At 40.0% G+C, this 288358-nt stretch overlaps 2 protein-coding genes across 2 annotated transcripts; both read left to right on the top strand.

Annotated features, from left to right (window-relative positions):
- The first annotated feature begins 87149 nt into the window (after positions 1–87149).
- Positions 87150–209399, top strand: Cox10 (cytochrome c oxidase assembly factor heme A:farnesyltransferase COX10). The gene is made up of 7 exons (XM_026409416.2): positions 87150–87288; positions 91263–91396; positions 92325–92646; positions 118277–118401; positions 173818–173888; positions 192754–192986; positions 207740–209399. Exons 1-7 carry the CDS (start codon positions 87246–87248, stop codon positions 208144–208146), a joined length of 1335 nt encoding a protein of 444 aa, XP_026265201.2. The 5' UTR covers positions 87150–87245; the 3' UTR covers positions 208147–209399.
- Positions 209400–249857: 40458 nt separating this feature from the next.
- LOC113197192 (heparan sulfate glucosamine 3-O-sulfotransferase 3B1) lies at positions 249858–287573 on the top strand. Its single transcript, XM_026409420.2, has 2 exons — positions 249858–250411; positions 286955–287573. Exons 1-2 carry the CDS (start codon positions 249858–249860, stop codon positions 287571–287573), a joined length of 1173 nt encoding a protein of 390 aa, XP_026265205.2.
- Positions 287574–288358: the final 785 nt, after the last annotated feature.

Raw genomic sequence — 288358 nt, 5'->3', positions numbered from 1 at the left:
CCAGTGGGCGGGGTAAGGAGTGGGGGAGAAGCAGGTTAATAACTAAGGGAAATTTTTACAACCCATATAACTGATTTTATGTAATTGGAACATAATAGAATTCCTTTAAAATCAGGCAAGACAAAATCGAAGAATAAAAGGAAGCCTAGATAGGTTGGAACATGTGGAGAAAAAAAAAACACAAAAATGCTGTTTCCTTTCTAGCAATCAAAGTAAAAAAATCCATTAAAACAACAAAATACCACCCCATACCTATCAGATGGGCCAAAATCAGTCCATTAATACCAAGAATGGATCGGGCTACTAGAAAATGGAAAATCTCATATACACTCATACAGTGCTAGCAAGACTGCAAATTAGAACAATCATTTTGAAGGACAATTTTGGAATTTTTTTTTATAAAAACAGTTGATGAAATGTTTTTTTATAAAAACAGTTAATGATACACATAACCTACCAATCAGAGATGTGGCCTCTAGATGTTTGATATAGAGCACAAGGAGATATGTTCAAGATATATGTTACTGTGTTGTTCATAATAGCAAAAAAACTGGGGACAGAAATGCTATGAAATCATATACTTTTTTAAAATGTGCAAATAAATTCTATATATTTACTATGTGTATGTCCATATTGAAAGAGAGCATATAAAGGTACACAGCAATATCCATATACTGTTATATGGGAAAAAGCCCCAGCACCTGATCCCCTGGGCTTGACTCCTGACACCTCTGGTTACCAAACATAAAGCCTTGGACATGGAGTTAGTTAGTGAACTAATTCTTTTTCAGTCCCTTGCATGTAAAAACAAGTGGCAATGAATTGGGTGCAATGGTACATGTCTGTAATCCCAACTACTCAGGTTGCTGAGACAGGAGGAACATGTGTTCAAGGCCAGCCTGGGTAACAGAGCAAGGCCCAATCTCCAAAAAAAAAAAAAAAAAAAAGGCGGGGGAAAAGGGACAATAATAGCATCTGTGTCATGTATCTGCTGTGTGTATTAAAAGAGTTAATGTATGTAAATTACTTAGAATAATCCTGGCAAATTATATAATAAATTTTTACTGCCTTCACTCTCATGACTATTTTCAAGACCATGGTTACCTCTGGGAAATAGGAGGAAAGATACAGAGGCCTTATAGCTTTATCTAGAAGTAACTACAGCTCCATGTTATCGTATGTTAAATCTGAGTTCAGTAGGAGCACATAGCTAAGCATATTGAGTATATGGCCATCATGTAATTTTCTGGACTTTGTGATGTGTGTAAATAGTTCTTACGTTGAGTGTTTTTCTTGTGAAGTAAAAAGATGGTCTGTGTGATATTATGGGAAGATATTTGAATTGTATTGAATGGCTATGAGAGGAAGATATTTTAGGAACACGTTTTGGACAAATGCTTGATAGTGAGCTACTAGCAACAGCAAGCTACAAGTTAACAGCTGAAGAAGGAAAAGCCAAGTTTATTAAACTGATTCTTTGGAGGAAGATCTAAGATCCCAAAGCAGCAGAAAAATGTACCACCCCCCCAAAATGCAATTTCTAGGAAGGATTTACACACAAAGTTCCTGGAAAGGCCAAAGAAACACTGTTGGTTGTACAAGTATTCAAAAAAAGAAATATATAAATATATATACACACATACACACACACACACACACACACACACACCCTAAGAAAACTACATAGTAACCTAGTAACCTGTAGGGAATCCACATTTATTTTAAAATAAATATTTATTGAAATTCAATTATTTATACTTATGTTTTCCATTTGTCTTTTTCAAGTGAGGCAGACCAGCTATTATTTAAAAGAGAAATTTTTTTTTTAAAAATGACTTTCACATTTTTTTGTAGGCACATATCAGAATAAAGGGCTTTTTGTAGTTGAATTGGTTGGATTATTAAAAAAAAGATTATGATACTTTCAGTAGCAACCAACAGCCATCTAAATTTGGCTTACACAATAGAGAATTATTGCTATCAAACCTAAGAAGTCAGGAGGTAAGCAATCCTAGGATTGATTCAATTGTCCGGCAACAACCACAAGACTCAGGCCCTTTCGACCTTTCTGATCTGTCACCATGTGTGTTGGGATGTTTGCTCCATGTCTAGAGGGCAGCTGCAGCAACTCTAAGCAACACGTTTTCACACAACCAAACTCCAAAACAGTGGGAAGACCCCTTCCTTATCTCATGTCCTATTAGGAAAATCTTTTCCAGAAGCCCCTCAGGAGAATTGATATCTGATTTCTGTGAATAGAACTAATTCATATGGACCTCCCCAAACCATTTCCTGGCAAATGGAATTGGGATATCCTGACTATGTGAGACTCCTCATTAACTTAGTTCTTTTTTTTTTTTTTTTAATGCTCCTTTCACAGAACACTACAGACAGGGAAAATGATAAGAAGAAATTGATTTGACTCATGGTTTTGGCTGCATTGGGTGAGGGTCTTCTTGCCATCTCATAACATGGCAGAAGCCAGATGCAGTGGCGCACACCGGCAATCACAGGGACTTAGGAAGATGAGGCAGAAGGATCGTAAGTTTGAGGTCAGCCTCAGCCACTTAGCAAGGGCTTAAGCAACTTAGAGAGATCCTCTCTCAAAGTTAAAAAAATAATAATAAAAATAAAAATAAATAAAAAATTTAAAAAGGCTAGGATATGGCTCAAAGATTAAGCACCCTCAGTTTAAAAAAAAAAATAAGAAGGCATTGAGAGAAAAAGCAAGAGGTTAAAGTTACAGTGCTTTTATAATTGATGTTAATTCATTCCTGAGGATAGAGTCCTCATGAACTAAACACCTCCCATTAAGCCCTGCCTCCCACTTGGATTAAGTTTCCAACATATGCTTTTGGGGAGAGAACACCTTCAAATCATGGCACTAATTCATCCCTTGGGGGCTAGGGTCATCTTCTTTGATCCTATCAACACCTGTATCTGAATAAAATCTGGCTGTGTAATCAAGGAGGAAGTTTTGTGTCACAAGGAGGAACATGGTCTAGTCTTCACCCAATGCAATATGCCAAGACAGAAAACAGAGTAAACACAAAACCACGTAATATCTACTCAGTTTTCTTGGGCTACAACATTTCACTTGTGACAGACACTGTTGGCTACACCTAGAGTCATTACACACCTCCTGTGGTTTCAGTGTGTCCTCCTAATTTCATGTGCCAAAAAAATGAATCTGCATTGCCAAAGTGTTGAGAGATGGGACTTACAAGTGATGATGAAGTCATAAGGAGCAAGCCCTCCTAAATATATTAATGTACTGTTGCAGGTGTGGGTTCTTTGTTGCAAGAGTGAGTTTGCTATATAATGATGGAAGTCCTCTCTCATTGGCTCTTACTACGTGATACCTCTCACCACGTTACCTCACCAAACGTGGCTACTTGATCTTGAACATGGAAAATATTTTTTTTAAGTAAATTACCCAGTCTCTGGTATTCTATATGGCAGAACACCACAGATTAGAACACTACCTCTCTCTTGCCAGGAATACCAGATTTGTTGATGTTTGGGGCAGCCAAGTGGTCTATGAAAGCTGGGCCATTCTGTGGTTATAGAGGTGAATCTTAATGGTTTACTCCCACCAGTAAATGCATTCCCTTTTCCACTGACTGGTTCAGGAATGGGAAAATGACACAAAGGGAAATCTGCTGTGGATCCTTGGAGAAAGGGCAGAAAGAAGGAGGCCCCCTCTCTGGTCTTGGAGCACTATGGTGCGAGGACATCTTTGCTGCATAAGGCTGCAGCCAGTCTTGCAAGCCTGAGGCAGAGAGGACTGAAGCTACCCCATTGAAAAGGGGTGCTTGACTATAGTTACTATTAATCAACCTTTTACCACCTTAACCCCAACTTCTCAGAACATGAAATAATAAATTTTCTTCTTTGCTTAGGCTATTTCTGTTTCACTTTTGTTTGATTTTTGTTATTTTTTTTCTTTTTTGTTGATTTTATTTTTTAAAATACATGACAGTGGAATGCATTACAATTCTTATTATACATAGAGAGCACAATTTTTCATATCTCTTTGTATATAAAGTATGTTCGCATCAATTCGTGTCTTCATACATGTACTTTGGATAATGATGTCCATCACATTCCACCATCATTGTTAATCCCCTTCCCCCTCTCTTCCCCTCCCACCCCTTTGCCCTATCTAGAGTTTCTCTATTCCTCTCATGTTCCCCCTCCCTACCCCATTATGGGTCAGTCACCTTGTATCAGAGAAAACATTCAGCATTTGTTTTTTGGGGATTGACTAACTTCACTTAGCATTATTTTCTCCAATGCCTTCCATTTACCTGCAAATGCCATGATTTTATTCTCTTTTATGGCTGAGTAATATTCCATTATGTATACATGCCACATTTTTTAAAATCCATTCGTCTACTGAGGGGCATCTAGGTTGGTTCCATAGTTTATCTATTGTGAATTGTGCTGCTATAAATATTGATGTGGCTGTGTCCCTATAGTATGCTGTTTTTAAGTCCTTTGGGTATAGACCGAGGAGAGGGATAGCTGGGTCAAATTGTGGTTCCATTCTCAGTTTTCCAAGGAGTCTCCATACTGCTTTCCCTATTGGCTGCACCAATTTGCAGTCCCACCAGCAATGTATGAGTGAGCCATTTCCCCCACGTCCTCACCAACACTTATTGTTGTTTGTTTTCATAATAGCTGCCATTCTGACTGGAGTGAGATGATATCTTAAGAGTAGTTTTGATTTGCATTTCTCTAATTTTGAGAGATGATGTGTTGTTGTTGTTGTTGTTGTTACTTGCAGTCAGATAGTCTTGATGCCAAACCCACACTGAAAGATACAAAGCAAATTGTTAGACTAAAAAAAAAAAGCTAGATAGATAAGGAGCTTAAAGAGCATATCTAACTGTCTTGAACAGGTTCTAACGCACATGTTCAGAATAACCAAGTCCTAAAATGCTTGAGAAAAAAACATTTTATTAAGCATTTCTTACATATAAGGCACTTTTCTGAGCCCTATGATGAAACAGGTATTGAAAGAGTATAGGAACACAAAAGTATTAAAGTGCACCATCCTTAAATTCAAAGAGTTTAAAATTCATTTAGCAGTAAAAATTTTAATTTGTTACATCAGTTTTAAAGAAGTGATTTCATTATTTTCAAGGACAGCACCTATTATCAACGAAGTTATAAATTGTCCTATTATACCATAATATATCAAATATCAGAATCCCTTACCACACAAAAATCACTAACTAGATCCTAAAGTATATTACACAAATCTTTAATTTCATAAGGTCAATCCTTCTCTTGAAGTAGCTACTGACATGTGAATAGATTTACTTTTCCCCTGAGCAAACTGAAAATTTATAGAGACAGATATAATGTCCAAATTCTTACTTAAAACATTTCACCACCAATAAGTAATCGTCATGGACTCAGCATTAGTAGGATCTCTAGTAATGCTTCTTCACTGTATTAGCATTTGAGCATGGTAATCTCCAATTCAATGATTTATCTTTGAATTCACTGATGAAAATAAAGCTAACAAAGAGAGAGTCGAGCAGCTCACACTCCATTTTGGTACTTGCAGAAAAAGTGCCCAGGGCAAAGAGGATTCTAAGCAGTGATTGAATGCATTTGCCTTCATGGAGACCCTGAGGGAGATGAAGAGTGCTGAGCTGTGGTAGGAAGACAGCAATCCACACAGGAATTACTTTGGTTCTGAATGTATCTACTAGAGCATAAATTTATTACAAACCCATTTTAGAACATACAGTAAATGCATCAATAAAAGCAGTAGCTCCCACTAAGTCAGGTTTGCTTTGTCTTTTTGTAGCGTTCTTTTGTATAAAAGTGTGAATGGGACTAGCACAGAGCACAGGCAGGCCTAGGTCAGCCACATCAACACCCAAGGAGCCCACACTGGGTGCCAGCTGCATCTTTGAATACACTGCCCCAGGCCATCACCGGACCCCCCCCACCCAACCTGATCCTCCATCGCTAAAAGCAGCTGACTCCATCTTGGGACTCCTGTGTGGCCATCTTTAGTTGTGGCAAATGCCCAGCTTGGAACACTGACTGGGCAGGTATCGATAGTCTCCAGCTCCCCCCTTTCCCTGGCAGCCACAAACCCTGCACAGTGACTGCTCAATACAAAACAGCGTTCTAAGACAGGTTTGCAGCCCCTAGAGTACAGCCTAAAAGACCTCCTGAGAGAGAGAGGTCCCCAATCAGGAAGTAGAGAGGGAGAGAGTGAGATACAGTTAAAAGACTAAATTAGAGACTAGGAATTGTGAGGTCTACAGATGATGTAAGGAGATAATACCAAGTACCCCCATCACACAAGCGACCCCAAAGTAGATCCTTGGGGTACATTTTTTATCTGGGATCATCTGGTGCCATACCTCACTTCCAGGTGCCCTACACCCAAGACCAACCCTCCCACCTTGGTAACCTTCAATTTCCTGAGGGTGGAGATACCAGCAAATAACAGAAAACACCACCTATTGGATGAGAAGGGAAGCAGGAAAGATACTGAACTCCAACCAAAACAATCCTTGCTTCTTCCTTCAAGATTTTTCCCCTCCCTCTCTATTCTCCCACCCGCATATCCCCAACATTTGTGAAACCAAGTATTTTGCATGAATTTGGATATTTGAGGACTGGACTGTCTGAATAGTATTTTACAGTTGTGTTGTATATTCTTTTATCTCCTATTTTTGTATTTTTAAATTTTTCTTAATATTTACCTATGTTTGCTTTATGTACTCTATTGTCTTCCCACTGACTTGTCTCCCTAAAATCACTTCCTCTCTCTTTCCCTGCTACTAACCATCTTCTTTAGATTCCTTTTTCACCCTTCCTAAGATCTAGTAACTCTATATCCTCACCTCCTACCCCCCCCCAGAATCTCTTCTTACACCTCTACCCTGGTTCTTTGTCCACCATCAGAAACTGTAAACCCTTTGCAAACCCACTGCTTATATTGTAGAAATTAATTGGACTCACCATTTCTGTATATTGTGACAAAACTGTAAACGCCTCAATAGCAACCATTTGGTTTAAGGTTGCATATTGGTTGTATTAGGATCTGTTAACATTGTTCTTCTTCTCAAAGGAGAGGGATTGGAACCTGAGGAGGCACTATAAACCTGAAGCATAAAAAACAGTAAGGTCTGTGGATCTACAGGGCTAGAAGGAAAGACACACAAACAACATGGAAAAAAAAAAACAAGGGGAAAAAATGCCCCAAACTAATCAAGATACTACATTATTAGAATCCATGGTAGCACAAAAGAAGAAATTACAGAGAAACAGTCTAGGATGTACATGATTAAAATGTTCTGTGAATTAAAGGATGGTATAGAGAACAAATATAGGCAGCCAAAGATCATTTCAATAAAGAGCTACATAAGCAAATACAAGAAACAAAAGATTACTTCAATAAGGAGATGGAGGTTCTGAAAACAAACAAATCCTTAAAATGAAAGAAACAACAAATAAAATTAAAAGCTCAATAGAAAGCATCACCAAAAGAACAGACCACTTGGAAGACAGAACCTCAGACAATGAAGACAAAATATATAATCTCAAAGAGAATATAGATCACACAGTGAAGATGATAAGAAATCATGAGCAGAACATTCAAGAAATATGGGATAACATAAAAAAGACAAAATTTAAGAGTTTTGGGGATAGAGGAAGGCATAGAGTTCCAAACCAAAGGAATGAACAATCTATTTAATGAAATAATATCAGAAACTTTTCCAAACATGAAGAATGAAGTAAAAAAAAAATACAAGAGGCTTACAGGACACCACATGTAGAAAATCACAATAGAATATATATAATGAAATGTCTAGCATATAATGAAAATATCTAGCATTTGGAATAAGTAGAGAATCCTAAAAGCCATGAAATAAAGGAATCAGATTACATATAGGGGTAAACCGATCAGGATTTCTGCAGATTTTGTAACCCAGACCCTAAAAGCTAGAAGATCCTGGAACAATATATACCAAACTCTGAAAGAAAATGGATGACAACCAAGAATCCTATACCCAGCAAAATTAAGCTTTAGATTTGACAATGAAATAAAAACCTCCCATGAAAATCAAAAATTAAAAGAATTTATAGATAGAAAGCCAGCACTACAGAACGTCCTCAGCGAAATATTCCATAAGGAGGAAATAAAAAACAACAATGAAAATCAACAGAGGAAGCTATTACACTAAAGGAAAATCTAATCAAAGAAGAAACAGTCAGTTAAATACCAAAAATAAACAATAATCGCTGGAAATACAAATCAGGTCTCAATAATAACCCTGAATGTTAATGGACTAAACTCAACAATCAAAAGACATAAGCAGATTGGATTTTAAAAAATGACCCAGCAATATGATGCCTCCATAAGACTCATAGGAAAAGACATCCATAGACTGAAGGTGAAAAGTTGGAGAAAACATACCACTCAATGGACTATGGAAACAAGCAGGGATTTCCTGCTCATATCGAATAAAGTAGACTTCAAGCCAAAGTTAATCAAAAGGGATAAAGAAGGACATTTCATACTGCTCAACAGACATAACAATAAATATATATGCCCCAAACAATGGACGTTCATCAAACAAACTCTTCCAAGTTCAAGAGTCAAATAGACCACAACATACTAATTCTAGGTGACTTCAACACATCTCTTTCACCGCTGGATAGATCTTCCAAACAAAAGCTGAACAAATACTATAGAACTCAATAAGATAACCAATAATTTAGACTTAAATTACATATATAGAATATTCCATCCATCAATGAGTGAATACACTTTCTACTCAGCAGCACATGGATCCTTCTCTAAAATAAACCACATATTATGTCACAAGGCAACTCTTAGAAAATACAAAAAAGTAGAGATACTACCCTGCATTCGATCATATCATAATGGAATAAAGTTAGAAATCAATGACAAAGTAAAAAATAGAAGCTATTCCAACACTTGGAGACTAAGTAATATGCTATTGAATGGACAATGGATTACAGAAGACATTAAGTAGGAGTTTGAAAAATTCCTAGAAGTAAATGAGAAGACTGATACAACATATCAAAATCTCTGGGACATTATGAAGGTGGTAGTAAGAGGAAAGTTCACTGCATGGAATTCATTCCTTAAAAGAAGAAAAAGTCAACAAATAAATGACCAAACATCACATCTCAAAGCCCTAAGAAAAGAAGAAAAAATTAACACCCAAAGCAGTAGAAATTACAAAATAATTAAAAGTAGAGATGAAATCAATGAAATTGAAACAAAAGAAACAATTGAAAAAATTGACAAGACAAAAGTTGGTTCTTTGAAAATATGAATAAAATTGATTAACCCTTAGCCATGCTAACGAAGAGAAGGAGAGAGAAAACTCAAATTACTAACATCCATGATAAAAAAGTAAATATCAAGATGGATATTACAGAAATACAGGAGATAATTAGAAATTATTTTGAAAATTTATATTCCAATTAAATAGAAAATATTAAAGTCATCAATAAATTTCTAGAGTCATATGATTTGCCCAAATAGAATCAGGATGATATACACAAGTTAATCAGATCAATTTCAAGCAATGGAATAGAAGACACCATCAGAAGCCTACCAACCAAGAAAAGTCCAAGACCAGACAGATACACAGCTGAGTTCTACAAGACTTCAAAGAAGAACTAATACCAATACTCCTCAAATTATTCCATGAAATAGTAACACTTCCAAACTCATTCTGAAGCCAAAATCACCTTGATTCCAAAAGAAAAAAAAATTCAGACCAATATCTCTAAAGAACATAGATGCAAAAATTCTCAATAAAATTCAGGCAAATCGAATATAAAAACATATCAAAACTATCCTGCACCATGATTAAATGGGGTTCATCCCAGGGATGCAAGCATATGGAAATCAATACATGTAATTCATCACATCAATAGACTTACAAATAATAATCATATGATCATCCCAATAGATGCAGAAAAAGCATTTGACAAAATACAGCACCTTATCCTGTTGAAAACTCTAGAAAAACGTGGGATAATAGGAACATATCTCAATGTTGTAAAATCTATCTATACTAAGCCCCAGGCCAAAAGCATTCTAAATGGAGAAAAATTGAAAGCATTCTCTCTAAAAACTGGAACAAGACAGGGATGCCCTCTTTTACCACTTCTGTTTAACATAGTTCTTGAAACTCTAACCAGAGCAATTAGACAGATGAAAGAAATTAAAGGGATACAGATAGGAAAAGAAGAACTCAAACCATCACTAGTTACCAACAACATGATTCTATACCTAAAAGATCCAAAAATTCCTCCAGGAAACTTCTAGAACTAATAAATTAATTCTGCAAAGTAACAGGTATAAAATCAACACCCATAAACCAAAGGCATTTCTGTATATCACTGACAAAACTGAAAGAGAAACTAGAAAAACTACCCTATTTACAATAGCCTCAAAAAATAAAATACTTGGGAATTAACAAAAGAGGTGAAAAACCTCTACAATAAAAACTACAGAACACCAAAGAAAGAAATTAAAGAAGACCTTAGAAAATGGAAAGATCTCCCTTATTCTTGGATAGGCAGAATTAATATTGTCAAAATGACCATACTTCCAAAAGCACCATATAGATTTGATGGAATCCCAACCAAAATATCAATTACATTCCTTATAGAAATAGCATAAATCATAAATTTCTTCTGGAAAAATAAGAGACCCAGAATAACCAAAGTAATCTTTAGCAAGAAGACTGAAGCAAGTGGCATCACAATAGCAGACCTTAAACTATATTACAGAGCAATAGCAACAAAAACGGCATGGTATTGGCACCAAAGTAGACTGGTAGACCAATGGTACAAAATAGAGGACACAGAGATTAACCCACATAATTACAGTTATCTCATATTAGACAAAGGTGCCAAAAACATATATTGGAGAAAAGATAGCCTCTTCAACAAATGGTGCTGGGAAAACTGAAAATCCACATGCAGCAAAATGAAATAAATCCCCTCTCTCTCACCATACACAAAACTCAACTCAAAGTGGAGCAAGGACCTAGGAATTAGACCATGGACCCTGCGCCTAATAAAGGAAAAAGTGGGCCCAAATCTTTAACACATCAGATTAGTCCCCATCCAACTTAACAAGACTCCTATAGCAAAATAAATAAAATCAAGAAACAATAATGGATTGGGGATGTGGCTCAAGCGGTAGTGTGCTTGCCTGGCATGCGTTCTGCCCAGGTTCGATCCTCAGCACCACATACAAAAAACCCAAAGATGTTGTGTCCGCCAAAAACTAAAAAATAAATATTAAAAAAAGAAACAATAAATGATCTGGATTCAAATTGAAAAGCTTCTTAGCAAAAGAAACAATCAGGTGATGAGAGAGCCTACAGAATGGGAGCAAATTTTTACCATACGCACATCAGATACAGCACTAATCTCTAAAATATATAAAGAACTCAAAAATCTTAACACCAGGAAAACAAATAACCCAATCAACAAATGGGCCAAGGACCTGAACAGGCACTTCTCAGAAGATAATATACAATCAATCAACAAATACATGAAAAAATGTTCATCATCACTAGCAATAAAATGCAAATCAAAACTACTCTAAGATTTCATCTCACTCCAGTTAGAATGGCAGCTATTAAGAATATAAACAACAATAAGTGTTAGCGAAGATGTGGGGAAAAAGGTACACTCATACATTGCTGGTGGGACTGCAAATTTGTGTAACCAATGTGGAAAGCAGTATGGAGATTCCCTGGAAAACTGGAAATGGAACCACCATTTGACCCAGCTATCCCTCTCCCCAGACTATACCCAAAGGACTTTAAAACAGCATACTACAGTGACGCAGCCACATCAAAGTTTATAGCAGCACAATTCACAACAGTTAAATTGTGGAACCAACCTAGATGCCCTTCAGTAGATGAATGGATAAGGAAAATGTGGTATATACACACAATGGAATATTATTCAGCATTAAGAGAGAATAAAATCATGGCATTTGCAGAAAAATGGAGTTGGAAAATATTATGCTAAGTGAAGTAAATTAATCCCAAAAATCCAAAGGCTGAGCATTTTCCCTGATATGTGGATGCTGATCCATAATGGGGGTTGGGGGGTAGCATGGGAGGAATGGAGGAACTTTAGATAGGGCAAAGGGAAGGGAGGGGAAGGGAGGGGGCAAGGGGTGTAGAAAAGATGGTGGAATGACATGGACATCATTACCCTAAATACAGGTATGAAGACACAAATGACATGATTCTATTTTGTATTCAACCAGAGACATGAAAAATTGTGCTTTATATGTGTAGTATGAATTGAAATGCATTCTACTGTCAGTTATAACAAATGGAATAAATAAATCTTTTTTTAAAAAGGTAATTTATATCAATACCTATTATTACTTAATTGGAAGATTTTATCAATAATACCATGTATAGGTCTGAGGCTCTAGGTTGAGGGCTTGCCTGGCATGTGTGAGGCACTGGGTTTGATCCTGAGCACCGCATAAAAATAAAAATAAATAAAAATTTTAAAAAATATTATAGCCAGGACAGGGGCACATGCCTATAATCCCAGCAGCTCCAGAAATTTTGGAAGGAGGATCACAAGTTCAAAGCCAGCCACAACAAAAGCGAGTTACTAAGCAATTCAGTGAGACCTAGTCTCTAAATAAAATAAAAAATAGGGCTGGGGAACTGGTTTAGTGGTCGAGTGCCCCTGAGTTCAATCCTTAAGTACTACCTACGCACAAAAAAAGAGTATATTACAGATAAAACTTGGGCCCTTGATCTCTTCCTTTGCTGTTCTATTTGTTTCCCACTTTCTCCATGAGCACCATCCTTATTTTGATGTTTCCATTATGCGTGTTTTAATGCTATTTCATATTAATATATTGCTTTACTCTGAGGATAAAACATATGGAGGTAGGAATATACTCAAGACTTACAAATTGTATGCATAACAGTGGTTAAACTGGTAAACTTCATATGTATTTTAATTAAAAAACGGAAAAATATGAATTTTAATGGGCTTCATGTGATACTTTTTATGAAAATGTTCCCATTCAACCCCCTCAGGTATAATTATTCTTTCTTTAGCGCCCTTTGTATACCTGTACAGACTACTCTCACCCACAGCCCTTTATGTGCATTTGTCTTTAACTCTTGAATGAGGAGATGCAGGACCCCAAAAATCCAAACATATGTTTTTGGTATATTAAACTAGGGAGAACTCTATGTGCTCACTGTCTATGGAAGAGAGGAGGGAGATAAGGAGGTTGAAATTGAGGAAAGGAAGATTCTAAAACTTAACACTCGTAGACTTCTCAAAATGTAAACAATGAAGACCACACGGGGTGGTATTAAACGCTAGAGGAGAAGGACCTTTGAAGGAATCTGTGGATGAGTGAGGAGGAGGAGGGGGACCCTGGAGGTGATTTGGCAACATAGGAACACACACTAGCAGGAGGATGAGTCCAGTCAGCCTCAAAGAAGTTGACCTGTAGGGACAATTTTAATGGCACTTGCAAAGGAAATTTAGAGAGCATGGTGCCTGGGTTGAGGAGACTTGGTTAAATCAACATCTACTGAAAACTGTAAGTTTGGGTAAAATGTCTAAAGTGCAGGAATACCTCCATGAGAGTTGACTCCAAGTGGCTCCCCCCTTAGATATCACTTGAATGACTTGTGATGGGAAGATCCTCAGTAACATGGCCACCTCACCAGCCACAGTACTTATCAAAGGCTTGCTTTAATGTCATTCATCCTAGAACAACCCTGTGAGTTCTGTAATGGAGCATTTCCCTCAAATTATGAATAAAGACAACCAGACATAGTGTGGTTAAGTGGCATGCCCACCCTTAACATCCCCGCCCTCCTACTTGAACCTTACACCAGCCAACTTGCTAGAACCAGCCACCATGCCAGACATTTTAGAATACTATGCTAGAACCACATGGTCCCCAGGGTCATCAGAACAGCTCTCGGAATGTCGAACACTACTGACTGACATGGCCTTCCCAGTGACTCACTGCCCTCTGCCACTCACTCCAGACCCAGAAGTTCCCACAAACCATCCTGCCACATGGGAGTCACAGGGGTCCTGATGCCTCTGACACTGCAGATAGGAGTTAATGATAACAGAGGTTAAAATGTGTGAAATAATAGACAAAAGAGAGGTAAATACAGTAAGAAGGGGCCTAGGGAGAGAGAAATGAAGGCCTTCTGTGTAAGAGGCAGGATACTCCCTGTGATGTCCTCAGAGTCAACCTCAGTCTTCTGGTCAACCTACCTACTTTCAATCTGGGCCCAGATGTTATGATGGAAGAGGAGGAAGACATGCAAAATAAGAACTTTATTGGGAAAACACAAAACCATGCTACCTCTACAACATGGGCGGAGGAATCAATTAAAATTCTGGGTGCATAGGGTTCTTAACTAGAGGGATTCTTGAGGTTGGGGCCTGTGGCCTCCAACCAAATGTCTTCTCTTTAGTGGCAGCAGGATGAGACCTTCTTGGCCTTCCCATGGCGCTTTCTCCCTGGCAGGGAGGATACCACTCTCTTCCTGAGCCAGGGGAAAAAGCCCCGGAAATTCATACAGGAAGTGTGTTCTTTATCTGAAGGCAGGTACCCCTCCTCTGACTGCAATGCTGAGACTGGGGAGCTCTTTGCAGTGCCAGGCTCCTGGCTTTCCATCTGCCAAGACAAAGAGGAGGAGTTAGAGACATTCAGGGTCAGCAGCAATGGGGCCAATATTACTCATTTAAGGATTTCCAATTTATGTTTTTACCTAAATCAGCCAACTGTCAATGCAAAGTTTCAGGACTCACTCACATTAAAGCCACACCCAGGCACACACACTGGTCTGTAAGGTGCTTCTCTCTGTCCTCCCCTCTCTCTCTCTCAGTGCTCCCTGGCATTTCCCCAACACCTCTTCCCTGACCCCTTTCCTGGCTGAGGACCTTCTCCCATTGCTCATCTGCCCAGACACTGGGGTCCTCCTCTGCTTCACAGCAGGTACAAGGACTCCATGCTGTCCCACCTGGCACCCCCACTGGGCCTGTCCTTCCTCTGCAGGGGGGCAGCTCTGTGCTCACCTCAACAATTTCATCCTCCTCAAGCCCAGAACACTGCTTGGTGTCTCCATTTTCTGCTCGTTGACACTTGGGCAAGTCCTGACAAGTCTCATGTTCTTCAGGACTGACCTGATCCATATGGGAAGAGACGATGCTGGATGGCTGGATATCCTCCTCCTGAGGAGGATCAGTGAACAGAGAGTCGACATCTTCCTCGTCCTTCGACTTGTCTAGACCTACCACAACAATTTTCAATTAAAAAATCAGTTCCCAGACACCCCAGCATCCTGTCTCCTCTTCCCAATTGTACATACTCTCCTCATCATCTTCGTCCCATTCAGCCCATTTCATTTTTGAGTAGTCGAAGAGGCTGCACACCTCGCCATTCATGGGCTCATCCATGTCCTCTTCACCAAGCTCCTCTGACTTCTCCTGAATTTCATTTCTTCTCCCCATGGGTCCCGTTACACCGTTGGTTCCCCATGCCCCTTGGACAGAAGGGAGGGAGGAAAGACACTCAGAGGTCAAGTCTTCACAGGGTATGACACCCTCACAGTCAGGCCTGTCCTCTGAGGGGAAAGGCACTACAGAGAGGCTCTGGTTGGATTTGGATGGTGAAATACAGTGCTCCATGGTGGGGCAGCTGCTGCCAGAGGATGAGTCGCCCATAGGGGCCAAGGGCTCAAAAGCCCAGGCTCCCTGGACACTGGAAATTTCAAAAGAAAAACATTAATTCATGATAGGGGGAAGGGACTCATGGACTTTTCCAAATGATACCCATTCCTTTATCCATTCCCAGCTATCCCACTCAGACAGAAGTGCATCCTGTATTTGCACTCTCCACTCAAGGGCACAAGAGGCAGTTCTTTCTCTTTAAAAACTCATTTTATTGAATAATGATACTCTGCCCTGAGCATCTCCACCTGATACCTCTCATGCTTTGTCTTATCACTACAGTTGGAAGAACTGCCTGCCATAAAAGATAGTTTATAAATTTGAAAGCTACAGGAAAGTCAAAGATGTAAAGAAATACCCATAGCCCACCATCCAAGGGGAATGACAATCCTCAGGGAAAGAGTTTGGTGCATTCCTTTATAGTCTTCTTCTTCCCTCTTATCTACAAACATGTATGGATTGTACATGTGTGCACATATGTGGATGTCACATCAAAGAAACTGAGATTATTAAATTTTGTGGCACAACCTACAGGAAACACATATATGGCTGTTCTGTGATCCTTCAGAACACATTGACTCTCTTTGGTGATCACCTGTTAACAATCATCAACATAGGTGATCAATGAACCTTAGATAATTAAGACCATTAACAATGGTCTTATTAATGATATTAAACCCCCTATCCACACATTTTTGTCTTTCTTTACATAGTCCTATAGGTTGGATCATTCACTCAAAATTTACAAATATTATAAAATTATGATAATTGATATTAAATTAATTTCTAGAAACAAGACATCTAATTAAATGTCCATCCTGTGATCATCTGACGGTATCTTTAGTCCAGCATTTCCCATGATGCTTCAGCAAGTCATTGGGGAAGAGAAAACAAACATTGGCTTTCCCTTGAGATATCACTATCTATCTATCTATCTATCTATCTATCTATCTATCTATCTATCTATCTGTCTGTCTGTCTATCTCTGCCTATCTCTATTTCTATCTTCTGTTCTCTCACACACACATTCATGTACCTGTAGACTCTGTCAAAACTGGCTCTAGTGACTTCCTGCGGAAAAACGATGCTGCAAACTCCTGAAGCAGACCCAGGCTACCTGAAGTCCTTCAGGTACTGAATGCAGTAACTGAGAAGTTCAAATGTCAGAATTCTTTGTTCTGAGAACCTTGGCTGCCATGGCAACAGAGGAACATAGGAGAGTCACAATTGTGGAAGGACAAATGGGGATAGAATACCAGAGGACACATCCCCTTGCTTTAGTCATTTGTTTCTTTCAATGTGACCAAAGTATATGACAAGAATAATTGACAATCAGTAAAGTATTTGGGAACCTCACATTCTCAGAAGTCATAGATCACTGACTCCCTTGCTCTGGGTCCTTAGTGCACCAGCCCATCATGGGGGGAGGGCCCAGTAGAGGAAATGTATCAACAGATGGGGGTCAGAAAACAGACAGGAAAGGGCCACAGAAGCACACCTCCAGGACCAACTCACTATGGCTCACCTCCTCCAAGCATGTCCTACCACTATCATTTCTAACCACAATGTTCATTCAAACTAGCATAAATTCATTAGGTTTCCGTTCTCACAAACTGCTCATCTGGGGTCTCCATCACAGCTTCACTTTTCCTACAAATTCGAGCATTGCTCTCTCAGGGGCACATACAGGGACTTTGATCCAGCAACATTTTGCCTGGCCTCCAGGTCTTTCTTTGAAATCTTGGAGCAAATTTCATGGCCCCTAATATATTTATCAAAAAAAAAAGAGAGACATGGGTTTAAGAACACCTGAAGAAAACATAAGTTTTAACCCAAGTCATAACCCCAGGAGCCTGGATTCAGAGGCTTGGACAGGAGGGAGAGAGGAAGGAACCTCATAGGACAAGTCTTCACAGGGTGTGACACCCTCACAGTCAGGCCTCTCATCTGAAGGGAAGGGGACTACAGATAGCCTCTGGTTGGATTTGGATGGTGAAATACAGTGCTCCATGGTGGGGCAGCTGATGCCAGAGGATGAGTCGCCCATAGGGGCCAAGGTCTCAAGAGCCCAGGCTCCCTGGACACTGGAAATTTCAAAAGAAAAACATTAACTCATGATAGGGGGAAGGGACTCATGGACTTTTCCAAATGATGCCCATTCCTTTATCCATTCCCAGCTATCCCACTCAGACAGAAGTGCATCCTGTATTTGCACTCTCCACTCAAGGGCACAAGAGGCGGTACTTTCTCTTTAAAAACTCATTGAATAATGAGCTTCTGCCCTGAGCATCTTCACCTGATACCTCACATGCTTTGTCTTATCACTACAGTTGGAAGAACTGCCTCCCGTTAAAGATAGTTGTATAAATTTGAAAGACACAGGAAAGTCAAAGATGTAAAGAAATACCCATATCCCACCATCCAAGGGGAATGACAATCCTCAGGGAAAGAGTTCGGTGCATTCCTTTGTAGTCTTCTTCTTCCCTCTTATCTACAAACATATATGGATTGTACATGTGTGCACACATGTGGATGTCACATCAAAGAAACTGAGATTATTAAATTTTGTGGCACAACCTACAGGAAACACATATATGGCTGTTCTGTGATCCTTCAGCACTTTCTCATTAACTCTCTTTGGTGATCACCCGTTAACAATCATCAACATAGGTGATCAATGAACCTTAGATAATTAAGACCATTAACAATAGTTAATTAGTCTTATCAATGATATTAAACCCCCTTATCCACACATTTTTCTCTTTCTTTACATAGTCCTATAGGGTGCATCATTGACTCAAGAATTACAAATATTATAAAATTATGATAATTGATATTAAATTAATTTCTAGAAACAAGACATCTAATTAAATGTCCATCCTGTGATCATCTGATGGTATCTTTAGTCCAGCATTTCCCATGATGCTTCAGCAAGTCATTGGGGAACAGAAAACAAACATTGGCTTTCCCTTGAGATATCACTATCTATCTAGCTGTCTATCTCTGTCTATCTCTATTTCTATCTTCTGTTCTCTCACACACACATTCATGTACCTGTAGACTCTGTCAAAACTGGCTCTAGTGACTTCCTGCGGAAAAACGATGCTGCAAACTCCTGAGGCAGAACCAGGCTACCTGAAGTCCTTCAGGTACTGAATCCAGTAACCTAGAAGTTCAAATGTCAGAATTCTTTGTTTTGAGAACCTTGGCTGCCATGGCAACAGAGGAACATAGGAGAGTCACAATTGTGGAAGGACAAATGGGGATAGAATACCAGAGGACACATCCCCTTGCTTTAGTCATTTGTTTCTTTCAATGTGACCAAAGTATATGACAAGAACAATTGACAATCAGGAATGTATTTGGGAACCTCACATTCTCAGAAGTCATAGATCACTGGCTCCCTTGCTCTGGGTCCTTAGTGCACCAGCCCATCATGGGGGGAGGGCCCAGTGGAGGAAATGTATCAACAGATGTGGGTCAGAAAACTGAGACTGGAAAGGGCCACAGAAGAACACCTCCAGGACCAACTCACTATGGTTCACCTCCTCCAAGCATGTCCTACCACCTACCATTTCTAACCACAAAGTTCATTCAAGCTAGCATAAATTCATTAGGTTTCTGTTCTCACAAACTGCTCATCTGGGGTCTCCATCACAGCTTCACTTTACCTACAACTTTGAGCATTGCTCTCTCAGGGACACCTACAGGGACTTTGATCCAGCAACATTTTGCCTGGCCTCCAGGTCTTTCTTTGAAATCTTGGTGGAAATTTCATGGCCCCTTATGTATTTGTCAAAAAAAAAAGAGAGACATGGGTTTAAGAACACCTGAAGAAAACATAAGTTTTAACCCAAGTCATAACCCCAGGAGCCTGGATTCAGAGGCTTGGACAGGAGGGAGAGAGGAAGGAACCTCATAGGACAAGTCTTCACAGGGTGTGACACCCTCACAGTCAGGCCTCTCATCTGAAGGGAAGGGGACTACAGATAGCCTCTGGTTGGATTTGGATGGTGAAATACAGTGCTCCATGGTGGGGCAGCTGATGCCAGAGGATGAGTCGCCCATAGGGGCCAAGGTCTCAAGAGCCCAGGCTCCCTGGACACTGGAAATTTCAAAAGAAAAACATTAACTCATGATAGGGGGAAGGGACTCATGGACTTTTCCAAATGATGCCCATTCCTTTATCCATTCCCAGCTATCCCACTCAGACAGAAGTGCATCCTGTATTTGCACTCTCCACTCAAGGGCACAAGAGGCGGTACTTTCTCTTTAAAAACTCATTGAATAATGAGCTTCTGCCCTGAGCATCTTCACCTGATACCTCACATGCTTTGTCTTATCACTACAGTTGGAAGAACTGCCTCCCGTTAAAGATAGTTGTATAAATTTGAAAGACACAGGAAAGTCAAAGATGTAAAGAAATACCCATATCCCACCATCCAAGGGGAATGACAATCCTCAGGGAAAGAGTTCGGTGCATTCCTTTGTAGTCTTCTTCTTCCCTCTTATCTACAAACATATATGGATTGTACATGTGTGCACACATGTGGATGTCACATCAAAGAAACTGAGATTATTAAATTTTGTGGCACAACCTACAGGAAACACATATATGGCTGTTCTGTGATCCTTCAGAACACAGTAACTCTCTTTGGTGATCACCTGTTAACAATCATCAACATAGGTGATCAATGAACCTTAGATAATTAAGACCAGTAACAATGGTCTTATTAATGATATTAAACCCCCTATCCACACATTTTTGTCTTTCTTTACATAGTCCTATAGGTTGGATCATTCACTCAAAAATTACAAATATTATAAAATTATGATAATTGATATTAAATTAATTTCTAGAAACAAGACATCTAATTAAATGTCCATCCTGTGATCATCTGACGGTATCTTTAGTCCAGCATTTCCCATGATGCTTCAGCAAGTCATTGGGGAACAGAAAACAAACATTGGCTTTCCCTTGAGATATCACTATCTATCTATCTGTCTGTCTGTCTATCTCTGTCTATCTCTATTTCTATCTTCTGTTCTCTCACACATACATTCATGTACCTGTAGACTCTGTCAAAACTGGCTCTAGTAACTTCCTGCTGAAAAACAATGCTGCAAACTCCTGAGGCAGAACCAGGCTACCTGAAGTCCTTCAGGTACTGAATCCAGTAACCTAGAAGTTCAAATGTCAGAATTCTTTGTTCTGAGAACCTTGGCTGCCATGGCAACAGAGGAACATAGGAGAGTCACAATTGTGGAAGGACAAATGGGGATAGAATACCAGAGGAAACATCCACTTGCTTTAGTCATTTGTTTCTTTCAATGTGACCAAAGTATATGACAAGGACAATTGACAATCAGTAAAGTATTTTGGAACCTCACATTCTCAGAAGTCATAGATCACTGGCTCCCTTGCTCTGGGTCCTTAGTGCACCAGCCCATCATGGGGGGAGGGCCCAGTGGAGGAAATGTATCAACAGATGGGGGTCAGAAAACTGAGACAGGAAAGGGCCACAGAAGAACACCTCCAGGACCAACTCACTATGGTTCACCTCCTCTAAGCATGTCCTACCACCTACCATTTCTAACCACAATATTCATTCAAACTAGCATAAATTCATTAGGTTTCTGTTCTCACAAACTGCTCATCTGGGGTCTCCATCACAGCTTCACTTTTCCTACAACTTCAAGCATTGCTCTCTCAGGGACACCTACAGGGACTTTGATCCAGCAACATTTTGCCTGGCCTCCAGGACTTTCGTTGAAACCTTGGTGGAAATTTCATGGCCCCTTATGTATTTGTCAAAAAAAAAAAGAGAGACATGGGTTTAAGAACACCTGAAGAAAACACACATGTGTGGCACACACACACACACTTTACATAATAGTAGAACAAAGCTAAGAAATAGCTATTGGACCTAAAAGAACGTCTACTCATTGGGCTCTGTCAGTTTCATAAGAGCTTTCCCAAATATTTGTCTCTATTTCCATTCATTAAGACAGTATTTACAGTGTGCCATAACTGTCTTCCATTTTTTTACTATTGACTGGACTTTAAATATCTAGTTTCACTTCTCGACCTTTGTAGATGTTCTCTCTTCCAGAGTTTTAATGGCATGATGCAACGAATAGGCAGAGCTGGGGTTGGCGAGAAACACCTACTATTCAATAGATGCAGCCTGGCAAATGCCCCAGGCTGCCCCAGCTGCCATGAGTGACCATTGCCTCCCTGAGTATATTCAGGGTCTTGTGCTCATGTCCACATGCCCCCTTTCTGGGTGTTAGCTCCTTTTAGGCTCAAAAAAGCCTATGAGCTAAGTCTCATTGGTTGCCTGTTTCACAGAGGAACATGTAACATGCGCAGTCAGGTAACTGGCTCTCATTCCCAAGACATCACCCCAGGCACCTGGATTCGGAGGCAATCTGCCTTCAGAGCCCCCACCCCTAATCTCCACACACCCTCGTCTCTAGGGACCTGAGCACCCACGTCCTCCTGGAAGACTGTGGGGGAGCTGACCCAGTCCACAGGCAAACCCATAGGCTGTTCCTCTGTAGAAACTCCCCTGTGCCGAACGTGATGCTCCATGGGACAAGCAATAGGAATAGGCGTTCCATAGAGCTGGCCCTGAACAAGGGGGTCCACTTCTGGAGTAGGGGGGAAGGGAAATTGTGAAGTAAGTATTAAGCTTCCTCTTTGACATAAGGAGATCTGAAATGCTCTGCTTTGGCTTTTGATGAAAACTTTAAGCCTGCCTTCCAGAGCACTGTGTCCTTGAAGAGAATTCACCATGACCTCTCCTTCTGTGCAGGGGAAGTGGGCTGTACATTGTACTGTCACCCATGAAACGGAGCTTTTTGACCAGAATACAGACCCTTGAGGAGGAAAGAAGGATTTCCACCCTAGACCACTGAAGGACAGAATGATCCTGAAGCCAAGGGATCTTCAAAAGGAGACAAGGGAAGGGAGAGGAAAGGGGAACAGGAAAGGAAGTAGAATGAGTCAGACACAAGGTTTTTATGTTCATATGGGAATACACCCCAGTGAAGCTCACATCATGTACAACCACTCGAATGAGACCCTAAGTTATCCTCCAGGTATGGATAAGAGGTCAAAATACACTCTCCTAACATGGGTATCTAAAAAGAGCAAATTTAAAAAAAAAAAACAACAACAACAATAGTTCTTTTAACAACTGTTGCCTGGGCAGCTGGACAGCCTCATGCCAAACGATGAAGGTGAAGTGCTTCACACACGTGAGCAAGATTGAACTCTGTGACCCACAGACCAAATAAGGACAGCCCCAGGACACTCGGAAGGAAACATCAGAGTAAATCTTTGCAATCTCAGGTTAAGGAAAGCCTTCTGAGATATAGCATCAGAATCACAAGCAAAACAACTAGGTAAATGAGATTTCATCAAAATTGAAACTTTTGCACAAAATCCACTATCAGTAATCATAAACCTCCGTAATAAAAAGACAACCGGGTTTAAAATGGACTAAGATCTAGAACAGAAAATTCTCCAAAGAAGACACCCAAAGGGCCATCAAATCCATGAAACGATGGTCCACATCATTAGCCATCAAAGGCAAATCAAGGATGGAATGAGGGGGCTGGGGCTCTAGGTCAGTTGTAGAAAGTGTGGTTCGCCCATGTGAGGCACTGACTGGGTTTCATCCGCAGCACCACATAAAAATAAATAAATAAAGATATGTGTCCATCTATAACTAAAACTAATTTTAAGAAAAGGATGTAATGAGATCCCACCTTATAACCACTAGGATTGCCTCATGAAATGGATAAATAATACCAAGTATTAACCACTAGCCCTAACACTAGTTGCTAAATGAACTCTTATATTTTTATTGTTCATTTTAGATATACACGACAGTACAGTGTATGTTGACTTATTATATACCCATGGAATATACCTCAGGTTCTCATTCTTGTGGTTATACATGATGGGAACTTCACTGGGGGTGGATTCTGATATGAACATAGGAATCTTATGTCCGATTTGTTCCACCCACATTCCTTTTCCCATCTCCACTCCCTTCCCTTGGTTGTCTCCATTTTAAACTCCCTTCTTTTCAGGATCACTCTGCATTTTAGTGGTCTAGGATGGAAAACTTCTTTCCTTCTCAAGTGTTCATATTCTCATCAACCTGCTCCATTTTATGGGTGATAATACAACACACAGCTCCACTTCAGCTGCACAGAAGGAGAGATACTGACGAATTCTCTTCAAACCCCAAGGAGGTGTAGAACCCAAATCCTTGTTGCATGCCAGTGGGGACAGAGAATGGTGCACCCACAGGCAAAGACATATTGGCAGTCCCTCAGACAGCATGACCCAACTACGCCCCTCCTAAGCCTGCACTCTAGAGAACTGCAGAGTTATGTCTCCACAGAAACCTGGACATGAATGTTAAATGAAGTGTTACTCACTTTTCCCAAAGTGGAATCAACCCAAATGTCCATCAGTAGAGGAGATCTACACAGTGAAACATTACTCAGTTATTAAAAGGAATGGAGTACTGATTCATGCCAAAACATCTGTGAACCTGGAAAACAGGCTCTCAGTGAAAGAAGCCAGTCACAAAAGATCACATATCATCTGCTTCCTCTAATAACAAACATTCAGAATATGCAAATATAGAGAGAAACAAAGTGCATGAAAGCATCATAGAAATAGCAATGACACACATCCCCCTTGGTGGCCATGCTGAGGAGTTCAGTCACTTCCAAGTGAAAACTGATCTTTACCTCTCCTAACAGATTACGAGGCTTGGGGTCCTCCTTCACAATACCTCCAATGTTCCTCTCCTTCTAGGGCCTTAATCAGACTTGCTGGCCTACCTCTTTTAGATGACAGTTTCATTTTCTAAAAGGGCGTCAACTGCCTTCTCATGAAGCAAGATTATAACAAATCTTCTTCAGGTATTAAAAATGATAATATGTTGTGGATCTGTGCTTTAGATGTAAAGTCAGTACCCAGAGTGACATTAAGAGATGGGACACTTCCTGAAGTCCACTTGACTCAATGAGACTTGGAACCTAAATACCTAACAGGAAGTTTCTTGTTTATCAGTTAAGCTAATATAATGGTTAATTTTATGTGTCAACTCGATGGACTATCAGGTTTCCACATATTTTTGGTTAAGCATCATCCTGGGTGTGTCAGTGAGGATGTGTCTGAATGAGATTAATATTTGCTCCACTAAGCCAGGCAGGGTGGTACAAGCCTGGAATCCCAGTAGCTTGGGAGGCTGAGGCAGGAGGATTGTGATTTCAAAGCCAGCCTTGGCATCTTAGCAAGGCCCTAAGCAACTCAGTGAGACTGTCTCTAAATAAAACATGAAAAAGGCTAGGGGTGTTGCTCACTAGTGTAGTGCCTCTGGGTTCAACATCCAGTATCTAAACAAACAAAGAAACAAAGAAGATTGACCCAGTAAAGCAGACTAGCTGCCCCAGTGTGTGTGGGCCTCTTTCAAATCCAGTCCAGGTCTGCATAAAACAAAATACTGCTCTGCCCAACTGTCTTGGAGCTTGGACATCAGTCCTCCCTGCCTCTGGACTTGGACTGGACTTGTCCCATCAGCCCGCCTGCTTCTCCAGCCTTCAGACTCAGAGTAGAACATTACCACTGCCACTCCTGGGTCTCCAGCTGGCAGATGGCTGCTCCTGGACTTCTCACCCACCATAAGTCCATGGGCCCACACCTTGGAAACTATTCTCTCTTTATGGGTACAACCTTTTAAGTGTTTCATTTTTGTTATTATTTTTCTTTGTACGAGGAATTGAACCCAGCAGTGATTAACCTCTCAACCAAATCCTCAGACCTCTTTTTAAAAAATATGTTTTATTTAGAGACAGTCGTCTTGCTGAGTTCCTTAGGAGGGCCTTGCTAAGTAGCTGAGCTGGGCCCTACCTCAGCCTCCTGAGCCACTGGGATTACAGGCAGGCACCAAAACACACAGGCTACAATCTCCTACTCATTCTCTTTTTCTAGAGATTCCAGATCACATACTAGACTCCTCCTTCCCTCCCTCCCTCCCTTCCTTCTTTATTTCCTTCCTTCTTTCCATCCTTCTTTCCTTCCTTCCTACTTTATTTCCTTTTTTCCTTCCTTCTTACTTTTCTGCCTTTCTTCCTTCCCTTCCAGTGCCAGGGATCAAACCCTGAGCCTTGTACACACTTAACAGCTCTCTACCACTGAATTACGCTCACAACCCTTTTTATTATTTTATTTTGTGACAGGGTCTTTACACATTGCCCAGGATGACCTTGAATGTATGATCCTTCTTCTTCAGTCACCAGAGTAGCTGGGGTGACAGGATGCACCACTTCACCTGGCTTCCATTTTTTAAATTATGATGTAATTTAAAAGTATAAAAAAAGGCATTCTGAACCTGTGATAGGACACACGGAACCCTCAACAAAGCCTCTGTGGATTCTTGCCCACATGCATCACCTTACTGCAGTTATGGTAAAGTGACAGACAACTCCAGCTGTGGGACATGTGAGAAAATATCTGATCATTGTCAGGTCATGAAAGGTAAAGGAAGCCTGAGGACCTGTCACACACTGCAGCCGAATCATGGGTATGTACATTTAAATACAACTTGTGTTTCTAAAGATCTCATAGAGTAGGAAAAGGAGCTTAGTGGAAGAACTGGGGCAGCTATAAGGCTGTCTCTGTGCTAGTCAATGGTATTGCACCAAAGTTCCCACCGTGGTCTGCTCACTGTGGTGCCTGTGTAAGATGTCACCCTTGGAGCAGTGGGCTGAGGGACATATGGATGCCCTTCAGTATGCTTGCACCTTCTCTGGAAGTGCACACTGAGGCCAAGATGAAAAGGTCAAAGACAAATACATTAAAGTAGGAAAACTTATTAAGAAAACAACCAACTATTTGTTACAACGAAGTTTGTCAGGCCTTGACAGTTTGCCGTATTTGATTCATTACTTACTAGTAAAAATATGAGATAGCTGGGCTGGGGGTGCATTCCTATAATCCTAGAAGCTCCAGACGTTGAGGCAGGAGGATCACAAGTTCAAAGACAGCCTCAGCAACAGCAAGGCGCTAATCAACTCAATGAGAATCTGTGTCTAAATAAAACACAAAATAGGGCAGGGGATGTGGCTCAGTGGTCAAAGGTCCCTGAGTTCAATTCCTGAATCCCCAAAAAAGAATATATTATAGATAAGACTTAGGTCCTTCATCTCCCCCTTGGCTGTTCTGTTTGCTCCCACTTCCCTCATGAACAATATTCTCATCTTGATGTTTACCTTGTGCATGTTTTAATGCTATTTCATATCAATATATTGCTTTATTTGGGGGATAAAACATATGGAGGTAGAATATACTCAAAACATCTGAGTTGTATGCATAAGAGCAGTTAAACTAGTATACTTTATATGTATTTCATCAATTAAAAAACGGGGAAATACCATGTAAATGGACATTCTCTGATACTTTATGAAAACTTCCACATTCAACTGTCTCTTTGTATCACTGCTACAGACAACTCTCACCCACAGACCTTTATGGCCATATGTTTCCTGGCTTCAACTCCTCAACAAAGAGCCCCTTGACCCCAAAGATCCAGCCACCTTTTTTTGGTACATTAAGCTAGTGAGTTTTCTATGTGCCTAGTGTCTGTGGAAGGGAGGAGGGAAATAAGGAGGTTGAAACTGAGGAAAGGCAGACTCTAAGGCTAAATCTCATAGGCTTCTTCTTTTTTTTATTGTTGGTCGTTCAAAATATTACATTGTTCTTAATACATCATATTTCACAGTTTGATTCAAGTGGGTTATGAACTCCCAATTTTACCCCGTATACAGATTGCTGTATCACATCAGTTACCCTTCCATTGATTGACATATTGCCTTTCTCGTGTCTGATGTATTCTGCTGTCTGTCCTATTCTCTACTATCCCTCCTCCCCTCCCCTCCCCTCCCCTTTTCTCTCTCTACCCCTTCTACTGTAAATCATTTCTTCCATTTGTATTATCTTGTCTTACCCCTCCTTTCCTCTTATATGTCATTTTTGTATAACCCTGAGGACCGCCTTCCATTTCCATGCGATTTCCCTTCTCACTCCCTTTCCCTCCCACCTCTCATCCCTGTTTAATGTAAATCTTCTTCTCAAGCTCTTCGTCCCTACCCTGTCCTTGTTTACTCCCCTTATATCAAAGGAGTCATTTGGTATTTGTTTTTTAAAGATTGACTAGCTTCACTTAGCATAATCTGCTCTAATGCCATCCATTTCCCTCCAAATTCTATGATTTTGTCATTTTTTAATGCAGAGAAATGTGAATTGCCGCAGTCTAGCTGGGCACAATTCAGGAGCCACTTGTCAAAAGAAACAAACTTTATTTTTAGAACCACACACGCCAAACCACACAGCTCCACAGGAAAACCATTCAGAGCCCAACTGCCACCACTGGCTTCCCACAAGCCTCTCAACCTCCACCACTCATCGTGCTCTTGAGGCCAATTGGCTGGGTCGAGTCGGCGGAGCCAAAAAAAAGTCCCCCAATGAGCAACTCCATGGTCTGAAAGGGCGGGAAAACAGCCCAATGAGCATCACCGCAGAGGAGCCAATTAGTTGGCAGCTAGAAATTTGCTGGGGCCGCTGTGAGCCAATCATCAGCTGGCAGCTGGAAGTTTGCTGGCAGCTGGAAGTTTGCTGGGGCCCCTTCGGCTGTGGCTCTCAACAGTGAACAATGAAAGTCACACAGGGTGGTAGTTAAAGGAGGAGAAACGCCTTTGAGAGAAACTATGGATGAGTGAGGAGGATGATAATAGACCTGGGAGGTGAATTGGCAACATAGGAACTATCAACAAGAAGTATGGATAAGCCCAGCCATCCCCAGAGAAGTTGAGATGGAGGAATAATTTTAATGACACTTACAAAGGAATTTCAGAGAGTACAGTATAGTGGCTTGAGAGGACTTCTTAAATCAAGAGCTGGTGAGCACTTTAAGATTTGGTAAAATAGCTTCAGTGCTGGAAATAGCTCCATGAGAGTTGACTCCAAGTGGCACTCTTAGATATCCCTTGAATGAAGTGTGTTGGGAAGATCCTCAGGAACATGGTCACCACCAGCAGCCACAGTACTTATCAGGGCTTGCTTTATCTCATTTATTCTGGAACAACCCTGTGAGGTCTGTAAGAACATCTCCCTCAACTTATGAATGAAGACACCAGGCTTAGTGTGGTTAAGTGACATTCCCAGCCCCCACTTTCCCCACGTCCATGTTGCCCCTTATGCCAATAGATTTGCTAGAACCAGCCACCATGCCAGGACATTTTAGAATAACATGCTACAACCACCTGGTCCCCAGGGTCATGAGAACAGCTTTCTGACTGTCTAACACTACTGACGGACATGGCCTTCCCAGTGACTCACTGCCCTCTGCCACTCACTCCAGACCCAGAAGTTCCCACAAACCATCCTGCCACATGGGAGTCACAGGGGTCCTGATGCCTCTGACACTGCAGATAGGAGTTAATGATAACAGAGGTTAAAATGTGTGAAATAATAGACAAAATAGGGGGAAATACAGTAAGAAGGGGCCGAGGGAGAGAGAAATGAAGGCCTTCTGTGTAGGAGGCAGGATACTCCCTGTGATGTCCTCAGAGTCAACCTCAGTCTTCTGGTCAACCTACCTACTTTCAACCTGGGCCCAGATGTTATGATGGAAGAGGAGGAAGACATGCAAAACAAGAACTTTATTAGGAAAACAGAAAAACATGCTAACTCTACAACATGGGCGGGGGAATCGATTAAAATTCTGGGTGCATAGGGTTCTTAACTAGAGGGATCCTTGACATTGGAGCCTGTGGCCTCCAACCAAATATCTTCTCTTTAGTGGCAGCAGGATGAGACCTTCTTGGCCTTCCCATGGCGCTTTCTCCCTGGCAGGGAGGATACCACTCTCTTCCTGAGCCAGCGGAAGAAGCCCCGGAAATTCAGGCAGGAGGTGCCTTCTTTATGTGAAGGCAGGTCCCCCTCCTCTGACTGCAATGCTGAGACTGGGGAACTCTTTGCAGTTCCAGGCCCCTGTCTTTCCATCTGCCAAGACAAAGAGGAGGAGTTAGAGACATTCAGGGTCAGCAGCAATGGGGCCAATATTACTCATTTAAGGATTTCCAATTTATGTTTTTACCTAAATCAGCCAACTGTCAATGCAAAGTTTCAGGACTCACTCACATTAAAGCCACACCCAGGCACACACACTGGTCTGTAAGGTGCTTCTCTCTGTCCTCCCCTCTCTCTCTCTCAGTGCTCCCTGGCATTTCCCCAACACCTCTTCCCTGACCCCTTTCCTGGCTGAGGACCTTCTCCCATTGCTCATCTGCCCAGACACTGGGGTCCTCCTCTGCTTCACAGCAGGTACAAGGACTCCATGCTGTCCCACCTGGCACCCCCACTGGGCCTGTCCTTCCTCTGCAGGGGGGCAGCTCTGTGCTCACCACAACAGTTTCATCCTCCTCAAGCCCAGGACACTGCTTGGGGTCTCCATTTTCTGCTCGTTGACACTTGAGCAAGTCCTGACAAGTCTCATGTTCTTCAGGACTGACCTGAGGCATATAGGAAGAGATGCTGCTTGATGGCTGGACATCCTCCTCCAGAGGAGGAGGATCAGTGAACAGAGAGTTGTGACGTTTGAACTTCTTCGACTTGTCTAGACCTGCCGAAACAATTTTCACTACAAAAAGCAGTTCCCAGACGCCCCTGCATCTTGTCTCCTCGTCGGTATCATACATAGTCTCCTCATCTTCCTCCCATTCAGCCCATTTCATTTTTGAGTAGTCGAAGGGGCTGCACACCTCGCCATTCATGGGCTCATCCTTCTCCTCTTCACCAAGCTCCTCGGATTTCTCCTGAATTTCATTTATCATCCCAAGGGGTCCCGTTACATCATTGGTTCCCCCTGCCCCTTGGACAGGAGGGAGGGAAGAAGGACCCTCAGGGGTCAAGTCTTGACAGGGTGTGACACCCTCACAGTCAGGCCTGTCCTCTGAGGGGAAAGGGACTACACAGAGGCTCTGCTGGCATTGGGATTCCGAAATACATTGCTCCATGGTGGGGCAGCTGCTGCCAGAGGATGAGTCGCCCATAGGGGCCAGGGGCTCAAAAGCCCAGGCTCCTTGAACACTGGAAATTTCAAAAGAAAAACATTAATTCATGATAGGGGGAAGGGACTCATGGACTTTTCCAAATGATGCCCATTCCTTTATCCATCCCCAGCTATCCCACTCAGGCAGAAGTGCATCCTGTATTTGCACTCTCCACTCAAAGGCACTAGAGGCAGTTCTTTCTCTTTAAAAACTCATCTTATTGAATAATGACCCTCTGCCCTGAGCATCTCCACCTGATACCTCTCATGCTTTGTCTTATCACTACAGTTGGAAGAACTGCCTCCCGTTAAAGATAGTTGTATATATTTGAAAGCTACGGGAAAGTCAAAGATGTAAAGAAATACCCTTATCCCACCATCCAAGGGGAATGACAATCCTCAGGGAAAGAGTTTGGTGCATTCCTTTGTAGTCTTCTTCTTCCCTCTTATCTACAAACATGTATGCATTGTACATGTGTGCACATATGTGGATGTCACATCAAAGAAACTGAGATTATTAAATTTTATGGCACAACCTACAGGAAACACATATATGGCTATTCTGTGATCCTTCAGCACTTTCCCATTAACTCTCTTTGGTGATCACCTGTTAACAATCATCAACATAGGTGATCAATGAACCTTAGATAATTAAGACATTAACAATGGTCTTATTAATGATAATAAACCCCCTTATCCACACATTTTTGTCTTTCTTTACATAGTCCTATAGGGTGGATCATTGACTCAAAAATTACAAATATTATAAAATTATGATAATTGATAATAATTTCTAGAAAGAAGACATCTAATTAAATGCCCATCCTGACATCATCTGATGGGATCTTTAGTCCAGCATTTCCGGTGATGGTTCAGCAAGTCATTGGGGAAGAGAAAACAAACATTGGCTTTCCCTTGAGATATCTCTCTCTGTATCTATCTATCTGTCTATCTCTGTCTATCTCTATTTCTATCTTCTGTTCTCTCACACACACATTCATGTACCTGTAGACTCTGTCAAAACTGGCTCTAGTAACTTCCTGCGGAAAAACGATGCTGCAAACTCCTGAGGCAGACCCAGGCTACCTGAAGTCTTTCAGGTACTGAATCCAGTAACTGAGAAGTTCAAATGTCAGAATCCTTTGCTCTGAAAACCTTGGCTGCCATGGCAACAGAGGAACACAGGAGAGTCACAATTGTGGGAGGAAAAATGGGGATAGAATACCAGAGGACACATCCCCTTGCTTTAGTCATTTCTTTCAATGTGACCAAAGTATATGACAAGAATAATTGACAATCAGTAAAGTATTTTGGAACCTCACATTCTCAGAAGTCATAGATCACTGGCTCCCTTGCTCTGGGTCCTTAGTGCACCAGCCTATCATGGGGGGAGGGCCCAGTGGAGGAAATGTATCAACAGATGGGGGTCAGAAAACTGAGACAGGAAAGGGCCATAGGAAGAACACCTCCAGGACCAACTCACTATGGCTCACCTCCTCCAAGCATGTCCTACCACCTGCCATTTCTAACCACAAAGGTCATTCAAACTAGCATAAATTCATTAGGTTTCCGTTCTTACAAACTGCTCATCTGGGGTCTCCATCACAGCTTCAATTTACCTACAACTTCAAGCATTGCTCTCTCAGGGGAACCTAGAGGGACTTTGTTCCAGCAACATTTTGCCTGGCCTCCAGGTCTTTCTTTGAAATCTTGGAGGAAATTTCATGGCCCCTTATGTGTTTGTCAAAAAAAAAAAAAAAGAGACATGTGTTTAAGAACACCTGATGAAAACACAAGTTTTAACCCAAGTCATAACCCCAGGAGCCTGGATTCAGAGGCTTGAACAGGAGGGAGGGAGGAAGGACCCTCATAGGTCAAGTCTTCACAGGCTTTCCCTTGAGATATCACTATCTATCTATCTATCTATCTATCTATCTATCTATCTATCTATCTGTCTGTCTGTCTATCTCTGTCTATCTCTATTTCTATCTTCTCTTCTCTCACTCACACAGTCATGTACCTGTAGACTCTGTCAAAACTGGCTCTAGTGACTTCCTGCAGAAAAACGATGCTACAAACTCCTGAGGCAGACCCAGGCTACCTGAAGACCTTCAGGTACTGAATCCAGTAACTGAGAAGTTCAAATGTCAGAATCCTTTGCTCTGAAAACCTTGGCTGCCATGGCAACAGAGGAACACAGGAGAGTCACAATTGTGGGAGGACAAATGGGGATAGAATACCAGAGGACACATCCCCTTGCTTTAGTCATTTGTTTCTTTCAACAAGACCAAAGAATATGACAAGAACAATTGACAATCAGGAATGTATTTTGGAAACTCACAATCTGATCACTGGCTCCCTTGCTCTGGGTCCTTAGTGCACCAGCCTATCATGGGGGGAGGGCCCAGTGGAGGAAATGTATCAACAGATGGGGGTCAGAAAACTGAGACAGGAAAGGGCCACAGGAAGAACACCTCCAGGACCAACTCACTATGGCTCACCTCCTCCAAGCATGTCCTACCACCTGCCATTTCTAACCACAAAGTTCATTCAAACTAGCATAAATTCATTAGGTTTCCGTTCTGACAAACTGCTCATCTGGGGTCTCCATCACAGCTTCACTTTACCTACAACTTCAAGCATTGCTCTCTCAGGGGCACCTACAGGGAGTTTGATCCAGCAACATTTGGCCTGGCCTCCAGGTCTTTCTTTGAAATCTTGGTGGAAATTTCATGGCCCCTTATGTATTTGTCAAAAAAAAAAAAGACATGGGTTTAAGAACACCTGAAGAAAACACAAGTTTTAACCCAAGTCATAACCCCAGGAGCCTGGATTCAGAGGCTTGGACAGGAGGGAGGGATGAAGGACCCTCAGAGGTCAAGTCTTGACAGGGTGTGACACCCTCACAGTCAGGCCTGTCCTCTGAGGGGAAAGGGACTACACAGAGGCTCTGGTTGGATTTGGATGGCAAAATACAGTGCTCCATGGTGGGGCAGCTGCTACCAGAGGATGAGTCGCCCATAGGGTCGAGGGTTCAAAAGCCCAGGCTCCCTGGACACTGGAAATTTCAAAAGAAAAACATTAATTCATGATAGGGGGAAGGGACTCATGGACTTTTCCAAATGATGCCCATTCCTTTATCCATTCCCAGCTATCCCACTCAGGCAGAAGTGCATCCTGTATTTGCACTCTCCACTCAAGGGCACAAGAGGCAGTTCTTTCTCTTTAAAAACTCATTTTATTGAATAATGACCTTCTGCCCTGAGCATCTCCAACTGATACCTCTCATGCTTTGTCTTATCACTACAGTTGGAAGAACTGCCTCCCGTTAAAGATAGTTGTATATATTTGAAAGCTACGGGAAAGTCAAAGATGTAAAGAAATACCCATATCCCACCATCCAAGGGGAATGACAATCCTCAGGGAAAGAGTTTGGTGCATTCCTTTGTAGTCTTCTTCTTCCCTCTTATCTACAAACATGTATGCATTGTACATGTGTGCACATATGTGGATGTCACATCAAAGAAACCGAGATTATTAAATTTTGTGGCACAACCTACAGGAAACACATATATGGCTACTCTGTGATCCTTCAGCACTTTCACATTAACTCTCTTTGGTGATCACCTGTTAACAATCATCAACATAGGTGATCAATGAACTTAGATAATTCAGACCAGTAACAATGGTCTTATTAATGATAATAAACCCCCTTATCCACACATTTTTGTCTTTCTTTACATAGTCCTATAGGGTGGATCATTGACTCAAAAATTACAAATATTATAAAATTATGATAATTGATAATAATTTCTAGAAAGAAGACATCTAATTAAATGCCCATCCTGACATCATCTGATGGTATCTTTAGTCCAGCATTTCCGGTGATGGTTCAGCAAGTCATTGGGGAAGAGAAAACAAACATTGGCTTTCCCTTGAGATATCACTATCTATCTATCTATCTGTCTGTCTGTCTATCTCTGTCTATCTCTATTTCTATCTTCTGTTCTCTCACACATTCATGTACCTGTAGACTCTGTCTCAACTGGCTCTAGTGACTTCCTGTGGAAAAACGATGCTGCAAACTCCTGAGGCAGACCCAGGCTACCTGAAGTCTTTCAGGTACTGAATCCAGTAACTGAGAAGTTCAAATGTCAGAATCCTTTGCTCTGAAAACCTTGGCTGCCATGGCAACAGAGGAACACAGGAGAGTCACAATTGTGGGAGGACAAATGGGGATAGAATACCAGAGGACACATCCCCTTGCTTTAGTCATTTCTTTCAATGTGACCAAAGTATATGACAAGAATAATTGACAATCAGTAAAGTATTTTGGAACCTCACATTCTCAGAAGTCATAGATCACTGGCTCCCTTGCTCTGGGTCCTTAGTGCACCAGCCTATCATAGGGGGAGGGCCCAGTGGAGGAAATGTATCAACAGATGGGGGTCAGAAAACTGAGACAGGAAAGGGCCATAGGAAGAACACCTCCAGGACCAACTCACTATGGCTCACCTCCTCCAAGCATGTCCTACCACCTGCCATTTCTAACCACAAAGGTCATTCAAACTAGTATAAATTCATTAGGTTTCCGTTCTTACAAACTGCTCATCTGGGGTCTCCATCACAGCTTCAATTTACCTACAACTTCAAGCATTGCTCTCTCAGGGGAACCTAGAGGGACTTTGTTCCAGCAACATTTTGCCTGGCCTCCAGGTCTTTCTTTGAAATCTTGGAGGAAATTTCATGGCCCCTTATGTGTTTGTCAAAAAAAAAAAAAGAGAGACATGGGTTTAAGAACACCTGATGAAAACACAAGTTTTAACCCAAGTCATAACCCCAGGAGCCTGGATTCAGAGGCTTGAACAGGAGGGAGGGAGGAAGGACCCTCATAGGTCAAGTCTTCACAGGCTTTCCCTTGAGATATCACTATCTATCTATCCATCTATCTATCTCTCTATCTATCTATCTATCTGTCTGTCTGTCTATCTCTGTCTATCTCTATTTCTATCTTCTCTTCTCTCACTCACACAGTCATGTACCTGTAGACTCTGTCAAAACTGGCTCTAGTGACTTCCTGCAGAAAAACGATGCTACAAACTCCTGAGGCAGAACCAGGCTACCTGAAGACCTTCAGGTACTGAATCCAGTAACTGAGAAGTTCAAATGTCAGAATCCTTTGCTCTGAAAACCTTGGCTGCCATGGCAACAGAGGAACACAGGAGAGTCACAATTGTGGGAGGACAAATGGGGATAGAATACCAGAGGACACATCCCCTTGCTTTAGTCATTTGTTTCTTTCAACAAGACCAAAGAATATGACAAGAACAATTGACAATCAGGAATGTATTTTGGAAACTCACAATCTGATCACTGGCTCCCTTGCTCTGGGTCCTTAGTGCACCAGCCTATCATGGGGGGAGGGCCCAGTGGAGGAAATGTATCAACAGATGGGGGTCAGAAAACTGAGACAGGAAAGGGCCACAGGAAGAACACCTCCAGGACCAACTCACTATGGCTCACCTCCTCCAATCATGTCCTACCACCTGCCATTTCTAACCACAAAGGTCATTCAAACTAGCATAAATTCATTAGGTTTCTGATCTCACACACTGCTCATCTGGGGTCTCCATCACAGCTTCACTTTACCTACAACTTCAAGCATTGCTCTCTCAGGGGCACCTACAGGGAGTTTGATCCAGCAACATTTGGCCTGGCCTCCAGGTCTTTCTTTGAAATCTTGGTGGAAATTTCATGGCCCCTTATGTATTTGTCAAAAAAAAAGAGACATGGGTTTAAGAACACCTGAAGAAAACACAAGTTTTAACCCAAGTCATAACCCCAGGAGCCTGGATTCAGAGGCTTGGACAGGAGGGAGGGATGAAGGACCCTCAGAGGTCAAGTCTTGACAGGGTGTGACACCCTCACAGTCAGGCCTGTCCTCTGAGGGGAAAGGGACTACACAGAGGCTCTGGTTGGATGTGGATGGCAAAATACAGTGCTCCATGGTGGGGCAGCTACTACCAGAGGATGAGTCGCCCATAGGGGCTAAGGGTTCAAAAGCCCAGGCTCCCTGGACACTGGAAATTTCAAAAGAAAAACATTAATTCATGATAGGGGGAAGGGACTCATGGACTTTTCCAAATGATGCCAATTCCTTTATCCATTCCCAGCTATCCCACTCAGGCAGAAGTGCATCCTGTATTTGCACTCTCCACTCAAGGGCACAAGAGGCAGTTCTTTCTCTTTAAAAACTCATTTTATTGAATAATGACCTTCTGCCCTGAGCATCTCCACCTGATACCTCTCATGCTTTGTCTTATCACTACAGTTGGAAGAACTGCCTCCCGTTAAAGATAGTTGTATATATTTGAAAGCTACGGGAAAGTCAAAGATGTAAAGAAATACCCATATCCCAGCATCCAAGGGGAATGACAATCCTCAGGGAAAGAGTTTTGTGCATTCCTTTGTAGTCTTCTTCTTCCCTCTTATCTATAAACATGTATGCATTGTACATGTGTGCACATATGTGGATGTCACATCAAAGAAACCGAGATTATTAAATTTTGTGGCACAACCTACAGGAAACACATATATGGCTACTCTGTGATCCTTCAGCACTTTCACATTAACTCTCTATGGTGATCACCTGTTAACAATCATCAACATAGGTGATCAATGAACTTAGATAATTCAGACCAGTAACAATGGTCTTATTAATGATAATAAACCCCCTTATCCACACATTTTTGTCTTTCTTTACATAGTCCTATAGGGTGGATCATTGACTCAAAAATTACAAATATTATAAAATTATGATAATTGATAATAATTTCTAGAAAGAAGACATCTAATTAAATGCCCATCCTGACATCATCTGATGGTATCTTTAGTCCAGCATTTCCGGTGATGGTTCAGCAAGTCATTGGGAAGAGAAAACAAACATTGGCTTTCCCTTGAGATATCTCTCTCTGTATCTATCTATCTGTCTATCTCTGTCTATCTCTATTTCTATCTTCTGTTCTCTCACACACACATTCATGTACCTGTAGACTCTGTCAAAACTGGCTCTAGTAACTTCCTGCGGAAAAACGATGCTACAAACTCCTGAGGCAGACCCAGGCTACCTGAAGACCTTCAGGTACTGAATCCAGTAACTGAGAAGTTCAAATGTCAGAATCCTTTGCTCTGAAAACCTTGGCTGCCATGGCAACAGAGGAACACAGGAGAGTCACAATTGTGGGAGGACAAATGGGGATAGAATACCAGAGGACACATCCACTTGCTTTAGTCATTTCTTTCAATGTGACCAAAGTATATGACAAGAATAATTGACAATCAGTAAAGTATTTTGGAACCTCACATTCTCAGAAGTCATAGATCACTGGCTCCCTTGCTCTGGGTCCTTAGTGCACCAGCCTATCATGGGGGGAGGGCCCAGTGGAGGAAATGTATCAACAGATGGGGGTCAGAAAACTGAGACAGGAAAGGGCCATAGGAAGAACACCTCCAGGACCAACTCACTATGGTTCACCTCCTCCAAGCATGTCCTACCACCTGCCATTTCTAACCACAAAGGTCATTCAAACTAGCATAAATTCATTAGGTTTCCGTTCTGACAAACTGCTCATCTGGGGTCTCCATCACAGCTTCAATTTACCTACAACTTCAAGCATTGCTCTCTCAGGGGCACGTACAGGGACTTTGATCCAGCAACATTTTGCCTGGCCTCCAGGTCTTTCTTTGAAATCTTGGAGCAAATTTCATGGCCCCTTATGTGTTTGTCAAAAAAAGAGACATGGGTTTAAGAACACCTGAAGAAAACACAAGTTTTAACCCAAGTCATAACCCCAGGAGCCTGGATTCAGAGGCTTGGACAGGAGGGAGGGAGGAAGGACCCTCAGAGGTCAAGTCTTCATAGGGTGTGACACCCTCACAGTCAGGCCTGTCATCTGAAGGGAAGGGGACTACAGAGAGGCTCTGGTTGGATTTGGATGGTGAAATACAGTGCTCCATGGTGGGGCAGCTGCTGCCAGAGGATGAATCGTCCATAGGGGCCAAGGGCTCAAAAGCCCATGCTCCCTGGACACTGGAAATTTCAAAAGAAAAACATTAATTCATGATAGGGGGAAGGGACTCATGGACTTTTCCAAAGGATGCCCATTCCTTTATCCATTCCCAGCTATCCCACTCAGGCAGAAGTGCATCCTGTATTTGCACTCTCCACTCAAGGGCACAAGAGGCAGTTCTTTCTCTTTAAAAACTCATTGAATAATGACCCTCTGCCCTGAGCATCTCCACCTGATACCTCTCATGCTTTGTCTTATCACTACAGTTGGAAGAACTGCCTGCCATAAAAGATAGTTTATAAATTTGAAAGCTACAGGAAAGTCAAAGATGTAAAGAAATATCAATAGCCCACCATCCAAGGGGAATGACAATCCTCAGGGAAAGATTTTGGTGCATTCCTTTATAGTCTTCTTCTTCCCTCTTATCTACAAACATGTATGGATTGTACATGTGTGCACACATGTGGATGTTACATCAAAGAAACTGAGATTATTAAATTTTGTGGCACAACTTACAGGAAACACATATATGGCTGTTCTGTGATCCTTCAGAACACAGTAACTCTCTTTGGTGATCACCTGTTAACAATCATCAACATAGGTGATCAATGAACCTTAGATAATTAAGACCATTAGCAATGGTCTTAATAATGATATTAAACCCCCTTATCCACACATTTTTGTCTTTCTCTACATAGTCCTATAGGTTGGATCATTGACTCAAAAATTACAAATATTATAAAATTATGATAATTGATATTAAATTAATTTCTAGAAACAAGACATCTAATTAAATGTCCATCCTGTGATCATCTGATGGTATCTTTAGTCCAGCATTTCCCATGATGCTTCAGCAAGTCATTGGGGAAGAGAAAACAAACATTGGCTTTCCCTTGAGATATCACTATCTATCTATCTATCTATCTATCTGTCTGTCTATCTCTGTCTATCTCTATTTCTATCTTCTGTTCTCTCACACACACATTCATGTACCTGTAGACTCTGTCTCAACTGGCTCTAGTGACTTCCTGCAGAAAAACAATGCTGCAAACTCCTGAGGCAGAACCAGGCTACCTGAAGACCTTCAGGTACTGAATCCAGTAACTGAGAAGTTCAAATGTCAGAATTCTTTGCTCTGAAAACCTTGGCTGCCATGGCAACAGAGGAACACAGGAGAGTCACAATTGTGGAAGGACAAATGGGGATAGAATACCAGAGGACACATCCCCTTGCTTTAGTCATTTGTTTCTTTCAATGTGACCAAAGTATATGACAAGAACAATTGACAATCAGTAAATATTTTGGAACCTCACATTCTCAGAAGTCATAGATCACTGGCTCCCTTGCTCTGGGTCCTTAGTGCACCAGCCCATCATGGGGGGAGGGCCCAGTGGAGGAAATGTATCAACAGATGGGGGTCAGAAAACTGAGACAGGAAAGGGCCACAGAAGAACACCTCCAGGACCAACTCACTATGGTTCACCTCCTCTAAGCATGTCCTACCACCTACCATTTCTAACCACAATGTTCATTCAAACTAGCATAAATTCATTAGGTTTCTGTTCTCACAAACTGCTCATCTGGGGTCTCCATCACAGCTTCACTTTTCCTACAACTTCAAGCATTGCTCTCTCACGGACACCTACAAGGACATTGATCCAGCAACATTTTGCCTGGCCTCCAGGTCTTTCTTTGAAACCTTGGTGGAAATTTCATGGCCCCTTATGTATTTGTCAAAAAAAAAAGAGAGACATGGGTTTAAGAACACCTGAAGAAAACACACATGTGTGGCACACACACACACACTTTACATAATAGTAGAACAAAGCTAAGAAATAGCTATTGGACCTAAAAGAACGTCTACTCATTGGGCTCTGTCAGTTTCATAAGAGCTTTCCCAAATATTTGTCTCTATTTCCATTCATTAAGACAGTATTTACAGTGTGCCATAACTGTCTTCCATTTTTTTACTATTGACTGGACTTTAAATATCTAGTTTCTCTTCTCCACCTTTGTAGAAGTTCTCTCTTCCAGAGTTTTGATGGCATGATGCAATGAATAGGCAGAGCTGGGGTTGGGAGAAACACCTACTATTCAATAGATGCAGCCTGGCAAATGCCCCAGGCTGCCCCAGCTGCCATGAGTGACCATGGCCTCCCTGAGTATATGCAGGGTCTTGTGCTCATGTCCACATGCCCCCTTTCTGGGTGTTAGCTCCTTTTAGGCTCAAAAAAGCCTATGAGCTAAGTCTCATTGGTTGTCTGTTTCACAGAGGAACATGTAACATGCGCAGTCAGGTAACTGGCTCTCATTCCCAAGACATCACCCCAGGCACCTGGATTCGGAGGCAATCTGCCTTCAGAGCCCCCACCCCTAATCTCCACACACCCTCGTCTCTAGGGACCTGAGCACCCACGTCCTCCTGGAAGACTGTGGGGGAGCTGACCCAGTCCACAGGCAAACCCATAGGGTGTTCCTCTGTAGAAACTCCCCTGTGCCGAACGTGATGCTCCATGGGACAAGCAATAGGAATAGGCGTTCCATAGAGCTGGCCCTGAACAAGGGGGTCCACTTCTGGAGTAGGGGGGAAGGGAAATCGTGAAGTAAGTATTAAGCTTCCTCTTTGACATAAGGAGATCTGAAATGCTCTGCTTTGGCTTTTGATGAAAACTTTAAGCCTGCCTTCCAGAGCACTGTGTCCTTGAAGAGAATTCACCATGACCTCTCCTTCTGTGCAGGGGAAGTGGGCTGTACATTGTACTGTCACCCATGAAATGGAGCTTTTTGACCAGAATACAGACCCTTGAGGAGGAAAGAAGGATTTCCACCCTAGACCACTGAAGGACAGAGTGATCCTGAAGCCAAGGGATCTTCAAAAGGAGACAAGGGAAGGGAGAGGAAAGGGGAACAGGAAAGGAAGTAGAATGAGTCAGACACAAGGTTTTTATGTTCATAGGAATACACCCCAGTGAAGCTCACATCATGTACAACCACTCGAATGAGACCCTAAGTTATCCTCCAGGTATGGATAAGAGGTCAAAATACACTCTCCTAACATGGGTATCTAAAAAGAGCAAATTTTAAAAAGAACAACAACAACAACAATAGTTCTTTTAACAACTGTTGCCTGGGCAGCTGGACAGCCTCATGCCAAACGATGAAGGTGAAGTGCTTCACACACGTGAGCAAGATTGAACTCTGTGACCCACAGACCAAATAAGGACAGCCCCAGGACACTCGGAAGGAAACATCAGAGTAAATCTTTGCAATCTCAGGTTAAGGAAAGCCTTCTGAGATATAGCATCAGAATCACAAGCAAAACAACTAGGTAAATGAGATTTCATCAAAATTGAAACTTTTGCACAAAATCCACTATCAGTAATCATAAACCTCCGTAATAAAAAGACAACCGGGTTTAAAATGGACTAAGATCTAGAACAGAAAATTCTCCAAAGAAGACACCCAAAGGGCCATCAAATCCATGAAACGATGGTCCACATCATTAGCCATCAAAGGCAAATCAAGGATGGAATGAGGGGGCTGGGGCTCTAGGTCAGTTGTAGAAAGTGTGGTTCGCCCATGTGAGGCACTGACTGGGTTTCATCCGCAGCACCACATAAAAATAAATAAATAAAGATATGTGTCCATCTATAACTAAAACTAATTTTAAGAAAAGGATGTAATGAGATCCCACCTTATAACCACTAGGATTGCCTCATGAAATGGATAAATAATACCAAGTATTAACCACTAGCCCTAACACTAGTTGCTAAATGAACTCTTATATTTTTATTGTTCATTTTAGATATACACGACAGTACAGTGTATGTTGACTTATTATATACCCATGGAATATACCTCAGGTTCTCATTCTTGTGGTTATACATGATGGGAACTTCACTGGGGGTGGATTCTGATATGAACATAGGAATCTTATGTCCGATTTGTTCCACCCACATTCCTTTTCCCATCTCCACTCCCTTCCCTTGGTTGTCTCCATTTTAAACTCCCTTCTTTTCAGGATCACTCTGCATTTTAGTGGTCTAGGATGGAAAACTTCTTTCCTTCTCAAGTGTTCATATTCTCATCAACCTGCTCCATTTTATGGGTGATAATACAACACACAGCTCCACTTCAGCTGCACAGAAGGAGAGATACTGACGAATTCTCTTCAAACCCCAAGGAGGTGTAGAACCCAAATCCTTGTTGCATGCCAGTGGGGACAGAGAATGGTGCACCCACAGGCAAAGACATATTGGCAGTCCCTCAGACAGCATGACCCAACTACGCCCCTCCTAAGCCTGCACTCTAGAGAACTGCAGAGTTATGTCTCCACAGAAACCTGGACATGAATGTTAAATGAAGTGTTACTCACTTTTCCCAAAGTGGAATCAACCCAAATGTCCATCAGTAGAGGAGATCTACACAGTGAAACATTACTCAGTTATTAAAAGGAATGGAGTACTGATTCATGCCAAAACATCTGTGAACCTGGAAAACAGGCTCTCAGTGAAAGAAGCCAGTCACAAAAGATCACATATCATCTGCTTCCTCTAATAACAAACATTCAGAATATGCAAATATAGAGAGAAACAAAGTGCATGAAAGCATCATAGAAATAGCAATGACACACATCCCCCTTGGTGGCCATGCTGAGGAGTTCAGTCACTTCCAAGTGAAAACTGATCTTTACCTCTCCTAACAGATTACGAGGCTTGGGGTCCTCCTTCACAATACCTCCAATGTTCCTCTCCTTCTAGGGCCTTAATCAGACTTGCTGGCCTACCTCTTTTAGATGACAGTTTCATTTTCTAAAAGGGCGTCAACTGCCTTCTCATGAAGCAAGATTATAACAAATCTTCTTCAGGTATTAAAAATGATAATATGTTGTGGATCTGTGCTTTAGATGTAAAGTCAGTACCCAGAGTGACATTAAGAGATGGGACACTTCCTGAAGTCCACTTGACTCAATGAGACTTGGAACCTAAATACCTAACAGGAAGTTTCTTGTTTATCAGTTAAGCTAATATAATGGTTAATTTTATGTGTCAACTCGATGGACTATCAGGTTTCCACATATTTTTGGTTAAGCATCATCCTGGGTGTGTCAGTGAGGATGTGTCTGAATGAGATTAATATTTGCTCCACTAAGCCAGGCAGGGTGGTACAAGCCTGGAATCCCAGTAGCTTGGGAGGCTGAGGCAGGAGGATTGTGATTTCAAAGCCAGCCTTGGCATCTTAGCAAGGCCCTAAGCAACTCAGTGAGACTGTCTCTAAATAAAACATGAAAAAGGCTAGGGGTGTTGCTCACTAGTGTAGTGCCTCTGGGTTCAACATCCAGTATCTAAACAAACAAAGAAACAAAGAAGATTGACCCAGTAAAGCAGACTAGCTGCCCCAGTGTGTGTGGGCCTCTTTCAAATCCAGTCCAGGTCTGCATAAAACAAAATACTGCTCTGCCCAACTGTCTTGGAGCTTGGACATCAGTCCTCCCTGCCTCTGGACTTGGACTGGACTTGTCCCATCAGCCCGCCTGCTTCTCCAGCCTTCAGACTCAGAGTAGAACATTACCACTGCCACTCCTGGGTCTCCAGCTGGCAGATGGCTGCTCCTGGACTTCTCACCCACCATAAGTCCATGGGCCCACACCTTGGAAACTATTCTCTCTTTATGGGTACAACCTTTTAAGTGTTTCATTTTTGTTATTATTTTTCTTTGTACGAGGAATTGAACCCAGCAGTGATTAACCTCTCAACCAAATCCTCAGACCTCTTTTTAAAAAATATGTTTTATTTAGAGACAGTCGTCTTGCTGAGTTCCTTAGGAGGGCCTTGCTAAGTAGCTGAGCTGGGCCCTACCTCAGCCTCCTGAGCCACTGGGATTACAGGCAGGCACCAAAACACACAGGCTACAATCTCCTACTCATTCTCTTTTTCTAGAGATTCCAGATCACATACTAGACTCCTCCTTCCCTCCCTCCCTCCCTTCCTTCTTTATTTCCTTCCTTCTTTCCATCCTTCTTTCCTTCCTTCCTACTTTATTTCCTTTTTTCCTTCCTTCTTACTTTTCTGCCTTTCTTCCTTCCCTTCCAGTGCCAGGGATCAAACCCTGAGCCTTGTACACACTTAACAGCTCTCTACCACTGAATTACGCTCACAACCCTTTTTATTATTTTATTTTGTGACAGGGTCTTTACACATTGCCCAGGATGACCTTGAATGTATGATCCTTCTTCTTCAGTCACCAGAGTAGCTGGGGTGACAGGATGCACCACTTCACCTGGCTTCCATTTTTTAAATTATGATGTAATTTAAAAGTATAAAAAAAGGCATTCTGAACCTGTGATAGGACACACGGAACCCTCAACAAAGCCTCTGTGGATTCTTGCCCACATGCATCACCTTACTGCAGTTATGGTAAAGTGACAGACAACTCCAGCTGTGGGACATGTGAGAAAATATCTGATCATTGTCAGGTCATGAAAGGTAAAGGAAGCCTGAGGACCTGTCACACACTGCAGCCGAATCATGGGTATGTACATTTAAATACAACTTGTGTTTCTAAAGATCTCATAGAGTAGGAAAAGGAGCTTAGTGGAAGAACTGGGGCAGCTATAAGGCTGTCTCTGTGCTAGTCAATGGTATTGCACCAAAGTTCCCACCGTGGTCTGCTCACTGTGGTGCCTGTGTAAGATGTCACCCTTGGAGCAGTGGGCTGAGGGACATATGGATGCCCTTCAGTATGCTTGCACCTTCTCTGGAAGTGCACACTGAGGCCAAGATGAAAAGGTCAAAGACAAATACATTAAAGTAGGAAAACTTATTAAGAAAACAACCAACTATTTGTTACAACGAAGTTTGTCAGGCCTTGACAGTTTGCCGTATTTGATTCATTACTTACTAGTAAAAATATGAGATAGCTGGGCTGGGGGTGCATTCCTATAATCCTAGAAGCTCCAGACGTTGAGGCAGGAGGATCACAAGTTCAAAGACAGCCTCAGCAACAGCAAGGCGCTAATCAACTCAATGAGAATCTGTGTCTAAATAAAACACAAAATAGGGCAGGGGATGTGGCTCAGTGGTCAAAGGTCCCTGAGTTCAATTCCTGAATCCCCAAAAAAGAATATATTATAGATAAGACTTAGGTCCTTCATCTCCCCCTTGGCTGTTCTGTTTGCTCCCACTTCCCTCATGAACAATATTCTCATCTTGATGTTTACCTTGTGCATGTTTTAATGCTATTTCATATCAATATATTGCTTTATTTGGGGGATAAAACATATGGAGGTAGAATATACTCAAAACATCTGAGTTGTATGCATAAGAGCAGTTAAACTAGTATACTTTATATGTATTTCATCAATTAAAAAACGGGGAAATACCATGTAAATGGACATTCTCTGATACTTTATGAAAACTTCCACATTCAACTGTCTCTTTGTATCACTGCTACAGACAACTCTCACCCACAGACCTTTATGGCCATATGTTTCCTGGCTTCAACTCCTCAACAAAGAGCCCCTTGACCCCAAAGATCCAGCCACCTTTTTTTGGTACATTAAGCTAGTGAGTTTTCTATGTGCCTAGTGTCTGTGGAAGGGAGGAGGGAAATAAGGAGGTTGAAACTGAGGAAAGGCAGACTCTAAGGCTAAATCTCATAGGCTTCTTCTTTTTTTATTGTTGGTCGTTCAAAATATTACATTGTTCTTAATACATCATATTTCACAGTTTGATTCAAGTGGGTTATGAACTCCCAATTTTACCCCGTATACAGATTGCTGTATCACATCAGTTACCCTTCCATTGATTGACATATTGCCTTTCTCGTGTCTGATGTATTCTGCTGTCTGTCCTATTCTCTACTATCCCTCCTCCCCTCCCCTCCCCTCCCCTTTTCTCTCTCTACCCCTTCTACTGTAAATCATTTCTTCCATTTGTATTATCTTGTCTTACCCCTCCTTTCCTCTTATATGTCATTTTTGTATAACCCTGAGGACCGCCTTCCATTTCCATGCGATTTCCCTTCTCACTCCCTTTCCCTCCCACCTCTCATCCCTGTTTAATGTAAATCTTCTTCTCAAGCTCTTCGTCCCTACCCTGTCCTTGTTTACTCCCCTTATATCAAAGGAGTCATTTGGTATTTGTTTTTTAAAGATTGACTAGCTTCACTTAGCATAATCTGCTCTAATGCCATCCATTTCCCTCCAAATTCTATGATTTTGTCATTTTTTAATGCAGAGAAATGTGAATTGCCGCAGTCTAGCTGGGCACAATTCAGGAGCCACTTGTCAAAAGAAACAAACTTTATTTTTAGAACCACACACGCCAAACCACACAGCTCCACAGGAAAACCATTCAGAGCCCAACTGCCACCACTGGCTTCCCACAAGCCTCTCAACCTCCACCACTCATCGTGCTCTTGAGGCCAATTGGCTGGGTCGAGTCGGCGGAGCCAAAAAAAAGTCCCCCAATGAGCAACTCCATGGTCTGAAAGGGCGGGAAAACAGCCCAATGAGCATCACCGCAGAGGAGCCAATTAGTTGGCAGCTAGAAATTTGCTGGGGCCGCTGTGAGCCAATCATCAGCTGGCAGCTGGAAGTTTGCTGGCAGCTGGAAGTTTGCTGGGGCCCCTTCGGCTGTGGCTCTCAACAGTGAACAATGAAAGTCACACAGGGTGGTAGTTAAAGGAGGAGAAACGCCTTTGAGAGAAACTATGGATGAGTGAGGAGGATGATAATAGACCTGGGAGGTGAATTGGCAACATAGGAACTATCAACAAGAAGTATGGATAAGCCCAGCCATCCCCAGAGAAGTTGAGATGGAGGAATAATTTTAATGACACTTACAAAGGAATTTCAGAGAGTACAGTATAGTGGCTTGAGAGGACTTCTTAAATCAAGAGCTGGTGAGCACTTTAAGATTTGGTAAAATAGCTTCAGTGCTGGAAATAGCTCCATGAGAGTTGACTCCAAGTGGCACTCTTAGATATCCCTTGAATGAAGTGTGTTGGGAAGATCCTCAGGAACATGGTCACCACCAGCAGCCACAGTACTTATCAGGGCTTGCTTTATCTCATTTATTCTGGAACAACCCTGTGAGGTCTGTAAGAACATCTCCCTCAACTTATGAATGAAGACACCAGGCTTAGTGTGGTTAAGTGACATTCCCAGCCCCCACTTTCCCCACGTCCATGTTGCCCCTTATGCCAATAGATTTGCTAGAACCAGCCACCATGCCAGGACATTTTAGAATAACATGCTACAACCACCTGGTCCCCAGGGTCATGAGAACAGCTTTCTGACTGTCTAACACTACTGACGGACATGGCCTTCCCAGTGACTCACTGCCCTCTGCCACTCACTCCAGACCCAGAAGTTCCCACAAACCATCCTGCCACATGGGAGTCACAGGGGTCCTGATGCCTCTGACACTGCAGATAGGAGTTAATGATAACAGAGGTTAAAATGTGTGAAATAATAGACAAAATAGGGGGAAATACAGTAAGAAGGGGCCGAGGGAGAGAGAAATGAAGGCCTTCTGTGTAGGAGGCAGGATACTCCCTGTGATGTCCTCAGAGTCAACCTCAGTCTTCTGGTCAACCTACCTACTTTCAACCTGGGCCCAGATGTTATGATGGAAGAGGAGGAAGACATGCAAAACAAGAACTTTATTAGGAAAACAGAAAAACATGCTAACTCTACAACATGGGCGGGGGAATCGATTAAAATTCTGGGTGCATAGGGTTCTTAACTAGAGGGATCCTTGACATTGGAGCCTGTGGCCTCCAACCAAATATCTTCTCTTTAGTGGCAGCAGGATGAGACCTTCTTGGCCTTCCCATGGCGCTTTCTCCCTGGCAGGGAGGATACCACTCTCTTCCTGAGCCAGCGGAAGAAGCCCCGGAAATTCAGGCAGGAGGTGCCTTCTTTATGTGAAGGCAGGTCCCCCTCCTCTGACTGCAATGCTGAGACTGGGGAACTCTTTGCAGTTCCAGGCCCCTGTCTTTCCATCTGCCAAGACAAAGAGGAGGAGTTAGAGACATTCAGGGTCAGCAGCAATGGGGCCAATATTACTCATTTAAGGATTTCCAATTTATGTTTTTACCTAAATCAGCCAACTGTCAATGCAAAGTTTCAGGACTCACTCACATTAAAGCCACACCCAGGCACACACACTGGTCTGTAAGGTGCTTCTCTCTGTCCTCCCCTCTCTCTCTCTCAGTGCTCCCTGGCATTTCCCCAACACCTCTTCCCTGACCCCTTTCCTGGCTGAGGACCTTCTCCCATTGCTCATCTGCCCAGACACTGGGGTCCTCCTCTGCTTCACAGCAGGTACAAGGACTCCATGCTGTCCCACCTGGCACCCCCACTGGGCCTGTCCTTCCTCTGCAGGGGGGCAGCTCTGTGCTCACCACAACAGTTTCATCCTCCTCAAGCCCAGGACACTGCTTGGGGTCTCCATTTTCTGCTCGTTGACACTTGAGCAAGTCCTGACAAGTCTCATGTTCTTCAGGACTGACCTGAGGCATATAGGAAGAGATGCTGCTTGATGGCTGGACATCCTCCTCCAGAGGAGGAGGATCAGTGAACAGAGAGTTGTGACGTTTGAACTTCTTCGACTTGTCTAGACCTGCCGAAACAATTTTCACTACAAAAAGCAGTTCCCAGACGCCCCTGCATCTTGTCTCCTCGTCGGTATCATACATAGTCTCCTCATCTTCCTCCCATTCAGCCCATTTCATTTTTGAGTAGTCGAAGGGGCTGCACACCTCGCCATTCATGGGCTCATCCTTCTCCTCTTCACCAAGCTCCTCGGATTTCTCCTGAATTTCATTTATCATCCCAAGGGGTCCCGTTACATCATTGGTTCCCCCTGCCCCTTGGACAGGAGGGAGGGAAGAAGGACCCTCAGGGGTCAAGTCTTGACAGGGTGTGACACCCTCACAGTCAGGCCTGTCCTCTGAGGGGAAAGGGACTACACAGAGGCTCTGCTGGCATTGGGATTCCGAAATACATTGCTCCATGGTGGGGCAGCTGCTGCCAGAGGATGAGTCGCCCATAGGGGCCAGGGGCTCAAAAGCCCAGGCTCCTTGAACACTGGAAATTTCAAAAGAAAAACATTAATTCATGATAGGGGGAAGGGACTCATGGACTTTTCCAAATGATGCCCATTGCTTTATCCATCCCCAGCTATCCCACTCAGGCAGAAGTGCATCCTGTATTTGCACTCTCCACTCAAAGGCACTAGAGGCAGTTCTTTCTCTTTAAAAACTCATCTTATTGAATAATGACCCTCTGCCCTGAGCATCTCCACCTGATACCTCTCATGCTTTGTCTTATCACTACAGTTGGAAGAACTGCCTCCCGTTAAAGATAGTTGTATATATTTGAAAGCTACGGGAAAGTCAAAGATGTAAAGAAATACCCTTATCCCACCATCCAAGGGGAATGACAATCCTCAGGGAAAGAGTTTGGTGCATTCCTTTGTAGTCTTCTTCTTCCCTCTTATCTACAAACATGTATGCATTGTACATGTGTGCACATATGTGGATGTCACATCAAAGAAACCGAGATTATTAAATTTTGTGGCACAACCTACAGGAAACACATATATGGCTATTCTGTGATCCTTCAGCACTTTCCCATTAACTCTCTTTGGTGATCACCTGTTAACAATCATCAACATAGGTGATCAATGAACCTTAGATAATTAAGACATTAACAATGGTCTTATTAATGATAATAAACCCCCTTATCCACACATTTTTGTCTTTCTTTACATAGTCCTATAGGGTGGATCATTGACTCAAAAATTACAAATATTATAAAATTATGATAATTGATAATAATTTCTAGAAAGAAGACATCTAATTAAATGCCCATCCTGACATCATCTGATGGTATCTTTAGTCCAGCATTTCCGGTGATGGTTCAGCAAGTCATTGGGGAAGAGAAAACAAACATTGGCTTTCCCTTGAGATATCTCTCTCTGTATCTATCTATCTGTCTATCTCTGTCTATCTCTATTTCTATCTTCTGTTCTCTCACACACACATTCATGTACCTGTAGACTCTGTCAAAACTGGCTCTAGTAACTTCCTGCGGAAAAACGATGCTGCAAACTCCTGAGGCAGACCCAGGCTACCTGAAGTCTTTCAGGTACTGAATCCAGTAACTGAGAAGTTCAAATGTCAGAATCCTTTGCTCTGAAAACCTAGGCTGCCATGGCAACAGAGGAACACAGGAGAGTCACAATTGTGGGAGGACAAATGGGGATAGAATACCAGAGGACACATCCCCTTACTTTAGTCATTTCTTTCAATGTGACCAAAGTATATGACAAGAATAATTGACAATCAGTAAAGTATTTTGGAACCTCACATTCTCAGAAGTCATAGATCACTGGCTCCCTTGCTCTGGGTCCTTAGTGCACCAGCCTATCATGGGGGGAGGGCCCAGTGGAGGAAATGTATCAACAGATGGGGGTCAGAAAACTGAGACAGGAAAGGGCCATAGGAAGAACACCTCCAGGACCAACTCACTATGGCTCACCTCCTCCAAGCATGTCCTACCACCTGCCATTTCTAACCACAAAGGTCATTCAAACTAGCATAAATTCATGAGGTTTCCGTTCTTACAAACTGCTCATCTGGGGTCTCCATCACAGCTTCAATTTACCTACAACTTCAAGCATTGCTCTCTCAGGGGAACCTAGAGGGACTTTGTTCCAGCAACATTTTGCCTGGCCTCCAGGTCTTTCTTTGAAATCTTGGAGGAAATTTCATGGCCCCTTATGTGTTTGTCAAAAAAAAAGAGACATGTGTTTAAGAACACCTGATGAAAACACAAGTTTTAACCCAAGTCATAACCCCAGGAGCCTGGATTCAGAGGCTTGAACAGGAGGGAGGGAGGAAGGACCCTCATAGGTCAAGTCTTCACAGGCTTTCCCTTGAGATATCACTATCTATCTATCTATCTATCTATCTATCTATCTATCTATCTGTCTGTCTGTCTATCTCTGTCTATCTCTATTTCTATCTTCTCTTCTCTCACTCACACAGTCATGTACCTGTAGACTCTGTCAAAACTGGCTCTAGTGACTTCCTGCAGAAAAACGATGCTACAAACTCCTGAGGCAGACCCAGGCTACCTGAAGACCTTCAGGTACTGAATCCAGTAACTGAGAAGTTCAAATGTCAGAATCCTTTGCTCTGAAAACCTTGGCTGCCATGGCAACAGAGGAACACAGGAGAGTCACAATTGTGGGAGGACAAATGGGGATAGAATACCAGAGGACACATCCCCTTGCTTTAGTCATTTGTTTCTTTCAACAAGACCAAAGAATATGACAAGAACAATTGACAATCAGGAATGTATTTTGGAAACTCACAATCTGATCACTGGCTCCCTTGCTCTGGGTCCTTAGTGCACCAGCCTATCATGGGGGGAGGGCCCAGTGGAGGAAATGTATCAACAGATGGGGGTCAGAAAACTGAGACAGGAAAGGGCCACAGGAAGAACACCTCCAGGACCAACTCACTATGGCTCACCTCCTCCAAGCATGTCCTACCACCTGCCATTTCTAACCACAAAGTTCATTCAAACTAGCATAAATTCATTAGGTTTCCGTTCTGACAAACTGCTCATCTGGGGTCTCCATCACAGCTTCACTTTACCTACAACTTCAAGCATTGCTCTCTCAGGGGCACCTACAGGGAGTTTGATCCAGCAACATTTGGCCTGGCCTCCAGGTCTTTCTTTGAAATCTTGGTGGAAATTTCATGGCCCCTTATGTATTTGTCAAAAAAAAAAAAGACATGGGTTTAAGAACACCTGAAGAAAACACAAGTTTTAACCCAAGTCATAACCCCAGGAGCCTGGATTCAGAGGCTTGGACAGGAGGGAGGGATGAAGGACCCTCAGAGGTCAAGTCTTGACAGGGTGTGACACCCTCACAGTCAGGCCTGTCCTCTGAGGGGAAAGGGACTACACAGAGGCTCTGGTTGGATTTGGATGGCAAAATACAGTGCTCCATGGTGGGGCAGCTGCTACCAGAGGATGAGTCGCCCATAGGGTCGAGGGTTCGAAAGCCCAGGCTCCCTGGACACTGGAAATTTCAAAAGAAAAACATTAATTCATGATAGGGGGAAGGGACTCATGGACTTTTCCAAATGATGCCCATTGCTTTATCCATTCCCAGCTATCCCGCTCAGGCAGAAGTGCATCCTGTATTTGCACTCTCCTGTCAAGGGCACAAGAGGCAGTTCTTTCTCTTTAAAAACTCATTTTATTGAATAATGACCTTCTGCCCTGAGCATCTCCACCTGATACCTCTCATGCTTTGTCTTATCACTACAGTTGGAAGAACTGCCTCCCGTTAAAGATAGTTGTATATATTTGAAAGCTACGGGAAAGTCAAAGATGTAAAGAAATACCCATTACCACCATCCAAGGGGAATGACAATCCTCAGGGAAAGAGTTTGGTGCATTCCTTTGTAGTCTTCTTCTTCCCTCTTATCTACAAACATGTATGCATTGTACATGTGTGCACATATGTGGATGTCACATCAAAGAAACCGAGATTATTAAATTTTGTGGCACAACCTACAGGAAACACATATATGGCTACTCTGTGATCCTTCAGCACTTTCCCATTAACTCTCTTTGGTGATCACCTGTTAACAATCATCAACATAGGTGATCAATGAACTTAGATAATTCAGACCAGTAACAATGGTCTTATTAATGATAATAAACCCCCTTATCCACACATTTTTGTCTTTCTTTACATAGTCCTATAGGGTGGATCATTAACTCAAAAATTACAAATATTATAAAATTATGATAACTGATATTAGATTAATTTCTAGAAACAAGATATCTAATTAAATGTCCATCCTGTGATCATCTGATGGTATCTTTAGTCCAGCATTTCCCGTGATGCTTCAGCAAGTCATTGGGGAACAGAAAACAAACATTGGCTTTCCCTTGAGATATCACTATCTATCTATCTATCTGTCTGTCTGTCTATCTCTATTTCTATCTTCTGTTCTCTCACACACACATTCATGTACCTGTAGACTCTGTCAAAACTGGCTCTAGTGACTTCCTGCAGAAAAACAATGCTGCAAACTCCTGACGCAGACCCAGGCTACCTGAAGACCTTCAGGTACTGAATCCAGTAACTGAGAAGTTCAAATGTCAGAATCCTTTGCTCTGAAAACCTTGGCTGCCATGGCAACACAGGAACACAGGAGAGTCACAATTGTGGAAGGACAAATGGGGATAGATAACCAGAGGACACATCCCCTTGCTTTAGTCATTTGTTTCTTTCAATGAGACCAAAGAATATAACAAGAACAATTGACAATCAGGAATGTATTTTGGAAACTCACAGTCATAGATCACTGGCTCCCTTGCTCTGGGTCCTTAGTGCACCAGCCTATCATGGGGGGAGGGCCCAGTGGAGGAAATGTATCAACAGATGGGGGTCAGAAAACTGAGACAGGAAAGGGCCACAGGAAGAACACCTCCAGGACCAACTCACTATGGCTCACCTCCTCCAAGCATGTCCTACCACCTGCCATTTCTAACCACAAAGTTCATTCAAACTAGCATAAATTCATTAGGTTTCTGTTCTCACACACTGCTCATCTGGGGTCTCCATCACAGCTACACTCTACTTACAACTTCATGCATTGCTCTCTCAGGGGCACGTACAGGGACTTTGATCCAGCAACATTTTGCCTGGCCTCCAGATCTTTCTTTGAAATCTTGGAGGAAATTTCATGGCCCCTTATGTATTTGTCAAAAAAAAAAAGAGACAGGGGCTGGAGATGTGGCTCAGCGGTTGCGCGCTCGCCTGGCATGCATGCGGCCCGGGTTCGATCCTCAGCACCACATACCAACAAAAATGTTGTGTCCGCCGAGAACTAAAAAATAAATATTAAAAAAATCTCTGTCTCTCTCTCTCTCTCTCTCTCTCTCTCTCTCTCTCTCTCTCTCTCCCCTCTCTCACTCTCTCTTTAAAAAAAAAAAAAGAGACATGGGTTTAAGAACACCTGAAGAAAACACAAGTTTTAACCCAAGTCATAACCTCAGGAGCCTGGATTCAGAGGCTTGAAAAGGAGGGAGGGAGGAAGGACCCTCATAGGTCAAGTCTTCACATGCTTTCCCTTGAGATATCACTATCTATCTATCTATCTATCTATCTATCTATCTATCTATCTGTCTGTGTATCTCTATCTCTATTTCTATCTTCTCTTCTCTCACTCACACATTCATGTACCTGTAGACTCTGTCAAAACTGGCTCTAGTGACTTCCTGCAGAAAAACGATGCTGCAAACTCCTCAGGCAGACCCAGGCTACCTGAAGACCTTCAGGTACTGAATCCAGTAACTGAGAAGTTCAAATGTCAGAATCCTTTGCTCTGAAAACCTTGGCTGCCATGGCAACAGAGGAACACAGGAGAGTCACAATTGTGGAAGGACAAATGGGGATAGAATACCAGAGGACACATCCCCTTGCTATACTCATTTGTTTCTTTCAAAGAGACCAAAGAATATGACAAGAACAATTGACAATCAGGAATGTATTTTGGAAACTCACATTCTCAGATGTCATAGATCACTGGCTCCCTTGCTCTGGGTCCTTAGTGCACCAGCCTATCATGGGGGGAGGGCCCAGTGGAGGAAATGTATCAACAGATGGGGGTCAGAAAACTGAGACAGGAAAGGGCCACAGGAAGAACACCTCCAGGACCAACTCACTATGGCTCACCTCCTCCAAGCATGTCCTACCACCTACCATTTCTAACCACAAAGGTCATTCTAATTAGCATAAATGCATTAGGTTTCCATTCTCACAAACTGCTCATCTGGGGTCTTCATCACAGCTTCACTTTACCTACAACTTCAAGCATTGCTCTCTCAGGGGCACCAACAGGGACTTTGATCCAGCAACATTTTGCCTGGCCTCCAGATCTTTCTTTGAAATCTTGGAGGAAATTTCATGGCCCCTTATGTATTTGTCAAAAAAAAAAAGAGACAGGGGCTGGAGATGTGGCTCAGCGGTTGCGCGCTCGCCTGGCATGCATGCGGCCCGGGTTCGATCCTCAGCACCACATACCAACAAAAATGTTGTGTCCGCCGAGAACTAAAAAATAAATACTAAAAAATTCTCTCTCTCTCTCTCTCTCTCTCTCTCTCTCTCTCTCTCTCTCTCTCTCTCCCCCCCTCTCTCACTCTCTCTTTAAAAAAAAAAAACAAAAACAAAAAAAGAGACATGGGTTTAAGAACACCTGAAGAAAACACAAGTTTTAACCCAAGTCATAACCCCAGGAGCCTGGATTCAGAGGCTTGGACAGGAAGGAGGGAGGAAGGACACTCATAGGTCAAGTCTTCACAGGGTATGACAGCCTCACAGTCAGGTCTGTCATCTGAGGGGAAAGGGACTACAGAGAGGCTCTGGTTGGATTTGGATGGTGAAATACTGTGCTCCATGGTGGGGCAGCTGCTGCCAGAGGATGAGTCGCCCATAGGGGCCAAGGTCTCAAGAGCCCAGGCTCCCAGGACACTGGAAATTTCAAAAGAAAAACATTAATTCATGATAGGGGGAAGGGACTCATGGACTTTTCCAAATGATGCCCATTCCTTTATCCACTCCCAGCCATCCCACTCAGGTAGAAGTGCATCCTGTATTTGCACTCTCCTGTCAAGGGCATAAGAGGCAGTTCTTTCTCTTTAAAAACTCATCTTATTGAATAATGACCCTCTGCCCTGAGCATCTCCACCTGATACCTCTCATGCTTTGTCTTATCACTACAGTTGGAAGAACTGCCTCCCGTTAAAGAGATTTGTATAAATTTGAAAGACACAGGAAAGTCAAAGATGTAAAGAAATACCCATTACCACCATCAAAGGGGAATGACAATCCTCAGGGAAAGAGTTTGGTGCATTCCTTTATAGTCTTCTTCTTCCCTCTTATCTACAAACATGTATGCATTGTACATGTGTGCACATATGTGGATGTCACATCAAAGAAACCGAGATTATTAAATTTTGTGGCACAACCTACAAGAAACACATATATGGCTGTTCTGTGATCCTTCAGCACTTTCACATTAACTCTCTTTGGTGATCACCCGTTAACAATCATCAACATAGGTGATCAATGAACCTTAGATAATTAAGACCATTATCAATGGTCTTATTAATGATATTAAACCCCCTTATCCACACATTTTTGTCTTTCTTTACATAGTCCTATAGGTTGGATCATTCACTCAAAAATTACAAATATTATAAAATTATGATAATTGATATTAAATTAATTTCTAGAAACAAGACATCTAATTAAATGTCCATCCTGTGATCATCTGATTGTATCTTTAGTCCAGCATTTCCCATGATGCTTCAGCAAGTCATTGGGGAACAGAAAACAAACATTGGCTTTCCCTTGAGATATCACTATCTATCTATCTATCTATCTATCTATCTATCTATCTATCTGTCTATCTCTGTCTATCTCTATTTCTATCTTCTGTTCTCTCACACACACATTCATGTACCTGTAGACTCTGTCTCAACTGGCTCTAGTGACTTCCTGCAGAAAAACAATGCTGCAAACTCCTGAGGCAGAACCAGGCTACCTGAAGACCTTCAGGTACTGAATCCAGTAACTGAGAAGTTCAAATGTCAGAATTCTTTGTTCTGAAAACTTTGGCTGCCATGGCAACAGAGGAACATAGGGAGTCACAATTGTGGAAGGACAAATGGGGATAGAATACCAGAGGACACATCCCCTTGCTTTAGTCATTTGTTTCTTTCAATGTGACCAAAGTATATGACAAGAACAATTGTCAATCAGTAAAGTATTTTGGAACCTCACATTCTGAGAAGTCATAGATCACTGGCTCCCTTGCTCTGGGTCCTTAGTGCACCAGCCTATCATGGGGGGAGGGCCCAGTGGAGGAAATGTATCAACAGATGGGGGTCAGAAAACTGAGACTGGAAAGGGCCACAGAAGAACACCTCCAGGACCAACTCACTATGGTTCACCTCTTCCAAGCATGTCCTACCACCTACCATTTCTAACCACAATGTTCATTCAAACTAACATAAATTCATTAGGTTTCTGTTCTCACAAACTGCTCATCTGGGGTCTCCATCACAGCTTCACTTTTCCTACAACTTCAGGCATTGCTCTCTCAGGGACACCTACAGGGACTTTGATCCAGCAACATTTTGCCTGGCCTCCAGGTCTTTCTTTGAAACCTTGGTGGAAATTTCATGGCCCCTTATGTATTTGTCAAAAAAAAAGAGAGACATGGGTTTAAGAACACCTGAAGAAAACACACATGTGTGGCACACACACACACTTTACATAATAGTAGAACAAAGCTAAGAAATAGCTATTGGACCTAAAAGAACGTCTACTCATTGGGCTCTGTCAATTTCATAAGAGCTTTCCCAAATATTTGTCTCTATTTCCATTCATTAAGACAGTATTTACAGTGTGCCATAACTCTCTTCCTTTTTTTACTATTGACTGGACTTTAAATATCTAGTTTCTCTTCTCCACCTTTGTAGAAGTTCTCTCTTCCAGAGTTTTGATGGCATGATGCAATGAATAGGCAGAGCTGGGGTTGGCGAGAAACACCTACTATTCAATAGATGCAGCCTGGCAAATGCCCCAGGCTGCTCCAGCTGCCATGAGTGACCATGGCCTCCCTGAGTATATGCAGGGTCTTGGGCTCATGTCCACATGCCCCCTTTCTGGGTGTTAGCTCCTTTTAGGCTCAAAAAAGCCTATGAGCTAAGTCTCATTGGTTGCCTGTTTCACAGAGGAACATGTAACATGCGCAGTCAGGTAACTGGCTCACATTCCCAAATCATCACCCCAGGAGCCTGGATTCAGAGGCAATCTGCCTTCAGAGCCCCCACCCCTTAATCTCCACACGCCCTCATCCCTAGGGACCTGAACCCCCACGTCCTCCTGGAAGACTGTGGGGGAGCTGACCCTGTCCACAGGCAAACCCATAGGCTGTTCCTTGCAAAAATTTCCCCCTTTGGGGAACTTCATGCTCCATGGGACAAGCAAGAGAAGTAGGTGGTCCATGGGGCTGGCCCTGAAAAATGGGTTCCACATTAGGAGCTGGGGAAAAGAATGGTTTAAAGTCAGTATTTTGCTTCCTCTTTATCACCATGATATATGAAAACCTCTTCTTTGGCTTCTCATGGAACTTTTGAACCTGCCTTTCAGAACTCTGTGGCCTTGTAGAGACTTCATCAGTGTCTCTCCTTCTGTGTAGCTGGAGTGGACCTCTTACCTCCTTAAACCCTACTTGTGTTTGCGTTTCCCCCTACATTCCTCCACTGCCCTTCTCTGTGCCCCTTAAGAACTGTGTCACTTAATTCTTCTGTATGGTCTCTTTGCACTTGGATTTAGCCCTGTCTTCATGCTGCTTGCATCTCACCACATGGTGTTCTCCTTAAGAGCAGGAAGGATATTATATGTCTCTCACATACTGGGTTTCTCACAAAGATCCAAGACGTAAGAAACATCTAATAAATCAATTAGCTACATGGATAATGGAGTGCGATGGTTAATTTTATATGTCAGCTAGGTCATAGGACACCCAAATAACTGGTAAATCATCATTTCTGGGTCTATTAGAGTGTCTCTGAAAGAAATTAATATTTGAGTCAGTAGACTGAATGAAGAAGATCTGCCAATTCAATTCAAACCACTGTGGGCCTGGATAGAACAAATTGGCTGGGGAAGAGCAAATCCATTCAGGTTTACATCTTTCTTGCTATTGGACATCGGAGATCTAGATTCTTGGGCCTTCTGACTCTGGAACTTAAACTAGCAACTCCCCACTCACAGCTCAGTTCTTTGGCCTTGGACTAAGAGTTTTAGTATTGGTTTTCCTTGTTCTCAGGTCTTCAAACTCAGATTAAATTACTCCACTGGCTTTCATGGTCCTTCAACTTGTAAATGACACGTGTGTGTGTGTGTGTGTGTGTGTGTGTGTGTGTGTGTGTTATTTGTCTTAAAAATTTGGAATAATACTAGGAATAAGAAAATGAATATATGAAATACTGACTTAATCAGTGAGTGCAAATGTTCATAGAAAGTCAACCTAGGTCTTCACAGACCAAAGGTAAGCTAGATCATTTTGATTGTAAAACCATCTATCCGCAGAGGTTTTCTATCTGTAATAGAAATTACTTAGGATCCTCAAATAGTCAATCTATCATTCATCTATTCTTACTTGTCAAGGCTCCCTTAAATGTTTCCAAGGAAAATGATGTTCAAAACATTTCCCAATCAACTGATGAAGTTGTAACATAGTACATAAAATTTTATGATAAAGCTATTGGTTAACATGTTTCTAATATTTGATAACTCTTTTGCAAATAAAGGAGATTAAAGATTATTTTAGACTTTCTAGAAATAGTTTCTGTTTTTTTTAAAAAAATTAAGATACAATGTATTTTTTTCTTTCAGAAACACGGAAAGTGTGCAATGGTCTTCATTCTTTGAAGGATATCCCTATTAATACTAAGTTTTCATGGCTATTTATAATGTATTTCTTTGTTAAAAGGAAAATCTGATATGACTCTTTTTTGAAAGCAGTAGTTAGTACAATTTTTTAAATATTTCCATTACAAAAAAAAAAGAGTCCCTATTGCTAATGCTTATAGATGGGCTTTGATCTATGTTTGACTCAGTAGTAAGGTAACTAAAGTTCTGGCTGCTTTTGTTGATTTTCTGGAAATGATAATTCTCCCACCACCCTCAGTATGATCTCTCTGGGCTTGCTATAATATAGACACCAGCCTGATCTGCAGAACTAAAAAATTAATACTGACAACATTGTCATTATAGATGATGGTGATATAATGATGTGAATTTTTGAACCCAGCTCTAAGGAATGAACATCAAAGGTTTATGTGGGTTAGTTAGTCTCAACAAAAAGAAACAGTCCCTACTGACCCCATCCAACTTGTTCCCCTTTCCTTAACTGAATCATATGTTCATAAGAACACTACCAAGGGAACTAAGAGAAGCAAGCCTGCTATGGGTTGAGCATGGCGTGCTCCCACCAAGATTCATGTGGAGGCTTAATTCCTCAGTGTGCCAATGTCAGAGACTTTAGAAGGTAATTAGGTCATGAAGGATCCATGTTCCTGAATGGATTAATGCTGTTTTTAAGGAGTTCTGGCTCTCCTGGGATGTGATCAGTATCCCCAAGATTTGGTTGATAATGCTAGCCTACTATCTCCCCTGAATATCTCTTCTTCACTAGCCTGTTCATGGTATCCCACCATGTGATACTATCCTAAATGTTGTGACACAGCTTGGTACCATGCTGTTTGGACTTTCTAGCCACAGAATCATTAGCTGAATAAAACTCTTTTCTTTGTTTATAACCCAACATCTGGTATTCTATTATAGCAACAAAAAAAATGGACTAAAGCAACACGAACCAGGCAAATTTCTTCCAGTAATTTCTTCTTAGTAATAATGAAAATAGTCATAAACATTCTAGTGAAGTTTAATATCAGTGAGGAAAAACTATTCAGCAATGACTCATTCTCATTAGACATTGTTAAATAGACAATAAGTTATCCTAAAATGAGTTGAATCAAAAATTTAGTTATTATTCTCATTGTACTTAAGGTACTTAATTTATCTTTAAGAGCAGTATAATCTATATCCTATTAATTGTAATATATAATTTTTCAAGTTTTATTGAATTTTGTGCCTGTTCTAAGAATTCATATCTAATAATTCATAACAAGTTTGGAGACTTATTGAAATATGTGTAGCCACTAATGATGAGTATGTGTGTTGAGAGCCACAGCCGAAGGGGCCCCAGCAAACTTCCAGCTGTCAGCAAACTTCCAGCTGCCAGCAAACTTCTAGCTGCCAACTGATTGGCTCCTCTGCGGTGAAGCTCATTGGGTTGTTTCCCTGCTCTTTCAGACCACGGAGCTGCTCATTGGGGGACTTTTTGGCTCCACCCATGCAACCCAGCCAATCGGCCTCAAGAGCAGGAGGAGTGGAGGGAGGTTGAGAGGCTTGTGGGAAGCCAGTGGTGGCAGTTGGGCTCTGAAGGTTTTTCTGAAGAGCTGTGTGGTTTGGTGTGTGTGTTCTAAAAATAAAGTTCGTTTCTATTGACAAGTGGCTCCTGAATTGTGCCCAGCCAGACTGTGGCATATGTGTAAATGTTTTATGACATAAATTCTCTTTCAAGAATTAGTTTTCTAGCCAGATACAGTGATGCACATCTGTAATTCCAGTGCCTTGGGAGGCTGAGGCAAGAGGATCATAAATTCAAAGCCAGCCTCAGCAACTTAGTGAGGCCCCAAGCAACTTAGCAAGATCCTGTCTCAAACTAAAAAATGAAAAAGAAAGAAAGAAAGAGAGAGAGAGAGAGAGAGAGAGAGAGAGAGAGAGAGAGAGAGAGAGAGAGAGGAAGGAAGGAAGGAAGGAAGGAAGGAAGGAAGGAAGGAAGGAAGGAAGGAAGGAAGGAAGGAAGTCTGGGGAATGTAACTCATTGGCTAAGCCCCTGGGTTTAATCCCTGTTTAAAAAACAAAAATTACTTTTCATTTTTACATCGCTTCTTGACCACAGTAACAATGATTACGTTTTACCTTTACTTAACTTTTTTTTCTGCTTTCCTAAGACATCATGATTTATTTTATGAAATATTTTTTCTATTTTTGAATTCTTTGTTATAATTTATTTTTAATGAGCAGGAAATTTTTAGATAAATATCAGATAAATATTCAGGATTGGCATGTGTGTAACAATTCATCACCAAACTCAAGGCCTTCTCCTGTGTTATCTTCTAGGAGTTTTGAAATTTTGCATTTTATGCTTAGGCCTATGGTGTGTTTTGAGCTAATTTTCATGAAAGGTGTAAAGTCTGTGTCTAGAGCCCTTTTTCCTCTTTTCTCCTTCCTTTTTTAATGTGTGGATGCCCAGTTGTTATGTTTTTCTAATAATTTTCATCAAGTGCCTGTCTCTCAGTTCTAGAAGAATTATTCAACTTTTCCCTGTAAGTTGCTGATTTGCTTTCCTGTACTATCCAGGCTTCTGTTCTACTAAACTTTTTATTGTTTTTAATTCACTATTTGCTGTATACCCAATTCCATCTGCCCCTCGGGTTGCTTTTGATGAATAAACAATGACCTCTTCAATTATCTTTGAAAATATGAACCAAAGATTTTTAACTGAAATATGTAAAAATAAATTATGTGAATATACATTCTATTCAGAGCATCCATTTATACTTGTTATCCCATCAGTGTTATTGATAGCTAAATACAGAATATTTAATGCCCAAAAGCGTTCTGATCTGGACAATAAATTAAATGGTCATTCTTCATAAGCTTATTTTTATAAGATTCACTTAGGCCTGGTTTTCCTTTGAGATTTGTCTTTCTTTTTCCCTTCCTTCCTTCCTTCCTTCCTTCCTTCCTTCCTTCCTTCCATCCTTTCTGTCTTTCTTTTCTATTCAGCATTAGGGATTGAACTCAGGGTATTTTAACACTGCACTATAGCCCCAGCCCTTTTTATGTTTTTTGTTTGTTTGTTTAGTTTGGGGCAGGGTCCTGCTATATTTCCCAGGCTGGCCTCAAACTTGTGATTCTCCTGCCTCAGTCTCCCAAGTAGCTGGGATTACTGTCATGTATCATTGGGCTCAGCCTCTTCAGAGTTTAAAATAGCTAAAAATACATTGTTACCTTTTTTTCTTCTTCACTCTGTGTCCTGCACACCAGCTCATCTCATTTCACACATGATGTCACTCAATACTCCTGACATTACAACTCTACAAGTTAGAATTATCATTATCTCTACTTTGCTAATGAGAAAATTGATTCCCAAAGTTCAGGCATAGGCACAGGGAAGCATTCTGTGCTTTTCTTACCTTTCATTCCTTGGAGGTAGGAGAAGACAGATGCTTGGTTTCTTTGTTGATTTGTTTTATTGGGGGTGGAAAGGGAAACCCTGTGACCCAGCTGGTACTTTCTTGAAGCTCCCTGCTTCCTGTATCTGTATATAGAATATCCAGCCTGGAGCTTCCCACCTGTGGATATATAGGGTGAGAGTGGGGGTAATGAATGTGAGAAGAGGCAGAATCTTTATTCATGAAGCTCAGGATGTTTCCTTTTATAGGCTACAAAACTACCAACCTCACCAAACTCTTCCAAAGTATGCTCCTAGGTTATAGTTCTGACTTTCAGTGTTGCCTGAAGGGCCTTTTTCAGACCTATGACACGGTGCAGGAAAAATACAAAGGCCAAAATCTTGACCACTGTGGATAGACTGACCACTCTGTGCATGCTGTTGGTCCAGACTTGTTGAACTTGCAATAGAGTGAGAGGCTGGACACGATGACCAACCCACACACATGAACTTAACCAGAGGGTGGTCCAGCCCAGGTATATTTTAGATATGATAACCCAAACTGAGGACTTTAGGAAATAATTGCCCTGAACACACCAAGTTTCCCAGTTTACATCAAGCCTGACACAAAAGCTACTTTGTAACTCAACAGATAGTGTGGCTATACCATCCTAGGCCCACTACTCAACCATTCCATAATGACAACCTGAGAAACCACAGGTTTCTTCCTGGCAGCAGGAGAGGTCCACTCCCTGGGTCTAAGGGGTTGGGGGAAGATGGAGAAGGAGGCCCACCCCAAGTGACCTGCAGTCCCTAGCACAGCACCTTTGATTCTCAACTAGACCCATAGAACCCTGCCATTCAGTGTGGTCCATGGATAAGGCCTTGGCATTTCCTAGAAGTCTTTTAGAGATGCAGACACTTGGCCTTACCCCAGACCTACTAAACAAGAATTTTTGCATTTAATGGGTTCTCCAGGCAATTTATGTGTACTTTAAAGAATGAGAAACACGGATCCAGACACTTAAATATGCTTGTGGAAGTTTAAAACGGGCATAGTTTTTATAGGACCACCCTAGCCAAAGAAGACATAAGCATCCATCCCTCATGGAAAAACTTGCCTGTTAACTTCTAAATGTTGTTATGGACAGATAACCTAACAAGTGGGTAGTATTGATTTATAGGCACAGTAATATATATTTATTTTCTTAATCTTTAAAAAAAAATCTTAGGATACCTCCACACTCGTTTGAACCTAATCCAGTGCCAAAATGTATTTATAAAATCCATGTGTGCTTTTGAGTCTATTATAAGGACCCACACTTGGCAGAAACCGCCCACTCTCCTTGAATTCTGGTATATCGCAGTCAGGTACTCCCTCTCACTGGACTCATTAATTGTAATTTCTGAGAAGGGCAACATTGTTTATCTTGTTTATAACAAAAGATATGAAAATGTAATGAAATGTGCTATAATTTTGTGAACCACTCCCATAAGCTGTTAGAATGGCTTGGGTTTCCAGGTCTATCTCATTTCTCATAGTTACCCCTTTCCAAGAGGAAATGTCTGGGCTGACAGTTTAATTTGGTTCCCTAAATTTGAACTATTGAGTGTATATGCACAGCCTTTTCTCTGTTTGCACCTCTGGTCACAGGGAGAATCTGTGTTTGTCTTGTATTGAAAGTTGAGCTGGGTTCTGCTTGGATTGTTTGCATTGCCTCTCAAACTTTTCAATCCCAGATGAAAGGAGAAGGGTAAAGTTTATATTTGTGTCGTTTTCCTTTGTCTGATTAGAATTCCAACCCCTTCTCAGAACTAGGACATAAGCAGTAATCCCCTTTTCCCTCTCCTTCCTCCTGTGATAATATGTACATTAAGGAAGTAGCCAACTGGCAACATCAGGGTGTTTGCTTCAGAGAGGTGAAGAATTAGCAAGAAAGGAAAGAAAAAGGAATCCCTTTCTAGGTATTGAGTTTCTAATGCCTATATTCGCAAAACATATGTTGGGGAGAAATGTTTCCTCCCTGGGATTAAAGAAAAAATGTGATTTGAGGTGAGGGATGCCAATTCTAACCCCCAACCCTAACACTCCTGTCATAACCAAGAAAAGGGGGCCTTTTTCTCAGCACTGAGGTATTTCTGCTCATCAGCCTGCCAGCCTGAACGATTATATCCTTCCACAGGGAACAGGATTCCAGATGGATCATCCCCATCTAGAGCACAAAAGCACGACGAGTGCTTACAGAGACCGGTGCAGGAATTCCAAAGAAAATGACCAATTAGGCCCCGGGGATGTAAGGGGATATGGCAGATTTGTGTGATAGGGACCTCATTTCCCACATAGATTTCTGAGAAGACCTGAAGACCCCAGAGAAGCAGTTATAGGACATGGTTAGGCAGAGGGGACCTCAACCTCAAGTAGGTTCTTAGGCTTAAACAAGGAACAGATGGCAGAGAAATAGCAGCAACAGAGCCTTACCAAAGGGAAAAAGGACAAGTGAGCTGTGATCTTCAAGGACAAAAAAAAAATGGAGGGAGGAAGAGTGAATAAAGGAGAAGAGCTGAGGAAAACAAATGATAAGCCAAAATCAAGCACCAATACAAATTACTCCCTGACCTGCCCCACCCACTGACAAATGAACATGTTACTACAGAGGCGCAATAGAATTGAGGGAGTGGACTAGACCATGCAAAGGGGCTTCAGATTGACCAATTGAAATTTCTTCCAACATGATAGAAAAGAAGCTTGAAATACATATGTGTTGTCATAAGGTGGGAGGGAAAAATACATTTCTTGCTTCTTGACCTTGCTGGCCTGAGAATCATGCCCATAACACTGTCTTCTTCTGTCCAAGTTATACCACTGTTTATTTTTGAGACATGGATCTCTGATCTCATTTAGCATGATTTTTTTTTTCTTTTTCTCTTTTGTGGTGCTGGGGGATTGAACTCAGCACCTCACATATGCTAAGCAGGCCCTTTGTTTCTGAGTTACATCCTCAACCTTAACATCATGTTTTTCACCAGGTAGCAGCTCTTATTTGGTATTTCATTTTGCTAACCATGTAGTTCATTAGGAAAAAAAGAAAAAAGAAAGAAAAAGAAAAGAAAAAAAGAGCGTTTTTATCCTTTTATTTTATTTTATTTACTCTTTGTAGTGCTGGGAATTGAACCAGGGCCTCACACATGCCAGGCAAATGTTCTACCACTGAACCAGATCCCCAGCCCTTAATTTTTCTCTTTTTTTAATGCTATAGTTATCAAAACTCAACCTTTAAGGAATTCTTTAAAAAATTCTAGCTTTTCTGATACTAAAAAATGGAAACATTCTGTATTTTCACATGCTAAACAGATAAAACTTTCTAAGAGGAAATAGTTTCATAAATTTCTTGGTAAAATAATGATGAGTATTAAATTACTGATTTTTTTGGTTAGTGTTTTAAACTCATTATCTAAGCTCAGTGGGTTCGTTTTCCCATCTTTAATGACAAATTTGTTTGTGATCCAAATAAAAAGGTATGTTAAAGTTGTATGAAAAAGAAAGGTTAAAACAAAACAGGACATTTTGAACCATCCCAAAACCAGCTTTCTGGTAAATAAACACAGTCTTGGTAAATAAAGGACTCTGTCTATCTTTTCTATGAAGCAATGGTTGGAAGAGATGAATGAAAATAAATTTTGGGGAGACAGTTATTTTCCTATTTGGCTCTTTCTAAGCTTTTTTTCCCTCTGTAGTATTTATATCATATTTTTCTGAGTTATTATTTGAAAAAGATGGACTTGAAGCATAAAGACAGGTTATAAAGGTGTTTCCAAATTAGAATATGCTTTACTTTTTCTAATAAAGGTTAGTTCTCTGTGCTTAGAAGACTCTGATTATATTTATTACATTATACAAAAAAAAGAAAGAAGGAAAGAAAGAAGGCAACTTTCTTGTTTATAAGTAAAAACCAAAGAAAAAGAACATTATTTTTTCACAAAAATACACATCTTGTACACACATGGATTCAGACATATTCCCTGAAATACAAAGCGCTTAAGTCAAACAAGTCACTGACCATTGTCGTTAGCTGTAGTAATTAGCACCAATTTATAACTTAAAGTTTGAATCATTTTATTTTTATTTTCTTAGTCTTCCTGCCACCCACCATTCCCCATATTCTTACAATTCCCTACATCTTTTTTACTCTACCACACCCTTCCCTTGAAATCAGAGTGTAAAGTGACTGCTTTCCTCCGTGCATTGAAAACTTGCCTCAGTATGAAGTGTAGTAGTCCTCCCTTCTCCATAGTTTTGCTTTCTGCTGCCTCATTTATCCTCAGTCAACCAGGATGTAGAAATATTAAATGGAAAATTCCAGAAATAAACAATTCTTAAGTTTTAAATTACAGACTCTTTTGGCAGATGTGGTCTCATATCATCCTTCCCTATCCCTCCTGGGATGTGAATCATTCCTTTGCCACAGTATCTACACTGTATATGCTACCCGACTGTTAGTTACTTAGTAATTGTCTTGGTTATCAGATCAACGGTCACAGTATCCCAGTGCTTGTGTTCAAGTAACTCTTATATTTTACTTAATAATGCCCAAAGCACAGAAGTAGTGATACAAAGGAGGCACCAGGGCATTCAACATGAAAGGACAGAATAACTCTTGATACTTTGTGGCATATAGGACAACACATAGTATTTATAGGGTTTGGTACTATCTGTGGTTTGAAGGCATCCACTGGGGAATCCTAGCATGTATCCCTGAGGATAAGAGAGACTACTAAGTTATCATCATCTTCACAAAATCTCACTGTAATTTATTTCTAGTCATCCATACCATCATAAGACATTTAATTTCAGTTGCCCCCTTATATGGAATCGAGGGGGGACCTGCTATTCCACCACATTCGAGTGCAGGCTCCTTAAGGGTACAGGCACAGTTTGGACCTCAGGACTTCTTGTTGTTCCTGAGTCTAGGGCTACACACCCTTCTCTGCTCTGGTAGAGTTGAATATTTATCTTCCCAACACTAATTTCTCCCTTTCTTGATAACAGAACCCTGGGAAGGAACCAACTAAAATAACTCACTTCTCAGCTTCTTTTGAGAATAAGGGAGGAAAAGAGGGTTGTAAACCAGTGCTGTGAGGGGCTTTGGGGAAAGTTCCTTTTTGACCTTTCCCTCCCGTCTTCTTTTCTCCCTGAAATTGAAGTGATGAGGCAAGTGTGAAAGCTTTACCTTATGACCTTGTGGAAGCAAACCCATGCAGTAAAGAAGGCTGAACAGAGATGGGGTGGGGGGAGGGAACAAGTCCTTTATGCTATCGAGGACCCCCATTCTAATGTTGGACTGTCTGCATGGACGTATTCGTTAAGGATCCATCAGAGAAACAGAATCCCGCCCCCAACCCCCAACCCCCAACCCCCAACCCCGTGTGTGTGTGTGTGTGTGTGTGTGTGTGTGTGTGTGTGTGTGTGTATGTGTGTGTTCTGTGTTACAGGAACTGGACCTGAAGCAATTGTGGGAACTGATTATGCAGTACCTATAGAGCTGCCATCTTTGTGTCTGATGCCTGAAGCTGCAGGTGTCTGGATGGATACAAGGTATGGGAGAAGAACAAGCTGTCACCCATAAGCACAATCCAGAGTCTATGAGGACAGACAGAAATCTGTGTCGGGTCCTGTTGATTCTGACCTTGCAGCTGTGAAAAACCTGTAGAAGCCTTCATCACAGAGAAGATCATACACACCTGGCTCAGGAGTCAGGCTGATGAAGGATCCTAGAAAAGGAGCTAAAGTGGGTAATAAATATGTTTGTTCTGTGGATCCAGATAAATATAACACAGAGACAGTTCTTGTCTTGATGATAGATAGGACTTTTTAAGAATTTTTTTTAGAACTTTCAAGAAAAGCATACTTTGGTAAAATTTAAAAGATCAAGGAATTAGTAGGAAATTATAGAATGAAAGAATGCTACTTTTTAATCCAGAAAGAAGAGAAGGAAAGGATACAATATTAGGGATTGCCTCGCACCAAAGAGGTGAGCCAGCACCTAAGTGGTAACACATGTGAGCCACACAGTGGCGGCTGTACTTATGCCTTCCAACCTCCCCATGAATCTCTTTGTGACCCACTAACTAGAAACATATAGGAAAGGGCATTCTGGGATATGTAGTTTAACAGTACATTAAATAAATGTTCATTAATACCTGAACTGGATAATGAATATGCTCTCCATATTCAGATAATTTAAACAGAGGCTTTTCTCGTCTTGTTGGTAGGGAAGATATGACTTTTTAAAAATCTTTTTTTTTGTTGAGAGCTTTCAAGAAAAGCACACTTTAAGAAAGAAAATTTAAAAGATAATAAATCAATAGAGAATTAAAAAATAAAGGAACTGTACTCATTATTCCAGAATGAAGACTGAAAAAGGATATATTAATTGTCTGTTAGATCACGAAAGGCCTGGCTAAGGGAAATACGACTTTGTAGATACAATTCTGAAATGTTAGTTTCAGGATGAAAGAATAGTATTTGCAATACTAAGTCAATTTTCAAATGTGGTTGATTTGTGAATTGGATAAACTGTTGCACTTTAAGCAGCTATGCTTTAAGTACTGATCCTTGCAATTTTTGAAATGCTACCATAAGCAGATGTTGCTACCACCAGTGTCAACTGGGCCCTCTGGGACAGAGTTAGGATAGCAAACAGGTTATTGGAAGTGGGTGGGATGCATGTGAACAATGAAACAATGAGAGAGCTTTCAGACTATAATGGTGATGTTAATCTGACACTCATGAAGGAAAGGGAAGGAAGGAAGAAAACAGGATTTGGCAAGGAGAGCCTCCGATTGTGATGGGAGTCTGACAAGGTCTAAGCTAATCCACAGGAAACCCAAGAGCAAAAATGACCCACTAGAGGAACTACAGAATGGGAAGATATGGCCAGGTCTCTAGGATTTGAGTTATGTTCAATGATTGTTGACCTTAGCTCTGAATTGAATTGAATTCAAAGAGGCTGGAGCTGGGGGCTGTCTGCTAACTACACACCTTACAGTTAAACAACCGGTTCTCTCCTGGCAGAAACCTGAAGAGCTCTTCTGTGACGGCGCAAGCACAGTTAATAAGAGATGTGCTTTTTCCCACATGATAGGTAAACCCACTTTCCAAAGCCAGGTTCATAAGAAGAATCCTTATTAGGGAAAAGTGATTTGTCCCAGGTCAGAAATTAATTAGGAAGCTTGATTAAAAATTGAGGGAGGGATGAGAGAGATGTTAGTTAAAGAGCACAGAATTCCAGTTGGGAGGAATAAATTCAAGAGATCTATTGCACAACATGGTGGGTGTAATTAACATATATTGTATACTTAAAAATTGCTAACAGTAGATTTAAGTGTCTTTTCCATAAATAAATGATAAGTTGGGGCAGGACAAATGTTAATTTGCTTGATCTAGCCATTCTACATTGTATGCAACTTTATATTGTAGACCATGCATATATACCATTTTTATCTATCAATTAAAAAAAATAACAAAAGGGAAATCAATTGACTCCTTCAAAACTATTTTACTCTTCTGGTTTTGAGCTGGAAGGCATCACTGAGTCTACACAGACCCCAATCCAGATGAGAACACATGTTGACATTTATTCAGTGTTCCTTGATCTCAGGCTCAGTAACTGCTCAGTAACTGAATACAGCACACACTATCCCAAAAGAATCATACTCTCAGATTGTCCCAGGGCTACTTGACAATCCACCCTCCTACACCCCCACCCACCCCATTTCCTTTTGTAGGTCAATCCACCCCAAGAAGCAGCTCTTCAGGCTTCCTCTCTTCCTGAATATCTTTGCTTCCCATCTGTTTTCTATTTCCTTCTTTGTAAATGGATGACAAGTTGGGTTGAACAGCTAATTGGCATGGATTGAGGAGAGCTAAAGGATCACCTGATTTGCATCTACAGGATTTAACCTAAATAAGGGACTGGTCAATGGGGGAGTTTGTAAACAATCTGTATTGACAAAGCTGGCAGAATTTTGGACAGAAGGATATGTATTTACCCTTTATGCTGGTAAGGCAACAACCTCACCCTGTAGATAATGTAAGTACAGTTGCTGAATTCACTCTCAATGGGCACTTACTCCTGAGCAATGACCTCAGCAAACGGGCAACACATACTTATCAGTCTATATGGAAATGTTCTGGAGAACTTTGTCTTTCTATATTTTAGATTTTCTGCTCTGGACAAAGGAGCAGTAATAGTAGAAAAAAAACAATAATTAAGTTCCTGCTAGATATAAAGAATGACACTTGGTACTTTAAGAGTACCAGGGTTTAATTGAGTTGTTCTGAGTTACCTCCTGTAATTCCATTTTACAGATGAGGCTCAGAAATGTTACATAGCCTAAAATTAATCAACTTGCAAACAGTGATAGTCAAGCATGATTTAAGGCAGAACTCTCTCTCTAATCTTTTGCTCTGTTCTTTCCATCTCACAAGTCACCATTAAATATCAAGGTTTAAGACTTTCAACTTGAACTCCACATGTGCTGGCATTCGTAGTATCTAATAGTGGCATGGGAAAGTGGTTTGAATTATAAAGAAAATAAAATTAGCCATGAGTTGATGATTGTGCAGTAATTATACCTCCACATACGGGAAAGGAGTCATACTAATTTCTCTGCTTTTTATATGTTTGAAATTTTCCATAATAAACAGAGGTTTATAGAAATTTTTGTATTCCATAAAAGCATTGAACAGTTACAAATGCACCTAGCCAGGACATTAGGGAAGTCCTGCCTCAACCCAGCTGCCCCCCCCCACACACACACAGACACACACACACAAACACACATACATACATACACACACACACACACAGGCTACACACAGAATCATACAGTTTAAAACATCTTTTAGCATAACCAATGCAGATACAGTATCAATTAGCCACGAAGATGCAAAACTGAAATCTAGAAATCTTAGGGTTTCTGACACATATTAGCATAAGCAAATGTTCGACTTCCATGTATGAATCACAGCATTCAGTTCCATTCACTGTCTTACGTTCCTTTTCATTTGCTCAAGTCCAGCCAAATGAAACCAGGGATCAACAATGGAGAGAACTGGAAATGTTTGCAAATGGTGAGCAAATTAGGAGAGAGTCCTAGGCTCAGGGAGACATGAATTATTGTGTGCAGATATAAATAAACATTGTTCTTAGCTCAGGTTCTGTCAACACCTTAGCACTCCACACAAATTCATCCAAAGATGAATGAGTTAGTGTTACTCAGACCTGATGAGCTCCCAAAACCACCTGAGGGGGCACACGCTGTACTTTGCTAACCTTGTTTGCAAGACTCAGCCCTTGGAATACAAAGATACCACAAAGTATGCAGCCAGCTCTGAAATATGTGTGTGTGTTTTTAGGCAACCATCGGGGGAGAACTGGCATTCCCTTCTATTGATCCATGCCTCAACTCCTAGGCAGTGGATATCCCAGGATTCCCATACTTTCCTTCATTTCCCTCTCTCCATTTTTTTTTAATCAAGTGAGACGTGATTATTGTATGATGTTTCTAAAAATACAACCAAGATTTACAGCAGTCTTAATTCTACCAAACGCTGTTAATTTTGAAGATGTGCTTCTAGAATTTTTGACGTACATATAGACTCTTCAAAATTTAAATAGGACCATACAGCCGGGGGTGGTGGCGCATGCCTGTCATCCCAGCAGCTCTGGAGGCTGAGGCAGGAGGATGGTGAGTTCAAAGCCATCCTCAGCAAATTAGCTAGGCCCTAAGCAACTCAGTAAGGCCCTGTCTCTATAAATAAAATACAAAAAAAAAAAAAAGGTGGGGGTGCTGGGGATGCGGCTCAGCCCCTGAGTTCAATCCCTGATACCAAAAAAAGAAATAAAAATAGGGCCATACTATAGGTAAATTGTTTTGTTTATTCAAATATAACCTATGCACTTTTTAATGCCTATGAACAATCTTCACAACAATATTTATAATGTTTGCATGTCCTTATGTATAAAGGATATAAAGGCTATCAAACAATTTATTCAGTCAGGACATGTTATTTTGGCATTTGCCAAAATTATTATTGGACTTTTAGGTTATTTTCCAAATTTTTGCTCCTAAATCTGAGGTTGTGTGAACATTTTTATATAACCTTCTCTGTAAATACATTATTATTTTCTTAGGATAAAGTTTTAGAAGTAGAATGCTCAAATATGAGTCTTTGGATACTTTTAGTAAAAATTGTCTCCTAGAGTACATAGTTTTACACTCTTAATCATTCCTCACCAGAACAGCACTGAGTGCTTATCATTTCTTTTTATCTTTGCCAATTCAATAAAAAGACTACATCATTTTATTAGAATTTGTATTTCTTTTATTATAAATATTGACAATATTTATGTTAGTTTTCTGTGTTAGATTTCTGTCACTATAACAAATACCAGAGATGATAAACTTATAAAGAAAAAGATTTATATTTTGGTTTATGGCTTCAGAGGTTTCCAGTTCATGATTGGTCGGCCACATGGTCTTGGGCAGTTTATCATAGCTGGAACTTGTGGTGGAGAAAAATTGTTCACATCATTACAACCTACAGAGAGGAAGGTCTGGTATTTCACTATCTCCTTCAAGGACCTGCCTCCAGTGACCTAAAAGTTCTCAGTGGGCCCCACCTCTTGAAGGTTCCACCATTCCTCACCCAATAGCACTTACCTGAGGATTAATTCTTTAACCCACAGGCATTGGGGAGTCATTCCAGATCCAAATGATGGCAATATTGAAGTTTTATGGTGCTTATTGAAACAACACATACCTTTCTGTTTATGTAATGTTATATATTTATTATTTACCTGTAAGACTGCTGACATTATTAACAGTGGTAGCCCTCTGTTATACAAAATGCAATTTCCTTTCAAGTTTTGATTGCCTTCTAACTTGATTTGCTGTTTGGGACTCATAAAAGTTTTAAACTTTTAGTTTAAAAAAACATATGCAGCTTTATCTTCATGGACTCTCATGCCATATTGAGCCTGTCCTTCCTCAACTGGTATTTTCTTTTGTTAACTAATGAGAAAATTTTAATCCATCTGAAATAAGTGTTGGAGTATGGCACAAAATTCAGACATGACATTTTCCCTCCTAAGTAATCATGCTGTGTTTACTATGTTGTTTTTAATATAAGCACTTTTTCATCATAGATTTAACAGGCCACCAATATCATATACTAAATATTTATATATCTCTTCCTGGGTTATTTTGGGGAACTGGCTCCCGGAAACCATACAGATACCTTAATGTGAAGGTGCTCAAGTTCCTTATATGAAATGGCATAGTCTTTGTGTATATATGCATATCCTCTGGTATACTTTAAATAATTACTAGATGACTTATCGTATCTAATACAATGTAAATGTTATGTAAAGGTGTTATATTATGTTGTTTATGGAATGAGGATAAGAAAAAGATCTATTCAGTATGATTTTTTTTCCAAAAGTTTTTCAATCTGTGACTGGTTGAATTTGCAGATACTGATAGCTGACTGTATATTCTTTGGCCTTTTATTAAGATTTTTCATTCTGTCTTAAGGATCTATTCTTTGATAGGTATCACCAAAGTTACTTTAATGTTTATACCACACTTTAATACATTAGTGGAGATCCTTGCCTTATCCCACTTTATCTTTTAACTTTTCTTGGCTACTCTTGCTCATTTGTTCTTCCCCCAAAACTTTGGAATCAGGCTGAGGATTTTACTCAGTGATAGAGTACTTACATAGCGAAGATAAAGTCCTGGGTTCAGTCCCCAGCACTGCAAAATTCAGGGTCATTTTATTGGTACTATGTGTATCTAGGATAATGCTACAGCCATAGATTATATTGGAGATAATTAATAACAGCATTACTCCTACTAATAAAGGCATACACAGTATGCCTTGTCTTCCACTCAGATCCTTTATGTCCCTGTAGCAGAGTAGTACTCAATGCTTAGTACTCTACTGCTCACCTACATTTTCCCAGATGCCCTTGCTTTGCAGTTATGGGGTCATGTGGTTCGTTGTGACCAATGGGCTGTGAATATAAAGGCTGTCTCATCAGAGAGAATCAATAAGACATGTGAATTCTTCACACTCTCTATTCCCTGAAGGTGGTGATCATAAAGGCCACATTTGGAGGATGGTGGAATCACAAGATGGAAGTAGACTGGATTTTTGTTACTGCTTGTAAGGTGAAAGTCTTGAGGGCTCGGTCTACATAGTGCTTTAGAATTTTAATTGCGTTAAGACATTGAAATTTGTGGACTTATTTGTTATCATAGTATAGTTCTTTGATATAGGATGCAAATTGCTTATTTTGGATTATTTCTAAATATTGATATTTTGGTTGTTATTGTGACAGTGAAGCTTCTCACTAGTTTCAAATTAATTATTACTGGTAAAAGAAGAGAAGATTTGAATTTAGAAATTTTACATAAACACACATGTATGTACAAGTGTATACACAGATGTTTGTTCCTTCCTATTTATGATTGAAATTCTGTGACAAAGATATTTATTGTGATTCCTCAGATTGGTCCTCTTTTTCAAAAGTACTTAATCATTTAGTTTGACTTTTCATACCAGCATTAAAGAATAAGAGAGGATCTATGTTTATCAAGCCTGGATTATTGAGATTAAATCTGTGTGACTTGACTATCTGTTACTGTAACAAAATACCTGAGATAGTCAACTGAAAATGAGGAAAGTTTTATTTTGGCTCATGGATTTGGAAGTTTCAGTCCAGGGTAAGTTGCCTCTAGTTTGGAGGCCTGTGGTAAGGCAGCACATCATGGTGGGAGCATATGGCAGAGGAAAGTGTGCATCTCATGGTAGCAGGAAAGTAAGGAATGAGACGGGGGTATCCGGGGTTCCAATATTGCCTGCAAGGACGTGTTTCTAGTGACTGGAAAACCTCCCACTTGGCCCATTTCTTAAAGATAGCATCACCTCCCAATAGTACCATAGGCTGAGAACTAAACTTTTAAAATGCGGGCCTTTGGAGGATTCTTGTCTAAACGATAGCAAATGCTTTCTCAGATTTAAGTGTGTACTTGAATCTTTCTCAGATTTAGGGATAAAAAGCTTTACGAAATATAGTGATGTATACATAGGCTCTGGGATAGGCAAGTTAATGGTCCCTGAAAGAGGTCCATGTCCTATTTCCAGAAACAAGCAAATGCTATTGGTTAAATAACAAAGGAGAATTGAGGTTGCTGATCGTCTGACTTTAAAATAGGGAGATTAACCTAGATCATCCAAATGGGTCCAATATAATCCTTAAAAGTAAGAAAGAAGGCAGAGCAGTCAGTTTCAGAGGGATGTATCTATAAGAACAACTTGCTCAGCCATTGCTGGGTTTGAAGATGGAAAGGGGCCACAAGCCAAGGAATGTGTGTGGCAGCCTCTACAAACTGGAAAAAAAAAAAAACTGGAGCTTCCGGAAGGAACACAACCAACATCCTTAATTTAGTCCAGTGAGATCCATTTATTACTTCTGACCCTCAGGAACTAAAAAATAAAATAAAATAAAATAAGTAAATCCTGTTGCTTTAAGCACCAACTTCTAGAAAAATGACAAATTTTAAATCAAATCTGGCTTCAAAACTCAAATCTACCCCTTAATTTTTGAAATTAAACACCTTTTAAAAAACATTCTGAACTTTGGTTTCATTGTCTATAAAATGGGCATAATAAATTCTACTTCAGAGTAGATGTTGGCAATAATATTGGTAATAACAGTATTACCAATTATTGTGTTGAATGGACAGTGCATTCTGATTATGGAACTAAGTACATGATTTGCTTGATTTACTTAACTCATCAATTTTTCATTAACTCACCAATCCTCAGAACTTGAAACAAACAAGCCAACCCTTTGTTATGGTTTAGATGAAGTGTGTATGAGAAAATTCAAGGCTTTTCAGAGTTGAAAATATTAGATTAAGAGTGGTATAACTTAACCTGTGGATTAATCCACTGATATGTTTTAACTGGTAACTATAGAGAGGTAGGGTGGGGCAGACAACACGTCACTGGGGTCATGCCTTTGGGTTTATTTTTTGTCCACAGTGAGCAGAGTTCTCTCTCTCTGCTCCCTGGTGGAGCTGCTTTCCTCCACCATGCCCTTCCACCTTAATTTTCTGTTTACCTAAGGCCCAGAGCAAGGAGTCTGCCTTTTATAGACTGAGACCTCTGAAACTGTGAGCTCCAGATAAACTTTTCCTCCTCTGTATCCCTTAATGTAATACTGTTGTGGTCTCCACTAAAAGATGAGCTAGTTGAAGCACCAAAGGGATTGCCAATATTAGTTACAGAGCTAGTCAATAGAGGAGCTTGGGTTTAAAACTAGGCGAAGTTCAGAGACCTTGCTCTTAAATGGAGACTATCACGTTTTGATTTATCATATTATTACATCATACTGGGGATGGGAAGTCCATTAACTTAGGAGGTGAGAGTGAGAAGGTTTGGGGTAAGAAATTTATTGCTGTCCCTGACTGTGGCTATTCCTGTTTATAATTATAGCTCTTGATTGGTTAGGTTCCAGGGCAATGCTTCAGGGAAGATCTCTCCAATTGCCACTGGGTTCCTTAGTTTTAAGCCAGTTTTGCAAAGTACCCTGTTTTTCTCAGCTAGAGAATCCATTCACCTCATAGCCTCTGTGCATTCATCTTCAGATTCTGGTTGTCTTAACTCCCAGTCCCTCTTGCACTAAGGTCCTGGAGGAAGGTATCGATTGAATTTTGCTTAATGATCTTTCATCTTTTTTTTATAGATAGAGCTCACCCATTATACATGTCATGAATCACAGACTGATGGAAGTTTTTTTTATTTAATCTCACCCATACTCTAATTTATAGAAATTCCTAGAAATTATAGACAAGTAGAGAGTGCCCAGTTTCAAATGCAGATGTGCTCTTTTCATAAAGAACTTGGGAGAATTAATTAAATATGTGAGTCCACATCATCATTTTAAACATGGGTTCCTTTCATAGAAAATTTCATAAGCATTTGGAAAACACTAAGTATAAACCCAGATGTGGGTTGAGGGAACAAGTTATCTTCTCTTGACTCTCCACCATCCTCTGTATGTGGGAGTAGTACTGCAAAGATTTATTTCCCCACTGAAACTTTTCTTAGAAAATGGAAATGATTACAGTCAGTTTCAAATAATATTTTTCGTTCAGTTGCATAAATCACGGAGTGCTAGCCAAAGCTTATTTTCAATTCGTGTCCTTCTTTGTGCTCCTGTCAGTTCTGGGATTTCAAAACACCCATTCATGGATAAGATCTTATCTATGGAAAAAGTTATTTAATACTCTAGGGCAAACTGATATTAAATAATGGTATCTTTTTATAAAGCTAAATTATTCAATTAAATAGCTATCAGATTATATCCTTTTAATAATTTTTGGCATTAAAGTGATCTTTCACAAAATGATTACAACATTAGATGGTACTTTCATTTGCTTTAAACACTCTTATAATGCTCAAAGTTGGCAATCCTAAGCTGGTTACCAAATTATTTTTGAGATTTTTTCTGGTCTATATAATCCCAAACCCCATAAACCACCGGAATGTAACTTCAAATAGTCTTTCAATTAGTGGAATATTTTCTGAGCCCTTGCATTTCTGGGAATGCCTGCCCATCCCTCTGAAAGACAAATTGCTGGTTGTAATGGTCTTAGCTCATAACCCCCTACCCAAGCGGGGAGAAATGGGGAAGAAAAACAACCAGGGGGATCATTTAGCACCTAATGGTTGCAGAGCAAATGTCTGAGACCAACCCAAAGGTTTTTTTTTTTTTCTCTCCTAAATTTTTGCTAAATAGTTGAGTTTTTCCCCCCAACTTCCTACACTTTCACCTTTTCTCAAGGCATTATGTCTCCTCCAAGCACATGCCACTGACAGAACATGTGGTGGCTTATGCCCAATAGGCCCAACTCTAACATCTAGTTTCTAGTTTTCTTAGCCATTGTTTCTTTAGGCAGATGCAAGTTGAACCATTTCCCCTAAAGATATGTTAAGTTCTAATACCAAGTAACCCATGAATGTGATCTTGCTTAGAAGTGGGGTGTTCGTGGATGTAATCAAATAAAGGTAAGGTTGTAAGGAGTGAATAACCCAATGTGACTGGCGTTTGTTTTTATTTTTATTTTTTCAGTGTTGGGGCTAGAACCAAGGGCCTTGTGCATGCTAGGCAAGCACACCACCACTGAGCTACATCCCAGATTCCAAACTTCTGGAAGAATAAATAAGCAAGGAATGCCTGGGTGTGAACGTCTAGTGCGTTTGGGTCCCTGGGTAAGGGTCGCGAAATCACCGGGACACAGGGGATGCAGAGCCAAGGCAGCAATTGCAACTGCATGCTGAGCTTTATTTGCATGTTTCTTTTATATTCTTCTTCTAACAAAGCAAGCAATTCTTCAGTAACACTTCACCCACATAGCCCAAATATCATGCCTCAGCGGGTACACAGAGCTAAATTCAAGTTGTTCCTGTTCTTTTTGATAAGTACCCTCCCAAAGTTCTTTGTAGTCATTATCTAATCCCCGAATGTACTGTTCCCAGGTCCAGTATGCAGGAAGCTTCTTCCTCTAGGCCAAACCATGCAGAAGCTTGTGTCTTGTGATAAGGGGAAAAGGACCTTTCCTTCTCCTAGCGAAGCATGCCTTCAGCTGACCTAAATCACAGCCACAGCTTCTTGCAAAGTGTCAGGCTGAGGGAGCTAAACTCTGCACACTTAAACCCCAACACCTGGGGACTTTCAGAAGATGGGAGGGGAAAGTAAGGATCCTTCTGTAGAGGCTGCTAAGACAGCAGACCATTTCTAGCTTCCTTAATAGTAAGATAATATACATGCTGTTTTAAGTCACTGTTTGCCGTACTTCATTATAGCAGACCTAGGGAACCAAGATAAAAAATTTCTTAAGCACTTGGAACTTTGATTACTTTACCTATAAAATTACTTTAAAAAACTATTTGTAATTTTTTTAAAAAAATGTTGTCTAAGATTCTTGTGAAGATTAAATATGAGTAAATAGAAGAAGATATGTAGATTTGCACATTCTAATAAAGAAGAGGTTATCATCCTTACCATCACTGCTACCACTTCTATCACCTTCCTTGGATAGCTCTCTCCTGGAAATACTTCCTTTTTTGGAATTTTTGAATAAAGTTTGTATGATGTGAATAAAGCAATGAAGTCATTTCTCTTAACTTTGGATTATCAGGCCCACCACCAAAGATTTTTCAATTTAGTAGGTCTTGGGTAGGCCTCTGAAGTGGTGTTGTTTGAAGGTGTCGAGTTATGGACTCTCATGATTAAGTACTGAAAGCACAATGTAATTTAGGTGGTAGACCTGGTATTAGTATCCCTGTTTTATACCTATGGAAACTGGATCAAAGGGAAGTGAACAAAGTGAGAAAAAAAAAAGTCTTTTTTTTTTTTTTTTTTTTGAGGCTGAACTTCAACAACTTCACTGATTTGATGAAATGGGAAATTCTATTCTAGCATGAAAAAATTTGATAATAAGGAATTTGTAATACATAAAACAAGAGAAATTTTAGATGTGGCACTTTTTATCTATGTGAACTTGGGGAAATTATTCAATCTTTTAAGGCCTCAGGCTAATCTGAAAATAGTAGATATTGGGGTTCTTCCACAGTGAATGAGTTGTCATGATAAAGTACTATTGTTAGTACAGTGCCAGAGAAATGGTGCATTTTTGCAATTATACATTAACAATTAAAAAAATCATCTTCTGTTGCTAATTTGTGTTAAAGGTACAGATGTAGACAGAATGTCCATAGATAAGAACTGATTTCAGAAGTGAAGTGATGTTCATGCTTTCCTAGTAGCTTAATGATTGTTGCTGAAAATATAATTTACCTGAGATTATTAATTTGCCCTTAGCAAAATTTGTAGTTTGAAATTCTTTTTTCATAATATTCAAAGGTCACTTACCAGAATACATAAGAACCATTTTTAAGAGGTCCTCACAAACAACAACAAAAAAACATAACAAATATGCACCCGAACTTTAAAAAAACGAGTTCCTCACAGCTAATAGAAAATTTATCTCTAAGTGTGGTTTATAACTTTTTTCAATCAGTAGTATTTAAAAATTTTCCATATTCTTCTCTAGGCCTCAAGATGCTGAGAGAGAACAAAAGATACCTTCCTGATGTGGGAAATTGGGCATTCTGACATCACCAAGGAAATTGTGCACATAGTAAATAGGAAGAAACAAGACAGGAACAAATATGCACAGAATGGCTTTTATTTTTGAGTTAAGCAATTATGGATTCATGCCATATTAGTATTCCAAAATACAGTCTAAATCCATGACAACAACTAGCCACCATGTTCAAATTCACTTTATTTTTGTTAAACATGATATCCTTTTTTGGATAGCTGACTGAATTATAGTTGGTTTTCCGTGTTATCTGCTGAATAAGATTTGATGCCTTGTTGCTCAACTCCTTGTGCCATTCATGGAACGTATCATATCATCCAGGATGCAACGATCGGAACACCAAATAGTAGCTTATCCATCACAATATGCTATAGCAATACACCTGAAGATATATGTTCTTGACTTGGTGCAATGGCTCAGCAATTTCCTCAAGAAACTAGGCTGTTTTTTCCACTCTGCTTTCCTCAGCATATTTTTTGTCTTCATGATCGTTACCGAATAGTTGGAAGAAGGCTGTCTCAGCTCCAAGAATTGCATTCTCAGCCTTTCTTCCTAAGAAGAGGAAAGTCAGAGAAAGTACCTCCCTTCATACGTCCAGTTTTTTCAATGATAAACAAAACCATTGCCTAAAACTTCTCCAGCAGGCTTTTTTCTCTCAAGACAGAATGGGGTAATATAACCAGCCCTGCTATAAGAACTCTGGGAAAGTGTGTAGGCAGGTAAATTAGAATGAGATTGTGCTGATTGACCTAAAGCAGCATGATTCATCTCCCAGGATCGGGTATTTTGTTTCCCTTAACAAGGTCTGTTTATTGAAAAGGCAGAAAACTATGGCAGTGAATAGAACTTGCTAGAGTGCATTTTCTTGTTGCCATTTCTTTTTCTGTACTCTGAACCGTACTTCTCACCTTTGGCATCTCAAGACTCATGTATGGAATTGAGCTCTGGTGAGTAACAATGGAAAATGGCAGCTGGAGGAGACAGCAGAGGTATAATAATGCCTGAAGTGACCTTGGACTAGGATTCTATCCTGATGTTATCAGTCACTTCCAAGGAACTATTAGGAGATCTGAGGAACTGACTTACGATACTCAAATTCACAGAACACTGACTGCAAAATCTAATCTGTAACTTAAGGTGGAACATCTATTCAAGAAGAATTCACATTAGTTATCTCCTCGGCCTTCAAGTCTGCCCTCTGATGCTGTACTTGGACTTGGGAGTGTACAAGCCATTGTACTGCAGCCTTACTGGCTGGCAATGCCAATCAGGGTTGTGATACTGCAATACGAGGACAGGGGCAAGGGACTTTTCTACCTGTTTCCCATCTGCCTGTAAATTCTGTGAGAACTATTCCAATACTTCTTTGCTCTCTACCAGCAGAAAGCCCCGCTTACAGCAGTCATAGAATCAACATGATTAGTTCTCATTAATATCCTTGTTCCTAACTTTTTACTATTAATATTTCTCTTTGGGAAAGAGGGACATCCTTATCCTAGAGAAACTTAAGTAGAGTATGATGAACAATTGTAGTGAATAATGAGGATAAGGGGAGTTAGGTGATCTTTAAAATTATTTCTATGAAATACAATGATTGCTGTTTTCCACATCAGATTTTGTGTGATCCTCTCATCCCTAAATAGCATAGAGGGGACACACAAAGCGATTAAAAAAAAAAAAATTTGTTGCACATGGACACAATGCCTTTATTTTGTTTATTTATTTTTATGTGGTGCTGAGGTTTGAACCCAGTGCCTCACACATGCCAGGCAAGCGCTCTACCACTGAGCCATAACCCCAGCCCACAAAGCCATTTTTAAAAGCTATGAGTTAACCACATTAACTCATTTAACTTTGCTGTTCATCTATATTTACATTAATAGTATACTGGTGTAGATTAAATAGTACTGCAAGTGACAAAAAACCCCAATTACTCTGTATTAGTTAGAAATTATTTCTCCTTAACCTAACCAACCCAAGCTCATACGGCAGCTTCATAAGTTGTTGTTCTCCAGGCTCTGCACATCTTCTTGCTTTGCTGAACCTCCTCATGGTACAAGATGTTGTTCAAAATCGAGCCACTTCTTCTGCATGCCAGCCAGCATGGAAGGACTTGCACTTTCCTATTAAGGACAAACAGAAGTCAAACACATCTCTTCTAATTGTATCCCATTGCTCAGAATTAGTCACAACGTCAAATCAGGCTGCAAGGTAGGCTGAGGAGTCTTTATTCAGGACAATCCAGTCATGTCTTCTAATCTGCATGAGGGATGAACAGTTATTGGTAGAGGATAAACAGGTTGTTCAACAGAATTGTCACCTCGTTTTACCTGACTTCATTCTTAGATTTGTTTTTGTTTTTAAAATAATAGCATTAATGAGAAAGTTCACACTCTATATAATTTACCTATTAAAAGTGTATAACTCAACATTTTTAGTACATTCAGTTATATAACTATCACACCATCAATTTAGGAACATTTTCATCCTTTTCCTTAGCAATTATTCCTCTTTTTCCCTCTACTATTTCTTTTGGTCCTAGTCAATCATTAATCTGTCTTTATGAATTTGAGTATTATGGACATTTTGTATAAATGGACCCCTCCTATATATGGTCTTTTGTGACTGTCTTTTTTCACTTAGTATAGTTTTCATAGTTCACTAATTCACTTAGTATAGTTTTCACAGTTCACTAATTTTGTAGCAAGTATTAGTATTTTATCTTCACTTTAATAGCAGGCCATCATATGGATATACCACATTTTATAAATGAAGGAGGAATTAGCTGATGGACACTTGCATTGTGTCCACTTTGAGGATATTATGAATAATACTGCTATGAAATCTATACACAAATTTTTGTGTGGATACATGTTTTCATTCTTCTTGGGCACATTCCTGGGACAGGAATTGCTGGGTCACATGGTTGCCCTATGATTAACCTATTGAGGATCAGCAACATTGTTTTCTGAAATGTCTACATCATTTTATATTCCCATCAGCAATATGTGAGGGTTCCAATTTCTTCACATCCTTACCAACAATTGTTATTTTTTCACTTTTTTGGTTCTAGTCATCCTAGTGGTGTAAAGCGGTATCACTAGGTTCTTATGTTTTATAACACAAAATCTAAGAAAATATGAGATGGGGAAAATGCTGACCTATATTTTTAGAGTCCCAATTCCATTGCTTAGAGTGAATCATTTACCCTTTCTCAACCTCAGTTTCTTCTATGAAAACGTCAAGCTGCATGGATGTCTGAGGTCTATCTGCAAAAATTTTATTCATCTAGGATGACTGAAGGACAGCTTAACTACAGCATTTTCTAAGAAAACTTTCCAGGAAATGTAGGTTTAATTAAGCAAAAAAACTGGTTCATTTTAGAATAAGAAGAAATTATCAATATGAACATATTTTAATCCTCAAGATTATTTGTACACAGTTGGGCATGGTGGCACATGCCTGTAATCCTGGCTGCCTGGGAGGCTGAGGCAGAAGGATTGGAAGTTCAAGGACAGTCTCAGCAACTCAGTGGGACCCTGTTTCAAGATAAAAAAGAAAAAGGGTTGGGAATGTAGCTCAGGGGTAGAACACGTCCAAGTTCAATTCCAAGTCAAATGTACTTCAGAAAAAGTACATTTTGTTTCATGTGTATATGTGAGTCTATACAGGTATACAGATGTATATACACCCATCTACACACATATATATGGCATCTCATAACCCAGGCTGTGTTCAAAATGTTTGAAAAACAATGGGTTGAACAAAATTGTTAGACTCTTACTTATTCAAAATTCATTATCTACAACTCACTTAGTTTAACATTAACTTGGTCTGGATAGCCACAGGCCTAAATTCACAGTGATGAACCTCAGAGCTGTGATCAGCCTCAGCTAATCACTGCAATCCCATTCTCTGTTTTGTCTACTTTCCTTGTATGTGAGAACAATCTTACAGTGTCTTCCACTGAGTAGCAAGTTTAAATGTGACACCTTCCCTAAGCCAACAGAAACTGTTACCTCAATTTGGATTTCTACAGCACTTTGTGCATTACCCTTATCACACGATCTCCCGTAACAACCGCCTCTCCTCCCACCATAGGAACAGTGTATGCTCCTATAGAATCAAGGGGGTCTTATTTTTTTTTGTCCGTGTCCCTAGTGTCTAGCAATAATAGCTGAGGTGACCCCAAGTAGTTCTCATCTCATCACTGAAAATAAATAGAAACTTCCCTTATAACGCTCAGTTATCTATTTCTGTCTTGCTTTACAAGAACTGACTTAGGTACTTTTACTTATGAAACCCCAACATGATAAACCTATGGGGGGGCTGCTGCAAAATTTGATTAAGCAACCACAATACTTAAGATAATAACAATTTATGAGTGTCTATGAGCAATAGGAGCCTAGGTGCCCGTTTGAGGGACACTGTAATTCTCTGGAACACCTGACAAGTGTGTGTGTGTGTGTATATATATATATATATATATATATATATATATATATATATATATATATATATATAGTGATGATTCCGTTCCCTTGATGTGAACCTCGAGTGCATCCGGCCTCACATCTGACAGCGAACGTGGTGCAGCTGTCTGAAACCCAGCAGACCGGAAGGCGGAGGCGTCACCGCACCAACTTGTACTCGCGGCGCCCGGGTCCCCAGGAAGTGTCCTAACCATACATTTAAACGGCCTTCGAGGAGGCCGCGGACAAGCCATGCCCATCGCACCTGGTCACGGAGGGTAACCTCGGGCCGCGGGATGCCTGCTAGATTCCGGGGCCTGGAGGCATGGAGCCGCTGTCCGCGGCTTTTTCTGGTCAAGCGATGCAGGATGCTTCTCGCATTTCCCGAATGCATCTCGGGCACTCGACCCTTCATAACTGCTGGGGTCCAGATCACCAGCCCAAATCACACCCCAGCTACTATGCTTTCCCCGCAGAGCCCGCCCGCCGGAAGTGACGAACCGGAAGTCCCTGCTCCCACAGAGGGCGGGCAAACAACATGGCGGCGCCCAGCAGCCGGTGAGGAGAGAGGACACGGGGATCCCGGGGAGCGGCCAGAATCGTCCGTTATGGCCGCATCCCCTCACGCTTTCTCCTCATGCCTCCTGACAGGTAGTATACTCGACCTTGGGAAAATTCTCTCTCTCTTTTCTTTTTAATTTTGCCACGTGCGAGGCTGTAGCTCCGGCCGGCTGCAACCTTGGGAGCCCTTGGCTAAGTCGGCTGGTTCACTGTGAGGAGGAAGTGACCTTGGGAATAGTCTAGCCTGAAGAGGTCACAGACCTATGAACCAGCCTGGCGGTGTGGCCCCAGTGGTCCATACCGTGTGCTCCATCCTCCTCTCCTGGATGTGAGGGCAGAGTTAAATCTTACGGTTCCACAAACCTCTTAGCATACCAGAGCCTCAGGTCCCAGCTATAGGCTTGAAATGACAAGGAAAGCACTTTGCTCCCACTCAGAAGCCCTGTTGCAATTTAAAGGGTCATGGTGATAACTGCAGACAGCAGGCCATAATCCCCTGGGACTTTTGGCTTTCTGTCCTCAGCGTGTCCCTCGTGTGATCATCCACTTTGAAAGACCTGTGACGAATGATGAAGTTTCAGTGCACTTTCCTCACTCCTTGCTAGTTCTCAAAGGTCACCTTTTCAGAGAAGCCTGCCCTGACCATCCTATCTAAAAATAAGGAACTCTGCTCTTCCTTTCTCATAACGTCCTATTTATTTCATTATGGTTAACACAGTCCATAATTGCTTATATATAAGCCTGTTTACTGTTTCTCTTAACTAGAATATGAACTTCATTAAAATAGAAGGATGGAGACAATGCATATCTGGTATACTATGTGCTCAGAATATTAGCTTGTGCCTCAGTAATCATTTGTGAAAGAATGACATTTGTCCAGATGGAGAGTAGAAAAGATTGGGAATTGTTTTGCCCACAGTGTTTTAGGATGATAACTAATGACTGTGTGGAGTGTGTGACTGTGGTTCATATTAGAGACCAGATACTAGAAGCCAGGAATGGCCTATTTGGGCTTTTTTTTTTTTTTTGTAGTTATAGAGAGACTGAATGCCTTTATTTTATTTGCTTATTTTTATGTGGTGCTAAGGATCTAACCCAGTGCCTCACATGTGCTAGAGAAGCACTTTGCCACTGAGCTACAGCCCTAGCCCCAGCCCCAGGAATGGCCTTTTGGTCACTCTTCAGAAACTTTTGAGGTCTCACCTAGCACACTGTCCGAGATGTTTTGTGACTCAGTGAAATTCCGTTTTTCTTTTTTATAATGTAATTTTATGGGTCTCTTTTTTAATTTGTGTGATCTCTGGGCAAGTCATTGGACTTTTCTGGAATTGAGTTTGCTCAGTTTATAAAATGAAATAATTGAACTAGATGATCTCAAAAGTTGCTTCTGGCTTATAAAGTGGGGACAGAGTAGAAAGGTGTGTAGATGAAAGAAAGTTGGCCAGAGTTTAATTATTGAAAGCTGGGGGATAAGTAATGGATGGAGGTGGGGGGGTGTGGTCATTGAACTCTTCTACTTATGAATACAGTTTTCCATAATGAAAAGTTTTGCATTTTTAAAGCAAATATATATTTCTTTTTAAAATCATGTATTTATTACTTCTACCACCTCTGATTGTGAGTGTTCTTTAATTCTAACCTAGGTATTCATTCTTGGAAATCTCATCCCTAGTTAGTACTTGAGTTATCCCCTCTGTGTGGAGGATTCTTCAATGTCATACCTCAGACTAGCTGTTTTTCTGCCTTTCCTGTAGAGCAGTTCCATTTAACTGTCCCAGTCCAGTGAATGCACTGCATGTGGCCCACATAGTTTGTTGCCAGATCAGTCTTTCGATGGTGTTGGTGTAGAAGGAATTAATAGCTTATTTTCTGAAACTGAATGTATGACCAATAAATCTAATAGTAAGTGGTCTCCATGACTTACTGTGATCCACTTGGAAGAGACCTTGATGGGAAGAAGTGTCAGAGAAAGTAAACTTGGACTGTTTTAGATACCTACTAATCCAATAGTTGTATCTGATTTTGCTTATAAAAATTCAAAGTATTTTATAACCAATAAAAATATTTTAGGGTCTTTTAGCTGTTGTCTTATCTAGTTTTAAAAGCTCTACAAATATGATTCAGTGTTGATGGTAAATAGTGGTTATGGTCACATATTTCCAGTCCTGTGTATTTTAAAACCTACTTTAGCTTACCCTAAGGCTGAAATATTTATTTTCTAGGTACTGATTCAGAGAAATTAACATATTTTGCCTAAAGAAATTGTGTAGTTTCCTAGCTGTTTTTTCTTCTTATTCTGTAAAATCTCAGCTTGGCCCACTTACTCTTGAAAGATATTTTTCAAAGGTGGTTCCAAACATATATTTCTGTGTGTAGAAAATATGCATGTCATAATTAACTGCAGTTTGAGAATATGATTTTAGTGAATAAGTGACTAACCGCTAATCTAAGATAATTGCCATGTATTTCAGTGTTAGTTCTCCTTCCCACAATATAGGAAGGTCATGTGGGCTATCAAGTCATCTGCAGAGAGCAATTGCAAGCAAGGAAACAATATAAAGTTGAACAAATGCTAAAGTATGTGTGTTTAGTGAAAGGTCATGAGACAACAACATTACTTTGGTGAGTTGTCTATACAGATTTGGGTGAGTATTATGTATTATCGGCTTCAGGAAGAAAACTTCAGTTTTATGGAACATGGAGGCAGGATGACTGGCTTGACTCCTATTACCATTACTATGGTTCATATGTGAGATTGTAGTGATCTATATCAGTAGGAGTGAAAAGGAGTGGATAGATTTTACCTATATTTCAGAGTTGACTGTACTTGATGATTATTAGATGATAAAAGAAGAGTTAAGGAGATCCTAAAATCTTAAATAGCTAATGGTTTTCTCTGCAGTACAGAATAGAGTAAAAAGGGTGAGAATAAAGTATTCTCAAAGATATATTATTATCCATCCATATGGAGATACCAAGAGCAGTTGAATATAGACCTAATGACTCTAGAAATGGGTTGAAAGTGAACAATACCCATTTGCTCAGGGATCATATTTATTGTTCAGAACAATGGGAACACAACTCCCTTAAAGCGATAGACCCAAAAAGAGGAGACACCTAGGAAACTATGAATCAGAAAGCAGAAGACCAAGAACCTTTGGTGTCATGGAAGTCATTGAAGGAGAGACTGAAAAAGAAAGAGAAAAACTGTGGTGTTGTACAGATTGTTAAGATTGTACAGATTGAATGGAATGAGGCCTAAGCCAGAAGTATCACATTTGTTGATTTGAGAGGAGATGCAGTAGAATGATTAAAAGCCAAGTTCAGATATAACCAGAATAGTTTATTCCTAACTCCATAGATAGAGTCCTATTTTATTGAGAACTATTTCTTCTTCCTAGAGGAAGAAATAGAAGAAGAAATAGTTCACTTACCTTAAATGAACAAAATATTAACCTGAAATATGTATGTTCCAACTTATTGTCATTTATTAAGAAAAATAATGTTATTCATTTTCTACTTTTTTTAAAAATGGTTGTATTGGTTGTTTTATTTTTTATTTTTGGGAGTACTGGGGGTTGAACTCAGGGCCACTCAACCACTGAGCCACACCTCCAACCCTTTTTTGCATTATTTAGAGACAGGGTCTTGTTGAGTTGCTAAGTGCCTCACTAAGTTGCTGAGACTGGCTTTGAACTCGAGATCCTCCTCTCTCAGCCTCCTGAGCCATTGGGATTACACGCATGCATCACCATGCCTGGATGGTTGTTTTATATTCTTGAAAAGATCTATAGTGGACATTTTAGCATTTACTATAATAAAAGCATAATGATCCGAATATGAAAAATTTCCCAGGTTCTCCTGACTAATTATGTTGACTTAAACCACTAGAAGGCTAATAAATTACATTTATTCACAACTCTGGATTAGAAAATTTCAGAGCTCTGACCTGTCATATAGTAAGTACTTACTTTGGCTTGCTTTGCTATTGGGCAGGTGTAGTTATCATTTGGTGAGAAATGTTAATCATGCTACCATTTCTTCCTCCTCTTTCTCTATTTTAGGTTGGGTAGGAGGATGTGTCTGGTATCTAGAAAGAAAAGCTGTGCAGGAATCCCCTCACAAGTGTATGCGCCTTTTCAGGAATGTCAATAAGCAGTGGATTACATTTCAGCACTTTAACTTCCTCAGACGCATGGTATGTTTCTCAGTCTATTGCTTTCTGCCTATACTTTTCTCTGTATGAGGGAATTTCAGAAATTCCTATTATAAGAAAAGTTTTAGAAGTACTGTTTGAAAAAGACTTTTATTTAGTGTCCTCTTAAGTTTATCCAAAACTTTAATCTCTTGTTTTGATTATTCTTAACTGAAACCAGAATAACTCTGGCATTTGAGGTTAAAAGTATGATCTTGAACTTATTGATTAAGTTTGGAGAAAGATTGAAAACTTCTGGCATATTTCGACTAGGCTAAAATTAGGAAAAGCTGAACTTTTATGATCTATCTTTTTAAATTCTTTGAAGTTCTGTAAGTACATAAGTAATACAGAAATGACTGTTTTAACAACATGGTCCTCTTATTTTCTTAAATCAGCAGTGCATTTGAAAGTCTTTTTAACACATAGATTTCTGAATAGACTCAAATAAATTGAGTTTTTGTACTTTGTGGGGCATTTTATAATGGGCAATGATAACTTATCTCAATCCTCTTGTATTCAAATATATATAATGCCTAAAAAACAACTCTGAATTCACTCATCAGTTGTAGGTCATATCTAAGGCTGATATTTGTAATTTCAAGTCATTCTGACATAATGAAAAAGACATTTAACTAGTTACCCTTTGAGGTGGTTCCTCATCCTAGAGCTACTTATATATATCTGGTTATTAGCTCTTGGTTTTGTCAATTTCAGAACCTTAGTGTCCTCATATGTAAATTAAAAAGAGAGATTAATTAATCTTCTTTAGCAACTTTTAAGAAGATTAAATGAGATATGTGAATTATGGAGCACCTCACAAATTTAGTTTTAAACTACGGATGGAAGATGCTAGTAAACAACCATTTAAAAGTATTATAAGGCTTAGTTTTAGAGTAACATATGAGTTTGTCTGTTTCTTTTGGTTTAGTATGTGACGCAGCTGAATAGAAGCCTCAACCAGCAAGTAAAACCTAAGCCAGAACCAGTAGCATCTCCTTTCCTTGAAAAAATATCAGCAGGTCAAGCCAAAGCAGAAATATATGAGATGAGATCTCTTTCAACCCCCAGCCTGCCTTTGTCTAGAAACCCAAGTGAAAAGCAACTAATAGAACTAGAGTCTGCCTCCATCGTTGAAATCCCAACAGATGTGGGAAAAGAGAGAAAAGAGGAAAAGCAGTGGAAAGAGATGAAACTGCATGTGGATGATTTGCCAGGGATTTTGGCTCGCCTCTCCAAGATCAAACTCACAGGTACTTGGTTTTTCTGATGTGAACATCTACTTGCAGCTTTATTTTAATTAAAGAGCTAATTTATTTATTGTTCCTAAATAGCTTGAAACTGTAAATCCTTTATTAGTATTTTTCTTCTCTTCAATTTTATTAGGATTCAGAATCATTTTTTTTGCATTCTGTTTACACAGAATTATAAATAGTATCACACCAGAATTGTTGTATTAAAACTAATCTTTCATTTATAATTAGAATGTTTACCTGCTTTTTCCTTGCCTTTAATGTTTGTATACCTACCACATTTTTAAAATGCAGTATTTGAGTTCTAGAATTAAAAAAAAAAAAAAATGAGTTGCTGGGCTTGGTGTGAACCCACAATGGCTACCTGGACTCCCAGATCACTTCTATGTTTTGCTCCTTGGAGTGCCCCTGAGACTGTCTCATGGGCACAGGGGTAGGGACTGCTTTGCTGAAAGGAGGTTGGGAACCACTGGTTTGTTTGTTTGGCTCATGCTAACATATTGAACCAATTTTTTTTTTGTCTATAGTTGGATATTAACCCATAATTATGTCCTTTGGATGTGACAACAACCTTGCGAATCAGGACAAGCATTATTATTCTCATTTCATAGCTTACCTTTTAGATTACCTATTTGTGCTAACCCTGTTTAGGTAGTATGTCCTGAATCACTCTCAGATGATGAGGTTAAACCAAGTACTATTGAAGGACAGAAAGTGCTAAGTGATGTTATGGAGTCAGATGAACCGATGAGACAGGGAAGCTTTTGAAAGTAGAGAAGTATCAGGGAAAGATTGATGTTGTTCACTTGTCTTTGAAAATTCAGAGTGAAAGGAGGTAAGCCAGACAATTTCCTCCAACAGTGCCCAACTTCGATTAATGAAAATAGTTTTGGAGTGATGATAAATAGACATAGGGGGAGTTTGATGAAGGAGCTAAAGAATTTAGTAACTCTAAAGAGACTTGCAGGGCTGGGGACGTGGCTCAAGCGGTAGCGTGCTCACCTGGCATGCGTGCGGCCCGGGTTCAGTCCTCAGCACCACATACCAACAAAGATGTTGTGTCTGCCAAAAACCAAAATAAATAAATAAATAAATATTTAAAAATAAAAAATAAAAAAAATAAATAAAGAGACTTGCATAGTGTAACTCTAGAGAGACTGATTCTACAGGTATCCTTGAAAACATATCTTTGTGCTTTATGCTAACTAGGCAAGAAATCACATTTCTAAAGAAGTTATTTTTTTGTTATTACACAAGTGGTCAGAGTGTCATGTTGTTAACATGTTACGAATGACCAGAGATAGTTATGGTCATACGGATGTCACTTAAGAAATGAGGCCTCTCAGTCTAATCCTTTGCTGTCCATTCTCCCCTTCACCTCTAGTCAAACATCTGTTACCAAGAGAATCTTTTGTAATACGTGTAAGATTTGCTTTCTTATCTTCATTTCCTAAGCCATCATTCCTATTCAAGTCCCAAAGAAATGGAGACATTGTTTTTTTGCAGTAGCTCCTAACTGTCCTCTCTACTTTTATTCCCTGCTTCCCTCTCCCCAACATGGCAGTTCATGCTACTCAGAGCTGCCAGACTAGCTTTGCCAAAATATTGCCTTCAGTTTTCCTGACCTGCACACGTCTACTCTTTTTCCATATTGCCTCCTGGCTGCCTGGTTTTAAAGGAACATTGTAATCTGGAATGGTTAAACTCTTCTCCACAATCATACCTCCCTTTCTCCATCTTCTACCCTGTGACTAGGATCAATCCTTTCACCTATACTTGTTCTCCCTGTCTGTGGAAGACTGGCTTGCCTGTCTTATATTCAGTCAGATTCTCTCAACCTCTTCAGTAAACTGGTTTTGGGCCTCAGTCTGAGTTCTGATCCTGGCTGTGATATTTACTAGTCAATGAGACTTTGGGCAGTTCCTTAACTTTATTGATACTATTTCCACATCTGTATATTAGGAATGATAATAGTGGTTTAGGAATGAAATCACATAATGCATCTAAACTCCCAACAGCATGCCTGAAGCAAAGGAGCCACTGAAAGGTTAATTGGCAGATGATTACAGATATCTGTTTGATTGTTTAAGATACATCGTTTCTGCCTGCACAGGGGCTTGAGGGAAATGAGCATTACCTAGGAAGGGAAATTGAGGAGGGGAATTTTAAGCAGTGACTGAAGCCTTTGTAAAGGCAAAGAAGCCAGTTCATCCTGGCATGTTTAGGGAATAGCAGTATGACTTTGAGTAACATAGTATGGCTTAAGTGTCACATAGGAGAGGCACTTGCTGAGATTGAAGAGTTAGGCAGAGGTCATGTTGAGAGTTGGGCTATTATACTACAGCAGTGGAAAGTTCTGGAAGGTTTTTTTTTTTTTTTTTTTGGAGGAATATGATCACTTTGTGATTTTCCTTATTTATCTTTTAAGTGTCTTAATTACTGTTAAACTAATATAGGTATGTTGTTTAAAAAAAAGTTTAAATATACATCTTAAACTGAAAAAGTGCCTTTTCTGAAAAACTACTTGAAATATAGCCTTTTCTGTATATATACAGATATAATTGTTTTCTTTACCAGAAATAGTAGGATCATTTACTTTCTCTCCCTTTTTCCATATATTTACATATAGTTGTAATTGTATAACTTGCAATTATCTTGTAAACATAGCTTTCACTGCCAGTATTCACCTCACAGCATACTGTTCCTTTAATGGATCTGCCACTCTTTAAGTATTCCTTTATAGGTAAGTATTTAGGTTATTGCTAACTTTTTGCAATTAAAAACAATTATTTGATTAACTGTGTTCCCATAAGTCTCTGACATTATCTGTAAGATAAGTGTGTAAGAATACAGTGGCTTACTTTAAACATTTTAATTTTTGATGTCAACCAATTTGTTTCTGTCTCACTCTACTCCTACATAGTCTTTACCATTTTTGCCAGTTTGTTCATTGAAAGATTTTTGTAAATTTTCATTGTGTAGGTTTTCGTGGGATTTATCATCTTTTTCTCTTATTTTGATCAGGTATATTTTTTTTTCTGTTGTTTGCCTCTTGTATCTTTGATATCCCTTATATTCTTAATTATTTCTAATAATTAAATCAATAATAAATTTAAAACACCCAACACCATGCCTAACAGCATGGGAGGCACTGATAGGTTCATTTCCAATTAATTGCAAGTAAATAAAGAAAATTAACATTTTATCCATCACATTCATTGAAAATATTCCTTTTATACCTTTTTCTTTTTCTTTAGTTGTGGTATTTTGTTGTTTTATTTTACTTCCCCACTGATTTTTTAACTTTTATGTATTCAAATTCATTGAGTCTTTTCATGCTGAGAAAATTTTATTATTGTGTAGTTACAAAAGCCTTTTTGTGAAATATTTGTATTTGTATATTCTCTAAGGTTTTGGGACCTTCTGGAATTTATTTCAGTAGAAGAAAGATGAATACTTTTATATTAGTGCTATTGACCAAAGATCACCTGTTTTATAAATAAAGTCTTATTGGAACACAGGTATACCCACTCATACTATACTGATACATGCTACCTTGACAGAATTGAGTGCTTGGGATAGAAACCTTATTACCTAGGAAGCCTGAAATTCATCTGGTCATTTATAGAATGTGCTTGCTGATTTGCTTTAAAAGAGTGTGGACTAGTGAGAGGCAATAACAATGACAGACCAGTAGTGATAATCCTTTGAGAAATGATTTGGGGCTAACCTGAGCCTGAGACAGGGAATGAGGAAAAGAAAGAGAAATATAATCAACAAGGAAATAGAATGAACAGAACCTTAGATTGCAATAGAGTGCTAGGGAGGCATAAAATAAAACATTGAGGACATGAAGTTGCAGAGTTGAATAGTTTTATGTAAAGCAAGTATTCACCAGCTCCTGGTTCCTAGTCTAATTTATTATTCTAAATCTTACCCAGCTCTCTGAGATGGAGCAGTATATTGTCCTAGGAGCCAGAGTTCCTGTGCTAGCTGAGTGACATTGAACAAGTTCTGTGATCTCTTTGTGTCTTAGTTTACCTGTGTATAAAATAGGTATAATAGTAGTATTTACTTTAAAGTGTTGCTCTGAATATTAATTGAGTTCACATTTGCAAATTACATGCTTGGTGTATTAAGAGCTATACACACATTTCTTAAAAAATGAATGTGGTATTTCGTTGCCCCCATAAACATGTGAGTTTGCTTCCCCTCCTCTAGGAAAAAAGTCTAGGCTTCTTCTAGAAAGAAGAAACAGGTTTGAAGAAAAGATGATGGTTTCAATTGTGCCAAGTGGAATTTGAGTTGCCACTGGCATATCTAGTGGGCAGGTTGCTATGATGAACAGGAACTTGGGTAGAACACTGGCCTGGGGGAACCAGGGATCATCAAATGGGATTGGCAGTGAAGCCATGGGAGTGAATAAGGTTACTGAAGTGTGTACAGTATAGGTCAACATGTAGAGTTGAGGAGAGCAGTGTATCAAAGGGCTTGTGTGTATTCCTCTCTTAAGATTTGGGAAAGGCTTATAAGGGAATCTGCAAAGAAATGAGTGGTCAGAGGGAAGAAAACAGGAAAGAGTCCTGCCACAGAAGCCAAAAGAGTAGAATCTGAACTTAATAAAGGAAGTAATCTGCACTGTCAAATGCTAGAGGTCTGTTGAGAAGCCCAACTAGAAAATTACCACAGCTGACAATTAGGAAGTCAGTGTTGACTGATTGCTAAGTTAGGAAATAATTGTCACTCTTCTTTGAGTCATATGTGAGCTGCTTTAAATAGTTCACTTAATAATTAAAGTTTATTCCCATTTTGTTTATTTCATTAAGAACAGAGGAAAGTATGAACTGATTTAAGATCAATATTTCTTTTGGCCACATCTTTCTTTATACTTTTTGTTTTAGTCAGTTTTATTGTTGCTGTGACCAAAACACTAGACGAACAATGTAGAGGAGGAAAAGTTAAGTTTAGTTTACAGTTTCAGAGGTTCAGTGCAACTTCATAGCTCTGGGTCCAAGATGAGGCAGAAAATGATGGTGGAAGGGTATAGGAGAGGAAGGCAGCTCAGGACATGGCAACCAGAGAGCTCCTGCTCACCAGGGACAAAACATATACTCTAGACACACGCCCTGTGAACTACCTACTCTAGCCACCGCACCGGACCATATCCTTGGATTACTCCACTATTAAAGTTGTCATAATCTAATCATTTACCTCTGAACTTTCTTGCATTGTCTCACATGTAAGCTTTAGGAGGAACACCACATATCTAAACCGTAACACTGGCTTTGGTTGTATGGTTTTTTTTTTAAGTTTTCTTTTTTAAAATATTTTTTAGTTGTAGATGAACAATACCTTTATTTATTTATCTTTATGTGGTGCTGAGAATCAAACCAAGTGCCTTACCCGTGCTATGCGAGTGCTTTTTCCACTGAGCCACAACTCCAGCCCCTATCGTTTTTTCTTTTATGTGGTTTATATGGTTGAATATCTGAATTAGCATTTCAGTTTTTGATATGTAAAATATGGTTTCAGAGGTTGGTGGAATGAGATATACCCTATATATGTATGATTATACTACCCATATGATTCTGTACCACGTACAGCCAGAGAAAGGAAAAGTTTCCATTTCTGTACAGAGTGTTAAAATGCATTCTACTGTCAGTATAACTAGAACAAATTAAAAAAACATGGGGTCAGAAATCTCAAGCAGTTATGAAGTTAATCATTTAATAATCATATTGTTGCTGGGCGCAGTGGCTCATACCTGTAATCCCAGTGGCTCAAGAGGCTGAGGCAGGAGGATCATGAGATCAGAGCCAGCCTCAGTAATGACAAGGTGCTAAGCAAATCAGTGAGACCCTGTCTCTAAATAAAAACAAAATAGGGGTGGTGTTGTGGCTCAGTGGTTGAGTTCAATCCCTTGTAACCTCCTCCCCACCCAAATAGTAATCATACTGTTTTGTATAGTGTGTATTAACTCATTGGTTCCCAAATGTTAGTGCAGTAAGGAGCACTTATGGTGTTCTTGTTAAAATGGTGATTCTGGCCACAATCCCCAAAATTCACCTAGGGCAGAGTAGGACCCAGAGATCTGCATGTTTCACAGAATACGAAATGATTCTGATGCTTGTCGTCCCAGACACTTCAAAAAACTGAAGGAGGCATGATAGGCAGTCAATACCAGTCCCAGACCCAGTCATCTGTGTGGATTGGAGAAAACTCACCTAGTGAGAGCAGCAGTAGTTGGTTAGTATAGCTGGAAGTAGGAAAAGGCAGCTGGGCAGAATATGAACCACATAACAGGCATACAAAAGCAAGATACAGCCAGAGAAAAAGGGAACCACAGCTTTACCTGCATCCACAGATGGAACAGTCCCAAAGCAGTAAATTTACCCTTGTATGATTTTATATATTCCATGCCCCAGGTTTCTAAATGTACTAATTGAATTAAAGTCATTTCCTTCTGCTTATTCCATTTGAAGAAGCAGCACCCTTTGGGTGACCCCTACCCACTTCTCTGACCTTTTTCCTCCCTATTAATTTATTACTTGAATTCACATGTCTTGGTATCAGCAGGATTTTTTCTTTAAGAAAATCCCTGATATCCATGAATTGATTTCTTTTGGACTCTTAACATCTTGGGCAATTCATTTAGAGCTAATGATAGTCAGGACAGAAATATCTGAGAGTCAGCGATCACTTTTATAGAACTAGTCTCTCCTTGCCTCCTTTTGTTTATAGCAGTAATATACCAAGGATAATTAAATGTAGAATAAGGGAGGGCCATATAGTGATCATCCTTACATTTCCTTTGTAAGATAGCTGGGGAGCAGCTGCCTGAAGCCTTGGCACTTAGGCCAGGATACCAGCCAAACATTTGCTGGTGTGAATGTCATTTAAAGATTTTTTTTTTTTCTATGAAAGGAAGTAAGACTGAGTTTATAAAGAAGGAATAATATGTCTCCCTTGAGTTTCTCTTGCCAACTGAGCTATTTACAATCTGCTTTTGGAGTTTGTTGCATGGACCACACTAGGGTAAGGAAATTTTATTTGGATTAGGATCATAAGAGGCTTTAGTGACTCAACAGAGTTCATACTTAATATAGGTCAATAAAAAGCAGAACATTTTTCCTGACTAACATCTGTACTGAAAAGTTACAACACATTTCCTGAGACCAGAATAATAAAATAGATGTTTATTGGAACCAATAGATTATACTGTTGATGGAACTGATATAAACTGTAGTGTATGAATGTATAGATCTTTTTTTCTCCTAGAATCTAGAATACTGTGCTTTATTAAAAGAAAAAGATCAAGAAGAAAGGGTGCAAGATTTATTTTAGGTTGCTGGCTTAATTTTTAAAAGCCATATCACTGTAATATTCATTTATTATGTAGCTGTACCAAGGGGTTTTGCACATTTTATAAAAGTATTAATTGAATAGAATTATGATGATTTCTTGAAGTTTATATTTGGAAATAATTACCTTAATGATATCTTACAAAATATTATAGTATAATTATATATCTATTAGTCTTTTTTATTTTATTTTATTTTTAGTTATTTTTAATTGGTGCTTAATAGATACACATAATGGTGCAATTCACTGTGGTATATTTATACATGCACTTAGTGTAATTTTGTCAGATTCATTTTGCATTTCCTCCCCTTTCCTGTCTGTCCTCTCAGCCTCCTTCTGCTCCATTGATCTTGCCTCTCTTTATATCTGACCCCTTTTTTTTCTTTATTTTGCTCTAGCTTCTGCATATGAGAGAAAATACTTGACGTTTTCTATTGTTTGAAACTTTAAATTCATGTCTATTATTTATTTTTGTGAATAAAATGAAAAATAGAAATAAAAAAAGAGAAGAGCCCCACTTAATTTCACCATGTCAAAATAATAACCATTTTTGAAAATTTGAATACATTTATTTAGTTTGTGGATTTTCTTCTATGCATATCATATTTTTGTTTTTTAAATATGTGTAAGATAGTATAAATATTTTCTGCAATTTTTAAAAAGTAATGCTCTTTAATATGTTTTTTGTAACTGTTAATTTTTTTAGTCAATGAGTCTGTCCTATCTTGGGTGTTTTGTTTTTTTTTTTAATTTAAAGCAATATTTTTCTGAGGACAAAACCATAAAATAATGTACAAGAAGTCCCTAGTAGTTCATATAGTAACTAGACATTTTGCGTACAGTATTTCAGCTGTACAGTCTGTGTTTTAATGTTAGTAGCACAGCCTCTGGGGTTAGACTGGCTGGGTTGAAATCTCTGGTATACAGTTTATTGACTTTATGATTACAGGCACATTTTTTCCCATGTCTCAAAGCCTCAGTGTCTTCATCAGTAAAGTGGGGATAATCCCACCTGAAAGAATTATTTTGAGAATTATAAGGAATAATTAAAGTAAATAATTTAGTACCATATCTAGTAAATTTTCAAGAAAGGTTAATCATAATTATTATTAGGTTATATTGTGCTATATAACTGCAAATATAGTATCTTTTGTTTGATTTATAAAAAGGGGGTCATATCACAATCTGTTCACTTATTTGCCTTATTCCCTAAATAGTATACCAGAGACATATTTTATCAGTACAATTAAATTTACTTTCTTTTTCTAAGGCAATAGTATTCCTTGTGTGAATTGTATTGAATTTATGGAACCGTTTCCCTTTGAATGGATATTCAAATAGTCTCTAATTTCTTGTTATTAAAACTAATATTTGTTAATATTATTATGCATGTATCTTTGTAAGTATTTCAAAGGCATAGAAGTGTGCCTTTGTTTATAATGATATATGGCATACATCTGCATAGATATACCATAATTTATTTACTTTTATTGAGGTAGTTTTCATTTTATTATTACTTTTATAAATGGTGCTGTAATGAATATCTTTGAAGCAAATTTATGATGATTTTCCTAGGATAAGGACATGCAAGTGCCTTGCTGGGTCAAAGGATATCCCATGCTTTTTAAGGCTTTTCACTTTCATTGAGAGATTTCCCTCAATAATGGTTTACCAGTTGTTGCTGCTACCAAAGCTTACCCACCATACCTTTATCAGTGGATGCTAGATAATAGTGTATTTTTCTAAGTAACTACCAATTTGATATGTAAAAGTGATATTTTTCACAAATCAACTTATATTAATTTTATGTTTAAAAATATCTGTGAGGTTTTATATTATTTATCTGTTAATTATTTGTATTTCTTTTATGAATAGACTCTTGGCCTTCCAGACTTCTTTTCTGTTTGTCTTTTTGTCTTTATTGTTTATAAGGGTTTTTTGTTTTGTTTTGTTTTTCAGTCCTGGGGATTGAACTCAGGGCCCTACACATGCTTGACAAGTGCTGTACCACTGAGCTACATCCCAGCCCTTTTTAATTTTTATTTTGAAAGGGTCTTCCTAAATGGCCTGGAACTCCTGCCCCAGCCTCCTGAGTAACTAGGATAATAGGCATGTGATACCACATGTAGTTGAGGGTTCTTTAAAGACTTGATTTTATTTATTTAATCTGTTGCATATGTCCTGTGTCTGATTTTTTGTTTGCTTCTTTTCATTTATCAGTGTTTTGAGTTGCAAAAGTTAATTTTATGTAACCAAATTTTGTTAATGTTTTTCCTTGGGTTTCTGACTTTTCTACATGTATATTTTATAATTAAATATCTATCTTTTTGTTAATCTGACACTTGTATAATTTCAAATTTGATGTTAAAATTATTTATAGAACATATATTTGGCTTAGTAGTATAAAGTAGACATTGAACCACTTTTTACTAAGTTCTTAACTAGTTTTTGAGTATCCTGTTCACAAGTTTAAGAATTTATGAAGCTTTATCCCTGTAATTACCTCCTTTCCTAGCCAACCCCAAAGTATTCTGCTAGTATATTAATGGGAATTTCAGTGTTTACATACTGATGTGGGGATGATCTGAGCCATTACCATATTATATCATGTTCATTTATTCAGATCATCTTTTATGCCCCTGAAGTTTTATAGTTTTCTTTAAATAGAGAAATACATTTTCAAATGAATTGATTTGGGGAAAATTAAAAAAAAAATTTAGTTGATTATTTGTTGAATTTTTCCTTTTTTTCCCCCCAGAAATATAATGAAATAATGATAAGGTTATCTCCCCCTGCCTTTTTTTTTTTTTTTTTTTTTTGTATTAACACTAATTATTTCATTTTCTGGTAATTGCCTCTTTGTTACACTCTCTCTGCTTGCTTTCCTCTCTATAATTTTCCACTTCATTTGGAAAGGTCCTCTGAGATATGTTATGTACAGTACTGATTTGATTTTTTGCTGTCTCCTTTTTATTACATCTCATGACTTTTAACATTCTACTAAGGTAGTTTTTCTTTCTTCACATTTTTCTTAAACAGATAAAGATCTGTTTTATATGGTTTGTTTTTTCTAGAGTGTAAAAATTTACTTTTTCTTATTCACCTGATACTCCCTGAGTGCCTGCTGTGTTTCAGTTATATTTCTAAGGTTGTGAACAGAATGAAGGGTGTGTATGGCTGATGTAAGCCACCTGCATGGATCTTTCTCTTCTGAGGAGATCTAGCAGTTTTATGGTGTATCATTTTCAAAAATACATTTAAACTTTTGCTTCCATGCTCCTTTTTTTTAATTAATATTGTAAAATCTTGTATGTGAATTTGCATTGATCCATTTTGCCTCTCATCTTTATCCATTCTTGAATGAAGGCAAGACTATTCCAGAAGGTAGATAGACCCCCAGATGAATATAAGCCCCATGGGAATGGGGCATTTGGTGTGCTTGCATTGTTATGTTCTTCCTGCCTGTAGCAACTCCTGCACATAGTAGGAGTTCATTATATATAAATTGTGTGAATGCTTAACAGTTTCACTTGGTATCATTGGACTTTTCTCACATTTTAAGCTAAAAGAATGGAGGTTATCTGTCTTTATTCTGGCACAGCAATCCTTTGGCCTGAAGGAGAAAAGGAGGGAACAACCAGCAATGGAACTTTTTCTCAAAAAGATTTTTTCATCACATTTCTGAAACCATAGTGCCAGTGTCCTTCTTCATCTGTTTTCTTGCCACTGTTTTTTGGTGGGGCAGTGGTGGGATAGAACCCAAGCCCTCACACATTCTAGGTAGGTACTCTAGGCAAGTGCTGGGCTACACCCCAGACCACAAGCCTCTGCCTCTACTCTGGGCATATGGAGTATCTGTGTCAACCTCTTCTCTGATGCCACTGCTTGGTGAGTTGGAAGAGTACCCCCACTTGCCAAGGCCTGGTACTAGTGTGTGGCCTGCTACACTGGATGAAGTACTCAGAAAAATGTTCTGCATTGTCTCAGTAAGAATTATGTCAAGGGGGGCCCTGTTTTCTTTTTAGTGTGACCACAGTAGCCCTTTCTAGTTGTGATGCCGATGTCTTTGAGTATTCCTGTACTGTGATGGCGGAAGGTCTTCTAATGGAGTCTCTCCCGCCCAACTCATGGTCCATCCTCCCTCTGGCCTTGTTCCTCATCAGGAAGGAGAAAGGGGTATCATCAGGATAGCCTTTATTTACCATATTTATTCATTTCTTTATTAGTGGGTATTTAGTTAGTCTAATTTTTTGCTTTTCAAATAATGAAAGTAATGAGTCAGCTGTCTTTATTTAAGTCTCAATTGTACTATATTTAACAACTGTTTCTTGAGGTTTTGAGTATACTCTCTTTATTCAGTTTATTGCTGATGCAGGTTTTTTCTCTTTACTTAATTTATTACTAATACAGGTTTTTCTCTGATTTTTGTTTTTATTCCACTATTTCAGTTGGTTTCTGGAAGGACTGAGGTTGTGGAGATGAATTAGCCAATGCTCCAACTTGATGAAAGATATATTTAGTTAGGCTGGTCTGTTTTCTGATCATTTAATTATTAATCATTTTCTTAAATTAATTGAACTAATGATAAGTAGGGTAGTGTGATAGATGCTAGGGAAAGGTAACTATAAACTTCTGAGAATGAGAAGTGTTTTGAACAAATTTTTGCAACATTAAAAAAGAGAGAAAGAGAAAAACTGGCTCAGTTTCATATGTAAGTGAAAACTTGAAAAACAGTAAACAGTAAATAGAGTTAATTTTTCTCACTGATTAAGTATTCTGAAGTTAAGAGTCTAGAGCTAGTGCATAAGGATGTCACCGGTGTACCTGCTACTTTCTTTCTCTCTGTCATCATGAGCTTGTGGTTTTTGTCCTTTAGACCACAAGATGGATTACCTACCTGCCCCCTGCCCCGCCCCACCATCCTAATGTTCTGTTATAGGCAGAAAGAAGGAAAGAGAGAAGAATGTGGAAAGGCAGGGACTTCCTTACACAAAAGAGAAGGAAAGCTTTTAATAGAAACTTCTCCAGAACTCTGCAGCTTGGCAACGTCCAGCTGCAAGCAGAGTTGTAAAGTATAGCATAATTCCTACATCCATCATTTGAAAAGCCAAAACATCTAAAACCCAGCCTAGTCAACTCTGACAGTAGCCAACTTCTGTTTCCTCATAACCATCCCTGGGCTGCCTTATTATGCAACAACCTATCTTCTTCCTGGAAAGGGGCCTGAAGCTGCTTGTTTCTCCCCTTCATGGTTTTTTCCAGAGGAAAATGAAACACCACCCTTTAGTCTGTAACTGCCACTAACATGTGCATTTCATATGTGATATATTTTAATGAAGACTGATTTGCCAACTCTGCTTCTCCAGTAGTGTTTATAAATGTGTCCTGATCTGTCAGCATTTTTCCCCCTATTATCTTAATAATCAGATACACATTTTGAGACTTATCATTTGTGTTGAGGTTTAGTCTGTATGACACTGTGCAAGAGAGGAAGGCCAACTAGCCCAAGTATGCATTGTCTTTGAGAAGGTATAGGTCAGTGTTGGAACTTTAGCTATAGATGGAAATGAGCCACATGACAGAGCTGTTGGCGAACATTTATCTGAACCCTGAAAGCCTCCTCTCACTTTTTTGTTGCATTGAGGGCATTGGCTTCTTACTCAGTTTTCTTTTCACCCAAAAGTCTACTGTCAACCTAAAGGACTTCACTGTCCAGTGGTTCTCTAGCTTCATTTGCCTCCTGAGACACTTGGGATGCTTATTTTGATACAAATTTAGTACCCTAAATTTTTCCCCTAAATTCCTTTTCTCTGGGTCTGGGTTGAGAATTAGGAATCCGTATTTTATCTGATGACCCTAATACTTATGGTTTCCATAACACTGAAAAACACTTTTTGAATCTGGAAAGTCCATCCAGTAACCTCTCCTCTAGTCTCTCTTCACTCTCCACAAACTACTTTGCTTCCAAATTTCACATGAGAAAATACAGGTCTAGTTTCCATCTAGTGGGAATTCTCCAATAGCCTACTAACCCAGCTTAATAGAATTCTCACCTGTCGTGGCCTTTTCTCCTCTCTGCCAGTTCTTCCCTCTTGTGAGTAGCATCATCAACTTGTATCTTCACCAGGGTAGAAGCCCCAGGAGAATAGGGACCTTCTCTGTCTTGTTTATTGTCAAATTCCCTTTGTTGAGCCCAGTGCTTTGCACATAATAAGTGCTAAAAAAAACCCAGTTGCTTACTGGGAGAAGAAAAAAATGTATAGTAAACTCTGTGGACATCATTTGCAGAATTTTTTACAGCTTAGCCTTTTAATTACAGGTAATCTATTGTAGTCACACATCACTTAATGGCAAAACCATGTTCAGAGAAATGCACTGTCAGGAGCTTTCATTGTGTGAACATCATAGAGGGTTAATTACACAAACTAAAATGTGCTAGTGTCACTAGGCGATATAAATCTTCCAGGACCGCTGTTGTTTATGTGATGCCTTGTTGGCTAGAATGTCATGTGCAGCACATGACTATATTTTACTGTACTGTAGTAGTTCATCACTTAGCCATAGCTGAAAAGCATTCTGTCTAAACCAGTGACTTTGGGCTACTGTGTTTTTGTAGATCTCAGTCTGTTTTTTATTACATCTCTTTCACCAGCTGTCGTTATGTCCTGAAGTTTATAATTTGCTGCCATATTTTGTGTAGAGCATAACGAGGGGATTGAAGATAGCCACACCATGTTGCTCTTAAAGTTCATCAAATCTGTGAAAACTGTACTCCTTTGGAGCTTAGAGGGATCCTCAAATACTTCACTTTGCTTATTTCTAAATGATGCAGACTACAGCTTAGAATTTTTTTTCTTTTCTTTTCCCTCTAGATAAGTAGTAAACATGAATGTAGTCTATGAATTACTTTTAGACTTGGGAAATGACTATCGATTTTCACATTCACTTAAAGGAATAATAGAACCAATAACAGAATTCTTTTATTTGTTTGTAATATAAAATTATTTCTAAAAGATTCTTCTTGCTAGAAAGTTCTCTTGAATACTTTAACTATGTACTCAACACTGTTACATAATGATTTTCTTACTGGAAGTAAATAAAAATTCTCAGTGAAAAAGAAAATAATGAAACTTTGTGTATGCATTTGTGTACAGATGAACAGGTGAGTAGGTCCATTTTATTGACCTGTTACACGTGTTGTGAAAAATAATCAAATGTAGTTGATTCTTAATTATTTTAAATGTTTTTCTTATATAATATCTACTCTCTGGACAATCAAGCTTATAATTTTGATAAGAGACTGAGATATAGCTTTACCATTTGAGTGAAAAGCTGCTCCAGTATCAATTTCTTCTTATCAACTTCATTTACAAAGATACGTTTCCACTTTTTAAACCTTTCAATTTTAGGCATCAGTTTAGTTCATAGGCATCGGTTTTATGGAAAAGTATTTCAAAAACAGTAGAAGAGCTCTTTGTTTCAAGGAAAAACTGTAATTGAAAGAACAGTCTTAGAATCTCAGTGTTGTATAATTTGCTTAATATTGAACAACTCTTATTTATGTATTTATCAGACCTGAGGGATACTTCATTTTCCTTTTTCTGACTGCTAAATGCAAACCAAATGCATCCTGGTGAATTGCTCTGGTGACCATACTTAAATGTTTCATTTTGGTAATAGTGTTTTTTTCAGTAAGATTGAAGTTGAGAGATTCAATTTTATTCTGAGACTTTCCACTAGCCTTGATCATTAAGTATACGGGGGTGGCGGGGGACAGGAAGCCCTACCTAATAAGTTCTTAGTTTTGCAGCTGGGTTACTTTAAATCTCTATAAAAAGTCTTGTCTTTCATCCAGAAGTGGTTATGGTTTGTAATCAGTTACCCCTGATTGATATCCTTTAATGTGTCTGAGAATAAAATACTCTGCCTCTCATCATCATCTGAATTTAACAATAAGAATTACTACCTCCTTTGATATGTGTGTTGGTAAGATGACTGTATTAGGAAGTTCACAGAATGCTGCCAACCTGTGATGCTTACAGCATTCATTTAAATTAGAAATTCAACCATTTGAAGCTTAAGGTGTTAATAGAAATGGAAATCATAGGAACAGCTCTTCAATCAAAAATATGTTCTCATTCGAAAATCAGAAGAGACTTTAACTCCTGCCTCTGAATTCAGTTATATTATTTTGTACTTTGAGATCTGCTAATAAAAACTTATTCCATTCTTGGACCCATGCATGAACAAAACCACATGGAAATTCATTAACTTTCTCTTGGTCAACTTTCTAATTAAAGACAATACATTTTAGGTTCGTGGAATTTGGATTACAATATTATGTAGTATCTGCTATGGAGGATAATGAGATATAATAGATCATAAGGATAATTTGAAATCTATAGAGAACCTCAAAATCTCATTTAGCCAGTGGTTTTAATTTTTCTACCAATCTTTTATCAGACTTGATAATTATCAAGATTGATTTATTGGAATGTTATTTTTTACTTAATTCTTTTGGGGTGAGTGCTTTAAAAAATGGGGCAATAAGAGACAGAGATAATAAAGCAGGATGTAGATCACCAGTTTTTAAATATAATCCTTATGATTACTTTTAATTGATGATCTTAGAAAGGAAATGAAGTGCATCCATTATGCTTATGTTCAGAGACCAATAATTCTCAAACTAGTGAACTTTAAAAAAAAAATCTTGATAAAATTGCTTCTTTAAGAAAACCTTTTGCAAAACCTCCCAAGTGCTTAATTTGTGCTCTGAAAAGTATTCTGTGAGGCTAGGACTAGGGAGGCTGGCTAACTTTGCACTGCAGGCCCTATAAAGCCTTGGTTTACAGGTGATAAATAAAGCCCCCTCTTTTGCAGAAGTAACTATGTACAGTAGGGCTCCTCTGATCTACCCCGAATAGGAGATCCCTCTTCTGTGACTCTTTGAAGTTCCCCTTAAAACTTGATGGATCCTCTCCCAGGGATACAGTGTTAAAGCTTGACTTGCTGGTTTGAGGTTTTGTACTCCACTAGGCAGTTGCGTAAGTGTGCATTTTTACCTCGGGATTTTCTTGTGTAGATTAGTCTTTGGAGTATTTATTAAAGAAGATCCCATAAAGCAGAGAGCCAAATATTATACATAAACTGATTTACAGTTCTCTATGTGTAAAAAATCAGACATTAGTAACTAGCATTGCTTGCGTTGTTGTTTGTTTTAGAGTAGGGTTCTCCAAAGTTTGTTAGTGATGTGTTTCAGTGGTTAAAAAAAAAATAAAGTAAAAAACAAGTGTACTTAAATATTTATGAAATTTATGCTATTATATATAAATATATAAATGTATAGTTACTTAAAAGTAAAATACATGAACCCATACACAGTGTATTCATTTTAATACACACCGAATACAGGTTTTAAAAGAGAATTAGAACTGAGTATCTAGTTTGGTAGTAGAGCACTTGCTATCCCTAACACACTACACACACATACACACACACACACAATTAAAAGATTAAATAAAAGTGAGGCTTCTCTTATTTTCTTACCATGTCCCTAAGGTAGTCACTCCCTACTTTTGAAGTGCATTGCTTTTGAGAATTAAGAAACAGGGCTAGGGTTGTGGCTCAGTGGTAGAGTGCTTGCCTAGCATGTGTGGAACACTGGGTTTGATCCTCAGCACCACATTAAAAAAAAAAAAAGTGAACTAATAAAGTTTTAATAAAAGGTAAAAACACTTTGCATTGTAAAGTTCTTCAGAAACAAAAGTTTTGTTTTTATCATTGTCATTTATAGGCTACATTTCTTAAAGGATTGCTATCTAGTCACTCACCTAGAAGAAGAGAGATGAGGTTTAATATCCAAGCATGTGGAGCTTGATGTATGTAAATTCCTTTAAGCACAACTTTCACATGTAAAGTCCAAGTTTAGTGACCAGAAAAGTATTTCATCTAGAATTCTAGGAATTACATTTTAATAATTACTAAGAGTGTATTTTTTAAACCTAGTTATTTACCAGGTTCTGTGCTAAGTACTTTTGAAATAGTGAAAAACAACAGTGTTTCTAGAAAGTATGAACAGAAAGTCAGGTGAGATTGGTTTCTAGGATATTTCACTTGCAGACGCAGAGACTGTTGGGGTTCGTTGCGTTTGGGGAATTGAAGGGTTGTGTCAAAAAAGTAAAAATTAATTCATTATTGCTCAAGAAGACATAAATTGCGTCCATTGGTAGGTATTTCAAGGAAGTTGGTTTTGACTTGATTGGCAAGATAATGTTGGAGAAGCTAGATCTCTTCTGAGCAGGAAACGTTGCTCAGGGAGCAATAACTTCCTGGCACCAAATTTGGAGATAGCATACACTGGAATATTGTAGAAGGGATGATTATACCAGGAGAAAGGTTAGGCTAGTTGACTCTCTTTTATCTTTTAACATTTAATTTATTCTTTGAGTTACTGAATTATTTAGCTCTTATTATAACTGTTCATATTTATTCAGTAATGAAGCCCTGGTTACCACCTTAAATACTTATTGACCCTGTTTACACCAAGGCCATCCAGTGCATGCCTTATTTTTTTTCACCTAACACTGCAATGTCCTGTAAGTCGTTTTCTGGGTAAATTTTCTCCCCTTCATCCAGTCTTTTGTGTTGCTGTTAGAGTCATCTTTTTAAACGCCACCCTCCTTACAGTGCACTAGTTTTCTATGACTGCAAAACAAATTACCACAAACTTAACAGCTTAAAACAAAAGAGTCATTGTTTTACCATTTCTATAAGTCAGAAATCTTGTGGGCCTGGTCCAGTCTCTATTCAGGGTCTCACTGGACTAAAAGCTAGGTGTCAGTTGAGCTTATTGTTTTCAGCTGTAGTTCAAGGTCCCCTTCCAACTTCACTGTTGGTTGGCAGAATTAATTTCTTTGCAATCCCAGGACAGAGGGCCCCATTTTCCTTTTAGCACTTAGCTCCAAGAGACCACATATAATTCTTTGACTTGTTCTCATAGACAGTTCTCAACAGGATGTTTACTTTCTTGTAGGCCAGTCAGGTCGGTTTGTAATTGTTTCAAAATGTGGTGTGTGTGTGTGTGTGTGTGTGTGTGTATTTCTATTTCTTTAGTTACAGGGAATATATTTAGTAATTCTTACTGGAGGAGGCAGACAGGTAAGACCATGGAGAAGGAGGTCATATCAGTTTTAGGTCAGGCCATTGGTTCAGAATTGATTAATAGCTGTAGTTACGCTAAGATGGAGCCTAGTAGTAAGGCTTGCCTTTAATGAAGACTCCTACTGAATCTTTTTTATGAGAAAGCTTGGAGTTCTTTGGCTGACCAACCACCCAGAAGAGGAGATGGGTCAAGGTCTGTGCAGTGTGAGAATATTATTCATCCTAGATTTTCAGAGTTACCCTGGGCCATAGTGCCATGTCTCAGAGTCTATATTGGATGAGTCATGCTTCGTTGATAGTATTGATTTTATGTTTATTTGTGAAGGGCCAAAATATGACATTACCAAATAAAATATAATTTTAAGAGTTATTAATGAAAGAATATATTACATTCATTTTTAATGAGATCCTGGTGTTGCAAAATGATTTTATGTAATGAATCCCAGGAAATCAATGAAAAGTTTAATTACAGTTGTGGCAGTGTTGTATGAGAATATTGCTTTGGTCAATTTTACTTGTACAATTTATCAATCCTCTCTGCCTTTCTCTTTAAATTAATTGCATGGTGAAGTAAGTAAATAACATTCTTTGTTAGCCTTGATCCTCTTTAGAAATGTTACAAAATTTAAATTTTCTCCCTTATAATAAATAGTCACTATCACTTTTGTATGTGTTACCATTTACTATTTGTACATTTTAAAATTAGACAGTAATTTCATTTTGTAATTTTAGTCATTGTTACTTCTTCCTAAAACTTTGTTCATTTTCCTTTGTTGTTTTTTTGTAAACCACTTTCCATCTCTTTTCAACGTAGACCCATTGATCAAAAATCTAATGTTTTCCATATTGTTTATCACCCAAACTGTAGGATGAATAAAAAGTAAAATAATAAGATACTTCTTAAGTTTTCCTTTCATGTAACCATTATCTTCTTAAACTTTAACTAAAGTGAATTTTCTTTTGAAAGCATTATTATTTTTGACAGTTCATTGGTTATGGCATTTTCTTGTTTACTTTAAGGGCAACTGACTTTAAAAAATATTTAAAAGGATACTATTAAACGTTGATCTGCATATTTAGAGATATTTAAAATGGTTCTTTATTTTACTGATTCTACATTATACTGAGTATATATCGAGAGGTTCTATTGGATTTTCTTATACCTACTGCAGTTTATGAGTAGTCTTTCTGGTTTTAGGTACAAGCCTTAAAATGTAGCTAATAATTATTTCGACTGATTTATTCTGTAGATAGAAGCAGTTTATTTAGTCTGATTTTACGATGGAAAACTCTGCAGTCTCTTTTGCCTCAAATTTTCCTGCTGATATCAGCCTCCTTCCTAGTGGAATTCTTTTGGTACAACTGAGAAGTAGGCTGGGTGTTATGGATCGCTCTTACATCCTGCTTGTCACTGAGACACTGCAGTATGTGAGGAGCTGTGTAACTCATCTGGAAAGCCATTGACTTGTGCAAAACGAGATGTCTCTCATTCTTTAATAATGACCTATTCTTGTGGCTTTGCCATTTATGGTGTGACAGCTGTAAAGAACCAGAACATCCTCAAAGAGGGGTGCTGTGATTGAGTACCCCGAAAGAAATGTTGTTTTTGTTCTAAAAGTGGTGCCTTTCTTGATGGTCATTAAATATGTTCAGGCTGAGGTTGTGGCTCAGTGGTAGAGCACTTGCCTAACATGTTTGAGGCACTGGGTTTAATCCTCAGCACCACATTTAAAAAAAAAATGTAAAGAAAATGCAGGTATTGTGTCCATCTGGAACTAAAAAATATTTTTAAAAAAAGAAAGAAAAAAAAAAGAGGAGGAAGAAGCTTTTCTATCTCTTTGAAAACAGTAAAAAACCACTGTTTTCAAAGCCTGGAATCATCATGGCAGTTTCTTTGGGGCATATGTCATTTTAGAATTAGAGTCAAAATTTTCTTCTGGAATGTTTCTTTTGAAATAAATACTGTATCTTTCATTGCTGTCCCTGCCCCATGTGGTTGTTAGCTGGTCTTAGGTACCTTTTGTATACTGTGTTATGACTTACAGTACTGTATCTGGGCCAGACTGTCCCCCAAACAGGGAAGGGACAGTGCCGTGTTTTCTGGCCCAGAAGACTCACTTCCTCAGCCATCTTGCTTTTCTTCTGGATGTGTTTGTCTTGATGATTTCTGGTCAGCCTTCTCTTTGTCTTCCATTCCTAATCTTCTCTTTCTTTTCTTGTCTTCATCCAAACCTGCATCCTCACTCCTGAGCTTTGTTCTGCTTAAATCTGTGACTGTCTCCTCTTTTCTGGAGGGAAATCTTCCCCAGAGAGATTCTGATGGATACCACATTTGAAACTATTGAGTTAAAGGAATAACCTCTTCCCCAAAATACATTCTCTTAGAGACTTTTGGTTCAGATGGTGCTATAGTTTGGATCTTCAGTGCTCCCCTCAAAAGTGAGCATATTAAAGGCTTGTTCTCCAGGGTGACACTATTGAGAGGTAGTGAAATTTTTAAAGAGATGGAGCTAAGTGGGAGGTCTTTTGGTCATTGAGGGTGTACCCTTGAAGAGAATGTGAGACTCTGGTCCCTTCTGTTTCTTTGTCTCATTCATGTCCTAGCCATGGTGTGAGTGGTTTTGATACACCACACAATTTTGTTATGATGTGCTGCTTGGGCACAGACTAGAAAGCAGTCGGAGTAAAACTTTCCAAACTCTGAGCCAAAATAAACCTTTTCTCTTTATAAATTGATTATTTCAGGTATTTATTATAGCGATAGAAAGCTGGGTCATATAGATGGTAATCTCAGCAAACTACCATTGAGCACAACCAAAGAAATAATGGAAAATCAAGAAACAGATGTGACCTAGAAATTAGGAAGAGCTTTGTGCCTATGATAGAGCCATAAAGGACTTCTTCATGTTGCAGAGAAGACTGAATTGAAGGACATGCTAACCAACTTGTGATTATGAGGAATTATCAGCTTCTTTAACATGTACCTGTTCATAGCTATAGTGGCATCTTCCTGTCCTGCTTTCTTTGTCACCTCACATGGTTATTAGATATTCCTGCCACCTCTTCATCATGGTCTTTCAAGTATTCTCTGTTTTGTATATTCTTTCCTTTGTCCTATCTGTAAAGTACTGACATTTTCACACACTCTTGACACAGTACATGCTGCCCATTTATCTCTTCTTTCCCCTCAGGTTCAGCTGTGGTCTCTAGGCAGGTGACTACAGAGCTTTTTGACTCTCCTGTTTCCTAATCTCTCTCCTGAGCTCTCCTTTTTGTACATTCTGCCTTGATGTCCCATGTTCCTCAGAAGCAGCACATTTTCCAAAGACTAGCCAACTCCACCACCTTTTCCCTCAATTTCCTTCTTTCCATTAATGTTGTAATTCCTCTCAATGTCATCTAAGTGCAACACTTTACCTTTTATTCCTTTTCATTGTTGCTGTCTCTCACAGGTACCAGGTCCTAGTGGTTCCTCATTCAAAATATTCCTTATAACTTTTCAGTTCCACTCTAACTATCCTTTTTCATTGTGAATTAATGGCACAGGCTTATAGATTGCTTCTCTATGAAACTTTCTGCTTCTGTAAGTCACTGTGCACATTGCTGCCAGGTACTTACTGTTCACTGTCTTGCAGTAGACTGTCAGGGACTTCTCTACTGGCTACCAATGGGGTACAAACTCCTCTGCTGGGTATTCTGCAGTCTGGCAGCCACCAATCTCCTCATCTCTCCGCCAGTAAATACTACACTATGGCTTGCACACTGGTAGCCCTAAAAATGTAGCAGAGAACTATACAGAAAGGGTCTACCACGCGGCCTGCGCAGTGGTTTCATTAATGAGGTTCTAGGCATAAAGTTAGTTAGACGAGATCGAAATAAAAACACAAGACTCAATTACCTTAATTCTATTGCTAGGTCCGAGACGGCTCCCCTCTCTGGTTCGCTCCTCTAGCCGCCCAGCAGGGCAGCAGGGATTACTCAGGGCTAGCAGGAGAGAGAGAGCGAGCACGCCGGGAGTAGCCTTTTATTAGGGAACCAGAGATTCAGGGGAGAATTCCATCCAATGAAGGTTGAGGGGGGGCTGCACTCCAAGGTCAGGGTCAGCGATTGGGTCCCCGGGGTCAGTGGTCAGGCACACCCCCACACGGATGGGCTCTCTCATCAGGAGAGGGACGGGAAAAACTTCGACTTTTGCCAAAGTGCCTCAGACCCTCAACGGGAGGCACCCGATCACGTGTGAGAATGGCGCCCCACAAAAGGGCTCCTGCCTTCATGGAGTTTGTATTCCCATGAAGAGCCAGAGTATGATTAGTACTGTAAAAGAAATAACAGAGTGGTATGAGTAAGGGTATAACTGGTCATGTCTGATTTAGATGAGATGATCCAGGAAGTTCTCCCTAAGAAAGAAATGCAGTTGATCAACAAATATATGAAAAGGTGTTCAACATCTCTAGCAATTAGAGAAATGCAAATCAAAACTACTCTAAGATTTCATTTCATTCCTGTCAGAATGATAATCATTAAGAATACAGGCAACAATAAATGCTGGTGAGGAGTAGTGAAAAAAGATACACTCTTACATTGCTGGTGGGACTGCAAATTGGTACAACCACTGTGGAAAGCAGTATGGAGATTCTTCAGAAAACTGGGAATGGAGCCACCATTTGACCCAGCTATCCCACTCCTTAGTTTATACCCAAGGTACTTAAAATCAGCATACTATAGTGACGCAGCCACATCAATGTTTGTAGTAGCTCAATTCACAATGGCTATGGAACCAACCTAGGTGTCCCTCAATAGATGAATGGACAAAGAAAATGTGGTATATATATTCAGTGGAATATTACTCAGCTTTAAAGAAGAGTGTAATTGTGGCATTTTCCAGTAAATGGTTGGAATTGGAGAATATCATGCTAAGTGAAATAAGCCAGTCCCACAAAACGAAAGGCTGAATATTTTCTCTAATATGCCCATGCTAATTCACAATAAGGCAGGGGGCACTAGGGAAGAATAGGGTTACCTTAGATTAGGTAGAGGGAAGAGATGGAAGGGGTGGGGAGGGGATGTGGGGATAGGAAAGGTAGTAGAATGAAATATACATTATTACTGTATGTATGAAGGTGACTGCATGACCAATATGATTCTGCAACATGTACACTCAGAAAAATGAGAAATGATATCCCATCTATGTATATCAAAGTACATGAATGCATTCTACTGTCATGTATAACTAAAATTTTTAAAAATATTTTTTTAAAAAGAAGTAATGTCTTAAATGAGATCTGAAGGTTAGGAAGGAGCCAGCCATAGAAAGAGGGAAAAAATTATAAGGATCCTGAGGCCAAAAAGGGATTTACATGCCAAGAACAGAAGGTGGCCCTCAAGATTGGAGAAGAGTGAGTGAGCTAAAGAGAGAGGTGTGAAAGAGTTTGACAGGGCAAAGAGTTTGCATTTTATTCCAGGTACTGTATTGAGAGATTTTCTAAGCAGTGAAATGATATGAAAACACTACTCTGGAACCCAGGGGCACTTAACCACTGAGCCACATCTCCAGCCCGTTTGTTTTATTTTGAGACAGGGACTCAGTAACTTGCTCAGAGCCTCATTAAGTTGCTGAGGCTGGCTTTGAACTCATGATCTTCCTGCCTTAGCCTCCTGAGCTGCTGGGATTACAGGTGTGCACCACCATGCCCTGTGGGAAGAGGCTCTTATAGTAATAGTTTGGACTTCATCAGAGTTCCTCAGTCTCAGCTTTACTAACAGGAAATTCTGTTTGGATACTTGCCCTGTGCTCTGCAGGATGTTTTCTTGCATCTCCAGCTTCTACCCATAAGAAGACAGTAGCACCTGCCCCTCCCATTTGTGGCAATCAAAAATTTTTCCAGATATTGTCACATGTCCTCTGGGGAGCACAGCCACCCTGGTTGAGAACCACTGGACTCTAGATGGTGGCAGCAGTGATGGATTTGAAATGTTTTATAGACGCAGAACAGACAGTATCTTTAAATGAATGGAATATGGAGAGTGAGAAAAAAAAATAAAAAAATTCTGACTAGATTTTTGATTTGCAAATCTAGGCAGATAGTGTCACACATACTTTAGGCTCTTGACATTAGTCTTCCTTGCCTTTGTGGCTGTTCTTAATACTATTCATCCACTTGTTAAATAGCTCACCCTACCACTCTCTCCTTTCTCTGAAGGAAGGTCCAACTTCAGTGCCATCTTGACGTGTTTCCAGGTTAGCTCACCAGTTTTGGGAGATGACAGGCAGACATTAACAACCAGTGGTGAGCCATGTTCCAGTGAATTCCTACTGCCCCATTTTAGTACCCCTCTTAGATACTTCCTGGCCCAAGAAAGAAGCACCAGGGTCTACCAAAAGGAACAGCCGTGATGGATGATTAAATTATGTAGCTTTGCTTTTATACCCTGCTCTTCTTTAGATTCCTGTTAGTGGCTTATAGGATTAACTTTTCTTTTTCTTCATCTTCTGATCACAGGACCATCGTCTGTTATAGGCAAGTCCTTACTAGGTTTATCTGAAGTTGGTCACAGAATTCGGATTCTTACTATTTGTTACCATGTGTCATAGTTTTCATGTATGTCATGGTTGTTAATGTCTGCCTGTCATCTCCCAAGAACAAGAGGGAAAGAGAAACCATATCCTGGATGGTACTTCTGTCTAGTAGCATAGTTATACTGATCATGAATTTGGTTTTCAGTGAACGTTTTTTGAATAAATAAGTGAATGATTAAATCTGGTTTATTTTTTACTCTGGAGTATAATGGAATTAAAAAGAAGTAATATTTTTCTATAATGTGTTTTTTTTTTTTTTTAGTTATATGGACACAATGCCTTTATTTATTTTTATGCGGTGCTGAGGATCGAACCCAGTACTTCACACGTGCTAGACAAGTGCTCTACCACTGAGCTATAGCCCCAGCCCCTCTATAATGTGTTTGTAATCAGAAAAATGTGGATTTTTTTTTAAATGAAAGATTAGCCTGCAGGTAGCATTATTAATGTAATCGGTTGGTTGATATGGAAGATGGCTTGTTGTCTGACTTTTACTTCTAATGCTACATCTTCTCTGTTTCTGCCTTGCAGCTCTAGTTGTAAGCACCACTTCAGCTGGTTTTGCATTGGCTCCAGGACCTTTTGACTGGCCCTGCTTCCTGCTCACTTCTCTTGGAACAGGTCTTTCATCCTGTGCTGCCAACTCTATTAATCAGGTCAGTTTCTTACCTTTCATCTAGATTATGGTATTCTTCCTTTTTCCTGGATAGTAGTAGTATCACATTTTTAAAAATCTTCCCAAATCCTATACATCAGTGGAAATGCCCTGTGAACTTGTAATACTGGATATGTTTTATGAAATCTCTATGTTACATAACTATTGAGTGTTTTCTTTTGAGGTAAAGATTTTCAAATAGTTTCAGGTTAGAGAGCGGTAGAGTACATGCTTGAAATTACCAGAACTTAGAACTTATAACTTTCTATTCTTAGTGGTATCTTTATCTATTTCAGCTACATTTCCCCTGAGCTCATCATTATGTGCTGTTCTTTCTTAGTTTGATTTTATTGCATTTTAAACCGCCATCATACAAAATAGAATGTCTTCCCTATCTTGTGTGTGTGTGTGTGTGTATGTATGCGCACACGCACGCACATGTTTGTAAGTAGGTGGGTACTGGGGATTTAACTCAGAGGCATTCTGCATTGTGCTGTATTCCCAGCCTTTTTTATTTTTTATTTTGAGACAGGGTCTTGCTAAATTACCCAGGCTGTCCTCAAACTTACAGTCCTGCCTCAGCCTCCCAAGTTGTTGGGATTACAGGTGTGCATCACCATTGCCTGGCTCAGAATTTATTTTAAAGGAAAATATCCAGCTTAAAAAAATAGTAATTCAGTACTGTTAACTTGGTATAAGGAATCAGATTATATAAAAAACTAATTAGTATATTATTTTTAATGGATTCTCCTCTTCCATTATTTTAAACATTTAGATACTTCCAAAATAGTTTTCCCCCACTTGTCACTGTGATGTGCCCTAACACAGTGGCTTTTTCAAAGATACTGGAGTGAAAAAGCTTTGGCTAAAACATAAGGAAAATTGTCTTCATCACCAGAACACCCAAGTGAAATTGGCACAGTTTTTTAAATAGGAATTAAAGTTACCAGAAGGAAAATAGCTTAGTTGAATGGATATGTAAGTAGCTAGTTTGCAAAATAAGGGAATTTAATTTGATAGTGCCCAAAATGATTGTGTTTCTGTAGTGTATTATCAGTTACTTGGAGAAGAATCAATTTATTTTAAATAAGAGTTTCTTGTTATTCTTATTGTCAAACAGTCTTCTGTTCTTCTAGTGAGGTTCAAATGGACCTACCACTTATGATTTTTTCAATAAACTGGATTTATTTTGGTATTTTGGATCTAGTCTTCAATTTTTATTTTTATTATTGCCTGTATTTGGGTATAGATCTAAGTTAGGAGAATAATCTGGGGGCACCTTTCTCGTTTCCAGCCTCCTTTTTATAAATTTAGGAGCTGCTTTCATCCTTGAGATACTAATTCCTATCTCTTGTTTAAATTGTACAGATTCAAACAAGAGTTTTAAAATAAAAGTATGGGGACTCAAAAATATTCAAACGCTTCAACTGGTTGATAAAACCAAAATATTATAAAAAATAAGAATAAATTTGAGCTACTCTTCCCTACCATACCCCTTACTGTCTCCAAAAAAAGGCAGCTCAATAATTTTTCATGAAAAAAACAAACAAACTGTCAGTTATAAAGAGAAATTTCCAATCTGGAAAGGAAAAATGAAATGATTTATATTTAGGCAGAAATTCACAAAAACTGAGTATAAGCCAAGGTTTTATACATTTTAAAAGGATTATGTGCTTCAATGGCTGCTTGATTTCATAGTTTATAGAAGCATATTTGTGATGGGGGTGAGTTAGGTTCTGTAAATTTTAAAACTGCTAAGTAAAGCCGCAGACTACATGATGGGATTCTTTCTGGTACCAACAAATTGCAGTGTCTGCCTCTGCTATTAATATTTCCTTAGTTCAGTTTTCCAAGCTCTGCATCCCACTTACACAGCTTTCCTGGTCTCCCTTTGGAACACTTTATCACATTCTTCCACGTGTCACTCATCCCTCACAGGCCTTGTCAGTGTCATGAGCAATGCTGGATCTTAATCAGTATTCATTTCACAAATGAATTTCTTCCTCTTATGGCCTCCATATTGCTTCTTCCCACTTGTCTTAGGCTCTAATTTTGGAAGCACAATACTTAAAAATTTTTAATTATCCCTAGCATAGTAGAATTCAGTGTTATTATTAAGGTATTAATCAGCTTTCCAAATTATTATATACTCTTCAGTAATGCATTGGAAATATTTTAATTCCAGTGTTATTAGGCAGTCTCATAAATATGAAATAAAGGAACATAAGGCCATTTTCATTAGCACTTTTAAATAGCATTCGTAGAACAAAAAGCACAGGCAACATGGAATTAACAGTGCTTTTGAATAGCAGTTAGGTAAAGACATAGTTTTTAGCATAAAAGAAGAGTTAGTGTTTTTTCTTAGCTGTGTTCACATTAAAGAATGCATATATGTGGTTGATCTTTTGTAAAAGTCCTTCAGCTTCTAAAAGAATTCTATGGGTAAAAAAATTTCTTTCTGTCCATGTTTATAAAATGTTTCAAAGAACATTTTTTATATATGCTTCATTTGAGCTGTTATTCATTTAATACTGTTTCTTCTTTGTATCCAACTTCTGTGATCTCTCTGTGAAAGTAGAAAAAATAAAGCTTTGAAAAGCAATTCTTACATTTGTTTTTAAGGAGAGAAAAATGAGATTCAGCTTCTGATTTATGAAGTAGTGACTAGTGCATAAAGAGATATGTATAAGAAACCACTAACACTGAAATGTAAAAATAAATTACATACATGTTTTGTAATATACATGCTTCGTTCAAAACCAAAGTGTGGCTTTAAAGGGGGTATGCCTTCAAAGGATGAAAGCAATCCATAAAATGTTTTTAATTTAGCAACTGAAAGATAAAATGTTATGGGTGGCTTTGACTGTTCAAATCTTGAGAAACAAGTACAAAGTAAATAGAATACATTCAAGTAGAATTAAGACTTCTAAAAATTATCAGACTATTAAAGAATTATGTTGAGTATTTGGCATAGTAGTGTAATAAGCTGTGTAATTGAGATTATCTTACCTATGTTACTTGTACTAGTGAAACATAAGTAAAATGATGTATTTATCTGAAGTTTTGCCTTTCACACATAACAGCCCAGTTACTTCAGTTCAAAAATAGTAAATGGAAAATTCCAGAAATATACAATTAAATTAAGAAACTTTGATTGTAGCATATTGTTACGACTGTTTTTATTATTGCTTATTGTTGTGAATCTTCTGTTGTGCCTAATTTATAAATTAGGCTTTATCACAGATATATATTTATAGGAAAAACTATAGTATACGTAAGATTGGGTACTGAGTTTTTAGGTATCCATTGGGGGTCTTGGAACATATCCCCTGTAGATAAGGGCAGACAACTGTACATGTTTTTTAAGCAGGGATTATGTCAACAAACGTATACGAATATATATAAACATCAGTAAATATGTTTCTACAGTATGGATTTTAATGGGCCCGTGAAATTCTGTTTTATGGTTATGCTTCAGATTTCTCAACTAATTTTCTATTGTTGTTAACTCTTTTATTCTGTAAATAACACTGCACATTTCTAATTAGTTTTAAAGGACAAATTACTGGAAGTGAAATTCCTGGGAGGAAGGCTACCAGCCAAAGAACATATGAAACTGGTTTAACTTTGGAATGTATGATCTTAGCAAGATAATTAATTTCTTACATTCACACAGTGCTGTAGAGTTTATAGACTATGTTTATATAAATCATTCTTTAAACATGACAATCCTGTGAAGTAGGTGACATTATTTCCATTTCTCTTTTTAAAACAATGTCTTTTGGGCCATTGAATTATTTTTTTAACAGGCAACATTTTAAACATTTATTATACAAATGATGTTTTCATTGCAAATCAGTAAGAATATATAGATAAGCAAAAAATAACAGTTACATTTTTATTTTACTTTTCCCCTATGCTAGGTAGTGTTTTGTTGTAGGGTAACAGAGAACAAGCAAAATAGATGCTGTCCAAATAGATGTGCTTTCCAACCTTAACACTCTGAGCAGTTTAGATTGGATGGCTCTTTGTGGTGGGAGACTGTCCAGTGCATTGTGGGGTGTTTCCCAGCATCCCCAGCTTCTGTCTATTGGTAGCAGTAACATCCCTTCCCCAGTTGTGACACTGCAGATGTCTTTAGAAATTGTCAGATATCCCATGGGGACACAAGTCACCCCCAGTTAAGAACCACTGCTTTAATAATTTCTACTTTTTATTTCATTCTGAAATCTTTACCCAGGATCCTGGCTGTAGTTTCTCCTTGTGTAACTACCCATTGATAGCTGGGGTGGTCATGTGTCATACTTTATGCCTTTGTTCTTGGTATAATTATTAAGAATGCCCCTTTTACTCAGGTGCCTTAGTGTGGGCGAGGAATTATGGTCTTACTGTTCATAGCTTGTTTATGACTTCATTCTATCAGTATAAATGAGATGTGGTAGAAATATCTTCATATCAAAAGGTGTTTCCTTGAGTTCTGCCTTTTCTGTTCAGTGTGCCCATTGGAGGAGCAGAGATTTCCTGACTATAGCCAAGGTCATTTGGCTTGCCTAATCTTTACCTTGTTTGTAGTTACACCTATACTCTATTGTCATGCCTAATTGTAGTGTGTTTTACACACACACACACACACACACACACACACAAATGACCTTAAAGAATATTTTATATCAATAATTACTCTGCTTTAATACATTGTTGTAGAATTTTGATGGCTTTTTTTTTTTGTGTGTGTGTGTGTGTGTGTGTGTGTGTCTCTATCTTGTATAATATTCCTGGCAGTTTGTCTTCTCACAAGGATGGTTGTCACTAATATCCTAAGGCAGGTGATTGGTGGGCAGCCTGATGATTAGAACTTTATTCTTCATATTAAGCCACAGTACCTTTGTTTTGTTTATTTATTTTTATGTGGTGCTGAGGATCAAACCCAGGGCCTCACACATGTGAGGCAAGCACTCTACCACTGAGCCACAACCCCAGCCCCTTCCAATGCATTATTTTCTAACTATGATTAATAGATTCTTGTGGTCTCACAATATAATTATTCATTTGTATCTCTTCTCTAGAGAACTCTTAACTTCCTTGAAACCAGTGATTATGACTGTAACATATGTATGTATCCATCATCTCTGCTCACAGTATAGCACTTGTAGATTGACATTCTAAAGGAATATGTATAAAAGAGAGAGAAGGGGAAGTAAAAAGAAATGTTAATGATTGACATTCTAAAGGAATATGTATAAAAGAGAGAGAAGGGGAAGTAAAAAGAAATGTTAATGACAACAATAATCTCAGCTAATACTTATTTAGCACTTGCTATACACCAAATAATGTTTTAAGAATTTTATATACATTAGATCATTTGGTTGAGCCTAGGCTCATGGGATTTCAAAAAATGGCTCTTTTGAAAGATCAAATAAATGATGAACGAATTCATAATTTAGTCTTAGCTCTAAGAAGAGCCATTGATGTTCTCTGAGACTTTTAGAGAAAATTAGAAGAAAGGCATACAATGTAGTAGAGTTTCAGATCTGAGAGGCAGGTTATAATTAGAAAGCTAAACTTGATAAGAGTATGTTATCTTTGGGATCTAGTGTATCCATAAACGCTGAAGAATTTTTATGAAAGGAAATGAAAGAGATCAAGAGGTGCGAATAAAATGGGGTCAAGAAGAGACATGTTTTTTTGTTTGATACTGACAATACTTGAGAAACTTTCATGGTTGAAATAAGGTAAAAAGGAAGGGCTTTGGATAAATAGCTCTGAATTATAGGGTAGTTAGGGCAAAAGAAAATCCACAGCCTTTTAAACCCTGACAGGAGAAACAGGTAAAGATTTTTCTGTTTTCCTGGTGAATTTGAGATTAATATCTAATGCCTCTTTCCTCATTTTCCCTTTCTCTGATGTTTCTTTTGTTTTGACTATTCAATCTGCCTAGAGGAATAGGAATTGACTTTCATCTTCCATGTTGAACAAATGTAGTTATTAAATTTGGTGTTGTATTCTAGAAGAATAAGACTTACATTAGGGAATACTAGTGATGTGATTTATTGAACACCAGACATGTAAGAAAAATCAATATGTGAAATATATTTTTCTTTTGAATGTTGCAATTTGTTTGACTTTGATGTTTTAACTGATAGGCAACTTGCATTCATTCTCCGGCTTCTGAAGTTCTTAACTCGTGGCTCATTCAGATGATTCAAATTAGCTACTACACTATACCAGGTTTGCCTAGAGTCTTTTAGTATCATTTGGGAAAGAGTCTCCAACTAAATATGGTTTTTATATAAAAGAAAAATGATGACATTACTGAACAATGTCAAAAAATGTATTTTAAATGTAGATTCTTTTTTCCTGAATTTATATAACTCCAAATAGTTTCCAAATTACATTTGATTCCACTTTCTGAAATGATCTATTTAAATGGAGTGAGTTAGGCATTTACCTTAGATAAGCAAAATAACTCCAGGTAAAGTTTTGCCAACAAAGGCAGAGATGATGATAATTTGAACATAATGTTTGTAAACAGTTTTTCTTAATAATTTTTATGTCATGGTTAAGGGGCCGCTATTTGCTTTATAATGATTCTTTTTTTAATATTTATTTTTTAGTTATAGGTGGGCACAATATCTTTATTTTATTTTTTATGTGGTACTGAGGATCAAACAGTACCTGAGCCACAACCCCAGCCTATATGATTCTTTATAATGATTGGCATTATTCCAGTGTTAGAGTAAAATGAAGCTCAGTGATGTCATTGATCACATATATGAAAATCTTCAAACTGAGACTAGAATCTGTGAACCCAGTTTTTTTGCCCTCTTAATTGAAATGTCCTAGTTCAATCATCACCTTGGAATCAAACTGTTCCCCATAATGAGTCCTTCCACTAAATGAACTGCTACTGTGCAGACACGGTCATATCTCTGTCTCTAATGAGTTCAGGAAGATTTAAATGTCCTAGTCAAACTAAATGTTCTGTTAATGTCATTTCATATTTTGGAATATGGATTTCCAATTTGGTCTTGATACTACAAAATGTGCATGTATGTAATAATGTCTATTGTATTTTTAATAGAAAAGTTTGCTCTGTTTTTGGCCCATGTCTTCCACACTTACAGAATTTGATTATCTCCCATTTAACCCAAGTTAGGGTCTTAATAAAAGAGAAAAATGTGTTTATTTTTCTCAGTGTATTTTCCTCAGTTTTAAGTTATACAGTTTGAATATTTCTTATCTGAAGTACTTGGAACTGGAATTTTTTTGAGATTTTAGAATATTTGCATGTACATAATAACATCTTGGGGATGGGACCCAAATCTAAACAAGAAATTTCATTTACATTTTATATGCATCTTATACACATAGCTTGAAAGTAACTTTATACAATTTTTTAGTGCATCTGTGTTCTGACTGTGACCTATCCCATGCGTTCAGGTGTGGAATTTTCCACTTGTGGCAACATGTTGCAACTTAAAACATTCTGGATTTTGGAGCATTTTAAATTTTGGATTACAGATTTCCAGTTTGGGCTTACAAACAACAGTATGTGCACGTATAAATATATGTATGTGTTTATTCGAAGTAGATAACATATTTATGTGAATTCTTCATATTTCAGTATGTGGTGATAACTTGTGACCAGCAGCCATTATTGATTTTTGCAGTGTTTATAAGCATTATGGAATTGTATGTGTAACTGGGGTAAATCAAAAGACATTGCTGGTTCAAGTTGATAAATCAAAAAGGTAGATATTTAGTTGATATACAATGGAAATAATACCAATATGGATTTGGGAAGCTAGGATTCCTGGCTTGTGTCTCTAGGGTAATGTGTTGTGATAAAATCTGATTTGGGTGGCTTGGAACTTTGCTTCCTTCCTAGATAACTCTCCTTTGCCTCCATCTAGTAGAGGTCAAGCTGAGTTTCTTTCCAAATTATCTCCCCCCCCCTCCCCAATCTTCAGTCGTGATTTGCCTTTCCTGATTTCTGAATCCCATTAGCTTGTTTCTCTGCTCTGAACCATATACTCCCTTTTCTTTTTTCTGGGTTAGATTGACTCTTGGTTGACTGATGACACTGATGGAGAAAAGGACTGCATGGCTGATCCCTGGGAGGCTGCATAGTTCCTTTCCTTATCCCATACTCAACTATCCTTGCCTTAGTGACAGTCTGTTTTTAAGATTTCATCATGAACATTCTTGAGGCCTCCATCTATATTTATACTTTAAAATTTGAGCTATTGGATGATTCTGAATTCCATGCAGGATCCCAGATATTGAAAGGAATTGGGGTGTGAGAGATTGGAGGGGACAGACAGTGTGGCAGATGTCATTTGTGCATCTTTAACCCTCATTAACTTTTGGGAATTCTTTGTCTGTTGCTCTAACTAGTAATGAAGCTCAGACTGGCTTTAGGCAAGCTTTTAGACATTTAAAATTTGTGTGTGATTAAGTAAATCCTAAAATTCACATTTTCATGACCACTCAGTCCTGTCTTATTGATTTGCTAAGAAGTTTTAGAAAATATTGTTTGTCAAGAAGGGGAAATTACTTACCTGTGTGATCTTAAGGAAAATTTCACTCTGGCATTTCCTTCAGATCCTATGCCAGATTTCTCCCGGAAGCAGTGATCACAGGGGGAACAAAGAAATTCTAAAGGATTTGAATGATGGAATGTAGAGATAGGATGGAACAAAAGAGAAATTTTGGTAGTTAATAAGATTTATGTATCCAGATACCTTAAAATATACTGTGTAACCTTAAAATACTAATAGACAGATTTAGCTTTTATTCAACTGGAGTTTCTTAAATGCTAAAAGAATATGTATCTACTAGCTTATAAGAAAGAAAGCTACCACTGAAATAAAAATCTAACGGAATATCCTAACATTTTTATTATTGTAAATCTGAATAAAATTATGGTTCTTCTGTTATTGCTTTGGACAAAAATATAGATGAAAATTTAGAAAATGCCGTTGTGTACATTATTGTCCACTAGGTGAAATAAATAAGGATTAAACAGTGCTGTACATAATTTCCTTAAATAGCTAGCTGAAGATAGTTTGGATAAAGATCCTTCCTCTAGTGTTATTGATGTCTTCTATTAATTTAAATAATAAAGATTGAACATAACTTCTGACTTTAAGAATATAAATGTATCTCAAGATTAGAGTCTCAGTATAAAAGTTTTCAGGAATTTGTAAATAAGAACATCAGTAAAGGACTTCACTGGATTCCCTCCATGATTTTTACTTATTTTTAAGTGAATGACTGACGAAATGGCTAAATAGATTGAATACACAGAAAGATGATATCTGTGGTTAGTCTTAAACACAGAGTTGTGGACAGTCCCCTAATCCCAAGCCTAATATGTTTTCCCAAAGGAGGAAAAATAGAAATTTCTTTTTATAACAGATAGATGGTCAACTATCTCAAGTACCTCTAGCATAAGTCAAGTCAGATTACATTAGAAATGACCCCTTTTATAAGTACTTAGTGAACATTCAGCCATTAGGACTGTATTTTAATGCCTTTGAAAGGCAGGTAAATGTTACTGAACTAGTTTCTACTTGCACAGAATTTTGTTTATTCTGCTTAGCTCAAGTTAAAACCATTGAGGTGGGAAAAGGCTGTTAACCCTCCTGGCATTCACCTGCCTATTAGAAAGCAATTCTGATTTGCCAAGGACCAGAACGCAGAATGTCCTTAAGTAGTAGAAAGTATAAATGTGCTTTGTGGCTGTTTTCTTGAAAACTATTTTCTAAGAGAATTCTTGTACATTTATTTGTTCCTTTGCTACGGATAAAGATAATTGTTCCTTTCTAATCAGTTCATATGCAAATAGAGGAAGACTAAGCAAAGTGTAGGGAGTTGTCAATTCCACCTGTGGAGGTCAAGAGAAGTGACCAGACTATCAAAAGGTTGGATGGGGGTTTACTAGGAAGGTGAATTTGGCCTGAAAATTTCCAGGCAGAGGGAATATTGTAAGTGAAGACCCAGAAATGTGAACTTGTATTTGTACACAGGAAGACCTGTTGGAGTTGCAGACATTGCAATGCAGCAGAAGCAGAGGTACAAGGTGGGCAGGGTACCAGGAGAAACTTGGATAAGGAAGTAGCAAGGGCAGGTCATGAAGGGCTTCCTCGGCCTCATTAAGCAGCTAGACTCACACTGTAGATGTGAAACAACCATTGGTAGATTTTTTGTAAGGTTGTAATGCAGATACTGACTTTCTCTTACTCTTAAGATTAAGAGCCTTACTTAAAACCTACCAGTGGTTGCTTAATATATACAAGATAAGTCTGGTTGCTTTTTAAAATATATATATATATGTAAGAGGCCCTTTATGATCTGCCCCTCCTTCTTCCTTAACCAAATCACTTGTGGTATCCTCCTTATTAGATTAAAATATTCTAACTTTGACCTACAAATTCAGCATGGCCTGTTTCTTCTCAAGCCTCATCTCTTTCCTTTGCCTGTGTCTGAACTAAAGGGACTATCTTAATTGCAGCTAAAGTTTGTCCATTCAGAAGACATTTCCTAAGCTCCCACTATGTTCCAGGCATGGTGTTGGGTGTGGAGATGCAGACAGGTCACTGCAGTCTTTGTAGCTCATAGCAGAAGAGTAATATGTGGACCGAGAATATATTAACAAAGAAATATCAAGCAGGGACTGGCATGGTGATGAAAATTGAGTCGGATAATGTGATAGCATCAGGTCCTTGGAGAAGGCGTCCCTGACACCCTGCCCCCAAACCATGCAGCTCGTCCTCTTATGTCATGATAATACAGCATTTCTTCATAATGCTTTTCTAAATCTATAAATGTAACTTTAATTGTTTCACTTTGTAAGTGTTTGGAGGTTGTCTTCTCTATGTGATTATAAGCTCAGCAAGGGTAGGGAACAAGTCTGTTTACCTATGTGCCAAGAGAGGTGTGCACATATGAGGGCTTGGAGAACAGGAGATGCTTACCCATCCCCACCGATTTCATCCGAGCCAGACTAGCTGCAAAGCTCTACTTGCCATTTATCTATGGCTTTGGACAGTTGACTTAACTTCAATGAACCTGAGATTTCTCATCTATAAACAGATGAGGTGGTTGAGGGAATGAAATTATATACATTTAGTATTGAAGGGGATCGGGATATGCTACTTTGGCACAAGAATTATTTTGATCTGAGGGCATTTTGAGTTCCTCCAATTTCTTATCAGCCTAAAAGCAGAGCCTCCCAAAAGAACTTAGTTGTCAGAAATTCCTTCCCTTGGAGTAAGTGTAATCTTCTTAGAGAAAGGTGGGTACAACATCCAGATAGACATTAGTAACAAAGGATCATATATCCCATCTATTTTTCTAAGGACTCATTTATCTTTCCTAAACTTTATTTGCTCTTTCTTAAGTGGTTTCCTGTCTTTTCCTATTAAAATGCATATGAGCTTTTAAAGTTCACCACTCTTCTGGGTATTCACTTCTTTCTGCAGTGTACAAAAAAACTTAAATAAATGTATATGTTTTTTCTCCTGTTAATGTATTGATTATCATTTTAATTCACAATCATTTTAATTCATAAGACCCCCAGTCACTGAACCTGATAGTGTAAAAATTCCTACAGCTAAGAAAAACATGCAGTTATGTTGTCATTACTATTTATTAATAAAAAGTTATTGAATCAGGACAGGAAGTGGGGAACTTTCAACAACAAAGTAGTAAGGTCTTAAGAGCTTGAAGAAGAATTATTAGCAGAAAATTTGAGTAGAAAGGACTTGGCCATTAGTTAATTCTCCTAGTGGGAAAAAAGAAAGAAATATTAAATCATTTTTATATCTCCGATGTGTTAAATAGATGGATAGAGTGTTGTTCATTGAAGGAGGAAATAATAAAAAAGAGCAAGTCTTGGTGAAGAAATAATAACTTGGTTTGGGGTTTTCTTTTTTTGAGGGTTTTATAAGTTTGCTGCTGATTTTGATACATACAGGTGGTGAAGATGAATACGGGCAATTATTGGGTTTTATAGGAGATTTTTACAGACCAATGTTACCAGAGTCATAAAAACTGATACCACACAGGAGGTGGTTGCCATGCCAAGCACATGGGTATGCTTGGGGGATGGAAGAAGGGACAGGGAATAGAATAGACTTGAAGACCAAAGACAGAACTAAGAGGCTCAAATCTTGACACTTTTGGTAATTTCTTTGATGAACAAAATTTAAAAAAATAATTGCACAAATAAAATGCAAGTCAGGGTAGAGAAGCTTGAATGAGTCAACTCAGAATAAAATCCAAAGTCCCTGCCTCCAGTGCTCTCCATGGTCTTTCAGCCATAGCTACTGCAGTTCTTCTGACACCTTTACCCTCTTTACTCCAGCCATACTGGCTACCTTGCCATATTGGCTACCCCAACCCAATAAGAACTCTCCTGCTCGAGGACCTGCCTTCTCACACAGACATTCACGAGGTCTTCATTCAAATCTCTGCTGAGATGTCATCTCTGAGATGTAGGGCACACTGACATTCTTTGGACTCCTATCCCTCTCTTCTGACGTTTGTTGTTGTTCATTGTCTGTTTCCTCCACTAGAATTCCAGCTCTGTGAGATCAGAGACTTGGTTTTATGCATTATTCTTTCCTTATTGCCTCAAATCCTGTCTGGTTCACAGTAGGAGCTCAACAGATAAATGAGTAGGTAAATAATCAATGCTGTTTAATGGGAGAAACAGGCTTCAATCACGAAATTGCACAGATAAGTGTAAAACTGCAACTGAGATAAGTAATAAGACATTGTGGGCACGCAGAAGGGGAACCTAACTTCCCCATGAGGAAGAAGTCTGAGATCACTGATGCAGAGTGGAAGCCCAAAGTGGAAACCTCTGCTTGGCCTTCATTTCTCATTGTGCTCTTCCTGTCTATGGCTTCCTGGGGTAAGGAAGAAATTCTTTGGGTTCTGTGGACCTCCCATTTATATTATTTGGTTTGTAGAAGTGCCCTTGCTTTTGTAGAGAGTGGTTATAGACAAGCTTTAGAAATTAGTTTTTTTTTTTTTTAATAAGTTGTTCCCTGGTCTCAAGGAACCCTCCTCACTTCCTCTTGATGGCATTTTTAAGTCTCCCATCTCTTCTAAGCCTATATTCCTTGCTGTGTTAGGGACTTGTGGTGATGATGGGTTGGAGTCCAAGGCCCTCTGATCAATGGGAGCAACTGCTCTGACTGGCCTTGGTAAATACAGGCCCAGTGATGCTGGAACCTCTGGTTTTTCAATACAAATGACATTTGGATTTTCATATGGAATGTCATGGTTTAAAATTTGTTTTTCCAAACACTGCATACTAAATAAAATCTGTCAGTGAGTTGAATTTGCCATGAGATCCCTGTCCCCCAATTCTAGCTTTTGAAATAAGACATACAATTTTTACATTATCATTTACAAGAAGAAAAAAAAAGGGAGACTAGGGGCTGGGGATGTAGCTTGTAGCTAGCTCTGGGGTAGAGTACTTGTCTAGCAAGTGGGAAGCCATTGTTTCAATTCACAACAACACAAGAGAAAGGAAGGAAGGAAAAGAAAGGTCTTTCTTCTGAGAAGAGAATTCTTCACAACTAAATTGTGGATTATAGTTTTTTCAATTTATTTTTATGTTTAAAAAAGTGATGCCCCAAAATCTCAGCTTAGATAGAATCAAGCTATGTACACTGAACGTTAGCTCATTAAGCTGTTAGCTTTCTTGAACGTGTAGGTCTTCTTAAACTATATACCATAGAAGAGCTCATTATTTTTAAATTTAAAAAGAGGGTGAAGGGGGGATATTACTGCTTTAACATTCAAAAGGTGAAGTCAAGGAGGGTCAACTCAAAATTGCTTCAAGGAACACCTGGAAATTGCAAATGTGTTCACAATTATTTCTGTACTTGATGGCGTTATGTTTCAGAAAGTACCATTAATTGTGATAGAGTAACACAGAGCTCTTTGTGAAATTTAAATCCATTGAATATCAGCACCTTCAAAGACAATAAAAATTCTAGCCTGCATTTATCTATTCCCATGTGAGAAGTTATTACAATGTATATTGTATCATTCTGCATGAAATTCTTTGGCTTAATCGTCTCTCATTTATAGTCCGTTTTCTGAGGTCTGTATTCCATTTTGCAGTTGTCAAACAGCTATCAAATTAAAACACCACATCCTAAAGTTAATTTACATTTTGTGTCATTCCATATCAGTATATTTCTTGACTTGAGTATCTAAAAAGTTATTTCTTAATTATTCTTTCTCTTAGTTATTATATTTTTTTCCACAATGTCCACAAGTACATTAAATATGATGTTCTGAATATCTTCATTATTTTCTAACTAGAGTTTTAAAAAATTCACACGAACTTTTAAAAAACACCTGAATTAGACGTTTAGCCTGTTATTTCCACTGTACCTTTTTCAAGAAGCAAAAATCAAATAACTTAGTGTCATCCTTATTTTCATTATCATTCTTATTTTCCTCTTTAGTTTAACATTGTTTATACAAGCTGAAGTCTCCATAGCAATTGAATATAGAATTCTTAATTGCTTTCTAAATGTCAGTATTTGTTAGTATAATAGTAAAAAATTCGGCATTCATTTTTAATACTTCATTGATCAAAGAACTATTCTGGTTATGCTATTGATGTTTTACTACAAAGCATCTCAAGTTGCCAGTGGGTGATATTAACATTGTAATCCTGTGTAAAAGAAGTCCGTCCCTGAGGTATTTGGTGAATACTTTAGATTTAAGTAATTTGTTGAAAGAATGACAGTTGTATGCTTATATAATTCTTAGTTATTAGATAGAAAGTACCTAAAATTGATATCCTTAAATTATGATAATTAGGAATTTCTATGTAATAGTACAAAAACATTTCCATATTAGTCTATTTACCCTTTTACACTAAGGTCGTTTTAATCAATAGTTGTTTAGTACTTGCTTTTCATAAACTTATAAGTTAGACTTTGATTTAACCTTTTCTTGTTTTTGACACATTGTCCTTTGTGATTTCTTAGCTCCTTGTATATTTTTTCTGTGACATCATTTATTAAATTGCACTTTCATTAGGTTTTTACATATCTGAATATTCCATTAGCCTATGAGCCCCTCTTTGATTAGAAAGGCATATTTTATTTTAATCCCTAGTACCTGACAAATAGGTTCTTAGTGAATGGTTCTTGAATAAGTGAAATGAGAAAGTAGCCAGGAATAAGAACATAAATCAAACAGTTAAAAGAGCTTGAACTTGGTGTAACTTTGTCCCTTTGTTATTCTAACTTCATCAAAGCTGTCATTTCAAAACATAATTACATTTTATGATGTACAGAGAACAATTCTATTGTTTGTACACATTTTCCTGGAAATTTTAATAGTCAACTTTGAAAGGATTAGCACTGAGATTATAATAAAACAAGTTGAATTAAATTTGGGAAATATCAAGGGATCAGATAAAATCAAGCAAAAGTTAATGGCAATGTGAAAGTTATTTATAACAGCAAATTAGGTTTTTCATACAATAATAAAATTGTGCATTAATCTTTGTCATTCAAAGGTTTTTAAAAATTATTCTTCATTAATTGGAATTCAAGCAATTTGATGGTAGAGTTTTAAGTTACGTGCTCTGTGTGCGTACAGCAAATAGCTTTTAGTGCAAATGTATTTCAGTGATATGTTTCCTCTTCAGAAACTTCACTACCAAAAGAAAAAAATACAAGGTCCAGAAACCCAGACTCTCTGTATATCCCACTGCCTATCAGCAGCTGCACCTGGATTTCACCAAGATACCAGAAGGGTTACATGTCTAAAACTGAACTTCTAATCTTTCTCTAAAATATGCTCAGACTTCCATTACAATAGCTGCTCATTTGCTCAGGCCAGAAACTAAGCTGATTGTGTCCACAAACATATTCTAGTTGTGGAAAATGGGAGAAATTGCTAGAGGATGGTTAGATTCTCCAGCCAATTCTTGCAGCCCACCACCTTTGTCTCTGGCTGGGTTGTTGTAATAACCTCCTTAATGGTGTTGCTACTTCTGCCTTGCTTTCTACAGTGTTCCCAGGACAACATCTAAAACAGCAACAACTACAAACGTGAGATTCCCCTCCTCTAGTTAAAACCGCGCAGGGACTTCCCAGGCCCTGTGTAAACATTCTGCCACCCACTCTCAACTCCTGCTTCTGCACAGCCTGGCAGAAAATTGATTTACATTAAGTTTTGAGAAAAGGAATATGGTCCTGTGCTTTTATGTGTATAAATTACAAATACGTATTAAAATTTAATTTTAATTGCTATGATTGTTCTGTCATGCCTTTTATCTACTTAAATAAAATATTTTATTTTAATGCAAATTAAAACTACACTGAGATTTCACCTCAATCCAATCAGAATGGCATTTATCAAGAATATCAGTAACAGTAAACGTTTGAGGATGTGAGGAAAAGTGTGCATTCATTCATTACTGGTGGCACTGCAGATTTGCGCAACCATTATGGAGATTCCTCAAAAAACTAGGAATAGTTTGACCCAGTTATACCACTCTTCAGTATAAATCCAAAGGATTTTAAATCAGCATACTGCAGTGACACATCCACATCAATGTTTATAGCAGTTCAATGTATAATATCTAAGCTATGAGAATCAATCTAGGTGTCCTTCAACAGATGAAAGGATAAGAAAATGTGTGTGTATACACACACACACACACACACACACACACAATGGGATATTATTCAGCCATAAAGAGGAATGAAATGACGGCATTTGCCAGTAAATGGATGGAACTGAAGACTATTGTGCTAAGTGAAATAAGCCAGTCCCAAAAAAACCGAAAGCCAGATGTTCTCTCTTATACGTGCATGCTAACAACAAACAAGGGGTCGGGGTGGCAAGGAGAAGAAGTTCAATGGATTAGACAAAAGGAAAGGAAGGGAAGGGAAGGGGGATAGGAATAGGAAAGACAGTGAAAAGAACCTGACATAACTTTCCTATGTTCATGTATGAATATACTACAGTGAATCTTGACATCATGTACATCCACAGGGGGATCCTAATTAGAATAATACATACTCCATGTTTGTATAAATACTTCAAAATAGACTCTACTGTCATAACTACAAAGAACAAGATATTTTCTTTTAAAATTATATGCAAGAGTTTTTTTTTTTTCCTGTATTAAAGACATTACTGCTTTGTTACAAATACTTTTCTGAGCCTGTCCTTTACTGTAATCTGTATTTATGTTTGTGTTGTTTTAGGATGTATGGGAGCCCTACATTTGTAAATATAAAAGTTGTTTTTTTGTAATGGTTTTTCTTGGTAAAGATCACTAGAAAAATCATCTTAAGGGCTGGGGATATAGCTCAGTTGGTAGAATGTTTGCCTCACATGCACAAGGCCCTGGGTTCAATCCCTGGCACCACACACACACACACACACAAATCATCTTAATTTGTGGACTTAAAATATGAGGTGGTGATATAATTTAATTCAATACTAAATTGTAATTTTTTTATCTGATGATCATTTCTAAAGGCCACACTTATAATAGGCTATATTCTATTTTGGTTTTATTGCTGCTTCACTAACTTATTCTGTTTGAAGAACTACATCCTTGTAATAGTATATATCTATTGTATATTTTAATATCTGAGGACTTCAGTCTTTGTGCATTTCTTTTCAAGACTTTTTGTTCTGTTTACTGTTTCAAATAAAATTAAGAATCATTTCTTTTGAAGTTCTTTTAAAGAATAGGATCTTAATGAAAACCCCATTGTATTTTTAAGTTTATTTGGGTAACATATACATCTTTATTCTCTTTGGTCTTCCTAACAAAAAGTATATCTTAGGTTATAAAGCCTTTTACTAACGCTTGAGACCTGGAAGATAGCCATATAACACTGGACACTACTAAATAATCAAGTCAGTCTGAGAATGAATTTCTAGTTAAATATTAAAATGCAGGGGAAAAAGCATTGTGTAAGAATCAAAGAAATATGCCTTTTTCCTGTTTGTTCATATTTTAAATTTCTGCATGTAATGTTTTCAAAATTTAGATTTGTACTTTTTTTTCAAATGTTTATTGCTAGGTTTTCTTTCTCAACCCTTAGATTGTTAGTTTCTTTAACATAGTTTCAAAGACTGGAGATACAGCTCAATGATAGAGCACTTAACCTGGCTGGTGCAAAGTTCCGAGTTTGATCCCCAGCACTGGGAGAAAAAAATTCCATTTCTTACCCTTTTTAAATTTCTGCCTTTATTCAGCTATTTTTGTTTTGTTTTGTTTTTGTTTTCCAAGAAAGGTTGTTGTCATATCTTCTTTGATGATATTGAGAGTAAAAAGCAGTAGATTTCCAAATTTTATTTTGTTTTTCCCTAGTAGGGATTTTTTCAGACACTCTACTGCCTCTTTAGCATTGTTTTCCTTTTTTTAATGTTGAGTTTTGACAGTGCCACTATTGTAATTTCCCTGTTTATTCATCATTGAATTGAAAGAGGTATGGTCAGTCATAGTATTTCCTTATATGATGTATCATGTATGTAAGGTCTACTTGGATCTGCAGTGTCTGCAGTTTGGAAGCTACCACCCTTTTCTCTGTCTCTGATTTCCAACAATTGATATGTATATTTTTCCTGCTGAAGGCTGATGTAGGGTTCCAGTGTTCATTTATTTTGAGGTGACATTTTCTGGATCTACTTCCAATAATTTGTGAAAATTGGTATTTTATGCCTTTGTTGAAGCAGTTTATCCACATATTCAATTCATGTTCAGCTATTGTGTCTTCAACTGAGCTTCTATTATATGTACCAGTCCCTAGTCACTGGGGAACTAGGGGCAGGCAAATAATCCTCGTTGTCAGTTGACCTAGTAGGGACTTAGGAGGCAGATAATAATTAATCACACATTTTATTTAAACATAAAACTGCTTTACATGCTGCAAATAAGAGGTACTTGGTACCATTTGAATGTGTACTAAGGTATAGAACCGATGCTGGAGCTGAAATCCTAAAGATGAGTGAGGGTTTTCTAGGCAAATAGGACAGGAAGAGTGTTCTAGGGAAAGAAATATGTGCACAGCTCTGTGGTGGGAGAAAGCATGGTTTAGAAAAACTGAGAACATTGTAACTGGACAGAGACAGAGAGGATGGTATTGAAAAGTTGAGACTGGAGAGGAGGATAGAGGTTAGAACTTTTATAGTTCTATAAGCTACTTTAATATTTATTTTACTTTCAGGGCAATAGAATTGTGCTTTAGTAGAGAGAGATATTTTATCAGATTTGTTAGTGAGCCAGAATGATACAGAAAAAGACAAGAAACTTTTGCCATACTTTAGGCAAAAAGTAACTATGGCTTATTCTATTGAGAAGATGAACAGTACTTAAAAATTGATTCGTAGTAGAGGGAAGAGAGAAGTTATCAGGAATGATTCATAGGGGTATAGGTCAAATGAGGTGATGATACCATTGACTACTCAAAGATGATCTAGGTTTGGTAGGATGATCATGAATTCAGTTTTGGATTTGTTAATTTTGAGATCACTTCAGTTGAACTGAGAGGAAATGTCAAGTAGACAAAAGGATACATGGGTCTAGAAATTAGAATAGGGAAATGTTTTATAGATAGAAATTTAAGAGTCATCTATATAGAGATAGTAATTGTAGCTGGGGACACTAACGAGATTAAATGGCCTAGGACCTGCCTTGAGGAGCTAAACTGTGAAACAGAAAGTGGAGGAAGATGACTTTGCAAAGGAGGGGAAGAAGAAAATCATGGTATCATGGAAGCAGGACACATTTTAAGGAGTGCTTAATAGTGTAGAAGCTGCCAAAGATTATATGAGTTGAAGACTGTGTAGTCTATTCCATTGGATATAGAGGTGAAGACTTTGAAAAAGCTATTTTGTTATTCTGTTGGGTGAGGAAATCACAGACTAGCAGTGAGGCACCATACCAGAAGGTGACATTAACATGGGACAAAAATGAGTGGTTCTTGCAGTGTCCTGATAGGCTCTATACCATGATGACTGAGGACACAGATTTGAGTCCTGACTGTCATTAATTGTGTGATATGGGGTAAATTACTTGACATTTCTTCACCTGTAAAATGAAAACAGTAATAGTGTCTACCTATCATGTACTATCAGTGGAGACAGGTAAATAAGACATTATTCTACTCTCACAACCCAATGAGAAATGTATGTATCTTCTACATATACAGATAACTACAGTTCAGCAAAGAAGAAAAAGTGATATGTCACAGAAGAAAGATCATCTCTGGCTTCCATGGGTAAAGAGTGAATGCTTCTCAAGGAGGCAGCATATTTTAGCTGGAGTATGAGGGTGTGCATGATTTTAAAATGAGGAGAGAAAGATTACTGTCAGAAGAAATAACCTAAGCCAAAGCAGAGAATCTGGAAGCCATACATACACAAGTACATTTGTGTGGTGGGAAAAGGCCTAGAATGTCAGAGTGCAGGCTGAGGCCATATTATTGAGTATCATAATTGCCAAGCCAAGAATTCAAATTTGATTGAGAAGGAAATAGGGAGCCATTGAAGTGGGGAAAGCCTGAAGGCATGTTGACCAGTTAGCGTGTTATTACCATAGTCATAGGAACTATAGGAAACATGAACTCAGAAATGAGAGATAATATGTAAAAGGAAATGGATTTGAGTTAAAAGGGCCTTCATTCTGAGAAAGTTAATCTGAGCTATAGCTTTATCAGTATGCAAATGTACACATCAGCCTAGGTGGTATACACATCACTTTGTGACCAGGATCCCCTTCCCTGTAAAACTCATGGGGCTGCAAAATCTTCCATGTGTCTTGGCAGTCACTGCCTTAACCAAGTAAATGAATTGATATCCATCATCTGTGACCTTGTCAAATCCTTGCTTGCCTATTTCTTGTGGTTATCGTCTTTGGTTAAATTTCTTTAAAAATAGTGAAAATCTAGAGACATTTAGCCCAGTTACAAGATTCTGATGAGGAAAAATATGTGTCTGTATTTTTAATTGCAAGTAAATGATTGGCAGTGGTGTTTCATGAAATTGACAAACTTTTTTTTTTAAAGAAATGTTGAACTCTCAATTTAAATCTTTAGTTCTTCCTTTAGTTAGTTAATTTCCTTATTTTTTAAACATGGAATTTTCAAGAATGTTAAAATTTGGTTAATTTAAAAGCAAGACAGATTTGACTAAACATCTTTTCTAAATTCTTACTCTTATTCAAACTTACAGTGTGGTCGTTCTAGGGCCATGAATTTTCTAGTTGCTAATCCAAGCATAGTGAACCATACCAAGAGAATAAAACATAGCCTGCTGCTCTTCTGATTTGGGGTGTATTTCTTTCTGTGCACATTTCTTATTGTCACTTTTCAATTTGGTAAGGGTGGGATGAGGTGAGATGGTAAGCTATGTGCTTTTTTACCAAGAGGAACTTTGTGTCTTTTGGGTATCTTTGAACCATCACAAAAACTGATCTCTGAGTAGAAATCTTGCTATTTTCAGACTTGTGAATGTCTAGTTAAAGTTTGCCTGCCAGGGACTGCTGCCTTTTCTCAGTCCATACATGATTCTCTTCAATAAAATGTGTTCCCAATAATCTGTCTCCATCTTCTAGTTAATCTGTCACTTGATTGATTCTGTTGGCATTGATTCTTAACTCTGCTGGAACTGTGTCAATACTGCCAGCCTTAGGCAAGGAGTCACCCTAATTCTACCTCTGCTACTGGCCCTATACTCTTCTGCCCCTAATTTCTGTATCTCCTGATTCTTTATCAAGTGGGTTATACTTTGAACTTCCCATTTTGTTCTTCTTGCATCATGCAAATGCTTCTGACCCATGTTTTGGTAATAACAATTCCTCTGACTCTAGCTTGGCTAATTTACAAATAATTGTAATAATGATAATGAAAATAGTAATAATGGTATCACTATCATCTGATTTTATTTCTATAGCAACCCTGTGAACTAGGTATTGTTACCTCTGTCTGACAGATAAGAAAATGGATGCTCAGAGAAGGAACAAGAATTGTCTAAGGCCATTTATCCAAGTGGTAAAGCTAGAAGTTATCCTAGTTTTATCTAGTTCTGAGACCCTCCTCTCCGTGTTTTGACTCTGACTTCCCAACCTTATTCCTAATCTTGCTTTGACCAAATATCAACACAGTGTACCTATACCTAGACTCTTTTACCTTCATTTCTGTTTCTGTGATGTTCTTTGTTGATGATTTAAGCTTGCCATCCCTCTGGCACCTCACCCTGTGGTCTAAGATTTCAAGTGTAAATCTGACTGAAGTCTTGGTTATTTGCAGTGACTGTTGGAAATCTCTGAGCAAGAAAAATGCTCTTGGTCCTGCCAGTTGGAGAATGGTGCTGTGATCTCTGAGACTTTACCTGCCCACTGCCACAAAATACACCACAGGGTCTCAGTCATCACAGGCGCCAAATTACCAGCCAATCCAGGGGCTGGCATTCCATGATTTCAGTAAACCACATTAAATTAATATCTTTCATAATTGCACATATGCCAGAAACCAACTAAATCCCACCTGTACTAAAAGAAACCAAGATAATATTTCACTAGTGCTTTCCTTCAGGGGAGTTGCTTTTACATGGAGTTTGCCTGCTTTAAAAAGTGCTTGAGAGCAGAAGCCAAGCCCTGTTGGCACCAAAGAAATGGATAAAACAGTGCCTAAGTTGATGTGGCAGTTGGATACAGAGAGAGGGCCAAGAGTGAAAATGACAATATATTGTCTTAAGTTGTTTGACACTTTACAGAGCTGTTTCATGTACTGGGTCTTTGCTCTTCCCACAGTTTTATAAAGTACCTAGGATAGTGTTGTCATATGAGTACAGATGAGCAAACTGAGGCTCAGAGACATAATACCTTACATCAGTGTGAGAGTTTAAACTCAGAATTCCAGTTTCTTTTGTCATTAAACCTAGCTTGTATTTCTATCAGCCCATAAATCAACCATTGATTTTGAGAAGGAATTGCTTCAGAATTTCTTTTAAGCTATACATTCACAATTCATAGTGAATGTGGATGCCCTCAATCATACTTCTCTTCCTTGAACCGTTAACTTGCTTAAGACCATTTGAATAGAATCTACTCACATAGGCAATATTATTAATACATGTGTTGTGAAAATTTAAGCTTTTTTAAAGAATTCAGGATGTTTTCCCTGTGTGGATAAAGTAGCCTAAAGCATGATGAAAACACATGAAACTAATTTGTCTGATTAAAAAGAAAAATTTATACAAATCATAAAATTAGGAAGGTAGTTTGTAATGAAAGGCACTAAGTAGAGAATGTAAATATTATTTTTGTGGTCTATTTCGTATTACATTTTAATGTAAATAACATATCCCAAAGAAACTGTGAAATTGATTAATAAATCCAGTCTCCTCCAGTGTTAGGCAATGTGAGCTGGAGTCAGCCAGGGCTCTCTGTCCATGGCAAAGTATTCTCATGCTCACAGGGGCGTGGAAGGGCTACCAATAAGAGAACAACAGGTGCATGCAATTTATGTTCAAGAATAGTTAAAGTATCTTTAATCAGTCCATTTTTAAGTCAAACCATATGATGTTCATACCGAGACATTTTTCCTTTCAGTATCAAGTACTTTCCGCTCTTTTCTTGCTCCATTTTAGCAGTACCCAGCTGTGAAACTAGGTTGCCTTTTGTTACTTAAAAGCAGATAAAATGTTTACAGCAGTTACAGTTGATTGCATGGTGGTTAGTTTCACATTTCTCCCTCCTGTCAAGGTGACAGTGGGTCTCTAAAGAATAAATCAGGCTACCTGACTTGTTTTCTGCTCAGTTCAGCTATAAATAGGTTAGTTGTTGCATCAAATATTGCAGGGCGACCACTCAGCTAGGCTTGACAGTTCTCTCTTATTGATAGGAAGAACTGCTTTATCCTCTTCCACTTGACACAAAATTTGTGAATTGTAAATAAGTACTCAAGATTTGTATTTAGAGTTTAATATACTTGATTGCCATTTCATTAAAAGTAGAGCAGTGGAATAATTTTAGTGAAAGAGCTATATCCTGAGAATATTCTGCAGTGTTTTGTTTTTTTCTAATTTCCACTAACATAAAATTCAGAGGCTAAAGGCAGATTCCTAGGACAACACTAGGTAGATTATTTTTTCTTTTTTCTGTTCATGATAGTAGAGCTTGGGAGTGCTGTTGCCAGTCCTGCTGTCCTTTGTTGACATGTGTTTGTCTTCACGGTTCATGTTGCACATGTAATTTGTTAATGGGCCTCTTGATAATTAAGATGGTGTATTCATTTCATAACACCCGGTTGTTAGGCGATTACCTGTGGGAATTACACAAAGAGGGGGAAGAATGACCTGCCATGTTTTTGCCCTTAGTGGTCCAGTGCAGATTACTGTGATAGAGAACCCCACCCCCATCCCCCAGGCTTCTGGGCACAGCTCAGCTGCCTCTGCTTCCTCTCATCAGTTTCTTCATCTGTCAAAATGTAAAATCTTCTTTCCTGCTATAAGAAGGGCTTGTGAAGGTTGGGGGTTTAATGCCATATGAATATGGCAAATGTTGGGTCTTATTTGTTTAATGTTGAGTCATAACTAGTTATATAAGTTATATTTGAAACAAATGTTCTCCAATGTTAAAAATGTTCCCTGTTGTATAGTATGACTTCAGTCTATTCTTTTTCTATCACTTTCCCAGTTTTCACTTTGGTTTGCAATCCTGTAGAAAATGGCCAGTAAAAGCAGGTGACAAATTGATTTATGAGATGCTGGTCGACACCCCCGCCCCCAGAAAGGCAAACAGTGAAATGTGAACTTCATCTTTAAATGTATTTACACAGGTTGTCACTGATGAATGCACATGGTAAAATAACTTTAGAAAAGTTTTTATCCTGCCACGTCCGAATGTTTCATGAAGGCTGTAGTTTTCAACATTCCCTGAAAACAGAAGGCTCTAGTCCTACAGCTGATAGGAAGTGACAGATGCCTATCTTGCACAACATTGCCAGCTTATTAATAAAAATGTAATAAAGCCCCATAACTGTCTAGAATGGAGTTGTAGGTGTTACTTGTAATGTTTACAGCATTAAATCCATTCTTCGCTTCTGAGTTAACCTTTTACTAAGAGGGTTCATTTGCAATAGAGAGGAAAAAATTTTGGCAACTGAAAAATAAATTTTTTGCTTTAATACTGAAAACCACATTGTAAAATTTAAAACATATTCAGAGGCCAGTATTCAGAACCAGGCGATGAAATGCAGCTCTTTGGGGAGGAAAGAAAATTTGAGAGAGGATTACAGAGGGAAATGCCTATGAGTTTAAAGAACTTAGCCAGAACTCCTACTAGTATTAGTAGTTGAGGCATGTGTGTATCCATCTATATTGTGTGTTCTCTGAGAAGACTTCACAGCTTGTGTTCTGGATAGAAGAAGGCATCCAATTTACTTTCAGTTTTTAAAATACATGTCAGTACTTAAGTAGGGTAGACAGCAGCACTAATCATATTAAGCACAGTGTCTGAACTCACAGTGAATGCATAATTAATGTATTGTTTTAGAGGGCCTAATATATTAGTCAAGGGCAAGAGCTTCATGCATAACTTGTTCTGTGGGTGAGGAGAGCTACTCCATAGCACCGTTCATACAACCACAGCTAACTGTGCTTACTAAATCTATTTTGTTACACCTCTAATACAAAGCCAAAGCCATCAGACAACCTCCATTAAAGTGTTTGCCACGGAGAACTCTCTCTGGGATAGTAAATGCTAATTCAGTGTCAATTAGAAAAATGCTTCTAACAAAACACTACGATTAATAAGGGGTACTTGTGTTGATTCATTGGTAGAATTCTTTTTTTCTGAATCCCATATAAGGATGCATCTTTCATTACTTTCTATTTATTATTTTAAATATGTTTAGCTTGAAGGCACTTTACCATTTCATCTTTAATTTAAAATGGACCCAAATGTTTACTTCTCCATCAATATCCATTTAAACTTAAGCCATTTGGGTCTCACTAATTTAAATTCCTTTAGTCAGGCCATTGAATAAAAGGTTTAGTATAAACTCTTGAGTAACTGCATTCAAACATACTTTTAAAAGTTTCTGATTTCTGTAATCCTCTTCTAGTTTTGAAGAGGTATAGTATATATTTGTAAAACAAATCCAGGTTTAATAAACATCCTGTTACACAACTAATTAACAGCTGAAAATGAAACTTTTCTCTTTGCAACTTTCAGGCTTTATGGAGTGGATGTGTTCAGATTTTAATGCCGTATTCTGTATTTTTATGTGTACATTTTTTAAACTGCCTAATTGATTTGCAACATGTTCTTAGTGACAGCAGTCACTGTTCTGTTTTTCTTACTACTTGTATGAAGATCATCTTTTGTTCATCTCGTTGATATGAGGGTGGGAGCATGGGAGATGTTGATGAGTGGGGATGCGAGAGGGAGAGCTTGGTAATGTTCCTTTAGTATTGTGGTATTTTATTTAATTCTCCTCAGCCCTTGAAGTATTGCTGTCTGTATTTTCTTGGTTTATGTAATGTTTTAGTAGTATTTAAAAATTATGGGGAAATATTTACTTTAAATATTAATCAGCATGCACATTATCAAAATATGCTAAATCATTGATTTCATCTTTGACATATTTTTAGCTTTAGAAAAAATGATTTGTTAATAATTCTAATTTGTGCTTCCTAGAATAATAGAATCATGAATTTGGAGCAAAGGACTTAATATCCTGGGCTTCATATTTAATCTTTGAACTAAAATCTTCAAAGAAATTAGTCTAATTTAACAAAACTGTGGTATAATTTTTAAATTGGCTTTGGTTCTTTTAAAGAGAGCTATTTTTAAAGTAGATTATAAAGCAACTTGTAAATTTAAGCTAGTTGCTCTCTTTAACTAAGCCAGCCTCTCTCCTGTAGGTGTATATTTTCTTAAATGGAATGTTCTAAATAGATTATTTTTGAAGACTACTTTTCCTGATGCTACCACCAAGTAAAGTTACAGTATTGGGACATACTAGTGGCCTCAGTGACAGCTCCTCCCTAAGCATATTTCAGCTACTTATTTTTCTTAACTCAAGTTTTCTCATATATTTATGTAATGGGGGCAGGAAAAGAGTTAAGGTATATTCTGATGTAAGGTCTCCTTAATGTTTATAAGTAAAAGTAAGCTGTAGTTTACATATTCTGTACTCTTAAGATTTTTTTAAGATCATTTAGAGAAATTCAAGTGCAGTAAATGCTTTCCTCTTGTATTCGTGTAAATCAAAGCTAAGAAGCAATATTACACTAATGATATCTATTAAATAATTACATAATGTGTGTGTAAATGCACTGCTTTAAGAATTTATGCATTTGCCTAGTATTTGAATTTATATTAATATTTAATAGTTACTCTGTATTTCTGTATTTAAAGTAATATTCTTTGCATACTTAGATGTGTTTCTGTTAACTATATGTTTCTGAAAAGCTGTTATTTTGCCCTCAAGTATCAAACAGTCTGGTAACATGGCCACATCAAAGTTAGCACCACCTTTAGAAGTATTTTTAATTTTTTTTTCAAAAGTTGCATTTTTAATAGTAATTTGAATCTTTCTAAGAGTGTGTATGTGTGTGTGTGGTTTTTAAATTATAGCATGGAACCTTGAAGGCCTAGCCAGTACCTCAAATTTGTTGCAGATGCCGTATATAAATTTGATTTATCTTTTTTTTTTCAACAGTGCAAAAATTTTGTTTAATTTACTTATTTTTTTGGTACTTTTAAATTAAACAAACTACCTTATGCTCATAGATGTTTTTGAAACATGAAAAGATTATAAAATTATGTCATTTTGTCTATACTTAATGATGTAATTTTGAACATTGGCATTTTCATCTGTAATCTATTGTTTTGATTTGTCTGGTACTTATGAAATTAAAACGTTAGCTTTGCTATTAGAAACAATGCTTATATGACAATGTTATCCCTGTAATCATTAATAAAAATATTAAATATTAGATATGTATTTTATTCTATTATCACTTGATTAAATTACCTGGGTTCATTTTATTGTGTATTTCTTAACAGAAACTGTTTTGTTCTTATATATTCATTTGGTCATACATAGTAAGTCATCAAAATTTTATAGCTTAGAATGCAAATCATCCATAATTCTCCTAATTGATTGTGCAGATTGTAAGAATGCTTTTGGTGGGGGGGGGGCACATGTGGATACTTGTAAAAATGTTTTCATCTCAAATATTTAGATAATTGATTAAAAAGAATATTGGAGGAAGGGAACAGAGTGCTCTGAGAGGGAGAAGTTAAGTACATTATGGATGGATTTATGGTTGTACAGCTGTACTGATTTATAGCAGGACCGTAGAACCTAAACAAAAGCAGTTCACTTTAAAATGAGCATGTCTCAAGGTACATGTCTAAAAATTTGTGTTTCTACATTTTTTTTTTTTTTAAACACCCATTTTGCACTAGTTAAAAAGAAATCTTCCTCTTTGGATTTCAGATGCCATCAGGTACATTGCCTTTAAATGTTAATTCACAGAAATGAAATTTTTCTCTTTCAGTAAACAGCATTTAAGTGTATAAATATGTTAGTACATAAGTAATATAGCTTTTCCTCCACAGATGAGCCCCTTGCCACTAAGAACTGTTTACTCAAGTCCTCACTTTTTTCCTACCTGAATTCAGTTGTTTGAGTTCCGGTTAAGCACTGTCTGAATCATCTTACCACTTACTATGTGATATTAGCACCATTTATAATTTTCACTGTATTCTTAGTGCTCATAGAATAGAGTTATTTTATTTAGACTTTTGTGGATAAACCAGCTCTTTGAACCTTTTCCATTTTTGTTTGCTTTTGCTCTGTTTCTCTAAGACTCCGGGGAACTCCCCACAGTCATTGTCATTATTGCACTGTAAGCATTGTAAGCCTTGTGTTCCTTGAGATAAAAATACGAAGATCAGGCTATCTGTACTCACCTACCTTGAAAAGCCTAGCAGGCCTGTACGCAAGTCAACTCCAGCAGAGCTGCGAAGGCAAAGGATGGAGAATTCTTTGAGTGACACAGGGTCATATTGATTGCTGGGTTTGTTTCTATTTATTGAGGACTCAGATTGCAAGCCTATTTTTGCCTCTTTAGCCTGTGCATCCACCTGCCTAGGATAGACTGCACTCACATATTGAGAAACCTACATAAATTAACTTGTGATGCTCTTTAATCCCAGGTGTATATCCTTGTGAGCCCTCAGCATCTTCTTTCCTCTTTTCTTCTCCTGGGAGAATATAATGAAGGTGGCTAAAGCCAGCCAGTGCCATCCATGGTTCCAACAAAAGTCAAGGAAGTAAAATTCTTTGGACATAAATAGGGAGTTTTCAGTCTCCAATTAAATTACACTGGAGAAATAAATATACTATAAGAGATTGTTTTCTGTCTTCTTTAAAATAATTTCTCCCCTCCTAGGAAGTCATTGCTCTCATATTTTTAAAATATTTTTATAACTAAAGGCACTAGATACATTATTGTTTAGGGTAATTTTGTTCTGTAAGAGAAAATCTAAGCAATCTCTCCCATGACTCCATGATTTGAATCCCATCACAGCCTCTGAAGTGCACTTTTAAAAGCAATTAAAATTGCCAGGAGCCAGGAGCTGTGTCTCACTCTTACAATCTCAACTACTTAGGAGGCTGAAGCAGAAGGATTGCCAGCAGGCTAGCTCTGCTTGCCAGGGGTATTGCTTATGAGATTACTTAATCTCATTTAACCTCAGCTGTTGCATTTACAAACTGGAATCTGAGGCATCCATTGCTGTAGGATTGTTTTGCGAGAATTACACTAGATCCATTAATTTTCACACTTTTCTCCTTGGTTGTCATCTTCGTCATTGTCTTTGTTTTCTGGGGTCTTGTCTTTCTCATCATCATTGTTTTAGCCATACAGGTACCTTCATAGTCGTCTTCCTTGTTGCCCTCTGCCTCTTTATAGCCCCCCTTTGTTGTCTTATTTCTTCATCATTTTTCTGTCTGCCCCCTTTCCCTTTTCCTTTACTCCTCTCCAACTAACAGCCCCATCATCTCCTATGAAGACCTTTCAGAAACCTTCCAATACCTTATGACTCTTTAATTGACTCACTAATTGAAACCCCCTGAACGTAATCTCTACGTGAAAAACCTCACACAATAACTGGACTGTAGTGTGCCTTCATTAAATATTAGCTCTCCAGGTTCAGGAACCTAGTTTTCTACTGGACTCTTAGTAGCACATAATAAAGCTTAATAAAATTCTTCTCAAAAAAAATTAATGATTAGATTTTCACTGTGGGGTATAATTTGTGTGTATTCAAGTCATTTAAATGAATGGCCAACTGGTCATTGATTTGTAGACATCCTGAAGGACAGTTCATTGAAAAGGAAGTCAAAGGGCATTCTAATTGGGTACTACAACTTAGAAGAATAACCACAAAGTAAGTTTAAGAGAAACCAGAAGGAGATTGTTTAAATATATTTTGATGAATCTTTTGAAGGAAAAACTCTGCAGCCTTTATAGGTGCTTAGGTAGATCAATCATCTGTCTGTCTACCTCTCTACAAATCTGTTATTTTACACAAATGATGTTAACTATAAAGTGAAAGAATGTGTTCAAAGGCAATATATATGAAGGTAGATTAAAATACTTTCTGTATGAATTTCAGTACTAGGGCTTTATTTTCAATATTTCCTTATTTTGTTACCAGAAAACACAATGAAACTTTTTTAAAACTTAATAAAACTGTTTTATGTATTAAATAACATGTAAGTAAATCAACTTACCTATAGTAAAGGAGCTGAGTAAACTCATCCAACTTAAAATTATCATCAAAATCTTAATTACAGTTTCAGATTAAACACAGTCTTCAGTGATATATTTCTGGAGTTTTCTGTTTTAAAGTTTTGAATATTTCCTTCACAATCAAATATACCATCTCTCCCTTTACAATCCTGTAAAATAAAAGCTAAAGAGTTCATGCTTTTGTTACAGGTTTCCTTTTTAATTTTTCTGGAAACTAGCATCTGTGCTTTCATTTTTGTACTTCTGCTTTTCTTGTAAATTTGAGAGAGGACTCAATAAAATCCTATTTTATTAATACCATTGTTGAGGGGAAAGAGCAGTGCTACTAAACTCAAATATAAGGACAGAAAGAAACCACTTTGTGTTTGCTCAGATTTTTTGTCCGCCAATGGACAGCAGTTAGAATTTGTATCACAGAAGACCATTTAGGGGTATTTAAAACATAATGTATAAGAAGGAACCTAGAAAAGTTGAAGATTATGACATTAGAAGAATGAGTTCTCAGGACCCATTCTGATGTCCCTTCAGTGAGTGCAATAGTTCACTTTAAACACAAGGAAAAAAAAAAAAAGAACTTTGTACAAGGTGGAGAATCAGCAGTCAAGGTTGTGAAAGTAGGTATTGGGAAATAGCTGCTACCCCTAGTCATCCCACTTGCTGAGGCTTCCAGAGCAGTGCAGAGAAAAGAGGGTTTAAAATTCCTTCTGATTGACCTCATGCCTGTACTATTTGGGTTGTTAAAATTTTGTTTTGTTTCTAGTTTGTTGTGTTTTTTTGGGTGGGGGTGGTGCTAAGTATTTTGAATCGTCCCTGGTTTTATGTTATAGTTTAAAAGTTTGCACTAGCAATCTTTTATGCACTTAAATCTTAGTTCAGGAGAAAATCTAAAAGCAGCCACGCAAGATGAAATACACAAAGTGTCGCAAAGTGTCTCATTTTACTGAAGGTAGTACAAAAATATACCTATGGAAAAGAGTCACTATCAAGTGAATTAATATATGTGGAAACATTATATAAACTGTAAAATTCTATTTAAGGGCAACTCATTAATATGTCTATGAGGCTAAAAGATTTTTAAATGTTCTATAAAAATAGTTTAATTGCAACAACAAAAAAAAAACCTTGCTGAATAATGATTGCAACATGGTAGTTTGAGACTAGTACTCCTTCATTAAGCACTTAGGTTATACCAGTTTACCTATGTGACTTTTTAATTCTTTTTTTTTTTTTTTCTTTTTCTACCGGATTATACCCAGGGGCACTTAACCACTGATCCATATATATCCCAAGCTCTTTTTTTTTTTTTAATTTTTTATTTTGAGATAGCGTTTTGCTAAAGTTACTTAGGGCTTCACTAAATTACTGAGGCTGGCTTTGAATTTGCTGTTCTCCTGCCTCAGCTTCCTGAGCTGCTGCGTATGTGACTCCTTAATCTTTGCAACAAATTTAGGAGGCAAATATTTTATTTATATAGATACAGGTTTATTGTTTTATAGATCTGATGAAACAAATTAGTGAAATGCAGAAAGTCCTCACATTAGGTTGTGTTTCCTGTTTCCAGGCTGAATTCATATACACATAGAATCCTTAGTCTTTTTTTTTTTTTTTTTTTTTTTTTTACTTTTTCTCCTTTCTTAGGAAACTAGGGATATGTTGAAAGCACTCCCATGTCTGCCAGAACCCCTTAGCAAAAATCAAGGGAATAGGGAAAGAGCAGGTTCCAGTTCCCAACTTACTTACACCAGAGAAGGTAAGTCCCTGATGAGATGATTTGTTCTGGCCCTGTCTCTGCATGATGAAATAGTTTTAGATAACTGAATGTGATTGAATGATCACACTGTACCATAAAATGTCCTCAGAGCAAATAAACCAGGTCAAAAAAACAAACAAAACATGCCATTTGGCATGTTCTAATGGCATTAATTTAGAAAGTAGTATTAGAAAATGTTATAAAACAGATATTTCCCATTGAAAGTGTTATACTTCATTCTTGTTACATGTGATAATAGCACACATGTATTGTGACATGCAACTGATGATCAACTGCAATAAAGAACATTGAAGCATCTGTTGTAATGCTGACCTGTATTGTGCATGGAAAATCATTATGTGGGAGATTGTGAGACCTGTATCAGTAGCTTTTTGACAAGAGTCGTTTCATTTAGAGGATCTTTTGACCACAACAACAACAACATCAAAAAACAGGAAGTTCAGTTATAAAGTGATGAAAAAAAATATGGTGGTTTATACATCATTTCTTACTAACAAAATGTTTTCTTAAATAATATGTGAATTTTCATCATTTATGTCTAGGTTAAAAATACTTAAATTTGCTTTTATTTGGGTTTGACTTTCCCTAGTATTCTTTATCTTATGTTAGAACTTAATCACAAACCAAATGCCACATCATTCTTCATCCAAACATCATGAAATCATTGCCGATGAGGTGAGGAGATAAAGTAATTGGATTAGAAATGGGTGGTTTAAGTTTACACCATTTTATTATATCAGGAATTTTTGATATTTGAGATGTAGCTTTCCACAGCTGTGCGATCACTTGTGCCTAGGATACATATAAAATCAGGTTCTGTAATTTTGTTATTTTAAGTTCTAGAAGAGGATAAGTGTAGATGGTCACATCTATTGCCTAAAAAATTTTATCTGAAATAAAACAACTGATATCTCAATTTATACAACATGGAGGTATGATCCTTGTATTACTAAATATTCCCTTTTCTAGATTCTCTGCTTTCTATCACTTTGAGTTTATAAGCAATTTAATGAATGGTGGTAGCAGTATAGGCATATGAGTCTTTGTAGTCTTAAATTTTATATTATTAATATTTCTCTAATCACAAAAGTATAATATTTTGTGATTTTTAGTCTTACAAATGTATTGCCTTATCCTAAAATATTTTTACAAAATATTTTACAAAGCGTTAAATCTTTCATCATATTTATTTATAGTTTAAACCATTAAATTACTTGTAAAGGAGAAAAAAAGAAATCTTTTTGTAGCATTAAGAAACCTCTATATCAAAGAATATTCCTAGTTATTTTTTACTCTTATGTTTGTTTTGTAGCTATATTATAGTTTTAAAAATATTTTTAATTAAAGAAAAGTACTAAAGAAAAAGTATGTATTGTTCCTGTAGAAATTAAAAGTCTAATAATTTTGAAAAATTTGTTTCATTAGAACTTTAACCATTTTTATTTTAAGTTTGATTCATTTACACTTACATGATTTCTAAAACAAATGGTTTAAATCGGTCAGTTTAGAAATTTTTAACTTGAAAACTTATAATTTGGTAACACATGAAACTCATGTTTAGAGGTGATGTGTGATATTTTTGAAATTCTTACAAAGGATCCATGCCCTTGGGTTAATGCTGATTGGGTAAAATTCCTTAGAACTCTCAAATTTATTAAAATTTTAATTTTTTATTAGAAATGATAGAGTAAAATTTAAACACTTTGCACTTTAGTAATTAGATTTCATATTTGTTTAGTCAGATTGGGCTCATTTTTATACTTTCTATGAAAGCACAAATTGTAATAACTGATAGTTGTTTAATATCTGAAAGTATTTTAAAAGTACATGATTAAATTTAAACAAGGGAACTGTTAATACAATATTTTCATGAGTCATTCGTTAAAGGAAGCTTTGAGAAGACCTCTGGCTATCTATTAATCTGTATTATTGTGGCTATAATTAAGTTACTTTAATTGGAACTAATTGGATTTGTGAAAAGTTCAAATTATGGAATATTTCTGAAGAAATTCAATATTGTTATTTTAAAAATGAAATTAGAATAATAAGTCCTTGAGGAATTTCTTATTCTAAAGAGCACTCTTTTGAGTGTGAGTATTCTATCTATATTTCTGTTTCACAGTAACCAATAGTATAGTTGATAGAGTTAATAAACATGGTTTGTAATTGCACTCAATGTAAGCTATAAGGCACATGGTAAAATATACTTGAAGATACTTACACAATTTGTTATCAAACATTTGAAATGCCTGCCATCACTACTAATATTAAATATTGTTAAAACTATAAAATGGCATATATCAAATATGAAAAAAAATTGTTAAATGGAGGTCACTTACATTGTAATTTCAGTATGGATGATGAAAAAAATCACTATTCCTTAAACTAAATTCATTAGACTCTTATCATGATTAAAATTAAGGAAGCTTCCTTTGTTTAAAAAGTCTTTAAATATAGTTTTTCAAGTTTTATCTAGTTTCATTCTTGTGACCTTTAGGAATATTATTAATGATGTACTTACATGCATGTTAAAGTGTTCTTAAAGAAAGTGAAGAGATAAAAATACAAGGTTATCTTCTGTATTGACTTTTATTTAAACTTACCACCAAAACATCCAGTAAACAATGTATATGTTAGAGAAAGTTTGTTTTCTGGAAAAAATTAACTGGGTCTTGAAGTATTTTAATGGTTGTTCACATCGGAAGATGAAAAGCATCTACCTTTGTCAGATAGTATTTCAGAGCACAGAATAACTCTGTAAGATGACTAATTTTGCTTTGTATGTGTGACACAGATGTTTTCACCTCAAAATAGGGATAGCAAGCACATAAAAGGAGATTAAGCCTGTTCCCAAAGAATATGTGTAGTGTAATATACTGCTGGAGAGGATTTTGAAATCAACTAGCGTTAATAAGCTAAAACACAGCAGTGCCATTTAACTGCACTGCGGAACATATGTTGGTAGATGAAATGTCCTTACTTCTTTTTCATAATTAAACTATTTATAGTATCATAGGCTTCCATACAATTGTAATAAAAAATAGATGTCCCATATACCCTTTACCCAGTTTTCCCCAGCAGTAATACCTTAGGGAGCTGACTACAGTATCACAGGCAGGAACTTGGCTCTTATGCTTTAAAAATGCTCTTTGAGTCTATTTCATTAATTGTGTTTATTTTATTCTGAATTTAGGACAACAGTATATAACTTATACATATAAAATTCTCTTTAAAACTAACCTAGTGTGTTCTTTGCTTTCTTTTGTAGTTTATCATTTCTGTTGATGGATCTTATTTGAATTTTTTCTTGGTCAGAGTAGTATGCAGATTTAAGTTGAAATCTTTGAATAATTTTGGTCACAATATTTTAATGATAAATTTTTTTGGAACTGATGCAGCTATTTTGTTGGGAAAGAAAATGTGTTTACTATTTAGCAGCACATCAGTTATTTTATATATTAGATTTGTTGTTCTCAAATTTTATTATATATAAGGAATCATGAAGGGAACTGATTGAAAATGCAGGCTCTTGTCCACTTCTAGTTGTTTACTTTCAGAAGGTCAGGAATGGGACCCATTGATCTGCATTTGTAACTAAGTACTGCAAAGAATCCTGACGCTGATAGACCTTTAACTACACTTTGAGAAACACATTTATTAAATATTGAGGCTTTCTAATATTATCTTGTTAAAGCAATAGAATGTTGATATTATTCTCCAATTATATTTTTGTTTTTCAGATTTTTTGTTCAAATATGAAATTACTGCTTTTCATAATCTTATTACTTAAGCTATTAGAATTTTTAGACTTGAACATTGCAGCTGAGTAACACCTGTGCTCTGCAGTTGAGATCTTTTTTAAAAAAACTTATGGTTAGGAACTCAGGAGGCATAAAGACATCTGAGCAGTAAAGAAAAGAGACATTTAGAGCCACCCCAAAAGCAGCCCTGTTGATAATTCCATTTAATCAAATAGAATTTGGGTTGTTTGGATTTGTCTTTTTAGCAAGCTTTTTTTTTTTTAAGTAATAAAAAGAAAATAAAAGTAATGAGTTAGGATTAGAAATGAAGATAGGAAGAAAACATCGGTATAGAACAACAACAAAAAATGTAAAGTGATTTGCTTTAAGAGCAAACCTGAAGAAGGCCAGCATCCTAAGTCATGGAAAATGAGGTGAGATGATATTCAATAAGCTGTTTTTGAAAGTTCAGAAATAGAAATTAAAAATATTTTCATCAAAACTCTTAATTTTATAAATACTTGGGTATTTAAAGCAGAAAATTAGGCTAGATAATTTATTTCTATGCAACATCTTAATGCAACATCTTATCTCAGAGATGACCAAAAAAAAAAAAAAAAAGAGTCGAGACAATTCATTTGAGTAAAAGCCATCTAAGGAAAAGTTTGATACTTACAAGTATTTTTATTTAGACTGTCTTCTTGCTGCCGTGAAAAAAGTCTAGATTTGCTTTCATTTATTTTAACTTTGTTTTAATACTTTACATTTGGCAAATCTTGGCTTCAACATATTGATGTTTCAGGAAATTTCTTGCTATAAAACACAGTTGTTCATTCTGCACTTGTTTTCTTTATGTATCTATGTCAAAAGTTATAGTGAATGTATTATCTCAAAAAACATTCTTATGCTGGAGTGTTGTTTTTTTTAATCATCCATGTAATGAGGTTCTTAGAACAACAATTCCAGTTTATCTCCCAATTTTAGAAATTCATTCATAATGAACAGAGACATAGAAAGATGGAGATGATTTTTTACTGTTTTTAAAGATATCTGCATATGCTGATTACTTTATTTTAAAAAATCAATACTTTATCGACCTAAAGATTATTTGTTAAGTTGTAAGGTTTAATTTATATCTTATTGTGAAATCTTTTCCGTTATTTTTTTGCCTGTATTTTTTATTTAAAATTGTATGAACTTCAAGTTTACTTAGATGTCCTGAGAATTTGGTTTTGTTTTTATTTTTTAAAATCAATGGGATAGCTGGCTGGGGCTGTGTAAAATAGTGGACAACTGAATGTATAATGACATTTTGGGGTATTTTTGTTTACTTGTTTGTTTAACTGCTGAATCCAGAGTTGGTAAGGATTCTGGAAGCAGGCTTTCTCACTGCTGGTGAGATTACAAATTGAAACTTTCTGGAGGAAAGTTTTAGAAGTATAATTTAAAATTCTTCAAAAGATACATTTTCTTCAACTCAGCAATTCCATTTCCAGGAATTGTTTTATAAATAAGTTGTCAAAATATATGCAGTTACTTTGGTTTAAAAATGATCTCAGTTAAATTATGTTTTAATCCATATTGTAAAATATTATAAAACATTATAAAATTCACATTTTCAAGTAATGTTTAATGACATGGGAAGGTTGTGATTGCTGAATGGAAAAATGTTAGGATAAGTCCACATTGTCAGACATTGAAATTATTCCTACTACTTTATTAAGTATTTCCACTGAAGGTAAGCACAGCAGTTGTCCTGTTTGAAAGAAATAAATATGTATACATATATGTCTGAGTGAGAGGATCTAAAACTATTTATACCTTTTAACTCAGTAATTCTTTTGAAGAGTGAAAGTAAATAAATATTTCTCTTTTTAAAACACTGAACAGATGTAGGGACAACAGAGTAATTCTGTAAGAGTTATATACTTAATGTTTTAATATAGGAAAATTTTAAGGATAATGTTAAGTGAGTGATTAAGATTTCTGATTGATGTTTACATACAGGCTTTCAGAACTTGTTCCAAATCATAAGCAAGTAAAGGGAGGAAAAGTAAATTGAATTAAGGTAGACTAAAAAAGCTACTCAAAATAATAGATGATAAGGGGATTTAAGTCCTGATATTCTAGGGAAGGGGAAGTCTCTTCAGTTCCCTATTGCTATTTTTCATTTATCAAATGCAATTTACGTGTCTGCACTCATCTTGCACGTCCTTCAAGAAACTGCCAATATTCAAGATTATTCTATGCAGATTTAGATCAGATTCTATCAGAGCTCTTAATTCCAGATGTTCTTGAATGGCAGAGGCAATTTAGCTTTCTTTCTTTCTTTCTTTCTTTCTTTCTTTCTTTCTTTCTTTCTTTCTTTCTTTCATGAATTTCTAAAACCATGTAATCTTCTTATGCTAATGTAAACTAAATTGTAATACTCTGATCCTGATTCTTTCAAATATTTCATAAAGTAGTGATCATTACAGAGATAAAATTCATTTATGAAGGGAATAGTATTACTCAGCCATAATGTACTGGCTTGTAGCTCTTGATCTTTTTCAGTATACCCACAAGTAGATATTATACAGTATATAACATAGTAAATCTGGCTTTTTTTTTTTCTCTCTTAATATCAAATGAAGAACTTCCAGGTCATTAAACACTTACTTTCTAAAGGTTTTTTAAATGTTACATGTTGTGCCATTTTATACATAAAACCAGATTTACATCAAACAATCTGTTTTGTCAGACATTGAAATTATGTCTTAGTTATCTTGTGAGTGATTCCACTGAAGTCAAGCACAACAGTTCTTTTTTTGAAAAGAATAAAATTGTTTGGAACATTTTCTCCACAGTTTCTTCCCAGTGGTGACCACTGTATTGATGCTTGTTAAATTCACATTTCTTTCTTGTGAAGGGCTTACCCTACCAGTTTTGAGAGCTTCTCAGGTGTTCTATGCCTAAGTGCCCTGTAGGCCAAATTTTGGATGTACCAGCATCAAGAATCATGATCTGCCCTTCCCCTAAACATGTTATTGGCAATTGTTATTTTCATTTTTGTGGATTTTATTGCACTTTCTTTTATTTTTCATAAATAAATATCTTATCTCCTGAGTTAGCCTATGTAAGCTGAAGCCAGTGTTCTTTGTCTTATGGCAGTTGTCTCTTGCTCAAGTATATGATGCTATGTGGGGTTCATAGAGTAGTGATTGGTACAGAGACTTAATCAGACTGCCTGTGGTCAAATCTAACCTGTTTGACTTCAGTCAGTTGCTTTATTTGTCTATGCCTTATTTCATCTTTAAAATTATGATAATGACATCACCAAATGGGACTGTAGGAAGAATTACATGAGATAATGCACCAAAGAACTTATTAGTCCATACCTGGTAGTAGTAAATGCTTGCTTAGTAATAACTAATAGTAGTAAATTATTCCTGATTTAAAATAAGTAAATCAGCGCATTGCTGTAGCCTTATTAGTTTAAAAAAGGCACTGCCTCATTGGCACTTTTTATGTCGCTTACTGTTACATTCATTCACTTACTAAACTAAATTTTCACCAGCCTTGGTAAAGTTGTGAATGATTACCATAGGAAACCTACATTTTAATTAACCCTCAGTGTTTGTATCTAATAAATTGTTTACTCATAACAAATTTGCTCCTCTATTCAAAGAATTAATATTTTCTTAATCACCAAATCCACAGCTGAGAATGTACATGATGTTTCAAGTGGACAGTTGATAAAAATAAGAGAGTTTTAAATTTTTTTATTGAAATTTGCTTAAGAAAGTTTCAAGTGAAATATCCCTAAGCTGCACTTTTTTTTTAAATGCCTAAATTAGCAAATGGGATGTCCTGGCAATAAAATTAAGTAAATAAAGGTATAAAAATTGCATGGTAATTATAAACCTGGACATTTCATTCATAAGCATTACAGCTTTAGATAGGGAAGAATCTGTATTTACAGATTGCACATTTTGAAGCCTTGTTCTTTGGAGAATCTCCACATAGCCTCTAATACTGAAAATCACAAACTATTTCAGTGTGCACTATTTATTGGATTGCCTCCTATCTTCCTATACTAAATGACTATAATTTCTTGAACAAATTAGAGTATAGTATAATAATGTTCTGAGCAGCATAGACATGGATAGCTACAGTTATGCATAAACAAAGCCTTAGAAAATGACATTTGAGAAGAGCTCTGAAAAGTTAAGGCACCTTTTTCTGACAGGATCTTCTGTAAGTATATTTAAGGCACCATCTTTATAAGGAACTTCCTCCCTTAAATAAACCTTCAAAAGAGTTTGTGAGAAAAATGTTACACTTCTAATGTGTTTTGGAAAACTTAAAATATTTAATGTGGTTTGGAAAATGTAACATAACATTGAATGTTTTTAAAAAATTTCCAAACCAAACCATGTACAAATCTTTTTTAAAAACATGTAGCCACATCTATCTATATTATTTCCTCTTTTCATGGTTTATCTCCCTTTTATTATAATAGAAGAAAAATTTAGAAAGGAGCAACAACCAAAAAAAGTCCATGGACCCACCACTTTGATTCAAATATTAAAATATAAATTGCAATAGTAGTTTGAAGCAATCAATCTTCCAGATTATTAGTCTCTTATCATTTTTAATATCTGCCTAAGATGCCATCATGTCACTTTACCACATTTTAACCATTCTTCTGGTGTTCCTTCCTATTTTATCTGTTAAAAGCAGCATTATAGGGCTGGGATATATAGCACTTGCCTAGCATGCATGAGGCCCTAGGTTCAATTCCAAGTATCACAAAAACAAACAAAAGCAATATTATACTAGACACTTTTCAAATTTAGCATATTATTTTCTATTCTACTTCTCTATTATGTCCTTAATGTATAGATTCAGAGGTGGAAGTGCTTAGAAATGAACTTAAATCATTAACTTTAGAGTTCTTTTTTGTCCTTTATATGTGTATTTTCCCTTTTCATTCATAAATGATATTGATACAGTATACACTTACTTGCCTATTCCTATTAATTTTTCACTTGTAAACATTTTATATTTTTAATAGTAATTTCATTGACCTATTAGGAAGCAATATAAGTTTGAGATTATAAAATATCATGTAATATGTTCATCAGTAAACTTAAGCAATAACCTTCAGTGAGCCTGTTCTTCATTTAATTGCTCTGTTGCATCTGATTTCTTGGTTGCATAGCTTTCAGAATGTTGATTTGTGGTAATTTTCTTCTTATTTTTAAAGTTTTATTTTTAACTGACAAATAATATTTGTCGTGGGGATATAATTGGTGTTTTAATAGATGTGTACATTGTGGAATGATTGGATCAGAGTAGTTAACACACTCATGTCAAATATGTATCATTTCTTTGTGGTTAGACCACTTAAAATCCACTCTTAGCTTTTTTGCAGTATATCATACATTATTAATTATAGTCATCATACTGTATAATATATGATGGGGTGGAAATTTTCTTTAAAAAAACTCTTAACAGAATTAATGTTATCACTTAATGATAAATGATAAAAGGAATGATGCCTCAAACCAATTAATTATTAGAGGTATGGTTTTGAAATATCACATTAATGTAAACTAGATTTTATCGCTATTACTCATATAGTCTTTCCAAAACTTATACATGAATCTGTACAATTTTTTTAGCCTAATTATAAGATTCAGAATTAATGTTGCTGCACTAGATCACACTTTGTATCTCAAACAGTTTCAAAATAATTACTAGTAACCATCAGTTGATATTTTTATTTACCTATAAAGATTGCCTTTTATAAGAATGGGGACTATTTTAGTTTATTCTCATTATGAATTACAAGTCAGTGTAATTTGGATAAATGTAGTAATAGTTAGATAATTCAGCATCACCAACTATTCACTTAGAAAGACATTATCTAGCATTGTTTTATAGCATTACAGATCTAATTTATTTAAAGGACCTTTTTACCTTTTCATTTTCTGTGGATTTTGTGGTTGTTACCATGTTTACCGTTATTTAATGTTTTATCCTGGCACATTATAAATTAGTATGTCACTGCCTCACAGAAGAGAAGCAACACATGACTTTTTAAATACAGGATTTTGTTAAAATAATAATTGTAGTTCATGTGACATAATCTAAAGTAAAATATCTGATTATAGATATATCTGCCTAAGGTTTAAAATGACTAATCCACAAAATTTGACATTCAGTATTTTTCAGAAGTTAGCCTGGGATCCGTTCTTTATCTTCTACTGTTTCAACATGCTCATTAACATGAAGCCTTTCTTCTTGTGCTTTCAGTGTCTCCCCTCACACAAATGAAGAAAGGGAGTAAGGCATCTCTCTAAGAAAACCTGTCTACCCATCTATGCCTGAACCTAGGATTCTACACTCAAAACAAATCTAGATAGTGAAGTTAAAACCTTTTATTTTTTTGGAAGGGTTTCATTAAAACATTAATGCTCTTCCTTTAACTTATATTTGTCAGAAAATTAGATTATTACTTTGTACAGATAGTTGTGCAGATAGAGAAAATCATATACATTTCCTACATTCATTCTAAGAATTATATCTGAGACAGAAGACTATGACATGGGCAATATGTAAATACACAATCTATTGTAACTCTTTTAATATTGGAATTTGATGACCAAATGCCATTTATTTAAGCTGCGTAATCATACTGATAAAAGTTGTAGTCACACATCAATTACTGTAATTTATGTGCTTTTAAAAATGTTTGCTTTCTGGGAAAGAAAGCATTAGTATTTGGCAGAAGAGTTAGAAATAAATTTCTTTTATGTCATTTTTACTTAGTTAAATTAAAACTTTCCTTATTTAAAAATAAACAGCCATTGAAAAACTCAGAATGAACCTTTGGAGTCCTTTTCTAAAAACATCTTTTAAAATTTTTATCTACATATCTGAGAATAGCAAGTATTTCTTCCCAGTTTACTGTAAACAAAAGGGCTAAAAATATTTTGTGTGTGTTGAAATGTTTCTTCCATGGATTGACCCCTTTGTTATTTGGAGGTTATTCTCAAAGTGGTAAGTGCAAATGTTGCCCTCTTGGAACATAGTAAATGTTTGGCTTCTCAGGAACAAAGCTATATACCTAAAGATTCGAGGGTTCTGGGAAATAATGCAGATCCTATCAAACATGCATGACAAATGTCTTTCCCTACTATAAGAATTTTCAGCCTTTTCACATATTTCAGTAAAAGAACTGTAGGCCCCCTCTCTATCATATGCATGGTCCAACTCTACACTTAGATATGTATTCGGAGCACATCAAATACAGTAAGGCATTTCTAGTCATCAGCTTGAAAGAAAGGCAGTGAGATTTTAAGAACAGAAACAGTTGTGAAAAGCTGTCAGGAGTATTCCAATTAATGACTTCTGTTTATTGCCTGTGTTGCCTTTTCAAGACCGTTGAAAATGTCCTACTGTATTTCATGCATTGTTTTTATCCTTTGGTGAAAAAATCATTTTTACTACAATTTATTATTATTTCATTGGAATTAGTCATTGCTTTTATTCACCATTCAAATTTTCTCCATTTAGATTTACAACCAAGGACATTTTGTAGTAAACTCTTGAAAATATATATTCTTTAAACATGAGAGTTTTTTAAGATTATTTTTAAGATTATTTTTAAACATTTTTTAGGAAATTGGAAGAAAATAATTATATTAGTATTGTGGAGAAGTCGGAAGCAGAGAAATTTGTAATTGTAACATCTCCAAAATGGAAGGAACAGGTTCATAAAGAGAAGTTTCAAGTCTCTTTGCTTAAGGAATATAGTAGAAAGTTGGTGTCTCCTAATAACCACGTCACTTCCCTTTTCAGCTATGTAAGCTCTGTAGTTCAAAAGTACACTGTGATATTATGAGAAATGTGTTAACCTGTCAATGTGTTATTGAAAATTTACAGAAAGCATATGTACCTGCTTTAAAAGATGTTTGTTGTATTCTCTGATAAGGAAAATGAATGAGACATATATTTTTCTCTACTCCCTTTGGCCTCCTGGTCTCTGGTTCCCCTCTCCCTTTCTCTCTGTTGTATAGAGTAATCCTTTTGCTGATGATTAGACCAACAGGTGCCAGGAGTGCTGAAGCAAGCTGGCTTTGTGCCCACATGTGTACAGTGCAGATACTGTGTCACTCCAGGTTTTGGTGTATTGCCATGTCCTTCCGAGGGAAGGGATAACCCAGTTGAAATACATACTGCAACTCCTGAGGGATTAAGTGTGTTTCCTCTGCTTTATAGTTCAGAATTTTATAGTTTCTTTGTTTGGGAGTTCTCAGATTGCTTAATGATTTCTCTAGCCTCCACCCCACCCCCCACCATTGTGACCAGATGTATATTATAGCAGCATTTGAAGCTCTGTAGATTTGCCAGTTTTATTGCTCAACATATGGTATAACCTTTTTGTTTTTTAATGATGGCATTTAAACTCTTTTTAGTATTTTAGAGAACTGGTTCAGAGGTCAAACTATTGTTATCATTGTTAGTATTTTAAGAAAGATCACCTATTTTGTATTAGGGCTGTGGAGAGATCCGTGCAGATTTATTAATTATGATAGTCTTGTGTCCATATTAAATTATGATGCAGTAGCACTAGTGGCAGATATTTTAAATCCTTTAATCCCTAGTTTCAAAGGTGTTTTTAAAATTTTTACAATCTAGTCTGTTCTTATTAGTAACCTTTAGTAGACTTTAATGCATTTGTCTGTCCTTCTTCAAAACTGGCCTTCAGAATTAACTATTTTTAAAGTACTTTTTGCAAAGAGAGAATTACAGCCCTTGACAGCTGTTAGGGTAGAAATTCCTTTGAGCTTATTTGGAGATTTTAGAAGGCTCTTTACCCCACCCTGGATACCCCCTGTTAATAGACATGCTGACTGAGATGTGAGCCCCAGTCTTCATGCGTATTGGGAGAGGAGACCACTTTTCCCCCTTTCTCAAATGCTAGCATTGGCCAAAGTCAGATAGTGCTGTTGGGTCATGTGTGGGGTTTGGGGAGGGATTGGAGTGGGGGAAACCAAGCACATTTAGGTGAGGATAAGAGCAGACTAGCTAAAAGATACAGGAATAACTGATAGAATTCTTTGCCTTAAAAGTGGAGGGGACAGCATTGCCAGCTCAGGCGAGGGGACTCATCCTACGTTAGTAGCATTAGGAGAGAAGAGGTTGCACAACCCTATGTCAGGCGAGGGGACTCATCCTACGTTAGTAGCATTAGGAGAGAAGAGGTTGCACAACCCTGTGTAGGGGTGATAGTAGGAAAAGGAGGGAGTGTCCTATTAAGGAGGCTTTAGTGTTCAACAAAATAGAAGAGTGTATTGTGTATTGAAGGTGGAAGTGGTAGAAAAACTCAGGGCTTGAGAGTGGGCTGGATTTGAAATCCCCCATGTTGAGAGAAGTAGATGGAGTTTACTGGTAAGATTGCCAGAGTGGTAAGAACCCATGAGAAGTTGGTGATTATGTTCTTAGTGTAGTGAATCCCCTGCTCCTGTAAGGTGGTTTATCCAGTAGCTCTGGATATGTTTATCTAGCATGCTCAGCCACAGGCTTAGAGAAAAAGAGCCTAGAACAACCCAGTATACCTGAGACAATTACAGAAGTGGCTAAGTCCTGTGCTGGGTCTCTATAAACAGGGGATAACTACTAAGAACTGAAGGCATGCTGTTCTTGAGGAACTGAAAGGTTGCTCAGGAAGCCTATAATATAGCATGAAAGAGATAACATGCAAGAGGAGAGCCCACAGAGATTTTAAAAAAAAAATGGGGTGTGGGAGGGGCAAGAGCTTTATGTTAGAGCATTTAACTTTATTCCTTGGACAGCAAGTAGCCATGGAAGAGTTTTGTGCCTGAAACTAACATGACCAGGTTTGCATCAGAAAGTATCACTTGGACCTGACTTAAAAAATTGAAAAGAGAAGATCAATGCTTGAAATAGGGGAAGTAGTTAGAAAGCTGTGTTATCTGCAAAATAAAGTAGCCTGAATTTAGCAAGTAGCACTGAGGGTGGGGGAAATGTATTAGAGAAATACTTGAGAACAGTATTTTGTCTTCCTGTCACTGTTTCTAGGATAAAAAGTTATAATTGACTAAGACCTCACTATTGCTGATATTTGTACTAGATCATTTAACAAGTCATTTATTGGTTATCAAAAAAGGGGCTGTCCAGATTTTGTATCAGAATTTATTACCTTTTTTTCCCCTAAGCAAAGAACACATGGTCTTTATAGACAATTGAAAAATACAAAAAGGAAAAAGAATAATAAATCACTCTACCTCTTTCAACCCTGAAACATGTATTATAAATATTTTGAATTTTTTAATCTTTTTTTCAGAAAGCAGTGTTTACATATTGAGAAAAGTGTCAATTCCATAGTAGTGATTTTTGAAGTTAGGCAAAACCAGTTGTTTTCTGACTTTTTTTTTTTTAAGTGATAAGAAGTGGTGTTTTGCCACTAACAAGTGCTAGGTGACCTTTAAGACTTTTGTAAGTATGAAGCCCTAAAATACAGCTTAATGAGAGATAGCTTGAGTAACCTATTTAGAGGAGAACATTGTACAAGTCATCAAGTTGGGTGAAAAGCCACTTCTGATGAATGCCAGAGTGCATACACAGACTGCCTCATGGGAGCAAAAATCAATGAGAAGGAGTTTTAATTTGTTTATTCTAGGTAAGGCAATAGGACATTGGTAACAATGAAAGAGTGATGGCTGACTGGGGAGCTTAACTGATTTGAAAGCAGAAAGTAATGGTATGTGCAATTCTGCCGGATAAAGTACCTCTCCCTGCTTTATTTTATTTTTTTCAACATCCCTTTTAACTTGGTGAGATTGATTGAGATATTATCTTAGACCTTGGAAGCTGTGAGTCAAATTGGAATGACAAATACTTGTTGATATCTTAGAGAAGATCGATGGAGAAGCAATCTCTGACAAGGTTCATATGTTTGTTTTTCTATTGAGTCTTAAGAAGAATGTTGCTTTCATTATTTAGTATAGGGGAAAACTATGTTGCACCTCGTTATCAAATTCTGTATTTTCTGATCCTGACTTACAAACATCTCTAGAATAAATACATCTCCTTTTTGCCTAAGGTATAGTTTGTTCTCTGTAGAGATATGAAACTTATCACTTGAGCTCACTTATATTTCTATCTTCATTTTGTATCTATGTCATTTCAGCATACAGAGTTTAATAGCATCATAAACATATATTGTATTTTTGAAACATTAAGAAGTACATTTTATCTTTGAGTATCAAACTATTTGAATTAATAATATTTACTAGTATAAAATCATGGCATAAGAGAAAAGTACAAACCTCATAATAGGCATTTAGATACTTAAACATTCATAGAATAATAATACTTTATATCTCCATCATGTAACTGAGGGAAAAAACTAATCCATTTGCCACTCTATTAAATTGAACTGCTAAATTGATTCCTAAAGTGATTATGAGACAAGGATTAACATAAATATTTATTCTGTTTATATTGACTAGTATTCTTAGTTATTTAAACTAGGAATGCCCTACGGTATGCAGGAACAGTGAACCTACTGTATGCAGGGTTTTTTTGTAGGTATAAAGTGTGTGAAATGAAATGATTTGAGGTTGTTAGCTTTATAGTGTGTTGTGAATAATTTCACAGTATCTGTCTGCCTAACAGCTTACCACTTTCCTCTGGTAATAGAATTTTTCTTTAGAGAAAAAATGATGCATGTGGCTGGAGTGGACCCTTGTCTTCATTTCTCTTCCCCAGCATCCAACCAGTGCTCAGGGAATAGTCACTTCATTTCCTGGTCATGAGGACTCATGATCATGATGATTCAGGATTTTTTTCTCTTAAAACTATCAAGAAATAAACATTCTGTTTGGGTGGAGAGTTGGGTGGAAGTCAGGCACTAGTAGTGCCATTTGTCTACTTCATAAAAGAATATGCCTATAGAAATAACCAATCAGATTCTAGAGATGGAAAGAGCCAGATTTTTTTGTTATCATTTGAAACTTGAATCTAATCATTTCTAAAAGCAGGTGCAACCCGGCAGTGAGAGAGAGCAAAGTCCCATTTTCCTTTGGGCTACTCAAGAAGTTTTGTTTCTACCATTTGTAACCCCAAGAGCCTGAGTAATGTTACAGGTCACAGGATTGCTGGAGGGCAAGAATTGCAAAGAAGGATATGACTGATTCAAAAGCAAAATGATGAGGCAGTGAACCTGAATAAGAAAGCAAAAATTTTAAATGAAAAGAGTTTAAAGGATTGGTGGATTCTTGGGAAGAAAAGAGACTGAGAAAAATTTTCTTGAAAACTTAAACTAGAAAATAAGTTGTTTGCTGAGAGAAAAAGCAAATTATTATTCATTTCCTTGTAATAAATTTATTGCTGTAATGTTTGAAATTTTTAGTTTTTATGTATTAGGACATTAGAGGTAAAAGTTATAGACTCATGGGTTTTGACTTACTCTGGAAAGGGCAAAGTTGAGGGCCTTGGAGATAAACTGGTCCATGGAATGTTGGGAATGTTGGGTCTTACCTCTGTTTCCTTTGTATCCCATTCCATGGAACAGGCAACCAGGAGAAAGGAGGGCATATTTTCTTGGTCATTAGTTTATAATAGCCCAGGAAAAGACACTTAGGTGACCCAGTTTGGATCAGATACCCACTCACTAAACCAATCTCTATCCAGGAGCAGGGTAAATTACTGGGTTATATGGCCATTTGAAACCATAAACGAAGCCCTCTACTAGAAGAAGGGCAAGCTTCAGCAAAAGACTGGCCTCCAGGAGAATCCCATTTGACCTGGCAACTGTCCAGAGTGTGTTCACTGCAGCTTATTACTTTCAGCATTCTTTGAAGTAATAAAGGTGCAGTTGGCCCTCTTTATCCTTTGGCTCTTCTCACATAAATTGAACCATACAAATTGAAAATATTTGAAAACAAGAACTGTTTCTATACTGAAATATACACTTTTTTCCTTGTTGTTGTTCCTAAACCCATACAACAACTATTTACATAGCATTTGCATAGCACTAGATATTACCTAAAGTAACCTAAAGATGATTTAAAGTATTTGGGAGGATGTGTATTCATTATATGCAAATACTTTACCATTTTATATAAGGGGCTTGAACATCTGCAGATCTTGGTAGCCACAGGGAACCTGGAACCAATCCCCCTCGGATGCCAAGGGAAGACTGTATATATGAAGAAGGGGCAAAACATTCTAAGAGTTGGTATTACAACATTTGTCTTTTATTTTCAACACAAGTTGCAAGAATATAACTTGACTGCTTTAGAAGTTGTTAGAGCCAACTGAAATGATAACATTATGGAAAAAATTATTATAAAGAACAGGGAAAAATATGAGTAGACTAAAAGCCAGTTATATATAAATTCTAAAATAACTGTTAAAGTGTTTAAATTTCTCATCTAAATAGACTGTGTTTTATGCTTTGGAAATGTGGTTTAAATGTTTAAACCAAAGCAGTAAACTTAACTGAAAGACATTATATAAAATACATAAAACCCAGAATCGAATAGTATAATGAGCTCAGATCCCTTAGTGCTAGAAAGAATTGTCTGGCCCTCACTGAAATGAACCATAAGTCTTGGTTTGCATGGTATTTCTGCCCAGATGTTGCTTGTCCTGATAAATTTAAGCATTCATAGGAGTCCAAAGCTGCTGCCAATTTATGGCACCCTGGGGTTCAGCTGCTACATTCTGGACTTCAGTTGCCATCTTTGGATATCTGTTTTGCCAGAAACATAGAAAAGATAATATCTCTTTTTATCCAGATGAAATGAGTCATTAGAATGCCTGAATTATGAAGTGTGTGCATGTGCGTGCTATTTCTCATGACTTTATAACCACATTTTCTCATCCTGCATGCATTGAACATGTATTTATATTTGTGTGTGTTTGTTTTATCTAAACACAGGCCTTGTCATTTATTTCTTATAAATTTCATCTTATTCTTTTCAACCTAATGTTTCCTTGATCATGGAATTTATGAAATTTCAGGTTATTTTCCAGTACATTTCTTGTATCTAACAGGTTGAATAAGCATGCATTTTCTTAATACTTAAAAGAAGCAGACCAGGCCTTATATAGTTCCTTTGTCAAGCTACTACCTGTGTCATTTAGGTAAGCACTGATGGATTTATGAATCACCTGTGTATAATTCAGCCATGTTTCCTTCTTGATCTGTCTTTCATACCACCTCTATGGTCATCTTTTTTTAGACATACTTTAGTTCACCAATATACCTCCACAAAATCAGAGCCTAAAATTCAAAACAATACCCAAGTAGTAATTCAACAGCACAATACATCATTCTCACAATCCAGAAAGCAAATTTCTTAATGAAGCTTATAACTGTACCAATCAAAGTGTAGCAATACATGTGTATCAATGTTCAAAGCAGCATAATTCATAATAGCCAAGTTAGGAAACCAGCCTAAATGTCCATCGGCAGACAAATGGATAAAGAAAATGTGGTATATACACACAGTGGAGTTTTACTCATCCATGAAGAAGAATAAAATTATGTTATCTGCTGATAAATGGAAAACATCAGACTAAGTGACAGAAAGTCATGGGTCAGATGTTTTCTTTCACATGTGAAAGCTAGCTGGATGAGGAAAGATTAAAAAAAAGGAATGTCCATGAAAATAGAAATGAAGGAGATTTCGAAAGAGGAAGGAAAGGAGGACAAGGGAAAGTACTAAGAAAATTTACTCAATTATCTTATGTCATGAAAGAATATACTACAATGAATCCTGCTTTTATATTATTATAATGTACTAATCATAGTAACAATAATAAATGAGAAATGAGTAGAATCAAGCAGGTAGATGGGGGAAGGAGGAGGGGAGTGAAAGAAAAAGTACTGGGGGAAGAGATTGTTAAATTATGTGTATATATGAGTGTGGCATAATAAATCTTACTATTATGTATAAATATAATGCACCAATAAACCATGAATTAATTAAGTGCAATTTTAAAAAGAGCAAGTCAAGTTTACACACATAGTGGTTTTATTTAAAATAAATTGGTTACCAGGGCTTGGGATGTATGCATTAGGCAGTGTTTGTTGTTTTAGGGACAAAGGAAAATCCTGGTTCCTGTTCCTCTCCACTGTCACACCATTGTTCAGGTCCTCATCCTGATAGTCTTTCCTGTCTAAACCATCCTCAAAGTGGCAGTCACAGGGGTCCTCCTACTCAGTAGTCTTGGTACGTTAGCATGGTGTAAGGCTCTCCCTGATCTGGTTCCTTGCCCGTCTCCAGAGCTTCATCACTAGCCATCCAGCAACACTGATAGGAGTGGCAGTTAACTTACTCATTATCAAGCACCTCTTATTTGCCAGGTATTATGCTCTATATACATTATCTTAATCATTATATCAACCTTGCAAGTTATGCATTATTGTTTTACAGATAAGGAAACTGAATTAATACCAGATGATAGTAAGTGGCAAAGCTGAAAATTAACCCTGATCTCTGTGATTGCAGAAGCCTAGGGTCTTAACCTCTCCACTGTCCTAACCTCTCAGCTCATCATCAGATTTCTGCCTCCTGCACCTTTGTTGGTGCTTCCCCTTGTGTCTAGAATGCACTCACTTCTTACCTTATTATCGTGAAGCCTCAGTTTAAGAGCATTTGAAGGAAATTTCCCCTTTCCATTCCTGCCTCCCCAGCTAGCCTCAAAGCTCATCCTCTAGGCTCCCATAATCCTTTGCACATATCTCTCATTGTTTCATATTCATTATTATAATTAACCAGGTTCTAGTATCTCATTATTTCTATTAGGCTAAGGCTTTGCAAACTTTTTTTGTAAAGAGACAGTAAATATTTTAGGCTTTGTGGGCCATACAGTCTCCTGCAACTACCCAACTCTGCTGTTACGATGTAAAAGCAACAGCTGTACTGATTCAAAGACAAATCAGTGTAGCTGAATTACAAGAAAACCCTCTATGGGGACCCTGAAATTTGACTTTTCATGTAATTTTCTATGGCAGAAATTCTTTTAATTTGTTTTTCCAAAAATCGTTTGGAAAAAAAATGTAAAAACTGTTATTGGCTGTGGGACTTATAAAAACAGGTGTGGTATGGATCTGGCCCATGAGCTGTAGTTTTGCAGACACCTGTAATAGTCTATGAATTTTTTGAAAGCAAGCACTGGCTCTAGTTGGTCTTTATATTCCTGTTATATGGCATGTAGTTGGTGCTGAGGAAAGTGCATTGACTGAATGATAAGCCTAAAGAAGAGCACTGAGGGAATGTAGTCTCAGGAGAATCCCTACTAAATAGTGTAACCAGTCAAGGGAGGACTATGATTTGAAAAGGAAGGGAACGTTCTAGGTATATATCCTGTTGGAATAATTGTTTAAAAAACCTAATGATTGTTTAAAACCCTAAATTTCCATCCGTGTGACATTGGTTTATGATACATCCATCACGTGTAATACTCAGTGCTTTATTAAAAACAGCAACTGCCACAGTTGCTCACAGCAGAAGCCAGTTCAAAGAAACTACCAAAATAATGAGCGCTGTCATCTCTTTCTGGGGTCTTCTGCATCTGTGGCTGTGGTAGAACAGGTAAGACCATGCAGACACCCCAGCATTTGGTTTCTTTTTTCAATTTAATTTTTATTAATGTATATTAGGTACGTACTAATAGGGTTCAGTGTAGCCTATGGCATGCACTGATCAAATTAGGGTAATTAGCATTTCTTTCTCTGTATCATTTCTTTATGTTAGGAGCCTTCTATCTCCTCTCTTCCAGATCTTCATAAAAAAAAATCAGTTTTTGTGAATTGCACTCATCCCACTGTGCTGTAGAAAAACAGAATTTAGTATTTCTAGCTAACTGTTTTTGTACCCATTGTCCAAACACCCTTTAACCACCCTCACCCCCTGTCTATCTCAGCCTCTTGTAATCCCTATTCCAAATTCAGGTTAACTCTCTTAGCTTCCACACACGAGAGAGAACACATTGTATTAGTCTTTCTATGTCTCCCTTATTCACTTAACATTTAATTTCTTATTCTGGCTACAGCTACACTGTTGTGTTGCAGTGATACCCAGAAAGCTCTGAAAACAGGCCCAGCTTGCACTTTTTTTTACAGTGCATGTACAATGCTTAACATGCATGACCCATCCATCATAAAGGTTAGACACCAGGAAAAGAGTATCTGTTAGTCTTGGGCTGGGGTTGTAGCTCAGTAGTGGAGCGCTTGCCTTGTATGCGTGAAGCACTGGGTTCGATCCTCAGCACCACATAAAAATAAATAAATAAAAATAAAGGTATTGTGTCCATCTACAGCTAAAAAAAATATTTTTAAAAAAGAGTATCTATTATAATTATATATAATAACTGCTATCTTAAGGTTGTTGGTGGAATAGTGGTAGTTATTATTGGTATGTGGTGGTTTTATTATAAAGGTCTCAGAATCCCAGATACCTGACCCTTGGCTAAGTGAGCTGTGACTAGGTAGTCTTTAAGTGTCAAGGACTAGAGCTACTAGAAATTAAGTAACAGGGAATCTTCATCATGGATAACTATACAGAGTTTCGTGAGTAAAATAAATATAGTAACCTGAAAGAAATGAAAGAAGTCAAAAGTAATTATGTTGGAAGATGTCGTTGTAAAAGAAATTGAAAATAAAGACAAATGTATATCATAGCATAGCATAAGGGGGAAAGAAATGTCAATTTTTTTAAGAAAGTTAGAGGGAACACGAATGACAAGTTATCTTAATCTATGAGGATAAATTCTAAATTTCTTAAGTAATTGAGAATAAAATTTTCTTTCATTTTTACATTTACCTGTTAGTAGTTAATAATAAATGAAATAAAATTTTACTTATTTCTAGACTGACTTTTTAGCAGTAGTATTTTTTTCTGATACTTACCGAATTCATACTGAGTACAATGTACTATACAAAGAGCTATGATTTGATAGGCGTTGAGTAAGTATGATTCCTATCACTTGAATATACTCAGAACAAACATTTCTGATATCTGTTAAACATGTTTTTCTTGAAAAAAGATTTCATAGTCAAATAAGTTTGGGAAACACTGGCTAATCAATGTTAATTAGATTTCTTCACTCTGGGATTTCTCAGAGCCCTTAACATACTATGATTTGATCAACAAGTCATTCTTTCTGGGAACAACTCCAGGGACTGTTAGGGAACATAGTTGGGGAGATATTGACTTAAACCTTCCATTGAATTTTTATTTCTTCTATGGATTTGCCTGAAGACCCTTTTGTTCAAGATATTCTCAAATAACCTGGTTAGATTTTTGAGCATTCTGTTATACCAAAAGGAGTGAAAAGTAGAAGACATAGATAACAAACTTAAGGTTATATTATGTAGTTTATTTTTTAGGGCTTTGGAAAATAAGTTTTGATAATTCCCTGGACTTTTTATTTCAATAGATACACAACAAAAACTTACCTGTAATTGTTAGACTGCTCAGGCCAATCTGTTGTCCAAGCTGGGAAAGATAGTTCTAATAATGATGCTGGCATTATAATATAAACTAGAATTGTCCCAGGCAGAGAAGATGATTACCTTAATCACAATCTCACCTTGTGTATAGTTTCATTGGGAACCTTAATTGCTTTAAGGATGGTTACCTTATCACAATCTCACCTCAACAGTTGTATATAGTTTCATTGGGAACCTTCATTGCTTAATTGGCTCTTGACTAAAGTAGCCTAGTCGATCTTGGTTTATTCACAGCCTTTGGGATGTTTGAAGCATTCAGAAATCATTTAAAAACTAATGCTTTAAACCTGAAAGCTTTGAAGAATCTAGCAATTTTTAAATAATATTTCTCATCATTGATTCACATTGGTTTCTAAAATGCGTCTCTTCCAGGGAATTTTTCTTCAAGGAGTGCCAAGATATTAGTTCATGCTATCAAAATGAAGTTTACTGTAAAACTTTTTTTCAGTCCTAAAGTAGAACTGAAGGATTGTTTCATATTATATTTAATCTTTTCTTTTTTCATTCTTTTTACAGTTTTTTGAGGTGCCCTTTGACTCAAACATGAATAGAACAAAAAACAGACCTCTGGTTCGTGGACAGATCAGGTAAAATCATGAACATAATTCTCTTTCCCATTGTAGAATATTCCTTTGCTTTTTCATTCTGAAGCATTTCCCAGACTTTTGCCTTTGAGCTTGAAGTGAAGATAACACACTTGCAAAGGGACAAATTGGTATGGATATGTAGTACTTTTCACTTCTCCCCATAAAGTACAGAAGCACTAAAGGTAAATCTGATATGAAGGGGTTTTTGTGAGAATAACTTACACTATAGGTTTTTGTTTTTGTTTTTTCAGTTTTGAGACATGGTTCTTGTCTTACTTGTATAGCTGAAGATAAAAAACACTGCATTACACAAGTGATTTTCAGACAGATCCATATACCATATAGGATCTCCAAAGAAGGATGTGTCTAAAACCTTTTTCTTCCAGATAAACTGATAATGTTATTATATGCCAAGTAAAGTACTGCCTCCATTACTCTCCTTTCCACCAAATTCAATTAAGTAGAACTAAAAGGTATATAAATATTTTAATATCACTAATGGTTAATAATTAAACGTTTTACTTCCTGGAGACCTCTAAACCAACATTTTAAAATATTTTTTGAATCTAATTATGTGTGTGTGTGTATGTGAGAGAGAGAGAGAGAGAGAGAGAGGTGTGTGTGAGTCCTAGAAGAATAAAAAGGGCCAAGTAGTTTATACTGACTTATAAATAAGTGAATCCTTTCTTCATATGTCTAGGCAATACCCTCTTGGAACTTAAAAATTTATTAGGATATATACTTGTGGATCAAATAACCACATGTTAAATAAAACAATAAAGGAAACAAATATAGATAAAGTCTGTATAAAGTGATTTTAAATATTAGCTGTTTTTAGTCAATTCTTAATGAATTTATAATATCATTTTAATAAAAAGGACAAAAATGCCCAGTAAAAATATATAAGCATAAAACCCTTAGGTCTACTGATATTTTACTTCCTTTTGTTGAGTTATAAACAAAGCTGTGTGTTATTTATAGATTTAGAAATCATCAGAAGTGCTTTTATTTGGGGAAAGTTGTTTTAGAGGGGAGAGTGCAATCTTTATAACCCATACCAAGAGTTAAAAGCTGTTCTTGCCTGTGGGCAAATCACAGTTCTTAATGATTTGGAATTTCTTTCTACTCATTTTTTCTCAGTGAAATTGTGCCCTCCTTTAGAACCAGGAAAAGTATAGGAAGAGGCCTAGCAAATAGTCTGTAGGCATAGAATGGTCATCAGAAAAAGGCCCATCCTATGAACCAGTAGCCCATCTTACTTTCTCCTGTGTGATGCACACAGAGTCTATCAGTAGCAAAGACCTTAGGGGCTATAATTAATGGTGCCCTTCTTTTAAAGGAGTGAGGCTAGAGTATAATTAATCTAAGCAGATATATAAGTGGATGGCCATGAGGGTATAGTGATAATAGACTATCCATTAACTTTTATTTCTCAACTTTGGTGGGTCTCCTGCTCATCACTATTGACCATTTTAAGTTACAAAGCTTAGTTTATTTTTGAAATTTTCTTCTTAGTACTTATTACCTTATTTGATTGGAGATAATATGTCTTGATAAATCTATACAGATTCATAGACTTAATTTACAATTTGGCATGTAAGGTGTGGATCCCTGTCATTATTGAGGGCAGCAGCAAATCTGGGGAGGAAAATCCTTGAAATACTTCTACTTCTGACAGCTGTTTCACCCTTTGTGCATAGACAGTTTCCTATCTATTCCAGAGAAATACCATAAGCATTTATGAAAAAAAAAATGTATTAACCTTTCAACAGATTGGTTCATGTTTTGAAGAATTTTTATTTAGGTGAACAAAATTCACTGCTAAAGATTAAAAGTTATTTAGTCATACCCAAGACAGAACACATATGCTTAAGCTGGTTCTGTGATTTTTTTTTTTTTTTTTTTTTTTTTTTTTTTTGAGAATCTGGGGAAATCCTCCAAGGGAGCCCTTTGCTGTGTGACTCTATAACTGCAGTAATGCATGTGCATGGCTGCCGTCCTCATGCTTTAGTCTTGTCCAGAAAAACATGGCAGGGAGGGATTGGCACTGAACACTTTATGGAACCCATGTGAAAGAAAGTGGGTTATTTTTCTTTTGTAAATTGTTTTATTCCAGAAAGATCAGAGACATCATAAGAATATTTGGAATAATTAAAATCAGGGTTGTAGAAAGTAGATATGAGATAAATGGCAAGGTAATAAGAAAAACTTAACCAAATTTATATAGTAAATAAGATGGAACTGTAAATTTCATTCTGTATTTTCTGAAATCACAGTTACAAATAACATCTAGATTTCTCACAATAGCACCTTCAAGTATATACTGTTAAATCAGATGAGAATTGAGTACTGAGTACTGAGTTCCAGATGATAAGTGGCAGAACCAGAATTTCCCTGAATTCCTGCCAATTGCCTGTAACTGTCTCTAGGCAGACCAAACTTCTTCTTAGTTCTTAGTAAGTATGAAAAATTGGGCTGTGAATGGATAATTATGAATGTAATGCATTCCACTGTTGTCATGTATGAAAGAAATAAATTAAAAATTTTTAAAAAGAGAGAGAGAGAGAGAGAGCGAGCAGACCCTTAGTGATAATGTTAGAAGAATGTCCTCAGCAACTTCTGTAGAGGAAGGCAAATAACAGGTTTCCAAGGCATCCCTCAATGCAAGCCAGAGACAGAATACCAAAGAACAGCTCCCAGTGAGAACCATTTAAACTATATGGCCTTGAAGTAAGTGAGGAGGGGGAAGCTCTTTGGCAGACATTGTAGCCCAAGGACCCCTCTCTAACAGTTCAACTAAATTGAGGGATTAAACTGAGAGAGTGAAAGGAGGAAAGCAGGTATCAGTGTTCTGTGTGTACAAGGTGTTAACTGGGATTACAGAGAGAACAGGCTGTGCCACATGATTTCATTTAACAGTGGCTGCAGGTGGAGTAGGCTTACCCAGGACAGTCCAAGCTTACACCAATCTCTCTCACTTTCAACATACTACACTTTGTATGACTATATGCCACCCTGTATAAAGGGAATCATGGCGATGATTTTGATGTTCACAGAATCTCTTTATTTTTAAGGCTATTTTGTGCAAATTCCCAATGTTTATCTTACCTAGAACACACACACACACAAAAAAAAAATTCATAGTGTAATATTTCTAAATCACTTTTTGGGTATACATTGTAGTGTAGACCCATTTAATTAGCTTTTCCTTTGGCATTTCATATCTTATTTTTATTATAATTTGGAAAAGATAAGCTTGTTTGGTCATTTCTTGTAAAAATGGCAAGGCTAGAAATGATTGCTATGTGCTGGGAGTTGAGCTTAGAGCTTCCTTTTGTTTCATATGATAAATTTACATTGAAGAGTGAGCAAACCCGTGTTACAAATTGAATCTGCAAACTCGCTGTCTCATAATGAAGGTAAGTGTTGGAGAGCTTTGCCATATTAAAAGCCAGATTCAGTATCATCCAGTTTTAACTTGGTAATTGGAAAAAAGTTAATTATCAAATTTTTTAAAGTTTAAAAATCATCTTAGCCTTTCGATAGTCTCCACATGGTAATCATGGACAAGTGAAAAATGTTCTCTGACTCTGAGCTTGACAAGTCATTTAATTAATCTTTCCATACTACTGCTTCCTCATGTATAAAATGAAATCATATTTCCTAAACTGTTCATCTCATAACATTGCTATGGAGATAATAATTATAAGATCAGTAGAATCATGCAAATAAAGGTACATGTTAGGGAAGGGGTTTGAAACTCTAGAGAAATGTAGAGTTTATTGAACTTTCATCTGTTTTCATAATTAGCTTTAAAATATAAATATCTCAATACTTACCAGACCAAAAAAATAAAATAAAATAAAATGAAGTCTGTGTTACTTTCAAAGGATAGGGAGAAGAAAGCAATAATACTTGGTGATTTAAAAAAACTCAGAAAGTGAAAATTGTGTTTCTTTTATCACCATGAAGTCAGTGGGCAGAAACTAATCAGTGGAAAGTAGACAGTGGCATGTTGTTGAAGTCTGTGCTGTCACCATCAGGGCACTTTTGGAGAATGTCTATGTAGAGAAGTGCACTAGGGTTACTAAAAGGTTCCTAATAGATGGCAGCACACATGCATAAAAAGGACATTAAGTGATATCAGAGGTACAGTTAACTCAACAAATGTATCGCTTTAATGCCCCTACCAGCCAGACACTTTTGTAGACTCTGGAGATGCAGAGGTGATCAGGACATACTTCTATCTCCCACATGCTACTGACCAGTTAAGCATTTTATGTACAATGTGGTAGATACCATCATGGGGACAGGCCATAGATGATACAGGGAAACAAAGAGGAGTACTTGATCTAAACTGAGGAAGTCAAGGCCCACTTATCCAAAGGAATGTATCTTGAAGCTAAGAACCAAAGAGATAAGCCATTCAGGCTGATCCTTACTAAGCCCTTCCCTCTGTTGCCTCCTTGTCTACCTTAGCTCCTTGGTTGGTAGTCACGAGCCTCCTTCCCATCTCCCTCTTCCCTTGCATATGCATATCATTTTCTCTCCCAAATCTATCCTTTTCCTTACATATTTTTATTAGTATTCCACAGCTAGACACTTCTTATCCTCTTCATGTGATGGACAAATTTTTTCAGCTTCCCAAAGTATCTTGGAATCTGTGCCAAAGAGCAGGCCGGGCAAGGTGAACATTGTAGTCAGAATCCAGTGAACAAGGAGGAAAGTGATGTGAGATGCAGGCAGAAGTAGACTGTGATAAGAAGTCTGGTATGAGTTCTGTGTGCAGTGGGAAGCCAGAAATGAATTACAGAGATGCGACAGCTGTGACCAGATTTAGGCTATAAGGATCCCTCCATTGCCCTGCGGAAAATACGTTATAGGGTTATAGGAGGGAAACGAGAAGACCTGCTACAGGTCTTGCTGAAATCTCATGAAGCGTGGACCAGGAGATCCAGGGAAGTTGAGTTCTGCTGTTGCTCAACTCAGAACCAAAGGTGGTTCCATTTGCCAACAAAGCCAATTAGACTGTCTGCTCTTCAAGCCTCCCCCTGTTTTCCTGTGCACCACTGGTCTCCCACAAGATAACCGCACATCTGCCTCCACCTTCTGCCTTTCAACCTGCTTCCCCCTTTATTCCTCTATTCTACAACTTTGGTTGTTCTTTAAGGACTATCAGTCTTCTCACTGATAGTTCCACTGTCTCCATGTATATCCACCTTTATTAAATTTCACAGTGCCTTGTGTAGGTGTCAGGTGATTCGTTTTAAGGTAGGGTAGCAAAGGAAAGAGTATAACATAATCCCAGAGAGATTGCACCTTCATGGTTGGGTTGAATCCTGACACTCACCACCAGTAAAAACTCATTACTGTTCATGCATGCTGCCCATGCTGCCCATGCCCATGCAATTAAGGTAGAAAAGACTAAACCTCTCAGGGAAACAGCCCTTAGAACGCTCACCTCTCCTTCACTGGAAATATCCTTATGGCATAGTGGTTTGAATGCCCAGCCATCTAAAAAAACCTTTCCTTTTGTTACCTCTTTTAATTTAACTCTGAAATTCTCAAACTTTAATGAACACAGTTATTATTTTCCATACTTGGATGTACATAACCTTGCACAGCGTACTTTATGGATGACTTCAGGGGATTTTGAAGGATAATTTTGAGTATAATACATTTTCACCTTAGGGCTGACCTACATAAACTGAATAAACTGCAGCTCCACTGTGTTTCAAGGAAATGCAAATGCATCTGGTCCTATTATGGTCTTGATTACTAGCCTTGGTGCTGCTCGCCTGCCTATTCTTCTGGGCTGCGTTTTGTCTGTGTCATTACAGATGATGAAGAAAGTGACTTTGAATGTATTGAATAAATAAGATGATTATTTTTGGAAGAGTCAATCACATTAAAAATTTATAATACTTTTAATTTTAAACAATGTAGAGATCTTTATAACTTTTTTCTTTAGAATCAAAGGGGAAAGCCTTTACAGCTAAAAGTAATATAATGAAAATAAGATCTGTGTTGTTATAGTATTATTTGTTTCATTTTCCAAAGGAAAATTCAGGGGGCTATAGTTATGTTTTAATTCCCTGTCAGTTGCCTATGTAGAATGCCAGTTCCAAGGCTGGGGAGTGTAACTCTGGTAGAGCAACCACTTACCATTTGGGAGGCCTGGGTTCAATCTCCAGCAGGAAGGAAGGAAGGAAGGAAGGTAGGGAGGGAGGGAGGGAGGGAAGGAGGAAGGGAGCAGGAAGCAAAGAAGGACTGAGAGTATAGCTCAGTGATAGAGCATTTCCAAACACATGCAAGGCCCTGGGTTCAGCCCCCAATAGTGAGCATACATGTGCCCACACACATAAGCCCCTTGCATATGTCTGAAGTATCAGTTATCATTAAAAATTTTTTGAAATATTGTTTCTTTTATCATGTTTGGGAAAATACTGCTCTTCCTACTTTCCTCACTTATAGAAAGACAATCTTTAAAGTGACATGTCAAATTCATCCTGAAATTTTGGGGGACACAAGTTATTATCTGTTTCAGTTGTTTTTTGCAGCTTCTATTTACCAAATATAATTCTGTGGAAACCCTTTACCCCATAGCTTTCTGCTTTTTTGCTTCAGCTCTGAGGCTGTTATGGTAGAATTATTTATCAGAGTCTTTAATGGCTTAGGGGCCACTTGATGAATTTGAGTACCCTGTTCATCACATCACTCAGGAAGTATCCCAGATGCACATGGATAAACCCGGAGCCATGGTGCATTTGGCTAAAGAGCTCTTCTTGCATTTGCATCAGAGGAAGTCTGGAGAGCATGCTCCAGAGGGGTCATAATGGAGCTATCTTAACCTTTGCTATCACATCCTCACCACAGAGTTTATTAACTTGGAGCCCAACCACCACATCTGTGCCCCTAGAGCATAGCCACACCCCAGACAGAGGGGTCTGCAGCTTCTCCTAGTCTGGCCACATCTGTTAGTAAGTGGGACTTGTCATAGGCAAAATCAAGAAGTGCTTTAGTTCTGAGGTCCCTGAGCCTCCCATTTCTCTTCTGTTTTGTATCCTCACTAGTAACTCCTTTCCCTCTAGCCCTTATATATTATGGGTGTCCAGTTCTTGAACTCCTTTTACCTAAAGAGACTCCATGTCTCCTTGTAATACTGATTCTAATTTCTATTAAATGGTTATAGTGGTTTTAGCATGACCAAGAGGGAGAGTCAGAAGGAGAGCAGTAGTGAATATCCCCTACTCTTTGTATGTATGATATGTCAAAATACATTCTATTGTCATGCATGACTAAAAAGAACAAATTTTTTAAAAAGAAAACAAAAAAAAGTGAATATACCCAATATTTCTCCCTAAGATGATATATCTGAGTTCTTAGGAGGCTAAAACACAGCAGTTTAAAGTGATTCTTTTCTAAGATCTATTTGGCAGTTGTCAGGTCCCTGGAGATTCCTTTTCCATCTATGTTCTCCTGGCTCCCCTGAGACCATCTTGCCTGGGAGGAAGTCCTGCAGCTCAGACTCTTGCTGAGGACTCTGTCAGAACTGCCTTTAACCATGCTACCCTGTTGGGTCCTTTTCTTCTGACTTAATATGTGGACAGGTGAGTCTTCCTTCTCGGATGTGAGTCTGTTAAATAAACTCTGCCATTCAGTTTTTCTGGTTTTTCGCTTCTGGAAAGAGTGGCTCACTTACCACTTCTTAGTCGTAGTTTAGCTTCCAACTTCACTCTTCCTGCCTTTTTCTACTTTTGTTTTCTCTCTCTGAACATTGGTTCTTCTCATCCTTCTTCACTTAAATTGGCTCATCACCAAAATGGCAACTTCAGCCTTTGTCCCCAAGGTCTTCCAGGTGGGTTCTCTATTCAGTTCCAAAGGTTTGGGAGAGAAAGTTTGATTGCCCAGACGTGGGCCTGATGTTTCATACCTGGTCCAAGACTCCAAGGCCAGGAAAAAGTGCAGGGAGCAATTAAGCACGAGAGGTAGAAATGGGGACACCTAAGGCTACTCCTTCTAGGGCAGCTTTCTCATAACTTTAGCTTATTTTAGGCCTGCTCTCCATCCCAAACCCTGACTCCACTTTGTAACTTTCTACCTATAATTCATGCCTCCTTCCCTCAACACATACAGTTATGTTATCTTCTTTCTGCATTTTGCAGTCACAGTTAAAGAAGAGATTGTTAAATGTAATATTGACCATATCTTCTCTTTTACCCCAGGTGTAGAGGTCTGCACCCTCTTTCACTCCCCTCTGTTTTCACTGCATTTGACAATTCCTTTGTAAGGTTGGTTCCTGGTCCTATCACAGTGGAAGGTTTCTGTTTTCTGTTCTCCTTATTGCTTTCAGAGAGGACAGAGGGATGCAGACACCTTTAATTAGCCATCTTTATCAAACTTGAAATCATTCTGAATTAAATTTCAAACATACCTTACACATGTATGTTTTAAGTAGTACCCTTTTTTCTGGTATTCTTAATTAAAATTCATCTTTCTTTACAATGTGAAGGTTTAATGTTTCTTCTAAATCTTTTAGAATTCAGTAAATCTCTCTTTTATTCAACTCATTGAGAATTTATTTATCACCTGTAATGTTACCAGCACTGTCAATTTTTTTTATAATGGTCAAGGCTTTATAATCTGGGTGGGAAAAAAAAAGCCATATGCACAGAATGTTTAGCAGACAGAACAAGGCAATCCATAAAGATGTGTTGAATGAAATGAATAAATTGGTAGAAACAAGAAGGGCTCTGAGAGGTCAGACAAAGAAGATACAATGAGGACTGAGTGGAAAGTGAATACCTCCTGCAGGAGAGAGGGCTGGTCTGGACCTTTTTTTATTTTGAAAGACATCTATATTTTGATTATGTCTCCTTTGAATTATCCATTTTCCAGCTTAGTGATGTTGACAGGGAAATAATCCATGTCAGCATAGGTTTTTCCATTTTAATGGGTCAGATGAGAGTGATCCATAACTTGCAAGCTGTAGGTGTGGGCTGTAAGCAGGACGGATTGCATGATAAGAGCAGAGCAAAAGGTTATTTAGAGAGGATAAATTAAAACACTTGGAATCGGGGTCAACCAATACCTTGTTTTAAAATGAATGATGAAGATTGAGTTTTCGAAATGAAATGAATGGATTGTTTAGTTGGCATTATTAACTTAAAGAACAGGGTTTAGCTTAAGTATTATAGGGATTTACAGGAGACATTTTTCAAATTTACTGAAGGTTTTACCAGTAAGCACTTAAGCAAATGTAAACATTTTGTGGGCTGCAGGGGAGCTGTGAATATTATTCATCACCCAGTCACACGAGTCTAGTAGATGTGTGCCTGGACCAGGCTAAAGCTCTGCACAGTTTCTAAAGATTGTTATGATTAGTCTCTTGGTGTGTGTATATTGCTAATGTAATAAGAACATAAACATTTTATAAGTATAGGAATTTTTCTCTCTCTCTTTTTTCCTTTGGTATTAAACAGTGATTTCAAGTGGCAGGAAGAACAAACTTGGTCTCAACTTAGTAATAGAGATATTAACATATAGAAGTTCTTAAAATAAAATCATTTAATATTATGAGCCATGGTATGAAAAGTCAAGAAAAAGTGTTTGTACATATCATCAAGTTTAGTCATTAGTCTGGACGAAGGAATGAAACACGGGGATTCTCTGAAAGGTTGGACTCTTTTATTGTCATGAGAAAAAAGAAACCATTTATGAATTTGAGTAAATTTTGTTGACAGCAACCCTGCCAGTGGGGGATTCTTCAATCCTGTGTACCTTTTTTTTTGTGTGTGTGTATGTGTGTGTGTAGCAGTTTTTGAACCCAGGGGTATTTAACCAGTGAGCCACTTGTATTTTATGTAGAGACAGGTTCTCATTGAGTTGCTTAGGACTTATCTAAGTTGTTGAGGCTGGATTTGAACTCGTGATCCTCCTGCCTCAACCTCCCAAACCGCTGGGATTACAGGTGTGTGCTACCTCACCCGGCACATGTACCTTCTTATATGCAGATATTCTGATAAATATGCATATGAAGAGTTAACTATCATAGTAACTTACATTTTTGTCTATTACATTTTTATAACCACTTGGAAAATATGTCACAGAAGTACACACCTTTTATTAGTAATCTAGGTTCATATAGTCTTAATGTCCCTTCGTTTTATTCTTCTCTCTTCAAACAAGATGATGTGAAAATAAAAGACATGATCAAATGTTCCCATTGGATGATGATGTTATAAGTGGTAGTTTTAGGAGAATGTTTTTCACACAGTTTGTGAGGGCTCATTTGGGCATCATTTTCAGGTATAGAGAATATAAAGATGAGTAGCACAGAGTCATCACACACAAAAATAAATATATTAGAGAATGGGCAAGCAAGGCAGCTTGTTATAGAATAAGGAGTAAGAAGTGCAATGGGACCCAGCACAGACATGGAGGCCAAGTGAGAAGGGTGCAGTAAAATGTTCTTGGTGTAGTTCTCTCATTTGGCAGGTGCTGGGGTCTAATCCAGGGCCTCATGTATGCTAGGTAAGCTCTCTTACACTGAGCTGCAGCCCCAGTCCCTGGTGTTTTCCAGTGTCCAGACTGAATCTTAGAGGATAAGTAAGAATTGGCCATATATTAGGAAGGGGCAAGTGAGTGAATTTGAGAGCAAAGGAGCAGCATGCACAAATTCAGGTAGACACATCGTTCCTGGAGAATGTCTTTCACGTAGACCCAAGAGAGCAGAGCAGCAGCCTGGAAAGGTAATTTTTTGTTTGGCCTGCTATGCTCTCCTACAATTTTCAGTAGTTGCTAACACATAAACAGAAAATGTTAACATCAAGCCCCAGATTTCTGGGCTGCTCTTGTGCATTCCCACAAGGTTATCTGCTACCCAAACCTGTGTAGTACTTCCCACTGCCCTCACCACTTCGTTTTTAAGTCGTCCCACTTCACTGTTTTATTGCCAGCCTGGTCCCTGTAGATGTCAGCATTTGCAAGTACTGTCCATTGACCAAAGGCTCAGTCCCAAAGGGAAGAGGAGGCAATGCAGTCAGAGGTAAGGGCCTAAGGGCCCACCTCCCCCAACAGCTGCACACACACAACTCCTAGGTAGACTCCAAAATTGAAGAGATAATTTTATTCTCAACCTCTTTTTTTAATAAGTTAGGTTTTATTAAACATTTCAAAGACTCTTGAAAATTCATTGACTCTATTTTGTGTAGGTGAACAAAGTTGCTTTTTTTTTTTATAGGACCCTATAAATTAAAAAGTGGGAGGAGGGTCAGAAAATTAAACCATCTGGTTCAATTAGGAAAAGGAAAAGTATGTGTCTCCCGTGTGGCAGGCACTGGGTGTTTTAGGAGGGAGGACACATGGAGGGATTCAGTAGGTGGTCCCTGCTTTCAAGTGGTTTGAGAAATAGATTAAGAGATTGGACGACTCCTCTGGAAACTCTGATTTTCATGGATGGGATCAAAGGATGAGAATCACCTCTCTGAAAATTCCAGAGTCTTTGTTCAAATATCTTTCCCTTAATTTAAACTTAACTGATGTAACATAATTCAAGGGTCACCATTTGCTTCTCCCTGGATGAGAATGCTGTATTTCAGAGGTCAACAATAGAGTAACGTTCATTTTGGCGTTTTGTTTTATATTCTATAAATGTTTTTTTGCAGCCAATCTTCCTTATCTTCTCCTAAATTAGTAAGAGTCTTTCAGTTTTCAAAAATTCCTTTAGCTCTTATTTTTTATTTTCTTTCTTGAAAACAGGTTTTTAATATAATACCACAATCTTCATGCCCTGAATATGATCACTAACAAAAAAATTTTTATTTTCACATTTCTTGCCTTTTAAAAAAATGTTTTTTGGTTTTGTGTCTTTGTTTTCCTTAAGTTCTTAGCTTGCATCAGCCCTCTGCTGCCTGACAATATCTATAACTTGAAACTTGTTTAGAAATGGAAAACTTCTAACAAGATTCTAGGGAGACATCTTCAGAACAGTTATCTGTAGAGACTTCCTCCAAAAACTCATTTCAAAGCTCAAATGTGGAATTTATGCAGGAAATAGAAGTTAAATTGGCTTGGTTTGATTGAGGTTTTGGGCTTTCTTTTGTTTTTGAAAAAAAGGAAATTTTATTTTGTAACATTAAGATCATTTATTCTGGAAAAATAATCAAGAGGATGAGATTAATTTTTGTATGAACCAATTGTCTTCAGAACTGCTCAAAATATAGTTTTCTTGATGTAGTACAACATTTCATAGCTCTCGTGACACATTACTTAAGCTTTAGAAAGGCTGCATTTTCTTCAGGAAGTTATTTAAAAGTCAGGTAATTTAAATTAAGTTTATTAAGTGCAATAAATAGACATAAAATTAAAGTTTGTTGCTCTTGTTTGTTCCTAATGTCTAAAGAGAATTCTTTGTCACAACTGCATAAGAACTGGTGCTTAGTAAACAAAGCAATATTATATTTTAAAAGAGGAAAAAATAATTTATAGAAATGTATTGACAGAATCCCCCACTGTTAAGTCTATTAGTTTCTATTTTACAATAGCCTTGGGCAGGAAGGGCCCAAGTAGAAAGATCCCATGTAATGACACTCAGTGGAAAGATATCTCCATTTAAAATGTAATTTAGTTTTGCATACAAGTTTTGAAATAAATCATCATTCAGTTCTTACCATGAACCTGTTTACATGAGTAATGCATGAATATGAAAGAATTTTTTTACTTCAAGAAAATTACTGGGTCTTTTCTTACCCATCCCCAGTGAAATAGTGTTATTTTCCTTATTCATACGTTTATTTGTGTTATTGAAAATTTTAATTCTTCACAAAATCATCACAACACTTAAAGGGTGCATTTCTGATCTTTCACTCTAGTGAGAACTCCTCACAGAGATGTTAATTTCCTTTTATCTTTTTTTTTTTTTTTTAGTACCCACGATTGAACCCAGGATCTTTTCATCACTGAGCCACATCCCCAGAGCTTTTTATTTTTTATTTTGAGACAGGGTCTGCCTAAGTTACTTAGGGTTTTACTAGGTTGCTGAGACTGGCTTTGAACTTGCAGTCCTCCTGCCTCAGCCTCCTGAACTGCTGGGATTATAGGTGTGTGCCTCTACACTCAGCTAGTTTCTCTGATCTTGATAAAAGCCATGACAGCTACTGTTATAGGGGACAGAAACATCAATATTTTAAAAAGAGATTTTACATGTGAACAATCTAGTTTGTCCAGTTGTTCGGGTTTTTTTTTTTTTTTTTTGTAATTTGATAAAGTGAAATTTCTAATCAAGTTATAATTATATTAAAGACAGTTTTATATCCACAAGTCTTAATATATACCCATATTGTTTTAAGTCTGAAAAAATAAATTAGGAAAAACAATTTGTGATGATTATCAGGCCTTACCTCCAGTCCTTCCTGTTTAGATTCTGTCTTATTCTGTCTCGTTTCATGTGTTCTTTTTCTTTTGGCTGTTTTTACACTTGGAGAGTTCATAGTGCTTCTGTTAATGTGTTTAAAGTCTGTCACCCTTTCTACACTGTACGTTTCCATTTTGTTCACTGCCATATTGCCACATTTGGCAAGGCGGTTGACATAGGCAATGAGAATTTGGATGGATGAATAAGTGAATAAATGAACAAGTAAACACTGTGCTCATTTATGAACACTCTGCTAAGTGCATTATTTGCATCATCACTGCATTTAATTCTTAAGACACTCTGTTAAGTATCTCCCATTTTACAAGTAAAGAAACAAATGCTACAGGTTACTTTGCTCATCAAGATCAAACAGCTAAATATCTATAACCTCTGCCTTTTCTGTGGTCTTGTTATTGAGTCTTTTTTACCTAAAGCAAGTTTGACTTGAGTTCCAGTCTTGGTCACTGAAAACGCCTCTTACTTTTATAGTTGAGAAAACTAAGGACCAGAGAGGTTAAATACGTTGCCCATTTTTACATAGCTAGTCAAAATAGATCTCTTTTCATAGTCAGAAATAGAACTCACACCACCTGACTGATAATAATAAAGCATTTTTAAAACATTTTCCTATGAAAATGTTCCAACAGAGTCAATAGTAGAAGAAGTACAGCAGGCTTCAGTCTATCTGTGGCCTAGAATGAAGTCATCAGCACTTGCACCACACTTGCTTCAGCTCACCATTAAAGTACGCTCATGGTCTAAACCCTTGTAGCTGTATGACTAAGTTAAATCCAGATAGATGGTACAGAGGAGTTGAGGGATATTGCCACAGTACCTCTGCAATTTGATAACAAAATTGATTGACAGCCCTGGGTTCTTTCCACTGGCATATGTCAAGATACATACCGAAAGACAACTGAAAGTGTGTGACTTACCTTACACAGTCAGTACTGGAGCAGAGTGGCTTCTGTAGGCTTACCACATGTGGCTTGGCCAGATGGTGACAAGCATCACATTAGTAATGGTGTAGCTTCTCAAACTTCAACAAGCCTCTGGATCACCAAGATTCCTAACAAGTTCCCAGGTAATGCTGATACTGCTGGTCCAGAAACCATACTTCGGGGCTGAGGATATAGCTTAGTTGGTAGAGTGCTTGCCTTGCATGCCCAAGGCCCTGGGTTCAATCCCTAGCACCACACACACACACAAAAAAAAAAAAAAAAAAAAAAAACAGAAACTATACTTGGGTAGAAACACTGGGTGGAGGTGTAGAGCAGTGAAGGAGTGGAGCATCTACTCAGAAGTTCCACTGAGGCCTCTCCCTTAGAGAGACTCTGAGCCCTTAGACTTTCTCCTCCCCATCTTCCCTTTGAAAGCCAGATACCAATGTAGCCCTCAAAATGGAAGCAAACTGCTAAAGAATTCAAAGGATAGAAGGTTCAAAAAGACTAATGAAAAAAAAATAATGAAGAATAAATGATAAAAGGAGAAATAGCTCTATGTGTCTCTAGGTTTGGGATACTTCCAAAGCACATCTAAGAGTGGAAAAGGCAGATGGGATTTCTGATTAAGCATTGAACAATATGATTAGGAGAATGAGTATATGGAATAATTGGCCTGAAGTAATAACAAATCAGTCATTCACAGATTTACTCCTTAGGTCTTTGAGATTTAGTTCTGATCCCATTTTAATAGCAAAACATCATAGTTAGTGTTTAAGGGATGAGGATTGGACTCTTTTCTAATCTTCTATCTCAAAATAGATCTCTTTACTAAAATTGGTAGACTTCAACTACTTCAGTATTACCATATTTAAAGGTTTCATGATAAACCAAACTTCAAAATATAATCCAGATACTGCTAGGTCTGTTTTCTGTCTCTAGCCTTTACTTTTGTTTGTCTTCTTCCTACCTCCGGTTTCCTAGAGCTCTCTTTTCTTTCACTAGTATATTTTCATGGTATACAAAGATTCTAATCAAAATCCTATAGATACCTCTTTGTTTTCTTAACTTTTTACTCTGCCTTATTTTATGCAAGACTTCAGGTAACTTGAAAAAATATACAAAACTTAACAAAGTAGTTAAAAAGACCCCGAACAGAAAAAGTAGAGCCAAGAATAATAGAGCTGCAAATGCAAACTGTGATCACCCTGGTGTCATTAGACCGAAGAGCCACTGAGTGAGAGGAGGATCTGCTGTCTGCACCAACTTGCTCCATCGGTGTATTTTGGGAAATCTGCAAGATAGATTAAACATACAAGCTATCTGAAGGCTATTCATTCCATCTAAGCATTTGATAAAAATTATGTCAGTGTGTTCACAATTCTGCTTCCTCCAAAATGCCTAATGTGAGCCTCTTTCATAAAGAGAATAAACATCTGCTTGTCTATATTTGTTGACCTCATGTGGCAGCAGAGTGATCCTAGTTCTAAAAAGCAGATCTTGATCATTCTTTTCTACCTCTTTAAAACACAGAAATCCTCCTTGACTTTTCATCTGCCAAGAAGCTATGTGTAGACACCTCACTGTGATCTTCAACCTCTCTGTCCTCTTGATAACTTCCCACCTGCTGTCCTCAATCCAGATACCTGGAATTTCCTTCTGTCACTTAAACTTGCCATGTTTCTTACTTTCACCTTCAAACATGCCATCCCCTACCTGGAACACTCCTCTTGGCCCTTTTTGCCCATGTACCACCTGTTCATCCTTCATGTCTCAGTTTAAACGTCACTATCATGTCTCAGTTTAAATGTCACTTCTTCCTAGCAGCGTTCCCCTTCCATGCCCCCAGTACACACACTAGGTTGGGTATTCCCTCTTTGCCACACATTTGCTGTATTGAACCACACTTGATAGCTATTGCTTATCTAACATTTGCTCATCCATAAAATGAAGGTAATACTATCTCAAGAAACTTGTTTTACTCTGTTAAAGATCATTTTAGAGCCAGGCATGGTGGCACACACCTGTAATCTCAGCAGCTCAGAAGGCTGAGGCAGGAGGATCACAAGTTTGAGGTCAGCCTCGGGAACTTAGCAAGGCCCTAAGCAGCTTAGTGAGAACCTTCCTCAAAATAAAATTTAAAAGGGCTGGGGATGGCCCAGTGGTTAAGCACCTTTATGTTCAATCTCTGGCCCCCCTTTATAAAGATTATTTTAGAGACCCATAATACGTTTCTCCACTGTGTTATTGGCGAATTTTGGTTTGGTTTTGTTTTGCTTTTAATACCATACCCACTGTTGGTACTGGTTCTAAAAGTATATTCATTACTTTTAACATAAAATTTTAGAAAAAGTAAAACATCACAAGAAAGTAAATTTCACAGTTTTCAAGTTGGAATATCTTTGCCCTTTAACTACAAGGAAGCTCTGACATCCCCTGATTCAGGGCTTTTTTTCTCCCCAGATGCTGAAAATGGCCATGCTGTCCTGGGTAAATATCTTCATTTTTGTTTATGTGGCTTATCAACTTACTCAATTTTCATTCATGCCCCTGAGCACATTGATTTAAATGCCAAAATTGAGTCTCAAGATTTTCTGTGATTTCAACACAGGTCAAAAATTAAACTTCCACATAAAATTGCCTATCTCAATAAATTAAATTCATGTGTGCTTTTCTAAAAGGGCTTTTCATAACACTAATACCTTTGAATCCAACTGGTTTCCACAGACCTTGGAGAAAGATTGTACAACCTTTTTTTTTTTTTTTTTTTTTTTTTTTTTTAAACACAAGGGCTGATTCAGGAAAAATAAAAATGTTTATGAGCCACAGTTTTCCCCCACCCAGAATAAAGCTAGCTTTTTAGAGTCCCACGGGGCAAAGAAGGGATCTGTTCTTATAAGCTATAAACTACCTTATTGAACAAACAGCAGTTAAAATATTTGCCCTGCTTTTTAGCCATCTAAATTCTCCTTTCTGGGCATATGTGAGATAACAACACAGAGGCATCTTCTTAATCCTTCATCTGGAAAATTACATTGTGTACAAGTTAGGAAGCCAGGCATTCCCAGGTCACATGATGCATATCACTACCGTAGATAAATCTATTTCCAGAATAGTGGTAAGGGACAAATAAGAGGTTGCAGGATAGAGGAAACAGATAATGTGTGTATCCCAATCCAGGACATTTGGCTTTGAAGATTGTGAGGTCTAGAGGCTCTTACCTTGGGGGAAATATGAACAAAGTAATTTATTTGAGGATGCATGAGGCCAGTAGTCCGTAGATCAAAGATAAAAAACAGATTAGGGAAGAAATTAAATAAGAGCAAAGGTGGAGAGTGCATCTTTAAAAACAAAGAAGACAAACCTCTGCTTAAATGGGAGAAAGTGGAAACTAGAGTGAAGCTACAGCCCTGTAAATAGGAGGAACTGTCTCATGCATTTGCATGTGGAGTAAAGATTGCCTCCCTCTGGGAACTGGCCATTGTTAAAAGTGGAGTACACTGTGGAATCTAATCGAGTGGGACACAGTGGAGCGCACTGTGGAATCTGTAATCCACTGGACCACTGAACACCAAAAACTTCTCTTACTCAGAAGTGGAATAATGGTTTCTGCAGGGAGAAAGTAATCTTGAGGCACCTCCTTAGTTTCTTAAGAAAGAATAAATCCCTGTGCATGTAAATAGGAACTAGTAGATTCAGTGTATCTAGATTCAAGTCTTTCACAAGAGTCCATACAAAGTCTGCTATGAAAATGGTGACTATTGAGAAGCAGGCCTTAATCATTGTCATTGTAGAATTTTAGCTGGTTTTCTTCTATGTACATAACATTGTGTGACCTCCTCCTGAAAAATCCCTTATCCATAAACCCAGTTATGGCATTGGCACTATGCAACAGTCACCTGGCATTCACTGTTGTTCTGGAACTGGCACCGTACTGAGGCCCCTGATTAATTATAAAAAGTATAATCATGGTCCTCATCGAGGTCAGCCCTTGTTATTCTGTATCACTAATTGGGTGATGTGGTATAAAGGAGTAGAACTGTTTCCAGAATTGATAATATTTTTTGTCCAAATCATGCAGTATTGTGTTCTACCTGACCTGTTGCCAGCTGTCCCTTATTTATATCTAGCACTGACATTAGACTGGAACACCAGGCAAAGTAGACATATCTTGTAGTCCTTACTTTAACCATGTCAGGAGGACATGATGACTCCTATAGAGTCAAATCGAGCGCCTCCAGGAAGGTACAAAACTATCCTCAAACCCAGAGTGCTCTCCCCTGGACTCTTTGACTATTTTGCTCCCAGCTGGCAAACCAAAAGAGGCAATCACGTCTCCCACAAAAACTGTTCTCCCTTACTTTAATGTTCCTTAAAGACGATTCCCTAAACCAGTTCTACCTCCTGGAATACTTCATTGGATACGTAGATTATTTGTTCTTAGCTTGGATTCTACAAAATGTGATAGAGTTATACTGAAAATGATCCCTTGGTGTCCTTTCTCTTCCAGCCCATTGCTAGCTGTGTCCTTTGCCACTTGTTGTGCTGTTCCAGGAGTTGCTCTTCTGACCTGGGGGGTGAATCCACTCACAGGAGCCCTGGCCGTCTTCAACATTTTCCTGTATACCTGCTGTTATACACCCCTGAAGAGGATCAGCATTGCCAACACATGGGTCGGAGCTGTTGTTGGGGCTATCCCACCTGTCATGGGCTGGACAGCAGCAACTGGCAGCCTCGATGCTGGTAAGTGCCTCTCAGTGCAAAGTCTCAGCTTCTTTCTACAGACCTGGGGTACGGGTACCAGAAGCAGGAGCTCATAGGTGTTCTGAGCAAGCATGAGCACCCACCCTCAGAGATTCTCCTTCTCTAGGCCACAGAACTTGGTTAGATTCCATTTTAATCATAACTGATTCTGCTGACATATTAGCTGGTATAGGCATTCTAAAATATTAAGAATGTAAAGCTAAAGGGAGACTGTCATCCTGGCTTGTGCATAATGACATATGCTTTCCCTTGAAAGGAAGGTTTAAGAGAAACAGAGTAGGGATGTTGCCTGTAACTACAGGTGAAGTGAAAAATTCTCTGAAAATTATGGTAAAAAATCTCAAACCAACTCAGGACTAGCTGATCTGTTCAGAATGGCCCAGTCTACAGAGAAGATGTATATGGGACTGGCTTCTGGTTCCCTGTCAAAGGGGTGTCAAGCCTCCTTCATTTCTGTAGAACAGGGTTATTTATTATCCCCTCTTTTGAAAGAACAAATTATTTTTATATGATTTGCCTAAATTGTTCATGCTGTGTACAATAAAACCATTGAAACATTTTTACTTTTTTTTTTTTTTTTGGTGGTAGGTCACAGCAAAATTTGTGGGGTGAAAATAGCTCATTTTTACCATCTGTAAGGGAAGTTTCACAGTCTAATTAGTCAAGTAATTAGTGTTTTTGACCAACACTTAGGAAGGAAGTGGTGAGGTTTCCTGCCGTATATGTAAGTACATATTTTTCACATGAGAGATCAAAAGGCGGCTGACCATAAACCGTTACCCTTGTAAGCCACATTTCTGAAACTTTTCATAAAAGTTCGTACATTCTGATTTGGCAAGCTTACAAATGCGATTACACCTTTACCGTGATTGTTTCTTAGAACAGTTTTAATATCCTGTAAATGGTGGGTTTTAATGAATCTAAAGATGTAATATTCTAAAACATAGGTGCTTGTTTGCCCTGTGATAAACCCTAAACCAGAGTCTCCTCCATGAGGGAAGCAATAACAACAGGGTGCTTCCACAATTTCCTCCATGAGGGAAGCAATAACAACAGGGTGCTTAAGAGCAGGGGTGCTACCATTGGGCCACCTGAGGGTGGAACCTGACTCTCTCCTCATTAGCCGGGTGACCTTTGGAACTGAGCTTGGCTGCTTCTGCAATAGTCTCCTCTTCTCCCACATGGGGCTAATGATGGTCTCTCCTCAGAGTTGTTGAGGATGAAATGAGGACATCCATGCAGGCCTTCTGCGGTGGAAGAGCAGGACAGAGAGAGAAAGAGCGCTCACTGACATGAGATCAGACCCACAGGCCCAAGGCTTTCTATAATCGGCATTAATCCATTTGTGAGTGTGAGTGTGGAGCCCTCCAGGCCAAAACCCCTGATGGCCCATCTTCCAGTCAGGTGGCACTGGGGATTGAGTTCCCAGCACATGCTGTCCAGAGGACACAAGCAGTCCTTAGTGATATTCAATGTAAAGGCCAGGAAGGGCATAATCATGGTAGCCACTGCTGCTGTTGTTATTCAGTTGTCCTCCTTCATACAGCAGGTGAGTTAACACAGAGGAGAAAAGGTCATGAGATCTTATTTGGTTTCAAACTGAGCAATTCAACATTGTTCCTTCACTGTGGTTTTAAATACTGGGAGATGCCTCCAGGCTGGTGGAGAAGACCACTGGGTCCCTCAGGGCATCTTTCTTGGGTGGGGGGAAAGCATGGGTCTGGTTTTCCTGGACTAGACGGTATATGAATTTTCACCTTGGGTCAGCATTTACATTCAAAGAACACTCCCACTTACTACCAGTCCTCTCCTCATTTCTACTTGGAGCACCAACCATGACTTAAACCAAATTCCCTATCCCCGCTAACTCCACCATCCTCACCCTCTGATCCCTTTCTAAGACTTTGTAGTAGAGACCATAGAAAGTAAATAACTCCCTGGAGTCTGCATCCTCTGGTTTCTCCCCTTCCTGTGGGAGGAGTAGCCACATATCAGTATTTGCGACCCTACTGGGAGGCACCCCTGTGCCCTGCCAGGAGCACCTGGAAACTGTTCAGTTTCTTCAAAACAGGCACCAAAAACTACCTTTCTGTATGGAAAGTCCCAGACAAGGCTAGAGCCAGAGCCAGCCTTGAAGGGTCACAGCCTAGGAAGGGGTATTGTGGGAGACTGAGGAAGGCAGTCAAATTCAGAACCATGGAAAACTAGATCAACACTGTTGTACAGGGTCCTCATGAAGAGTCCTCACTGAAGGATAGGGACCCTTTTCACACCTTCCACAATTTCCTCAAGAAGAGTTTGATTCTCAGCAAATAAAGGCTTTTAGTTGCCTCCCCAAAGGCCGGAAAGGTAAAATCAGCAAAATTCATCACTTAGAAGTCCACATTGCAGGTAGGAACCCTTTTTGTTGAGAGTCTGGTTTTGACTAAACTGCTAATAGTCATATTTAAAATGATTTCTCAAAAATACAGCCCTTCTATAACCCAATCAATCGTTTTTTATGCAAACTTGGTGATGATGGATAGCTAAGAGCCAGGCCATACCTTTTTAGGTATCAGATTGAAAAATGCATGATTGTCTTGAAAAATGAGATCTTTTATTATAGCTTGGACCTAAACTGTCCCCTCAAAACCTCATATGTTAGGCAACACAGTAGTGTTCAAAGGTAAAGAGATTAACTCATGAGGGCCCTGACTTCATTAGTGGATTAATCCATTTGATGGATTAATAATTTGAAAGGACTACTGGAGATAGGGCATGGCTGGAGAAAATAGATTACTAGGAGTGTGATCTTCTAGAACTACCCTGTCTAGATGGTGGCCATGAGCTCTGGTGGCTTTTTAAATTTAATCCAAATTGACTTAAAAATTCAGTTCTTCAGTCCCATATTTCAAATGCTCAGAGCCACATGTGGTGGTCAGTACCATATGGGCAGCTCAGCAGAACACTTCCATCATTGCAGAAATTTCCCTCAGACAGTACTACCTAGAAAGGAAGATTGATATCCTTCTGAATCTGTGTTCCATCTGCCTTGCATGAATATGCACTTTAAATAAGGGGGCCTTATAAGACTGTACCTGTGGTCTTGCTAAATCAGAAACAAATTTCCCAAACTTCAGTGCACATCCAAATGGCCCAGAGTACTACTACAAACACAGATTCCTGGGCCCTGCGCCTGGGATTTCTGATTCAGTATGTCTTGGGTGGGGTTCTGAGAATTTTTATTTCCAACAGGTTCCCAGGTGAAAATGATGCCTCTGGTCTAGGGATCACACTAAGAATCAACAGTCCACAAAAACAGAACGAGACAGTACATCAGCCATTAGAAGAATTCCATGGGAATGTCTAAGATTGGGGACAGAGGGCATAGACAGATAATTATTCAAGATAAAATGGTAAAATTTGTCTTTTCTACAGAAGTTATATCTCATGGATTTGTTTTGTTTTGTTTTTTCATATGGGGGATTGAACTCAGGGCCTCACACATGCTAGGCAGGTGCTGTACCACTGAGCTACACCCCCAGGCCTTTCTAAATTTTATTTTGAGACCAGACTTGATAAATTGCTCATGCTGGTTTCAAACTTGTAATCCTCCCGCCTTAGCCTCCCAAGGAGCTGGAATTACAATCATCTGGGTTTTTATCTTTGAGGATAGTATGGTTAGAAAGAACCTTTCTGAAAAACAGATGGCAAAAGAAGCTTCCTTTCTTCTATGTTATCTCCAAACCATTTAATCTTTGAACTGCCACACATTGATTGCTTTGGAGAAGCCAGTGAAGAGAGAATTCTTTGCAACAGCCTATTGAACTATACTGACAATAAGGAAGGGAAGAGTTGGAAGCGGGGGTACAGATGAAAGGAAGCAAGAGCAGCTGGGAGATCTCCCTATTCCCTGGACTGGCAACTGCCGTGCTCACCACCTTAACAAGCTACTCCCCTCTATAGCTTCATTGTATAGCTATTGGTTGAGGACCTCTTGTGTGCTAGATGTTGACAAATATGAAAATGACTACCCATTACCTGTCCTCATGAAAATACTGTCTCTACGTCTTCTGGGAGAGGCAGGCCGGCAGTGACATTGGGTGATCTAAGAGCTTTAGCCTTCTGAAGAAGGCTATAGACTCTCTTAACCTTCCCAGATTGATCCAGGAAGACTTTGGAGAATGCCCTCTGAATCAAGTCATGAGCAGTTTACTTGAGGAGGGAGTGTACTTTCCAGAAACAGGGAAGAGCATGCACAATTCCTGCTTATTGGCCTGAGAGCGAGAGCCCTAGAGTGTGAGCAGGGACATGACCTAAGATGAGCTGCCTACTGAAGAATTAGTACTGTATTCAAAGCATAAATGCAGCAGGGTTGCACTTTGGGGATGATTTAACTAGGGATGTACAGCAGGATCTCCTGTAGAACTGGAATATCAGTAAGTTTTAAAGCCTGCCATTAAGTCTCCTCCCAGGCCTATGTGCCTTCTCTTGCCTGCCAACCTCCCTCCTCCACAATCTGCCCCTCTTACTAGGATTCTACCTATCCCTAAACCTGCTGCCTGCCTCCCACACCCTCTTTGCCCACCTTAGTCGAAATTTCATCTTTTAAGTATTTGATGAAAATATCAGTCTGATCGTCCTGTTAACATAGCAAACTTCCAAGTGGGCAAATGGATGAAGGCTGTACGTTTGAAGGACAGCAGATTAGACTGAACACATTGCATTCCTTTGCCACCCAAGCAATCAGTACGTAAAATATCCACCAGCACCAACATTTTAGAGATCCTTACCTTTGCACAAGCCCTCACTGGGGCTAAGTGGATGATGGTTAGGATTGGAGAGGATGCATCTCTGGCCAGTATTGAAATGGAAATCCTGCCGCCTCACATATTAAAGGCCCTAACTTTATGGAACTGTCTAGTTGCAAAGGGAGATGTATAAAGAAGATAAATAGGTATAGAAAATGATGTGCCTTCAGGGTGCCTTATAGGTCAGAGTGGTCCTCAGAAAAAGAAAATGTTATTGTGATCAGAAGTATCTTTTCTCCTTTCTTGGTATCTGGATCTTTTTGTGGTTTTTGTAGTGGCTACAGGGTAGATAAGACCTCCAAAGAACTTTGAGCACTGAAGAGATTATACTGCCCTCTTTTCTCCTGTAAAGACATAAAAGATATCACATAGGAGTTGATTTTTTCCCCATAACTATTTTGATTTTTTTTTTTTTAATTAGATGGTGAAAAAGAACTTCAGTTATTTTAGATGCCCCAGTAGGGTGGGTCCAGTGAGGGCATCTGATCTTCCCCTTCAGTTATCCAGCACCAGGTGAATGAGGTAAGGTAGGGAGGTGGCGGGGGTGGGTGGAGAGAATTCAACAGGCACACTAAAATTATGAAAGCTAACAAACATAAATTGTTCTTGATATTTGCTAATTTATCACTGCACAGAGATCTGTAAACAGCTCAGCTTTTCTCCCAGCCTACAATGCCAACAACTTCATCTGTGGCTGTCACATTAAGGCACCAGGGGTTCTGCAGCCAGCTGCTTTATGCATGGGAAGCAGTTGCTTCATTTTACAAAGCTTGTCTGTTTATAAAGGTAGCCATTATAATGGATTTTACCTGTGCATTTTCCTCTGAGCCTCAGAAGTAAGCCTTTTCCTCCTGCTTACCTGCTTACCTTGCCTTTTATTTTATTATTATTTAAATGTAAGTGTTAGCAGGAAACATTATAAATGGTTTCCAGCTCAAACTCAGGAAGGCAGAGTGAGAGGGCTGCTTTCTGGCCCCCAATGTAACCAGCCTGTTGTCTTGGGAACCAAAGCACTTGGTTTGATTCCATGCACAGGAAGGCAGTGACAGAAGTGACCTGCTGGAGCCCCAGTGAAGGAGTCCAATTTAAGGCCAGGGGCCAGGGTTGGGGGTTGGGGGGACAACATCCCAGATAAGTGCCTGGCAGCTGACATTCCAGCCCAAACCAGGCCTGGAGCCACACGCATTAGGCCTCTCAACAGTGTTTATCTCCAGAGGCTGTTTTGTTTATGTCAGAGGCTTCAGGCTAAACCTCCTTGCTTTTCTTTGCCACAGCCACCTCTCTTTCCATCACTCCCACTTCTAAGAAAAGCTCATATACTTTTTTTGTCATTTTCCTAAATTTGAATAAATCCCATGTCTTAGGAATTTATGGAATGATCCTCTGTGATGACCATTATATAGAGCTGATTTGTCTTTGGCTTATAATTCAGATGTTGTATGGTAAACATTAATTATGTCAGCCAACATTCAGTTACAAATGAGGGCTTAGAAATGGGCTCTTATCAGGAAGTGGCATTTGGCAGATGGATGGTTTTGGTAACAAAAAGAGAATGATTTTTTTTTTAACCTCAGCTGTAAACTACAAAATGTTAAATACCTTTTGACTTTATTTACCTCCGTTAGGCCCAAATGAGAGAATAGAGGGAATTTATTCACCTCATTCATTCAACAAATATTTATGGAGGGTGTAACTAAGTACCAGGTACTGTTTAACTCAAGCACTTTTTAAAGATTTCCTTTAAAATATTGTCTCCGTTTGAAGTCAAACTCAAAAATGAATATGTTCATGTATGAATTTTACCACAACTACCTTAGAGCTCAAGCTTAAGATAAATGACATTTTTAAAGACAAAAAACAAGGGATACTTTTGTGAAAAATAATAGCAAACAACCAGTATTCAGATTCCTAATATTTTATTCCAAAGACAAAAAGAATAGCTGTGAAAGAACATGCTAGAAATATGTTAATAGACCCAAGAGGCAAGCTTTGGTACTATGCGCACTCACATATGTCATTCAGCTATGTTGACTGTGATTGCTCACAAGCTTTTCAGGTGCTGGCCCAGTGCCCCTTGAAGGAAGTGATAGATGGTGCCCTGGAAGGGTGGACCCAGGGCCTGGGAAGTTAAGAGAGTAGGGAACATTTGAATTTTTGAGAAAATGCACAGGTGCTAGAAATTTCTTTCCAGGCAAATGGTAAGATAAAAAAAAAAGAAAAGAAAAAGAACTCCTCTACCAGAATCAGAGCTTTGTGCTTCTCTTTTCCCATGTTTCCCTTCAAATAAAACAACCCCCGTGACACTGGTGGAGTGGACAAGGTGAGGGGATCGTCCAGCTCTGCCACTGGGCCTCTTCATTCTTCCCAAGTCATGTTTCCAAAGACTCCTTCAAGGGCAGGCAGCTGTTGCCCACTCTGCTTCCTATTTTCAGAGAACTTTTAATCTTATCTTTTGTCTCCTGTGCGATTGATAAACTGGCCCCACGTCCTCTTCCCTTTATCTGCGCCACCATAGAAGTCTATTGCACTGTTGAGGCTGATCTGTTTCACAAGCTCCTTTGTGTTTACCCTCAAAAGAAAGGCTTTGAAATCTGTGACCATGAAGCTCTGAGTTTGGCTTTGCTTCCCCAGCTAGCCTTCAGTTTATATAACCATATAACCCTGAAGGCACAAATATAAGCAGTCATGGAACAAATGAGCTTCACACGGCCACATTTAGAGAGGAGCCTATTGTACTGGGAAGGGAAGACCTCCTCAACCCAACACTGAGGTTCATTGGAGCTGGCTTCCTTTATCCTCTGCAAGGCCATGCGTGGATGGTGAATGACAATGATGGGCTTGGGTGGGGGCGGACAGAGAAAGCACGCTGAGACCATTGAACTCTGTTCCAAAAGATTTTCTTTTGGAAGAGCACGTAGAGTCAGAGCTACAACTGGAAGAAGATTTTTGTCTCCCTCCTATTAGGGTATCATTTAGCTAGAATTGCCTTGGTTTTGTTTGTAAGCAGAGAGATGAAAGTACTACAGACAAGAGCATTTTGCATTTGGACAGTGGTAGAAATGAGTGAGATTCTCCCTCAGTGTTTTAAGTTGAAGAAGTGATTCATAGATGATTTGAAAAGAGTTGAGAAATGACCAGGGATATAGTTCAATGGTACATGCTTGCCTAGCATGCACAAAGCCATGAGTTCAATTCCCATGACTGGGGGTAGGGAGAAGAATTGAAAAATACGTGTATCTTTAAAGTGTTACCAGGAAAAATCTTGGTCAGCTTTGCCCCACTTACTATGCTCCCCCTCTGATCAGAGTAAAGTGCTCTGGGGTGAGGGTTCTTTCTGGCTGTTCATAGATGTGCTCTTCATTTTCTATATAAGAAGAGAAATCAATAATACCTGGGGGGGCTGAGGTCGTGGCTTAGTGGTAGAGCATTCACCTAGCATGCGAGAGGCCCTGGGTTTGATCATCAGCACCACATAAAAAATAAATAAATAAAATAATAATGATAATAACACCTGGGACACCTGGATATTCCCTGGAATTAGACTTGAGCTGGGATTGGAGCATGATGATGTTAGCAGGTTGCTGTGCTCTGAAAGAACCACACTGACGACATGCCACCTGATGAATGTCCATATTTATGTGTGTTCACTCACTAACAATGATTTGGTAAAGAAAAGGAAGCAGACATTTCTTCCAGATAGGACTGAACTAAAGATATACAAAGATTCTGCTGCATTACGAGGAAGATTAGAAGATACATTTAAAAGAAGCAGGAAAGGCATGATGTTTGTAAATGGATTGAAATTCAGAGATCAGTTTACAAAATGCTTCCAGGATGTCTTCCTTGATCCCTTCAAGGCTAAATGTGGTGTTTCTACTGCATACCACCAAGCTCTGTACCTAAGGAAACATTTACCACCCACCTGTAATTCCACTGGTGTTGTCTTCCTGCTGTCCAGACCCCAGCAGAAAGCAGGTGTGCCTGTCATGCAGTAGGCAGGCAGTAAGTATTGCTATCATTGAAGATGGGCCCAATAAAAATGGACCGCTCAGAGGGAGTGCCACAGAGGGGACGAGTGGAGCACGGAATCTTGAGGGAAGGCAAGGCCTTTGAATTCACGGACTGAGTACTTTGTTTACCCCATAAGGAAGGTGGTTCCCACCACAGCCCCGGACTAAATCAAGCCTTCCTGTTCTAGTTCACCTTATCTGATGAAGAGAGTAATTTGTTTTATATCTTTTATATGAGCAGAGGCAGTTGAAGCATACCAAGTAGAACTGTGTGTGGGTGGTGGTTTTCTGATTACAATCCATTAAGGCTAAGCTGTGATTTCTAAAGCGCTTTCATTTGTGACACGAGCCAAACCCATACCCAATTTCCTCTCACAGAGATAGCAGCATGCTACTCTTCAGAAATGATTTTTTTTCCAAATTATGTTATTTTAAGCAGAAGCATAACTGAAAATGCATATTGAGCAACATAGAATACTTGAGTTGGCACACAAAAAGGAGAGCTTTTGAGAAAGACAAGAAAAGTTCCACACGTGAGCCTGCTCTTTTAACCATTTCATGTTTTGGCTTCTCAACCGAGATTGCTCTTTCTCGGCTATTTCTAGAGACAAGCACGCAGAGCTCTGAGTCATCCTTGCCCCATGTCTAAGTCACCATGGATGTTTTGCTTGACAAGACACTCCTTGGCCCTGTCACCTTCCCCGTGTGCTTATGGCTGTCATAACTCAAACTGTAATTAGTTCAAACCCTGTAAATATGAGGCAGCTCATGGGCCGCTCCATATGTCATGCTCAGGAGCCTCAGTGTCACCCTGTACCCTGAGAATATCTACCAACACGCCTCTTGACTCACCACCTTACAACCAGAGATTGATTTATTTTTCCATCCAAATATGAAGAAGTCTAATTCCAACACCCTGTTTGTCCCTCCAGTTGTACCTGGGTGGCCCAACCCTCCTCTGTCCTTTCCAGTTTCCCCAAGAGGACTTACTGTCAAGTTAAATGTCACTTGTCATTGAAACAGTATCAAACTCTTCTCTCAGTTAACTGGAAAAGCATCTCTTCAGCTCCTCCTTCAACAAGCATCCTCTGTGCAGCTCCACTGGTGTTTGCATCACCACCAGCCCACTGGTGTGGGGATCTGTATGGTCTGTCTTTCCAAAAGAAGGTGCTAGTGTACTGTGCCAGTACTGCAAAATACCCATGGACAATACTCATCACAGTGGTCCTCCCTGATTCTCAGGAAGTATGATCCTAGATCCCCCCAGTAGATACCTGAAGCCACTGCTGGTACCAGACCCCCTATATATGCAATATACAAGCACTCTAGTACCATGATAAGTGACCCCATAACCAGGACTACTAAGTGACTACCAAGTGGTTAACTGGAGCCTAGCACAGACAGTGTGGATGCATGGGACAAAGAGTTGATTGACATCCTGGGTGGGGAACTGTAAGATTTCATCATACTGCCCCAAATAGTATGCAATTTAAAACTTAAGAATTGTTTATTTCTGGAATTTTCCCTTTAATATTTGGGGTTGCAGATGACTGGGAGAACTGAATTGGGGGGGGCGGTGATGGGTCCTGGGGGTTGAACCCAGAGGTGATTAACCACTGAGCCACATCCTTGGCCCTATTTATTTATTTATTTATATTTTGAGGCAGGGTCTCACTAAGTTGCTTAGGGCCTCACTAAGTTCCTGAAGCTGGCTTTGAACATACAGTCCTCCTGCCACAGCTCCCAAGTTGCTGGGATTACTGGTATGCACCATCACACCCAGCAAAACTGAAGTCTTGGATAAGGAGGACTATTTAATCTTTTTCAATTGTAAGATAATAATAATTACTGTAGGTGAGTTGTTGTAAGAATTAGAAAGCACATGTCCAGTTCCTCCACACAGTGTCTGGGGTATGGCAGCCAAAAGACATTTGAACTGGGATGTTTATTAGGCACTTCAAATTTAAAATGGCCAAGAATAAAACTCTTCATGCCTCCATTATGAACACCGTCCCTAGTGTCTGGCACCCTGCTCCCTCTCTGACACCCTGCCTCCTTCCCATCTCCCCAGTCTATCCTCCCCACTGTGCTCCAAATCCCGGTTTCCAGATTCCTCATCAACCCACTCTTGCAACTCTTCCTTCCTTGCTATCGACCTTATGCTGCCTCAGAAACATACTGGAACTGCTCCCAGGACTCGATGGAGTTCTACTTCCAGTTAGTTGGGTCATGGCCTAAAAGGCACTTATGGAAAGGCCTTCCCTGAGCAGTCTCAGATCACCAGTGTTAATTGCTCTGTTTTGAATCTTAAGTAGCACCCATCAGTGCTGTTTTGTGTGTCTGTCTCTCCCGCTAGACTTTACTGATTTTGTCTTATTTGCCACCACCTTTCTGTAACTCAGAATTGTACCTGGCATGTGAAACACAATGGTGTGTCTCAGATAATACCTGTTTACAAAGTGAATGCATTGAATGAAAAATTGCAGCTTCCACTCTTACTCAAATTGGAGAGTTTTTGCTTGAATTATCATTTATAATATACTTACATGTATGTATCTTATGGATTGAATAAGGATTGAAAGTTAAAAATTAATTTAGGAAATTTGACAGTAACTCCTGATATATGGACCCTAAAATCTGGTGATTGTTATATTCCTTCCCCACTGGAAGGCTGATAAGGAGGTACCTGACTTGTGGAAGCTGAAGGAAGCCATTGATGGATATCAAAGCAGGACCTCATCCCTCTCAAGTCTTGTGTACCTTCACAAGTTCTGCTTGATGTATCACAACTGTCCTGTCTGATGAACTTAATTAAGAAATGAGTTAAGTTCCTGCCCAGAACAATATGAATGAAAAGTTCTGTTCCATTTTGGATGACTTGTGAAGCCCACCCCTGGTCTCACTCCACAGTCTATACATTTGAGGAATGCAGATGAAAGTTCATGGCTTTGTGCATAAACAGGCTCCCCTGGGGCCTTAGAGCCCCCAGACTTATTTTCTAAATTATTATAATTTCTTTCTCTCAGCCAGGCCTGGTGGCTCCTGCCTGTAATCCCAGCAGGAAGATAGCAAGTTCCAGGCCAGCCTCAGCAACTTAGTGAGACCCTGTTGCAAAGTAAAATAAAAAAGGGCTGGGGTTGTACCGCAGTAGAGTGCTCATATACACAAAGCCCTGGGTTTAGTCCCCAGTAACACACACACATACTTAAAAAAAAAAAAAAAAAAAAAAACCTGCTTTCTCCGGTGTTGGGCTCTGCCTTCGTGTAATACAGTCTCTTTTTTTTTGAATAGTCCCACAGAACTAGAAGTCAAAAAGATCCTCCCTACCAAATTACAACTGTGGTCACAAGTTCTCAACCTCCTCTCCCACTGTGCAGGAACAGAGTTTCTCGGGGTATATTACACAGTAAGTTAGGAAATGCTCAATTCCGTGCTCAGGACTCCAAGCAGGAAGCAGTGACATTTAAAAGACTCCACAACAGTACCAGAGGAGGCGGAAGGGACAGAGGACAAGTTCTAACGTTTTGCCTCCCTAGCTCATAAGCCTGTACTGAGAAACAGGGATCTTGGGGATTCTTTTTGGCAAATCAGTTCTTTTCTACATTGGCTCCCATTGATGAGTCCATGGACCCTTTACTGTATGTTGTCATGCAGTTTGTCCTCTGGTCTCTCAAGATACAAAGGAAAATGAACATATCCTTAGGGAATTCACATTTAAGTAGGAACGAGAAGCTTAAATAATGACTGACAGGACACCGTGGCACTCAGGAATAGTGTGTGTGAGTCTCCCAGTTGCATATCCCAGCCCATTTCCACACTGGCTGCCAGACCCTGCTTTAGGACTTGGCACACTCAAGGCCTCACTACCTATGCTCCCCACCTGCCCCCCTTCATCATTGTGGTAAGTGGCACCTCTGCAGAGCCATGAGCCCCGGAGTTGCTCTTGACACTGCCCTCTCCTGTCCCCACTGGAATTCTCAAGTCCATCTTGCTTCCATCTTCACTCTCACCACCCCATCCTAACCACTGTCTCTTTCATTTCTTTGTTGACCTCTCAGTCCTGCTTTGGCTCCTTCCGTGTGTTCTTCACAAATGGTATCGCTTAATACTGATGCCACTTGCACACATACACACATACATACACTCACACACAGTAAGCTCTTTCTTTGGCTTTCTGTTGCCTTCAGTTGGAACCCATCCTTGGTGCAGCCTACACAGTAGAGTAGGTGTGGCCTCACCTCTTCTTGCCTCCAGCCCTGTCCAGAACAGCGCTCCCTTGTTGGCAGTCCAGCACACTAGGCTTTTTTTAATTTTATTTTTTAAATGATTATCCATAAAATTTACCCTTTTTTGGATACACTCTTCTGTGACTCCTACCACTTGTGCTAATCTTCTTTTAATACCCTGACTGCATCTTGCTCTCACCTCCAGAGTCTGTGAACACTTTCCCCTCCACTGGCCCTCACTTCTTGAGCTCCCTTCTCCCTAGAGCTCAGCTCAGTCACCCCTTCCTGAGAGGAGGGTCCTCACTGTACTGTATATTTTCCCTTCACAGCGCTTGGAGAGGTGGTTTAGATTCTGATTCTTGTCCACCTTCTTGACTTAACTCAAGGGGAAACTCAATGCTAGCAGAGTCATGTGGATTTTTGCTCACCGATTTGTGCCCAGGGCCTGATCAGTGCTTGCCACTTCATGGGTGCCCAGCATATGAGTAAGAAATCACCCACAGTTAAGACTATCCCTGCCCCCACTCTGCTGCCTGGCTTCAGGGGAGAACTTAGTGTAGTGGGAGGAGCCTAGATTGAAAATCAGGCCTACTTGCTTTGAATTCTTCCTTCGCCTCTTTTGGAAGAACTTATCGTTGATCTATTTTTTTTTACAGGATGATTATAAAATCTGCCTACAGTCTATAAAATTCTACAGTTCAGATTAAATGGTGCAGTTCTCTGTGAAAGTATGCTCAGGAAATGATAGCCTGCATTCCACCATCCACCCATGTGGGGGGTGGGAAAACCCTATGCTAAATAGTGCTATTAGGTTCTTCACAAATGGGATTGCTTAATAGGTATTAGGTCCTTGTTATTAGGTATTAGGCCCTTGTTAAAATCACAAAGTCATAGACAAGTTATAATTCTACTTTGGGACCATGTTCCTATAAACCAAAGCAGAGTCACTTCATTTCTCCAGCACACGCCATCTTAGGACCTCCTGCTTGCACTCCTGCCTCAGGCTCTGGGGAATCATGAGAGGAGCATACAGGCCCATCCCCGAAGCCCTGGCAGTCCATTGGTGAAACAGGCGAACCGAGAGGCTGAGTGTCTGACGCTAGCTCAGAGATGTCTGTTTCAGTGCCCAGCAGGAGCTGCTGACTGCCCTATGGGGAGCAGTGCTCCCAGAAGTCAGGTGGATCAGAGTGGCCTCCAGGTTGCAGCACTGCTTCCAGATCCCTGAAGCCCCTCCCCCCCAAGCCCCAGCTATGGAAATGGAGCCAGGAGGTTTTAGCCCAAAGGCTCCCACTGGAGGCAGTACTGAGCTCAGTGCCAAATTTCCTTCAAGTGATAGCAAGTTCATAGGGGCCTGTGTCGTCACAGTGTTGGGCAGCATGAGGAGTGTGGAACGGCCAGGACCCACAGATGCTAAGCATCCAGCAGCTGGGGGCAGCCCTCCCCTTGAGCAGGGTCTCACCAAGAAGACCTCTCTAGGTGAAGAAGCAGAACATCCAGCCCCCAACCCCGCCTGCCTCACCAGCAAGGCTGATCTGTAGAAGCAGAGGTGAGAGCAGAGACTAGCAGAGAATCTAAGATGCTGGTCCCGTCTGCAAACAGAGCCCTGAGGACCAGAAGAGCTCTCAGGGGATAGAGCCCTGTTCCTCTGGAAGTCTCTGATGATGACCTGACCTTGTTTCCCTCTTTTCCCTTGAACCTCCCTACAGGAGCCTTTCTTCTGGGAGGAATCCTCTACTCCTGGCAGTTTCCTCATTTCAACGCCCTGAGCTGGGGCCTCCGTGAAGACTACTCCCGAGGAGGGTACTGCATGATGTCCGTCACTCACCCAGGCCTGTGCAGGCGCGTGGCGCTGCGCCACTGCCTGGCCTTGACTGGACTGTCGGTGGCCGCCCCGGTCCTGGACATCACTACGTGGACCTTCCCCTTCATCTCCCTCCCCATCAACCTGTACATTGCCTACCTCGGCTTCCGGTTCTACGTGGACGCAGACCGAAAGAGCTCCCGGAAGCTGTTCTTCTGCAGCCTGTGGCACCTGCCCCTCCTCCTGCTGCTCATGCTCACCTGTAAGCGGCGGCCAGGCAGGACAGGGGACAAGGGAGATGCTCAGAGTTGATAACGAGTGGGCATTTGGGGAAGAAACAAAAGTACACAGAGAGACGCACAACTCTCCTCTTGCTGTTAGGCAAGAGTAAGTCTGGAGCAAAGCAGAAGAGAAGTCACTGGTTTTATTACCAGCTTATAAAGTGATCTGGTGCTCAGTGATCACTTAACAGTTTTTTAATTATTACATCCAAAAATGCCCCCCACATAAGAAATGGGTTGGCTCAATTAATATAGAGAAAGATTATTTTTCTTTTTGAGGGTCTTTGAACCTCTTTTCCCCCAGCCTCACCACGGTTTCTTCTTCTCCCTCAGAGATGTGCACAGGGGCATTTTCCTTTTCTAGCTCCTCCCACACACGCACAAACATTCCCCTCCTGCTGGCCAGAGTGGCAGTTGGTGGTCAGAGGAGGTGGGCATTCTAACCTGACCTCTATAATATCCTCAGGGCCCTGCAGGGCCACCTCAAAGGAAATACCACTGTGGTCATAGCGCTCCCTTCCCCCACATATGAGCCAAGGCCCCATTCTATTTTCTTTACCTCACGCATACTTTCACCTGCATATGCTATCAAAAAACCCACGGGATAGGCTGCTGTACATCATCAGGAAGAAACTGCCCCTCTCCCCACCACCACTACCATCCTTACTTATCAGAAACTTCAGGGAATCAAAGGCATCTTTATAGTTTGCCATCGGAAGCACTCCCTTTAGAAGGGTAGTGCTCCATTTAATTCCAGAAATCCCTCTGGCTCTCACCCCATGTCTGTACCTCCTTAGTCCCTGCTGGGGATCACCAGCTCCTCTTTGCTGCACTGCGTTCTGAACGTTGTGTGAGAAAGTAAGGTGGGAAAAGGGTAAGCTGGGCTAATGGCCCACATAGCTCACATTCTTTCCCGTTTTGTGGAACCACATTTCCAACCTGTACCTGTACTGCAGAAATTAGCCTTCACATGTACAATGGCTTTGAGAGCTGACGGGCTCCCAGAGGAGATGGTTCCTATCCTGGAAGTTTGGAAATCACTAGGGCTGGGAATGTAGCTCAGTGGTAGAGCACTTGCTTAGCATCCACCAAGTCCAGGGTTCAAACCCTAACACTGCAAAAACAAAAAAGAAAATGTCTAAAGTGATTGCAAATAGCATCCAATCCCTGTTTCTACTTATCTGAAATATTACCTCTTGACTATATTCAGGTTATTTGAGTATGGGGAACATGGCATAGGAATGTGTGGAAAGAGCATCTACAATAAAACAGTACACAAGAGCAGGAGCGGTGTGCTGTGATGGTATTTAACCGTCTTGTTCCAGGTTTGCAGTTCCTAGTAGACTGCTGAATTCACGCCCTTGTGAACTAGCGGAAGCTTACACAACATATAGATCTTTCTTTCTTTTTAATTGTAAATGGGCAAATCATAGTTGTTTATATTTTAAGGAGTACAAAGAATGACATCATGGTTTACAAATACCATAAACATATCATCTGTATGTTAAACATCTCAAATACTTGGTTTTTGTGATGAGAACAATGAAATTCACTCAGTGATTTTGAATTCTATGTTATACTATATTTATCACACTACCATATATTACAAAGAAAAAAATATTCCCCTTGTCTAAATGAAGCTCTATATACTGGCCACTGTCTCCCTATGCCCCTCATCCCTTAACCACTCTCTGCTTCTGTGAGTTTGATTGTTAGAATTCCACAAATAAGTGAGAACATGTGGTATTTGCCTTTCCTTGTCTGACATATTTTACTTAGCATTGTATTCTCTAATTCTAAAATCCATATTGTTGAAGATGACACAAGATTTCAATTTTCATGGTTGTATATATACATGTATTTTCTATATCTCTTCATCCTTTGATGAATACTTCTATAGACTGAATCTATAATGGCCCCCAAAAGGCCCACATGTTAAAGGCTTGGTAACTAGGATGATGCTTTTGAGAAATGGTGGAAACCTTTAAGAGATGGAGTCACCTGGGCATCTTCTAGTCACTGGAGGTACGTTCTCAAAGGGGAAAGTGAGACCCCAGCCCTTTCCTGTCTTCTCTGTATTGCTTCCCTGGCCATGAGGTGAGTAGGTGTGTTCTTGCCTCACTCTCTTTTCATGATGTGCTTGTCTCACCACAGGCCCAGATGCAGCAGAGCCAAGCACATGGGCTGACACCTCCAAAACTGAGCCAAAATAAGCCCTTTTTCTGAAATAAGGTCTATTATTCCTGAATAAGGTTAAGTATTTCAGTATTTGTTACAGTAACAGAATGCTGACAACCCCCCCCCCACACACACACACACACCCTACTGTTCTGCTTAAAAACCATTCATTTTCTCCTGCTCCTCCTTTTTAAACCATCACCAAGAAATTCTCTCTGGAACTTCTTTGACCTGTCATTCTCCTTCTCAAAAAGTCCCAACAGCGTGCCATCAACATTCAGATCTGAACCTCGCTTTCAGTTTTCTCCCTTGGCGTCTTCCATGTGAATCTATGCTACGGCCACTCTTCACACTCCCCACCAGCTCCGATGCCCTCCTGTATGTGTGTCCTCATGTGGAATTGGCACCCCAGAGACAGACACAGTCCCAGTGTGAGTCAGCAGCTCTTCATCACCATGATCAAAATACCTAAGAGGAGGCAAAGGTAACTTTGTCTCATGGTTTCAGAGATTTAGTCCATGATCAGCCAACTTCATTGGCCAAAGGTGAGCCAAGACATCATGGCAGAAGGGCATGATGAAGGGAAGCTGCTCTGCTCATGGAGTTCAGGAGGCAGAAGGAGCCAGGGGAATTATTCCCAAGGGCATGCTCCCAGGGCCTTCCTCCTCCAATCATGCCCCACCTGCCTACAGTTACCACTCCAATGAGAATGGACTGGTTAGGTTGCAGCCCTCATAATCAAATTTCACTTCTGACCATCACTGACTTCACCCAGCAATTTGGGGGGAAGCCTCATATTCAAACCATAACAGTCCATTCAAGGGCAGTTACCCACTCATATCAACTTCTGTGGCTCTTTTCCACGCCCACCATAAGGCTGTTAACTCCACAGCCTTCATCAGGACTCTAAATCAACATGCCCCTATTGGGTGAAGCATCTGTCTTCCAAGTGTTCTTCAACCAAATAGCCTTAAGAAGTTTGAGCTACAGAGCTGTCTAAGATTTCCAAAAGTACAGGCACAGACTAATGAGGGCTCAAACATAAAAAAAATGTAACACCTCCTGCCCCTGGATAGCATTAGTGTTCAGGTCACAGGCTGCCTAGACGAATAGGGTTTTCATTTGGGTCCTTCAGGCCAGCCCCTGGGGTTGTAAATGGAGGGCTAGGGCTAGGCCATCTATGTAGGTGCTACATAGTGTGAGACAAGTGAGATCTGAAACAGGATTGCACTTGTCATTCTGTTACTGCAAACTAATGGAAAAGAAAAAGGCCTTACAGCAAGCTTTCTAAAGACATGATTAAAACAAAAAAGGTATAAGTCAGGGGCAGTGGTGCATGCCTATAATCTCAGCAACTCAAGAGGCTGAGGCAGGAGGATCACAAGTTCAAGGCCAGTCTGGTCAACTTAGCAAGACCCTGTCCCAAAATCAATAATTAAAAAATACAGAAGTCTGGGGATGTAGCTCAGTGAAGGAGTACCCCTGAGTTTCAATCCCCAGTACCACAAAAATAAACAAAAACAGTGCAAAACTTTACTATGGTATGAAAGTAATACACATCCAGTAGAAACCATGCTTTGAAGTTTGAATTTTGATCTTTTCCAGAACTAGCAGTATGTGGTCTGATCCTCTCATGATGCTGGACAGTGGTTTGGGCTACAGCTCCCAGTTAGCCACACAGTTACGAGGGGAACCCCTGACACTCCACAGTGTGCCCTGCTGCTGAGGTTGGATATTTGGTAGTTGATAATGCATCCTCGATGTGTAATATTTCTAAGTTATGATGAGTTTGATCAGGACAGACTACCATTTTAAATTGAGGAGCATCTGTATTCCTTTAGACTCTGGGAAAAATGTAACAACTTCCTTTTATTTTAATGAACCCAGTCTTTGTCAGTTAAATATAAAATCAAATTCCACCTAAGTGTCCTTTGCAAGTCTTCAGCTATGAGGAAAATGCCACTATCTGTGCCTATGGTCAAAGATAGAACTGGGACCTATCGCACCCAGTAAAAGCACCTTCTTTATGACACTTTAAATATGTTTTGAGAACCCCATACCCTCATACTGGAGGAGAAAAGCAAAATTGTCAGAAGTTATGCTGTGCTTTGCACTGGATCTCTATACGTTTGAACATCCTTTCTTCAGCTCATCTGCCTGTTCATCCTCCCCTCTTATTAGCTTTGTTGAAAAATAGCTGAGATTCTGCACTTCTTTGCCCATTGGAAATGCTCAGAGCAGAACAGAGTTTTACTCTTGCTGGCTTTGTTGTGATGAAACACTGAGTTTAACTGAAACCAGGATCTCAGTCTTCTGCTCTGCTCCCCTTCTACTCCCCAGTATACTCCAAGTGACAGGACAGCCATGAGAATGAGGCTCCCATGTAATTCTGACTATAGAAAGAACTCAGGGGAGAAAGATTTCTGGAAAATACCCACTTGTCCCTTCTAATGACATGCACCCAAAGAGAACAAATTCCTCATTTGGCTTTTATTGGGGATGTTGGCTCAGTTCTTTCTCAGGACTTAAAGGCAGGTAGTGGTCACCTACAAATGTTTCTCTGTCAGTGGGATATTACCTGGTCTATCTGCTAGAATCAGTGGTGTCAACCAGCCAGGTAACTAAATAAAAAGTGAGTATAAAGCAAACAGGGTCTAGCAATCCAATTGGACTTTGGCATGCGACTTTGAGTCTTTTCCCATCAGTCATCAAGCCTTTTAAATAAGTTTATATCTACTCATTTAAATAAGTTCATATCTACTCTTCTCTTCTAGAAGAGACAGTAAGGGAGATCATTATCCCTGCCACTAGTTGGAAACCCAAATATAATTTACCTCATGCTGGATATATTACACTTTCCAGCCTCTTTGCCCACAGTTTAGCCATTCCTCTCCTGAGACACATGCCTGAAAGCCTCCAATTTTATCTTCCTTTCCTCTTTTGCCCCTACCCTGTCTCTTTCTCAATTAGCAGCCAGCATGGTCTTTCTGCACCAGCAGATCACACTGTTGCCCCATGCTCCACCCTGCAAGGGTTTGCCTTTGTATCAGGAATGAAATTCAAAGAACTTGTAGACGTCTACCAAGCCTGATCTGGCCCTACTCCCCTCTTTAATCTCAGAACTACTTTCCTGCCCCACTTACTGTCCTTCCTCCTGTTTCCTCTCCATCTCTCCTCATGGTCCCTCTCCTAATTTCACTGAAATGACATCTCCCAATCACATGGATTCAGGGCTCTCTCCAAAGTGCCTGTACCTGACATGAACTGGGACATGAACTCCTCCTCATCTCTCTCCCAGTCCACCTGAGTCTCTCTACAACCTGAATCACCCTATTCAATAAGAGGACCTGAATTCATTTTCCAAACAAACAAATTTAAAAAAAAAAAACAGATTGTTCACTTTAAACCTGATCCAACAAATGATCTGAATAGACACTTGTCAAAGGACAAAATACAGATGACTAATAAATACATGAAAATATGCTGGATATCATTAGCCATCAAGGAAATGCAAATCAAAACCACAGTTATAAATCATCTCATTTCAGTTAGAAAGGCTGTGATCAAACAAATAAAATAAAAGTGCTGGCAGGGATGTGGAGGAAAAGGAACCCTGATAGGCTATAGGTAGAACCGTAAACTAGAAAAGCCAGTATGGAAACCAGTATAGAGGTCCCTCAAAAAAACTAAAAAAGAGATCTGTCATATGGTCCAGCTATACCACTCCTGAGATACCTGAAGAAAACAAAGTCAGCATACAAAAGAGACCTGCAAAGCCATGTTTATTACAGCACTATTCACCACAGCTAAGATATAAAATCAGCCTAGTGCTCATCAACAAATGAATAGATAAAGAAAATATGGCATATAATAGAGTAAAAAGAAACGTGAAATGCTGCCCTTTGCAGCAAAATGACCAGAAGTGAAGGTCATGTTAAGTGAAATAAGACAGGCACCAAAAGACCATTTATCACGTGTCCTTTCTCATAAGTAGAAACAACAACAAATCGATCTGGAAGTAAAAACTAATTAAAAGGGACTGGGAAAGACACAAAGGAGGAGAAAAAAAGGTAGAAGAGTGGGTGGATATGATTGATGCGTTCTGTATGCATGTATGGAAATATCACAGCAAATCCCATTGACTTTACAATTAATATATATTAACAATAATTAATATAAAAACCCTGAGCCACATCACATCTGAGGTCCAGATGCCTCATGCTGCCATTTGGCATTTGTTTACCTTTAAAATATAGATGATCTACCTAGAACCGGACTAGGAGAAAAATTCCACTCTATTAAGCTTGCTATCCACTTGTATACAGATAATCCAATAGCAGAGTGTGTCCTCATGAGCTAACCATTAACCAACCTCCGTGTTTCATTTGAACTCACAACTGCATGATAGGAGATTGAACTAAACTGACCTGATCAAGACAAGGTATGCTTTAGTTCACATAGCAGAAAAGTAAGGAAGCACACTGACTTTAGGTATGACTTGATCCAGGAAGAGGGTTTCTCCATCTCTTGTCAGTACCACTTTTGGCAAACCCTCTTCCTTTAAGATGTCAAGACTCCTTAAACAATTACTTACTACTTGGTTTTCATACATCTACTTACCTTGAACCAGGTCCTGACCCAGATACTGGGGATGCAGTAGTGAACAAAACAGTCTGCATTTTGCCCCTGTGACTAAAGTACCTCCAGAAGAAAACACAAAGAACCCAGTAACTATGGTTGCCTCTGGCTGAAAGACAACTTATTCAAATCTAGTGAGAAAGAACTCTTGGCATTGAGACACAGGTGTAGATCAGCCTAATTTAGGGTTTATGCCCCTTTGGGCTCATTTAGCCAATCGGAGCCCTTTTGCAGTCATCTTTTTTCATGATCAAAGGTTTAGGATATGCTGTAGGAAGAGGGTAGAGGATGGGGAAATATCTTTTAGTTTGGTCCTCAGAGAGACTTTGGGGTCTGGATCTCTGAGGAAGTGATCCAATGTGGGAGCCCAGAGAAAGGCCCCAAGGCCTTGGGAAAGAATGTCAACCAAGGTGGGCCCAGCTGCTCTGAAACCCCCCAGACTCTCCCACCCAAAGCCACAACAGGAAGATGAAGGTTTGGACCCTGTAGTCCAAGCTCATTGTAAAGAAAGACCATATATATATATATATATATATATATATATATATATATATATACCCAGATTAAGGGCAGCCTATTGCAAGGCCACTAACATGGTGACAACCCTGCGACCTCCTGGGATTTCCCAAGCCAGCATCCTGTTCAGGAAAAACAGACACAGTCAAGGCTAAGCCAAATCCCATCAAGAGCCCTTGAATTGGCACATTTAAACTTCATGAGCTTTCTTCTGTAAATACAATCTTACTCCAAAGCCACATCCACTTTCTTAGGAATTGTTTAGGGAAAACTCATCTGAATTGAAGAACCAGAAATGAACTGTGCAATGTCCGTTTGCACAATTGCCCCACACCCTGATTCCTGTGATGGGCAGCAGGCAAGGTGACTGTGCTCCCCCAGCCACTAGCCTGCAGGGACCCCTCTCATGCCCAGACACTCCAGCAAAGTGGAAAAACATCTGTAGCCAGCAAGGCTCCCCCACCCCAGGAAGTGGTCCTCTCCCTCAGAATTGTCCCTGCTCCCTCATCTAGAAAGGGACACTTGGCATTCTCCACGAGGTATTTTAATGCTAATGTGTTTAGTCCAAAAGAGGAGTCCAAACAGATGTGGGCCATTTGGCAGGGATGTAGCTCATTTGTTAGCAAGTGCAAAAGGCTCGTTGGCAGGATATTAAATATTACCTTGGCGATTCACAAACACTTCATATTTCAAGAAAGGCAGGGAGGCAAGGGCTGCGTCCAATAAATCAGCCTTTGTCAAAGAGGCAGAAAGAGGCAAACATTTGATAAATTTATGTCATTGTGCTCAGAGATCAAAGGCCCTAACACATGTATTTGTGCAAATGGCATTCCAGCAGACAGCTAGAACAAACCGAGGTCTGGGACAGCTGGGGAAAGAAAGAATTAGCCAATTCTAATCTGTAATTAGCTGGGTCTCCAAACGGTAGTCAGTAGTCGGCAGTGACTGAGTCCTGGAGCTGGCTGTACCCGCAGGAGGGAGGGGTAGAGGGTGAAGAGCAGGGCGGGAAGGAGCTCCTTCCAGGCCCTCCGTTGAGTGGATGATGCCATCTGGTCCCTGAACCTGCTCCAAGAGGAAGGCCACTTTCAAAAAAAGCATGATTAGTGATAGGCACACAGCCCCCAACGTCAAAAGGCAAAATGCATCCACTGTTGAGCACAGCTGGAGGCCGAGGTGACCTGCTGATTTTGTAGAAGGTACCAGGCCAGCCCAGGACTCTCTGTGTCACATGCTACCCCTCACCACTACCTTCTCTTCCTGTTTTTTTTTTTTTTCCCCTCTCTCCAATAGCCCTATTCTTTTCCTTACTCTTGCATTTGCTTTGTATTTTTCCCCTTCTGTGTTGTAGATGATGCTAGAAAGGCCTGGACAACCCTATCCAATGGCTCCTGTCACTGTGTCTGAAGCGTCCACCATTGCAGAGCCAGGATTTCAGCACAGATCTGCCCCCTTCAGGCAGCCTCAGGGAAAGATCTCGTATGCTTTTGTGCAGAGGGGTCCCTGAAGGTTTCAAAGATGAGTTGAGGATGGAGAGTCAGGTGGCACCTAGAGCTGAGAAGTTGAGGAAGACTCCCCTCAAATGCAATGGTGGGGCCCTAACCTGACAGCATTAGTATCTTTATAAGATGAGACACCAGGGGCTGGGGTTGTGGCTCAGTGGTAGAGTGCTTGCCTAGCACATGTGAGGCACTGGGTTTGATCCTCAGCACCACATAAAAATAAATAAATAAAATAAAGGTATTGTGTCCATATACAACTAAAGGAGAGAGAGAGAGAGAGAGAGAGAGAGAGAGAGAGAGAGAGAGAGAGAGAGAGAGAGAGAGGACAAGTGGGTATTGGGGGTGAGCTGGGAGTGCATGGCGCTCCCTTCTTACCTGGCTTAACCCACTCTACCATCATTTACACTTGTCAATCATCTCAACCCTGGGGAAAGCCGACTTTCTGTTTACTCACTTCTACCCTGACCAGCTGAAGGTGCTGGAGAAAGTACCCAGCCACACGAACCAGCTTTTCCGTAATTCATGGTCACAGACTTGAACCCAGACTTGGGCTCCTGGACCACATTCCAGGGCCCCTCCGTCCTTCCTCAGCTGTACATTCCACACATCCTCCTTTCTCCTTAGCCCTCACCTCCTCCCCCTCCCCTCCCCCTCTCTCATTACCTCCTCGAGCTGTCCCTGTGCCTATCTAAAGCCAGCTCTGTCTTGGAAAAGACCTTGCTCCAGAAATCCTCCTCCTCTCTCTCTTTCAGCACTAATTCCCTGTTTTCTATTTTATCTTTCCCACAAACATACAAAAATGTTATTTTTTTCCTATTTTAAGAGCAAACAAGACCAAACAAAAATCCTGTTAATTCCACTTGCTCTGCTGACTATTACCCTATTTTGAAAAAAAAAAAATGTTATTTTTAGTCACCCTCTGTGTTAGTCAGCTTGTGCTACCATAACAAAATACTATCAACCAGGGGCTGGAGATGTGGCTCAGCGGTAGTGCGCTCGCCTGGCATGCGTGCGGCCCGGGTTCGATCCTCAGCACCACATACCAACAAAGATGTTGTGTCTGCCGAGAACTAAAAAATAAATATTAAAAATTCTCTCTCTCTAAAAAAAAAAAAAAAAAAATACTATCAACCAGGTGGTTTAAGAAGAAATTTATTTTCTTGCTGGGTGTGGTGGTGCTCACCTGTCGTTCTGGCTACTTGGGAGGCTGAGGCAGGAGGACTGCAAGTTTGAGACCAGCCTGGGCAATTTAGCAAGACCCTGCCTCAAAATAAAAAGAACTGGCAGTGTAGCTTCCCGGTAGCATGCCCTTAGATTTAACCCCCAGTACTGCCATGATTTGCATATTTTCACAACTCTGAGGGTTGGAAGTCTAAGATCAAGGCTCCAGCCAGTATTGTTTGTGATGAGGGCTACTTCCTAGCTCAGAAAAAGACATCTCACTAAGTCCTCACATTGCCCTTCCTCAGTGAATACTCTGGAGAAAGAGAGAGAGAGAGAGAGCCATTCTGCCTTTCTGGTCTCTCTCTCTCTCTCTCTCTCTCTCTCTCTCTCTCTCTCTCTTCCCCTCTCTCTCTCTCTCTCTATTTTCTTTAGTTGTATATGGACACAATACCTTTATTTTATTTATTTATTTTTATGTGGTGCTGAGGATCAAACCCAGTGCCTCACTTGTGCTAGGCAGGCACTCTCCCACTGAGCCACAACACCAGCACCTGGTGTCTCATCTTATAAAGATACTAATGCTGTCAGGTCATGGCCCCACCATTATGACCTCATTTAATCATTTTTTAAAAATATTTCTAGTTGTAGATGGACACAATGCCTTTGTTTTACTTATTTATTTATTTTTATGTGGTGCTGAGGATGGAACCCAGTGCCTCACATGTGCTAGGCAAGGGCTCTACCACTGACCTACAAACCCAGCCCTCATTTAATCTTAATTACTTCCTTATTCCTAATATAGCTGAGGTTAAGGTTTTAAAGGATGCATTTTGGGGAACATGCAAACACTTAAGTCTCTAGCAATCACCACCCATGCTCCCTTAAAAAAATATCAACCAGGCTTCCTGCCCCACCACTCTACTGTAACCTCACTTGTCAAGGTTACCCATGGTCCCCATGCTGCTAAATCCAAAGGACAAGGTGCCACCTTCATCCTACTTGACCTCTTATGAGCATTTGACCCAAATGACCATTTTTCTTCTCTTGGCTTCCAGTATACCACACTCCTTGATTTTCTTTGACTTCACTGGTTGGTCCTGGGCTCCCGGTTGAGCTGGTTCTTTCCCTTCTTCCTCAACCTTTTAACATCAGAGGGCTTCAGTCCTCAGTCAGTCCTGGATCTTTTTCTCCTTTCTATCTCTACTCTTTCCCTTGGTGATCCCATCCAGTCTCAAGACTGTAAATACCATCTCTGGGGTTTGAACATGTCCCCCAAAAGTTCATGTGTTGGAAACTTAATTCCCAAATTCATGTCAATGGTATCTGCAAGTGGGAATTTTGGGGGGTAAATAGAATTAGATAAAGTCATGGGGCCCCTGTGATGGAGTCAGTGGCTTGATAAGGAGAGGAAGAGAGACCTGAGCTAGAATGCTTGATGCCCTCCTCCATATTATGATGTATTAAGAAAGCCTTCACCAGATGCTGGCACTATGCTCTGGGACTTCCCATCCTGCAGAACCGTGAGCTAAATAAACATCTTTAAAAAAAAAATTATCCAGTCTCTAGTATTTAGTTCCTTTCAAACTCTGATATTCTTTTTTTTTTAAGTAGCAATTTCTGCTTTTTTAAAGACCTTTATTTTATTTTATGTGGTGCTGAGAATTGAACTCACAGCCTCACACATGCTAGGCAAGTGCTCTACCACTGAGCCACAACCCCAGCCCCTGATATTCTTCAATGTTCTAGTCATGCCCACTGTTGAGGAACTCTCTCAGACATCACCATCAAGAGAAATGCTTGGTTACCTTATTACATTATCCTTGTGAATTGCTCTGAGTTTTAAATAACAATCCAATGTTGCTCTAATCCCATTGTGACTTAGACTGAATTGTTGAATATACATTCAACAATAACAACAGACATGATTATGATATTAGATAGAACCTTCATTCTGCAACTGACATGCCAGGAAAGGCAACTTTGGTTAGCCAAAGATCAGCATCCACCTTCTACTAGGGTACAGTAGTCCTTAGGTGATATCCTGTATCCATTCTGTTCCAAGTGATTAGGCTCCTAAACCAACCACTGAGAGCCCATTTCATTTCCAAGGAATTAGTTTGGGGACAGGTATATATGTCTTGGCCATTACCACCTGAATAGAGGGTACTAGATGGCTTCTGGGAATTCTATTTTGTAAGAAATGGTGCCCCTTCTCTTGGCCTGGGTCTGTGGCACCTAGACAGGATGCCTATAACTACTACAGGGGAGAAGACAGCAGGGAGACCTGCCACAAAACAAAACCAGAATCTCTGGGCTTAGATTCATTGAGAGAATACATCAGTGCCCTTATTGTCTGAAACAGTTTGAGTAGAGAGCTTTCAGTCCTTGGCAGCCAAAGCATCCTAACTGACGCCAGGAAGGAAAGGTTCAGGGTCCTTTACCAATCTTCCCATAATATACATTGTTTGTACAGGAGAACCATTGGAAGCCCCAAGGAATGTCATTAAGAAGCTCTGATCCAGGTGCCACTTTTATGGCCAATACAGACAGAAGGACAATGAGTACAGATGGGTAGGCAGCTTCTCCCAAGCACTGTGTAGTGGAATAGGCCAAGCCATTTGGCTCATCTTCACTGAGGCGATCATAGACCCATGCTCACCATCTGTTGTATTAACTATTGCCCATAACCTTGATTTATACAAAGTCCACTAGGATTTTCCCACCTAATTACATTGGATCTGAAATGGTCACTTCGATGTTCATCATTCCTGATATCCAGATGGATAGGGCTGTAAGTTTAGCTCAAGAGTCAGAACAAGTAGGACTAGATCTAGGGTCTCCGGCTCAATTTGAAGTGCCAACAGGTCCTTGCAAACTAAGGACATGAATATGCTCAGTACAACTGGACAGAATTCCCTTTCTCCTTTCTGATGACATGAGTCACAGCTTCCTTGAAATAGAGTTTCTCTTCCTCAGCATTATTGACATTTTGGGCCAAATAATTCTTTGCTGGGGGCGGGGTAGGTGCTGTCCTGTGTCTTGGAGAATTTTAGAAGCATTCCTGTCCTCCACCCATGGCACCACTCAGTCTTGAGAACAACAACAACAAAAATGTTTCCACACAATGCCAAGTGTCCCTTGGGTACAAAATTATCTCCCAGTGAGAACCACTGTCTTAGAACTACTTATACAGATTATATATATATATATATATATATATATATATATATATATATTAAGTGAGCACCCTGTTATTTGACCATCAAGCAATCAATTCCTATTTATTCTGTTAAAGGCAACAGGACTTCCTTGTGCAGAACTACTCCTCTCCTACCCTCAGTTCACAGTATTTAGAGCCCCTACTAACTGGTACCCCAGCTGACAAGTTATCTAGGACTGATCAAGAGGCATATGCATGCTATGGGCCAGAGAAGTCTATTATGGACTGGTCACATACTCCAGATCATAATACCTCAAGAGTCGCATTTAGGACTTCACTTAAACTGTTAGACTTGCATCCGTGAGAACATAAGCCAAGAATTGCTGCCTACAAGTTGCCACCCCAAAAGAGAGATCCTCTCTGGGAAAGTAGCCATTGCAGAAGAAAGTACAGCCAAGAGAAGGGGAGAAGCCAGATCCTCATAACATTCTCTGAGCTTCTGAGTCTAGCAATGTCTAATGCGAGGACTCACCGTGGACTTCTCATTCCTATGAGCCCATCAACTTAGTAAGCGCTTAGGTGATTTGGGGTGGAAAAAACACTTTTTCTCTAATTGTCAAATATCTCTGAATTTGAAATATTCATTTCGGTTTGATTTGCTTGCAAACTAGAATATCCACAGCCTTTTCTGCATGAGGGTTTTAGATGACCTGGAAGATGGCACGTTTTGTCTCTGCTGATTTCCCAGTTGCTATGGTTTGTATCTTAAATGTTCCCTAAAATTCCATGTATTGAAGGTTTTTTTCCAGAGTGGCTATTGAGGGGTGGTGGAAATTTTAAATGGTGGATGTAGAAGTAAGTCTTCTGGTCACTGGGAGTGTGTGTACCTGAAGGGGAAGGTGGGACTGCAGCTCCTTCCTCTTCCTCCCTTTCTTTTACATCCTGGTTAAGAAGTAAGCAGCTTGCTTTGCCAGCCATGATGTGCCATCTCACAACAGGCCCCAAACAATGGGGCAATTCCAATGGACTGAAACCTCCCAAACTATGAGTCCAGATAAATCTTTCCTCTTTACAACTTGGTGAGCCCAAAAACTAAACAAGTTGATGAGCTCAGGCATTTTGTTACAGTGATGGACGACTGACTGATGACCATTCCTACCTTTAAGTAACTCTCTGTAATGCCTAGGGGTTGAAGGATGAGCACGTGGAAACTTCTTCCTGTGGGCCTGGAGAGGGAACACATTTTATTTGTCAACCTGACTGAGTCCTGACTGAGTCGTGTGGGTGCCCAGAGTTTTGGTTTGACATTATTCTAAGTCTGCATGTAAGAGTGTCTCTGGGTGAGATTAATATCTGAATCAGAAGCCAAGCAGAGGCTGGATGTGGTGGTGCCTGTCTGCTAGGACAGGAGGATCACAAGTTTGAGGCCAGCTTGGGGAACTTAATGAGACCCTGTCTCAAAATAAGAAATAAAAAGGGCTGGGGATGTAGCTTAGTGGTGGCACGCTTGCCTAGCATGTGTAAGACCCTTCAGTGTGTGTGTGTGTATGTGTGTGTGTGTGTGTGTATGGGTGTGTGTGTATGGGTGTGTGTGTGTGTGTGTGTGTGTGTGTGTGTGAGAGAGAGAGAGAGAGAGAGAGAGAGAGAGAGAGAGAGAGAGAGAGAAAAGAAGAAGAAGGAGGAGGAGGAGGAGGAGGAGGAAGGGAGGGAGGGAGGGAGGGAAGGGAGGAAGGAAGTAAAAAGGAAAGCAGTTGCTCTCTCCAGTACGCGTGTCCTTGTCCAATCCATTGAAGGCCTGAGTAGAACAAAAATATGAAGTGAAAAGAAATCTTGCCTGTCCCAGGGCTTGGGTTAGATATCAATCTTCTCCTGCTGTGGGACTTAGATTCAGACTGGAATTTATACTTTCAGCTCACCAGCTTCTGTCATCTTCAGACTCAGATGAGAACTACACCATCAGCTGCGTCTCCAGCTTTCAAACTGCAATCTTAGGACTTTTCAGCCTCAATAACCACACGGGAGAATTCCTTATAATAAAGCCCTTGCCATCCAGAAAATGAACATATTCCTTTGCAAACAACGTCAGAGACTTAATGGCTCCCCTAAAGCCTGTCCACGAATTTCGTAAAGAAATCAGCCTTCGAAATCCGGCTTCAGGGAGAAGTCAGGAGTCTCTGATATGGTGCTGGATTTCCTAGCAGATTTCTGCCATCTTTTCAAATATCTTGGCTCCTTCATCTCAGCCAGCTGCTTGAGAACATTTAAAGAACACCTAGATTTATTTTGTCTGCAGGGTGATGGAATTATGCCTTTGAGAGGCAAATGTATTCAGATTCAAATTCTGGTCTGTCACTCGGTCACATGACTCTTGACATGCATTGCCACTCCTTGGAATACCCACCTTTCTCCTTATCTGTAATAGGGTGCAATTCCTAGCCATATCCAAAATTATGAAGAGCATGTAATTCATATTTTTCCCTCTAACATAGGAAAAAGCACAAAACAGTCTTTTACTCTACTAGTCAAAGACAGAACTTCTGGACCCTAAATTCCTAGGTGTTTTTCTCCTGCTAAACAATTCTCAGTAGACACCACCTTGGTATCCTACAGTTCAATTCAGTTCTGACCCTAACTACCTGGAGCTAGTTACAGACCCTACAGGTACAGAGCTCATTCCCGCAAGACTGCCCCCAAGTTGTCACCTGTACTTCTCACTAAGAAGTTATAAATCAGAAGTTCCCACAACTCCCTCCAGGAGTTTGATAATTCACTAAAACAGCACACAAAGCTGAGGAAAACAGTTTATATACCAGATTACTGGTTTATTATAGAGAGATACAATCTGGGAGCCACCAGATGCAACAGATCCTTAGGGCAAGGTATGAGAAAGGGGTACAGAGCTCCCATATCCCCTCTGGGCGTGCCACCTCTGTCACCTCCTTTGTTTCACAATTTGGGCGTTCTCTGAAACTTGTCCCACTGTCCCTTGGGGTTTTTTTGGAGGTCCCACTACATAGGCCTGACTGATAACATCAGGGGCCACAGGTGTTTAAGTTGATCTCCAGCCCCTCCCTCATCCCTCCAGGGGGATGTGTGAGGAGGTGGCTGAAAAGTTCCAACCTTCTGACCTTGAGGCTGGTTCCCCTGGAAACCAGGCCTCCATACTGAGGGACTTTCCAAAAGTCACTTTGGGGCTTGTCACAAAAGAGGAGAGATGCCTCTTTCACCTTTAGGTCTCTATCACTTAGGAAATTCTGAGGGTCTGAGGAATTCTGCCCCAGGAACAGGGACAAAGGTCAAATATCCAAATATACATTTCTTCCTCTAAATCTCAATACGACACCTCTGTAGTATGTTGCCTCCATGAACTTTTAGTTTGACTAATGATTCTGCTGAATTGCCCAATTGTTTTGGCCTCACGTAGACACAGCCAGAGGCTATAATGTAGAACAAGATTTAAAATATATATATATATATGCCCTAAGTATAGGGTGTAGGCGTTATGTGTATGTTTGTGTGTCAAAGCGTCTGGCTGAGTTTTCTGGTTTGCATTACCTACGCATGCTAGGCATCTGCTCCTTTCTATTTCTGTTGAGGTGCTAAGTTCACAGTTACCCTATTGCTACTTTTATAGAACAATACTTCCTTCCTTAAGGACCCAAATCTTCTACTCACACTATCTCCTCTTAAAACCTTTATTGTGCCATTTAGTACACCATATCTCTGTCCTTTTCCAAGGGAAAGTGTTTGCATTTCAGGGCATCAAATAGTGCCTGCTTTGGAACATGCTTATTGAATTGAATCCTTAGTCTGTGCAACCTTCATTCCTCCATGTGTACCCCTCAATTATCTTGGCTCTCTCTTCTTGCAAGGGCCATGGGTTGGATTACCTGAATAGCCCTTCCTTTCTTCTCAAATGGACAGATAGTCCCTGACTTAGGATGCTTTGACCTAAGATTCGCCTATTTTATGTGGATAGAAAAGCAACAGGCACTCAGTGGAAACTGTACTTTGAATTTTGAATTTTGACCTTTTGCGGGGGAAGATAGTGATTTATGGTACAATCCTCTCTCATAACCCTGAGCAGTAGCAATGAGCTGTGACTCCAAGGTAGCTATGAGAGCACAAGAGGAAATAACTGGACACTCTCCAGTGTACTATGTTGCTAAGCTATGATGTTTTGTAGGTTAAATGTATCTTATGGTTGGGATCTGAAATATCCCCCAAAAGCTTACTTCCTAATGCAGCAGTGTCTGGAGGTGGGACTTTAGGAGGTGATTGGTTCATGAGGGCTGTGACCTCATCAGTGGATTAATCTCTCTGTGTTTCCCAGTCTTTATGAGGTGAGCAGCCTTGCTGTACCACATTCTCTCTGCCATGATTTTCTGCCTCACCACAGGCTCAGAAACAATGGATTCCAACCAAGTGACTGAAACTACTGAAACCATGAGCCGACATAAATCTTTCCTCCTTTAAGCTGATTTTGTCAGGTATTTTGTTATAGTAATGAAAACCTGACTACACTGTGTATTACATGCATTTTTGACCTATGATATTTTCAGCATATGACAGTTTTATTGGGATGTAACTCCCCATAAGCTGAGAAGCATCTGTATGAGTTTCCTATAACTGCTGTAACAAATTGTCAAAACTGTGAGGCTTAAGACAACATACATTCGTTCTCTTAGTACTGAAATTCATAAGTCCAAAATCAGTTTCACTGAGACAAAATCAGGATAAAGGTGAGCTCCCTCCAGAGGCTCTAGGGGAGAATTCTTCTTTGCTCCTTCCAGCTTCTGGTGGCCCCAGCATTCCTTGGTTTGTGACCACATCACTATAATCTCTGCCTCCTTAGTTATATTGCCTTTGTGTGTGTGTGTGTGTGTGTGTGTGTGTGTGTGAACATTCCCTCTACCTCCCCATGTAAAGAGACATGTCCTCAATTAGAACCCATTCAGATAACCCAAGGTAATCTAACCCATCTCAAGGTCCTTCACCCAATCACATTTTTGGCCATAAAATGTGGTATTCACAGTGCCTGGGGGTGCCAGCCTTAGATCTTCGGGGGACATTTTTCAACCTGTTGCACCATAGCACAACTGAAGGAGCATGTCCAGGGTTGTTTCTTCCAGGGGACGTTACCTACCGGCCACAGTTGATAGGATCAGCAATAGACAGTTGCAGGAGAAGCATCTTCAAACTGGATGGAGCCTGTCACATAGTGGGATCAGGGGCCCAGTTTCAAATTGCTAAAACAGGAAGTCCATTAGCTGTTAGGAGCTGGGCAGTAGTAGCTCCTAACTGGTTGGAGGAAGCCTGGCACCACGTGGGTACAACATGAGGGTAAGGGACAGCCCTGGAGCTGGCAGGGGCTGGCTGGATGGCCTGTGAGAGAAGAGAGGAAATGAGATCGGCTCCCATGGGGAGACCTTGCTGTCCCATGGGAGAGGAGAGGTTTCTCTTTGGTCCTGGGTTTTTAGTCTCTAGTTCCCTCTTTGAACTTTATCCTGGCTATTCATGATAATAGCTCTGGATCTTAAAACTAAACAAAAATCTGCAATATTTAAAGTAGTTTAAGTGAGCTGCTATTTTTTTTCCATGTGACGACTAACCTAAACACTCCTCACTCTCTTTCACACGGCACCGATGGAAGCCCCCATTCCATTGAAGGCCTTTTACCTTAAAGTTCTTCCTATCTCGTCAGCTTCTTACTCCAACTAAATCATCCCCAGTACATCCTCCCGACACAGACATGCCTACAGTTTACAACACCCTTACAGAAGACAGAAGAATGGAGAGAAAGACCCAGTCCTCCACACCCACGTCAGTCCCTCCCACCAGCATCCCATTATTGCCCACTGAAATTCAAGCCATTTGCCTATTTGGATCTTGCCAGTAACCACTGGTACCATTCCCTTCCTACCAGAACACATCTCTACCTCTTAGATAACTCCAACTGTGTATTTATCCTTCCCTTTCTCCTTACATCCCCTGCCATAATCCTCATTGACAACGGCATCCATTTTTAATGAACCAGTGACTCCCTTTGATCTCAGAGTGCTCAGCCTCCCTCCCGGCCTGATGTGATTTCCAGCTCCCCTTCCCCGTCCGCCTCCCCCAAGGAGAGCATCCTCCTTAGATCTGGCTTTTGCCTTCACCCAGGGCTGGAGGGGCAGTTCTGTTGAAAACAAGTGTTGCTCACTTCACATCTTCTCTACCGCTTTCTTCCTTCTCGACATTTTGGACATCTGTCCCTTGTCACCCCCTTTTATCAGTGTGCTTATGACCGCTGTGACAAATTACCGCAAACTTGGTGGCTTAAACAATGACATTTCATTCTCCCATGGCTCTGGAGGCTGGGAATTTGAAAGCAAAATGTGGACAGAGTCATGCTCCTTCCGGAGGCTCTAGGAGAGAATCCATTCCTAATGTTCTGCCGTTTCCAGTGGCTCCAGGTGTTGCTGGGTGTGTGGGAATATCCCTTCAGTCTCTGCCTCTGCTTTCCCATGACTTCTCCTGTTTCTCCTCCCTTGCTCTTATAAGGACATGTGACATTAAGTTTAGAGCTCATCTGAATCCATGATGTCATCTCAAGATCCTTCCCTTCTTAAATCTGTGGAGACCTTTTTTTTTTTTTTCCCACAAAATATCACACTCACAGTTTCTGGGTGGCCACAGGTTTTGAGAACCACCATTCAAATCACTGGATATATTTCATATTTGAATGACCTTCCACCCGTAGGGCAGGGGATTGGCTTCCTGTCTTTGGCACTCCAATTAGTGCCACCGTTTGCTGGTGATGGAGCCCAGAGCCTTGAAGGGTGCTCTGGGCAAATGCCACGCAAGTGCTCTACCACTGAGCTGTATCCCCAGCCCACGCATTGACCCCCTGGATAGACAACAAGAAGGAAGGTGGCGCCGCCTAGAGGTGTGAGGAGGTAACTCTAGTCTGATGTTCAGTGGCCAATGAGAAACAAGAGAAGGAAACTGCATAGATTAAATCCCTCCCATCCTCTTCCATGAGCCTTCTTCAAAACTTCTGGAGAAGGCTAGCATGCTGTGTGAACTGGCCTGCTAGACAACCCGCCAGGTCCCTTCCAACCTCTCCATGAAGGGAATGCCTACAGACTAACACCTCTCTCTCCTTCACGCCCATGGGCTTGTGCTTCTCAAATAAATGCTGAGGCCTCCCTGCTTGCCAAAGCTTTGTTTATCAGAGGGGTCAGGATGACGTAGAGCCCTTGTATCCCTTGACTTCCTGTACAGACCACAATTGATTGAATGGAATAAGCTACCTAGCGCCATGTTGGTGTCTGGGATGAAAGATCTGCCCAGCGCAGGAGAATGAATAATGACAGCAATTGGATCCACTGTTTGGAGCTGCAGGGAAAGACAGCACCCCTGAGAGGTCAGACAGCATGTAGAGAAGCTGAAAGGTAGAAAAGGGAAAGAGATGCAGAAACAGGAAGCAGTGGACACAGAATAATGGGGTACATCAGAGGAAAAAGCAGCAGATACTCACTACTGGAGGTGGGAGAGAAGTAGGGCAATGGTTGTTTCTGAGGTCTGATTGGGCAACTCGGTTAGGTCTTCAGAGGCACTAGGGTAGCTGAAGACTGCTTCCTGTGCCTCCTCTGCCCTCAACTCAAGAGTCTTCACAATCATCTCCTTTCCCCTGAGGTAATGAGGTCAGTTCTGATTGTTTGCAACTCAGGGGAACTTCCTCCCCCGATTATGGTCTAGCTTCCATGTATGAAATAAAACATTCAACTCTTATCAAATGGGCAAAAGAACTAGACAGACTCTTCTCCAAAGAAGACATCCAAATGATCAACAAATAGATGAAAAAGTGTTGAACATCTCTAGCAATCAAGGAAATGCAAATCAAAGCTGTACTAACGTTTCATCTCATGGCAATACCATGAGTCCAAATAATAATAAAAGCTGACCAGGATGTGGGGGGGGGGGGAGGAACAATCATACATTGTCGGTAGGACTGCAAATTAGTAAAACCACTCTGAAAAGCAGTATGGAGATTCCTCAAAAAACTAGGAATAGACCCATCATATGACCCAACTGTCCCACACCACTGTACGAATCCAACAGATCAAAACTCAGCATGCTACAGGAATGCGACCACATCAATGTGTATAGCAGTGTAATTCACAATAGCCAGCTTATGGAACCTGCCAGAAGATGTCCATTAACAGATGAATGGGTAGAGAAAATGTGGTAGACATGCAATGGAGTTTCATTGAGCCATAAAAAAGGATGAAAATATGGCATTTGCTGGTAAATAGCTGGAACTGGGGAACATCATGCTGAGTCAAATCTGCTTTTGAACCCCTTTTCATTTTACTTCATGTACTTTTCTGCTCCAAAATTTTTTAAAATTATATTTTCTGTCTTGTTAATTGCTCATCTTGTTCACACATTGTTTTCCTGGTTTCCTTTAGTTCTTTGCTCTTTGAACATATTTAAGATAGTTGTTTTAAAGTCCTTGTCAAGCTGGCTTGTTGACACATGCCTGTAATCCCTGCAGCTGAGGAGTCTGAGGTAGGAGGATCTCAAGTTCAAACCCGCCTCAGCAATTCAGGGAGGCCCTGCACAACTTAGACCTTGTCTCAAAATAAAAAATAAAAAATAGCTGGGGATGTGGCTCAGTGGTTAATTGCCTCTGGGTTCAATCCCTGATACTGAAAAATAAATAAATGAAGTCCTTGTCAAATAAGTCTAATTTCTGTGATTACTCGGAGACAGTTTCTGTTAGTTTAGTTTGTTCCTTTGAGTGAACCATGTTTTTCTGTTCCTTTGTATGCCTTGTGATTTTGTTGTTAAAAAGTAGATGATGATGATGATGATGATGATTGAATTGTAGCTCTCTTCTTTTCTGGAGGGTTGGTTTGTTTGTGTGATTTGGCTTTTGTTTGTTTGTATTGATTGATGAAGGCTGTAATCGTCCCTTTTTATTTTTGTAACTCTTCCAAACCAATATTTTCAAAGACTGCTATTTTTTATGTGTGATTATTGAAATCTGCACTCCTTTATTTCTTTTGCTGTGTTCACCTAATGCTTAACAAAGATTTCCTTGAATTCCAGAAGGTAAAATAAACAAATAAACCCACAAGAAACATACAAACACAAAGAGAAGGTAGAGAAAACAACTCGGTCAGCCATTGCATATTGGCTTTGTTCTGGGTGCTCTGTCAACACTCAGCAAGGCTTGCCCCACAAGCCTAGGGATTGGCCTAAAGCAAAATCTTAAGGTCTTTTTTTATTCTTTTCCAAGCATGCAATTTACTCTGTGCACATGCAAAACTCTCTAACTTTACACACACACACACACACACACACACACACACACACACTACACACACGTGAGCAGTGCCTACTCTTCTTCTCATGCTAGGTGAGACAGAGATGAGGGTCTTGGATCAGCTCTTCATGTCTCCCCTACACAGATTAGTACAGACATACATAGTAATTTGCAAATGAGATCTACTCTGCTCCCCCTTGTTCAAAGGACTAGGGTTCCAAAACGGAAACACAGGGTTGCTGCTACTTCAAGGTCAAGAGCGACACTGTGCCAGGGAGGGTTCAGGTGGGAGCAAGTGAAATACCAAAATACTTCCCTACCATTTTAAACATTACTTGATGATGAGGAGGAGGAGGAGGAGGAGGATTTTATTATTATTTGACATTCTCTTGATTAATGTAAACCTTTGACCGTTTTTTTAAATTAGCCACAAGTTGATTCTGTCCATTTCTTTCTTGATTTTCAATGTTTCTGTGAAGAAATAAGAGCTCAGAGCATCTTAGTCTGCCATTTTATTTTGCCCTTCCCTCTATTTTTGCCATTTCTCCCTGTGGAGAAGACAAGTGTCACTTCATGAGGACCTCCTAGATGACTCTAAGCATGAGGGATATTAGCATGATCAAGAGAGACACAATCCCTGACCTCATGCAGCTTCTCTCCTAGTAGAAGAGACTGCAAACACATGGCTGTCTGCAAGTTCTAACAGATGCCACGAAGGGAGGAAAGGCTAATGTTATGTGGGAATGGCTGAGTCATGGGGCTGAGCCCTGATGGCTAGAAGGGATGGGGGACAATGGATGTCTGGGAAATGGAAAGCACTGGGAAAGGCTGTGATGTCCAAACATGATTGCTGTACTGAAAGGCAACCATCAAAACTGCAGGCTGTGACTAAGGAGAAGAAGGCAGGAGATGAAGCAGGAGATCTGTACAGTGATTGAAAGCCACTTGAACTTCAGTAGTTAGGCTGCATGTTAAGCGGAGGAGTGACCCTGTATAATTGATCCTTTAACATTACTCTACTGAGTGGAAAACTGCAGGGTGGTGCTGTGGAAGCAGGGAGGATACTGGAGAATGTGTTTTAATAATCCAGGAGAGAAGATGTTGTAGCTTGGATTGAGATGTGGCAGTAAATATGCAGATTTCTCTAGGACTACCTATAAAACCTCCAAGTAAAAGATGTTGGGACAGAGGAGTAGAGATGGTACCGCTGGGCTGGAGATGTACCATGGGAAGCCATCAAAAGAGAGATAGTATTTACATCCACAGGATTTGAGGAGACCACCTAGGGAGAGTGTGTAAAAAGAGGGGGGGCCCTCAGACGCAATTTTTAGAGACCAAGCAGAGGAGGAAAAGTCACAAAAGAACTGCCAAGTATTAGTTAGGCCTAAAAGGTATCCAGATCAGACCCAGATCAGAACCCCTGAGGCTGGATGCACTAAAACAAACTTTCTCAGGAATTGTCCAGTGAGATCTAATTGCTCGAATCATTACTTAGATAGAATCTGTGTTTATCCTCAGGAGTCATTGAAGCCAAGGGCAGATGGAAGGTCATGAAATGCTGCTTTAAAAGGTTGCTAAATCCTTTCTGGTTGGGCAAGGAGATCCCCAAGGCCTTTTCCAGATCTGTGCTCTTACACTAATCACTCACTGTGCAGGAATTATTCAGACCCCTTACTTGCCTCAGGAAATACCTATTTGTTTCTGAGTCTCCAAAAAAGAAAAGGAGGACAGGTGGAGGGAGTCAGATTCCTTCTACATGGCTGCCTTGATTTCCACCTGCATTCTTTTTACATTCATATATTAAATTAGCATGTTGTTTCCCCTTTTATGAGAAGATGTACCTTTATAATATCCACACTAAATGTTATCAAGATTATTCTGAAGATTGGGAACTATAAGAAATCATGGAGTTTGTCTCTTTCGTTTCCAATTTTGTCTTTGTTAGTGTAATGTCCAACCAGGAATAGTTCAACAAAGGTCAAATGAATGAATGAATGAATGAATATATGAAGGCTTATTTTAGCTAGTAGGTCCAGTAATTCATGTACTTTAGAATCTCTGGGTCTGGAGCAGACTGTCAACTGACATTAGCCATGTAGGTATTTCAATGAGCATTAAATTATGACTCTAGTGCAATAATCTAACGTGCATAATTGTTTTAATGACTTTGAGTAACAGCAATTTGTTGGCCACTTACTGTATGTCTAGGACTCTACCAGGCAGTAGGGATATGAGTGGAGGAGGGTTTGACAAAGAAATGGAAGAAACAGTCACTGGGTGGTGAGCTGAGACACACATGAAAAGAAGGAAGAAAATCAATCATGCAGAGGAGGAGTGGTTGCTGAGGGTGGTCTGTCCCTATCCCTTAGGGGAGATTCCTAGATCCAAAGGCTCTCTTGGCGTGGAACAGAGACCCTGCTGCAGTTAAGATTACCTTTAGAAGGTTACTTCCCTGATTTCAAAATTAGTGTTCTCATCTATTAAAAAAAAATTAAAGACATGTTTAGCTTCTGCACACTCCTTCCTACTCTACCTGGTCATTCTTCTCTTTTGCCTTTAGGGTCTTTATGGGTCTGTGCAGGGCAGAGGTTGAAGATTAGGTCACACAGGCCTCTTCTATCATTCAGACTGGTTTGGCTCAAGCATTAATGCCCTCCCCCCAGGCTCTTTGCAAATTTTATTTCAAGTTTATAACATTTTAAAACAGCTAATGATAAAACTTCAGTTGATTCTATGTACAAATCAAGTTTTCTAGCTTTACTTGGAAAACGAAAAGATCTAACACCAGGCAACATCTGCCTGTAGGTGGGAAGCAGTACCTTCCCCTTTACCTCAGGCCTCTCTCATGGTGTCTTACCTGGCCTAAGTCTGTAGACAAGCTTTCAAAACGGGAATAGGGAGCAGGAGTTGTGCAACATTTATCCCGCAGGTAAGTGATTCTCATGGGGTAGGACTGCTGGGGCTTGGGGGCTGGAAAGTGCTCTGCTGTAGGGTAGAATTAGTGGGCTCTTTTTTAGACATTCTTTTTTTTAAAAAAAAAATATTTTTATTTATAGATGGACACAATTTCTTCACCTTATTATTTATTTATTTATATGTAGTGCAGAGGATTAAACCCAGTGCCTCACTCTTGCTAGGCAAGTGCTCCACCACTGAGCTACAACCCCCAGCCCTAAAACCCTATCATTCTGATGGCACCTTCTCCCTACTTCCCTGGCTGAGAATTACTCAACACATAAGTGACAGTACAGAGTATCCCATTAGGGCTGGTGAGAGATGTGCAGAGGTCATGTAAATAATGATACAAAGAGCCGAGTCCACTAAACACCTGCATGGGCTTGGCCCTGCTCCAAGCCCTTTAGAAACGTCACCAACCCCATTTTATTGATAGAAACTGAGGCACGGAGAGATTAATAATTTTCTAAAGAGCTTAAGGAGGACGAGTGACACAGCTAGGTAGTCTCACTGTAGGTGAAATCAAGGACCAGAGTCACAGGTGTGCACCACCAAGAAACCCTGATGGCCTTTGAGTGGGAAAGTGATAAGCAAAGATAAGTGTTGGTGAGCAAAAGTGATCTGGATGGACAGAGAGGGTCCTGGGGGCTTTGTACCAGTTGAATGAATGGTAATGGCCGAGCAAACAATTTCCAGAAAGGCACTTGACTGTTAACCTCTTTATGACAAAGTTTTAAGGAAACCAAATAAAAGGCAGTTCTGGGTTTTAAAAGCCAATCACATTTCTTTGGTAGATTCATATTTGTAATTTTGTGCCTATGAAGATAGAGTTAAATATCTGATCACAGCCTGCAAAAGTTTAAAAGCTGGGCTGAGCACCATGAGACAAAGCCTGCCATTCAGTTAGGTCACCGATTTTCATGGGCGGCTTATGAAAGTCCATATTATTTTTTTCTTTTCATACTCACACACTTACCTCACAAAAGGTACCAGGCAACCCTGTGTCAAATGGGTTTCCCAAAAGCTCAGAGTTAAGGAATTCAGAAAGTGCTAATGGAAGGCAACAGGAGAGTCATATTCCTAGTGTGGCCAACATTTCCACAATGCACTTAGCAAAGTGAAGGAGACGGGTCTAGCATTTATGACGACAGGAAACTCACTTATCTATGACTCCAGCCTGTTTGGTGACTGCTGGGAATTGGAAATGAGGAATAGGTTACAAAGGTGATTTCCAGAGGGAGAAAGAGTCGAAAATGGAAAAGAATAGTCAGAAATGAAAGAGGAGAACACATCAGCAGTGAGTGACTTTAGCAGCGGAAATAAAGAGACAATGACAGATAGCATGGTGAACTCCAGATTCAGCGACTCTCTGGAGGAGAAAAGGAACAAGGGATGGTGGGCATTTGCACTTACTGACATTGGGTTATAGAAGCTGGTGACTATTAGCAAATAGCACATACCTGACTTCAGGGGATTTTCCAGGGTTCACATGTCTCAAGATTCAGAAGGGATCTCCAATTCTATTTCAATAGTTAGGTTTGAGAAAAATCTCAATGTGACTTAAGTAAGGCCCTGGCTATTAATGAGCAGAATACATTGGCCAATGACTTCTTACCACTTGACAAAGAATCAGATTGAAATATCTGATGCATATCTGCAAACCTAGGGGGAGATGTGCTGTGCGAATCACTGATGCCCCAGATACCTCTGAGAATTTTCTCTTCGATTAAAACACCAAGATTCCTTTTTAGCCAATAAGTAAATAGAATCTGGTTCAAAGACTATCAAACTGCCACCTGCTACTTCAAAAGCTCTTTCAATTCCCTGAGCAATTTGCTGGAGGGCATTTGAATTCCTGGGTGTGGCTCTACTATTTTCTAACCAAATGCTCTCTTTGTGTAAAGGAAGAATCTGTCTCTGAAGTCAGGTTTTCAGTACAGATCTGCCAGCCTTTATGGCTGATGGTGTAAGTGGGGGGAAAAAAGTCCTGTGTATTTATTTATTTATTTATTTATTCATTCATTCATTCATTTATTTATTTATTCATTTATTTATTTATTTATTTATTTATCTATCTATCTTATGGTACCTGGGACTGAACCTGGGGGTACTTAACCGCTGAGCCATATCCCCAGCCTTTTTTCTTTCTTTCTTTTTTTTTTTTTATCTTGAGACAGGATCTAAGTTGTTTAGGGCCTCCCCAAATTGCTGCTTTGAACTTGCAATCCTTCTGCCTCAGCCTCCCAAATTTCTGGGATTTTAGGGGTGTGCCACCACACCTTTAAAGTCCAGTTTTGATGGCTGACAAGTACAGAGGACAGTGAGTATTTTTCAATGTTTAAAATTTAATGTTAAAGTGATTGAAAATTACTTACCAAGGGTATTGCCGATGAGGCTACTGGTTTGTGGACTAGGCCCAGGTATGCCAGGTGCACTGATGCACACCTGTGATCCCAGTGACTTGGGAGATCACAAGTTTAAGGCCAGAAAGAGCATCTTAACAATACCCTGTCTTAAAATTTAAAAATCAAAAGGGTTGGGGAGGTGGCTCACTGATACAGTGCCCCCTGGGCTTAATTCCTGTACCAAAAAAACAAACAATCTAGTCCCTGTTAGAGTAGAAAATCCCATAATGCACAGTAATTATTAGGGAAATGCAAATCAAAGCCACCACAAGTGAGGTATCTTTACACCGTTAACATGCTGCTATCAAAGAAATGAAGAACAACTGTTAATGTGGATGTGCAGAAATTGGAATATTTTCATACTGCAACTGGGCTTGTAAAATCATATATCCACTGTGGAAAAGAGTAGGCAGTTCCCCCAATAAATTTAGAATAGAATTACTATCTAATTCAGCAATTCTACTCCTAGGTATATAACCCTAAACACTGAAATTAAAATTCAGCGAGACGTTTGTGCACATGTTCATAGCAATTTCTTCATAGTTGGTAAAATGTGGAAGCAATCCAAGTGTCCATCAGTGAACAATGGATAAATAATATATGAGTCAGGTGAGATGGCACATGTCTGTAATGCCAGTGACTCAGGTGGCTGAGGCAAGAGGATTGCAAGCTCAAGACCAGCTGGGGCAACTTAGCAAAACTCTGTCTCAAAATAAAAAATAAAAAAGGCTCAGGATAAAGCTGAGTGATAGAATACCCCTGGGTTCAATGCCCAGTACCTGCACCCCACCCCCCAAAAAGTAAAAAAGTGTGATATAGGTGCTGGGGCATAGCTCAGTTGCAGAATACATTCCTAGCATGTATGAGTTCTGGGTTCAATCCCCAGCTCCAAAATAAATAAATAAGCTTGTCACAAAAGACAAAAACTGTACAATAGTACTTGTAGGAGGTACCTAGAGGAGTCAAATTCATAGTGACAGGAAGTAAAATGGTAATTTCCAGGGACTGGGGGAGGGGAATGGAAAATTGTTACTTAATGGAAATTGAGTTTTAGTTTGTCAAGATGAGCAAAATTAGTAATCTGGAGATTACTCAACAATACGAATGTTCTTACTACTACTGAACTGTACATTTTTAAATGATAAGATGGTCAATTTTAGAGCTGGGGATGGAGTTCAGTGGTAGAATGCTTCCCTGGCATGAGCAAGGTCCTTGGTTCAATCCCCAGCACTACAAAAAAAAAGGGGGGGGGAGGGAGTAAATTTTATGTTATATGCTTTTTTATAACAATTAATACTAAAAACGAAAATTAAAAAAAATCGCAAACCAGTATCTTTCACACTCTAGCTATCTGGAAATCTCATTATAACAGACTTCTGGGCTCTGTGCAGTTTCTGGCTGTTTTTATAACAGGCTTCTGAGTGATTCTAATGCTTCTGGTTCTAGGACCCCACTTTGAGAACCACTATTCCAAGGCTTCCATAAAGTATATCTATTTTTCTTTTATAGGCAATGGGGATTTTTCAGAAGCAATCCATCGTACCTTTATGGACATAGCCAATCTCAATGAAGTGGAATTTGATTCTTCCTGAATTTGTACAAAGTGTTGAGCATATTATTAGGCATTTTATCTACATTTTAATTTAATCCTTCCAAATGAATTTATTCAAGTCATATACATTGAAATCATGTGCTTTTCAGGGAATTCTGCCAGGTGTTTCATGACAGACAAAGCAGATATGTTCTTTGTGGGGTAGAAAGACGATAAAATGAGGGAGCAAAACAAAATAAGATCACCAGAAATTGCCAAAAGTAGTACTGGGAAGAAAAAAAATAGATTTTCTGGACCACTTTGGGCCAGGAAAAGGACCCCAAAGAAGTGACATTTAAAACTGAAGAGTAAAGAGGAATTTTAACCACACCAGATTAAGGGGGAAAGAATTACAAAGAAATGAATCACTGTACAAAATCGTAGTGATTGTAAGGAAAAAAAAAAAAAAACTTGGAACATATACAGAGTTGAAAAAAGCCAGTGTGGCCGGACTGTAGTGATCAACTGGAGTTAGGAGAAGCTGAACTGGAAGGTTGGTAGGATGTGCAGAGGTTTATAAACCCAGGCACAATCCTAGGATAGCATTTTATGTGGGAAGATACCTGTGGCTTGTGTGGAGCACAGGGAAAATGGTAGAGATTTGGGGAGTTCCTGCAAGGGCAGAAGTTAGGAGAGCCATTGGGAGAGTGGCTCACATAGCAGGGAAGGGAAAAGGAAGTGTGGGTTAGGGCTCTATGTCCTGGTAACAAATGACAAGACTTGACAGTAGATTGACTACGGAAAGTGAAGGGAAAGGAGAGATCAATGATCACAAGTTCAAGGACAGCCTCAGCAATTTAAGGAGCCCTATTTGAAAATTAAATAAAAAGGGCTGGGGCTATAGTTCAGTGATGAATTGTGCTCCCCCCTCCCCCCAGAAAAGGGAAAAAATCAGATCAGGGATGGAAATGCACATTTGAGGTTCATCAGAATGTGGAAAGTATTTCAAGCCATTAGACTAGGCAAGATCATCTAAGTTCTCAACCTTGGCACTATTGACATTTGGGGACAGGTAATCCTTTGTTGTGGGGAACGTATGCATTTTACATGTTTAGCAGCATCCCTGAACTCCACCCAGTAGATGCCACCTGCCCTAGTTTTTTTTTAAAATATTTTTTTAGTTGTAGTTGGACACAATATCTTTATTTATTTTTATGTGGTGCTGAGGATAGAACCCAATGACTCACATGAGAGAGGCGGACGCTCCAACAATGAGCTACAGCCCCAGCCCAGCTGCCCTAGTTTTAACAACCAAAATTGTCTCTGGACATCATCAAATGTCCTCTGTGGAGGATAAAGTCACCCCTGGTTGAAAAGCACTGAGGTACGTAAAGTGTGGAGAAGGAATACAAGAAAGACCAAGATGAGCTCTGAACAGCACTAACATATAGACACTTAGCAAAAGAGGAGGAGCAAGAAAAGAAGATGAGGAATAGTGCATAGTGAGATAGGAGGGGGGAAAAGAGAATTGTGTAATGTCTTCTAAGGCAAAAGTGGCAAGGAAGACAGGCCAGGTGAATCTGATGCTGCTTATGTGAGATAAGGACAAGAAAGTGTCCACTGGCTTCCTAGAGGGATCAGGATCCTGGCATCTTCCAAGGTACATCCAGCCTCCATTACTCTTCTAACTTGAACCCTAAACTCCTTCCTTCCAAGAGACAACAGCAGGGCTGGGAGGTAGCTCAGTGGTGGAGCACTTGCCTAGCATTCCCAAAGCCCTGGGTTTGAGCCCCCAAACAAAACAAAACAAAAATTTAACTAAAAGAAAATTTAAGCATCAGCCAAAGGGAAGTATCTGGATTGTGCTAGTAGAAATTCATAGACCATTGTGCTAGTAGAAATTCAAGTACCAAATGGTCTTATGAATTCCTGATCTTTATGGCCCCAGAGAATATAAGCAGGTGGCCCAATCCCTCTCTATCCACGTCAATGGGAGTCAGAGGACAGATTCTTTCTTTTGTGCTTCTGTAAGGGGTTGAGAACACTGCCTTCCTGTAAGCTGACAGGGACATAGTTTGCTGTCCTTGCCACCAGCCAGGACTGACTATTTCTAGTATTATAGCTATAGCAGTAGACACTGCCCCCCCCCACTGGGAAAGGGGTAATACACCAAGGGGACCCAGCAGCCAGAGAGATGGGGGACAAGCGGGCCCCTCGCAAGAAACCTTGAATACAAGAAAACCACTGGGAAGACAAGCAGACTTAAACCAAAAAGAAGAGCAGTTGGGGACATTTGAGTACAGAACAGATGAATGTAGCCACCTAAATGGGACCCCATAAAAAGAACTATCCAGCTAACCAATAGAATCCCAAGAAGTAGGGATTCCAATGGGAGTAGAACAAATGGAAGAAGAAACAGTAATCTAATCAAGAAAATAAGATTTTACACCCTCTACTGAAGGGTTTCACATCTCGGTACTTTTTTTTTTTTTTTTTTTTTTTGTGGTGCTAGGGATCGAACCCAGGGCCTTGTGCATGCAAGTCAAGCACTCTACCAGCTGAGCCATATCCCCAGCCTCTAGAAAGGTAGTTTTTATAAAAGAAAAAAAAAAAAGACTTAGAGTAACTTATAAGATGGTGAAAACACATCTATATACAACAAACTTTTTGAAAAATTATGACCATCTTGCATATTTCTAAAACAAATGTAAGGATATGCACTATTCCTATTATCAATTGCTTTATAAAAAGCCACCTCGAAACTTAATGACTTCAATGAAAATTTACTGGAAAGTGACGGGATATTTCAAGGCCCGGATGCTGGCAGGTGTCTGGGAGGGCTGCTCTTCACCTAGTGGAAGGGATGGAAGGGGTGAAAAAGGAGGAGACCCTCTGTCAAGCCCTTTCCTAAGGGCACTGAATCTTCTCATAGGCCAGAGTTCTTATGGCTCAGTCATCTCCTAAAGGCTCTACCACCCAACATATCACATTGGCCTCTACGTTTCAACACGTAAATTTGGGGAAAACCTTCAAGTCATAGCAGTGACATTCTGGAAAAGGCAGAAATATGGAGATATTTTAAAAGATCAGTGGTTGCCAGGGGCTAGTGGGAAGGGGGATGAACGGTCAGAGTACAGAGTTTTTAGGGTAGTAAAATCATTCTGAAGGTTAAAATGGTGGGCCTATCATTATGCATTTGTCAAAAAACATAGAATGTCCAATACCAAGACCGAACCCTAGTGTGAACTATGGATTTTAGTTAATAAACTATGAGCTCATTAATTGTAGCCAATGTACCCATTAATGCAATAAGTTAAAATTTGGAGAAACTATATTTGGGTGTGTGTCTTTGTGTGTGTTAGAAAAATATATGAGAATTCTATACTTTCCACTCCATTTTTTTCTATAAACTGCTCTAAAAAGTGAAACTTACTAATTGAAAACAGTTAGGAGTAAGAATAATCTCTGAAAATCTTAGTGAATTACAAATAACATGATCCTTCTGAAAAGCAAATGAAATCACAGAGTAGATTCAATGTTTCAAATAAAATGTGATAAAACAACAGATGACACAGAATAGCAAGCTGTGAGAGAGGTCAGAAAAGAATGAAAGAGAAGAACAAGATGAAATTTAAAAAGAAGGAAAACGAATGAATTTTTCAGTGATCAACTAGATAGGCTAAAGAAACCAAACACACATTAAAAACAATAAAACACTTAAGGTTTAAAGTTAGAGGAAGGTGTAGGTATAAAGGACAAAGGAGATATAATGTGAACATAATTGGTATTCTGAAAGATAGAACAAGATAGAATATCAATATGTAGTCAATATCAGTATGTAAACTAGTGAAGTTATTCAACCTTAAAAACAGCAAATAATTTGAGTTAAAGTTTCAGATAAGTACATATTGTAAGCTCCTTCACTTGAATTTAAACCTGAAGATCCTGCAGAAGTACAAAATCTCAGACTTTAGGGAGGAGGAAACATAAAAAAGCCTTAAGAATATAGGGGTTTTTTTATGATTTATTGTGGAGAGTATCTTAGTCCATTTTGGTACTATAGAAGAATACCCGAAACTAGGTAACTTATAAAAACAGAGATTGAGTTTTTACAGTTCTGGAGACTGAGATCCAAGCAAAATCAAAGGATCACACCTGGTAGGGGCTGTTTTGCCACATCATCCCATGTTGGAAGGCAGAAGGGCAAGAGATCACATGCACACAAAATAGGGAAAGGACTCAAACTCATCTTTCTATTAAGAACCTCCTCCTACAATAAAGTTATTAGTCAATTCATGAGCCTCATGACCTTATCACCTCTTAATGTTTCTACCTCTCAACCCTACTGCATTAGAGATTTAGTTTTTCCAACCCATGAACTCTGTGGGGGCAGGGGGCATTCACACCATAGCAAGGAGGAAAATGGTAGCCTATAGTAGAAGAGGGACAGTTGCTATAATAGGAAATGGGTCAGGAGGAGCTCCTTTCTTCCTATCTGTCCACCACCCCCTTCCCCTGATGTGCAATTACAATGTAAGCAAGCAGGACCTAAAAATCATAGCACCCTAAGCTCAGGTACTTGGAGTTTCCCTGAGAAGTGGCATTATCTGAAGATGAGAGGCCAAGAAGCTAAATAGGTAGTAGTTGGGCCTTTTCTATAATCCCAGAGTTTTCTTCCACCCTAGAAAACCCATGGAGGGGCATAGGCTTGGGCCTAGGGTTTTGTCCTTCCCCAGCTATATACAGGTAAGAATGGATAGCCCCCAGGAACATGAGTTCATTGAGAAAAATTAAACAATTGAAGCATGCAAATAAACATAAAAAATTAGCAATGCTGGATATAACATCTGCATTGGTTATATACCATGATAGGATAATTGATGGATGTGTTAGGATGCAGAATAGATATAATCAAAGAATGTACTTGCAACATTCTATGACATCTGCATATGGATACAGATAGAATGTATACAGTGGTTGTATACTAAATATAGTAATCAATAGGTATGTTGAATTGCAAAATGGATACAAAGAATGAACTAGCAACATTCTGTGCCAATAGAGAATGGAACAAGTTTCATAAAATTCTGTGTGGAAAAAAGAATACATGAATTTTCTACTGGTCCAGAACTTTCATCATGTATAAAAAGGCAGAAACACTCAAGCAGATAAGACATCTATGAATACTTCTGAAAAGAACTATGATGAGCAACAATAACCTCTTATTCTATGCATTCCAGTCAACTCTAATGTATGAAAAAGGAAACTCTCAGATTTCTTATCTCCCTTGAATCACATAAAAATAAAACTAAGGTAGAGAGAGACCATGGGGTTATAATTGAGTGCAAATATTATCAACCTCAATAAAATAAAGCATATATTAATGTCTTCAAACTTGGAGGAATGAAAGCAGATATAAATGTACTCCTTTACCCATTTTTCAAAACAAGAAGTGAATAAGTACTAATGTACTGTGTAAATCTAATTTTTCGAAATGACTTAAGACACTTGTATTTTTTCTTTTCTTTTTAACTTTTTTTTTCTAAAAGAGGTACTTTTAGAAAACCATATTCCCAGGGATAAAGTTATGATTATAACTTGAATTATTAATTTATTTTTAAACTAAAGTTATCTATAGTTAGCATTTTAAATATATACACACTGATAGGGAATGGTTACTTATAGCATGGCAAAACATTGCTATTTAATGTTCCCATTTGAAAAAAAAATAAGGGGTAATGTACATATTTTTGCTTTTATTTGCATAACATATTTAGTAATATGTTAGACAACAACCCTAAATCTCTGGAGAGATTTAGGGTTCGGGGTCCTAGAAAGTCATACTCTGTATTTCTTACAATATTTTTTCAGTGCCTTTTTTTTTCTATTATTAAAGAATGAAAGTACACGGGGTGCAGTGGCACATGCCTGTAATCCTAATGGCTTGGGAGGCTGAGATATGAGGATTCCAAATTACAGATTAGCCTCAGCAATTTGTGAGACCCTGTCTCAAATTTTTTTTAAAAAAGGGTGGGAGTGGGTTGAGAATGTAGCTCAGTGGTAGAGCATCCCTGGTTTTAATCCCCCGTACCCAAACAAACAAAAACAGAAAGAATAAAAGTAGCTTAATATGTGTATGTACAATAATATCAAAATGAATCCCAATTTATATATAATTATAATGCACAAATTTAAAAGCATTTCAAAAATATAGAAGGAAGAGCAGTAGATGAAGGGAATCATGGAGAGGAAGGAGAGGGAAAGGGGAAGCACTAATAAAATTAATGAACTTTATTAAGTTGTGTGTACATACAAATATGTCAATGAATTATGTATAATTATAATAAATCAATCAAAATGTAAAAAGAATAAAAGTAGCTTAATAAAGAGGAAATAACAGGTGAAAAGACCAACTATACATAGAATTTGCTATGAAGAACAAACAAAATGAGAGTGTGTTTGGATGCTAATGGGAGTCACACCACAGAGGGAGAAGGACACAGGTTGAGGTTTTAGGAAAGTGTACAGGGTACATATTAAGGAATGCCCTTGGGATCAACACTTATAGAAGGGACAAGGAGGAAGCAGGTGTGGGCTTCAGGAGAAGCCCAGGTGTGATACAGCCCCAGCATCCTTTGCTAAGCCCACAGGAAGCTCTAGAGCTTAGACAGCCCTTTACAGATGTCTGGAGTTGGGCTGAGATGACCAGGCCATGAGACATTGTCTAGGGCCACCCTGGGAAGGGACATGCCCTTCAGCCCATGGATACAGATAGAACCTATACAGTGGTTGCAACTCTCTGCAATCATGTAGGGACAGACAGTTGCAGGCTAAGTGCTGACAGTATGTATTGCCAGCATCTGAGACAGCAAGTCCTTTACTGACAGGGTCAGGGTCAGTGTCGCCACAGGGAAAGACTGATGACTCAGGGGCCAAAGTGGGGAAGAGACATCCTTGAGGTGATAAAGGCTGAGACCCAGAGCCCTAGAAGGTGTCACTCTCTGTCCAGGGTAGCCTTCTGCTTCCTCTACCATGATCAGGGGGAAGTGGGAGTTGGGGCAGGTGCCTGCTAGTGTGGAGGACTGGTGGTAGAAAGAATACACAATATTCCAGTAGCATCCGTGTTTTTAAATGCTACCTCTTGTAGGAGAGTAGGTTAAGAAATGTTTGTTTCAAGCAAGGCTCGGTGGAGCATGCCTGTAATCCCAGCTCCTCAGGAGGATCCAAAGTTCAAGGCCAGCCTGGGTAACTTAGCAAGACCCTGTCTCAAAATAAAAAGGGCTGGGAATGTGCTTCAGTTGTACACACTCCTGAGTTCAATGCCCCAGTATGGGGATGAGGGTGGGGGAAGGAAAGAAAGAAAGAAAGAAAAAAAGAAATAAAAGAAATGCTTGTCCCAGACCCTAAGCAAGAGAGCATCCTAGAGACAATAGAGTTGCAGCACATTTTTATATGTCCGTAGGAAGTTTGTCATGGGAAAATTAAAGTAGGATCAGTTATCTCCTGAATATATTTTCCTCCATCATCTCAGCAAGTCAGGCCAGGGATCCTGAAGACAAAATTTCCCTGGAGGATTTCTGTTGCTAGGAAAATAGAATCGAGGAAGAGTGGGTCTGGGGGTATTTGTAGGAAAGAAAGGTGAATGGAGGACCACTGCTGAACATAATAATGAGGCTCAGAAGAGTTGTGAAACTTGTCCAAAGTCACACAGCCAATTTATAGCTCTGTTGTAGCATATGTTAGGGTCCTGTCAGAAAGGAGAGAGCACCTTCCAGGTGGGTAATTTGGGGAGAATATAATAAAAAGGGTACTTACTTACAAAAGTGCAAGAGGATGAGAGAACACAGGAAGAACAGAGCCTTAGCACTCTAGCTCTGGCAAGGGGAAGCTGTCTTTCCACCCCAGGCCTGAATCTTCTATCAGAACCTGGTGACAACTAGGCATGGGGCATAAATACTTTTGTCATGGCTCCACCTTCCCAATCCCTGCCCTGTTCTCCAGGGTAAAGGAACCTCCTCGGACAACATGGAGGAAGGATTTGGAATCTGTGTAAATCTTTACTCCTCTTAACAAGCCAATCTGGGCATCAAACTTCTTTTACTTACAAGGGCAAGCATCTCTGTGGTGTGGTTGGCAGGTAATTTCTCATTAACAGCAATCCTTTCTGTGACCATGTGCTACATTCATGCCCAGAATCAGGGCTGAGGGTCCCACTGGGTGCAGTGGGAGTTCAGGCTGGGAAGAGGTTCTTTACTTTCTGTGAAGCCTTTCTGCCACTTCTTATCCCCGAGGTCTGGCTAATTGCAGCTCCAGAGCTAGGCAAATGCCCACCTCTGGTCAGTGATCCCTCAAATGCCAAATGGTGCCTTTGGCCTGGAGAAAAAGGGGTACCGTGGCGCCCACGAAATCCTGGAAGCTATGGATGTCGCAGGGACAGGCGTCCAAACCGAGGGGAAAGTTCCCTTCCCTGTGCGCTGGTGAGACCCAGGTCACCACGCTTCCCCAACTCCAGTCCTTGCCACCCAGCAGGAAGGAGGCGCGAACAGAGCGCTCCCTTGCGGGCGGGTATTGGAGCGGCGGCCGCGCGGCGGAGACCAGGACGCAATGAGCTCCAAGTTGGTAACCCCAAGGGGGCCGCCTGGCTGGCTGCAGGAACCGCAAGAGGGTAGGGATTCCGGTGGCAGGAACTGAGGCAGAGGCCACTGGAGCAGGCAGCCCAGGAAATGCCTGCTTTGCGATTCCGCAGGGATCAGGAAGACCGCTAGTCGCGAGGTGGGGCTGGCGGGAAGGCTCCAGCAGCTGCTTGGTCCAACTATCCCCAGCCTAGAATGGAAGAAACTTCAAGCCGAAAGTATTGCGGGAATGTTTTGGCTCAAATTCGACATTTTACACACGTGAAATTTTAGGACCAGAGAGTGATCCGATTGGGGGGGGGGGGTCACACAACAGGTTGTTAGCACCAGAACCTGGGGGAAAAGGGAAAGAAGATCGGCTGCTTTCCCGATTAGAACCCTCAGAGACCCTAGGTGTGCACCCCCTTTAGGTAATTCCGAATGGAACAAATCCAAAATAAAACGATCCAGACAAGTATGCGAGAAATTGAATTCTCTCCGTATTTTCCGAATGCAAAAATTTTAATAAGTTTATTAAAGATCAAGTTTTCTTTCGGTTTTGGCGGTGGCGCTTTGCTGATGCCCAGGCTCCAAGGCTGGGGAAACGCCACACTGCTGAGCAACAGTTAACAGTGGAGGCGCAAACTGGGATCACAGCCAGCTTGTGTTACCAGCTCTACCCAGGTAAAGCCTCAGGTTCCCCATCTGGCGGGTGGCACCGTGGGTGAAACGGCGTTTGCCAAGGGTAGACGCAGAGCCGCCGCCGCACGTGAGGACTTAAGGGCACAGCCTGCAACTTCGGAGCGCTGTAGGAGGACCTGCGGGTGGGCAAAAGGACCAAAGTGTCGGGTCGGGAGCCAGATCCTGCTCCCACACCGCTGTCCAGGGCCTGGCTCACCAGCCGACCTTAGACTGCAGAGGCCCCAAAGCGTGGCGCTCACCACCAACCACCTGGTTGTTAGAAGCAGTGAGGATTGAAGGGGCGCCGGATGGGCCCAGGCAGAGACTTAGCTCTGGGGCGCGGAGCTCCGCTGAGCACTCGGCGCAATTTCCGACGCCCACGACTTTGCTTCCACTCCCTGCCTTTCTCCCTCCACCCCCGGAAAAAAGAAACCCCAAATATATCCGGCGGCCTTGATTTGTAATCACTCAAAGGGCTTGGCTTAACCCACAGGACAGAGACCATTTTTATTCACACCCAATCAGGCCTGAAGCTAGCCACATGGGAGCTACAACTCCCTGAATACATACAAATGAGTAACTTTATTTCCCGCCTAAATAATGTTAATCTGAAAATACACCCTTCGGGACAGGAACATCTCCCCCACCCCATTTCAAAATATTTGGAGTAGTTCTAAGAAATATTTGCGTTAATGTTTAAAAGTTTAAAATAAACTAATAATAAATTAATTAAGTAAAAAATTAAGGGCGATTAGATCACTTCCAAAAAAAATTTTTTTAAAAAAAGTTCCAGGGAGAAGAGGAAAAAATTGAGCAGTTCTAGCTGCGGATATAAAGGGTGGAGGAGAAACCTAACCTCTAAATTATTTCCCCTTCAACAATTTTGCAGGAAAAATGTCTTGGACTTAACTTAGTTACAAAGAGATCACGCGGAGCCCAACGGGGGCTCGTGGGTCGCGTGGTCCGAATCCTCCTCTGGTCACAGTTGTCGTTCGTGCACATTTTCGAGCCCGAGATGCTAAAGTCAAACTGGCCTTCTCGGCTTGCTCCTCACCGTGGGGGAACCCGACCAGGGATGGGCTGCAGCTACTTGGGATGCTTGGAGACATTTACTCCAGGAGGGAGAGTGTCCGTGACATTTACTCCAGCGGCTGGTCCGTCATAGAGCGGTAGAGACACCAGGGTTAGGTCTGATCGGTTGTGCCCGCCTGCACCAACAGTGAATTCCAGCGTGGGCGGCGGCTCTCGTAGGTCACCTAGTGGGCAACACTCAGCCACTGGGCCAAGCTGGGGTTGGAGTCAGAAGGAGCGTTCTGTCCCGGAACTGCGGGCAGCCGGGCGTTGGAGGCCAGCTGGTCCCGCAGAGGCACTGTTGCAGGCATCAAAAACTTCCTGAACACCACCGCGATGAACTTGACAATCTCGAACTTCCTAATTCCAAATGCCTGTGCAAGAATTGAGCAAGAGTGAGGCACCTCCCGCCCGCGCTTCCCTCCAGGGAGCGGGTAGGTTGCCGTGAAGACCCGCTTCCCAGTCGGGGAAGAGAACGCGGGGTAGGGCGGCTTGGAGTAGACTTTGGCTGTTTAATAACTGCGTCTCATTTAATGGTCAACTGATTTGCTCCAAGTTGGCGCTTGAATTTAACAAAAAAGTTGGTGGCGAAAAATGACACCTAACAAGCAGTGTCATATGTCAGCCATTGTCTCCTAACTGGGGGGGGGGGGAGGGTGGTGAATGTTGACTCTAATATTTATTCAGGAAAAAGGGAAGAGAGAATATTTTCTCAAACCTAAAGTTTTCAACAAAGTCATATACAGATAAAGCCTCCCATACGTAACTCACATGTTTCTACCAGGAAACTTTAAAAATCAGACTCTATCTCCCTGTTATTTTTGCCTTCTTTCCTTTCCCCCTCCCCAACCAGCTTGGGAGGTTGGAGATTTGTCTTGAGGACAGTTTACTACGCCGATCCCAGTTCACGGGCAGGCCAGGGGAGATCACGCCTGGCCAAGAATGAGGGGGAAAGACCAGGAGGAGTGAGTTGCCAGCGATTTCCAAACAAATTTCCCCCTCAAACTTCCTAAATCTGTTCCTCTCCGGGAAGGGCCCTGTCTCTGCGTCTCTGGTGTGAGATGGGCGGTTTGGGTAGCTGGTGCCTCTCTCTCCCAGTTTTCCCTCCTCCAACCCTGACTGCAACACAGACACATCCCGAACCTGCCTAAGAAACATCTGGATGGGGACTTACGTCCCGACATCTAGGCAACTACAGCCATGGTTGGCTCCGGGGAGCGAGTGCGGAAAGGCGCGCGGGTGCGGAGCGCACCACTCAATGGAATAGGACTTCTCTCAGCGTCTGGTCACTCCAGCATCCTTCCCACCATCTGCTCCTGTCACCAGTCCCCGGCCCCGCCTCTCTAAAACCGCCCCTTGAGTCCTGCAGCCAATAACAATCCCCAACCACTCTCCACCGCCCCGAACCCTTTCCACACCCCCACGTTCCGAGAGAAGATTGGCTGTTTAGCCCTCGGCAAAGCGCCTGCATTTGCATGGTGTTCCGGGTTTCTGGTAGGTAGAACGGCCTGTCACTCCCGAAGACCGGTCCCGCCCACTCCACCTCAGTCCCCAGCTCCCTTCCTGCGCAGTTCTCCTCCGCAGCCTCTGCGGGCAAGTGCCGGGGCTGCTCTCAAGGATTAGTTCTCTGGACTGCTAAAAGGCAGCCCCGGCGAGCGGTTGTGCGCACCGTCCAGAGTGACCAGGGCGCGGGAGTGCAGCGTTCTTCTGGCCCAGCGCGGGTCATGGCACGGCAATAACAGCCCTTCTACCAGCAATTACCGCTGCTCTGACTTTCCGTTCCAGTTGCTGCTCCTCCCGGGCAACATGTCAAGAGCCGCCGCCGCTACAGCTGCCGCCGCCACCTGGGGAAGAGCAGCAGCAGCAGCAGCAGGAGTGGCAACCGCGGGTACGCGGGGGCAATAAACCGAGCAGCCCGGCTTCCAGAGGGTCAAGGGACCCTCACCGTGCTCACTGCTCCTGCCAGACCTGCGCCATGTGCTGAGCCATGTCCCTGGCCGCGCCCGCGGGCATCGCATGGGGCAGCGCCTGAGCGGCGGCCGATCCTGCCTCGATGTCCCCGGGCGGTTCCTGCCGCAGCCTCCAACGCCCCCGCCACCGGTGAGGAGGAAGCTTGCGCTGCTCTTCGCCATGCTCTGCGTCTGGCTCTACATGTTCCTGTACTCGTGCGCCGGCTCTTGCGCCGCCGCTCCCGGGCTACTGCTGTTGGGTTCGGGGTCCCGCACTGCACACGCCCCGCCAGCCCTGGCCACAGCTCCAAATGGGACGCCCCCCAGGTTGCCTTTCCGGGCACCGCCGGCCACCGCATTGGCTGCTGGCAAGGAGATGGTGGAGGGCGCCGCGAGCCTAGAAGAGCAGAGTCGCGAAACGCCTGACTCCCCCAGCTCCATCTCCAGCTTCTTTAGTGGGTCAGGGACCAAGCAGCTGCCGCAGGCCATTATCATCGGCGTGAAGAAGGGCGGCACGAGGGCCCTGTTGGAGTTCTTGCGTGTGCATCCCGACGTGCGCGCCGTGGGCGCGGAGCCCCACTTCTTCGACCGCAGCTATGACAAGGGTCTAGCCTGGTATCGGTGAGTTATTTGACGGGGCCAGGGTCACCGGCCGCGACCCAGACCATGAGGAAGGGAAACCAGGCACATGTTGGGAAGATGGTTGGGGGCACCATGGCTGGGAGGGACAGAGGATGACCGGGTAATGCAGGCTAGTAGCGTCGAGAATCCCGCCCCCGCGCGGTCCAGGTTACTCCTTGCTGGAGTCTGGCTACTACCTACAGAAACTTCTTACGGAGAACTCAGTGGTCCGTGGTGCCCTGAAAAATTACTAGGCGACTTCGTCGCAAGGAAGCGTGGCAGCGATTGAAAAGCGCTTAGGGAAGCGGGCTATCGTCTAACCCTGGCAGTGTCACCCATCAATCAATCCAGTGTTGGTAGTGTTTTTTTTTTTTTTTCTTTTTCCTCTCCGGAGACAGGGACACTGGGAGGAGTGTTCTACGCCTCTTGGATAGCAGTCTCCTCCCTAGACCAACTTCTAGAGCCGCTTCTGCTCCCCAGATGGGGAGGGGGGTGGAGACCACGGCATCCTGCCAAGGCTGCCGAGAGTCTGTTAACTTTTTTGTTACAGTCCTTCTTGTTACCGGAACCCGAAGGGGGTCAGACCCGCCGCGCTCGCGAGCTGCTAGGGCTGGGGAGGGTGAGCTGGGCGGGTGGCTCTGCGCCTCTGCTGGCTGTGGCGCGCCGAGCGTGGAGCGGTGCTGGTCCCTGTCGGGCAAAGGCGCGCACTGCAGCCTGCCCGCCCTAGCGGCGCGCAGCTTTGAAGGAACCGGAGCGCCCCGGGCACAGCCCGTAGGTTTCCGCCTCCCAGGCCTCGGTAAAGGGACACGATCTCTGGTCTCCGCCGCCCCCGTTCAAGTCAGGGCGCAAAGAATATTCGGGCCCATTGATCAAGAAATGAGGGTTGCCTAGAAGTTGCGGCTTCCGGAAATTGTGCTCTCAAATAGAGTTGTGAGTCCAGTTCCAGAGGGACAGAGGCCCCAAGGTCATAATTACGACCTCTGCCTATTGCTTCCCTCCAGCTACTGGTCTTTTGGGGTGAGTGGTTGGGGTGGGAGACAGGCTCCAGGCTCCGGAAACCCGGTTTTCTGATTAATGGGCCCAGGCACTGGTCCTCATTCCATCTCTCTGGTCACCATCCCTCAGCCTACACTACTCCTCGAGTCTCCGGCATTTTTCCAATACCGGTTAGCTTCAAAGAGGCTGGAGACTTAAGAAAACAAAAGGGGAGAACCTAACCGAACCCCACTTCCTGTCTCCACTGCATTTCTCTGGATCTGGATAGGATGGGAGAAAAAAAAAAAAAAAAACAGTGACTGACCTTAGGATTAAAACCGCTCCTTTCCCAGCCGCGTCCTCCCCCCTACTCATTGTCTTTAATGTTTTTTTATTATTGTCAGGAGTTGCCTAAGTCTAGAGATTTAGCCAGCCGTGACAGCCGCTCTTCTCACTATTTCCAAGACACCGCCTGAATTCACGTCCTGACTAGAGAACTCTGAGCCTCGGTGCTCTCATCCGTGCAGTGGGGATGATACTGGTTCTCCGCAAAGCCGGGGGAAGTGAATGCATTGGTGTAGTCAGGTGCTTGGCTGGCACTTGGGGACTCTTTAATTGTTAGCTATTGTCATTGATTGGATGTTATTTCTTCACCATAGCCACCCCCTCCTCCTCCTGGGATGGTGGTTCCGGGAGTGGAGCGGGATGGCAGGCTATAACTAGAGAGCCCTTCTAAGGTGGAGCCCAACAAAGCCGGAGGCAGCCCGGGATTTTCTGAGATCAGACACTCTTGCAGGCCGGGTTGGGAGGAACGGAAAGGAAAATAACCGAACCCTTGATGTCAGTTCTAGAAGCACCTGGAGCAGGCTGTGGAAATCCCCCACCGGGAGATTCACGAAATCTCCTAGGCGGCGGCCCTCCACCTGCCACGTTCCTTTTGATCGATTCAAAAACTCTGAATAAAGTCACGCTGGAAACCCTGGTCGCGCTCCTGCAGCCGGGAGCGCAGCCTGGGAGCTACGGGCCGGGCCGGGTCCTCGCCTGGGAGCTGCCCTGGGAGTGGCTGCATTTGGCCGAGCGGACTAAGGCAAGTCGCCAGAGGCGCTAGGTTAATCATCCTTCCGAGCTATCTAACTAAAAAGACTGACTAGCAGGACTGTCGCAACGCGGAGGTACCATAGGAGGTACAGAGCCCGCGGCCGCGACCTGGGAGATGCAAACTGCAAGGGTTCCCTGATTGTCCCACCAGGCGTGTCTGGCGCGGCCGCAGGGTTGGTCGTTTTTTTTTTTTTTTCTTAAAGGAAATTAAATATTTTAAATACTATCTGCTTAATTACAAATTTTAAACTAATTTAAAATATTCTGAGCAAATATGTGGACTTAACAGTTATTTTGAAGGTGACCGTTTTAACTTTAAACCCAACACCGTTAGGACGCCTGACCCAGGGTGCTATACGTTAAGAGCCAATGTTTGGGGTTCCCCCTTCGCCCTCGATGGAGTTCCCTCTCCTCGAAAAATCCCTGCTCCACCTAAGACGTGAGCTCCATTGTACCTGAGCTGTCGGTAAGCTCAGGCGGCCAATTGGAGAAGAGTATAAATAATAATTAAGCAGAAAGAAAGATGCAATTCCGAAAATGTTTTAAACAAGTCCTCAAAATGAGAATCTATGAGAAAGGGAGACATTTGAAAGGCATTTAAGACAAAAATCTATGAGCCTGGATGGTTGAGCCCAAGGGTCAGCCTCCTAATCTGTTGGAGAACCAGGTCACGGCTGTCTGAGCCGTCGTTAATGGGTTTAATGGGGTGATCCACAGCCCCGCCAGTGGCCTAACCCAGTAGCCCAGGGCCTGGACGGATTTGCATGACGTCTCGGAATTTGATTGTAGCTCCTTCCACTTGTCCTCATGAGACACTATCAGCCACATGAAGAGGGTTCATGGTTGGATGGAGACCACCGAGGTGGTAGCGCGGAGCTGACCCCGACACTGGCCAGAGAGTGGGAGTCTTTGCACTCACTGCCTAACCGCTGCAAAAATCACACGCGCTAATTCGTGCTGTCTGAGCCTGAACTCGAGTTTGTTTTAGTCTTCGATTCAGATTCTTCTGGGCTTACTTTTCCAGTTCATCATTCAGCTCTTTCGAATTAAACTCCCAAACTTAGCAAGGGCTGATGAGGCCCTCACGGAATGACAGACATATGGGTGCTATATAGTGACCCTGGACTTTACCTTCAGGTCCTGGATGTGATGGTGTCTGAAAAGAGCAGGGTGTGGTTCAGGAGAACTAACCAATGCAAAAGTGGAGAAACCACTCACCCTAGATTGATTTAAACTTCAGATGGCCAAACACATATAATTTTTAAGATTTCCCTTTTCCTCTTAAGTTTTGGTAGATTTTTACGAATATTAATGACCTTAGTTTGGGGATTAACTTAGCCAAATATTCAGTGATTATTATTTATTTTACAGATATGAGCTTCATCTTGACTCCCCTTTCCATTTTTGGTTGTACAAAATAAACTGACATTTCTATGATTTGGCCAACATTAAACAAATCTGTGTGTGTGTGTGTGTGTGTGTGTGTGTGTGTGTGTGTAACATTAAATGTTTTTTTTTTCCCAGTGTGCCAGGCACTGTTTCAAGTTTTACAGGATTAGCAATTTAATCCTCATTACAGTCCTGTGAAGTAGGCATTTTTACAGATGAGGAAACACAGGCACAGAGAGGTTAAGCAACTTGCCCAAGCTCTCACAGCTGGAAAGTGGCAAAGCTAATATACCACCCAGGCAGTCCTGCTCCAAATATTGTCCTGTGTCATGCTCCCTCACTAAGTGACTAAAACACGGTGTTAGTTATATATGTTGAGTTCAAAACTGCATTTACTTTAAGAGTTTGACAGTTTTCTGACTGCCTCCAGTGATCTCAGTGGGGATTGCTCACTTTGTCATTAACTTTATTTATTTATTTATTTTTGGTACCAGAGACTGAACCCAGAGTCCCTTAACAACTGATCTACATCCCCAGCCCCCTTTTATAATTTTTTTTTAAAGTTTTGAGATAGGGTCTCACTAACTGGATTAAGGGGGCCTTGCTAAGTTGCTATGGCTGGCTTTGAACTCGTGATCCTCCTGCCTCAGCCTCTGGAGCCACTGAGGCATGTGCCACCACACTGGCTGTCATTCACTTTAAAAGAATTTCAACTCCAAAACAAACTAGTTGGTAATATCCCAAGTTGGTATATACTAAATTGAGGATAATCACACTACTGTGACACTTTTACTTTTCTGCACAGCACAGCTAGAATCAAAGGAGTCATTAAAATGACAAAAATACCCCTCAAGTACAGAGGCTAAGAAAATAAAGTATCCTTCCTGAAGAGTAGATTTATGCTCTGCCACTTGCCCTTTTTAAGGCTGGGAAGTCTAAGAGGACATAGGTTAAGTGATGTGTTCCCAAACTCCTTGGAATCAATTTAAAAAATATATAGTGTCCCCAAATCAAGTAATTAAATTGGACTTGTTAACCAAGAGACAATTATAACTAATACTTTGAGCAGATTTCTTTAGAATGAGATTCCAAAACCCAGAAACTGCAGAAAACTCTCCCAAAGGGTAATAGCTAAAAAAAAAAAATTCCCCTATATTTTTAATTTAATGAATATTCAGAAAATGAATTTCCCCAGTCTTTTTTTCTAAAACCCGGGTGGCCAAGCCTGTTCCTGTCTTCACTGAGGGAAATGTAAGATAAGATCTTATTGGAGATAATTCCATTTTGAAATAATTGCACTTATTCATTCCTGGAGTTTAAATCAAGAATGAAACTCACTTCCAAACTGCTGGGTGAAGACCAAAGATCTACATTTATATGCAACAATTTGAAATACAAACCATTATGTTACAAAGCTGTCAAGATTTATTAGCAAGACAGTGTAGCATGTGCTGAACTCTGTTTTTAATTAGGCACCTAAATTAGACCATAAAATGGTTGATTAATCTTTTACAAGTTGAGGGGAAAATATAACATAAATTAACCTAATCATAAGTATTTTCCCAGATGCTCTGAGTTAATAAAATAGTCAATATTTAATAGCAATCTATTTGTTTTAGATAAATAAAATGCTGAAATGCATGAGTTAAATTACACTTATTATCTTCCAAATGATACATTTATTATTGAATAAGGCTCTAAGAATTAGGTTGCAGCACATACCTTAAAAAACATTCTTAAAAAGATAGACTGTTACAATTAGGAATTAAATGATGACTAAACCAGATTTTGCTTTTTTGATGGGACCTGGTTATTAAAAAGTTATAATTTAATATAGATCAATATTTATGAAAGATATTTTCCCAGATAAAGTTGTATTGTTTGACATTTCAAGGTGACTTGTCACAGCTTCTGTTTTTCTAGGTTGGTGTTTTAATTTTGTTTGAAATTTTTTTAATATTTGGAAAGATCAACACGTCACAAAATCTTTTTCCAATAATGTATGCTAATTTGCCCTTTGGTTTAAAACATGTCATAGCACATAAAATTTTCTGGTTATATAAAATGACTCTTTTAGTTACTAAAATTATTTATAATTAAAAAGTGCACCAGGAATTTTTAAAACAACAAACCTACGAGTCAGCTATTCTTATGAATTAAGGAGGTGCCATTTATTTAATACTTCAGAATTAAAAATATAAGACTAAGATTGTTTTCTATGTCAGTAGTTTTTTTAAAAAAATACTTTGTGTTCTTACTGTATGAACAAGGAAATTAAGTTGATTGACAGAAATACAAAATGTCCACCCTAAACTCAGAACATAATAAACATTTCTTTTGCTGTGAATAGTTTCCAAATAGGGCCCTACCTCTCATTTAACAGTGGATGATTTCAGACCATCAGAGAAATTTCAGCCCTTGGCTGCTGAGATAGTCAGGAATCCCAGCAAAATGAATTCCCCAAGTATGTGGCATATTTTCAAGGGTAATGAAAACAATATGCTGCCTACCTCAAATGAAAACATTTACCATGACCAAAAAGAAATGAGATACTGATATCTTTGAAAACTAATTGTACATAGACCATGAAACTTTTTTTTTTTATATTTAAAACAGTACCTTGTGAAAATTCTCATATTCCTCTCAAACTATGCCAAAATAAAACTAACCTCAAATAAAACTGATGTTAGTGCATGATGGGGTTTTCGTTCTGATTTTTCTTTTCAAAATATTTGAAGAAAAGTTTAGGATTTAAGGAGCAATTACCATCTTAGTAACATGATAATAAATAATTTTTCTTTGCAACCAAGGGCTATGTGTTAGGATTTTCCTAATGCTAATAACATCCATCTTTAAATTTTTTGGAACATAAATAAGGGTAGTATTAATTTCCTGTGTGTGTGTGAAATATATATATAAATATATATTATATATATATATATATATATATCTTAAATTCCTCTTTTAAATACAGATTCCTGAGACTTGATTAGTATTAAAACTAATACTAAAAAAATACTGTGTCCTTTAAAAATTATTTACTTCATTTTTGTCACAGATGGAACATGTTTAAATAACAAAGTTGTACAGAACATCCTTTGCCTCTCAAAGTTCTAGTGTAGTTCTAGTGTAGCACAGCAGTGTATTATTAATAATGCACAATATATTCAAAAGAGTTAGAAAAGAGGAATCAAATGTACCCACAAGTAGAGAACAATTTAAAGTGATGGATGTGCTAACTGTCATGAATTGATCACAGCCCAATGTGTATATAAATCGAAATATAATTGTCTATCATAATTATTTACAAATATTACATCAGTAAATATAAAACGAGTTCAGAGCTATAGAAATAGATATGGTTAAAGAGGACTGTCGGGGAGCTTGTATTTTATTGATATTAAAATAATCACCATATGTTGTGGGAATAAAATATTTTTCTTCTAAATATGATAAATGTGTTTAAAAAAGAAGAAGAAGAAGAAGAAGAAGAAGAAGAAGACTGGTTTAACCTGAGGTTGATGGTGTTTTCGTCCAGGGTGGACTATTTCTCATCAAGGGGTCAGACTTTGAAGCCCCTTTGACTAGAAGGTGAACGATTCCATGTGTGTCCGTGAGGAACTCGGAGCACAGGACTCGGAATCCCTGTTTTCTCCCGAGTCTCTGCCCCCCACTACTTAGCACGGTTACACTGGCTTAGAAAGCCATAAAATGCTGAAAGATGGTTCTGGGCAATATGAGATGGGGCGGAGGTGGGGGGGAGAGCAAATGCAGAGTGAAAACACACTGGGAAGAGAAGTGACAAGAAACAGATTTTTCACGCACAAGCTTTTGATTTAATGAATGGAGTGGGGGTTAGGAGGAAAGAGCTGCCTCCCCCAACCCTTTTATTCAGATCTGGTGACAGAAGTGTCCAACATGGCCCCAGACGGGTCCCCGAGGTGGCCACGTGTCCGTTTCTTTCTGGCAGTTTAGAGCCTTCACGTAGACGTCCCATTCTGGAAGGGTGGCCCAGGGCGCTGCCGGGGACAGAAAATGGCTCCGCGGCTGGCGGGCCTCGGGGATCCGTCAGCCTGGCACTTGTGTCGCGTGGGATCAATGCATCTGGTCCGAGGACCGCTGAGCCCCGGAGACAGATGGCCGGGCGGGCCCGTGCTGGGGGCGGGGCCGGCGGACGGGTGGGGGCGCCCCTCCGCCCCGAGGGTCGCCGCCGCTGGCCACGTGACCTGCCCGAGGGCAGCGCTCCGGCCTCACCTGTTGGGCTGAGCCAGCTCGGGTGGCCGGCGCTGGAGGTGGGCGGAGCCGGCGGGACTCGTCCCGGCGCTTACTGGTCGGAGTGGCTGCTCCGGGGACCAATGCCGTCCCAGAGAGGGGGCGGGCTGAGCGCGCGCGTCCCGCCTCCGCCTGGGTGGGCCTGGCGGTTCCAGCTGCTTCGCGTCTCTTCCCAGCAGAAATGGGTTCTGGAGCGCTTTCGCTTCTTGAGCCTGGGTTATCAGCTGATCTATTTGTGCTCTCATCCTTTCTTCACTTTGCCCTTTTTACACCTTCTGCAAGAACTTCCCAGCCTTTCAGAGCGGAAGTGTCTGTAAGCATGGGGACCGAGGCAGGCTAACCTCCCCCTGCATTCGTGGTAGTTTTAGGGTAGTGGCCTGAGTGGGTTCTTTAAGAGCAGAGCACACTGACTTCTTAGGGCCTTAATTTTTGGAGTAGACCAAGGGGAGGTGAATACTTTGAGTTTCCAGCGATCACGTCCCTCCCTTTTAATTTGGAGGAAGGATCCCGCTCTCAGTGCATTTACTTCTGTAATGGGTGCCTGGAAGGTGATTCAGCAAACTCGGTGGATAACTAATTGAAAATAGCTTCATTTCCACAGTGTAGCCTGTCAAATGACAGTGTGAAGCCCCTTTCTAATGATTCCTCAATCTCACCTGCACTAAGACCAAGTGTCCTGTGTACACCCTCCCCAGACCTCCAATGCTCCGGAGTCTCCCTCATACACACTCTTGAGCTCAACCTCCTTTAGGGGCCCTGTGCTGGTCCTCCAACTCCCCCTTCCCCTTTGGCAACCTCTGAGCTTCTCTGTACCCTCAATCTGCAGGGTGGTCAGGAAGGGATCTCATTCCTGGCTACAGACAGGCTCACCACCTTCTAATGCTGCCCCAGGGCCTCAACCCTCAAAAGCCTTTTCCTTTCAGGATGGACTTATTCTGTGGCACTGAGAATTTTGTTGTGGAATTGAATGGAGCAAACCCTTTCTCTGGATTTTTTCTTGGGGGCATAGGTACATGATGGGTATGAACAAGGCAACAAACACACATAGGGGATTGCTTGATGCTGCAAGAGATGTTGAAGAAATGCAAGGTTTATTCCATACTTCCATTAAAGTGCAGTCTCCCTGGGGAGACGTCACACAGCACACAATTAGAGAATAGTAATTCCCCCATAGATAGCTCCTGGTGCCTTCCCCCAGCTGAGCGGCTTCTCTCCCCTACCCTCCCCAGCCCCCAATCCTTCCTCTTGAAGTGCTCTTTGGCTGGTCCCTGGTGCCCTCCTGTCTGATTGTTCCAGTCTCTAGGCACTTAGCATATGCTAGTGCTGCCAGTTAACACAGATACACAAAGAAGTAAACATCCTGTTCCCACCTAAGAGCTTTTGAGGAAGCCCCAAGTGGGTGAGTGGGTGTGTGGGAAGAGGTGGAGCAAAGTGACAGAGAGGTAGGAAGGTACTCATTGTTTTATTATTGACCCGAAATAATGAGGAAGCAATTGATGACTATTTTAAGCCTTTTATATAATCAATGAATAATACATTCCTTTTAATTTTTTTTTTTAAATTTATTTTGAGACAGAGTCTCTAAGTCACTTAGGGTCTAAATTGCTGAGGCTGGCCTTGAACTTGGGATTCTTCTGCCTCAGCCTCCAGAGTCACTGGGTTTACAGGCATGTGCCACCATGCCCAGCCATAGTACAGTTTCATAAATGATGTTTACCTATTTTTATTTCAGTGACCAACAAGGATTTATTAGTACTTGCTTTTTAAAAACTAGGCTTTACTTTTTGGAGCAGTTTTAGGCTCACAGCAAAGCTGAAGTACAAAGATTCCCCGTCTGTCCGATACCCCTTCACATGCCCAGCCTCCCCCTACTTCCAACATTTACCACCAGAGCGGTCCATTTGTTAGAAAATTGACATTGGAGTTCTCTGCTGGAGTTTTACGCTATGGGTTTGGACAAATGCATAAAGATATGTATCCTTTAGTAAAGTATCACATAGAGTAATTTCACCTCCCTAAAAATCCCATTTGGGCATTTGCTTTTATCAAGTGGTATACAAAACAGCTTTTGAAGTGCTAAAGAAGTAAAAGAGTCAAGAAGTTGATTAAAATTTACAGGCTCAAAGAGGTCTCAAAGCATTTTAAGCACTGAGTGTTAAAAACAAAACAAACAAACAAACAAAAAACAGATCTTTAGTCTTGCCAGATCACTGATATCTAAAAACATTTTAGGAAAAGGAGGAAGCACGAGATCATATAACACAAAATTTTAAGTATGATTTTTTAATGATACTTTTCCAGGAGCTTTCCAGGTAAGGAGGTAAGAATGTTATTAGTTACTTTGAGGTGCAATAGGGGTTAAAAGACTCAGGGTTCAGTTAGTGGGGCTTACCATATGCAAGCAAGTGGGCCAGGCTCTTATTTAATCTTAACAGTGATCCTTTCATGTGATTTCCCTTATTTTGCAAAGAAGGAAGTTCACATAGGCTGCCTGAGTTCATCCAGCTATAGCTATTGGTGACTCTGCCTCTTGAATACAAAGAAAAGAAGGCTTCTCTGGGGAACCTTCAAACTCCATAACCTAGAGATTTTGTGGGTTGCTGAAATTTGACATGATGTTCCTCCTAGGCCAGTTCAAGCCATCTCTTCTATTTTCTCCCCACCCAAAGACAAAGACTTTTCCATATAAACGTCTCCCCTAGATTACATTTTCCTTCTCTTTTTCTGTCTCTGTACTTACATTTTCTTCTAATCCCCATGCTCACTTCTCAGCCCGTCTTTGTGGCTTCCATACCCACGTCGTTGGTGGCAGTCTTCATCCATGTCATCCATGCACCAACCTGTCATTTGGCATCATCCTGTAGACCTTGCTCCTGCTGTAGCATCTGTGCATTTGATCCCTCTCTACTGCAGCCTCCTTCTGTCCCCATCCCTTCCCTCTTACCTGTTCCTTTCAATTGCTGGCCACTTCCACACTGTTTGGATTCTTAGGATTCCACTTGGCATTAGCTTTTTACCTAAGCTTGGATCCTTGTATCAGGATCACATTGAAATTCTCCCCACTTTACACTTTGTGGCCTGTGGCTTCCCTACGGTATTGTTCAAAACCCTAAGCATCCTCATCTGCGTCTGTTGGAGACACCTTATATTATACTGTCCCCAGCAGCTGTGCCCGAGAAGGTATGATCATAAAGCAGGCCCAGTCTACCCTGAACTTATGTCCTCAACCAGGAGCATAGATAGCTCTTGTGCTGCGGTTTCCTGGCCCTGAATGGACCACCTATTCTTGCTCACACCAAGACCCTCTGTGTGTGCTGTTCCTTCCACAAAGCATTTCTCTTCTTCAAGTACCACTCAGTTGAACTCTTTCTCCACGGGGTGGGGGTGGGGGGACCTTCTGAGACATTGTGGTATTTATAGAATTTTACTCCAGTAACCACTTTTTCTCAACATGGTAATATTTGATAGCTTTCTCAAGGATTCCCTCCATCATTTCTAAGGAAATGTGTTCTCTCTTTTAGATATAATTTGAAGAAAATCCCAGACTTCATACCATTTCATCTCTAAACCTAGTTTGTAGGTTTCTTTTAGACAAAATTTTATTCACACGCCTAGAGAAAAGTATACAAATCAGAAGCATGATTTCTGATGTGTTTTCCCAAAGTGAACATATTGGTATTTGGTAATAAGCAACAAAATCAACCCCCAAAGCTACCCTGGTACCCCATCTGGTTACTATCCCCATTCTAAGGACAGCCACTATCCTGCCTCTTCCCACTGCAGATTCATTTTACAATTGTCCAATTTAATGTAATGAAATCCTGTAAAAGCATGGAAATTTATCAGGATTATTGACAAACTAGGAGATTCCACATATAAATTCAGATGTGCTGCTTCTTTTATAAAGGGAGTAACCCTGTCTTTCTCATGGTAGCAGCTAGCTGGGGGACGCTGCTGCACCTGAGGATCCCCATCACTGTCCCCTGCCATCTCATTTGTGAGATGCAGGGGACCTGTAGTGAAGCAGGTCTCCAAGCTTTCTTAGTGCCCTTCATTTATTTGTTACCAAGCAAATAAGAGGAGCTACAAACTCTAGGTATGCACATTTCAGGATCGAATGTCCTCAATCCAGTTCATCATGGACATTCTTGTTAGATTTTGGCATTAGCTTTTAAAATCTAACTTCATTTTATACCTTCATAGGGATCTCAGGAGAGGCTTTGTGGAGGTCTGCTGAGCTGGATGCTATTTATAATTAGAATCATTATCATAAATTCATTTTCAGTAACAAGCTTCTATTTTCACCGTGCTAAGGAGGGAACCTGGGACCTTGTGCATGCTAGGCAAGCACTCCACCCCTGAGCTGTATCCCTAGCTCCCTTCCGATTTTTAATTCTTTTATTTCCCTAATTGGCTCTTCTTCCATCTACAACCCCTCCAATTGCCAATTCTTAGGTCAGCCCTTGGCTACAAACACTTGATGACCTTAAGCAAGTCAGGTTTTTATATTTCTATCCTGAGGACACTTTGTGGATACTCTGTGGGTCCCCTTTCTTTTTATAGAACAGAAAGTTCTGGAAAGATTACTATGTGATGTAAAGGAAAAAAAAAATGATTCCACGTTAGCTCTCTTAAAGGTTCTGAAAAGTACTGTAGCTAAAAAGAAAAAAAAACAATGTGTTTAATTTTTTTTTTCAACTAACATTTCCCGTTGTGTACAAAATCCTCTTTTCATTCATACCTTTCATTATCCAGTGGAGAGGTGTTTGTCCGGATGTGGATTTGGGGAGCAGGGGACCTGCCATGGAGCAGGTCTCCAGGGTTTCTTGCAGTTCTAAGAATTTGATCCCTGAACTTGTGCTTGTGTACCTTTGTGTACATTTTTACCCCCTTCCCCCACCCCTCTCCACTTTCACTCTTGGAACGGGCTGCCTCCTCTTGTTGCTTGTGTTAGAATCCACACATCTCTCCCATGGGATGTCATCTCAAACCTAGTGGGTCCACACCTCCCTTCCTTCCTCCCCCAAGATAATTGCTGCTGCAAAGTGAATGAATCAAGAATGAGAGGTGGAATTGTAGTAAATCAAAGACCCTGGTTAGAAAGTTGCTGAGGCCCAGGCCAGAGAAACAGGCTTGCTGATTAGGATTTCAAGTCCAAGCTTGCTGAGGGCTTCTTTGGTAGCCTTCCACATGCTGTTATTCTGTAAGCAGGCTAATTGCAGGTTCTGCTTTCCTCCAAACAGCTGTGTCTGTTTTCATAGGTAAGTAAGTGCTCTGTGTTGGTGGTATTGACAGAGCAAGATGTTTGATAGTGTTAGAAAAGGTGAAGGTCTTCTCCACCCTGCCTGGCAGGGAGTTCTCTTGTGGTCTGTATATGTTTTATCCTCGCACTGAGACGATTGCTCACTCTGGATGTAATGTTGAAGTCTTCCTTAAATAAGGTGAACGCTACATGTAAACATGGGCAGCAATTTTTCTAACAGTAAGTTAGAAAAAAAAATGCACGTTCTCTTTCTGTGTCTGGAGCCAAGGGGGGACACAGAGCACCGGAATCAAAGGAAACTTTCAGATTAGGTGTCACTGGGAAAGGAGGTAAGCGGAACCTTTTAACAGAGGGAGATGGGGTTCGATTTACCTGTTTGTGTAAAATGGAAGTTGCAGTAGTATCTGGATTCCCCTGGAGCACTCTAAGCCTGCTACAATGATCCTATTATCTCCTGATGCACTATCACAGACTCCTCCTATTTGGGGAAATTCTAACACCTGCTTGGGTCACCTCCTCACCTCCACCTCTGCTCTGGCTCAGCGGGGAGACTTTGCCAAGGTCATTGCACATGGTCTAGGTGAACAGTCTCACACCGGGGTAGGATCCCCTATTGCATGTACCCTCTAGTTTTCTGTTCTTATCACACTTCCCTTCCTATAAAGTTACGTACCTTTTAAAGGGATATTTGATCCCTACCTTCTCTTTCTGCAGGGCCTTGTGAAAATCAGGCAATAACAAGGCAGCCTTATTGCCAGTCATGACCAGAGCATCTAGGTGGTACTCCTGATGAAATAATGTGTCTGCCTTTCATTCACTTATCCATCCATTCATGATTTTCCTCACTAGACAATTCTTGAACATTTAGAATGGGTTGAACAGTAAGCAGAAAACAAGCTGCTAAGCCATTGTCTGAATCCTAGGGGGGCTCAGATGCTTGGTAGAGGGGCCATGATGAGCAATATATAGAAGAAAGTGAGAAATGCTACGGAGTAGGGGGAGTAGGGGAACCCAAAGTAGAGGCTACTAGTGAGTTGGGCTCTGAAGGATGGATAGGAGTTTCTGGATAGGATCATCCAGAAAGTTCAAACAAGCATTAAGGTCAGGGAAGCTTCATGTGAAAAAGGCTCAGAGAAGCCTGGAGAGCAACAGAAATTCCTTGCATGGAGCAGAGAGGACATCAGAGATTGGGGAGGAGAGGGGTCAGAGGTGGAGAGGCCACGGTAAGAGAGAGGCCCTTCATCCCACAGGCCAGGGGAAGTTTTCAGACCAGCAGAGCCTCCCTTACTAAATGCATTGACAAGCTCTACCCAAGTCGTGCACATGCACACGTCTTTGAAATTTTTTTTCTCATGCATTATTTGAGGAAAATGAAATAATTTGAATTGCAAGACAGAGAAGGCAAGAAAACACATGGGTGGCTTCCTAAGAGGAACCGCCCTCAACCCTGCTGGATAATGCCCTGAGGCTCGTGGAGTTACTGGTCCCGATGCTGCTCATGAAAATGGACATGTGTCCTCAGTCCCACTCCTTCTCACTGCAAAATCTGCACATCCCTCTCCCCAAGCACCTGGAGGACTGTCCCAGAGGGATTTTGTTCTGTGGTTGGAAGTTTCCAGGGGGAAGAGAGCTGTTTTTCTCTAATCCCTTGCTTTGCTTCACAGGCCAGTTTCTCCAGCCTGGTGCGGAGCAGCAGATGGTTCACAAGCTGCTGCAGGCTAGGCCCTGCCCACCTCTTGCTTTCCCTAACCAATTCTGCAGAGGGAGGATCCCTGTCATTCCTTGGGAGGGGCTTCTAATCCAGGAGAGTGAACAGGCAACCAGGGAACATCCCATGGCCAGCTCTCACTGATTCTGCAGGGGGGTGAACATTCTTTCTTAGGTCACAGAATCCCGAGTGGGTCTCAGAATCCTCAGATCAGCAGCAGCCACATTGGTGCCCCCAATGGTCAGCATTCCCAGAACTTTTGAGTCCTATTCCTATCCCTCATTTTGGAGGAATTCAATTAAGTTTAGGGAGCTTCCACCTTAGCATACAAAAGGGGTTGAAATAATTGATCAGATCTTGTTTAGAAGGGTATTCCCCTGACCACAGTCTTTCTATTTGTAGGAGATAAAGAGGAGAGACCAAGCAGGGTTCTCGGGAGTGCCAGCCTGGGATTCCTGGGTGGGGGGCTGTTGATGAGCTGGCCCATCTGTCTCCTCTGAGAGAATGTTCAATCATTCACAGTTATTTTTAGGTTTTTTTTTTTCCATTTGCAGCTGGAATCAGAAGTACAGAACAGGCTCTTGACTATTTTGTTTTCTGTGAGAAGAATATTTGCAAGGGCACAGATGTGCCAGCTTCCTCGAGACTTAAGCTTTCATTTGTTTTTGAGGACTTTGAGCAAAGTCACCTCATCTTACCCAGATGTTGTCTTTTTTGGGTGGTGTGGGCAAGAACATGTCACCCAGCATGATCTTTGTGGTTGATCATGAACTTCATCAGCTTCCCAGTGTGGCAGGTGGATGGTGGGTAGGTCCCAGAAACACAGGATGTATGTGTTTTGTGTATGTGGGGGGCTCCTAGCAGACAGCAGTGGGATCTGGCTGTAGGTAGAGAGGATTCCTGTGATCGCACGCTTCAAAATCGACTGGGTTAGGAGCTTACATTGACCTCACGCAACTCATCATTAACACGTGACCTTCATAAAGAATTTTCTAGCTGCTGCTTACCAGTTACATTCTGATTTGGATTTAGTGCTTGTTTGTCTCTCAATTATAAAATCCTTTGGCTTTTCTTCACCCAGGGAAGTCTATTGACAGGTGTCATGTGTGGCATTAGAGGAAGGAATGATTAAATATGTCGAGGTGGCGGAGGACCTAAACTGGGAGGGCTTCAGAGGAGATGACTCCAGAGTGTGGTTCTAATGGATGAATAGGAGTTCATGAGCAGACCAAGTGAGGAAGCTCTCCCTTGGCAAGGTCTTTATGCAAGTGATAAGGAGGTTTCCATGAGAAAAGTGTGGTAGATGCAAGGAAGGACCCCAGAGAGAAGTGAACATGTGTGGGGCTAAGGGAGCAGGAAGGTGACTGAGATCTGTTGTGAGGAAGCCTTAATTAACATCATGACTTCAAAGAGTAACTAGTACAAGTTATCCCGCACTTTCTTTGTCCTTCCAATATTTTCACTTGGAAATGGGAATTACAAGATGCTGTTGAATCATATTCAGTGGGAATTGCTTTTGCTGGTCATCCGAAAAGATGCCACTTAGAATAAAAAGCCAACACTGGAGATCCTTTTTGCATGGGTTGTAGGATCCAGGTCCTCGTAGCCGGTTGCTGTTTGCTTGTCTGGATGTAGCCTTTCATTAAGAGAAAGCCAGTAATTAGAAATTCCACTTCTCGGGTGCTTTGGACCTACAACAAGAAACAGCTCCCATGGACGCTCAGTTCTCTGAGGCGCTAAAGAGGGCTCTGCTTGCTAGAGCCAAAATGCCCAAGCTGGTAATTACTAGGTGGCTTTGCAGGCACACACCTGTTCTGAATGTGCAATTAGTGTCTGCTGCCCTTCTTACTGAGCTTGTGGCTCTGCATCTATATGCACAGGGTGGAAGGGGATGGAGGCACATTTATTCTCTCTCTATATCCCGCAACTCCTTTTCTAAAATACGAACATTTCTTATTCTATGTATTTTTATCAAAGCCAGATTTCTGATCACTGCACCTCCTTAAGAAGCCACCTCTTGATTTTAACAGGAATAACTTCAGTTTACTGAGCTCTTATCTGACCACTAAAGTAAGAAAGTGTCACCCCTGACATTGTTGGTTGTTCAGAAGAGAGATTGCAAAGGAGGGAGGGCTCAGGGGATGGAGTTGGGAGAGCTTTGGGGGGCAGAGTTTTTTCCCAGGATGGCTGGCTCATCAGACACTTTCCACTCCACATTCCTGGTTTATAGCTAGGCTAATTTAATTTCCAGCTGAGAGGCCACTCCCCATATGATGGTAATCTCAGATAGTTAATGAGCTAGAAGAGAAGACAGCCTATTGGATTGATTCTTGCTCCTCGGCTCAGTGGTTTCGCAGGCTAATTTATTAGCCTGTTTGTTCCATGGTTTGAGAGGCTTGGTCAGCCGGGCACAGCATCCTGGGTCTCCGTTTTCTAAAGATGGATTGAGCTGTGACTCCTGGCCTCTGAGAGCATTTAGAACGAGCTCTTTTCCTTACACCCTGGTTTGTTTAAAGGGAAGGAGGAGAGCAGAGTGGATAAAGCCAGGCCCACTTATCTGCAGGATACCTGGAAAGCCCATTGTGAAATTCCAGTTCTTGCCTTTATTCCAGCTGCATCTGTATGACCAGCAGAACCTTCTGGGTGAGCTGCATTGAGCAATTCTGGCTTGCAAGACTGTGACCAGGATTGGGGGCAAGGGTGGTTTTCCTTCTGTAGAACACTGACACACTTGAAGAATCCAAAAGCTGAACCCCACCCGCACTACAGAGTAGGAATTGGGCCAGAGGAGTGAGGGCTAGGTCTGGGGGAGGCTGATCACAGCACCTCCTTAAGAAGGTCTCAAAATAAAAATTAAAAAGGACTGCGGGGTAGATATTGCAGTATTATGTATATCTACAAAGTGCTGCTTATTTCATTATCATTTATGGCCCCACATAATTAATAAAAAAAGCATTAATTTAAAACCAAACCATTTCATTTCTGATTGTGAAGAAGGAAAGCTCTTTAGAAAGGAGGGGGTTGATCATGGGTGGGTCGGAGGTGGGATGATCAGTCTTCTCGAACATTTTGATCTTATAGAACTGTATAGACTTTTAATAAACATGAGATTCAAAGTGTAACATTGTGGAGTTTGGTTTCCTGCTTTGCCATTTGAGTTGGGGCCACTCAGCCTACTTGCTCTCAGACTCATTATTCCCACATGTAAAACAGAGGAGAGCACCCCGTGAAAAGCCCGCCGTCCAGCCCCTTGTCACAGATAAAGTGCTCAACAGGTCTTAGAGGCAATATAGTCATGGCCCAGGCAGAACAGGAGCCTGGGAACCATTTTCTAATAAAAATGGAAGCCTATTTATTCTTTATCAGAGACAGACCTATTTTTATGTGGCATGAACTTCAAATATTGTGACATTGAACTTCAAGTGTCTGTGACTTTATAAAACCATGTGGACCCATTTTTGCACCAGGTCATCATTTCAAATTTTAATAAAATATAAAGGCAGAGCCAAATATAGGTGGTTCAGGCAAAGCATTTGGATGGTGAGCAAATCTTAGGGAGCCCACATGAATACACCCCACATGAATACACTCTAGATAAGCCAGAACATGTTCACCCTACCCATTTATTGACCCCTGGCACACACCATGTTGAGGAGGCTTTTGACCAGTGGCATAGCTGACCAGTGAGTGGCCAGTAGCCAGTGGCTAACTGATAGACTGCATCAGGAGATCTTAACCTGGGCCCATGGGTGGGCCTGGGGTCTGTCAATACCTGACATTGAGAACTGAGCTCCACGTATATGCTGCATACAGAAATTTTGCTGCAAAGGATCCATTTCTTTTCTCGGATTCTCTTTAGCTCCAAAGAGCTAAAGTTTCTTCTCCAAAGGTCACAGATCCTTGGGATTTGCATACCCTTTTTGCAGCCAGACAGGAGAACATTTCTGTTGCGATATGTAGCAAGCCCCATTTCTGAACAATGGGATGAACCATCTATCTTCACAGAAAGGACTAGCCTAGGAAAAGCTCTTGGAATTCCAGCTTCCTGGAGATTTTACCTGGGTGCACAAAGGTGTAGACCAGAGTCAGGGCGTCTTTGCATAGTTGACTCCAGGCTTCAGTCTGTGAAGGTGGAGTCCTGACTGCCTCCAAGTGACAAGTGACTGTGTGTGCATCTAGCAAACTCAGGAAAACATCGCCCTTGGAGAGGTTTGAGCTTGATTAGTTTCCAACGCGTGCTAATGGGGCCATAGAGAGCACATCTCTTATTGGCTCCTTTAGGTAGTGTTTGCTTATGGGCTTAGTGCCCTGCGCTCCCAGCCCAGGGATGTGGAAGTGGATTTATCTGGGAAAGTAGCAGCTTAAAGGTCTTTATTTGGCTTTGTCAGCGAATAGAGAATACCACTGAGCATTTCAGAGAGAGGCAGCCATTGATCTCAGAGCCCTGGCTCTGGCTGACCTCCAGAGACTAACTCACCCCAAGCCAAACGGATCCATCTGCACAGAGCTGGCCTTCCAGGGAATGTGTTCTAGCCCAGAATCCGGGGTGATCCCACCTTTCCCACATTTTCTATCTATGTCAATAAATGAACCCAAGAACCCAAATCTTCCATCGTTTATAGCATATCTTGAGAGGACATATAAATTCTGCCAATGTCCCCCCATGCCAAAAACTTCTTGGAAAGCTGCTACTTGCGTGGACGAATTGGGAATACCTGGGTGTCACACCCTGCGTTAGCCTTGCCAATAGGAGATGTGCTGTCTATGACCCCATTAGCACATGTTGCTTACTTAAAAAGGCAGAGTGCTACTTGTCCCCACTGATTTCCCCATTATCTAGCTGTTACTAGTTTTTGTTTTCTTCTTTCAAAGAAAAAATTTTTTAATGAGCTATCCTTTTTTTCTTTGTTACCCCCATCCCCCCCATTTAGAGCTACATAATTTCATTTATTTTTATCTACCTTACTGGAAAAGTACATAAGGTGTTTTTTTTTTTTAATAAAGGACAACAACCACATAAAGTATGAGAATAAAAGAAGAAATTCAGTAGTAGGGATATATAATGGAGACAGAAAGTAGCTCAAAGAACGGTGCTTACCATCTGCAGCTTCCTAGAAGTCTTTACAAAGGTAGACCTCCATGAGAGGAATCATAATAATGAGGTGTTTGCTCAAATCAAGTGTGACTTTTCTTTTCTTTTCGTTTTTTTAAACTAGGGATTGAATCCAAGGGTGTTTTGCCACTGAGCTACATCCCCAGCCCTTTTTACTTTTTATTTTGAGACAAGGTCTTGCCAAGGTTTTCACTAAATTGCAGAGACTGGCCTCAAACTTGTGATCCTACTGCCTCAGCCTTCTGAGTAGCTGGAATTACAAGTGTGTACCATGGCACCCGCTCAGCAGTGTGTCTGTTCTTGATATTAAGATGGGAGAATGGATACTGGCACAGAAAGAGCCCCTACAAGAAGCACACAGTTAATTTAGTTTTTTTTTTTTTAAGAGACAATTTTTCTAAAAAAAAAAAAGTTGAAATTATAATTCTTATCCACATATACATTGATGGTGTTAAAAATTTTATTTCACTTATTACTTAATGAAGGAACCACGCAAATGTTACCAGTAGTTCAAAGAAAAAAATCCAAGGAATTTATACATTTACTTGGAATAAGGAATGTTGACATATATTTGCAAGTAAATGAGAAAGGGACTTTTTCAAGGAGTGAGATATGGAAAGGGAAGTCTATAGAACCTGGGCCAGAAATAATTTATTCATAAGTTTATGGTTATGACTTATCTATACTCTGGGGTAGAGCTCAGAGGTAGAGTCCTTAACTACCTAAGCACATTCTAAGTCCTGGGTTCATCCCCAGCACCCCCAGAAAGGGGAAAGAGTTATTTTATATTGCTACATTATTATCTATAACTTATAGCTTTGCAAAATATCTCAAAGGTAATAAAGGGCAGGAGTCAGACAACCTGAAGGTCATGCTCTTAACAACGTACAGCTTTTCTTTCCACCACAGACACCCATTAATCTTTTATTTTATTATTCCAAATTTCTATTTTCTTCTATCAGTCTTCAGCAGGCTCATGGAATTTATAATCAGCTAAAAGCCCAAATCTATTTAAGACATGCTGCTGTTAAGCACTGCCCCCCACCCCCATCCCAAGCCAACATTTTCATGCTGCTCACCTCTTATGTTTTATGTGGCTTCCTGTCACCTCTCAGGTCAAATGCAGATTCTGCCTGCATGTGTTTATTCATTCCTTGAGCAATCATTTATTTTTGCCACGGTGCAATTAAGGCACAGTCCAGTCGTCAGACCCCTTGAGAACAGGGGATAGATAGATAATTCAGGTAGGGGTGTGTGTGTGTGTGTGTGTGTGTGTGTGTGTGTGTGTGTGTGTGTTTTCAGGGAGGATGTTGGGAGGGTGCTGGTTATAAGAAGGGGACAAGGACTTCAGAGAAATTCATTAGAAATAATATTATCCATGGGTGACAAGAAACAGCATAACCCATTGGAAAAATAGCAGGTTCCTGCCCCCAACTAGGATGAGGTAGAGATGCGAGGGACAGTTAAAAATGAAGCCATGGAGAACTTAGAATTCTCTTGGAGACAGGCCATGGACCTGGTGAGAGTTTGAAGGTCATTTTCAACATCAAGATACTGTGATGGTCTCTAGATTTGTGGGAAAGATGTGTGGGTCAGTGGGTGGAGGGATGGACAGGGTGGATGAAGTCTTTATAACCTTATTTCCCAACATTTCTCAGATAAATAAATATTCTTCAGTCCAGGCTAAGTGGGCTCAATTGCTATCTCACTGAGTATGTTTTGTTCATGCTCCTGAATTGATTCCTCCAGCACCCACAAGGAGCATGAGGTTTAAATCCCAGGCCTGCTTTCCCCTCTCTGCTACCTAGGAGACACATGGTGTATCTCTACCTGACGTCACTGGCTGGAATGCAAATTAATTTTAATCATAACTAATTTTAATAATAATTAAAGCAAAAGAATAATTAATAGACACCTGCTCATTAGAGCCACTTTCTCATTAAAATTAACTTGTAATCACAAGAAGGTGTGGTTTATTACTGACCACCAGAGGTAGGGCATCCAAAGTTCTGTGGTAACACAGTTTGATCTGCACACGGTTTGCTTCTATCTCACATGTAAAATAAGGAATTCTGATTTTTTAAAATTTTTCCTTTTGAGACAGGGTCTCATTAAATTGCCAAGGCTGGCCTCAAACTTGTGATTCTCCTACTTGAGTCTTCTGAGGTGCCAGGATTACAGGCCTGAGCCTGGCTAGGAACTCTGATCTTATAGCTCGCTTGTTCTTTGATTCTACTTATTAGCATTCAAGTTCCAGACCTTTTTATGTTGATGGCCTCTTAATATAATTGTGTCACTTAATGTAATGAGGATGGTGATATATAAATGTATCATCACTGAGACCATCACCAGTTTCAAACCTGGATCACATGGTGATTTATAATTCCAGGTTGCCCCCAATTCCCTTTGCACATACGCCTCATGACTGCCTGTCGTTAGCTTTAAGTGTAGCTAGTTGATTCCTTTTCATTCATTTTTTCATTTGTCTATTCAACAAATATTTTCAAGTGCTTCGTCTGCCTGGAGTCTTGCTATTTTCTTGTATTTTTATTTTGAAGGTAGAAGTCTTCAAAATTCACAGTCAAGCTGGGCCCAGTGGCACATACCTGTAATCCCAGCAAGCAACTCAGGAAGCTGAGGCAGGAGGATGGCAAATTTGAGGCTAGCCTGGGCAACTTAGTGACTCCGTCTCAATATTCAACATAAAAAGGGCTGGGGATGTAGCTCAGTGGTACACCCCTGGGTTTAACCCCCAGTACGAAAACATAAAATGAAATTCACAAAATAATATTAAGCAAAACATGGAAGGCTTGATAAAATCCAATCAAACATTTTGTTCTTAGAAAGAGTCGTTGGTCTTGAAGATAGTTACTGGGTTAGTGTTTCACTGAGGCTAATGCAGGATAAAAGGCTAATCTCACTTGTAATTCTTAGCAGCTCCCTCAGTAACCATTTAGTTATTTGATCTCCTTGGTGCTTACAGTTTTGTTCCCTTGGAGTTGGGGGTGGGGGACCAGGTTGGGGGTGCTTTGTCTAAGATACAGAAATGTTGCTAGAAATTGTATTTGAAGACTCATCAGTCAGGCAACATCACCTACCAAAAAGAATGTCACAAATAATGAGGGGACCCATTCGAATCATTCAGAATATTTGTGAAAATATTCTGCCTCCAACACTTCCCCTCCGTTGTATCTTTGGATATGACATAAACAGGCAAGTTGGCCTGTCTGTAGTAATCCATTGAAAATGTATGGAGCTTTTGGAATAAATGGTTAACCATGACAATGGAAAGATAAGAATTTGAGAGTGTAGGACATTTTCTCCCAGTGAAGGTTGACTCTGGGAAGCTTCCAAACTTTGTAAGCTGAGACTTTCAAAAATGGCAGAATTTCATTGATGGGTATCCAGTTAGGGTGTCATCGAGCCATGCCACTTAACATTCCTGAGATCACTCTTAACCAGCTTCAAGCAGGGACCCACCAACTGGGAAGAAGTAAGTACTAATGAAGAATGCAAGATAAGAAACAGCAGTGTTTTATCAGCAGTGTCTCCAAGTGTTACACCCTCTTGATTGTTCTCTCTGGTTAGAAAGTACTTCTTCTCTCAAATGTTCTTGAGCTATTGAAAGCCTGTGATAAGGAGAGTTTATTTGTATTCATTTCCCTTCATTTTAGTTTAACTCAAGCTTACAGTCTTAAGGTTTTTTTTTTATTGACCTAATTTACCTTATACTGTTTTCAGTTGATAACCATAAAATGGGGTTCTGTTTGTTGAGCAGAAGGGAAGCAGAGAGTGAATGAAGCCATTATCTTGGCCTTAAGTCCCATGCTAACTGGGATTCCACACACCCCCTGCCCTGCCCCCAGGAGGAAGAGAGGGTCACTGAGGGTTTTTGTCCTGCGAGTCTCCTACAAGGAGCCTCAGATGTGAAATTGAGGTTGTTTCAGCCAACCACATCTCCACCGTGTTAAAAGAAAAGTAGATTGTGTATGTGTATGTGTTTTACATATATATTTGGTTATAGTCGGACATTTATTTATTTATTTTTATGTGGTGCAGAGGATCGAACCCAGGGCCTCACAGCCCAGCCCTCTACCGCTGAGCCCCAGCCCCAGCCCCAGTCCCAGTCCCAGATCACATGTGTTTTAAACACAGTGTCATTTCTCAGTTTTCTTTGGCTTGAATTGTCTTCAGTAATGCCAAACTAAGAAGGGAAGTTCAGTTTTCTTTAGTTTCCAAAATTCTTGGGGGGACTAAATAGGAGGGGTGGGCAGGGGAGACACAAAATGAGAGTCTTCATAGCACAAAGGAAGACTTGCGGGGAAATGAGAACCCTTTCAAATATGTGTTTTTATAGGAGCCTTTGAATTTACAAACCCATTTGGTTTCTCTTTTTCTTTACCAGTATTTCCTTCACCTAGGGCCATGTGCTAAGGGAGAAATCAAGAGGGGATGTTAGCGAGATTCATTGCACGTTACCTTTGGGCAGAGTTTTGCTTAAGTCCAGTGCTAACTGGGATTCCACACACCCCCTGCCCTGCCCCCAGGAGGAAGAGAGGGTCACTGAGGGTATTAACCTACAAACTGCATTAAATCCTAAAAAAACAAAACAAAAACAACAACAAAAAAGCAGGGCATGGGTAGGGAGTAGCAGTGTAAAATGTTTCCATTTCACAGATGAGGAAAAATGGCACAGAGACATTAGACAACCTGCTGAAAGCCTCACAGCCCTTTTCTTTTTTTTTTTTTTTTTTCTTATTACTGACCAGGCTGCTGTAACAAGTAGGTGCCTAATTTGGGGGTACACTTGACATTGACCTCCACTTGAATGGCACCTCTTGGAGATCTATGCCTATGCGCCTGAAGTACATTGTGTACCAAGTATGTGTGGATGTTCTAATGACTCCCTGCCAACTTGTGCCAATTTACTTACTGTTTGCATAGGAGGAGGTGGAATGAGGGTAGGGTAGGGAGATGCTGACTCTAATGATTACCTCACAAAATTTTAGGCCTTTTAAAACCAATCCATTAGCTTTTTTGGGGGGGGAGGGGATGCTAGAGATTGAACCTAGAGGTGCTTTTCCATTAAGCTACATCCCCAGTGCTTTTTATTTTTTTATTTTATGGCAAAGTATCACTAAGTCGCTTAGAGCCTTGCTAAATTACTGAGGCTATCCTCGAACTTGGCAATCCTTCTGCCTCAGCCTCCTGAACCATTGGGATTACAGGCCTGTGCCACCGTGCTGAGCCTCAATCCATTTATTTTTATATGCAGAGGAATGAGCCCAAAGCTTGGAGTGCCTTGTCCAAGGTCTCAGCTTCTTGTCTACCTGCAGCAGGGCAGGAAGGAATCCAGAGGTTTCAGTCCCCCAGAGCTCAGTCCCCTGGTCCAGTTCTACATGGAGGTGGGGTGCAGATGGGTAGTGATTCTCATCCATGGACTGAGAAGGCCTGTCTCTAAAGCTCTGGGGTGAGGGCCTGTTTACAAACATCTACTCCCATTCCCAAGAGCAGCTCTGTCTGGGGATGAAGTTGGAGCTGGGAGAGGGTACATCCAGGGGCATGTGAAAAACAGGAGCAAGAGGAGCGCATTTCAAACCCAAGCTCATCAGAGACAGGTGTGTGCGGTGCCTGGGACCAGGTACCTTCCCACCTGCCTTCTCTGTGTGCACTCACTTCTGCCCCCTGTACCCACACCATTGGCAAGGCTGATATTACTTTCTAGAAAGTCTGCTTCCCAGAACATTTTTTTTTTCTTTCTTTGCAATGATTTTTTTTTAAGTTTCTTGTTCTTTTTTTTTTTTTTTTTCCAGGAAATAGGACTCAGATCCCTCAGATTTCACAGGACTTGTCCCTCCCGGCCCACAGTGAGGCCCAATAAACACCAGCAATACCCGAGAGGGCTCCTACACAAAAGGCTATTAGCTTTTAATTGAAACCCGCCCCCCTGTCCCCCCACCCCGCCCCAACCCCTTCCCGGAACAGGAACTCGGGGGGCCTTTGTGAAGCAGGGCCTTATAACCGAGGATTCTGCCCAAATGAAGCTGACCCAGGGCCCTGAGATGCTCTTTTGCGCCCCACCCCCTTCATGGCATACAAAGGCTTTTCATTTTCTGAGCAGTATTGAAATTGGAGGACAATGGAGCCAAATCCTTGCGGTGGGGGTTGGGAGCTGGGGGGTGGACAAAGGAGAGCCGGTTTGGAAGAGGAGGAGGGCTTGGGGAGTCCATCCTTTGTTGTGTTTCTCTTTCCAACCCATTACCTTAAAAAAAAAAAAAAAAAAAAAAAAGGGAGGGGGGAAGGTTAGCAAAAATTGGCCCATAAACTTTTGTAGGCATCTTGACATCACTTCCGGGCAGCCCCCAGGATCCAGGCAGCTTGAGAAATGAAAATTGAGAACCACTATTTATAGTTTTAGTTGAGATTATTTGAAACCCTCCCAAAGGAGTGCTTTGATATGCAAACATCTCTCCCAAATGGAGATAATTATTTATGGAGATGTGGCCCTTTGAAGGGGGAAGCTTGGAGCTGGAGCTGGTGGACTTTGAGGCTTCCAAGGAAAGGAAGCAGGGCCCAGATAAAGAGAGGCTGGATTGATAGCATCTTCCTCCCCACCAAACTGAGCCCCCTGGGAAGAAAAGCTGCTTTAAAGAAGAAACTTCGCCGAGTTAAGGCTTACAGTTCAGGTTACACCTCTCTGCTGTCATTGTCCCCACAACTGTATTAAGTTTCCACGAAAATCTCCTTTTCTCATCCCTGGCTGGGTGTCTTATCTTTCTGTAGGAGAAGAAAAGAAAAAGGGGAGACTTCAATAGAATTAATTTCCTCCTTCTGACTTCCGAGGTCCCCTGTGATGTGTATTGTCACGAGGCGGAAAGGTACCTGGGAGTTTGGGGTGGTGAATACTTTTTAGTGTTGGTTGATAGATTGATCTTCAGAGATCATAATAAATGTCAGCACATGCGTATTGATATAGAAGATCCTGTGATTAGGACTGTAATGACTTAGGATCCTACTCTTTCTCTTCTCCTTGATTTTAGCACTTTGGCCTAGAGAACTAAATGCCCTTCCCCCAAACCTGCCAGCGGCTTTCACCTCTGAGACTTGTCTGACAGCTTTCAAGCTTGCTTCTGGGAAGCAGTGTCCCCTCCCTTCCTCTTACCCCAAATTGATCTCAACTATACAGCAGCCTTCTCTGTTCTTTCAAGTTGACCAAGTGAGTGGGTTTCATGGGCCTCTCTGTGATGTGGAGATGGAGGTCACTGGTCCAGAGAATGCTAAGCTTGATATAAAGCCCCCAGCTTCTGTTCCATCAGTTTCTGGGTCCTTAGTTTCCCTTACCGGGTGCATTTCTTTCACCAGGGAACAGACAGAGCAGTAGCTGAGACCGCTTGCTTGCCTTGGAGAAGAAGCTAGGTGAGGGGCCTAGGCAGCTTAAATTCAGCACAAGATCTCTTTGAATTTTCCTAGTTGGAAAATTCAAGGGCCTGATTAGAATTTGGTCAGGGAGAGAAACTTTGCCAGATGTCAGTGTTTTCTTTTCTTCTTCTTGTTAATTGAATTTACTTTTAAAAGCAATTTTAGGTTCATGGCAAAGCTGAGCAGAAGGTATAGGGATCTATATATATCTCCAGCCCCACCCCAGGCAGAACCTCTCCATCATCAACACCCCGCCCCACCCCCGGTGGGATTTTTGTGACAACCTGTGAATGTACATGGCACATTATCATGACCCAGAATCTGTAGTTTACATTCAGGTTCACTGTGGGTATTGTACATCCTTGGGTTTGGACAAAGGTGTGATGACAGATGTCCATCATTATAGTATTCTAAGGAAAAGTTCATGGCCCTTAATTATCTGTTCCATCTATTTACCCCCCTCCCCATCCCCAGTGTTTTTGACTTTGGCTGCTGATGTGGGTTTATCAGGCACTCAGAAATGATACTATTTGTTTTACCTTTTTAAAGGCAGCACCCTCATTTACTAGATTGACTTAGGACTGCAGATACTAGGAACCAGTTTTTTTTCCGTAGGAAGGGGTTTGGAACACAACTTTCCTAGAAACCTCAATTCTGTTTATGAGAATTTCTCTTAGTCACGTTTTGGTTTTATGAATTGACAGTGGCTGGGTGCGGACTTCTTGGAAAAACTAAAGTTGATGGGATATCATCATTTCTTGGCCTGGGCCCTTGGCATTCTTATCAGAACAGTTTATCTGAATGGGGAGAACCACTTCAGCCTCCATGCAAGGCTAACTTTACAGATGCAAAAGATGAGACGGAGAAATTTGGAATGGTGGTCAAGGGGACATGCCAATAAGAAGCTAAGATCCTCACAAAAAATAACTAGTCTCTTAAAAAAATCAACAGTAAATATATCTGTTATATCAAAATTTCTAAGTCCCTGTTGACCATTTTCTCATTTCAAGAATATTTTCCCCAGAATAGTATCAAAACAAGGATTTGGATAGCCTCAGCCCTTTATTAGTTAAATTTTTGTTGGAAGGGGAAACACAAGGGAGTTTCAGGGTCTGGTTGAACTGTTGTATATTGCAGTGATCGTCACATAACTATGTGCATTTGTCAAAATCCTTAGACACCAAGAATAACTTTTACTATGTGTAAGTTAAAATGTTAAAGTTTTAAAAAGAAGGGGGAAAAAAACTTTGTTGCAATTCCAAAATTATGGGATATTTCTGCAACTAAGTTGGGAAATCTTTCTCCTAATTTTTAAAATTTCATTTTGCTACATATGGGTTTCCAAGACTCATCTGTTATCTCAATAGATGCTGAAAAAGCATTCAATAAAATACAGCCCCTCTTCAGGTTCGAAACACTAGAAAAACTAGGAATCATATAGGATCATATCTCCCAATGGAAGAGCAAAAAGGAGGGGGCTGAACAGTCCCCTTCCCTTTTCCAATTCCTCTCACTTGGGTTGGAAGACTGGACCAACCCCATTTCAAAGTGGGTGTGCATCCTCTTCTCCCTGAAGTTCATTAACTTACATCATCTGTTTTGCGTAAATGTCTGGGCATCTGTTTGACTGTAGTGAGTTAAGTTACGCCCATTTCAATAATCTCCCCTTTTATTGTTGTGTAATTGACCAGTTCAAACAATAAGCTCAATTGCTGGACTCTAGGAGTTGGGGGTGTCACCCCAGGAAAGGAAGAAGCAAAGAAAGAAAATCAGGGCAGCATTTGGAACTAGAAAATATCAGAATCAGAGGACTCTTTAGAACTTCTCTGATTCATTCTTATTCCCCTCCTCCTTAAGGCTTAAGGTTTGTTTTTAATCGTCTGCTCTTAGCTGCAGCACGGAGGAGCCCCACCAAGACCTGGTGAACTCTGTGTTTCTGAAAGCCTTAGACAAGCATTCCCAGGAAAACAGACCTAGCTTCTGGGCTGATTTCTCCAGTCCTGAGAGAGAGGGCCCAGACCAGTTTCTCTCTGACTGGAGGCTGGAATTTTAATCCTCAAATATGATTAAACCACTCTCCTTACCCTCCCTGCCTCAAGATTATAATCATTTTTTTTTACATTAAATCTTAGTTTCATAATTTTTAAATTTTTTTTTAGTTGTAGATGGACATAACTTTATTTATTTATTTGTTTATATGTGGTGCTGAGGATGGAACCCAGTGCCTCACATGTGCTAGGCAAGCGCTCTACCACTGAGCCACAGCCCAGCCCAATCATGAAATGGTTTTTTTGTTTTTGTTTTTGTTTTTTTTCCTTCCCCTTTCTGGGTGTTGGGGATTGAATTCAGAGCCTTATATGAACTAGGCAGGCAAGCACTGTACCACTGAGCTACACCCCCCAGCCCTTAAGGGATTTAAAAAAAATTGTTTTAAGCTGTAAATGGACACAATACCTTTCTTTCATTTATTCTTATGTGGTGCTGAGGATCGAACCCAGTGCCTTGCATGGCTAGGCAAGCACTCTACCACTGAACTACAACCCCGGCCCCTGGAATTTTTTTTTAAGAGAATTTAATTTAATTTTAATCCACAAGCTTTGACAAAGGCATAAATGAGATAATCTAATACTAGTATTACTCCTCACCTGTTTTTCGTTGTTCTGCTTCGGATGATGTGGTCTAACTTTTGGTGATGAAAGGATAAGATGCAACTCTTAGGATTTCTTTATCGCACTAGTAGACATGGGCTTATCCTGCTTCTAGTTTCTTTGTCTTTTCTTTTTCTTTTGGCAGGACTAGGGCTTAAACACAGGGACACTTTGCTAAGGAGCTACATCCCCACCCTTTTTATTTTATCTCCAGACGCTTGCTAAATTGCCCGCACTGGTCTTGAATGTATGATCCTCCTGCCTCAGCCTCCTAAATCGCTGGGATTATAGATATACACCACTGTGCACCCAATCATTTTGTTTTTCTGGTACCCTGATTGTGCTTGATAAACCAACTGAGGTAAGCTTGTGTGCTTGTGCATCTGTATGTGTGTTTTAGAGGCAAAAAACATCCTTTTATTCTCTTTGTGTTAAACCTGATTGTGTATTATGTTCTTGTGTCTGCAGTTTGTAGACCATAGGGCTTATGCTCTCATTTCTTTGTGATCTACTATTAGATGAGAGTGTGATTCTTCTCCAGCTTTAGTTCTGGGCCTTTGACTCAAAAAAGAATTCCTATATTAACTAAACAAGTTTTAATTGTGTTCACAGTTCGGCCTCTATAATGCCTTCTGTGACCCACACAGTGTCTCCACTGACATTTGTACAAATATCAGTGGAATAAATGCCCAACCAGCAGATTCCAGGCCCGTAGACTAATGCTTTCTAGTCTTGGCAGCACATTAGAATCATAAAAGATTCTGGTGTTGGGCCCCACTCACTGAGGGCCTGATTCATTGTGCCTGGGGTGGGGCCCAGGCCTCTACTTGTTGGAAGCACCTTAGGTGGTTTTAATATGCAACCAGAGTTGAGACCTTCTGTCCTAGACTGTGCACATGGCTTTCTTACAAGCATCATCAAACTGGTTGAAAGCCTGAAGAGCTCCCTCCAGACTCACCTGGCTGAGGATCCTGCCTTAGGGTTTCCTGGAAGTTCACTGTGCTTATCTTTCCTGGGCCTTGATAGTCTGCCTCACCCTTTAGGTTCAATGGAAGAAGGGCATCTTTTCTGCATTCAGTGGTGGGCACGCATCTGCATAGTGTCTCCTAGGCTGTCCTAGGGGACTCTTCTCATGGTCTGTGAGCCATGTGTCCTCCTTAGTCTAGGACTGAAGATGCTGTCATTCCCCATGAGCCAGTGGTATGTGACAGGTTTCTGTCCTTGCAAAGAGGCATCCATTCTTACCCCCCCCTGTGGCAAAGGGGTAATTTTCCAGGCCCCATAAAATGCAGTTAACAGTGGGACTCTGTGAACCCAAGAGGTTTATTGTTTTGAAATATGATTCATATTTGAACAATTGAGATCAGCAGTGATCTGGTTAGCACTGAAATAGCTACTATTAAGATCCTAATCTATGAATGAGAGGAAAAAAAAAAAGATACTGGTGTCTATTTAAAGAAAGAATAGGTGTGTAGGTCTACGTGCTCTGGGTCATACTGGGAAGAATATAAAGAGGGCTGAGAGGGAGACTGTCCTGATGGATGGATGGAGCTGCATCGGAGAGCTGACTCTAAGTCCCAGCTCTTTGACTTGTAGGCTCCAAAACAGTCACCCACCAACTATGCTGTAGCCTTCTGTTCCCTCATTAGCCAGTTGGGGATTAGTACGTACCTCAAAGGTTTTTTTTTGGCAAAGGATTAAATCAGATAATGCATGTGAAAGTCTCTTTGCAAGCTCCAGAGTACTCTATAATTATTAGCTGTGACTCTTCCTTTGAGAAACTGGCTTTTTAAAAATGAGCAGCTCAATTAACCTTCATGGTGTGCTCTTCCTACAGGCCAGCCTGGGGCTGGAGCAGCTGCTGGGGTTGTGGGGTGGGCAAAAGCTCCCTGCCTGGGAGCCTTCACCACATCCTCCACCACATCTCATCTGTCAGCCACATCCTCATCCTTTCCCCTCTGAGCCACCGTTGAACTTGGTGAGGTCACTAAGCACGAGGACAAGGAAGTATGACCCGAGAAGGGGAAGAGGAGACAGTGGGCTCAAGAAGCAATGGAGAGGACTTTGCTCTGGGGTTTGCTGGTGGCCGTGGGGTGGGGGATGGGGAGAGAGGAGCAGTTCAAGCAGAAAATCGGTAACTGCTTATAACTTCTTGAAGGTTCTGTGCCAGGAGCTTCTCAGGCCATGCCGTGTTCCCGACTTGGTGTGACATAGAGTCTCTCCTTGACCAAACTTTCATCAGACTACCGAAACTTCTTCTAGGCCCATCTCTGCATTTCCTTGTAAAATCCAGTTTCAGCAAAGAACCCTGCTAAATTCCTTTATCAAGAACGCTCCGCCCCCACCCCCATCTGATCACCTCGATATCTGATTGGCTCTTTATCCTCCACTGTCCCCCAGGTGGTGTCTGATTACCCTGGCCTGTCTCCTTACCCTGGATGTTTCCTCCTAGTTATTTGCTGAATGCTGATCCCCAACCCCACTCCTTGATCCTGCATTCCTACTCAGTGCCCATGCTGCATTTGAAATGGAGCCCCATTTCTCTCCCTGCACTACCAGGTTCCGTTGTAGGACCCCATTGCTGGGCTCTGTGGCTGTGATATTTTATTCTTATCACAATGGACCTGAATAAAGTCTTCCTTGCCGGTGATTTAAGTAGTGCCATCAAGTAATTTTTTTTTTCTTTAACAGAAGGATCTCTAGGGATGTGCTGGGGAGATGTTGGGCTCCATCTGATCCCAGTACCCACTACAGATGAGCCCTTGGAAGCCTGTGGAGAGGGCACAGGAGTCATTTGGTGATGGAGAAACCAATTGTGTATCTTATTTCTCAACTGCTGCTTGTTGGCCTCCAGGCACACTGAGGGCAGAGCAGCCCCAGAGCCCCCAAGTCCTGAGGCTGCATGAGTATTTTCTGACACATGTCGACACATTCCAGACCACGGTGGAGGGAGGGGTCCTCTAGAGATGATATTCCCGAATAGTCTGGGGACCAGCCAGCACGCTAGCCCAGTAGATCTGCTCAGGGAGTCTTATTTATGGCTAATCTCCTATTTCCTTTTTACTAGTCCTATACTGGTCTCTTATTCACAAAAGTTGCGCCATTTTGTTTGGTTACACCAGGTCCTTCTGTAGAAATGTTAAGGCAATGCAGGCAGAGGGGTCCAGAGATGATCGTGGACTCAAGGCAGGCTGAGAACAGGTTCTAGTCTTCCTGTGTCTGGCTTCTCTGGGGAACCAAACCTCCCTGTTGGCTCCTCTGTGGGGCAGAACCAATGAGGGACTGGTCCCCTGTGTGCAGTTCTTGCTTCCTTACAGCCTTGCCAGAATGCTGTTAGCGGGACACGTTGACCGCAGTTTCCTAGCACTGTCCATCTACCAGGCTGGGTACCGAGGTTAACTTCTCTCGTCCTCTCCAAAACCCTAGAAAAGGGACGCCATCCTTGGTCTCATTGTCCAGATGAGAAAACTGTGGTAATAAGTGACCCATCCAAGGATCACAGGCCTCAGTAAATGGTGGTACCAAGAGCCGCAACTGGAAGCCAGACTGCAGAATCCATAAGGTCAGACACATCTACCCTTCCACAATCGCCCTGGGGAATTTGGGGGGGTTGGATTTCTTTCAAAGCAAGGGGATAACATTTTAATTCTGAATATTAACCTCTCATAGACCCTCCAATTGGAGACGGCTTAGCACAGGGAAGAAACCTGGCCTTTATTTGGATTGAGCTGCTTTATAGACACATGCAAAAGAAATTGAGAGAAGGGACTCTTTAATCCTTGATCACATTAGCCTGATGACACTGCTTCATTAATCTAAGTGGCTAATAGGCAAAGTGGGTCAATCCAGCTTTAATATCCACCAGACATGGCCACAGAGCTGCAGCGACAGGCTCCCTTAAGGGCAAAGTGCTCTTCCCCTGAAATCTTCTCTTGGCAGTGTTCTGGAAGAAGGGACTCACCCTCTCCAGGGAACTGCCCTTTCTGGCTCATGTGATAAACAGTTTATATCATCATTTTTTATCAATGTGCTCAAACTATATCTCAGTGGGTTAGGATGGCTTAAAGCCAGAAGTTTAGAATGTTCTATTGATAAGTAAATATTTGGTAAAAATGATGTGTAAATTGTGTGGGTTCTTTTTTCTTTTTTCACTCCAGGGCCCAGGTGTGACAATCACTCAGAAGTCTCTGTCCCATAGCTAAAAGATGATTTTAGTCTGACCCAAAAAAAGAAAAAAAAAAAAAAACAACCAGGGATTGAACCCAGGGGCGCTTAACACTGAGCCACATCTCCAGTTCTTTTTAATATTTTATTTAGAGATAGGGTCTTGCTGAGTTACTTAGTGCCTTGCTAAGTTGCTGAGGCTGGCTTTGAACTCACTATCCTCTTGCTTCAGCCATCCTGAGTCACTGGGGTTGCAGGTGTGCACCACTGTGCCCAGCTTGTGACCAATATTTAATACCCAGTTAATTAATGCACTTAATTTTTTTGGTACACTTATTTTTTTTATATGGACACATCAGCACACACACATTGATGTTTAATTTTGGCTCTACCACCTCCATAAACAGGGTATTGAGCAACTTAATGATAATAACAGTACTGGCATCTGATATTTAACAAGCAGATACCAGACATGGTAATGTATGTCAGATATATTTTAAGCATATTATGATTATTATTTAAATTTCATTAAACTCCCATGCAATAGGTGTTGTTATCTCCATCTTCACCAGTGAGGAAGAGAGGCCCAGAAAAGTTTAATCATTCAAGGTTACACAGCTTTAAGTGGCAGAGCCAAGATTTGAACCTGACAGTCTGACTTCCAAGCCCACATTCTTTAACTGTAAAGCTAAACAGCTCCAGCTCTGCAATCCTCATTTACTTTTCTTAACAACTGGACGAGGTAGACAGAATTATTCCCATTTTGCATAATAGGATACCAGTGCTTAGAGAGATTAAATAACTTGTCTCCTGATCACATAGCTAATAAGTGTTGGAGACAGAGGGATTCAAACCCCAGCCCATTTATAAGGATGTACTCTTTTTTTTTTTTTAAGAATTTAACCTTTATTTATTTGTTGTTGCTTATTTGTTTTTACGTGATGCTGAGGATCGAATCCAGGGCCCCACCTGACCACGGCAGGCACTCTACCACTGAGCCACAACCCCAGCCCTGACGTACTCTTAATCATTTAGATTTCCAAATAGGACTTTCCAATAACCCAGATCACTTAACTATTCATTTTCCAGCATATATTTAGTAGACAACTGTTGTCATTCTATGAACCATGTTAGATGGTAGGGAAATAACAGAGGAGGGGACCAGATATGCATACAGCCCCCACCTTTGTGAAGCTTTGGAAGGCAAACATCTGGATGTGTCTTGTCAGAGGAGGACATCTTACCCAATGTTCTTTCTCTCTCTCTATCCTCCTGTGGGTAAGAATATATCTTTTGATAGAGACACACTGGCACACACACACATATGTGTCCCACCTTCTGAGGTGTAGCAGAAACTTATGACACAGGATATGTGTCATCCTTCTCCCCATCCCAGGGTTTCTTTCCTAGTTTCTTTCTCCAATTCTCCCACCATATCCTTGCTCACCTTGAGCCTCTTCCTCCAGATTTACTTGAAAATATTCTACAAAAAGAATAGCAGCATCCACAGACTCCTAAATTCTACATTCAGGACTCAAGTCTATCCATGGTTTCACAGAAACCACGGCATAGTCTTGTAACAGCATTTCTGTAACAACAAAAATGTTCCAAACCATTATTTTATAAGATCGGCTATATTCATGTACCTTTTGACTTACTGTCTTATAACCAAGGCCTGACACCAGTGATTTGTGCAATCAGTGTAATTGTGACTTGATGCCACAAAACTGCTTTATGGGCCAAATCCCATGGCCTATGTCTCTGAACTGTTCCTTTACAGGTTGTATCAGTATTGTTTCCTGCTCAGTGATAGATATCTTCCACTTTCTTTTTTTTCTTAAAGTGTTTTTGGAAGTTTCTAGAATTGTGCCTAGGGGATTTTCTCATAGGTATTTGTATCAGTTTACACTTTCCTGATTTCACCTGATTTTTTTTTGTTGTTGTTGCTTTGCTGTTTTTCAGAGCAAAGGTATTTGTCCCCAGGCCATGGGTACAAACTGGCCTGATCCAGGGACCTTTGCTTTCTAAAAAACCTATGGAACATTTGCCTGGGCTTGGTGATTGTGTTTTGTTGGGAACTCAAGGGTAAGGAAATTTCTGAGACCCAGGTGCTACTTTTTAGGAAAGGCACATCCAGAGGCCAAAGGGCTTTTTGTTGTTGTTGTTTTGACATCAACTCTTTGGGGGCAATCTGAAACCTGGGTACCCTGAAAAATAAGGAACAGGTGACACCCTTAGAGGGATCTTAGAGAAAAACATATCTTGCATGAGAATGTCTTCCCATTTCAGAAGAGAGTATGTGGCTTCCAAACTTCCCACGGGGCGTTGATGGACCTTTAGCTCTAAATGTTGCTTGCAGTTTGCATTTTTATGTCTCTGCCATCACCCCCTTTAATAAGGGATGGCCAGGATTGGAAGCGTTGATGTAGAGAGGTGGGGCTCAAGAGGGGTGCGCCACCTTCTGACCCTAGATTGCTCTGTTTGCTTTCCTCAGGGACCTGATGCCCAGGACCCTGGACGGGCAGATCACCATGGAGAAGACGCCCAGCTACTTTGTCACGCGGGAGGCGCCCGCGCGCATCTCGGCCATGTCCAAGGACACCAAGCTCATCGTGGTGGTGCGCGACCCGGTGACCAGGGCCATCTCGGACTACACGCAGACGCTCTCCAAGCGGCCCGACATCCCCACCTTCGAGAGCTTGACGTTCAAAAACCGGAGCACGGGCCTCATCGACACGTCGTGGAGCGCCATCCAGATCGGCATCTACGCCAAGCACCTGGAGCACTGGCTGCGCCACTTCCCCATCGGCCAGATGCTCTTCGTGAGCGGCGAGCGGCTCATCAGCGACCCGGCCGGCGAGCTGGGCCGCGTGCAGGACTTCCTGGGCCTCAAGCGCATCATCACCGACAAGCACTTCTACTTCAACAAGACCAAGGGCTTCCCCTGCCTCAAGAAGGCCGAGGGCAGCAGCAAACCCCACTGCCTGGGCAAGACCAAGGGCAGGACCCACCCCGAGATCGCCCAGGAGGTGGTGCAGCGGCTGCGCGAGTTCTACCGGCCCTTCAACTTGAAGTTCTACCAGATGACGGGGCACGACTTCGGCTGGGACTGAACGGACCCAGGCGGTGTCCTTTAACCACGTGGCTTATATATTGAGAGAGAGAGAGATTATATGTATGTAAAATGTACAGAAATCTATTTTATAATAATTTATTTTTAATTCATAAGCAATTAATTCACTAAGCTGCCTAGCCACACTCTTTTTTAGAGAGTTAGCTTCATGATCGGTTAACATTCCAAAGTGTTTAACTCTGAGATTTTGTTCGAGTCCTCACAATTGATGGTGCTTCCATTTTTTTTTTCCTCCCCCTTCCTCTCCCCATTATATTTAAAAAGAAAGAAAAGCACAACTTGAGATTTTTGTTGTTACGGGTATCCAGCCTTCAATGGTTGTCCCCTCGGGTCTTGGGTTTCACGGTCCAGCTTCTGCGACTCATCCTGCCCAGTGTACCTCCTAGGAGCGCTGAGTTGCCTCCATTCTGAAGGTCAGACCTCACCTAGCGGCTTCCCTCTTTGATGTGGTTTTATTCCCAAGGATTCCAAAGCACCGCACTAGGATGCCTCCCCACCTCCACTCAGCACATGGAGGAATCGCCACTCTGTATAGGGACATCACATCCTTTTAGAGTCTAAATGACAGGGACCATTCACTTTAACTTTCCATGTTGAAGGCTGGCCCTGTGTTCCCTTCTGCCCCATTCCTTGGTCCATTAACCACCTTGAAGTGTATGCACATGCTAGCCCTTCCTTCCCAGGTCACATGTGTGACATGCTTGGGGTGCTGCTTTAAAAATAAAGATGATCTCTTCTAATCTGCATGAGAGTACCCATGCTCCT

The sequence above is a fragment of the Urocitellus parryii genome, chromosome 7 (assembly GCF_045843805.1).
Source record: "Urocitellus parryii isolate mUroPar1 chromosome 7, mUroPar1.hap1, whole genome shotgun sequence".
Classification (NCBI taxonomy): domain Eukaryota; kingdom Metazoa; phylum Chordata; class Mammalia; order Rodentia; family Sciuridae; genus Urocitellus; species Urocitellus parryii.
The sequence above is the reverse complement of the archived record's forward strand: the minus strand, read 5'-3'. Positions and strand labels throughout refer to the sequence as shown.

What these genes read in the sequence shown, in the direction of transcription:
- LOC113197192 (XM_026409420.2), top strand. Translation starts at nt 249,858, where the DNA reads ATGGGGCAGCGCCTGAGCGGCGGCCGATCCTGCCTCGATGTCCCCGGG. An exon ending in AAGGGTCTAGCCTGGTATCG is followed by an intron (nt 250,412 to 286,954) that starts GTGAGTTATTTG and finishes TGCTTTCCTCAG; the next exon opens with GGACCTGATGCCCAGGACCC.
- Cox10 (XM_026409416.2), top strand. Translation starts at nt 87,246, where the DNA reads ATGGCCGCATCCCCTCACGCTTTCTCCTCATGCCTCCTGACAG. An exon ending in CTCCTCATGCCTCCTGACAG is followed by an intron (nt 87,289 to 91,262) that starts GTAGTATACTCG and finishes TCTCTATTTTAG; the next exon opens with GTTGGGTAGGAGGATGTGTC. An exon ending in CTCCAAGATCAAACTCACAG is followed by an intron (nt 92,647 to 118,276) that starts GTACTTGGTTTT and finishes TCTGCCTTGCAG; the next exon opens with CTCTAGTTGTAAGCACCACT.